The sequence below is a fragment of the Rattus norvegicus genome, chromosome 2 (genome assembly GCF_021556685.1).
Source record: "Rattus norvegicus strain SHRSP/BbbUtx chromosome 2, alternate assembly SHRSP_T2T, whole genome shotgun sequence".
NCBI lineage: Eukaryota > Metazoa > Chordata > Mammalia > Rodentia > Muridae > Rattus > Rattus norvegicus.
In genome coordinates, this window is record NC_141535.1 from 5,675,287 (window position 1) to 5,963,644 (window position 288,358).

At 38.7% G+C, this 288,358-nt stretch overlaps 2 protein-coding genes, 2 long non-coding RNA genes and 1 other non-coding gene across 26 annotated transcripts; 2 read left to right on the forward strand and 3 right to left on the reverse strand.

Annotated features, from left to right (window-relative positions):
- Positions 1-2,251: 2,251 nt before the first annotated feature.
- LOC102548635 (uncharacterized) lies at positions 2,252-13,062 on the reverse strand. 2 transcript variants are annotated; one of them, XR_015673344.1, is made up of 4 exons: positions 12,076-13,062; positions 7,481-7,555; positions 5,549-5,626; positions 2,252-4,527 (listed from the first exon to the last, which is right to left on the reverse strand). It is a non-coding gene; the product is annotated as an uncharacterized LOC102548635 (long non-coding RNA). The 2 variants fall into 2 exon arrangements; XR_015673348.1 differs by lacking the exon at positions 2,252-4,527 and having other exon boundaries at positions 4,700-5,626; positions 12,056-12,172.
- Erap1 (endoplasmic reticulum aminopeptidase 1) lies at positions 12,577-51,399 on the forward strand. Of its 9 annotated transcripts, none has more exons than XM_087634795.1 (20): positions 12,577-12,617; positions 15,926-17,193; positions 23,509-23,647; positions 26,205-26,339; positions 28,198-28,318; positions 29,279-29,433; positions 29,942-30,055; positions 30,893-30,964; positions 39,994-40,125; positions 40,278-40,409; positions 40,518-40,589; positions 41,772-41,926; positions 43,254-43,333; positions 44,143-44,326; positions 45,962-46,118; positions 46,751-46,935; positions 47,779-47,940; positions 48,437-48,577; positions 48,990-49,071; positions 51,186-51,399. In XM_087634795.1, the coding sequence occupies exons 2-20, from the start codon at positions 16,703-16,705 to the stop codon at positions 51,339-51,341; spliced, it is 2,865 nt and encodes a 954-aa protein (XP_087490921.1). In that variant the 5' UTR covers positions 12,577-12,617; positions 15,926-16,702; the 3' UTR covers positions 51,342-51,399.
- Positions 51,400-53,775: 2,376 nt separating this feature from the next.
- On the reverse strand, positions 53,776-156,179 carry Cast (calpastatin). 13 transcript variants are annotated; one of them, NM_053295.2, is given in 29 exon segments: positions 53,776-56,108; positions 57,096-57,157; positions 59,949-60,017; positions 61,457-61,549; positions 62,051-62,086; positions 63,436-63,528; positions 64,943-65,047; positions 67,545-67,643; positions 81,426-81,497; positions 81,664-81,714; positions 85,498-85,581; positions 86,076-86,177; positions 91,456-91,551; positions 95,093-95,140; positions 96,043-96,126; positions 99,066-99,167; positions 100,480-100,569; positions 100,672-100,758; positions 101,307-101,345; positions 101,924-102,004; positions 103,296-103,394; positions 104,618-104,686; positions 107,896-107,985; positions 109,883-109,996; positions 110,470-110,523; positions 112,089-112,127; positions 113,216-113,275; positions 143,074-143,136; positions 155,956-156,177. In NM_053295.2, coding segments are annotated over 28 exon segments (2,142 nt in total). In that variant the 5' UTR covers positions 156,031-156,177; the 3' UTR covers positions 53,776-56,108; positions 57,096-57,109.
- Positions 156,180-166,526: 10,347 nt separating this feature from the next.
- On the reverse strand, positions 166,527-179,737 carry LOC147995944 (uncharacterized). Its single transcript, XR_015677441.1, has 3 exons — positions 179,694-179,737; positions 169,506-170,399; positions 166,527-167,293 (listed from the first exon to the last, which is right to left on the reverse strand). It is a non-coding gene; the product is annotated as an uncharacterized LOC147995944 (long non-coding RNA).
- Positions 179,738-182,081: 2,344 nt separating this feature from the next.
- On the forward strand, positions 182,082-182,188 carry Rnu6-1303 (RNA, U6 small nuclear 1303). Its single transcript, XR_015678578.1, has one exon. It is a non-coding gene; the product is annotated as a U6 spliceosomal RNA (small nuclear RNA).
- Positions 182,189-288,358: the final 106,170 nt, after the last annotated feature.

The following is a 288,358-nucleotide window of genomic DNA, read 5'->3' on the forward strand; positions in this document are numbered from 1 at the left end:
CTAGATATTTTGATTCCATTCGTGAACATTTGTCTATATCCCGTAAAGCCCACTTATTACTACTTCGGCCTATTGGGACCTAGCTGAATTCACCAAATTACTTAGATTCGGCTAGCGAAATTTTGAGAAATCATTAAATGGACACATATTACTAGAGCCTACTATGGGGAACAACCATATTTCACAAATAAACAGTTGCTGTATCTTGAATAGCACCCTTATTACATGCGAATCCTATTGGGAACCTACTGAATACATCATGATACTTAGATTCCGTTCGTTAAAATGTTGCTATATCTTGAAAGCACACTCATACAAGCATATCCCTTTGGGAACTCACTGACTTCGCCTAGAAATTTTGATTCCACCCATGAAAATTTTTCTATATCTCGACCAGTCACTGATTACTATTGCTGCCCACTGGGCACTATCTGAATTCACCAAGTTACTTAGATTCGGCTAGCGAAATTTTGATATAATTAAAAGTACACGCGTACAAGCATGTCCCAATGGGAATTCAGTGAATTCGCCTAGATATTTTGATTCCATTCGTGAACATTTTTCTATATACCGAAAACTCCACTTATTACTATTTCGGCCTATTGGGACCTAATTGAATTCACCAAGTTACTTAGATTCGGCTAGCGAAATTTTGAGAAATCATTAAGTGTACACATATTACCAGAGCCTGCTAATGGGAACTACCATATTTCACAAATAAACAGTGTTTCAGTTCGTGAAAAAGTTGCTGTATCTTGAATAGTACACTTATTACATTCGAATCCTACTTGGAACCTACTGAATTCACCAGGATACTTTGATAGCTTGGGTCCAAATCGTGGTATATCTTCAAGAATACACTCATTCAGGCATGTCCCATTGGGAAATCACTAAATTCGCGTAGAAATTTTGATTCCATGTGTGAAAATGTTTCTATATCCCGAAAAGTCCACTTATTACGTGATCGGCCTATTGGGATCTAACTGAATTCACCAAGTCACTTAGATTCGGCTCGCGAAATTTTGATATATCACGAAAATCACACATATTACTAGAGCCTGCTAAAGGGAGCTACCCGAATTCACAAAGAAACAGTGTTTCAGTTCGTTAAAATATTGCTGTATCTTGAATAGTACCCTTATTACATGCGAATCCTATTGGACACCTACTGAATTCACCTTGATACTTAGATTGTGTTCCTTAAAATGTTGCTATATCTTGAAAAGTACACTCATACAAGCATGTCCCATGGGGAATTCACTGAATTCGCCTAGAAATTTTGATTCCATTCGTGAAAAATTTTCTATATCGAACAGTCCACATATTACTATTTTGGCCTATTGTGAAGTAACCGAATTCACCAAGTTTCTTAGATTCGGCTCACGGAATTATGATAAATCTTTAAAAGTACACATAGTAGTAGAGCCTGGTAATGGGAACTACCCGAATTCACTAAGAAACAGTGTTTCAGTTCATTAAAATGTTGTTGTATCTTGAATAGTACCCTTGTTACATGCGAATCCTATTGGGAACCTATTGAATTCACCACGATATTTAGATTCCGTTCGTTAAAATGTTGCTATCTTGAAAAGCACACTCATACAAGCATGTCCCTTTGGGAACTCACTGACTTCGCCTAGAAATTTTGATTCCACCCATGAAAATTTTTCTATATCTCGACTAGTCACTGATTACTATTGCTGCCCACTGGGCCCTATCTGAATTCACCAAGTTACTTAGATTCAGCTAGCGAAATTTTGAGAAATCATTAAATGTACACATATTACCTAGCCTGCTAATGGGAACTACCTTATTTCACAAATAAAACAGTGTTTCAGTTCGTTATATGTTGCTGTATCTTGAATAGTCCCCTTATGACATGCAAATCCTATTGGGCACCTACTGAATTCACCATGATACTTAGATTCCGTTCCTTAAAATGCTGTTATATCTTAAGTATCATGTTGAATTCAGAATGTTCCCAATAGGATTCGCATGTAATAAAGGTACAATTCAAGATACAGCAACATTATAACGAACTGAAACACTGTTTATTTGTGAAATAAAGTAATTCCCGTTAGCAGGCTCTAGTAATATGTGTACTTTTCAAGATATATCAAAATTTCGCCAGCGGAATCTGTTACTTGGTGAATTCAGTTAGTACTTTTTGTTTCTACTTGATTGATTTCAACTCCGAGTTTGATTATTTCCTGCCCTCTACTCCTCCTGGGTGTATTTGCTTCTTTTTGTTCTAGAGATTTTAGGTGTGCTGTCAAGCTGCTGATATATGCTCTCTCCTGTGTCTTTCTGCAGGCCCTCAGAGCTATGAATTTTCACAGCTTTCATTGTGTCCCATAAGTTTGGGTATGTTGTGTCTTCATTTTCATTAAATTCTAAGTAGTCTTTAATAACTCTCTTTATTTTTTCCTTGACCAGGTTTTCATTGAGTAGAGCATTGTTCAATTTCCATGTATATGTAGGCGTTCTTTCCTTATTGTTATTTAAGACCAGCTTTAGCCCATGGTGGTCTGATATGGTGCATGGGATTATTTCTATCTTTCTGTATCTGTTGAGGCCTGTTTTGTGCCTGATTATACAGTCAGTTTTGGAGAAAGTACCATGAGGTAGTGAGAATAAGGTATATCCTTTTGTTTTATCCTTTTGTTCTCAAAATATCTCTTAAATCCATTCGGTTCATAACTTCGGTTAGTCTGTCTATGTCTCTGTTTAATTTCTGTTTCCATGATCTGATTCCATTGATGAGAGTGGTGTATTGAAATCTCCTACTATTATTGTGTGAGGTGCAATGTGTGTTTTGAGCTTTAGTAAGGTTTCCTTTTATGTATGCAGGTGCCCTTGTATTTGGAGCATAGATGTTTTGGATTGAGAGTTCATTTTGGTGGATTTTTTTCTTTGATGAATATGAATTGTCCTTCCTTATAGTTTTTGATGACTTTTGATTGAAAATCAATTTTATTTGATATTAGAATGGCTACTCCAGCTTGCTTTTTCAGACCACTGGAAAGTTGTTTTCCAGCCCTTTTCTCTGAGTTAGTGTCTGTCTTTGTGTCTGAGGTGTGTTTCCTGTAGGCAGAAAAATGCTGGATCCTCATTACATATCCAGTTTGTTAATTTGTGTCTTTTTATTGGGGATTTGAGTCCATTGATGTTGAGAGATATTAAGGAATAGTGATTGTTGCTTCTTGTTATATTCGTATTTGTAGGTGAGATTATGTTTGTGTGCTTTTCTTCTCTTTGTTTTGCAGCAAAATGATTAGTTTCTTGCTTTTTCTAGGGTGAGCTTGCCTCCATGGGTTGGTCTTTACCATTTATTATCCTTTGTAGGGTGGATTTGTAGAAATATATTGTGTAAATTTGGTTTTGTCATGGAATATCTTGGTTTCTCCATTTATGTCAGTTGAGCGTTTTGCTTGATATAGTAACATGGGCTAGCATTTGTGTTCTCTTAGGGTCTGTATGACATCTGTCCAAGATCTTCTGGCTTTCATAGTCTCTGGTAAGAAGTCTGGTGTGATTCTGATAGGTCTGCCTTTATATGTTACTTGACCTTTTCCCCTTACTGCTTTTAATATTCTTTCTTTGTTTTGTGCATTTGGTGCTTTGACTATTATGTGTAGGAGTTTCTCTACTGGTCCAATCTATGTGGAGTTCTGTAGGCTTCTTATATGTTTATAGGCATCTTTTTCTTTAGGTTAGGGAAGTTTTCTTCTATGATTTTGTTGAAGATATTTACTGGTCCTTTGAGTTAGTAATCTTCACTTTCTTCTACACCTATTATCCTTAGGTTTGATCTTCTCATTGAGTCCTGGATTTCCTGTATGTTTTGGGCTTGGAGTTTTTCGCTTTTACATTATCTTTGACAGTTGTGTTGATGATTTCTATGGAATCTTCTGCTCCTGTATTCTGTTGGTGATGCTTGTATCTACGGTTCCTTGTCTCTTCCTTTGGTTTTCTATATCCAGGGTTGTCTCCCTTTGTGCTTTCTTTATTGTTTCTATTTCCATTTTCAATTGCTTCAATTGTTTGATTGTGCTTCCTGTACTTCTTTCAGGGATTTTTGTGTTTCCTCTCTAAGGTCTTCTACTTGTTTACTTGTGTTTTCCTGCATTTCTCTAAGGGAGTTCTTTATGTCTTTCTTAAAGTCCTCTATCATCATGATCAAATGTGATTTTAAATCTAGAGCTTGCTTTTCTGGTGCGTTTGGATATTCATTGTTTGCTTTGGTGGGAGAATTGGGCTCTGATGATATTTTGGTTTCTGTTTCTTGGGTTCCTGCACTTGCCTCTTGCCATTAGGTTGTCTCTGGTGTTACCTTGTTCCTCTATTTCTGACTGTGGCTTGACCGTGCTATAGGCCTGTGTGTCAGGAGTGCTGCAGACCTGTTTTCCTGTTTTCTTCAGCCAGTTATGGCAACAGAGTGGTCTGCTTTCAGATGTGTGACTATTCCTGTCCACTGGCTTTCATATGTTCCTGTGAGTGTGTGTCTTGAGTCCACCAGGCAGGTCTCTTAAATTTTCAATTAAGGAAAATACTCAGGTAGAGACAGAAGATAAAATTAGAGAAAGTCAACCAAAGGTTATTATAAAATGAACTTATTTTATCCAGTTAGTATATATCAAAGACCCCCAGATGATGATCATTCACAGTGTTATCAGGAATTCAAATGACAATCAATGGATGTCTTAGAACTAAGAAAATTTATTGAAGGTGTAACTAATTTTGGAATGCATTGTCCACTTGTAAAACAAATTATGACTTCTTGGGCTATTAAAAATTGAATAATCTCCCAAGATTCAAGAAGCACTATCTCAACAGATAATATTTGTTTAGATGGTTTTAATTGCTTTGAATTGTTTTCATTATCAAAAAGAGTGTGATTTTGAGTTTGGTGATTTTATTAAAATTCCTCTGGAAGAGAGGTCAAGCTACATGCTTAATGATTTCCAGCTATTGGACGAAAGATATACTATTTTGGGAGAAAATACTTTGTGTTGACATGGAAGGAAAAGAGGCTCTTGATCTCATCCAGAGTGATATGGATCTGATATAATAGGGTGAGACCCCCTGAAGAACTATAAAAGTTTGAGAAAGTCAAACAGGAATGGTAAAGTTTCGTTTATGCCATCCTTCACATGGCAAAAAGACATTATTATTGTTTATTAATAAAACTAACCTTTGAAGAAAGGTCCTTCTTTATTGATCTTCATTAACTATTATGTGCACCCTGCACACTCCACTTGAATGTCTTTACAGAACATCTTGCTTATAAGTTTTGTATATTGCAGGATAAGAGAAGAGGAAGCCTTGACAAAATTCACACTCTGTGATTCTGAGACTGGGACTTTCCATTCCAGTTCCTTGTTTGATTCTACCTCAACTACAACAAATCAGTTTCTTTTAAACAGTTACTTCCAGAACTTTTTCTGAATAGCTAGTTTGCCTATCCAGTCTTTCAGAGTGTCATAGTCAAGATGTCAGCTAAGGAATAAACTTTCTCAGCACATAGTGACTGGAAGGCAAAGGATGCCAGCTAGTTCTCCTTTGACAAACCAATTTTCCTATTTCCCTTTGGGTCTCCAGGAGAGAATTCTTCATCCCAATTCATCTGGAAAGAGATAAAAGAAAATCATTGTCCCAGTCCCTTATGTTGGGGTGGATAGTTCTGGTTATTTTATGAATTATAGGTATGTTGTCATTTTAAAGAATACAAATGTTATAGCTTTGGATAGGGAGGGAACTAGAGAATTTAGACTCAGGGATTTCTACCTTTCCTTTCATCTTTTCTATCCTTCTTTCTTAGGTAAAGCAGAGGGGTTTGGAAAAGAAAAGGGGGGATATAGTAATAACATAGAAATTAAAAGAATAGACAAATAGAGATAGGGTTTCAAATTTACTCTTAAAACATTGTATAGCCATATCTTCCATTGTTAGAAATGTTCATAAGTGATATAAAGCTGAAATTATAATTTCTTCTATTTTTACAGAATTTATTTTGATACAGATTTAAGGATTTTATTGGTATGAATTTCTTATATTGATAATAAATTGAGATTAATATTATTACCCTTAGGCATTGTGCATATGCAACACATTTAAGAATATAAAACTTAGACTCTGTCCTTTTATAACTGCTACTACATGCTGTTTTTCGATGATTAAACAATATGAGTTAAGGGCCAGATAGCAAGCTCATGGTTCTGAAATAACTATAAAAGGGTGCTTTGGAGATATTTCAATTAGAAATGACTGAGAGTAGTCAAGGCATAACAGTTCAGAAATGCTTTGCATAGACAATCCTCAAAAGCATTAGAAATCCACAGAATACAACATTTATGGCCATTTCTTTATTAAAGACCATTTGACTAGATACATGCCTACTCCTGACAGCACCCCTTTCTTGGATTCAAAGAAGAAATTGAGCATCAATATAGTTGCTCCAGTTATGCTGAGAAAGCCACTAGGCAAGAATTGCCTCAGTTCATTACAAACACAAATACTGTCCAGAAAAAGGACATATTATGTGGAGTAGTCAACTAACAGGTCTGCAAATACAGTCCTTAAAAAGTCTGCATTATGGAGGTCTGTTAGATGATCCTGGGCCAAAGAGCTGAAGACTAATACTCCAACATATTTTTTTTAAAGAGACTGTCATGGTAGTCAGCTGTCACTACAAATTGGTGAAATTTTGGAAGCTATGTTTTGTGCTTCCTATATTTTCAAGTAATATTAAAGTCATTCTTGGATTTCTGACAAGGTTGAAGACTGGCTGTAGTCTCACAGCCAACTCAAACTCTTTAGCATTGAGAGAGATGATAGTAGACAAGCTAAAACCAAGACATAATTCAAGTGTAAAATTACAAGACTTTTAAATTAGAATAGATGGTAGAGTGCTTTATCAAAATTGACAAAATTGATAGACTAGGTGTTGAGTATATCTTATACTTTATAAATTATTAACTGTAATACTTGTGCTCAATTTATATGAGAGAAAAGATCCTTTTAATTGGAGAAAAAGGGGAAAATGTTGTGGACTGCCCTGGTGCTGTTTTTGATGTTAATTATGCTTCCTCAAAAGGAGCTTCCCCAACAAGAAGTGGATCACATACTCAGGTGATTTCATGTAAACCTTTTCCCTTTTTATAGGGTCAAAAAAAGGCTAGAGCCTGTGATTGGGCAGTGGAAGGGAAAGGTGGAATGAGAGGTTTTAGAGAGGGGAAGAGAAGAAGGAGAGCAGGAGACAAGGAGACAGGAGAAGATGGAGGAAGAGGAGATGGAAGGAAGATGGACAAAAACATGATCTGAAGAAGCCACAAATAGCAAGAGATTTCATAGTTAGGGAATGTATAGTGGTAAATCTGCCCAACCAAGGCATTCAACTTAAAATATTATAACTGAGTTGTGTGTTCTTTGCACAGACTTATTGGGTTTGGAGATTTACCACAACACATGTGATTCTTACCATGGCTAGCATCCACTTCTTCCTTTTATGGTGCTCTCTCAAGATGACTGGAACTCTTCTTAATGCCTGGATCCACTTGGGTGAATTAGAAAATAATATAATGTCTATCTTGACTGCAAAGTCCAACAGTATACCTAATTAGCACAACTGAATCCCACAGTGTGTTACTAAGACCTTGGAAAACAACTTGTAGGATTATTATTATTATTATTATTATTATCATTATTATTACTATTTGTATTCAACTTTAGATGTTTCAGTCTATCATGGCAGGGAAGACATGATAGAAGGAAATAAAATATCTTATTTCTAGGTGCTCCCCTTTGATCCCATCCTAATACTTACTTGATGGAATAATCCCATCAGGACAGATCATTTCCCCTTTAGTCAATTTTCTCTTAAATTGAGATGTGCTGCTCCTGTCCCAGGCAATTCTCAATCCAGCAGTCTTAGTTAATTTTCTATTGCTGTGAATATATCATGACCAAGGAAACTTACAGAAGAGTTTATTGGTGCTTTACAGTTTCAGAAGGCGAGTCCCTGATCATTATGGCAGGGAGCATGACATCAGGCACACAGGCACAGTGCTGAAGCATCTTGAGACAACAATTATGAGACAGAGAGTGCTCACTCCTTGTAACATGCTTTCTCCAACAAGACCACACCTCCTAATCCTTCCAAACAGTTCTATCAATTTAGGATCAAGAATTCAAGTGTATAAGCACATGAAGATCATCCTCATCCAAATTATCACGCTAGCCAGATTGACAAGATGGACCATAACAGAGGCCTCCTAGGGTTTGTTTGTTCCTTCTGTTTTCCTTTGAATTAGCATACCTTTAAATCCATCTCCTATATGAGACTGCACCCGCCATTTCAACCCCTCCCCCATATTTCTTCATTCTAGAAAAATATTGCTTCAACCCTTTTTTGTTTGTTTTACTTATTCACTTTACATCCTGCTCACTGCCTCCCTCCTAGTCACCCTCTCCCACAATCCTTTCTTCTTCCTCCTTCTCCTTCTCCTCTGAGTGGGTGGGCCCCTCCTGGGAACTCCATTTCCTTATCCCCCCCAAACTCCCCAACCCCTGCACTTCAAGTCTCTGTGAGGCTATGCATTTCTTCTCTCACTGAGGCCAGACAATATAGGCCACGTACAGGTTTTGAGATAGCCCAGGTTCCAGTTGGTCAGGACCCACATGAAGGTCAAACTGCACGTTTGCTACATATGAGCAGGGAGGCCTAGGTCTAGTCTGTGAATGTTCTTTGGTTGGTGGTTTAGACTCTTGAGAGCCCCAAGGGTTCAGGTTGGTTTTTCTGTGGAGTTCCTATCCCCTTCAGGGCCCTCAGTCCTTCCTTGTATTTGCTCATAAGAGTCCCCAGGATCCATCCACTGTTTGGCTGTGGGCTTTAACCTTTTTATAATGAGGATCCAGTGACCTAGATTACATATGACCACTTTCAAACTATAACATTTAGATAAAATGACTGGTTCTTATGAACTTAGTAGCCTTCTTTAAAATATTCTTTCTTTTAATCTATCTTTTTAATCTATACCTATTTCTCTTTTTCTGATGATAACTACAATGGTATAGATTTTTTTTAAAGTTGAAATTTGTCTTATAAAAAGTGTCATTTTTTAAAAGATGGACCAAAATGTGGATTCTTAAGTCCTTCTTAGAAGGGGGAACAAAATACTCAGGAAATACAGGGACAAAGTGTAGAGCAGACTCTGAAGGAAAGGCCATCTAGAGACTGCCCCATGGAGTTCCATCCCATATGCAGCCACCAAACCCAGTCACCATTTCTGATGCCAAGAAGTGCTTGCTGACAGGAGCCTGACATGGATGTCTCCTGAGAAGTTCTGCCAGAACCTTATTGATACAGATGAGGTGCTTGCAGCTAACCATCTGACTTGCATGGGGATCCCAAATGGAGAGTTAGAGAAAGGACCGAAGGAGTTGAAGGTGTTGGCAACTCCATAGAAAGAACAACAATGTCAACCAACCAGACCCTCCAGAGCTCCCAGGGACTAAACCACCACCCACAGAGTACACATGGATAGACCCATGGCTCCACTGACATATGTAGCAGAGGATGGCATGGTCTGGCATCAATAGGAGGAAAAGCCCATGGTCCTGTGAAGCTTCTTTTCTCCAGTGTAGGGGAATGCCAGGGTGTTGCGGTGGGAATGGGTGGGTGGGAGTGGGAGCATCCTCATAGAAGCAGGGGTAGAGGGGATGGGGGAGGGTGAATTGGGAAAGGGGATAACATTTGAAATGTAAATACATAAAATATACAAAAAATATGGAGAGGCAGTAAGGTAGGGCTGAGAACAGAGCTCAGAATTTGTACACTTGCTTGAAGATTATCCTATAACTCTAGGTTCCATTCGCAGTGTTGAAAAATGTGACAGTAGCTCACATTGTTCACAGAGCTCTAGCATTTGTTTTCACCCTCCAATTCAGACAAATGGACACAGATGTTGGAGACACGTCCTGGTTGGCTTAGAGAGCTGGACTGTACGCTAAGAGTACATTTTGAAAGCCTTTTGACTCTAATGCTATAAATAAAATCTGTCTCAAGATTCATGCTGGCTTAATTATAAAGTCAGTATTACTGAATTTGCTTTAAAATAAAAGGTAAGAACGAAAAAAAAGTGTCATTTTTTTATTAAAGCATATCAAGAAAGCTTTATTATTATTCATTTTCAATAGTATTTTCAAATTTGAATTTTAGGACTGAGAAGCCTGTGGGTTACTGTGGTTGTTGAATAAGTAAGAATGGTCCCACAGAGTCATATATTTAAATGCCCAGTTACTAAGGAGTGACATTATTTGAAAGGACTAGGAGGTGTGGCCTTGTTGGAGAAAGTGTGTCTCTAGGGCAGGGCTTTGAGGCTTCAAAAGTCAGCACCAAGTTCAGTTTCTCCCTATCTGTCTGTAGACCAGGATGCCATTCTTCACTGCTCTAACACCATGCCTGCTAAGCCTGCTACCATACTTCCTGCCATGGTGACAATGGAACTGTAAGCAAGCCTCCAATTCAATGCTGTGGGGTGTGTGTGTGTGTGTGTGTGTGTGTGTGTGTGTGTGTGTGTGTGTGTGTTTTGCTTGATCATGGTGTCTTTTCACAGTTATAGAATATTAACTAAGACAGTTACACACATGTAGCAGGAATCAAGAAATGAATGGATAAATGTAGCTTTTTCTGTTATGGGGAGGGAGATAGAAAGATAGAGAATGAGCAAGCAAGTAAGCTGTGGCTTGCATTCAATATACTATGTAATGGGTAGGTAAGTCATCAACTTGGTACCTTTTCTCTTCCCTCTGACAATTACTAAGTTTGGCAGTTTTCTTAGTTTTGATTTCATAGACTCTATAACAACATAAAATCTGAAGTCCAAGATCAGCCAAGTCCCAGGTACTGCTTTAAAACTGGAGGTGAATGCTTCCAGATCCATGCTTACACTCTGCACTGCTCTTTGATTCTAAACATGAAAGCACAGCCAGTGTAACTCTCGGAGCCAGAGTGCACAGCTCAGTGCACACTGCAGTGTGCTCTCCTCGCCGCTGGCCAGCTCCTTCCTGCCAGTTCACAGAGGAACCTATTTCCTCCTGTATTTTTAGGAGACTTTCTATATCAGCTCCTTCTGCTCTATTTGCTTCTGCTATACTGATCTTCAAGAAATGTCTTTATGGCTATGTGTATAGTTCAATGGTTGAGTACCACATGCCTAGCACCCACAAGACTTATGAAGAAGTGGAGAGGGGAAAGACAGACTGAATGATGGCAAAGGAAAGTTTACTAGTAACAAAAGGGAAACCATTACATAAAAATAAAATGTAAAATAATGCAATGCAAGGCCCTGAACAAGCTAAGGTAGCTGGGAGTTCTTAGAGATGCTTGGGGACTTCAAAAGCACAGTAATGCCAACCATCACATTATCACAGAAATTGCCAGATTCTGAAACTCTCACAATTCTGCTGAATTTTAATAAAATATTTCCCATAATTCTTTTCTATTTGAATCTGGGGTTGGGATATTTATTTTTATAATAAAGATGTCCCTTGTGGTACATATTTTTTGCAAAAAAAAAAAAAAGAAGCATTGAAAACAGTGTTGAGTAACAATGCTCAGAGGTTTGCATGCCAAGTTCTTAGTGGGCAGGAGACTGAGAACTAAGCCTGAGCAAAAGCCTGGGGAGCAGCCAGGATAATATTTGAACAGGGACTAGAATATGTGTTTTATTACTTCTGTGCAAAATTGTCTTTAAATTTGTTTGTTTGTTTATTTATTTATTTAAATGTAGGCATGTTGCATGTGTACCTACATGTCAGGGCATTAGATCCCTTTATAAAGGGTTGTGAGCTATCCTGTAGTTTCTGGGAAGAGCAGCAGGTTCTTAACCACTGAGCCATCTAACATTGCCTGGTAGTGGTAACACACATCTTTGGTCAGATCTCTGTGAGTTCGAGGCCAGACTGATCTACAGTATGAGTTCCAAGACAGGGCTGCACAGAGAAATCCTGTGTCGAAAATCATACATACATACATACATACATACATACATACATACATACATACATGCATACATATCCTCCGTAGTGCAATGTCTTTTCTTTTTTAGGGGTAGAGAAGTCCCGGAGTATCTCTAATCCTCAACCTCAGAACACTCAGAATTTGACTTCCGGGATTGTATCTTTTGGGGGTGGGGCAAGACTCTCAAGCTCACTGAGAACATCTTTTGCATCCAATGGGTGTCCCTCCAAGTTTGGCAGGCCAAGGCAGTCTGAATACCTTGTTGAGCACTAACTTTGCACATTGCTGCATTTCTTTCCTTAGTGAAGTTAGCAAACAAATCAAATACACTAAGAAGAGGAGAAACAGTCCATGTTCTGGTGGGTGTGCCTCCCTGCCTAGTGCACGGCCAACCTTGGAGAATTCATTCCCTATCAGGGTCCCTAACTTTGAGTCCTGGTAGCCCTGGCTAGACCGCGCCCTTGCGCTTGCTCTCTTTTAGCGCCTTAGCAGGTGATGACGCGCGCCTGCGGCCCGCTTTGGCCCCACGTGCCCTTGCGCCCAGCTTCACTTTCACTTTCGATCCCGGGCGGCTAGACTGGCGGCGGTGCTGAAGGTGAGGCGGCTCCGTCCAGCAGGGTGGAATGCTAGGCTCGCGCGGTACCGGACTGTGGGCAGCTGAGTGTGGGCTCTGGCAAACGGGCCCCAGCGGCGGCTGAGGGTAGGGGTGGGGGTGGCGCGGGCAGGACCGGCGCAGTGGGTCCGGGGCTGGAGTCCGAGCGCGCCTAGGAGCGCAGGGTCGTGGTAGTACGCTGCAGGCCGGCCCGCCTGGTAGGCAGCTTGCAGGAGCTGACCACGCTCCGCCTAACTGCTGGAGACTGGCCAGCGCTCCATTCCACTAAAGCCTAATGGCGACCAGGGAGGGCTGGGCGGATCTCCCGGGCAGCCTGTAGAGAACACCTTGAGGGTGTTGTTCCCACATAAGCGGAAGCGCTGGGGAGGGCAGGGAGTGTCCGGAAGGCTCCTTCTTTTGCTCCAGTACTCAGTGCGGTGCCGAATCTGCCTCCACCCCACCCCCACCCCCATAGCCACTCCCATTCTCCCTCCTCTTCCGCATCCGGATCCTAATCCTGATCCAGATCCTGCTCCGGATCCTGTTTCCATGATCCCATGGCTGCATGTAGCCTTTATAAAGAAAGCTTTCTTTGAGGTTGTTTGAGCAAAATGAGTGTCTTTTCTGGTATGTTGCTGGAATGGTTAATTTCCTAAGAGGAAGGAAAGGAGCACTAGAACACACTTTGTTAAACTTTTGGTGACAGTTCTTTGGGTAACCCGGATTTGGAAAGAAATACTGTGTTTTCTTTTGAAAACCAGAATTCCTGTCAGCTCCATATATGGTCAACAGTTTAAAAGCTTTTTAAATTGGCCAGTTGTCAAAGCTCCCACCTCCTCCCCTTTCCTGATTAGATTTGGAAATGTACCTTGAATGGGTAGCTTTTTAAGGTGGACCCAAGAGGAAAATTCTAGTATATTTACATAGTTTTAACTCTACATTGAAATATTTTGTCAGACATGATGAGTCATTTTCAGTGCATGTTAACTTTGGATTATACTGTGGGAAGTTTGAAAGCATAGATTGCTTTACATTCAGTGCCCTAATACAAGTGGGAAATCATCCAAACAATTACCTTTAACTTTCCCAAGGAGCATGAGAAATCAGAAGCATCACAGACAGCTTTAATAAGATTTCTAAAATGGCAAACTCTCTGGCTTGAAGTAAGTTAGGTAATAGAAGGTACCACACATTAACAATGGATAACTTCCATTTCATCACATGAAAAAGGAAAGTATTTTACAATGTTCTTAAAATTAAAACAGCCTGGAGTGCTATGACATATCTGTGCTAAGAGTGCCCCCTAGAAATTTTATTTGGGAGTTTTCTTTTAGATATCAAAGTTAAACATGTTAATAAATGAACCCACAATTCTTTCTCCCTTCAAAAGTTATTGTGTTCCAGAAATAGCCACACAAACCACTAAAACACCAATTTCATTCAGGTGTGGATAGTTTATTGGATGTACACTCCAAGACTGATTTTAATCAGGGATGCAGCCAGGAGTCAGGATCCAGAGCCGTGACCCCAGACAGTCCCCAGAACCAGTTTTTATATAGGGAAAAACAACAAATAGGTGCATTTTCAACATTTACATCCTTTGCAACATTCAGGCTATCTTGACAAAACAGCACTGCTTGACTTTAAGCTGCTAGGGTGAGTCTAGGGACAAGGAGGCTAAGGAATCTCCAAAGTCCATAAGGCTCCTGACACAGCACAACAACAAATTGTTTTTGCCAGGGCAAGGAAGAATAGGTCAAGGTATGGTTAAAAGCTACAAAATGAAGGTTGAGGGAATATGGCAGAGCTATTGTCAAGTTTTAATATTTAAGAATTGTATTTTTTTAACCTGTCCAATCATGGCCTTGACCTAACTTGTGCCAGCCCTCACCTGTATAATGACATCAACCTACAGGGGATGGAGAGCCTAATTACCTGGCTCAACAGTCTAGGGAGAAGAGGAGCCTTTGATAACTTCTTTGGAGATGTTTTCCAGTCTGGTGATGAAGACTCTGCATCTCAGTGACTCGGTTCCAAACATCCACTGAGTGCCTGTGGATCACCAGATAAAAGGACACAGTTCTCTGGCCCTTTTTAGAAAAGAGAAAAATACAGGTGAAAAAAATTAGTTCACTAAAATGCCATAACTCTACGCCGAGTTAAGCTGAACACAAAATTCAGTGGCATTTAATACCTATTGATAATGTTAAACTTATTCCCTCAAATAAGGTACAAATATAAGGCAGATAGTTTACTTTTTAGGAAAGACCAAATACTTATGGGAAATTGTTTCATATACCCACTGACTTTCCATAGATAAGCATTGACATTTGTTCTGTCTTTTCCTGGTATTGAAGCCTTCAAACACAGGTATAATCTCCCTAGCTCATTTGTGCTAAGTTCTTAGTATGAGGCCTTACCACACCAGCTGCTCATGATCCTTTCTGTCAACTCAAAAACACTTGTAGCTTTTTCATCTTCTGAGCTGCTGGAGAGTGCCAGGGATTTACAAAGTACTTGTCTGTTTGAACCTGCCACATTCATATCACTTTCTTCTGTCTTGGGCCAATGGGACATGATCAGCTTTAGGGATCCCCATTTCTAATGTAGTTCAAATATCCAGCAGCCAGAGAAGTCTGAGAGAATTACAACCATTCTCTTGAGCTCTTCTCTTAGGAAGCCTTGGAAAACTGATAGAAATGGGTGTGTGTAGGATAATGAACTATGCTTGATTCTGGAGGATAGATTTCAAGCAATCATAAAGTTCATATAATCTTTATATCCCATGACATTTGTATACAGCAAAAATGTATAGGCTGTGGCATTACTTCCAGTAGGCTGTAAGCAAATCTATATATGTTCTTTTGGGTTAGTCATTTTCCCACAAGTCTCTCTGGAATACCCTTCATTCCACAGGAGTTGTACAGGCTATGGTCATATTACCCTTAACTTACCTGATTTCATCTGATCTAGGAATCTAAGCAGGGTTAGACCTGTTAAGCACTTGGATGGGAGACAATACCAATTCTTCCTCCATGTTATGTCTTCCAAAAGAAGTGAGCTCATGACTTGCTTACCTCACACACAGCACTTTGAATTTCATGCTTCTTTCCAAATCTAACATGTCCTTCTGGGCTATAATTAGATGCTGGCCTTGCACTGCAGCTAGACTTACTCTTTTGTTTTGTAAATGGCTGTATTCTTCCCAATACCAATACCAAACTATTATTGTTGTTATTAAAATGCTCCACTACTCTGTGTTGTGCTTTCTATTCCTACTTGAATGATCAATATCCTCTCTATCTTCTTAGCATTGCTGAGCTGCAAGACTGGTCTCTGACTGCAGAAGCTGAACAGTCTAGTTCTTGTTGTTTCTTCCCCCTGATTAGTGTTGTGGACACCTCATTTCAGTTCAGATAAATGAACTTTAAAGCTGGTGAAGCTCTTGTAGGGCATCATTGTAGAAATGGCAGCAGCAGTGCAAGTTTCTAATTCCAGGGCAATGGAGCACAACAGGACTCCCCTGAGACTGAATGTGTATGAACAATGGTGCTCTGCCTGACCACTCTTGCCTGTTTTATCCCCAAATGTCCATTTATTGAGCTACTCTAGACACTCTAATAGTTCCTCTTTTTTTTGTAGAATTTGTCCTACTACTTTGCTATTTTATTCTAGCATCTTAGTTTAACTAAAATCGAGTTAAAATTTCAAAGTCAAATGATTCTTTCCAGTGGGTCTGAAGCCAGTTGTGCCTGCAATTCCTGTATTAACAGACAGAGGCAGAGAAACAAGTTGAGGGCCAGCCTACTTTATGTAACAAATTTTAGGCTACCCAGATATACACAGTTGAGGGCGTCCAAGTAAAAATAAGCACAATGAAGAGAGCTCCCAATGGCAAAAGGAAGGTGATTTTAAATATCTGGAACTTTTGGAACATTCTATCTGTGTCTGATGATGCATTTTGACATGCTGTCATAATGACATTGAATACTACTGACTATTATTTTTGGTTTTCTATATTTTGTTTTCATTGTGCCTGTAGGTAATTTGAGCAAGAAGGTGGTGTCCTCAAATAGTCACTTGCAAGCATGCCCTCTCTTCTTTCCCTAGTATTGACCTTTTTAGCTGTGTCTTCTCCTTCTTGTTGTCAGAACAGTGACACAGCATCTCCAAAAGCTAGTAATGGGGCCTCATTCCCTTGGAATAATATGCGACTTCCTGAGTATATCACCCCAATTCATTATGATCTCATGATCCATGCAAACCTTAGCACTCTGACTTTCTGGGGGAAAACAGAAGTAGAAATCACAGTTAGCCAGCCCACCAGCACCATTATCATGCATAGTCACCAGCTGCAAATATCTAAGGCCACCCTCAGGAGAGGAGCTGAAGAGATGCTGCCTGAAGAACCACTGAAGCTCATGGAATATTCTGCTCATGAGCAAGTTGCACTGCTGACTGCCCAGCCGCTCCTTGCTGGGTCCGTGTACACAGTTATCATCACCTATGCTGCCAACCTGTCTGAGAATTTCCATGGATTCTATAAAAGCACCTACAGAACACAGGAGGGGGAAAGGAGGTAAGGGGAATTTTCATCATCAAGTGTGCCCACACTAAATGTATTATTTAGATGCTGTTCCTTTCAAACTCCCATTTCTTGTGGAAATTTGTTCATATTATCATCTTTATGCTGTTAAAAAGGACTAAATCTTCTCTTTTACTTTTTTTGCCTTATTTTTTCCTTCTTTTTAGCTCTATTTCTGAGCTGTAGTAAATACCTTAATTCTTTTGAGTATGCAATACTGTCCTGGGGCTCTTGTAACAGGTGCCACATAGTAGGCCCCTTAGCATAGTCTTGGTTTTCTCCTAGTTTTAGAAGCTAGAATGCTGAAATCAAGCTGTGATAGGCCTATGTTCTCTCTGACTCTGAGTGCAATCCCTTCTTACTTCTCCCTAGAATCTGGTGGTAGCTGTTCATCCTTCACAATCCTTGATGGAGAGTTGCATTTCAGCTCTATTGTCTCCTGGTCCCCGATAATCCTCCCTGCACTTCACATGTCCAAAATACAAACTTTCAAATCAAAATACCAGTCATATTGCTTGAGGCCCAGTTCAGCATCCTCAGTTTAGTTTTTTTTTTCCCCATTGGCAATGATCTGTACTAGGTGGTTGTAGTTGCCAGGAGACATTGTTATTTGCTGTTGGAAGCACAGCAAGAAGGTCCTTGAGCCCACAGATCTCCAGGAAAGCAAGAATACTAGATAATGGGATTGTCTTTCCAATGGGAAAGATGAAAAACCTGTTCTTCCATCTAGAGAGTTGAGAACTGAAAGTGATTAACAGCCTGGTAATCTGTGTTATCTGTTGGGCCAGGCCATATCAAGTACCTACAACCAGGGCCAGAGGTGGATAATAGGCAAAATTATCTTTACACTATCTGGAGACCAGGACAGACCCATAGGCCCTAAGCTAGTAAAAATATTACATCTCTAGAAAACATCTTCTTGGAAGAAATGACATGTATCCTGAGTTGAGTTTCAATATAATTATGTTTCCCTGGGTAATGGGGATTGCACTACACCAGGAAACTTTTTTCCAAATTATACTGGGCTTAAATACATTAGGAATAAACCACCTGTTATTAGACTCCCCTGAATCTGATTCTGATTAACAAAGTCAGTCTGCACTGGTTTTTCATTCTTATTTCTTCATGGGGTTCAAATCACTGCCAGGATACCTGATGGAACGCCCTCAGTAGGTTAATGCCAAAGGCCAGTTGTCCTGTCAAGCTTTCATTCTTCCTTGACTTCTAAGGGAACATACAGAAAAACACAAAGCAGCTTGAATACGTCACTACCTGAAAGACTGCTTATATTTCTCAGAAACTGAAAGATACACTATGCTCCAAGAGCCATGGACTCTATCCTGAAAAACCTATGACACATATTTCACAAGGCAGGTAGGCAAGACAAGGTTCTTGATTCTCTGGGGGGAGTATTTTTGTAGTAATTTAGATTTTTACTTTTTATATTTAGGAGTGTTTTTGCATGCATGTATGTATGTATACTACTTTTGTGCCTTGTGCCCAAGGGAACCAGAAAACGACTTTGGGCTGGAGTTATAGATGGTTGTAAGCTGTCATATGGGTGCTAGGAATAGCACCCAAACCCCCCTGAAAGAGCAACCAGTGCTCTTAACCATTGAGCCATCCATCTCTACAGTCTTTAAATTAGCAATTTCTTTTTATTTTTTATTTTTATTATTTTATTTTATTGGGACAGGATCTCACTTTGTAGCCCAGGCTGGACTTGAACTCACAAATATTCATGAACCTCTGCTTTCCAAATGTGGAAATAAATGTGCACTACCATACCTGACCTGTTTGAGGAAATCTTATGCTAAATTTTAGTATCAAAATTTCTTTTTAGATAATATTGATTTCATATTACTTTGGTAAGATCAAAAGTCAAAATCAGATTATTCATAGCCCCCAGGGGATAACTTTGTAGACTTATTCCTGGATATGCAAGTATTGTTTTTATATATGAATAAACTCATATTTTATTCGTTAGAAGCAGGGTTTTAAAACATTTTTATTTTGCATCATGTCAGTGACTTTATTGAAGTATTTAATATTTAGTATGTGGACTCAACTTTATAATATCAAAAAACTTAAAAAATATCCTTGAAAAATGTAAATAAATATTCATTAGAATAACTATCTAGAAGTAAAGCCAGTAAGTCAGATGCTACAACATTTTGAAAACCCTCAGTGTTTTCTTCTCACTAAAGGAATCTTTTAAGAGCAAAAGGCTTAAAATATCTCCTTTAGTTCTCATTTGTTTTTATTTTACTTATTCAATTTACATCCCATTCACTACCATCTTCCCAGTCACCCCCTCCCAGAAACCTTCCCTCCCATACCCCTTCCCCTTTTCCTCTGAGAAGGTGGAGTCACCTCTTAACCTGCCCCCCTCCAATTTGCCCACTATCCTGGCACATTATATCTCTTCAGGGCTAGATTTATCCTCTCTCACTGAGGACAGATAAGGCAGCCCAGCTATAAGAACATATCCCACAAACTGGCAAGAGCTTATTGGGATATCCCCTGCTCCAATTGTTTTGGACCCACATGAAGACCAAGATGCATATCTGCTATATGTGTTGTGAGGCCTAGGACCAGCCTGTGTATGCTCTTTGGCTGGTGGTTCAGTCTCTGAGAGCCAAAGTGTTCAGGTCAGTTGACTCTGTTGGTCTTCCTGTGGAGTTCCTATCCCCTTTGGAACCCACAATGTTTTCTCCCATTTTTCCATAAGAGTCCCCAAGCTCCATCCACTGTTTGGGTCTTGGTATCTGCATCTGTCAGAGTTAGCTACTGCATGGAGGCTCTCAGAGGACAGCCATGTCAGACTCCTGTGTGTAAGCAAAACAAAGTATTATTAATAGTGTCAGGGATTCGTGCTTGCCCATGGAATGGGTCTCAAGTTCGGCCAGTTATTGGTTGGCCATTCCCTCAGTCTCTGCACCATATCCCTTGCCTGCCCAGTCCTGCATTTCTTGTAGACAGGATAAATTTTGGATCAAAAGTTTTGTGGGTGGGTTGGTGTCTGTTGGGGTTCCTCCTTTGCTACAGGAGGTGGCCTATTCAACAGCTAATGTCATAGCCATTGATTTTTGGGTTTGTCCCCTATCCCAGGTCTCTGCCATGTCCTGAGGATGCTCCCTAACCCCCACCTCTGTCAGTTGGAGATTTCCATTAATTCTCATGGCCATCTGGCTTTCTCTCCTGTCCCTCCTCATACCTGATCCTGAATCCCCTCCATTCCCCTCCCTATTCTCCTTCCCACTCAGTTCCCTCCCTCCATCTTCCTTTTATAACTATTTTATTCCCCCTTCTAAGTGAGATTCAAGCTTCTTCACTTGAACCTTCCTTTTTCTTTAGGTTCTTTGAGTCAGTGGAGTGTAGCATGGGTATTCTATATTTTATGGATATAATCCACACACTTAGAAGTGAACACATACCCCATGCATGTCCTTTTGGGGCTGGGCTACCTTACTCAGGATTATATTCTCAAGTTCCATCCAGATACCTGAAAAATTCATTGTTTTTAATAGCTGAATAGTATTCCATTTATAGATGTACCACATTTTCTTGTTCCATCCTTTAGTTGAGGAACATCTAGGTTGTTTCCAATTTCTAGCTTTAACAAATACAGCTGCTATAAACATAGTTGAGCAAGTGTCCTTAAGGGATGGTGGAGCATCTTTTGAGTATATTCCTGTGAGTGGTATAGCTGGGTCTTGAGGTAGCCCTATACTCAATTTTTCTGAGAAAAATTGAATTCCTGAGTGTCTGTCCGAGTTTGCACTCCCACCAGCAATGAAGAAGTGTGCCCTTGCTCTGCATCATCTCCAGCATGTCCTATCTCTTAAGAGTTTGACCTTAGCCATTCTGACTTGTGTAAGGTGGAGTCTCAGGGTTGCTTTGACTTGCATTTCCCTGATGACTAAGGACTTTTAACATTTCTTTAAGTGCTTCTTAGCCATTCGAAATTCCTCTGTTGAGATTTCTCTGTTTAGCTTTGTATGTGTTGTAGAAATTTATTAAACTATGGTTCAAGGTTTCTACCCCATCTTTGCTATTTAAGTTCCTGGATGAGAGACACACATAACCTTTATGTGCACAACAATCCTTACACAACAGAAGAACAGGGCAATACTGATCTCCATGTTGTTAGAATCTACTTTCCTATCAAAGCACCGAGTTATTACTACATTTCATCTGAGTTCCTCTTAACTCCAATTGGGCAGCCCTCAGGGACAAGTTTTCTTTTTTCCTAACACATGGTGGCTTCTTCTTCCTCCTTCTGCTTCTTCTTCAACTACCTCCTTGTTCCTCTCTGACTCTAAACCCCACCTTTATCTCTTCTGCCCAACTATTGGTTGTTGGCATCTTTATTTACTAATCAGAAATAACTTGGGGGTAGGGTCACTTAGCTTCTTACATACTGACTCTCTCCTCTCTGGGGTGACCAGCCTTGGGGCCAAAATTAGCATTAGGCCAATATTAATTAGGTTATTTCAATTGTTGGTGTCTATCTTCTTGAATTCTTTTTTAGATTTTTGGATATTAATTAGCCTTTTGTCAGATGTAGGATTGGTAAAGATACTAGCTTCTACCTAGTATATTAGATCTACCCTACTGGGTATAGATCTACCTAGTCGGCTGTTGTTTTGCCCTTTGCCTTACAGAAGTTTTTCAGTTTTATGAGGTCCTATTTATCAATTGTCATTCTTAGAGCCTGAGCCATTGGTGTTCTCTTCAGGAAATTGTCTCCTGTAGTTCGTGGTTATTTCCCACTTTCTTTTTCTATGAGATTTAGCATATCTGGTTATATGTTGAGATCCTCCACCTACTTGGACTTGCTTCATCCCAGGGATGCAGGGATGGTTCAATATATGAAAATCCATCAATACAATCCACCACATTAATAAACTGAAAGAAAAAAAATCACATGATTGACATGACTGTCCTCTGAGAGCCTCCATGCAGTAGCTAACTCTGACAGATGCAGATACCAAGACCCAAACAGTGACTTGGGGACTCTTATGGAAAAATGGGAGAAAACATTGTGGGTTCCAAAGGGGATAGGAACTCCTCAGGAAGACCAACAGAGTCAACTGACCTGAACACATTGGCTCTCAGAGACTGAACCACCAACCAAAGAGCATACACAGGCTGGTCCTAGGCCTCACAACACATATAGCAGATATGCATCTTGGTCTTCATGTGGGTCCAAAACAATTGGACAAAGTATCACTATTTGTGGATAATTATGATAGTATACATAAGCGACTCAAGAAATTCTACCAGAAAATTCCTGTAGCTGATAAACACCTTCAACAAAGTGACTGTATACAAACTTAACGCAAAGAAATCAGTATTCCTCCTTTATACAAATGATAAAGAAATTAGGGAAACAACACCTTTTGCAATAGCCTTGAATAGTATAAAATCTGGTTTTACTCTAACCAAGCAAGTGAAAGATCTATATGACAAGTACTTCAAGTCCCTGAAAAAAGAAACTGAAGAAGGTATCAGAAGATGGAAGGACCTCCCATGCTCATGGGTAGGTAGGATTAACGTAGTGAACATTTTCTTTAGTTTAATGGTTAAGAAAGTGGAACTGTTTAGGCATGTTTACTAATAATGTGTATGTTTTCTTTCTGAATAGCTTATACCTGGTATTCCACTGGTCATTGAGGATTTTCTAATCCATTTAGAGTTCACTGTTTCTTAAAGCTGTTAATGCTGTCCATATTTTTCATGTAATTTTTTGTTTTTTTATAAGAGATTTTGTTATAGAATTTTTTCTTTTGTATTTGCATTAACATGTGTTATACATGTGTATGCACCCATATGTATATAAGGTGAAAATAATGTCTTCTGAGTATTTTCATTCTTTATTGAGCAACTGAACTTGGTTAGAGACTGAATGGCCAGTGATCTCTGGGAAGCTACTTGTCTGTCCCTTAAGTGTTAAGGTTACAACTGCATATATATCTTCATACATGCTTTTTCATGTGGGTGCTAGAGATTTGATCTCAGGTCCATATGCTTGTAGGAACAGCACTTTACAAGCTGAGCTATCTCCATAGCCTCTCTTTACTGAAAAAATCTATTGACTCTAGAACTTGGGAGGCAAAGGCAGGTAGATCTCTGTGAGGCCAGCCTGCTGTCCATAGCTAGCCAGGGTTACACAGCAAGATCCTGTGTATAAATAAATAAATCAATAAATAAGGAGTAATATCCAAGGATCTTGAATTATAATACAAATACCTCATTTGGAGTCCCTGTTTCATTGCATTGATTTCATTTCACTTCTTGTTGTAGAATACTTGCAGCAACACAGTTTGAACCCACAGCTGCTAGAATGGCTTTTCCCTGCTTTGATGAGCCTGCCCTCAAGGCAAGTTTTTCCATCAAGATAAAGAGGGATCCAAGGCACCTGGCCATCTCCAACATGCCCTTGGTGAGTGTGAATGGAATCTGCTCCGGGGAAAACTGCCCTTCTCTGTGATGTCCAGTACTTTAACATTTCAGTTACCTTTGGTTTTATTTCTCGACAGTTATGTTTAATGGCTTTTCTCTTCCCTCGAACCAATGCTTTTGTTTCAAGTTTGTTGATAACCAACAAAACAATGCCCCTTAGAAAGTTCAGGTTTTCAATATGAATGATACACATGGGATGGAACTGTCAGGAATTCACACCAGGTTCAACAAATAGTTCCCTTCAGAAACTGCTCTCACCCTACTTTCTCCTGTGTTACTTTATGAGGATGTTAAGTAAAGAGCTTTGTGAAATTAAGCCGTACAGCATCTCCTAGTAATGTCAGATGCTACATCCATATAGTGCCACTAATGCATGAGCTGAACAAGGACAATGCCAGAGTAGACAGAAAAAGCCTATGATGAGCCTCAACCCTAAACAAATAATTACTGGCATCTAAGGAATGCTGAGAGTGGGAGAAATAAGTCTTTCCCAGGAAAGAGCACTCCAATTGGTTATACAAACTAATCAACTCTGAATTCAAGACAGAAAATAAAGAAGCTGAAAACCTACATACAAGTAGCATTTTGCAGAGTGATCATATATTCATGTAATAATTAATGAAAAATGAGGCCATGCATTTGAAAGAGAATAGGAGGGGTATATGGGAGGGTTTGCACAGAGGAAAGGGAAGGGAAGGGGGAAATGGTGTAGTTACATTTCAATCTAAATAATAATAATAATTACCATTTAATCGCTACTGACATTAACTGTATACCAGGTAGTTATATGTGTGACATTGGACAGGCATCCAAAAGAAGAATAGTATTTTCAGAGCCTGTATTTTTAGAGTTTAGCTCTGTTGAGTAGTCATTTTTTCAAGGTAGACGTGCGTAGCACTCTCCCAGATTTATAAGGCAGGAAGATGTTCATGCCCAAGAAATAAAACCATTCATCTGCTTTCTTTATCTCATGGATCATGGCTACTGAATCAAGTACAACTGCAGCTATGGTACAGCTGTGGTGCAGCTAGTGAGCACCATAACCAGGCAATACGTGGTTTCATTGTTCATAATTTATTTTTATTTGATGAGGTCCAGGGTAGAATAATCTATCTGGGATTCTAAAGAGCATTCATTTTCATTATGGTAGCCATGACAAAGGTACATAGAATCTAAGATAAACATATCTACACTACAAACCTGTGCCTATATTTTTAAACACCCAAAAGATTCCTTTATCAAGTAAATTCTGTGCACCCTAAAGGGCTGTGTTCTTTGCAAACTCTTACTAGCTAGCTCTGTTCCTGTTTCTACTTTTGCATATGAATAGAAAATACACTTTTCATATTATGATTTCTCACCCTAAGCAATGTTAACCATTGCTCTGTAGCACAGAAATGGATTACCTAATAAGAGTATCACAGTTCTAGGAAAATAACAGAGCATCGGGCATTTGAGAAAAAAATTCATAACCTTGTATATGAATGGCAAGGCGCTCTAGAGATAGCACAAAGATAATAACATCCGAATTTACTGGGTATCTGGGACCCACCTGAAAGCACAGGAAAGCCTCTAATACCATCTTGTTCCTGGATCAGGAAAGCCTTTCACTGGTAGAATCTAAATAAGAGTGGGCTAGCTTTCCAAACGGATGTGGTGCTGAGAGGAAGAACAATAGATATTTGGTAGTGGGGGCTGGAAAGTGAGATTCTATATACCACTAGAATGTTGAAAGTTTAGGCAATTGTAAGAGATTAAGTACATCTTACTTTATATTAGTACAATCAGGTTGCTTTCTTATTAATTAGCACATCAAAAATAGAAACTTGGGCTGGACATATGTAGAAACCATTTAGAGGAAAGGATAGCTTGAGATTCTTAAGGAGTAAAGCTAAGTTGTTTAGCAGAATTGGTTGAAATGACCAGAAAGTGACAGGTAAGCACCATACTTTGTAACTGATGGGAGTTAGAAAGTATGAGGACACAAAAACAGGCAACAGTGGAACTGACCATAGGAAATGTGTCCAACTGTTTGCTTCTCCCTGGGCTGTTTCTTTCTGTAAGAAACACTTACTGGGCTAAAGTGTTAGGCTCTCCCTCTGGGAGCACATCTCTTAGACTGTATGCACAAGCATGCAACCCTTTCTTTCTTCAAGACTTCTTGTATCATGGTTTTACTTAAAACTTATTCAAATAAAGTAAGGCTAAGTTTGAAAAAGATTTTGCACATTATGTAAAGTCATAGGGTATTTTCAACTTAATATAAACATCAGAAGTTCTTTTAGGTAGTGAATGGTTATATTTGTCCAGTGTAGAGTGTACTTATATTCCACAAAAAAGGAGAAAGAAATAGAATCAAATGGTCTGGCTCTGACCTCTAAATTATAGTCAGATAGCTCGTAGAGACTTTTAAAAATAATTATAGAAATTATTGTACTGGTCTCTTCAATATGTATTTTACATTGGGAGATTTCTTCTTATGATGTATGTTAATGTGTTGAACAATTGGATTACTTGGTTATTTACTCTGATAATAGGTGAAATCTGTGACTGTTGCTGAAGGACTCATAGAAGACCATTTTGACATCACTGTGAAAATGAGCACCTACCTTGTGGCCTTCATTATTTCTGATTTTAAGTCTGTGAGCAAGATGACTAAGAGTGGAGTCAAGGTAAGCCCATGATTGCCTCACAAGATGATCAACCTATGCTGATGGTTCTGGTTTCAAGACTGGTAGCGCTACATCTTAGGATTTCTTCAATCTTAGGAAAGACAGGATTCTAGTGTGACAGATGTTTACTTAATAGCAATGTCCTAGTAGCAGAAGGGTATAGAGCACTTAGCCATGTGTAAGTCACTAGTTACCTGGCTCTACTGCTCTTTAGCTCTCTGACCTCAGACTTTTTCCTTGTGGAATGTAGATTATACTTCTTTAAAATGTATGAGCTGTCCAGGTACCAGGGCAGAGATAGTCAGATCTCTAGGACTTTACGGCCAGCTTGGTCTACATAGTGAGTTCCAGGCTAACCAGAGCTACAGAGTGGGATGCCATGTCAAAAAAATAAGCAAACAGAGTATAAGGAGAATGGACAACATCTTGTAGAGGTTTTTAAGCTTGTGTCTCATTTTAATTATCTACAACATTAAAGGCAATGTTACTAGTTGTGGAGAGGAAAGAAGAAAAAGTTGCTTGCTGGTTTTGAGAAGGAATCTTTGGGAAGGACAATCTAAGTCAGAGAATGTTAGAATTATCTAGTAAAGGTCTTGCTTCAAGCATCATTTCAGTCCGGCCTTAGCACTTCTGCTTTCACAGTACTGTCATGTGGCCCAGAAGGAAAACATACTTTAAGGAGAACTGAAGTTACTGTATATGTAATGCTGTCCCTGAGGCCTGAGTAGCTGGGCTATTTTGAATTGCCATTTCTTCTTCTACTGCTGTGGGTATCTGAAAGAAAGTTAGTGGCTTAGGTGAAGAGAATACTATAATCTGCTCATTGCTTTGCATGTTTTGCTGACTCTATTGTGCATGATTTATTTATAATGTTTAAGCTAGGCTTATATTTTTAGTTCTCATCTTCCGTGCAACATACTAAATAAACATACATATTTTATGGCCATTGGGTATGCAAATATATGTATTTTATATTCTGGTCATGGCTATCATCATATCTGAGGTTTTTGTGCATTTTATTTCTGTAGCTTTTCATGTTATCTTGTTTCTTTGTATTTATTATGCTTATTCCTCAGTCAAAAGTGGACTCTTCTAGAACATGTGTCTTTGCTCCTGCCAAATCACAGAATACTTCCAATTCAAAGATAACCTTAAATAAGGGTATTAGATTCAGGACTTTATGTTGCCTAGTTACTTTTAGTTCCAACTTTTAAGAATTTTGAGGGTTCATTTTAAACTATAGCTTTCTTAAAGATTGTTCCATTCTTCTATATGTAATACCATTGAATAACAAAACTTTTCTTCCTTCCTTTTCTGTCTTTTCCTTCCGTCCTTCCTTCATTCCATCCTGTTTTATTTTCTTTCACTTACAGTTTCTTTGAGAGAAGTGTGATTTATTTTTAGTTTAATAATATGCTAATGAAGAAGCGTTGGAGTTTGGTTTTATGGAGGGTTCATATTTCCTGCTATTCTTCCTGCCTTGGCTAGTACCTGATCCCAACTTTTGTTCTTAGAATCCTGTCAATGATATGAGAATCAGAGATCGAGTCCATTTGTATTGGTCTTGGATCTACAGGGGAAAGATGGTTATGGTGCCCTACTGACTTCCTCTCATATAGTATTATATTACTGCTTTCTGAAAATAGTTGAGAAAACTGCTTTGAGGCTTTTTTGTAGCTTTTTGTAGTTATTTTCAGAAATGAAGTTGATTAGGAGCAGTCAGAATTAAAATAATGGAATTCCTAATTGTCTTCTGTAGTATTGACATCCATATCTCATAGTAAGAAGCCATTATTCTCTCCAGCTCTAGTGGGAAGCCATTATGTTATCTGAGTATCATCCTGTTCTTCCACTTTAGGTCTCTGTGTATGCTGTGCCAGACAAGATAAATCAAGCAGATTATGCTCTGGATGCTGCAGTGACTCTTCTAGAGTTTTATGAGGATTATTTCAGCATTCCATATCCTTTACCCAAGCAAGGTAGAGGACTATTAGCATTTCCAGGTGGCATTTGATGACCCCTATCATAGATAATATTATTGTTACTGGTGCATCCCCATGATTCTCTATATTGCCTTTCAGGTAATGAAATTCCCAGCAAGGTTCAAACAATAGGCTGATCCTTCTGATAGTCCCCTCACCTCTGGTGTATCCAATCAACTGTTAATGACAGATCACTATGCAGTTCCTGACAGTGCAGTCTGAGGATGGCTTTGCCCTAGGGTCATTAGCAGGAGGCAGAAGAGTGCAGGGCTTCATTTCTTTCCTTTTGTCATTATCAGTACATATTTCTCAGGAAAATAAGAAACCAGCTCAAAAAACTCTGAAGGACTACATATGCCAACTGTAAGAAAGTGCAGATTTTATGTGCACTCTCAAAGCTATTGACTATTGTGTTTTAGGAGTATAGCTGTAGGCATCCAAAATATAGTACATTACTCAGGTATTTTTTTTTTTTTGATTATTCAGTTCCCAAACTCATGGTCTAAATATGAGAGATGGGGCCAAGCCTCAGACCTGTTTTTCCAGATACTCAAGAGGCTGAGGCAGAAGAATTGGAAGTTGAAGGTCAGACTTGAGGGAGACGTGTCTCAAAATAAAAAGTAAAGAGAAGCATGGGGCATGTAGCTCAATGGCAGAACACTCATCTAGGATGTACAGGGCCCTAGGTTCAATCCAAATACTGACGAATAAAAGGGGATAGAAGGAAAAAGAAATCAGAAGAGATGTACTGAGAGGCTTGAGACCTAAGGCTGACTTAGTCACACTGGCAGCAACATGATATTCAGGGAGTCTTTTTCCACCAGAAAAGGTCCTTGCCCCTGGAGCTCCGTAATTCTGCATTCTTGGGCTTAGGTTTTCATTTTATCCTTCATTCTGATATTTAGGGCAATATGCAGCTATGAGATTGATAATGAGCTGTATTCCTTCCTACCCAAGATCTTGCTGCAATTCCAGACTTTCAGTCTGGTGCTATGGAAAACTGGGGCCTGACCACATACAGAGAATCTGCTTTGTTATATGATAAAGAAAAGTCTTCTGCATCCAGTAAGCTTGGCATCACAATGACTGTATCCCATGAACTGGCTCACCAGGTAGGAAAGTTTACTCATACTTAATTTTTTGTTCTTTGAAAATTTCATAGGGACTTAAAATGACATAGGATTATAGCCACTCTATTTCTACTCCCATTCAACTCTTCCTGGATCCTCCTAGCAAAACAACTACATCCCAACTTCATGTCTTCTTCCTTTTTTCTTTTTAATAACTCACCAAACCCAATTAGTGCTATACATATAAGCATGGTTGGGATCCTTTGCTGGAGAATAGGCAGTCTGACGGCAGCCACATGGGACAAATGAAGCTACTCATATAGCTATCGTGTTTTCTTTTTCATTTCAGAGGAAAGTTGTTTTGAGTTTTTTAATTAATGTTGAAAAGTCCTTATGTTTACTCTGATAAAATGTTAAATACATTTACATTGTTAAACTGGTAATCATTTTCCATGTCTCTAAGTTTGTTATATTTGTTTCTGCCATAGTACATATAGACAGTACAGTTTCACCATAAAATTGAAAATAAGCAGTCATATTTTCCTTTCAGTGGTTCGGGAACTTGGTCACAATGGAATGGTGGAATGACCTTTGGCTCAATGAAGGATTTGCCAAATTTATGGAGTTTGTGTCTGTCACTGTGACCCATCCTGAATTAAAAGTTGTACGTAGTTGTTTATGTTTTTATCTTAGGTTAATCTATTGGTGTTTTTTAAAAAACATTTTGTTTACATTTCAAATGATATCCCCCTTCTGGGTTACTCTTCCACAATCCCCCATCCTATACCCCTTTCCCCCCTCCCCTTTGCCTCTATGAGGGTGCTCTTCCACTCACTCAACCACTCCCATCTCACTGCCCTAACATTCCCCTCTGTTGGGGAATGAAGCCTCCACAAGACCAAGTGCCTCCCCTCCCACTAATATCAGATAAGGCCATCCTCTGCTACACATGTATCTCAAGCCATGGATCCCTCCCTGTATATACTCTTTGGTTGGTGGTTTAGTCCCTGGGAGCTGTGGGTGGTCTAGTTAGTTGATATTGTTCTTCCTATGGGGTTGCCATCCCCTTCAGCTCCCTTGGTCCTTCCCATAGCTCTCCCTTTGAGGTTCCTGGGCTCAGTCTGATGGTTAGGTGTATTTGCATCTGTATTAGTCAGGTGCAGGTAGAACCTCTCAAGGAACAGCCACACCAGACTGCTCTCAGCAAGAGTTTCTTGGCATCAGCAGTAGTGTCATGACTAATGTATGAACAGATGGGATGGGTTCCTAGGTGGGTCAGTCTCTGTTCATTTTATTTTATTTTATTTTATTTTATTTTATTTTATTTTATTTTATTTTTTGTCCCTGTCTTTCCTTTGGAAAGACATTTCTGGGTTACAAATTTTGAGATGGGTGGGTGATCTCATCACCTTCAGCTATTGCTGATGCCAAGAAGTGCTTGCTGACAGGAGCCTGGTGTGGCTGTTTCTTGAGAGGTTCTACTTGTACATGACCAATACAGATGCAAATACTCACAGCCAACCATCAGAATGAGCCTGAGGACCTCAGTGGAAGAGCTATGGAAAGGACTGAGGTAGGTGAAGGTGATTGCAACTCGGGGCAGTGCCTATCTACTAGAGGCAGTCTCTACAGGTTCTATCTCCCCTTTGTTGGGTATTTCAGCTAAAGTTATTGCCTTTGGGTCCTGTGAGCCTCTCACTTCCCTGGAATCTGGGACTTTATAGTGACTACCCCCAGTTCCCCATTCCCTACTGCTACATGTTTCTATTCAACTTCTTGACCCTCTGTACTTCTCTCCTGTCCCTTCCAATACCTGATCCTGACCCTCTTTACCCTCCCCCTCTTCTTTCCCTCCAGTTGCTCCCTTCCTCTTCCTCCTCTGATTATTTTATTTTCCCATCTATGTAGAATTGAAACATCTATACTTTGGTCTTCCTTTTTCATAAGCTCCATATGGTTTGTGAATTGTATCGTGGGTATTCTGAGCTTCAACAAGCATATTAAGCATTTTTAAGTATAGAATTTATAGAAATGATAACTTCACTGGAAACTTAGAGACAAGTCATGTTTGAAAATGCTAACTGGACTTTCAATATAAATGATATCTTCCCTTAACATTAAAGAAATAGAGCTAATGAGAGGCTGACTGCCATTTTCCAATGTTCAGGGTATTCATTGTGATTTAAATACTTGATACATATTACTATTAATATGCATAGAATCCAAATTGGCACACTGCATTTTATTCAATTTTTATTCAAGTAACCTCATATTACATTATCAACCTAGACTTCTAGATCACAAATTTAATTTAGAATTCATATGTAATTTTTTTATCTTTATTAACTTGGGTATTTCTTATTTACATTTCAATTGTTATTCCCCTTCCCGGTTTCCGGGCCAACATCCCACTAACCCCTCCCACTCCCCTTCTATATGGGCTTCCCCTCTCCATCCTCCCCCCATTACCACCCTCCCCCCAACAATCGTGTTCACTAGGTGTTCAGTCTTGGCAGAACCAAGGGCTTCCCCTTCCACTGGTGCTCTTACTAGGCTATTCATTGCTACCTATGAGGTTGGAGTCCAGGGTCAGTCCATGTATAGTCTTTGGGTAGTGGATTAGTCCCTGGAAGCTCTGGTTGCTTGGCATTGTTGTTCATATGGGGTCTCGAGCCCCTTCAAGCTCTTCCAGTCCTTTCTCTGATTCCTTCAATGGGGGTCCCATTCTCAGTTCAGTGGTTTGCTGCTGGCATTAGCCTATGTATTTGCTGTATTCTGGGTGTGTCTCTCAAGAGAGATCTACATCCGGTTCCTGTCAGCCTGCACTTCTTTGCTTCATCCATCTTATCTAATTGGGTGGCTGTATATGTATGGGCCACATATGGGGCAGGCTCTGAATGGGTGTTCCTTCTGCCTCTGTTCTAAACTTTGCCTCTCTATTCCCTGCCAAGGGTATTCTTGTTCCCCTTTTAAAGAAGGAGTGAAGCATCTGCATTTTGGTCATCCTTCTTGAGTTTCATGTGTTCTGTGCATCTAGGGTAATTCGAGCATTTGGGCTAACAACCACTTATCAATGAGTGCATACCATGTGTGTTTTTCTGTGATTGGGTTACTTCACTCAGGATGATATTTTCCAGTTTCATCCATTTGCCTATGAATTTCATAAAGTCATTGTTTTTGATAGCTGAGTAATATTCCATTGTGTAGATGTACCACATTTTCTGTATCCATTCCTCTGTTGAAGGGCATCTGGGTTCTTCTCATATGTAAATTTTTTTTTTTTAGAAACATGGGATTCATTTACTCAATCACACACTTTTACAGCTTTTAGAATTCTTTTGTTCTCAAGTTTTTTTTTTTTTTTTTTACTAACTTGAGTATTTCTTATATACATTTCAAGTGTTATTCCCTTTCCCGGTTTCCGGGCAAACATCCCCCTCCCCCCTCCCCTTCCTTATGGGTGTCCCCCTCCCAACCCTCCCCCCATTGCCGCCCTCCCCCCATAGTCTAGTTCACTGGGGGTTCAGTCTTAGCAGGACCCAGGGCTTCCCCTTCCACTGGTGCTCTTACTAGGATATTCATTGCTACCTATGGGGTCAGAGTCCAGGGTCAGTCCATGTATAGTCTTTAGGTAGTGGCTTAGTCCCTGGAAGCTCTGGTTGCTTGACTTTGTTGTACTTTTGGGGTCTCGAGCCCCTTCAAGCTCTTCCAGTTCTTTCTCTGATTCCTTCAACGGGAGACCTATTCTCAGTTCAGTGGTTTGCTGCTGGCATTCGCCTCTGTATTTGCTGTATTCTGGCTGTGTCTCTCAGGAGAGATCTACATCCGGCTCCTGTCGGTCTGCACTTCTTTGCTTCATCCATCTTGTCCAATTGGGTGGCTGTATATGTATGGGCCACCTGTGGGGTAGGCTCTGAATGGGTGTTCCTTCAGTCTCTGTTTTAATCTTTGCCTCTCCCTTCCCAGCCAAGGGTATTCTTTTTCCTCATTTAAAGAAGGAGTGAAGCATTCACATTTTGATCATCCGTCTTGAGTTTCGTTTGTTCTAGGGATCTAGGATAATTCAAGCATTTGGGCTAATAGCCACTTATCAATGAGTGCATACCATGTATGTCTTTCTGTGATTGGGTTAGCTCACTCAGGATGATATTTTCCAGTTCCAACCATTTGCCTATGAATTTCATAAACTCGTTGTTTTTGATAGCTGAGTAATATTCCATTGTGTAGATGTACCACATTTTCTGTATCCATTCCTCTGTTGAAGGGCATCTGGGTTCTTTCCATTTTCTGGCTATTATAAATAAGGCTGCGATGAACATAGTGGAGCACGTGTCTCTTTTATATGCTGAGGCATCTTTTGGGTATATGCCCAAGAGAGGTATAGCTGGATCCTCAGGCAGTTCAATGTCCAATTTTCTGAGGAACCTCCAGACTGATTTCCAGAATGGTTTTACCAGTCTGCAATCCCACCAACAATGGAGGAGTGTTCCTCTTTCTTCACATCCTCGCCAGCATCTGCTGTCACCTGAGTTTTTGATCTTAGCCATTCTCACTGGTGTGAGGTGAAATCTCAGGGTTGTTTTGATTTGCATTTCCCTTATGACTAAAGATGTTGAACATTTCTTTAGGTGTTTCTCAGCCATTCGGCATTCCTCAGCTGTGAATTCTTTGTTTAGCTCTGAACCCCATTTTTTAATAGGGCTATTTGTTTCCCTGAGGTCTAACTTCTTGAGTTCTTTGTATATTTTGGATATAAGGCCTCTATCTGTTGTAGGATTGGTAAAGATCTTTTCCCAATCTGTTGGTTGCCGTTTTGTCCTAACCAGAGTGTCCTTTGCCTTACAGAAGCTTTGCAGTTTTATGAGATCCCATTTGTCGATTCTTGATCTTAGAGCATAAGCCATTGGTGTTTTGTTCAGGAAATTTTTTCCAGTGCCCATGTGTTCCAGATGCTTCCCTAGTTTTTCTTCTATTAGTTTGAGTGTGTCTGGTTTGATGTGGAGGTCCTTGATCCACTTGGACTTAAGCTTTGTACAGGGTGATAAGCATGGATCGATCTGCATTCTTCTACATGTTGCCCTCCAGTTGAACCAGCACCATTTGCTGAAAATGCTATCTTTTTTCCATTGGATGGTTTTGGCTCCTTTGTCAAAAATCAAGTGACCATAGGTGTGTGGGTTCATTTCTGGGTCTTCAATTCTATTCCATTGGTCTATCTGTCTGTCTCTGTACCAATACCATGCAGTTTTTATCACTATTGCTCTGTAATACTGCTTGAGTTCAGGGATAGTGATTCCCCCTGAAGTCCTTTTATTGTTGAGGATAGCTTTAGCTATCCTGGGTTTTTTGTTATTCCAGATGAATTTGCAAATTGTTCTGTCTAACTCTTTGAAGAATTGGATTGGTATTTTGATGGGGATTGCATTGAATCTGTAGATTGCTTTTGGTAAAATGGCCATTTTTACTAAATTAATCCTGCCAATCCATGAGCATGGGAGATCTTTCCATCTTCTGAGGTCTTCTTCAATTTCTTTCCTCAGTGTCTTGAAGTTCTTATTGTACAGATCTTTTACTTGCTTGGTTAAAGTCACACCGAGGTACTTTATATTATTTGGGTCTATTATGAAGGGTGTCGTTTCCCTAATTTCTTTCTCGGCTTGTTTCTCTTTTGTATAGAGGAAGGCAACTGATTTATTTGAGTTAATTTTATACCCAGCCACTTTGCTGAAGTTGTTTATCAGCTTTAGTAGTTCTCTGGTGGAACTTTTGGGATCACTTAAATATACTATCATGTCATCTGCAAATAGTGATATTTTGACCTCTTCTTTTCCGATCTGTATCCCCTTGATCCCCTTTTGTTGTCTGATTGCTCTGGCTAGAACTTCAAGAACTATATTGAATAAGTAGGGAGAGAGTGGGCAGCCTTGTCTAGTCCCTGATTTTAGTGGGATTGCTTCAAGTTTCTCTCCATTTAGTTTAATGTTAGCAACTGGTTTGCTGAATATGGCTTTTACTATGTTTAGGTATGGGCCTTGAATTCCTATTCTTTCCAGGACTTTTATCATGAAGGGGTGTTGAATTTTGTCAAATGCTTTCTCAGCATCTAATGAAATGATCATGTGGTTCTGTTCTTTCAGTTTGTTTATATAATGGATCACGTTGATGGTTTTCCGTATATTAAACCATCCCTGCATGCCTGGGATGAAGCCTACTTGATCATGGTGGATGATTGTTTTGATGTGCTCTTGAATTCGGTTTGCCAGAATTTTATTGAGTATTTTTGCATCGATATTCATAAGGGAAATTGGTCTGAAGTTCTCTTTCTTTGTTGTGTCTTTGTGTGGTTTAGGTATAAGAGTAATTGTGGCTTCGTAGAAGGAATTCGGTAGGGCTCCATCTGTTTCAATTTTGTGGAATAGTTTGGATAATATTGGTATGAGGTCTTCTATGAAGGTTTGATAGAATTCTGCACTAAACCCGTCTGGACCTGGGCTCTTTTTGGTTGGGAGACCTTTAATGACTGCTTCTATTTCCTTAGGAGTTATGGGGTTGTTTAACTGGTTTATCTGTTCCTGATTTAACTTCGATACCTGGTATCTGTCTAGGAAATTGTCCATTTCCTGAAGATTTTCAAATTTTGTTGAATATAGGTTTTTGTAGTAAGATCTGATGATTTTTTGAATTTCCTCTGAATCTGTAGTTATGTCTCCCTTTTCATTTCTGATTTTGTTAATTTGGACGCACTCTCTGTGTCCTCTCGTTAGTCTGGCTAAGGGTTTATCTATCTTGTTGATTTTCTCAAAGAACCAACTTTTGGTTCTGTTGATTCTTTCTGTGGTCTTTTTGTTTCTACTTGGTTGATTTCAGCTCTGAGTTTGATTATTTCCTGCCTTCTACTCCTCCTGGGTGTATTTGCTTCTTTTTGTTCTAGAGCTTTTAGGTGTGCTGTCAAGCTGCTTACATATGCTCTTTCCTGTTTCTTTCTGCAGGCACTCAGCGCTATGAGTTTTCCTCTTAGCACAGCTTTCATTGTGTCCCAGAAGTTTGGGTATGTTGTACCTTCATTTTCATTAAATTCTAAAAAGTTTTTAATTTCTTTCTTTATTTCTTCCTTGACCAGGTTATCATTGAGTAGAGCATTGTTCAATTTCCACGTATATGTGGGCATTCTTCCCTTATTGTTATTGAAGAGCAGTTTTAGGCCGTGGTGGTCCGATAGCACGCATGGGATTATTTCTATCTTTCTGTATCTGTTGAGGCCCGTTTTTTGACCAATTATATGGTCAATTTTGGAGAAAGTACCATGAGGAGCTGAGAAGAAGGTATATCCTTTTGCTTTAGGATAGAATGTTCTTTAAATATCCGTTAAGTCCATTTGGCTCATGACTTCTCTTAGTCTGTCGACATCACTGTTTAATTTCTGTTTCCATGATCTGTCCATTGATGAGAGTGGGGTGTTGAAATCTCCCACTATTATTGTGTGAGGTGCAATGTGTGCTTTGAGCTTTAGTAAGGTTTCTTTTACGTATGTAGGTGCCCTTGTATTTGGGGCATAGATATTTAGGATTGAGAGTTCATCTTGGTGGATTTTTCCTTTGATGAATATGAAGTGTCCTTCCTTATCTTTTTTGATGACTTTTAGTTGGAAATTGATTTTATTTGATATTAGAATGGCTACTCCAGCTTGCTTCTTCTGACCATTTGCTTGGAAAGTTGTTTTCCAGCCTTTCACTCTGAGGTAGTGTCTGTCTTTGTCTCTGAGGTGTGTTTCTTGTAGGCAGCAGAATGCAGGGTCCTCATTGTGTATCCAGTTTGTTAATCTATGTCTTTTTATTGGGGAGTTGAGGCCATTGATATTGAGAGATATTAAGGAATAGTGATTATTGCTTCCCGTTATATTCATATTTGGATGTGATGTTATGTTTGTGTGCTTTCATTCTCTTTGTTTTGTTGCCAAGACGATTAGTTTCTTGCTTCTTCTAGGGTATAGCTTGCCTCCTTATGTTGGGCTTTACCATTTATTATCCTTTGTAGTGCTGGATTTGTGGAAAGATATTGTGTAAATTTGGTTTTGTCATGGAATATCTTGGTTTCTCCATCAATGTTAATTGAGAGTTTTGCTGGATACAGTAACCTGGGCTGGCATTTGTGTTCTCTTAGGGTCTGTATAACATCAGTCCAGGATCTTCTGGCCTTCATAGCTTCTGGCGAGAAGTCTGGTGTGATTCTGATAGGTCTCCCTTTATATGTTACTTGACCTTTTTCCCTTACTGCTTTTAATATTCTTTCTTTATTTTGTGAGTTTGGTGTTTTGACAATTATGTGACGGGAGGTGTTTCTTTTCTGGTCCAATCTATTTGGAGTTCTGTAGGCTTCTTGTATGTCTATGGGTATCTCTTTTTTTAGGTTAGGGAAGTTTTCTTCTATGATTTTGTTGAAGATATTTACTGGTCCTTTGAGCTGGGAGTCTTCACTCTCTTCTATACCTATTATCCTTAGGTTTGATCTTCTCATTGAGTCCTGGATTTCCTGTATGTTTTGGACCAGTAGCTTTTTCCACTTTACATTATCTTTGACAGTTGAGTCAATGATTTCTATGGAATCTTCTGCCCCTGAGATTCTCTCTTCCATCTCTTGTATTCTGTTGGTGAAGCTTGTATCTACAGCTCCTTGTCTCTTCTTTTGGTTTTCTATATCCAGGGTTGTTTCCATGTGTTCTTTCTTGATTGCTTCTATTTCCATTTTTAATTCCTTCAACTGTTTGATTGTGTTTTCCTGGAATTCTTTCAGGGATTTTTGTGTCTCCTCTCTATGGGCTTCTACTTGTTTATTTATGTTTTCCTGGAATTCTTTCAGGGATTTTTGTGTCTCCTCTCTATGGGCTTCTACTTGTTTATTTATGTTTTCCTGGAATTCTTTCAGGGATTTTTGCGATTCTTTCAGGCATTTTTGCGATTCCTCTCTGTAGGCTTCTACTTGTTCTCTAAGGGAGTTCTTCACGTCTTTCTTGAAGTCCTCCAGCATCATGATCAAAAATGATTTTGGAACTAGATCTTGCTTTTCTGGTGTGTTTGGATATTCCATGTTTGTTTTGATGGGAGAATTGGGCTCCGATGGTGCCATGTAGTCTTGGTTTCTGTTGCTTGGGTTCCTACGCTTGCCTCTCGCCATCAGATTATCTCTAGTGTTACTTTGTTCTGCTGTTTCTGACAGTGGCTAGACTGTCCTATAAGCCTGTGTGTCAGGAGTGCTGTAGACCTGTTTTCCTCTCTTTCAGTCAGTTATGGGGACAGAGTGTTCTGCTTTCCGGCGTGTGGTTTTTCCTCTCTACAGGTCTTCAGCTGTTCCTGTGGGCCTGTGTCTTGAGTTCACCAGGCAGCTTTCTTGCAGCAGAAAAGTTGGTCTTACCTGTGGTTCCGAGGCTCAAGTTCGCTCGTGGGGTGCTACCCACGGGCTCTCTGCAGCGGCAGCAACCAGGAAGACCTGTGCCGCCGTTTCCGGGAGCTTCAGTGCACCAGGGTTCCAGATGGTCTTTGGCTTTTTCCTCTGGCGTCCGAGATGTGTGTGCAGAGAGCAGTCTCTTCTGGTTTCCCAGGCTTGTCTGCCTCTCTGAAGGTTCAGCTCTCCCTCCCATGGGATTTGGGTGCAGAGAACTGTTTATCCGGTCTGTTTCCTTCTGGTTCTGGTGGTGTCTCAGGTACAGGGGTCCTGCCGCTCCTGGGCCCTCCCCCACGGGAGCCCAGAGGCCTTATACAGTTTCCTCTTGGGCCAGGGATGTGGGCAGGGGTGAGCAGTGTTGGTGGTCTCTTCCGCTCTGCAGCCTTAGGAGTGCCCACCTGACCAGGCGGTTGGGTCTCTCTCTCACAGGGTCTGGGGGCAGAGAGCTGCTGCAGGCCGGGATCCGCGGGTTATATGTAAATTTAAACACCATGTTTTAACTGTAGAGAAATCATAAGCAGCAAGCAAAAATAAATTCACTTTTATAAAAAAGTCAATGTTTAGTAAATTCTTTTTACTTATGGGTAGTTATTTTCCACATTCACATATATGTACCTATAATCCATTTATAAGTAGTTATAGTGTACATATTTTATTATTATGCCATGCATTATAAGTTTATTCTGCTTCTACATAATCTTTAATAATAAAAATTACTATGGATTCACAGTTGACTGAATATACCAAGTAAAGAAAGCTACTTACACATTTATCAATTTAATTCATTGTTTTTCACCGTAAGTCCCAAAGTTAAATATATATGCTTGTATAGAATCACTATACATTTTACTTCCCTATTTTTGTAGCTTTTGGGATACAAGTAAAATGATCTTTCTAGGTTAAGGTGAAATTAAATTTATTCCAAAGTGGTGAAAATAAATGAAATATTAATGGCTTATTTACAGCCTCAGTTTCTTAGATGTTTAGATCTTTCTTTAGAAAGATTAGCAATAGTATTAGCTAGAAATATGAGGTCAGTTGGCACAGAAATTGGAATTCTAGTCCTGTTCTGCAGACTAAGCCTTCCTAATTTCATTGTATTTACCTAAATGTAGGTTAGGAGTGATACTTTCTCTCCTTTATTTCTGTTCTCTTTGCCAATAGGAAGAATATTTTTTTGGCAAGTGTTTTAATGCAATGGAAGTTGATGCATTAAACTCCTCTCACCCTGTATCCACACCTGTGGAGAATCCTGCACAGATTCGGGAGATGTTTGATGAGGTTTCTTATGAAAAGGTAAAAGCAGACTGCAGTGATGCAACTACTAAATTCATTAGTAGTTGGCCGTCAATCCTAATGATAAGATTCTCATCAATCTTGAAAAACTAAATGTAGCTTCATTGAAATATATAAACTACAGATAGGGACATTTTTTCTTATCTTTTCAGGGTGCTTGTATTCTGAATATGCTAAGAGATTATCTGAGTGCAGATACATTTAAAAGAGGAATTGTACAGTATCTTCAAAAGTATAGTTATAAAAACACGAAAAATGAGGACCTGTGGAATAGCATGATGCATGTGAGTGGTGCTCAAAAGCTCTGCATTTGTAGCTGGCCAGCTGACTGCCTTAAAAGAACCAAAGTATTTTCTAGAGAAATGAGAGTGACTTGTTATTTTTGGTTTTAGATTTGTCCCACAGATGGCACACAAACAATGGATGGCTTTTGCTCTAGGAACCAACACTCATCATCAACCTCAGTAAGTCTCTCAGCCTGTCTTTGTCCACCCATGCATGTTCTTCTCCATATTCTTTGAGTGGTATCACTGCCAAATTTTTGAGGTCCTCAGTTAAATCACCTCATTCCAGGCAGATCTGCATTCAAATTGAATCAGGCTAACAGTCTTTTACAGATTTTCCTAAGAATTGTCTATGCAAAGGGGGTCTGAACCTTAGGGACAGAACTTCTCACAAACACTAATTCCTTTCACTTCACTCTTCCTACAACAGTGGATTTAGGACAAGTTTCAGTGGCAGGTTAGGACTGGATTATACCAGTCATTCTAGAGCACTGAATTTGAAAAATGACAAAAGGGCAGAGAAATCTTAGACACTTACTGTGCATCAGGCACATGTTGAATGATTGGGCATATAATGTCCTTTACTTCTCTCAACAGACCCATGACTCACGTGCTATTACTATTCAGGTCTTTGTGATAGGAATGTGATATCGAAATCATATGGTGGGTTAACTTGCAGAGCAGGGATTTAAATTCCATTTTGACTCATGTTTTCAACTGTTCAGCTATCAAATATTCATGTCATCTTAGCCACAAAATGGTCTGATTCTGTTTAATCTGTATTTGTGGAATATTTCCATAGACAGCTATGGGTGACTAGAAATAAAAACAATTTTATTTGCCATATTTTTATTTCCTTGTTTTACTTGCTTTCAGAGATTGTTTCATTAATAGTTTCTAGCTTATGCAGTAGAATACTTTTTCTTTATGTTTTCCCAAGAGCGTTTTCAATACAGAGGAACTTTGTATTTCCAGTTGCTGCTTAGGTGCAAGCCATCACTGAGCTGTCAAAATAGAAGCACAGCTTATTCATGGAATAGTTTTTCCACTCTTTTGTTCAAGAGCCAGCACAGTCATGCTGCTTTTGAAAACCTGACTGCTTCCTCATCCCTTCTTTCATTCTCTTGCTTACACGACAGCTTGGTATCCATGTGGTATGCCTGGCCGTTAGCTGTGCCAAGCAGGGACAAGAAATGTGGGTTTGGAGGAGGTAATAGAAAGGTAGACAGTCAAGGATTAATGGTTGGGAACAGGAGGGGAGGGTAGGCAAGGTAAGAAGCTGGAGAACAATGGAACACAAGCTGGCCTCCTCAGAGGCAGATCTCATATGATGCATCCCTCCCCCTTTTGTCTATAAACCAGCACTGGCGTCAGGAGGTTATAGATATAAAGAGCATGATGAACACATGGACACTGCAGAAGGGCTTTCCTCTGATAACCATCACTGTAAGAGGGCGGAATGTGCACTTGAAGCAAGAACACTACATGAAAGGTTCTGAATGCTTCCCAGAGACTGGGTAATGTTCACAGTGGGAATCTCCTTCTGGGTGGGATACAGTTTTCATTTTGAAACCTAACCCTTACTCCTTTCCTTAAGTCCTTCAGCTGAAGCTGTGTGTTCTATATAGTTGACCTGTAGTCCTACCTTCCCAAAAGGATTCAAAGGCTTTGAATCTCTGTAAAACTGACAGCCTGTCACTTTTACATTCTCCCATCTGCAGTTTAATAGGATGTCATTTCTAGTTGTTGGCTTAAAGTCAGCTCTGATCTAAGTAAGTAGTTGCTGTGAAGTCACAATAGTCACCAACATTGATAGGACTTGACAAAAGAATTTATGTGATTTCCAGGAATTAAGGAATATTCAATTCTCTTCTTCAGATGTCTGAGTTACATCCTAAAAGACATTAGCATGTGCCTTGGAAGAGTTATTATTAGAAATAATGTATTGTAACTTATGAAATATTTGATGTATCTTAAACTAATTCAATCAGAACACAGAAAAATTGGCAAAAAATTCTATATATGCTTTTTATAAATATGTATTAACTCTATCGAGTTATGATTTTCTATGTATATATAAAAGGAAAGCATTATATAATATATCTTATATGTAGGTAATATGAGTATAATAATAACATATGTAATATATTACATGAACACCAAGATGTATTATAGAGAAGTTTTATTTTCAAAAAAGTAAAAACACTCACTTACAATCATAACGAATTTTCAAAATTAGGAAATAAACTTTACAAAATAAGCCTATTCAGTTTTTCTATTTGTTGTAAAATGTCTTTGTGTGAAAAATGGGAAAATCCTGCTCCCAAATTTAGCACATTTCATATTTCATTGCCACATTATCTTGGTTTCCCTTTTTGCAGCAATTCTGTAGTCCTTGCGTTTCTTGATATTTTTACCCCAGTTCAGGCCCTTTATTTTGCTAGGATTTCCTTCAACTTGTATTATTCCTATTTCTTCTTGATGAGATTCAGGATGTTTGGAGAAACTCCACAAAAGAGAAGTGACATCTGTTTCTTTGGTACATTATTAAGGAGGGATGTGATGCCAATCTGTGTCATTACTAGTGGTTATTATTTGAGATTAAGCTTGGAACACTAGTCATTAATCACTTGAGCTTGCTCTTCTCTTTCTACTGTAGGGTCTGAGAGAGACGAATAGCAGTTGAGGTGAAAGACAGGCTCAGCACACTATCAGATCTTGGTGTAACATTCTTAATACCATTCTGTTTTATACTAGCCTGACACCTACTAGATGGGTAGCTGTCTTAAAAGTTGTTTATTACATGAATAAAAACAATGAGCAATGTATATTTGCTTTCTTTAGGTCTCTGTGGCATGTTCCGCTGACATTCATTACCAGCAAATCAGATTCAGTCCAGAGATTTTTGCTGAAGACAAAGACAGGTACTTTATTATGAAAATAATTAGTTTAAGAAGTAAGAAATAAAGAAATGGGTAGAAATTAACTATCAAGTATTTTTAGCTATTGCTTTTGGTGAAAAGGAAAAGAATAGGTTTAGAATACTTGCTGGACTTGGAAGGTGATTTAGTTGGTAGAGTGCTTATCTTATAAATGTGAGGACTTCAGTTTGAGCTCCTGAACTTACGCTTAAAAACAAAAAAATGAGTGTTGCAGTGTATGGTTGTGACTCTGGTTCTGGAAAGGTAAGGACAGAAAAATACTAACTGGCAAGTCCAGTGAGTGTTCCTATCTCAACTCCTTCCTGACAAAAAATAATGTCCAGAATCTGAGAAACAGCCAGTATCATTCCGTGGCTCTCATACACGTACACACACACACACACACACACACACACACACACACACACACACCCCTCAAAAGCATACATTCAAATACTCAACGAGAATGGGTTTTTAAAAAGGAAATATCATGATATAAATTTAAACAGTTGAGCACTGTAACACTGAAAAATATATTAACAATGAAAATTCACATTACTTTGTTAATAATACTGGAAAATATATGTTGGTCAGAAATGTGGTTGGAATATTTCTGAAGATTTATAAATATCACAGAATATGTATCTAATACTACTATTGACATTTGTCTGCTGGGTTGCTGTGTTGTAGTTTCTACAAAAAGTAAATGATCTCCATTTTTTCAATATTGGAGTTTCCCCAGTTTCCTGATCAGAAAAGCTTCTATCCGTCCACAGAGTAGATGGTTCTGAGATTTATCCTATATGCTGTAGATGTGATCATCCTCCCAGAAGCAGTGGAATGGATCAAATTTAATGTAGGAATGAATGGCTATTACATTGTGCATTACGGGGATGATGGATGGGCTTCTCTGAATGGCCTCTTAAAAGAAGCACATACAACAATCAGCAGTAATGATCGGGCAAGTCTCATCAACAATGCATTTCAGCTGGTCAGGTAATACAGGCTATGTAAAGTTGTGGTTTATTTCTAAAAACATGTTACTGTTCAAATACTTAGTTCCTGAAGATGACAATAATTGATTGTTTGCTAATGAGAATTTGGAAAGGCATCTTCTCTCCAAGTTCTCCCAACAGGCCAACATAGTTTTCACTGATGCTTAACTGTGGTCTTTTACTACTAGCTGGTATAAAATTCAGAATCAGTATTTTAATCTTTCTTATTAATAGCTAAAATCAGGCTGAGGCAAATGTGTAGGAAACCTTGAGACTGCATCCTATTGATTCCTTTGCCTCAGCTTTGCTCTGAAACTTTTCTGGCTATGATAATGGATTTTGTCCCATGCTGAGTCCTTAACCTTCTTTTCTTTTTAAAAAAATTTTTTCAAGATTTATTTTATTTATGAGTACACTATTGCCGTCTCCACACACACCAGAAGAAAGCATCGGATGCCATTACAGATGGTTGTGAGCCACCATGTGGTTGCTGGGAATTGAACTCAGGACCTTTGGAAAAGCAATCAGTGCTCTTAACCACTGAGCCATCTCTCCAGCCCAGTCCTTAACCTTCTGGAAGTCTTCTTGTGAAACTAAGTAATGCAGGTCCAGTTGCTCACACTGCAACTATTGTAGCAAATAAGAGATTTCTTTTAAAGATAATTTATACAGCATCTTTATGGAATGTAGTTTATGTAATTTGGCCTTATCAAATGATCTTTGATGAAGGCTGAGTGAACTGAGTGATCTGAGGCTGGAGTGAACGTTATTATTCATTCTTTCTTATCTTTTTTTTTAAAAGATTTATTCATTTATTATATATAAGTACACTGTAGCTGTCTTCAGATACACCAGAAGAGGGCATCGGATCTCTTTACAGATGGTTGTGAGCCACCATGTGGTTGCTGGGAATTGAACTCATGACCTCTGGAAGAACAGTCGGGTGCTCTTAACCGCTGAGCCATCTCTCCAGCCCCATTCTTTCTTATCTTAAAAAGAAAGGGAAAGAAATTATTTCTGAAGTTTAAAATATGAATGTCTTCATTATTTAGGCAGTGATGAAGTTCTAAGTGAGCCATCTGGGTGGAATGAGGCAGCTCTATAATTATCAGATTGTCCATCTATGCAAATGTAGATTCTTTTCTTCTGGTTCTCTTATTGGTTATATGAGCCTCCCAAGGTGATAAAAGCGCAGAGAAACTAAAGAATACCTAATCTGTTGTTTTTCTCTATACTTTAAGTTCATCTTCATGAACTAGAGTGACCTGATATCCAGTTAAGTTTTGAACAGAGATGATGAATTTATGAAAGGAATTCTTACTTTTCATAAGCAGCAATCTCCCTGGATCCCTTGATCTTGGATTGACATTCTAAGCTTAGTCTGAACTTCAGCACACAGTTTGATATATTCTATGTGACAGACTAACATGTGCCATTTTATCCTAGCCACAGGTTGGACTTTGCTCTATAATTGTGAGTCTTCTTCCCCAGTGTTGTCTTGTGTGTAACAGAAGCAATTCTAAGGCAAACTCGTTATTTATATATGTTTGCTGCTTTGCTAAAAGATTATTGCAATATATATTGAAGCAAAAATATAATTTCCCATAAACCTTTAACCATGTTGTTTCTTGCTCAGCATCGGAAAGTTATCAATTGAAAAAGCCCTGGATTTAATCCTGTACTTGAAAAATGAAACTGAAATTATGCCCATATTCCAAGGTTTGAATGAACTGATACCTATGTATAAGTTAATGGAGAAAAGAGATATGGTTGAGGTGGAAACTCAATTCAAGGTAAAGCCTGAGATGAATCAAATACAAAAAAATATATTTTTGTATTTCTTATTGATGAAAGAGTGCTTATTCTATGTGTTTGAATACACACACACACACACACACACACACACACACACACACACACACAAATGCACATATATGTCTTTCTATGCATTAAAGAAAAGCAAATAAAAATTATTTGAATTAACTAGCAAATGTTATGCTTGTATTAAATAGGAATATTGTTAGATTCTGTAATTTTCATATTTTCTTCTTATAAGTATTTTATTTCATTTGACTTACCTCCTGTGATTACTAATCCTGGTATTTTTTTAGGACTCTGTTTACCCTGAATTAAGTAGATGGGACACCTTTAGAAAAGATTACTGTGATAATATTAAAGTCATTATTTGTCCATTTTAGAACTCAGTATGAGTTTCTAGCTTTTAAAGCAGTGGGGTTGAGCTTTAAGGATGTTACCACCTGAATTTCTTATTTTCTTGAAAGGAGGACCACTCAGCATTATTAAAATGCATTCAATATGTATTTATGTCACGTTTCTCATCACCAGTAGTACTAGCCTGTGTGAGTTTGAAATGTTCTGTGACACTGCTCATAATACTTGCCACTGTTTTTGCTGGATTCCATAGGACTTTCTCCTCAGGCTGCTAAAGGACCTTATTAATAAGCAGACCTGGACAGATGAAGGCTCTGTCTCAGAGAGGATGCTCAGGAGCCAGCTCTTACTCCTAGCATGTGTGCACAGGTATCAGCTCTGCGTGCAGAGGGCAGAGCGCTATTTCAGAGAGTGGAAGGCATCCAATGGAAACATGAGGTCAGTTCCCACTGAACATGCAGTCCAGCCTATTGATGTAAAGGGTATTCTTTAACTTATTCATCCTGTTCTCCATCACTGACATTAACCACTGGGAAAAGCTGGATAGATGAGTCCCCCTACTGCACCTTTTTGGAAGAGGAAAAACTGCCTTTTAAAATTTATATTTTTCAACTTTCTATTTCAAGAAATATAACAAAGAATTTCTGTGCCTAAAAATCAAATGTCTGGAGAGTTAGGATACGATCACAGTAACTCCCACTTTGTGTAGTTTGTATAAAATAACTGAAATGACATGGCCATGCCATATTAAACAGAGGCAATAGATTCTACAGAGTTTCTCTCTTCAAAATCCCTGCCCACAGTATGTAGTTATTATTTACACTGGAAAGGAACAATGTCTGGAATCTCCACTCCTGCTAGGCATCAGTCTTTTTGTATTTGGAACTTAATGGCATCCAAGAATCATTTATAGCAACAATCTGAATATTTGGCTTTAAAGGACATGTTTACTAACCATAATGCTGTTGAGATTACTGACCTTTCCTCATGTAATAAAATTTGAGACTCAATTGTCTTTCTTTCACATCATTTTAAAAAATATAGTATATGTGTAAGCATTTATGCATAACATGTGTTATTGTATTTCTGAGGCTGCACAAATCTAATTTTAGACATTTTCTCTTGCTTCTTTCTATAAAGTGTAACAGAAGGAAATGGTAGTTTATGTTAGTTTTCAATAGTGTACCTGTTAGTATGAAACTAGTTCACAATTGGTCCGCATTATGCACCTAAGAGCATTTATTCTGTCTCAGGGTCTAAAATGTTTATTCTTTCTTATAGCCTCCCTATTGATGTGACCTTGGCGGTGTTTGCTGTTGGGGCCCAGAACACAGAAGGCTGGGATTTTCTTTATAGTAAATATCAGTCTTCTTTGTCTAGTACCGAGAAAAGCCAAATTGAATTTTCCCTCTGCATAAGCCAAGACCCAGAAAAACTTCAGTGGTGAGTAGTCATGCATTGATGTCCATGGGATTCCTGAATGGCCAAGGGAATTTGAATGGCATAGGTTTATTTTGACTCTTGTTTTAGCTCTATTGACCAGGATTTATTTATTCTGCTGGAACCACTATGCAAGTGGGTATATGTGCAAGAGGGTGCCGAGTAATTAGAACCAAGAGTTGGGGAAAATATTTAAGGAGTATGTATTGTGTGCCTTTACAGCAGTAACATATTTGAAATATTTAGAGTATGATACCTGTAGAAACCATTGTTTTGAGGAAACAAGAGGCAAAATAGTATGGGTCTTTTAAATGCTATATAAATGTTAGCTTTTAATCATGTTGTTGTAGTGGGTTTATCAAGATGCTACCAATTTACCTTTGGGGACTTCATGATTGGCAAACAGAAATTTTCATTTATAAATTATTTTATTGAAGATTTTGTAGGTCTTCAATCACTTATAATTCATTATTAACATCTCTTTCTCTGATCTTTAAAGGCTTCTAGACCAAAGTTTTAAGGGAGAGATAATAAAAACTCAGGAATTCCCACATATTCTCACGCTCATTGGCAGAAACCCAGTGGGTTATCCATTGGCCTGGAAGTTTCTGAAGGAAAATTGGAACAAGATTGTACAGAAGTAAGTAGTACCAAAAACTGTGGTGAGATTGGATATATTTTTATTACACCCTTTTGCCTGTGTGTGTGTTTAGCCTTTGCTAGTTATATGAAGGTACATCTTATGTTGAAGATAACTTTTCAAATTAAAATATCCTTATTTGATCTGAAACTTTAGTCCACTGCTACCCCTTGCATCCAGGTAGTAATGTTTTCCATCCCATCTGCTTTGTCCTGTCCTCTTTCGCTTGCCTGAAACCTTTCTTCTCCAAGGTCATTCAGCCCTGTATACAGCTGTAATTTGTTTTAGGGTCCTAGTCTTTTACTTCGTTATTGGTATGGATTGTAGTTTTACAAAAAGATTCTTTAAATGTTATAGGATATATAAAATACTTAAAATATATATCGAATGGACAACTTTTGACATTTTCTAGATTTGAACTTGGCTCATCATCCATAGCTCACATGGTAATGGGAACAACAAACCAGTTTTCCACCAGAGCACGTCTTGAAGAGGTAAAGGGGTGTATGTGAGAGAAATTCTCTTTTAAACTTGAGTGACAGTTAGCTACTAAATATGGGCAGGAACAAAAGCTGTGGCACACTGAGAATGAATCTTGTCATTTGGATGCAACTTTTGAGTTCCAGTGTATATGCTCTCATGTGACAAGCTTTATTTCTCAATTAAAAACTTGGACATTGCCAGGCATGATAGCGTGTTTTAAATCCATGCACTCTGGAGGCAGCAGCAGGCAGATACCTGTGAGTTAAAGGTCAAGTTGGTTTACAAAGCAAGTTTCAGGTCAGTCAAGACTAAATAGTAACATTCTGTCACCAAAAAGAAGGAAAACAAAACAAAACAAAACAAACCAACAAAAAAACCTTCAGCTTAAAACTACTACCACCACCACCAACAACAACAACAACAACACAATTGGTTTTCATTTAAAGATGTTAAAAGTGAATGTTAGAGGTTTGAACACCTGATGTGACCAGCTATGGTGGAAGAGGCAGAGAGGGTCCAGGTGCTTTAGTATCCAAAGTTATATTTTTCTTCTCACTTATAATATTCTATACTTTATGAGTTTTTGGGAATCTATAAAAATCTAACTGTGAAATAAATATTAAAGAATGAAAACTGTTTAGAAGGTAGGAGTATGAGGACTTACACTGAAGAGGTTTATTACAATGACATTGAACAATTAATGTACAGTTCTTATTGCTCAGGCAAAAATTAGAAATTGATATGAAACTAGCTGGTAAGAGGGACCACGACCGTACATGTGTCCTACAAAAGAAGACTTTCTTCCTCTCCTCTCAAGGCTGCTGAGTATGTTCTTAGCGATGTGTATATAAGACAGGTATTCAGCTGTATTGATGTGGCAGAAGACACCATCTATGGTTGGGGAAAATGTTAAGAGCTGGCTTTGCTAGAGTTTGTATGGAAGTTCATAATTCAGCCTTAATATCACAATGGGCTCCATAAGGATAAATGAAATATTTTAGCCAAAAACGAAGCAAAAATATTGATGTCTCATTGTTGAAGAGAGCCGAAAGTGATTTTTAGTTGATAAGGAATCAATCTTGCAGCAGGATACTGAGCAAGGTGGGGCAGGGAGGAGGGTATGTCTCCTCTCTTCCCCAGTAGGAGGCAACCAGGCTCTCAAGTAATTTTAGAACAACTCTGCATCTTTCCTGATGGAACTTGACCTTCATAAAACTCAATCTTGCCCCCACCCACTATTTCAGAACTCATAACATGATATTATGAAATGAAATTTTGAGGAATTAGCTGTCTGGAATTCATGACCAATAATGTCTTGGCCTGTTCTTACTTTCTGTCTATAAAAAAAATGGGTTAGTGCTGTGAAAATTTATGGGTTGATGTTGACTACTCTTGAAGGTGAAACGAAATAGTACAGTTTTCTGTGCTTTGACAAAGGCAGCCTATCCATCATTCAAGCTTAAAGGTTCAGATGGATGCCCAGGGATTTGACAAGAACAAAATACATTTTGAGGAGAGTGCTGCAAGTCTTCTAAATCTCTGGAACTGTGGGAAACTGTAGATTTTATCTGGAGGGAACAAAGCAGGAATTGTGGATTAGGGTAAAAATATTGTCAAGGTTTGAGATCTTACCAACATAGTTTGTTAAGAGCCCCATTCCTTACAGTGTTGGCAGTAATAACACACAAGGTCAGGCTTCACAGAAAGACTGCATTTATGTAGTTGATATGATTTTTTTCTTGGCAAAGAAGGTATTCTGCACATTCTGCCTTTCAGATATAATTTTTAAAAACTTTAGTCTACATCCGTGTATATATAATAGAACCCATATTAAATAGAAACACTTAATAAACCTCAAATATAAATTGGTAAACAGCAAAACCTTTTAAAGTCTGGCAATTGTGAATATATAAAAAGCTAGAGGAAGAAATACAAACCTGATATCATGTGACATGAGTTCATTTTGTATAGCTCAAACATAAGATATACCAGATATCTGGTATTTTCTTCTATGTAGAATGTTAGCTTATGTTGGAATTGTAGCTTTTCTTTTAATTGGCCTTAACTTACCATTTGTTTAATATAACCAAACTAATGCTTTTAAAGTCTACTTTTTTCCCCCAAGGTAAAAGGATTCTTCAGCTCCTTGAAAAAAAATGGTTCTCAGCTCCGTTGTGTTCAACAAACCATTGAAACCATTGAAGAAAACATACGATGGATGGATAAAAATTTTGATAAAATAAGACTGTGGCTTCAAAAAGAAAGGCAGGAGTTGCTGTGACAGTTTGTTTCATACCAAGTTCCTGAATTTATAATTAGTAAAATTTTCTTCAATTTGAGTATTTTCTTTTTTTTTTTAAACATTTTTTTATTGGACTGTTTTTATTTACATTTCAAATGTTATCCCCTTTCCCAGTTTCCTGTCCATAACCCCCATCCCAAACCCCTCCCCCTTTTTCTATGAGGGTGTTCCCCCACCCATCCACATACCCCTTCCTACCTCCCCACCCTGACATTCCCCTATACTGGGGGTGGGGGTTCCAGCCTTGGCAAGAAGCCCTTGGGCTTCTCCTCCCATTGGTGTTCAACAAGGCTATCCTCTGCTACATATGCAGCTGGAGCCATGGTCCTGTTCATGTGTACTCTTTGGATGGTGCTTTAGTCCCTGGGAGTTCTGGTTGTTGATATTGTTATTCTTATGAGGTTGCAAACCTCTTTAGCTCCTTCAGTCCTTTCTCTAATTCCTCCAATTGGGACCCCGTTCTCAGTTGAATGGTTGGCTGTGAGCATCTGCTTCTGTATTTGTCGTGCTCTGGCAGAGCCTCTCAGGAGACAGCTATATCAGGCTCCTGTCAGCATGCACTTCTTGGCATCAGCAATATTGTCTGGGTTTGGTGGCTGTATGTATATGGGCTGGATCCCCAGGTGGGGCAGGCTCTGAATGGCCATTCCTTCAGTCTCTGCTCCAAACTTTGTCTCTGTATTTCCTCCAGTGGATATTTTTATTCCCCCTTCTAAGAGGGACTGAAGTTTCCACACTTTAGTTGTCCTTCTTGAGCTTCTTTTGGACTGTAGATTGTATCTTGGGTAATCTGAGCTTTTGGGCTAATATCCTATCAGTGAGTGCAAACCATGTGTGAGTATTTTCAAACAAATGATAGTTGTTTTGGCTACCACTGAGGATATTTTCTTATTTAATTTCATTGACCATGTCTGGGAAAAGCTTCAATGTCTGTGGTTGACAGGTATAAACCCCAGTGCCCAGCTCCTTGCCATGGAAAAACCAAGGGGCTTCTTCTCAGTATATACTTCATGTTTCTGTGTCAGTCATTCATCAGTGTCTTTGTAACACTGTGAATAGTGAGGCACATTGCTTGGATCATTAGTCATGCTAGAAAGTGGCTGCACAGCAGTTCTCCTGTTGACCTCTCTGGGTCTATGGTCCTGCAGTCTCTCTTCCTGGTTTCAATTATTGGTACTGCTTTGCAGGGTATAGTTAACCAGGCATTTTTGCTCTCTTGATTTTGTTGATAGTGTTTGGGATTGTGACTCATGAGGGAGTGCATAGAGGCATTTATTTCCTTGTACTTGAGGTGATGAAAACCAGCCAAAGGCAAGTCTTACTCCTAAGAGGTGGCCTTTGTTTCTGTACAGTCCTATTCTATTTCTTGGCTCTAGTAACTACTTCCTTTTCATCCATTGGGGCAAGGGAAAACAGTGGAAACCTACTGATACTGGTCATGGTAGTACTTGTCATTTTCACATAACCTACTTGCACAGCTGTTCTTAAAAAGTTGCATTTAGAACCCTCCTTGGATAAGTCAAATAGAAGAGCCACCTACTTTCTCTGGAAGCTTACTTTTAACAATGTAGAATGTATTCAGATCGGTATCAGAAATATCTCCTTTTAAGATATACTTGACAGTTAACTGATCCCTTAAATAGGGAGTGGTGTTGTAAATTCCTAAATAACTCATATCGGCATTTGTTGCAAAGAAATCATTGAGGACTCACCAATAAAGGACAATATGAATAATGTGTTTATGTAAGTATGAGGAAAGAATTCTTTAAGTCTTACATAAGAAGTTTTAGGTTTATAGCATAAATGATGGGAAAGATATCAATATATAGTACTGTAATATACTATGGAATAAAGTAACTTTTGGGGTTGGGGGCTCAGTTGTCATATTTTCATTGGTCTAACAAAATACCTGAGGTAATCAGTTTAATTATGAGGAAAGATTTTAGTTGATGGCTTATTAGTTCTGTTATCATAGGCCTGTGGTGAGACATTATGGCTATCATAACAGGTATCAGGACGAATGCTTACTCAGTAGTGGTCAGAAAATAGAAGAGCCAGATAGAAGTCCGAGGACACAGTGTACTGGTTAAAGCCATACTCCCACAGACTGGACCTACCTCTTCAATGGGACCTACCTCCCATTCAAGTATGAATCATAAGTAAATTGGTGACTACAAATGGATTAATCCACTAAGAGGCGGAGTCCTCATGATCCAGTCTCCTCTTTTATTATTACCACTAGCTGGAAGCCAAGACTTCAATGTATGAGCTTGCTGGAGGGATACTTTATATCTAAACCACAAAGAGCATGTTTACAGTTCTATTTTTATATTAACTTCATCTGATGGCTTGAAAATAGAGAATGATTCACTGGTAATTTTTTCCCCAGACTACATAGAACACACAACCAAGATTTTTATGTAAAATATTTTCCTTTAATTACATTTTAATCTTGATTAAGGAAACACAAATACTGATTTTTGTTTTGGTCACCATCACTTTTGGAAAGCCCATTTTCTAAACAGATAAAATATTACATATGCAGCAACTTTTAGTAATGAAAACCACCTTTTCTTTACTTCTAAGGCAATATCTGCAGTTGTTTTCACCTGACTAGAATTTTAAAAGTAAACAGTAGAAAAGAATAAAAAGGATTCCTTTAGATCCTAATGGCTTATGCAAGTCACTGTGAGTTACCAGCAAACACTAAAGTCTTGAGAATATTCTTAATTAAAAAAATATTTTTGGTACCTTAAGTATGTATGCAATTTTATAGGCACTCTTAAACTTATGTATTTTGTAACATCATTGAAACATATTCCTATGTGTGCATGGAAGTGTGCATATTACAGTCATAGACTTGGAAGCATATCTGCCAACGTCAAAGTTTTCAGCGTGCTTTTAGACACAAAAAGAGCAAACAGATACCTACACTGCCAAGATACAAGGATTAGACACTGAGTTCAAAATACAGGTAGTATGATTGTTTGAATATGCTTGGCACATGCAGTAGATTTGTTGAAATAGGAGTGGCTTTGTTAGAGAAGTGTGTCATCAGTGCGGGCATGTGCTGTAAGACACTCATCCAGCTCCCTGGAAGCCAGTCTTCTCTTGTTTGCCTTAGGAACAAGATGTAGCATGCTCAGTTTCTCCCTACATCATGCCTATCTGGATGCTGCCATGCTCCCACCTTGATGATAATGAATTGAACCTCTGAACCTGTAAGCCAGCCCCAATTAAATGCTGCCCTTATAAGAGTTGCCTTGGCCATGGTGTCTGTTCATAGCAGTAAAACCCTAACTAAGACAGTGAGTACATTCTTCTCTTGTCAGTGCCTTAAAAACAGAATAGTGACTGTCCTTTTTATAGGACTGGGAATTAAAAACTTTTGTGGGTAGCATTTGAAATCTAAGGTACATGCATGATTTGTAGAGAGTACTTTTAGAGACAGTTAACAAAATGTGTTCATTATGAATATTTTTAGTTTTCCTTTGTGTTATCTGTCCCCTGTCTTTTCTGTCCTCATAATGTAAGTTATGCTTAGTAAAGTTAAGTAAATCCTAATAAAACCTTTAAATTGATGGCAACGAAGGCTGTGATTTCTGGAAATAAGAAAGTTGAAGTCGGGTTTATATGTACCTGACATCTTTTCCAGCATTTATTTCCAGGAAATAGAAATGGAATTGTTTATCAAATTTCCATCAATGATACCAGTGTAGTGCTCAGAAAAATCTGATACCATTCAAAGATGTTAAGATAATTTAACCTGCTTTGATATAGCAGCAGATTTTAAATTTCAGTGTATACATTGTATACACACACACACACACACACACACACACACACACACACAACTTACTTAAAAGAGTTCATTTTTGTGTTTGGTAATTTGACTTCCATAAAGCCAGATGCTTTAGACAATGTGGCTAATGGCTATAAGCAAAGGATTACAATTTGTTTTTCATGTAGAGAGTGGAATCCACAGTTTAATGTCATGGTAAACCAGGATAGTTCAAGGCATATGAGTATTCTAAGAATCCCCAGTTTATTGCTAAAATTTAAACTCGAGTCTGTGCCTCATTTTTCTGTTTAGTTCAAATCTCAATGTGTCTTGTCTGACCATGAGTAGAAGTCCTCATTCCTAGGAAAGGAGAGTTCAGGTAGGAAAGGAGATTGGTGCTCCCAAGGTTTACCTGGGTTATCTATCATTAATTTATTATTAGCATCTCCAAAGGAGTTATACACCCAAAGTACAATATTCCACATTTGACTTATCAACATTAACCCAAAGATACATCAAAGCCCAAGAAAAAGACATAATAAGAAATCAAAATATTGACAAACTATAAGAGCATTATATTGCAATTGCTAAAAAAATTGGGTGTAAACCAAAATTACTAATGAGTTTTACAGGCACTATGTATATAATGTGCAAATGTTTGCAAAGGTTTTCTGGGATTTTTGGTGTTTTAAGAAACTGTCAAATATATTTTTTACAAATATAAAGCTTCCTTCTCCTACCTAAAGGCAATTAAAAATCTTTGAAGTTTATCAATACTCAATACAGAACACAGATGAACCAGACAAATTCTTTTTTGTTCTGGAAAAGAATATCAACTCAATGTTTAAGGTGTCAAAAGACATAACAAATACAACTGTCTAGAAGCCACCCAGAAAAATTGTCATCAAAGCCTTTGATCTTCAAAAGTCACCATCCACCAGCTGAAGAATTTTTATTCAGATACCCTGAAAACAAAAGGAAATATGGGTTACTAATATAAGCTCTTCAGTTACTCGGAGAAAATGTGGAGCAGCTCTGGTTAGTATATTTACTCCACTATGGGAATTGAAAGGGATCCTGGTAAGAGGGCTGAGCCACTTAATTCACAGTTTTCTTTGAAAAAAAAAACTCACTTTACATTTTCATTTAATATATGTATGCCACAGTATGCATGTGGACATCAGAGGGCAACTTCCATGAATCCACCATATGCATCCCAAGGATGAAGCTTGGATCAGGCTTGGTGGAAAGCATCTTTATCTGCTTTTCTTTTCTTTTTTTTTTTTAAGGCTTTGTTGAGCATGCACCTTCATTTTATTACTTTTAGGAAGTCCAGAACCCACCTATTGAAGAATGGGTCAGAATCCATCATTGTTCTTCCACAATTAAGACAAACCAAAAAGGTCAGAAGGTTAAACTGTGATTTCCACTACTCAACATGCATTTGTATTTCAGATATCAATTAATGCCATTTTGCAACAAATATTTTGCAAGAAAAATCTGTGTCATCATTCAGATTTCAAAGATTCAACTAGCTTGTAGTGCATGATTTTCTTAAAAAGTTTGAATACTTTAAAGAGTTTTGTTTGTTTTCTTTTTTCAAGATCAAGTTTCCCTGGCTGTCCTGGAACTTGCTCTGTAGACCAGGCTGGCCTTGAACTTGATAGAGCTCTGCCTTCCTCTACCTCCAGAGTGATAGAATTAAAACTGTGTACCACCACTGCCAGGCCACTTAAAGTGTTCTTAATCATATGATTAAAAAAAAAAGTTCTAGTAGCACAATAATCCCTTTAGTGCTTGTTAGATAATGGAATACTTTGAACTTTGCAACCTATGGTTTCTGAAAACAGGAACAAAAATGAAATAATAAAGTGATAAACTTCCCTGTCACTCCCCACAGTGACAGCTGCTAGAAGGCAGTTATTGCTATTTACAATGGAAGTTCAACTTACAAAATGCATAAACTTTATGTTGCATCTTCATCCACCTTTGGCTTGGGCACTTCCTCTGTCTTCTAAGGGGAAGCAAAAACTATAGTAAGTGCTTTCTAACTCACCAGGAAAGGAAATGAGAAAATGAACTCCTAGATATTGACCAAACAAAAGACAAAGAGGGTGGCTTAGTCTATACTCTTCATTCGACACAAACATGCTCTGTTCTTCCCACTTAATTTTTAAGTTAAATAGCCTTAATTAATCCTAATTTCTCACTTTAAACTTATGTTTTTAATGGATCCTGTAAAAATTTTCAATTGCAGAAGTATTGTTGGAATTAGGATGACAGTGTTTCACCATCCCACAATGACCCCATCCTTTTCCTGCACTGAGAAGAGGTTGGCTGGCTAATCTCCACTGTGTAGGGCAATTATACTTTTTACTTCCTGTGAATGGATTGATCATGCATTTTTATAATTAGTGGGTAGATCAGACACTTTAAAAATTATAATTAATTGATAAAGGATTAAATTTTTAGTTTATTTGAGATATAATGTTCTTGTATCCTGTGAGATAAAATCAATTGCATGAAGTTTTCATTAGTTATTCTTTTTTTTTTTTTTTTTTTGGTTCTTTTTTTCGGAGCTGGGGACCGAACCCAGGGCCTTGCGCTTCCTAGGCAAGTGCTCTACCACTGAGCTAAATCCCCAACCCTCATTAGTTATTCTTAAGAAGTGTTGATGTAATTAATAAAAAAATAGGCCATAAATTTGAAAGCGACAAAGGAAGGGTGCATGGGACAGTTTGGAGAAAGGAAAGGAAAGAGGAAAATGATTTAATTATATTATAATCTCAAAAATAAAAGAGATGCAATTAGATTGTTAAATTGGTATTTTTAATTTTCATTATGGTCAGAAGATTGTACTTATATAAGTTATGTAATGTTATGTAATCTTGAACCTGTTCCTTCCAACCATTAGCTTATATTCTACTTTGCACAACTATATGCTATGTGAATTGGATATTGCAGGCCCCTCAAAGAGCCATGTGTAAAATGCTTGACCCTGGGGTGGAACTCCTGAGACATTTTTACAAGCCAGGGCCTTATATGATATCCTTAGGCCATTGTGGGTGTGCCCCTCTCTCACTCAGGGCAAGTGTTTCCTGACTTATGGGATGTTCAGTTTGATCCCTAAAAACTCCTATTATAAAGCACTACCTTAGTACAGAGGCAATAATAAGATAAAGCTTTTAAAATCATTGACCAGACTCATCTCTTCTTATAACTTAATTATCTCAAGTATACAGTGACATAATGCTGGCCATTATATGAATTGTACCATTATTACTAGTCTCCCTCTCAACCAATAAATACAATGAACTAGAAAAACTTCTCTAATTGTATAAATTACCGTCTGTCCTAATTAATTCTGTCACCTAGACATTGCCTAGAGTCACCTGAGAAGGGATTCTCAGTTGAGAGTTTGTTCCATCAGACTCGTCTGTGAGTACTGTTAGCATCCTTCTAGCCTTTGCCCAACAGTTACTTAGAAACAGCCAGGTAGGAGCCTGGCTTGCTATAAAAGGACTGTTTGGCCTTTCTCTATCTCTCTCTGACCCCTCTCCCCTTTCTGTGTCCTCTCTCTGTCTCTTTGTCTCTGTATCTCTGTTTCTCCCTCCCTTCCTCTTTCTTTGTGCCCCCCCACCACCACCCCACCACTGTGGCCAGCCCCCCACCCACCCCCTTTCTTTGTCTCTACTCCCTTCTCAACTCCTCTTCCCATGCCCTCAAATAAATTTCATTTTATACTAGACCCATCTTATGGCTCAAACCTCAAGCATGGGCCCACTAAGGCACCCCCTACCCCTGACCACAGCATACCACATTTTACAAAACATATCAGGTATGTCTGTGGAAGACTAAATCTTAATTGTTATTTGATTTAAGAGGACCTAGCCCACTAAGGACAGCATTTGTCCCTGTGCAAGTGGACTTGGGTGGTTAAAAAAAAAATCTAGCGGGGTTGGGGATTTAGCTCAGTGGTAGAGCGCTTGCCTAGCAAACGCAAGGCCCTGGGTTCGGTCCCTAGCTCCGAAAAAAAAGAAAAAGAAAAAAAAATCTAGCTAAGCAGGGGGCTGTGACAGAGCTAGCAAGCAATGTTTTTCCATGGTATCTGCTTTTAGTTACTGCTTGATTTCTAGACTGCTCTCAGTGACCTAATATGATCTGGAAGTGTAAGCCAGGAAATAAACTTTCCTCCACTAAGGTACTTTTGACAGGGTGTTTTATAATAGCATCAAAAATCAAAATAGAACAACTTCCATGTTTTCACATGTAAATCATATGATCTGGAGGCACTTTAATAAAAGCAAGAATCACATGCCACTTGAAATATGTTAAGGACACATTTCATTTATATTTTAAAAACACTAGTTACTAAAATATATATTTAACACATTATAAATTTCTATTTTTAAATCTTTAACTTTTAAAATCCCTTTTTTAAGATTTTATGTGTTTTTCCTGAATGCATATCATGTACCATGTGCATGCCTGGTGACCCAGAGGTCAGAAGAGGGCATCCATCCTATCTCCTGGATTACAGATAGTTGTAAGCAGCATGTGCTCCTTGGGAACCAAACTCAGATCCTGTGAAAGAGCAGCCAGTGCTTTGACAGCCATCACTCCAGCCCTCAAGAGATTACTTTACTTTTTTTTTTCTTTTTAAGCAAGGCATGCTAGGGGATAGCTATTGCTTAAAAGCCTTTTGCTCTAAATAGCTTACAATATCAAGCTAGATGATTAACAGTTAAATCCTACTTCCTTGCCAATTGTTAATCTAATACTGGTATGTTTATGACCATGTTTACCTTGGAGGAATCCTTTGTTTTCTCTTCATTCTTGGATGCTTTGGAACTTGAAGTCTTCTTACCCTTCTCCTAAAGCAATGGAAATGTAATGAAGTTTCTGTCATGATAAATCCACGCAGACCCTGACTAAATGCTGCCATTAGATGAATCCAGGATATTCCTTCTAGCAGCCTATATCCACCAAAATAACTGAATAAAAATGGGTAGCTTGGTACTTATTTCTAAAATAACTGAATATACCTATATTTTAGGCAGGACATTAGAAAGGCTACAAATGAGAGGAAAATGGGGGGTCACATGGGTGTTTAGCATATTCCATCATTTTATAACATGAACCCCAAATATATACCCACAATTTTATTTTAGAAAACCACAGGTTCAGAAAAATCAAAGCTTTTCTTCACTTAGGCTGGCTTTTATGTGCCAAAACACAAACACCTGTTTTCAATGATAGGGAGAGAAATGCAAGTAACAATGGAAACTGACTGCAAAAGCACAGTACATTTACCAAAAAGAAGAAATAAAAGGAAAGAATGGATTGGAAAGGAGCGAAGATAAAACAGTTTGAGAGGAGAAGGATAGAATGGGAACACAAAGGGGAAAGGGAAGAAAAGAGGAAAAGAAAGAAAACAGAAACATTAGTTATTAGTTTTCAGAAGAGAGAAGTAGGAGGCCAAGGGAGGCTGTAAATTAAATCACTTGGAAGGTATGAAGATGCAGCCACAAGTTGGGTTTAAAAGTAGCTGAAACAACAATGAACAGACTGCAATATCCACCCTTCCTTCTGTGTGATTTACAAGACGAGCTCTATAGATTAGGTGCCCTGAAACTATAGAATGACACATTCTATAGTTTTCATTCATTTTATTAACTTGTATTAATTGAAAAATAATGGATTTAGTTTTTTATTCAGTTCAAATTGCATGTTTTGAGCACTTATTAAATATCAGCACTCTGCTAATCTGAGCATAAAAATCAAAGATCCAATTACTATATATATAATGCCCAGCTCAATGGGAAATAGATAGCTAGTGCCAGGTAACCACATGCAGGGAGGAGTGCTCAAAGGGTGCTAGGCTGGCCTGAGAAGACACAAAAGACCAGAAATGATCATGAAAAGTCTAAGTCAGCCAGCTGCACCAGGAAGGAACAGGAGGAGATTCCACAAAACAATTAGGCTGAAGAAGGTCCTGGGCGTCCAAGACTGCCATGCAAAATAAGCACAGAATTATTTGTCACTCACAAGACAATGTAGCAACCAAAAATAATGACTGTGGAGACTATACCACATGCAGAAACCTGATGAAAGCTGTTAAACGGTGTAATAAATAAAACATAAGGACAATTTTGTAAAAGTATTTACTGGCAAAAATAAGGAATACATTAAAAATAGTGTTATGGGCAGTAGAATTATAGCTTTATTTTAAGGTTCTCTACAACATTATTCCATTCATTCTGCTCTAAAAATATGGGTATTTCAAAGAAATCGGTATGAAAAAGCACAGTACCTTTGTTGTATTCTGTGAAGTCTCTGTAGTTGGGGGGCAGCTATCCAAGTCTTCTGAGAGGGCATCAATGGGGTCCTGGTCCTGACCAGGCTTCTAACATGTTAGTAGAAAACATGGAGATCGCTATAGAACAACTTCTCTTATAGTTAAAAGTAAAGATAAGTTTAAGATGAAAAGCTCACTGGCATTTATTTCCTAAAATCACTAGGTAAAGGAGACATGGAAACCTGAACATCTTTATTTTACCATATTCTATTTTTTTTAGATAGTCTCATGTAGTCCAAACCAACCTCAACTCACTATGCAACTATGAATTCCTTATCGTTCTGTTTCCCTTAACCCTTGTTGGTTATAGTCATGTGCCACCATGCTTGGGTCATGTTACATTCTTCAATACAAGTTTTCTTACTTAGAAATCTGGTACTACTTTTACTTATTACTTTTTCCTTGTGGGAAATAAATTAAAGTTAGTAATATAGGCTTATCTGCATACATTGGCACGGGTCAGAGATACTTAAATTTTAATTTCTTTAAAATTTGAAAGAAAACTACATGTATAATGAAAACAATGAAAGTATACATTATAGTATTTACCTCTGTGTTCTTTGTCAGTGGCTTCTCTGGTTTGTCCTTGAAAACAAGGTAGTTTTTTGGTTAACCACAGTTCTGTTTAGGTTCACTCAGTCATAGAGTGAGCATCTATTATACAAAACTGATGAACTAGGCTCCTAACCCAGATTTCTACCAAATCTTCACTTTCATAGCCATTTCAGTAGCTTGATGCAAAGATCTGATTCTGGAAGTACAGAGACTATGTAGGAATTTTCTGGTACCAGGTATTATCATGAATTCCCACCAGATACCCTGGGTTTTTGTTTGGTTGGGTTGGGTGGTCCTGGGAATGAACCCAGAGACTAATACATTCCAGTTTGTTTATTTTGTTGTTGTTTCATTTAAAACAAAAAACAAAATCTAAGTTGCCCAGGATGAACTTCCAATGTTTCTTTATACTTCCAAATAACTGGATGTAGGCCTCCACCACACCTAATGCTCATTACAGTTTCAAAAAATTTAAAGATTATTTTCAGGCAGGAATTGCAAGTACCACTAACTTACAAAGTTCTTAAGGCAAGAGCAATAAATGAAGCTCCTCCAATGATGACAAACAAGATGTGGCAATATCAACATAGAGGATGGTGACTGATAGCAGGAGGCAGATTTATAGGGAACAAGGACTCCTAGGCTTTGGCCAGGGAGAGCCTGCCATACCCATGGCATCTGAGTATACTGATGGAACTTGGACTCCCTTGTTTCCATTTGATGAGCAGACCTGGGAAGAATGATTCATCTTCTAACAGCTCTAAAGCTCTTGTAAATCAAACAGATAAGGGGAGGCAGTCAGATTGGCCTATGTGATGGGGAGATAGACCTGGTGCCTCCAGAGAGGGTTTTTTTTTTTTTCAGGACCGAACCCAGCTAGGCAAGCACTCTACCACTGAGCTAAATCCCCAACCCCACCAGAGAGGGTTTTGCCTGCACTCCAGGTTTCTGCTTGTGCTCCTGTGGAGAAGGGAATGTTGGCTGTTGTGTTTATTTGACCTCTCAGTTCTTGTACCATCCCACCTCTGCTTTCCCCACACAGACTGCTTCTTTGACATCTCATTGATTCCATCAGTTTTAGAGCCTTTTCTTTAAAAAATTTAATTATATATTTCTTGGAATCATCATTATACCTAGTATTATTCAAGTGTCTTTATGGTAGGACCCAAACATGAATATCTAATAAGACCATCTCAAGTAGATACAACAGAGGGCTAAGAAAGCCTGTTTGATACCTCTGGGACATTAAAAGTACTCAGTCACGATGTGCTTTTATTGCTAGATAAATAGCGGCTTCAGCCTCTATTCAGTTTCTGGGAAGTTATAATTGAAAAGTTTGAGAGCAATGACCTAATCTAGGCTGTTTGCCTTAGTTTTACCTTCCCATCATTATCCAGGAGATGCCTATATTCAGGGGGGATGGTGTCGTCTCTTTCTCCCAGTTTCTCGCTATGCTCTGCTTTGATTTTTTCCTACAAACATTGAAGAGATAAAGGAATGTTCACATCCTTCTTTACTTACAAACTACAATCCAAAGTATAGAAACTACAGTTTTTATAGTTTCATGAAGCAAAACATAAGGAACAACAAAATAGATGATAATCAGAGAGCTGATGAAAATTGTGACTCCTTATTTTTCTATACGTGAGCCAAATTTGTGAATTTTCAACTGAAAGGATCAAACAGAAACCCTCAGAAACCTTACTGGTAGTTAAAAGCCCAAAGGGATAAAATATTTTTCTGATTCGATTTTGCTTTACATAATAAAAGTCAGGTTCCAAAGCCTTGGTAGACAGATAATATTTATAGCTCCATTTTAAGGCACTGCAAAGGAGAAAGACTGGAGACACTGAAGCCTGAGCATACCTGCTGCAAGCCACACCCGTCCTGGTATCTTTACCTGTGAGGTTCCCTGGTCTCTATGGAGTAAGGATACACCTCTGTGCAGCATTAAAATTTAGGTTTTAAAATATATGGTAAGTTAATCTCAATATTTATATAATAATGATAGAATGACAATGACAGTGTCCTGTCTTTGTCCCATTGTTTCAGATGCTCGTTACATTACTTTTCTTCTATTATTTTCATTATTTTTCTTATGTGTACGACTTGTGTGCATACACCTATACACATGCACTTGCCACAGCATGTATATCTCTAATGTCATTTTTCAACTTTCATTAGGCTTGATATACGATCTGTTGTTTTCCCAATGCACATGACAGGCTAGCTGATCCACAGACTTCTTATAGCTCTCCTGTCTGTGACTCCCATCTCTGTCCAGGCTGAAATCACAGATACTAACACTACATGACCAAGGACTGTACTCATGTTGTAAGGCCATCGTCCCCACTCCAGTTACTTCTTGATTCTAAAATATTATCAAGTCAGTTGAAATGGCTTGTTAAATATTATCTTAAATATACATGTTTGTACACATCATGTAGGAGACAGTTCATTTTGTCCTTCTAGAGATACCTCTGAAGAGTCAAAGTTCTCACACACAGTTTGAATTCAGATTCAGTTATGCTTGCAAAAGAGGGGCAGGGGAAACCTGTGCTAGGTGTGTGATCTCTGCCACTATGAATATAAAGTACATCCACTAAAATTGTATGCCTTTTGGGTAGTATGTCCTTATTTCCAAATAAGACCAAGAAAAAATATTGGGAGAGAAAAAACTTAAAACATAGGTCTGCTTTCATTTCATAAACAGGATGTTTCCTACAATGGAATCTGTTCCAGAAACATTTATCAGTGAGAAAAAGAGAAATATTACCTACAGCACTAAAACAGGAAAATTAGATGGAGCAGGCTAGCTGTTCGCTACCTCCAGATAATACCAATGTCTTTTTCCTTCTCTGTGGAGGGCAAGGGAAGATCTTTTACCTTTACTTTATCATCTAGTGGTTTGTTCTCATCTGGATCAGGCTGTCTTTGTCCAAGACTGTCAGAAAGTTCATCCAAGGCATCATCGAGTTCTTTGTCTCTCCTCTAAAAGGTAAATAATTCTGAATTAGTTATAAGCAGGCCAAATTGTTCAGGGAAGTCACCCAGCAAAGCCATCTTTTTAACATGGACATCTAGGAGTAAGTCATGGGGCCAGTCAATGTCAGAGAACTGATATGCTGACAGCGGAAGAGACAGAGAGTAGTGAAAGCATCTGCCTCTCCTACCCAGCTGCATCATGAAAGGTTAAAGAAGTCTTAGTGGAAGTATCAATGCTGTACCCAATGAATGAGGTAAATCTTACCTAGAGGTTCCATAAACAAACACTGCACTTTCCTTCCATTAAGAAATCAAACTTAATTTGAATCCACTGATGTAGTAAGCTAGCACAAGTTTTCAGGAGATCATGATGGAGGTGGGGGAGGGGCACACATTACTAAGTACACCATAAAACTCAGTACCATTATCCTGCTATTTCTTGGAGCACAAAAACCCACAGAAATATGCTGTCATTGATTGAACAGGTTGTCTCTGACAAATTATGAGGGTTCACAAAAAGACTTCAGAGAAGTTCTGAACTAGTTGGGATTGTCCCTACCTCCAGGAAGACCATTAAAGCTAAACAGAAGAAATTAATGAAAGGTATTTTAGGGGAAGAAACTGATCAATAAACTATGGTGACAGTCAAGCTAACTAAAACAACACTTTATTTTACATTTGTTTACATTGTTTACTATGTAATTAGCCCTCCAGTCTGAGTTTTCTTAGACTGGGAGAGAGGACTATATGTTGACAGTAATAATAAGTAAATAATGCATCATTATTGATCTTGTTATTGTAGTAAAGTTCTATGAAGCTTTTTCAAATTATTCTTAACATAATAGGGTCAAAATGTTGGCTGTCCATACCTATATGAATTTAGTTTATATCCATACAGGTTCCATTAAAAATATCTTTAGCATCTATATTGTACAAATTATCCTGCTGGGCTGTCTTGAACTGTTCTGTAGTTTTTCTAAAATGGTGTTATCATACTTATCCAGTTTTATTTGCTGTCCAGAGGAACCATCTGAGTAACAACAGTATATTTTCGGAGAAGAAAGTTGATGGAGGCTAACCTACGTGCTTAAAACACATTGCTAAAAAGTGAATGGAAGCCAGGTTCTGATACTGAAAGCATGGTGAGCTTTCCTCTGTAATTATCAGTCACACTTATGTTTTACTAGGTCCTTCTGAAGCTGGCTTTCCTGCAAGGATGATGTAATCTTACAGCTTTTTAAAAATATTTCTCAGGATATACACACATGCAATTTTTATGACAGGATGTTAAACTCAGCAAAGAAAGGTTGCATGAATTATGATAGTTTAGTTGATTCTGATGCTCATACATAATTCATTAAAGATAGAGCTTTTCTCTTAGTTTTACTGACATCATTCATGCATATGCACACTCACACTCACACATGATTCTCTAATGGGAAAAGGGAAGGGAAGAGAATCATTGTAAAATGGAAAGGAATTATTGTAAGATATTTTGGAAGACAAATGCTTGTGGCTCATAGTTAGGAACTGCCTCAGGGAACCTATGGACTTGGCCTGGGTTTCTGCTCCATCTTTTTGTTGCATAGACACACACACACACACACACACACACACACACACACACACACACACACACACGCAGTCAGAGAAAGAGACAGGCACATACAGACAGAGATCAGAGACAGAGAAGGGGTAGCGAAGAAGAGAGAGCAAGAGAGGGACAGATAGACAGACAGACAAAGACACACAGACACACAGGGAGGGAAGGAGGGAGAGCATTTTGCTTGTTTTAAGCAATCAATTTCCATTAGAGCTCAAGAACACAGCTGTAAACGGTAGAGCTACCCGTGGCTAGTCTGGGCTTTGTCATCTCTGTCTCTGGATATTTTTAGATATTTTGAGCTGTCACAACAGGGTAAAAGAACTCACCAAAATTCAAGGCTACTGCATTAAGGAAGCTTTCATATCATATCAAAAGAAAAGGAAGGAAAGCTGAGCTGACTTCACTATGGGAATTTCTATTAGCAAATGAGGCACTTCCTTTAACAGAGAGGGCACAACTGGGTTAAGGGTAGCCCCTTTATCTTTTGATGTTCAATGGATGGTTTGGCACTATAGATAATAATTTTTCCTGTTTTCAATTGTGGTACACAGGTGCCTTATTTTCTTTCTTGTGTAAGAATAATTCCCAAGGTAAGTGTGATAATTTGTATATACTCAGCCCAGTGAGTGGCACTATTAGAAGGTGTGGCCCTGTTGGAATAGGTGTGTCACTGTGAATGTGGGCTACAAGACCCTCACTCTAGCTGCCTGGAAGTCAGTTGTTCTACTAGCAGCCTTATGCCTGCTGAATGCTGCCAGTCTTCCTGCTTTGTTGATAATGGACTGAACCTCTAAATATGGGTAAGCCAGCCCCAACTAAACGTCCTTATAAGAATTAACTTGATCATGGTGTCTGTTTACAGCACTAAAACCCTAAGACAGAAGGTATGCTGCTCACCTCAGTGCCAGGCGGTGGGGCTGCTGTGTGGTTGCTTGGAGCAGGCACCTGGGAAACTGTTTCAGAAACAGCAGCAGAAAGTTTGGCATCTTCAAAACCCTTTTATGGAAAAAGTATACCATTAACAGGTTGCAAATAAGGTTATCATCACAATATCATCATTTAAAATACAACTCTTAAATCTGCTTTATGGCTGCTTTTTTCATTTTATTCAAATACATGCCTCATAGCATCTTTAAAGCACTGTTTTTTTTTTAATTTTCATTTCTATAGTATTTTTACAATTTCTCATTGCTAATTTTAGATCTATTTTTATTAATGTGTGTATGCATGTGTACATGAGGGTGATTACGCGTGTGAGTGTAGTTGCCCATGAAAGTCAGAAGAAGGCATTGGATGCCCTGGGGATGGAGTTACAGAAAGTTGTGTGTCACCTTCTGTGGGTACTAGGAACTGAATTTGTACCTGTGCAAGAATAATATGTGCTCTTAACTATGGAGATATCTGTCCAGCCCATGATTTTCTGTTTCTCTTTCATATTTGTTATTCTAATACTCTACTAAGAGTTCTGTGGCTTGTTTACACTGGATTATCAAAATCTTTTAAAAATTATTTTGCAATTATTTGCTCTGTTGCTTTATATAAGTTATAGACACATCTCCCCCCCCCCCCCCCCGCTTTGAAATCATTTTTCTTTTCAAATGAATTCAAAATCAGAAGTAAGATGTAATGGGAAATGCCAATGAGTTAAGGCCTATCAAAATTATGATGGAATCCTGGAATAGCCTAAAGACAGTATATTCAAACATGGAATATTTCACTCAGATGGCCAAAGGTCTGGGGATGCCAAGTTGAGGAGGAGTTTGGAGGTTAGAAGGAGAAGTATAACCTTATGTCTGATGCTCCATTTGGAAAAGAGAAAAGTTAGGTCTTTAAAAGTTGTAATATTCACTGTTACAGGCACTGATGAGAATTTTTTGGAAGAGGAATTTTTAAACTTAAGTTTATTTTTAACCAATATATAAAAGTGAAAAATCTTTACGTATTAATGGAGTAAAGTATACTCACAAGGTACATTTTTATACTATATAATGTTTAAATCATGGTAAATTTATCTATGTAAATATTTATTATTTCTTTATGGTAAAAATCTTCAAAATATTTTCTTCTATTTAGAAACATACACTTCATTATTTTGTAATAAATGGGTCTTTAAATATTTACAACCCTCACCCTGTCTAGGAATATATATTGGTGAAAACAAGGAACAGTAGGCTGTTTCCTACTGTCATAATTACACGTTTATATCACATGTTCACTTCAAATAACTGCATGGTAACATACTACTGTCATTAACATATTGTATTATATACATTAAACCATCAGTAGTAGTTTATTCTGAATATAACAAATTATTTGAGAAACTTTCTGAAATAATGATTTATTCTCTGGTTCTCTTCCCTATCCTACATTCCCTATCTAAATCATTTCCTTTTACTTCTGTGAACTCTGCTATAAGTTTTCTCTCAGAATCAGGGCTGCAGTTTTTACTTATCATCACTGCAGCAAAGACCGAAAAGTTTACTGGGTTAATAATTCCTAAAACATTTTTAAATGCTTTCATATCTTTGTATATTTACTTCTCAAATGCATTTTAAAATAATTTTATTGAGCTATAGAAAGTACCTTATGAATACTTTAATAACAAACTAATTTATAAAGTGTATGAAGGAGTAGCCATCATTCTTTTAGAACAGTTAGACCACATTGGTGCATAGATTCACATTTCTGTGTCTTTATTTAATTTTTTTTTTAGATTTATAAAATGTAGTTTTATTTTATGTTATTCTGCTGTTACATATACATAGAGCATAACATTTTCACAAGACTTTTTGGGGACTACAGTCAATGATTAGCAAACACACAATATTGTGGTCCTACTTTCTAAAGAACAGTCACTTGACAAACCAGATACCTTCTCACATGTGCACAAATCTGCACGGAAAAGTACTAAAGTTTAGACTTGGACTTGTATACTTTGTTTCTCCTTTCTAGTGGATTTAAGAAAGGACATGCATTTTAATTTGCCCAAAGCAATGCTTGTATTCTGGCAGCAACATGCTACTTCTATCACAAGGTAAAGTGAATACCAGAGCTATGAATGCAGGGGGTGTAGGTGAATTTTTATTGGGAAGGAAGTCATCAACTTAAAACATCAGCAAATGAGGTATACACAAGAAATCTTCCTGTTGTCACAGACAGATGTAACCTCCAGAGTATGTGCCACAGGAGCCATTTTAATCTGTGACCCCAAGCCTGGATGCATTAAGGGCTCTGCCATTCAATCGAACACTTCTGGATTACTACTAAAAAGGAATTTGAAATAAGAACATGGAAAAGTTGATTCTGAAATGAAACCTCCCCAAGAAGGTTCAGAAAAGAAATGTAGAAACCAATAAGTTATTATTACAATTGATTTAAACTGTAATGCACCACATTTCCATATCTTCACAGAAAACACAGTCACTTGCAGAACTGGTTCAGATTACGACGTAAATACTAAATGTGTTGTCAGTCCTCTACATAGTGTCTGGAAGTTATTCCTGTTTACATGAAATGAAGCTGTTGATGCCATTTTTAAAATTTGCTTTTCTCTTTCTTTCTTTCTTTCTTTCTTTCTTTCTTTCTTTCTTTCTTTCTTTCCTTTTCTTCCTTTTCTCTCTCTCTCCCTTCCTCCCTCCCTTCTCTCTCTCTCTCTCTCTCTCTATCCCCCCTCCCTCCTCTCTCTCTCTTTCCCTCCCTCCCTCCTTCTCTCTCTCTGCCTCTCTCTCTCTCCCTCCCTCCTTCCTCTCTCTCTCTCTCTCTCTCTCTCTCTCTCTCTCTCTCTCTTCACTTTACATTGTAATCACCTCACCCTCTTCCTCTCCTACCTTATAAGTCCCTCCCGCATTACCTCCTACCCTTTTCCTCAGAGAAGGGGAAGACTCCCTTGGGTACAGCTTACCCTGGGACACCCGGTTGCCATAGGCCTAAGAGCATGCTCCCACACTGAGGCCCAAATAGGTAGTCCAGTCACAGGTAGGGGATCCAATTTTAGGCAACTGAATCAGAAACAGCCTCTACCCAATTGTTAGTGGAACTCCCTTCACAATAGCCACAGGGGTAACACTAACCAACCAAGTAAAAGATCTGTAGGACAATAACTTCAAGTCTCTCAAGAAAGAAAGAAGATGGAGAGATCTCTCATGCTCATGGATTAGAGATCCAGAGTCCTCCTTCTAGTTTCCACAGCCAGGACTTGAGTCCCGGTGTCTACTTTTTATTCATTATTTATTTTGTTTTTCTAATAGAAGTTTAGAACTTAATATTACAAACTGATTTGTTTTTACCGAAAAACTAGCACATAGGATAGCACATAGGCATGTCTTATCTATAAGCAACCATGCCTACAATACATGCAGGCATTCCTTTTGGGTGCCAATTACTTTTCATTTCTTGTTAATGGCTTTTTCTTATAACATTTAACAAAAAATCAAAGGTTCATAATTTTAGAAAATGTTTCTGGTCTTATATTAAATATTTTGTTTTAAAAACTGAACAAAACAACTCAGCCCCAGTCAGGGCCTGCACTCCTGACCCCTCTCACACCCAGAGAAAGCTTGATGCCTAGGAAGTCCATCATAACCAGGCTGGAAGGTGAGACACACCCCACCTTTCCCTAATACCTGGCCTAACTGAGACCCCCATAGGGCCCATGAGAGATACATCATTCTTCCTCCAGTCAGCAACTCTGCCCAGGCAGAGCTGCCCAGATCCCCTCCTATACCCAGAGATAGTTTAACTCCTTAGGAGGTCTGTTAAAAGGCTCACAGATCAGGTGATCCACTCCCCTGCCCTGCGCCCAAACACCCACATCCAGAGATAGCTTGATTCAAAGGAAGTCTTCATAACCAGGCTCTCAGTAGGGACAGGCTCCAGTCAGAGAGAGCAAGGCCACTTAACACCAGAGATAACCAGATGGGGAGAGGCAAGCTCAAGAACATGAGCAACAGAAACCAGCATTATCTGAACCCAGTTCTCCCACCACAGCAAGCCTTGGATACCTGAACCCACTTGAAAAGCAAAATTTGGATTTACCATTTCATGATGATGATGCAGGACCTTAAGGAGGACATAAATAACTCCCATAAAGAAATAGAGAAGAAGCTAAACAAAGAATTCACAGCTGAGGAATGCCGAATGGCTGAGAAGCACCTAAAGAAATGTTCAACATCTTTAGTCATAAGGGAAATGCAAATCAAAACAACCCTGAGATTCCACCTCACACCATTCAGAATGGCTAAGATCAAAAACTCTGGCGACAGCAGATGCTGGCGAGGATGTGGAGAAGGAGGAACACTCCTCCATTGTTGGTGGGGTTGCAGACTGGTAAAACCATTCTGGAAATCAGTCTGGAGGTTCCTCAGAAAATTGGACATTGAAGTACCTGAGGACCCAGCTATACCTCTCTTGGGCATATACCCAAAAGATGCCCCAACATATAACAAAGACACATACTCCACTATGTTCATAGCAGCCTTATTTATAATAGCCAGAAGCTGGAAAGAACCCAGATGCCCTTCAACAGAGGAATGGATACAGAAAATGTGGTACATCTACACAATGGAATACTACTCAGCTATCAAAAACAATGACTTTATGAAATTCATAGGCAAATGGAGGGAACTGGAAAATATCATCCTGAGTGAGGTAACCCAATCACAGAAAAACACACATGGTATGCAATCATTGATAAGTGCTTGAATTACCCTAAATGCACAGAACACATGAAACTCAAGAAGGATGACCAAAATGCGAATGCTTCATTCCTTCTTTAAAAGGGGAACAAGAATACACTTGGGAGGGAATAGGGAGGCAAAGTTTAGAACAGAGGCTGAAGGAACGCCCATTCAGAGCCTGCCCCACATGTGGCCCATACATATACAGCCACCAAACTAGATAAGATGGATGAAGCAAACAAGTGCAGGCTGACAGGAACTGGATGTAGATCTCTCTTGAGAGACACAGCCAGAATATGGCAAATACATAGGTGAATGCCAGCAGCAAACCACTGAACTGAGAATGGGACCCCCATTGAAGGATTCAGAGAAAGGACTGAAAGAGCTTGAAGGGGCTTGAGACCCCATATGAACAACAACGTCAACCAACCAGAGCTTCCAGGGACTAAGCCACTACCCAAAGACTGACCCTGGGCTCCAACTGTATAGGTAGTAATGAATAGCCTAGTAAGGGCACCAGTGGAAGGGGATGCCCTTGGTCCTGCCAAGGTTGGATCCCCAGTGAATCTGATTGTTGCTGGAAGACGCAGTAATGTGGGCAGGATGGGGAGGGGAACACCCATATAGAAGGGGAGTGGGAGGGGCTAGGGAGATGTTGGCCTGGAAACTGGGAAAGGGAATAACAATTGAAATGTAAATAAGAAATACTCAATTTAATAAAGATGGAGGAAAAAAAATACAGGAAAACATAGGTAAACAGGTAGAAGTCCTTAAAGGGGAAACACAGAAGTGCAAAAAGCTCACAAACCAAAACATCTAGGAAATTCAAGACACTATGAAAAGATGAAACCCAAGAATCATAGCTATACAAAAGAGGGAAAATTCCAATGCAAAGGGACAGTAAACATCTTTAACAAATTATAGAAGAAAACTTCCCTAACCTAAAGAATGAGATGCCTGTAAATGTACAAGAAGCCTTCAAAACACCAAATAGAATTTGACCAGAAAAGAAATCCCTCCCATCACATAATAAAAATACCAAATACACAGAACAAAGAAAGAATACTAAAAGCACTAAGGGAGAAAGTTCAAGAAACATATACAGGTAGACCTTATAGGTACATTACATGAAACTTCTCAACAGAGACTCTAAAAGTGAAAAGATCTTGGACAGATGTCATGCAGACCCAAAGAGCTATTATACCCAGGCTACTATACCCTGCAAAACTATCAATCATCATAGATTGAGAAACCAAGATATTCTATGACAAAACAAAATTTAAACAATATCTTTCAGCCCTACAGGAAATAATAGAAGGAAAACTCCAACACAAGGAGGGAAAGTACACCCAAGGAAAACCAAGAAATTAATCATCTCATAACAAACCAAAAAAGAAAAGTAAAAGAGAATCAAACAAACATAATACAACCTCTAACAAAAAATAATAGGAACCAACAATCATTGGTCTTTAATATCTCTCAACATCAATCGACTCAATTCCCCAGTAACAAAAAAACCTAGGTTAAGAGACTGGATAACTAAACAGGACCTTTGCTGCATACAAGAAACAAACATACCTCAGGGACAAAGATGGATACCACCTCAAAGTAAAAGGCTGGAAATTTTTTGCAAGCAAATTGTCCCAAGAAACAAGCTGGAGTCACTATTCTTATATTGCATAAAAATAGAATTGCAACAAAAAGTTATCAAGAGATGAGGAAGGACACTTCATACGCATCAAAGGAAAAATCCACCAAGAGGAACTCTAAATTCTGAACACCTTTTCCCCAAATGCATGGGCTCCCATAGTTGTAAAAGAAATGTTACTAAGCTCAAAGCACACATTGCACCTCACACAATAATAGTGTGAAACTTCAACACCCGACTCTCACCAATGGACAGATCATGGAAAGAGAAACTAAACATAGACACAGTGAAACTAACAGAAGTTATGAAACAAATGGACTTAATAGATATCTACAGAATTTTTCACCCCACAACAAAAAAACATATTTTCTTCTCAGTACCCCATGGTACCTTCTCTAAAATTGACCATATAAATGGATGAAAAACAAACCTTAAAAGATACAAGAAGATTGAAATAATCCCATGCATTCTGTCAGATCACCCCAGATTAAGGCTGATATTCAATAACTCAAGGACACGGAATAACTCTCTACCCAAAGATAACTTGGTCAGGGAAGAAATAAAGAAATTAAAGACCTTCTAGAAGTCAATGAAAATGAAGGCACAGCATTCCCAAACTAATGGGACACAATAAAAGCAGTGGTAAGAGAAAAATTCATAGCACTAAGTGCCTTCATATAGAAATTGGAGAGATCCTACACTGGCAACTTACTAGCTTATCTGAAAGCTCTAGAACAAAAAGAAGCAAACATACCGAAGAGGAGGATGCAGCAGGAAATAATCAAACTCAAGGCTGAAATCAACCAATTAGAAACAAAGACAACTATACAAAGAATCAACAAAATTTAAAAGCCGGTTCTTTGAGAAAATCAAGAAGATAAGATAAACCCTTAACCCAACTAACTAAAGGGCACAGAGACCATATCCAAATTAATAAAACCAGAAATGAAAAGGGAAGTATAACAATAAAAGCTTAAGGAGAAAAATTTTAAAAATATCAGATCCTACTATAAAAGCCTACACCCAACAAAATTGAAAAATCTAGATGAAATGAATGATTCTAGATAGAAAACAGGTACCAGCGTTAAATCCAAAACAGATAAACAGTCCCATAACCTCCAAGAAAATAGAAGGAGTCATTGTAATCTTAAAAAAGATAAAAAAGCCAAGGACCAGATGCTTTAATTGTAGAATTCTGTCAGACCTTCAAAAAAGTCCTAATAACAATACTTCTGAAAGTTTTCCACAAAATAAAAACAGAGGGACTCCCTAATTCATTCTATTAAGGAACAGGTATGCTGATACCTAAGCCACACAAAGACCCTGCTAAGAAAGACAACTTCAGACCAATTTCACTTATAAATATCAATGCAAAAATACTCAATAAAATTCCCATAAACCAAATCCAAGAACAAATCAAAAGCATTGTTCATCATGATAAATCACCAGGCCTCATCCCAGGGATGCAGGGATGGTTTCATATATGGAAATTCATCAACATAACCCATTATATAAACAAACTCAAAGAAAAAAAATCAAATGATCATCTCATTAGATGCTTTTGACAAAATGCAACTCCCCTTCATGTTAATAGTTTTGGAAAGATCAGGAATTCAAGGCACATACCCAAACACAATAAAAGCAACATACAACAAACCAATAGCTAATGTCAAATTAAATGGAGAGAAACATGAAGCAGTCCTACTAAACTCTCCCCATATCTATGCAATATAGTACTTGAAAAATAAGACAGCAAAAAGAGATCCATGGGATACTAAGTGGAAAGGAAGGGGTCAAGGTTTCACTATTTGTGGAAAATATGATAGTATACATAAGCTATCTCAAAAATTCCACCAGAGAACTCCTACAACTGATAAACAACTTCAGCAAAGTGGTTACATATAAAATTAACTCAAACAAATCAGTAGCATTCCTCTACATATAGGCTAAATGGGCTGAGAAAGAAATTAGGGAAATAACAACCTTCACAGTAGTCACAAATAATATAATATATCTTGGCACAACTTTAACCAAGCAAGTAAAAGATATGTGCGACAAGAACTTCAAGTCTCTGCAGAAAGAATTTGAAGAAGACCTCAAAAAATGGAAAAATTTCCCACGTTCATGGATTGGTAGGATTAATATAGTAAAAATGGGCATCCTACTAAAAGCAATCCACAGATTAAAATTCCAACCCAATTTGTCACAGAGATAGAAAGAGCAATTCTCAACTTCATCTGGAACAATGAAAACCCAGGATAGCAGAAACAATTCTAAATCATAAAACAACTTCTGGAAGAATCACCATTTCTGAACTACAGCTATACTACAGAGCTGAGATGGTTTGTATGTGCTTGGCTAAGGGAGTGGTACTATTATAAGGTGTGGCCCTGTTGGAGGAGATGTGGCCTTGTTGAAGTAGGTGTGTCACTGTAAATGTGGGCTTTAAAACCCCCATCCTAGCTGCCTGGAAGTCAGTACTCAGCTAGCAGCCTGCAGATGAAGATGTAGAACTCTTAGCTCCTACTAAACCAAACTTCTGAATCTGTAAGCCAGCTCCAATTAAATGTTGTCCTTATAAGCGTTTCCTTGGTCATGGTATCTGTTCACAGCAGTAAAAGTCTAAGACAAGAGCAACAGTGATAAAAACTGCATGTACTGGTACAGAGACAGACAGGTAGGTCAATAAAATAGAATTGAAGACACAGAAATAAACTCACACATCTATGGTCCCTTGATCTTTGACAAAGAATGCAAAAGCATACAGTGGAAAAAAGAAAGCATTTTCAACAGAAAGTACTGGTCTAGCTGGCAGTCTGAATGTAGAAGAATGCATATTGACCCATTTGAATCTTGTACAAAGCTCAAGTCCAAGAGGTTCATGGGTCTCTACATAAAAACAGACATGCTGAATTTAATAAAAGAGAACATGGGAAATTCTGTTCAAACAGAATACCAACAGCTCAGGCTCTAAGGTCAACAGGCTACAAATGGGACCTCATTATATTGAAAAGCTTCTATAAGGAAAAGAACACTGTCAATAGGACAAAATGGCAACTTACAGATTGGGAAAAAATCTTTACCAACTGTATGGCCAATAGAAGGCTAACATTAAAAATATACAAAGAACTCAAAAAGTTGGACTCCAGAAAACCAAATAACCCAACGAAAAAAATGGGGTACAGAGCTAAACAAAGAATTCTTAACTGAGAGATCTCGAATGGCCAAGAGGTACCTATACTTAAGTGACCCCAAAAACTCCACTGGAAAATTCATAACCTGGTAAACAACTTCAGCAAAGTAGCTGAATTTAAAATTAACTCAAACAAGTATGTAGCCTTCCTCTACTTAAAGGATAAACAGGCTGAGAAAGAAATTAGGGAATGACACCCCTCACAATAGTCACAAATAATATAAAATATCTTGGTGTGACTCTAACCAAGCAAGTGAAAGATTTGTATGACAAAAACTTCAAGTCTCTGAAGAAAGAAAACAAAGATCTCAGAGATGGAAAGATCTCCCATGCTCATGGATTGGCAGGATTAATATAGTAAAAATGGTCAAATCTTTCTGAAAGCAATCTACAGATTCAATGCAAACCCCATCAAAATTCCGACTCAATTCTTCCTAGAGTTAGAAAGAACAATTTGTAAAATCATTTGGAATATAAAAACCCAGAATAGTGAAAACTATTCTCAACAATGAAAGAACTTCTGGGGGAATCACTACCCCTGACCTTAAGCTGTATTACAGAGCAATAGTGATAAAAACTGTACTATATTGGTACAGAGACAGGCAGGTAGATCAGTGGAATAGAATTGAAGACCCAGAATGAACCCACACAACTATGGTCACTTGATATTTGACAAAGGAGCTAAAACCATCCAGTGGAAAAAAGACAGCATTTTCAACAAATGGGACTGGTTCAACTGGTTGTCAGAATGTAGAAGAATGCAAATTGATTCTTATTGCCTTGTACAAAGCTCAAGTCCAAGTGGATCAAGGACCTCCACATCAAACCAGATACGCTGAAACTAATAGAAGAGAAAGTGGGGAAGAGCCTTGAACACATGGTCACAGGGGAAAATTTCCTGAACAGAACACCAATGGGTTATGCTCTAAGATCAAGAATTGACAAATGTGACCTCATAAAATTGTAAAGGTTGTGTAAGGCAAAGGACACTTTCAGTAGATCAAATGGCAACCAACAGATTGCGAAAATATCTTTACCAGTCCTACATCCAATAGAGGGCTAATATCCAATATATACAAAGAACTCAAGAAGTTAGACTCAAATAACCCTATTTTAAAAGAAGGGGTACAGAGCTAAGGAAATAATTCTCAACTGAAGAATATCAAATGGCTGAGAAGCAACTAAAGAAATGTTCAACATCCTTAGTCATCAGGGAAATACAATTAAAAACAACCCCAAGATTCCACCTCACACCAGTCAGAAAGGCTAAGATCAAAAGCTCAGTGGATACTGGTAAGGAAGGACATGAACACCCTGCACAACTGGGCATATACCCAAAAGATGCTCCAACACATAACAAGGACATGTGCTCCACTGTGTTCATTGAAGCCTTATTTATAATAGGTAGAAACTAGAAACAAACCAGATGTCCCACAATGGAAGAATTGATACAGAAAATGTGGTACATTTGCATAATGTAATACTACTCGGCTATTAAAAATGACGACTTCACGTATTTTGCAGGCAAATGGATGGAACTAGAAAATATCCTGAGTAAAGTAACCTGGACTCAAAATTACATACCTGGTCTGTTCTCAGTGATAAGTGGATATTAGCCCAAAAGCTCAGAATACTCACGATACAGCTCACAGACTATATGAAGCTTAACAAGAAGGAAAGCCAACATGTGGAAGTTTCAATTCCACATAGAAGGGGGAACAAAATAATCATGAGAGGCAGAGGGAAGGAGGTACCTAGGTGGGAGAAAGAGTAGAGGAAAAGGGGGGTGCAGGACGATGTATGGGAAGAGACAGCAAAGAAGTCTAGAGGGCCAGGAGAAGGAATAGAAATAAGTAGCATCAGAGGGGGTGGGGTTAACCACTAGGAAGTCCAGATGCCAGGGATGCAAGAGGCTCCCAGGATCCAATGAGGATGACATTACCTCCCAACAATGAGGAAATAGAAACTGAAGAGACTACCTCCAATCAGATGTTTTCTAAAGGAAATACAGGGACAAAAAATGGAGCAGAGACTGAAAGAAAACCCATCTAGAGATGGCTCCACCTTGGTATCCACCCCATATGCAGACACCAAACTCCTACACTATTGCTGATGCCAAGAAGTTCTTGCAGACAGCAGTCTGGTATGAATATCCTCTGAGAGATTCTGCCAGCACCTGACTAAGACAGATGTAGATACAGTCAACTATTGGACTGAGCTCAGGGTCCCCAATGGTAGAGTTAGGCGAAGAACTGAAGGAGCTGAATGGGATTACAGCCCCATAGGAAGAACAACATCAACTCATAAAAGAACAGCACAGGGAAATCAGTCTACTTAAGAGCAGAGAGAGAGAGAGAGAGAGAGAGAGAGAGAGAGAGAGAGAGAGAGAGAGAGAGAGAGAGAGAGAGAGAGAGAGAGAGAGCCTGAGGTGTGATGCCTGTTGGTAACAGCTTTAATGGGACAGTTTTTTGCACTGACAGTTTACAGAGAGAACAAGCCACACAGGAAAAGATAGAGAGAAACGGGACCCCACAGAGCTCCCAGGAACAAAACCACCAAACAAAGAGTATACATGGGTGGGTCCATGGCTCCAGCTACATATGTAGCAGAGGACTGTCTTATCTGGCATCAATGGGAGGGGAGGAGCTTGGTTCTGGGGCTTGTTGTCCTAGAGAAGGAGGATGCTGGAGGGGTGAGCCGAGAGTGGGTGAGTTGGTGGGTGAGTACCCTCTTAGAGGCAAAGGGGGGGGTGGGAGCTTTTTGGAGGAGAGACAGTAAAGGGGTACAACAATTGAAATGTAAATAAATAATTACTAAAAAAAGAGAAACTGAACAGATACAATTATGGAATTGCCATTCTTTCAAGGTTTTTATTTAAAGCAAGAATGTATATTAAATTTCAAATAAATAGCTTTTTAATATTTATTTTATGTATATGAGTGTTCTTTTACCTGCATGTAAATATGTATACCATGTATGTGTGCGGTGTCTGTGAATGTAATAAGTGTAATCAGACCCCCTAGGCCTAGAGGTACAGTTGTAGGTCCTGGGTCCTCTGTAAGAGCAACAGAGATCTTAACCTCTGAGCTGCTCACTCTACAGTGATTTCTTAGATACTGACATTTAGAAAAATTAATATCTAATGGAAGGACTTTGTGAGCAGTTTTTTTAGATTGTAGTTTCTGTTTAGTGTTCTATTTAGTTTTGCTTTTGTTTAGGTTTTATGAAGTGTACTGACATTTTTCTCTAGAATTTCTTTAAAATTGTTGTGCACAATGTTTCTCCCACAATCAGTTTAACTCTGTGCTGCTTGTTACATCTTTTTCACTTTTACTTTAAATTTGAGTTTACTGCAATCTCTTTCCTCTATTATACCCACCAGTACATTTTCAGATTTAAGACATTGTAAGACCAAGTAATGATTGGCTTTAAAGCACAAAAACTTCAGGAAATCACAAGAGCCCTTCTTTCTTCTCACTATCCCAACAAATACATATTTCATGTCATTGTGCATATAGGAACATATTCATTTTCTAACTGACTGGGAAAAATATGTAAACTTTATGATGAACTAGGTTTACTGTAAATAGATAGCCTGGATGCTTTAGCTGTATAATTTTGGGAACTTTAATAGATTTACATGTTTGCATAAGCCATACAAATCCTAAAGAACATGCTCAACATTATTAAAAATTGTCTACACTCGAAATGTATATAAGAAATACTCAAGTTAATAAAAAAAATTGTCTAAACCACCTGGTAATAGAATTCTCTTTGAGTACCCATTATTCTACATGAAGCTAACTTAGGATAATCTGTAAAGTGACAAATGGTAGAAATGAGGTAGTATGAAAAGTGATGTTAGATATATTCAAATTGAAATTGTTTTCATAAGGCCACCTAATATAAAACCTGGTTATTTGTTCAATTAGTCTGTTGAAAACATCCTAGGTTCTAGAATAATATTTCAGGTATAAGAAATTATTCATGGTGGGTTGATCATTAATATTTATAACCTTTCCCTACCCTATATCCCATGTTATCCAGGAGAACACTAGGCAGTGGTGGTGCATGCCTTTCTGCCCTGAGAATTCTCTGAGTTCTAAGCCAGCCTAGTCTACAGAGAATGTTTCAGGATAGCCAGAGGTGTAAAGAAACCCTGCCTTTAAAAACCAAAACCAAAAAACAACAAAACAAACAAACAAAACTAAGAAAGGAAGGAAGGAAGGAAAGAACGAACGAACCAGAAAATTTATACTTACAAGAGACAATATGTTTGCAGGACTGGAGAAGTCCTGAGACAATGCATCAAGAAGGAAGTCATCGCTTAAGGGCTACAAGAAGCAGAAAACATGTCAACAAACAATCATAATGCTGACAAGTTTCTTCAGTGTCCACTGTATCACATTCTGATAAGCTCCCTAGAAGCTTCTGCCCTTCCCAGATTACCAATCAGTGTCCACAGAAGACATACAGTCTCAGAGAGAGCAGATTGCTTACTGGAAGTTGTTCCTCGGCTTCTTTTGGCAGGAGCGGTTTTCCATCCTTATCCTGTTCAGAGTGAAAACACGGATCAATCATTTCACATATTATCCCAAATATGAAACCTATGCACATTACAAGAAATCAATAGGCTAAAACCTACTGTATATTTAATGTTGATTATTTAACTTGAGAAAATTATCTTAGTAGAGACTATATCCAGTCTAATTCAGTTCATATTCACAGTCAGTTTACATGCATCAACCTTCCTTGGCCAAGGAGTCTGCCAGCACATTTGGTATGGCTTGTGACCCAGAAGACCAGAGATGACCAGAAAAGAAAAGCACGTGAATCATTAAAGTAGCATGTTACAAGGGTGTGCCAACAAATCTCTCATTTATAAGGGAACACTGGGACCATATTAAAAACCAGCTGAAAGTCCTAACCCTCAGGGACCTCGTCTTGTGGGTGGGGCACTCTCAAACTTAGGGCTCAGATTATGTTAATCTTCAAATGATTTCAAATGCCACTTTTGAGTAATAGAACAAAAACAATGAATCACTTGAGCCTCTTTAGTAAAAAGATTTAGAAATCAATGATCAATTATTTATATGTACAAAAATCAGTGAGTACATAGGTACATATAAAGATTTCGCCTGTGAAATGTTCAAAATGCTATGCTTTCTTCTCTATATTTCAAATGTGCTGTGCCATGGTTTAGAATTATTTACTATTTTCTTATAGCTAACTCAACCCTCTTCTTGTCCTCTGAATTCACTTGCAGCTTTGGCCCTTTTTTTTAAATATGAGGAATCTACTAATTCTAAACCAAGTCTTAGTGGCAAAGGTAGTAAAGATCCCAAGTAAGGCATGAAACCCTGGGTGCTCCCTTGCTCTGTATTCAAATTGTAATCTACATTCTACCATCTCACCATTCAGTGCCAGGAAGGGGGAAATTTGATTTCACAGCACAGACCCTCACTATAGAGAGAGACCTGATATAAGCATAGGTGATGAATGACAACAGTGTTTAAACAAGAGGTCAAGACAGTAACCTGGAACTGTCATAGAGTAAGAGTTAACTGACAAATGTATGAGGTAAGTTCAGAGATGGAAACTACTACTAAATAAAGGGGCCAGGAAAACCTTGAAATAGTGCTAAGATTCACTGATGACAGGGAGAAAGGAGCCAGCTTCTTTTGTTTGTTTGTTTGTTTGTTCTTTTTTTTAATTGCATTTTTTATTCACACTCTAAATGTTATCCCATTTCTCAGTTTCGTCTATCCTGCTATCTCCCCTCGCCCTGCAGCACTGTTTCTATGAGGGTGCTTCCTCACCCGCCCACCCACTCACTGCTACCTCCTCACTCTGACATTCCCTTACACTGCAGCATCCAGCCTTGACAGGAACAAGGGTCTCTCCTGCCATTGATACCTGACAAGGCCATCCTCTGCTACATAAGCAGATGGAGCCATAGACCTACCCCTGTGTTCTCTTGGGATGGTGGTTTACTCCCTGGGAGCTCTGGGGAGTCTGGTTGGTTGATATTGTGTTCTTCTTATGGGGTTGCAAACCAGAGGTTGATGCTCACAGCCAACCATTGAACTGAGAACAGGGTCCCCAATGGAGGAGTTAGAGAAAGTAGCCAGCTTTCTATTGAGCTAACTGCATATGGCCTGCTTCTATGGAACAGAGATCAGAAATGGAGGGACTTGTGGTCCTCAAAGTGCCCTGAATAATTTGTAAAACAATGTATATCTAAGTCCCCAAATTATAGGAATCCCATCACTTTTGGTTGCAGAATAAAATGGAGAGGTATCTAGGATAATAAACTTTTAAGTTAAGAAGAACTCAATGTAAGATCTTGACTTGCACAATGAATTAGTGCATGTGGATGGATGAGGACTGTGAATTCAGCTTCTCATAACAGTACTAAAGTGATCTGAACCTTCTTGTCAGTGGTATGTTATGTAGATGACTATTCAGCTGGCTATGTATCTGCCCTGTGTAAATGACCATCCTGAAACTGACCACAATGGGGTCTCTCTATTGGTCACTTGGTCTATATAGCCAAACCTTTCAGTATGAAGAAGACAGTCAATGTATCACTTTACTCAGTGTTTAACTTCTCACACTTTTAACTTATATTTAAGGAATACAAAGTTTTCTACATAAGAAATAATTTTTCATTTTGAAATTTGTACCTGCAACAGGTTTGCCTATATTTGCGGTATTGTAACAAACCACTTGTAAAGGAAAAATATTTAGTGGGTGAGAGGGCACTTTTTTTTACATTATGAAGGTAGAAAGGTTACGTAAGAGTATATTTTAAGCCTCTATTACTGACACACTTGGTTGATTCCCAGAATTTAAAGGTACGTTCCTATTGCTGATACTACTATTCACTTTGGACACAGGACTTAGAGGAATTGAGCTGCATCTGACCTCGAAACCTCTCCTTGAGGATTAGCTTTCATTACATTATAAAGTGCTATACAAGTTGCAAAGAGAGAAAAGCTGTCATAGTCCAACCCATTCCCAGTATGGCAAGATGTCGTTAAAAGTGAAGTAGGACTAACTATCAGCTTCCTAAATGTCCTTAAGCCCTGCCTAGTAGAAAAGAATTCATGTATGGTACTGCAAACATAGCCAACTGTCCATGGCTAGAGAGGTCATGGAACTTTAAGGAGAATCTACTGTTGCCACTTTCCCAAACCAGTATTGCCTTTAATGGGATTCTCTGTTTTTGATGTTGTATTTTAATTACAACATCTTTATTTCCTTTTCTCCTTCCAAATTACTTCAAGGACTTTTTCATTATTATTGTATGCATGCATGTATTTGTATATTCATATATATCCCCAAATATAAGCTGTTGAGTCCATATAATGTTACTGTATGCATCTTTACTATGTTCTTAATACTTATCCCCCAGGTAAGTGTAGCTTTTGTCACTCATCAGAGGTTTCTTTTATAGCAAATGAAGACTTTAGAGAAAGCTACAACTGACCACAGGGTAGAGAACAACTGACATGAGTCTATTCCCAAATGATATCTAGTACAACCCTTACACCAAAGGCTTAGGGAATATCACAGAACAACAGGTTAATGAGTGTAAGAAGAAGAAGACTAGGATGTGTGCTACAGGACTGCATCTTCTATATATGTCAGGGAAGCTGTATCCATAAAATCCCAACAATATGATTGTCTAAATAAGACTTGAACAATGACAATATCAGTTGACATGCTAATGTGTAAGAGGGAAATCTAATGGGGTTCTACCCCTAGACAATGAATGCTGTGGGAGGGAGAGACAATCTTCCCAAGGATGAGCTTCATAATCACTCATCCAAAAGAAAGTGATAAGCCCTAAAAACAAACATTCAGAAAAGCAACACTAAATGGGCTCATTAGCTTGTATCTATATATTAAGTTCTGTGTATCAATGTGTGTGTGTGTGTGTGTGTGTGTGTGTGTGTGTGTGTGTGTGTGAGAGAGAGAGAGAGAGAGAGAGAGAGAGAGAGAGAGAGAGAGGTGCACAATAATAATTAAGAAAAAGAGAGTAGTATTTGAGAGGGAGAAGGTAAGGTGTAAAGACATGGGAGGAGGTAGAAGAAGGAGGGTAATAAGTTCAGCAGACACATACATATACGAAATTTTAAAAATATGTATAAGAGTATGTTTTATCCCCATATCTGGTATTCTAACATGGTATTAGTGCTAATACAACATAGAGTCCGAACATAAAGAAATGGGATCTTTATATTCCAGGTCTGCTCTCGGTACATATTTATGTATGTAAAATTCAAAACAAAATGGGAAACAAAATAGGAAAATAATCAGCCTGTTTACCTTGACTATTTCTAGTCGATAATCAGGAGGAATTGTTTCTTCTTTTTCACCAAGTTTTTCATGATCTTCTTCTTTAGCTTTCTCCTAAATAAAAGTGGTATCATTTTCAGGGTTGTTGTCTCCTTTTCTACAATTCATTCTTCACAGACTAAATTTAAGGTAACCCTGTTAACTTCAAACAAGCACATGGTCATGGGTATGAGTTCCTCAGCAGCTTAAACATTACCATTGTTTAATTTAACAGTGTTAAACTTTAGCTGGCTCAGAAACCAGATTTCAGCCTACTGGCCTAAGGGCAGGTTGGGAGGTATATTAGGTATATGCTACTTTACTTGTGATCAGAAAGGATGAATACAGGTAGACAAAAGTGTGATTCATGGAACCTGGACATAGGCATGTAACCTATCTACTATAGTAGATCAACATTGGAACTTCCTAGGAGTTAGCTTATTATGTGCAGTATTAAAGAAAGACAGATGATCATGCTTTATAGATATATTTTTTAAAAACAGAGCATTAACTTGTTGGAGGGCAGAAATTAATAAGTTATTTTATAAAAACATTTGACTTGCCATTACCTTGACTTTATCCACCAGAGATTTTTCATCTTCTGGATCTTCTTTCCTTGTCCCCAGGCTTCTAGCCAAGGTTTCTACAGCATCATCTGGCACTACGCCCTTCTGCAAGAGCACAGGTGATTAGTCACCCTTACCAATTCAGAAAGGCACACACATATTTCAAGTCTGCATTTTCTTTAATAGCTTGTGTTAACATTCTGTTTAAGCTTCACCCTCAGTTACTTGGCAACAGCCAGGTATGCCTGACACACTCCTCCATTGTTGGTGGGATTGCAGACTGGTACAACCATTCTGGAAATCAGTCTGGAGGTTCCTCAGAAAATTGGACATTGAACTGCCTGAGGATCCAGCTATACCTCTCTTGGGCATATACCCAAAAGATGCCCCAACATATAAAAAAGACACGTGCTCCACTATGTTCATAGCAGCCTTATTTATAATAGCCAGAAGCTGGAAAGAACCCAGATGCCCTTCAACAGAGGAACGGATACAGAAAATGTGGTACATCTACGCAATGGAATATTACTCAGCTATCAAAAACAATGACTTTATGAAATTCGTAGGCAAATGGTTGGAACTGGAAAATATCATCCTGAGTGAGGTAACCCAATCACAGAGAAACACACATGGTATGCACTCATTGATAAGTGGCTATTAGCCCAAATGCTTGAATTACCCTAGATGCCTAGAACACATGAAACTCAAGACGGATGATCAAAATGTGAATGCTTCACTCCTTCTTTAAAAGGGGAACAAGAATACCCTTAGCAGGGAATAGAGAGGCAAAGATTAAAACAGACACAGAAGGAACACCCATTCAGAGCCTGCCCCACATGTGGCCCATACATATACAGCCACCCAATTAGACAAGATGGATGAAGCAAAGAAGTGCAGGCAGACAGGAACCGGATGTAGATCTCTCCTGAGAGACACAGCAAGAATACAACAAATACAGAGGCGAATGCCAGCAGCAAACCACTGAACTGAGAATGGGACCCCCATTGAAGGAATCAGAGAAAGGACTGGAAGAGCTTGAAGGGGCTCGAGACCCCATATGAACAACAATGCCAAGCAACCAGAGCTTCCAGGGACTAATCCACTACCCAAAGACTATACATGGACTGACCCTGGACTCCAACCTCATAGGTAGCAATGAATATCCTAGTAAGATCATCAGTGTAAGGGGAAGCCCTGGGTCCTGCTAAGACTGAACGTGATTGTTGGGGGGAGGGCGGCAATGGGGGGAGGATGGGAAGGGGATCACCCATAAAGAAGGGGAGGGGGAGGGATTAGGGGGATGTTGGCCAGTAAACCGGGAAAGGGAATAACACTCAAAATGTAAATAAGAAATACTCGAGTTAAAAAAAAAAAAAAGGAGCTGCTTGCCCCCTCCTCACTGCTCCTCTCTTGCTCTCTTGTTGTCTTGCTCTCTGCCTCTTCCCCTTTGTCCCTTGTCTCCCAATTTCCCTCCCCACTTCTCTTCATGTGCTCGTGGCCAGCCTCTACCCTTCCCTTCCCTTCCCTTCCCTTCCCTTTCCCTTCCCTTCCCTTCCCTTCCCTTTCCCTTCCCTTTCCCTTCCCTTCCCTTCCCTTCCCTTCCCTTCCCTTCCCTTCCCTTCCCTTCCCTCCCTCCCCTCCCCTCCCCTCCCCTCCCCTCCCCTCCCTTCTCTTCGCTTCTATCTCTCTCTCTCTCTCTGTCTCTCCCCCCTCTCTTCCCCTCCTCTCCCCTTCGCTCTCTCTCCTCTCCTCTCCTCTCCTCTACCTCTCTCTCTCTCCTTACTACCCTCTTAACTCCCTTCCCCATGTCCTGAATAAACTGAATTCTATACTATATCGTCCTGTCCTGTGGCTGGTCTCTCAGGGGGAAGGGATGCCTCAGCATGGGCCCGCTAAGGCACCCCCTTTCCCATACCTCACCACACGTCCATAGAACATAACCCAGTCTCTATCTTTTTATTAACACATCATATGGTGCCATAACTCAGATTTAGAAACTCTAGAGGTTTTGCATCCCCCTGCAACTATCCAATGCTAGCTAGCCTAAACTTCGGAGAACTAGTAAGCCCCCTCCCCATACTGGTCAGAGTAAATGTCCCCAAGGTCCCAGGGGAGCTTTCTTGAGCTTGGAGCTACCCCTGAGGATGGTGCCATTGAGGATGGAGACATTCAGTCTTTCCACTTATCCTGATTTAAGACTTTTTCTCTTGGGTGAGATTTTACTTTCTCCTATTAAGACTGTTTCTTGCTGCTGAAAATACCAAGCTAGGCCTGGTATTTTCCCAGGCCAGGGTAAACTGCTCTCTGGCTCAGGAGCACTGGCTCCAAGCATAGTCCCAGTCTACCACATGAATGCCTGGTGATCTGGCCTGTGCTAGAATTTCTCTGGTTATTAATGATGCCCTCAGGACACTGGTAGGGGCAGTTAATAACCACTCTCACCCATGGATCTGCCTTGTCCCTATTTCCTGGGATGTTTTGATCTAATACACAGTAAGCAGAAAGCAATGTCTCTATGTGGCCACTATTCTGGCATTCTCTTGCTAGCGATCCTTAGCCTAGGCTTCCCCCTCCCTTCCTCATGGTTGCTGTGCTGCTGCAGCTCCTGGTTCACCAACCTGGGAAAAGCAGGTCTGGCCCCGCCCATTGTGTCCTGCCAGGGTCTCTTGTCTCTGAAACGTACTTTCCCACTGGAGTGCAGCCATCTGCTGCCCCTACATTTCCGGCACTCCCACACTTAGGGGTTCTGTGCTCTGCCTACTGCTGCAGGAGCTACAGCCCCTGGTTCACAGCAGCAGGAAAATCAGCTTTGGCCCTGCCTGCCCCTATCGGCCTGTCTTCTTTGATTATAATTCTGTTTAAGCCGGATGAAGCCTGGAGAACATGCAACTTTAGGTACTTCCCTTCCCCCTGCCCACCGGGGGTTGGGGGGAGGGGACTGGGGTTGATGATGGCGTGGGGTCAGGGAGGGGGCAGCACCAAACCGAAGCCAGAATCATTGGTTGGGGCTTCCTCTGCTGCCTGTAGGAGGCTCTGCCCCACCTGCCAGGGTCCTAGCCAGGCCTGCCACAGAACCACCCCTACACCCGGTGCCTCAACTGGGAGCCTGTGAGCCTGTCCCTGGCTCTGCAGATTTGGCTACACTGATATTAAAAGAAAGAACAGGAAGCACAAGTGAGAGATGGTAGGGAAAATGAAGAAACAATGTATGGTCCAAAAGACAGGACTTTGTTCTGGCTTTCCAAACTATGGGTCATAACTGTTCCATAGTGACTTTTAAAACTTTGCTGAATGTTTCCTCACCAGAAAGCTTTTCATGGATAGAAAACAAGATACCATGCTAAACTATCACAAGCACCCAACATTAATGTGTTTATTAATTTTTTCACTATGTAGGTGCTGGTTCTGTAAAACATCTGAGTAAACACATCCCAAGAACTGTTTTTCCTGGGAAATGCTATTCTCACTTATCAGCATGGAAGCATTTGTAAATTATTCAAGAGAAAGCTGCCCATTTTCCATATGGGACTGTTGAGAGTATGTTCTAACTTGAGGTCTGGCTTTATCTATAGATAGCTGAAAGGCAATCAAGAGCCAAACCACACTTCTCAATCTCATGACAGGTCTGGATAATAGGTACACTCCTCATGGTCATCATAAAGCCTTCATAGTATCCTTCTAAATATCAAATGAAGAGACTAGCAGAGGGAGGTCAGTGAAGGCATGCCTGGAAAGTAGTAATGAATCTCCAGATCAGACCATCCTTAACATCATGAGCAACAAGGAGATACTACACAAGATCTGGAAAGCATGTCCTAAAAGAAGAAAGCTAGCCGATTTTGTAAGTGTGAAGCAGTAGTCCCTGAGTCATTAGAGAATAGGAGGAAAACCCACAAAGAACAAAAGCAAATACTGACTAAACTAGTTAAATACCACACTTCATTCAAAAATTAGAAGGAAAGAAAAAAAAAAGAAAGGTCAGATAGAAGGATGAAGCAATCTTTCTTCCAATGTGGAAAGGGTCAGGGTCATTGTCATGATTTGAGTATAAAGCATTCTATGAGATCCAGAAGACATGTGGCACTGGACTTTCTGTCAAATTATAGGACAAAGGGGTGATTGATGGAATATCAGAGATGGTTGTAAAAATAAATACAAAGGGTTTCGGAAGATAAAAGCAAAGCAACACCTGAGTTAAAAAGTTAAGTGCAGATGAGGTTTCCAGCACAACCCTGAAGCCCAATAACAATAAACAGCGACTGTGCATTAGTTTTGCTTCATTTTCTTGGGGGTAATATTATGGTGACAAACAATAGCAAGTCGGAGGAGACAAAACAGAGCTTGTTCAAGTCATCGAATATGCTAGTTTGGGTGGTGCTGACGGCATACTGCACATGGAGATGAAAGGCACAATCTCAACCATAGGAGTTTGGGATGTGTCCTTAGATTTCTGAGAAAAGAAGCAAGTATTCTGAATAACTTAAGAACTACTTGACAAATAAACTGAACAACAGTAGCTCAGATGCTACTAGATACAAGTTATAAGCATGGTCCTTTTGAATGCTTGTTGAGCAATATTCATGCCAAGACATGTTAAAAACTTTTCAGTGACTGTAACTGGAACTTGGAGACTGTTTTCACATGTGTGAAAGAAGAACACTGTTAATATAGATAGTAACTCAAGGGCTATCTGAGAGCATCTTGTAAGTCTTAAATATGTGTACCAATGTATGAAATAATACTGAATAGGAATCTTTGAATCATCCCTGGAAATGTTGTGAGAAAACATACTCTCAGATTTTCACCCCAATACACTGAGGAATTCTAGGGGCAGGGTCCAGTAATTTTCAAATCTTAATCAAATTTTAATCTGGACAGTTTAGCAATGTTTTCCTAGCCAAGCACTCAGGAGAAAGAGCACTAACAAAGCATGCTCTTGTCATCGTTTCAGGGCTGCATTTTTTAAACTGATAAATCTTGGGGTTGAAGAAGCACCAATATAGCTTAGAACCTTTTAAGCGATTGCTTTAAAACGTACACACACACACCACACACACACACACACACACACACACACACACACACACACACACACCAAATAAACAACTAAGAACCCTGCCATGAGAACTCCTTTTAGACAGGGATGAGCTGATGGAAAGGAAGCCAGGGCTAGAGTATATTAACAGCAGCATATATAGAATCCTTTCACAGGGAGCAGGACTGTTGTGACTGGAAATATTCTTCAGAAAGAATGATTCTGGTGGACATGAACATAGGAAGGAGAGTGAAGATTTCTGGGTTGAGAAGTATGGCAATTTTATTTAACCAGCTCAGATTAAAAATGAACATTAAGACCCCACAAGTCATATTATCAGAAGCATACCTTTATTTTTGCAGCTGGCATAGATGGTTTTTCTTGATATGTAGGTTGGACAAAATCTGCTGAAAGCTCCCCAATCAGCTCTGACTCACTCAGGCACTGTAAAAAGAAATGCAGGATTAGAATATACTCTGTGGTGTAAAAGGAAAGACAGTAGGGGTTGGGGATTTAGCTCAGTGGTAGAGCGCGCAAGGCCCTGGGTTTGGTCCCCAGCTCCAGAAAAAAAGAAAAAGGAAAAAAAAAAAAGACAGTGTGTTTTTTCTTTTGTGTTTTGTTTGTTTGTTTTTTTAACTTGCTTTAACATGACATAGTTAAATTATATTATCTCAAATAAAAAGCTAGCTTGATAAGACATTCAAATATACACAATATCTTTCCACAAATCCAGCTCTACAAAGGATAATAGATGGAAGACTCCAACACAAGGAGGAAAACTATATCCTCGAAAAAGCAAGAAAGTAATCTTCTTCCAACAAACCCAAAAGCAGATAACCACACAAACACAATTCTACCTCTAACAACAGCAATAACAAGAAACAAAAATCACTATTTTTAATATGTTTTAACATCATTGAACTCAATTCCCCAATAAAATGACATAGACTAACAGACTAGATAAATAAACAGGACCGAGCATTTTGCTGGATATAGGAAGCACACCTCAGTGACAAAGACAGACACTACCTCAGAATAAAATGCTGGAAAACAATTTTCCAAGCAAATGGTCCAAAGAAACAAGCTGGAGTAGCCATTCTAATATTGAATAAAATCAACTTAAAACCAAAAGTTATCAAAAGAGATAAGGAAGGACACTTACACTCAAAGGAAAAAACCTACCAAGATAAAATCTCAATTCGGAACATCTATGCTCCAAATGCAATGGCCCTACATTCATAAATGAAACTTTACTAAAGCTCAACGCATACACTACACTACAAACAATAATAGTGGGAGATTTCAACACCACACTCTCATCAATGGACAGATCACGGAAACAGAAACTAAACAGAGACATGGCGAAACTAACAAAAGTTATGAACTAAATGGACTTAACAGATATCTATAGATCATTTCATCCTAAAACAAAAGAATATACAATTTTCTAAGCAACCCATGTTACCTTCTCCAAAACTGACCATATAATTGATCACAAAACAGGTTTCAACAGATACAGGAAGATAGAAATAATCCTATGCATTCTATCAGATCACCATGGACTAAGGTTGGTCTTCAGTAACAAAAAACATAACAGAAAGCTCACATATACATGGAAGCTGAACAATCCTCTAATCAATGATAACTTGGTCCCATAAATGCTAAAGAAATATTAGCAGTTATTAAACATCTCCCAACCAAAAATAGTCCAAGACCAGATGGGTATAGTGCAGAATTCTATCAAATCTTCAAAGATGATTTAATACCAATACTCTTCTAACTATTCCACAAAATAGTAACAGAAGGTACATTACCCAATTTGCACTTTTAAGTCACAATTACGCTTATACCTAAACCATACAAAGATCCAACAAAGAAAGAGAAAGACCCATGAATATCGATGCAAAAATACTCAATAAAATTATAGCAAACTGAATGCATCAAAACAACCATTCACCATGATCAAGTAGACTTTATCCCAGGGATGCAGGGATGGTTCAGCATACAGAAATCCATCAATGTAATCCACTCTATTAACAAACGCAAAGAAAAAAAACCCCACATGATCATTTCATTAGATGCTGAGAAAGCATTTGACAAAATTCAACACCCCTTGATGTTAAAAGTCTTGAAAAGATCAGGAATTCAAGGCCCATACCTAAACATAGTAAAAGCAATATACAGCAAACCAGTAGCCAACATCAAACTAAATGGAGAGAAACTTGAAGCGATCCCACTAAAATCAGGGACTAGAAAATGCTGCCTACTCTCTTCTTACCTATTCAACATAATACTTGAAGTCCTATCCAGAGCAATTAGATAACAAAAAGAGGTCAGAGGAATATAAATTGGAAAGAAAAAGTCAAAATAAAACTATTTGTAGATGATATGATAGTATATTTAAGTAACCACAAAAATTCCACCAGAGAACTGCTAAGCCTGATAAACAACTTCAGCAATTACTCAATCATAGAAAAACATACTTGGCATGCACTTACTGATAAGTGGATATTAGCCAAAAAGTTCAAATTACCCAAGATGCAATCCACAGACCACAGGAAGCTCAAGAAGAAGGATTACCAAAATGTGGATGCTCCCACTCCTTCTTAAAAGGGGGAAAATATCCATAGGGGGGATATTGAAGCAAAGTTTAGAGCAGCGACTCAAGGAATGGCCATTCAGAGCTTGACCCACATGTGGCCCATATATATACAGCCACCAAAACTAGATAAGATTGATGAAGCTAAAAAATGCATGCTGAAAGGGACAGGATATAGATCTCTCCTGAGAGACACATTCCGAGCATGTCCAATACAGAGGTCAATGCCAGCAGCAAACCCCAAACTGAGAATAGGACCCTCTTAGGAGAATTAGAGGAAGGATTGAAAGAGCTGAAGGAGCCTGCCACCCAATAAGAACAACAATGCCAACCAACCAGAGCTTCCAGGGACTAAACCACTACCGAAAGACTATACATGGACTGACCCAGGGCTCCAACTGCATATGTAGCAGAGAATAGCCTTGTCGGGGCACCAGGGGAAGGGGAAGCCCTTGGTCCTGCCAAGGTTGGACCCCCAGTGCAGGGGAATATGGGGGGGCAGTAAGAGGGATGTATAGGGGAAATACCCATATCGGGGAAGGGGAGGGGAAGGAATGGGGGTTTATGGAAACCGGGAAGGGGAATAATCTTTGAAATGTAAGTAAAGAAATGTAGCTAATAAAAATTTTTTTAAAAAAAGAAGAAGCTATGAATAAAATCTCTTTTGAAAAAAATTGTTATAGACTTTTTATCAAAATTTTCTAATTCCACTGATAAAGAATTGCAGTTTTAAAAGTGACTATCAACTCCTAATTCTTAATGATTTCCTTTTAGAATAAAGCAGAGGAAACACAACTCATACGTGTTTCAGGAGAGGAAATAATATGAAATTATTTCTGTCAGGAAAATTTGATAACCCCATTTCTTCAGCAGAGCCAGTCCATGTGGGAATTCTATTAAAATAGCAGATGGTGAAAATGCGTAACTTAGAACCTGGGCCCCTAGTAGGACAACCGAAGTTCTGAGTTGTTGACCTTGTATTTTCTAGCTGTGTGCATTTAGTAGGTGATTAGTAAAGGCCGTTAAATGGTGTTAGCATGATAGGAAACTATGCATATTTAAGGCAATATAAAAATAATAGGGTAGTTCATGCTGTTCCTAAATCAAAATCTATATTAAATGCTAAAATAATAAAATGTAAAAGCTCTTTTGGCATTAGCTCCTAATGATTGATGAATGCTACTTAGAACCTAATAATAGTCTAGTAATAATTCATGAGGGAAAGCATCATTAAAATATATGCAAAAGAGCAGTGGCCTCAGCACTGAGTTACCATCAGTTCTCCTCAGCAGTAGACTACAAGTGAAATATGGTCTTTTTAAAAGATCTTAATTGCTCCTTATATTTCTGCTATGTTTAAGTATTAGGAAAAAGTTATTTTCTAACCTTAGATGTTTCTTCAGGTTCTGGCAATAGTGGTTTTCCATCTTTATCCTGTAAATGAAATTGGAAATACATTGAAAAAAATAGAAAAATTTGCTTTCATGTTCCATTATATTTGTTTTAGGCAAATCCAGGATGTGAGAGGTAAGCTTATTTTTTCTTATACTTGAGTAAATTAGTTTTAGATTTAATTTGTATAAAGTACCAAAACAGGAATCTGACTAAAAGATCAAATATTTGTAAGCATGCTGAAATTTGTTCTTCATTACAAGATACCGAAGGATTTATTGGTGATGCAAAAGGATAAAACAAACAAACTAAAGGTCTTTGACAAGTATAGTACAAGTATGTTAGTGAATTTTTTTAATATTCAGAGTGTGTGTGTAGGTGCACATGTGAAGGAAGGTCACATGTGAAGGGAGGTCAGAGAACCATTTGCAGAGTTGGTTCTTTCCCTATCACTTAGGACCCAGGGATCTAAGTCTTGGTGTTGAGTCCCTCTACCCGCTAGTGATCTGGGGTACCCGCTACTTACTGGGGTAAAAAATATTCTGTTCTACCGAGCTCGGTCTGAAGGCACATCCCTATGATGCCAGCAGCTGGGAGGTAGAGGAGGATACAGGTGTATCCTTTTGAACATGAGATTTCACAATTTAGGGAATGTGTTCTCCTCTTCCCCAACAGTCAAATAGGTAATAGCTTTAAAGACTACTTTAGAAGCCATGAAAGGATAAAACATCACTGAGGAGATGAAAGCAAGAGAAATGGGTCCAGCATCTTCTGAGTTGATCTCTGAAATGGGACAGCTTTGTCAAAGGAAGGTATATTGTAAGCATGACTACAGAGAAGTGTACTGCTATACAGAGAACTTACTATGGCTTGCTTTAACTTGTACCTGGCCCGGAGTGTGTCCTTACCTTTACCATATTTGTGCAGTTATGCAGAGAGCTTACCTTGGCTGGTTTTAACCTGTACTCAGCAGGTACTGTGTCCTCATCTTCACCACATTTCTCCTGCCTTTCTTCTTTTGCTTTTGCCTGATGAAAATGGAGAGGAAAAAAAGCAGCAATTAAATAATGAATGTCATATAGACTGATGTCACCTACTTAATGTACTATTTAAAAAAAAAACATACAATTGGATTGAAGCATTTGGAATTTTTTGTTAACCAAAAAAGACTGTGGAGAGCAGTTGTGAGTAGGCACACTGAGATACTCTGCTTGGTCTAGGACAAAGTGTTTTTTAAGAGTGTTAACTCTCTTGCTAATAATCCGTAGCTCATTGACTTTGAAGGCTCAGCAAAGTAAATAAAGGCTCCTTGGAAGAGAGTAAGCACAGCAGAGAAATTAGCTGCAATAATTATTAATTATTGCATAATTCCCATATATCTTGACCCAACAGGGTGGTTATCTAAGAAGGGAAAAAAAATCATATCCAAATCTCTCATCCAATTCAGAAATGGGAAAAGCAGAGAGTCACAGATAGGGTTTCTTCATGGAGAATTGATTAATGATTTGTAAAGGACTCCCTTCAATAGCAGCAAGACTTACATCGCAAGATCAGTGAACCAGGAACAAATCAATATAATTTACAATGGAATCTACAGGTGAGTCTTAAAATTCTATGTGTAAGGATTTGGATCTACTTCAAGGCAAGGGCTTAGAACCTAAGATATGTGGCACAATTTAAGCAAATTCTGACTCAACCCACTGTTCCCCTCTCCACTTCAACCTCAGTAAATTTTATTAGTTCTTAAAAATTATTAAGCAATTTTAGTTACCCAGGTACTGTTCTCTGTTCTGGGACTAGAGTTTTATATAATTTAGGATGGAAAGAACTTTGTTTCTATTTGAATTTCAGGTTCTACTCTATTACTGCCTATTGGGTTCTGTTATGTAGCAGTACTGCCCAATTCTGGAAGGTGTGCCATTTCTAGCTCCTAAGGAAACACCATCAATATCGATGGCCATCTGCAAAGGAGAACTCTTCATACTTCCAGGCTATGGGCAGTGACAGATACACACAGAACTGAAACTTTTCTTTACCTCTTTGTTTTTTTTTTTTCATTATCACACTATATATATAGAGATACCAAAAAGGCCAAATTGCAAACATGTTGGACCAGATATACATAATACATAAAAATAGGGTATGGCTTAAAAGATATTATACTTAAAATGTTTATTTTATGCTATGATGTAAGACTTGAAGTGGGATTGGGTCTCTTCTCTGGAAATTTCCATAGTTTGTCCTAGCATGGGTGTGGGGTGGGCTATGGTAGCTATGGACTCCTATAAGGAGGACCTTTGGGAGCCTTATCAAAACACCAGTCTACTCACTGTAAATGACCACCCGAGATTCCACAAATTAGCTCAAGAACTTAGAGAACTGGGAGATCTTTTTAGGAAATAGTTGTAGTTTAGGACCAGGGAAAAGCTTGCATGACAAAAGGGTGGAAAGTTATTTTATTAGTTTACTAGTCCTCACTGGTTACTAGTGGACAGTGAACACATTCCCATGCATACCCCATAAAGTAATGAGATTAAGAATGCTGTGAAATGAGTTACTTTTATGTCACTTTTCCTACATATTCATGTGAATTAGTGACAAAGTTAGACTGTACTAAAACTTTGACCAGGTTTATACTTTCTCTCTCCACATATATTGTCTTATTAAATTACTCTAATTATCTATCCACCAAGAACCCCTCATTAGAAACAGCAGCCTCTGAATGTGCACCTCATGATGTTTGGACCCATGTTCCCTTTCTTCTAAGCATATCACATGGTCCTGGAAGACAGAGATTGTTTCTCCAGCTCCCTTATGTTCACCCTCATGAAGCTTCTCATGCCACACTGCAGTTGGTGAGCCTTCCCAGAAAGTAGTAGACAGAAACTGGCCCATAGTAGACCTGGGCCAATTCAGACTCAGTCAGAGTTCCTGGGAGTCAGGAAAACTGCACTTCCCTGACAACCCTAAACAGGAAGTGACAGCAAAGCTATGAGCATTGTGACAATGCTGCTCACTACATTCCTTTCCCTGATCTGATAGTATAGTACTCCTAAAGCCTTTGGTTGCCCATTCACTTCCTTCTAGGATTCCTGTCTTGTCAGACACAGTCAACTTATTTTTGTCCTTTCTCTTTCCCTAGGAGAACTGATTCAGAAAAAGTATATAAAATATCACACTTGTATACTAGTGGCAAGCTTGACAGGGCTTGCTAGGGGAATGGAGACTATGCGCTAAGTGTGCATATGCTCCAGTAAGCAAGTGGTAGAGTGACTGTTAAGCAACTCTTCAGTTTATTTCAAACTGAGACAATTTTTCAACCTTCGCTCCCACAGTAATATAAAAGAAGGGTTATTCTTCTATAATCATCTCCCTCCATAAGCTCTCCTGAAAATACAAATTCCCAATAATTAGAAACATCAAATCTCACAGGTTCTCAGTACACTACTACTGTTACCTTGCTTAGATGCCTCCTTTGCTTTGGCAAGTGAGGTATTTCTTTTTCTTCTCCCCCTCTCATCATTTCCCTTTTTGTCTTGATAAGAGTTCATCATGTAGCCCAGGCTGTTCTAAAACATGTTCACAATCCTCTTGCCTCAGCTTCTCTAGTTCTAGAAACTCAGATGTAGGCTAATATACTGGACAAAGTGGTTTTCCATTTTTCAAATGCTAGATTCTGGCCCAGGTCCTTGTATAGGCCAGGTCAATGACTGATTACAGAGCCACTTCTCTATCCTTACTTTCCACATATTGAACACAACAGATGTTTTACATGAATACTTAAGTATCTGTTTCTGTCAGTTGCTCACTCCCCAGCAATAAATACCTACATTTACTCTGAAAGGGAAGGAAAACGAAGAGTAGTTCATTTTCAATTCTAACAATGTATAAGAATTCTAATTATGTGCCAGTGCTCAGCTGTGAGCTGTAGACTAACAGGCTTTGATTATGAATTAAAAATTATTACCTCTTTGACTTGTTTGGCTTGCCTAAGATGGCTCTGAGGGTCTGGCTGCCGGGTGCCCAGTGAATCTGACAGAGCCTGCAGGGCTTGATCATTCATGACCTCCTGTTAAAAATGAAAAAGTCTGTACATAAAAGCAAAGCAAAACAAAAAACTATTTAGAACTTAGACAATCCATATTATCTACTTAATTGTTTGTGAAATATACATTTTAAATACAGAAGATGAATTATGGATTGGGAAATTACTATGTGGAGGAAACATTATTTGAAAATTAAAAGAGTTAGGAAAAAGAACTTACAAATGAAAACTTGGTCTAAGTTACCAGACCTGCTCCTATAGCAACTGCTATTGGGCACACTTCAACCCTTACTTGGCAAGTAAGATATATGATTATAGTAATGATATTGCAAAAGACCTTTATCAAAATTAAAGCTGGAAGCAAGTAAACTTGCACAACTATTTTTCTGTTTTTTAAAAATGTCTTTGTAAAGCATTTTCTGAAAGTCCCACCCTTCAGCAAAACAGCCAAGCTCAAGTAAGTGAGAAGCTGAAGTAAATTCTAAAGACACAGTGTTGGGGCTATGAAAACCCTCAGGGTGTGGTGTTCCTTCCATTCTACAGATAAAAATAAACTGTTCATGCCTGCAGGGCAGAGTAGAGGCAGCCCTGATAGAAATGGTCCTTAGCATTATCAGCACCACTCACAGGGTGTATACACCCACATTCAGCCTGGAGCTACAGGATCAAATTTGAAGACAGAGAATTAAGGTATAGATGGTTGTTGTTACAAGAGGCAGACAGAAACAGCTGTGCTGACATTCCTGTAGTGACTCACAAAGCTCCCTTTAGGGAGCTTCAAGTCTAAGATTTCATGGTCTGTGAATAGTGTCAATTGTGAATTAGAAGATAGATGATCTTTGTTAGGATAAATCGATGTCAGGGGTAGGGGTAAGTGGTGGTGGGGGCATATACCAAGTGTATGCCACTGAGAAATCACTCCATGAAACAGATCTAGGGCAAAAGGTTTACTTTGTGGGGGGCGGGGAAAGGGGGGCAAAAAGCTGTGTCAGTGTAGGGACATGAGACAGAGATACAGACAGACAGACAGACCTAGACTTACTGGGAAATAGAGAAAGGACAAGAAAGACAGAAAGAGGAAGAGGGAGTTGGGAGAAAAGGGAGAGAGGGAGGGAAAGAAGGAGGAAGGAGAGAGAGAGAGAGAGAGAGAGAGAGAGAGAGAGAGATCTAGGGTAGGGTTGCCACTGAGTCAAATGGCATAGGCCCTGATTTACAAGTCTTGCATGACTAGAGTAAAACTGGCTGTGCTTTAGAAGCATTCGTAAATAAGCAAACCCAAACAAGTAACTGCTGTCATATGGGCCCTGGCTATTTAAAGAAGTAAGTAAGTAAGTACCTCTTCTACTTTCCTTTTCTTCTCCTGGGGAGGAACAGCACTTCTGGTCACTCCTGCAGACTGAGCTTTCGAACTTTCCCCAGTAGACTTCTAAAAATGAAAATACAATTATTACAAACAGAACTAAAACTTTCTTTTTACAGCCAAGATACTTTCTTGCAAAGTCCTTCTGAATAGGGCTGAAATCAATACCTCTTTCTCAGTTTGCTTTCCAGTTGGAGAGCTACAGGTGAAATCAGATGACAAGGCATCTATAGCATGGTCGATTCCCATAGGTTTCTAGAGAAAAGAGCACAAGATAACACCAAAGAGTCCAGCAAAGAATTTTGTATTCCTTAGATGCCAAATGAGATATGTTAATGAAATAACTCAGAAAGAAGCCATGTTTGGAAGGGGTGGGTTCTCTTCCTCCTTTTCCTTCTTCCAAAGGAGTTACATGTGGTATGTGCTCATACTAACAACTATTAGTATTTATTATATCCTTCCATCCTATTATTTCTACCTTCATATTATATATGGCCAAGGACAGAGGAAGAGCCCCATGCCTACTACCATGCTTTGATAGGATTTTTTTCATTTGTATTTTTCCTGGTCTTAGAGATTGATCCCAGAGCCTTACATACTAGGCAAGTACTCTGCCACCCAGATATCTGAGATATAGCTCTAGTTTAATTTCAGACAGGGTCTAAATTATCCAGGTTGGCCTTAAATTCAGCTTTTTGTGTAACTGGATTACAGGACTGTTCCACCAAACCCAGTTAGGTACTGGTAGTTCTATCTATTGACAGTGTCGATACAGATGTTAAAAGACATGCATACAAACTCACAGGAGAATCTGGAAGAGGTCCTGTGATAGCTTCATTTTTCTGAAACAAAAATGGAAGAAGTTAAAAAGGAAAAATTAATTCTTCTGATCCACAATATGTATTCTCAGTCTATGATGAGCTAAATTGTGTATTCTCCCACTCACATGCTGAAGTCCTGAAGAACTCTAGAATGGTAATTTATGTGGATATAGAACATATATGTAAGGAATTCATTAAAGCAAGGTCATTAATGGGAATCCTTATCAAATGGGACTAATATCCTTATGAAAAGAACAAAGTTGGGCCCAGAGGAAAACAAAGAGGAAAGGTGATATGAAAGGACCCAGGGAGAAGACACTAGCCTAGAAGCGAGTTACCCCTCCAAACACTTGGAAGGAGCCATCTGTTTCCACACCCTAATTATGATTTCCATAAACACCAGGCAATGCATTTTTCTCAGTTAAACTATCCAGTCTGTAGTACATTGTCAGAGAAGTTCAAAGGATAACACAACATTACAGAGGGTACTTCTCAATAATGACAATTGCATATGCCCATTTCATTTTCTAAATGTTGATATTGTTATAGAATTTTCTTCTAAGAAGGAAATGGTAAAATAAAAGTGAAAGATAACTTACCTCCAGAAGTTTCCTATACTCTGGAGGAATAGTCCCTTCTTTTATACCCAGTGCCTCAAGGTAGGTAGAATCCATTGGGTCCTGGAAGAAAATCATACATAAAGACTTACTACACAGTTAACCTGATGAGAATGACATGTGAAACTAAAGTACTATTCCAGTACTGATTTTTCTGTACCTATTGAGATGAAAAAAAAATCATTTAGGAACTAAAATAGATCCCTAAAGTTCTACTTGTATACTAACAATTAACTAATTAGCTTTAGAGATAGGACTTCCACTTTAAGTCCATCATTCCTATCATTTTCTATTGAATTATATTCTTCTCTGTGGCTTTTTATTTTTTTATAAACTCAAGAAGTAACTTTTGAAAATATTTTCATTTATTCTAAGGTTTATTTTTAATGCTGTGATACTTGTACCATTTTACCATTAAATTTAAACTGAAGGGGAGAATGTTTTAAAAGTATTGTGAACATAGGAATTCATAAGCAATATACATTATAACTTTGCATGTTTTCAAATGCTATATAAATTCTATAATTTTGTTGCTTTGGTTTATTTTATTCAAAATCATGGCTTTGTAATGTATCCATGTTGATGCATAAGTAAGTCATTTTCCTTTTAGAAGGCACCAAATAGCTTCTTCTTTTCTGTTGATCACACTGATTTCAAATGTTCTTCCATTATCATTCACTGTACACAGTGGCAAGACTCTCTGGAGGGGTTTGTGACTGAAGGGAACATCTCTTTAGAAACTAATGCCTAAACTGACCTGTCAGTTTAACCTAAACCTTTGGCAGTCTGGTTGATTCAAAGGCACCACAACATGCTTCATGCTATTTTCCTAATTCCCTGATAGACCCTTGTACTATTTGTTCATTCTCCAAGCAACTTTCTCTTAATTCTCTACTGAGTTGTCTTTGTCTCTGTTTTTCTATTTATTGCAAACTATAGAAACAATTGTTTTCGTCTAATCTAGAACTTTTTAATACCAGAAAAAAAATTACACCGTTCTTTGGAAATCAAGAATATATTAGCTTAGGATCATAAGGACCTAAAATTCAAAATAAGTTCAAGTCTACTGCATCAAATCTAAAGGATAGAAAACAAGATGTTCTGACTTACTCAGTTGTTCCAGTAAGAGTTTGAGCATTGTCACACATATTCTGAATCAAAGCAACTGCGTAGTGTCACAAGGCAGACCATTTTCACCTTCACCTCTGAGTTTTGGTTTCTAATATCAATTCTAATACCATCCTGCTTCTACATAATAAACAGAACATGATATGCAGTCCTATGTTTGATAGTCATAGCTTTATTTGCTTTCCTACCCATTAAGGATGAATTCTTACTGCTATCCAACACGTACCAGAACTACTGGTCCAGTATATGGTGGATCATCTTTGTTAGTATCTTCACATTCACCTAAGGTGTCTATCAGGTCATCCAAAGCAGCATTCACGCCTGACTGGAAATGGAAGAGATAAGGTTTGTTATTTGGTAGATATATTTCCCTTGATTTTTAACTACTAAAATGTATCAAATACTGTAATTTTTCCAAGTTCAAAAATAATTAAAATGTAGTTCATTTTTAATATGAAGATACAGAGTCTAAATTCTGAATTGGAATGATAAAAAGCCACATTTCAAAAAATTCCAACTCATTAACTACAGCAACAAAAGCTACCAAGCCAGTGTACTGTCAGTCAAGAAGGAAAAAGACAATGAATGCAAGGATTAGCCATGTGGTACTTGTTGGTTTTTAGTATCCCCCATAGTTCTATTCTAGCAAAATGTGTAGACAGTAACTCTTCCAAAAAGAAGCCATTTTAAAAAGTAAATTTTCTTGTATTTTTCCATTCTTTAATGAGTGCTGTTGCTGTTCACTGACTTGCCCAAAGACAACCCTGAAGAGAAATTATGTGAGATCAATCCTAGAGACATATGAATTGCCAGTTTAGTTTGACAACATAAACTTAACATATTAATGAGAGGTTGCTGTCACCTTATTCTGTAGTTACGGATAGTTCACTCTGAACAGGCACCTGACATGGAAAACAATCTCTGTCTTCTCACCTTAGGCATCTTTACTACTGTTTCCAATAACACATACTTTGTCTTATGACTTGTATGACACTTACTACACAGCTCAAACTTAAAAGTGTCACTGAATATGTCTGATGGTTTCCTTTTAGAACTACCACAATCCTATAATGGTTTTAGGCCTCATTAGACTATTGATATATGTAACAGAAACTAGGGCACATTAGCTTTAGACTATTCTTCCCCTTTTTATTTATTGTGGTTTCTTTTAGGATAGGGGATAGATTTTTTTAAAGTACCTTATATTCTTTACCAGTAGAGAGGTAATACAAACTACTTAGACAACCCTTAGATGTCCCACACTAAAACCAAGAGACTTGCCAAGTCTCAAGCATCCATGCATGTTGATAAAGAACACATATTTCCAGAAGAGAAACTGCAAATGAACTTGGTGTAATGAAACTAGGATTTTCAAAATAGAGCTTTATATCATAAAATGGTACAAATACAATGTGATGGCCACATTGTCAACTTAGTCATAACTTTTTAAATTTTAAGTCATTACATTTTTCCTTTAAAATAACAAGAAATCAGGCTGAGACAGGAAGCAGAAGATAAATATCTGATGATGAAGTTTGGTCTCCATACCTTGTCAGATAGCTTGTTTAGTGTGGACTCCATAGGTAAAGTAGGTGTTAATGATTTCTTCTCTTTTTTCTAGAGGGAGTTTTAAAGGACTTAAAAACGTTCATACACTTTATGAAACAGCATTATGGCACATTTAAGATGAATTATTCAAATATTAACAGCCTAGATCATGTTCTAGTCCCATGAACAACCCTGGATGGTGACAGCAAATGCTTCAAAACTACTACAAACATTAAGCCTGTTTAGTGACGGGAAAGAAAGGGTTAGAGAGATCAGCTCATAGAGGAAAAGAACATATGTGTCTTAATTGGATAGACTGGTTTAACTATGTGATAAATCCAAGGAAAGATATAAAGAAAAGCAATTAAAATGTTTGGTATATGGAAGGGAGAAGAGGGGAGGGAAGAGAAACAGAATAGGATAGGAAGGGAAAAATGGAGAGGAGAAGAGGAAGGCAAATAGTGGAGATGAAGTGACTTTCCCTGGGTTATAGAGCAAGAAACAAAACCATGATCTGTACCAGGATTGCCTGTTCCTTTATCCACCATACTTACCCTGGGCCGTGAAACCCTACAAGTTGTTTCTGAAGCTGCTTCTGGTAGCTTCTGTTCCCTGTTTGCTTCCGCTCACCAGGACAACTATGTCTCTTTACTTGGTTACTCATTGTTCCTTCCCTGATTTTCATGTTATATTTTCTCCTTTTACTACAAATTATTGCAGTTCGTGTAGCTGGTAACTTTCCAACCAGCAACCTTCCTGCCTCTGTCCAGACATAATCTCTGAAGATGGCCCTGGGGATCACTGTGTCAGCTCTTATCTTCCACACCTGCCACAGTAAAGCAGCATTACCATTCTGTCCTTGTCATGTCACCGTGATATTTCTTCTGACATTTCCAGTAGCACATACTCTGTATACTCCTGACTTATGATGGTGGTCTATGCCAAATCCTCTAGGGCCAGGGACTCTTGGCAGCAATGATATTGGTTAGGTTATTTCATTTAGGACCTTCTAAATCATTTGAACATAATAATTTCAGGCAGCAAATCTCAGACTGCCTGAATTTGTATACCAGCAGTGCATACACAGGTACTTGAGAATTCTAAATCGTTTCTCCTGTCCCTTGTTTTAATAGTGATATGAAGACAACAATGGTAACTACCTAGGGGTTGTGAAGGTTATGTTAATGTTTGATACTTGGTAAGTACGATGTAAACACTTGCTGCATAATTAAATGGCAAATTAGCAACTGCTATGATTTTGGTGCTAAAACACGGTGCCAGGTGCAAGCCAAAGTCTGGTCATCTGAGCCCCTTCCTGGAGTGAGCTGCCTCCTTGTGTAGTTTCGTGCACTCACAATGCTTCCTCCCCTCTTCCTATCTCATCTTTCTATCTCTATCTCTATTCCTACTTCCTCCCTTTTTCTGTGCACCACACAATATGTTAATTATTTTGCTACATACCTTTCCTTAGGTCTAACAAACATTTAAATCCAGTCTAGCCTTAATTAGGCACAGCCCTTTTTCCACATGCACTCTATAAACTTCTGTTGATCTCTGAAAGTAACTGAAGTTTGAAGTTCGAGCACAGTGCTGTGCTCCCCCACTCCACTGCTAAGCAGGCATGTGCTCTTAGTGTTGACCCTTGGACCACATAGTGAGCACCTCCAAAACCTTGGTGTTGTGGCATTTATCTTGTCTTACTTCAGTGTCACCAGGCTACTTATGCCCTATTTTGAAGCCCCAGCACATTGTGCGTTTTCTTTACCTCTGCCCTCTTCGGCCAACTCCTTCCGAAATCTGAATGTTTTCCCTCTGCAATAACTAAACAGCTTTCCTCTTTTCTACTTTTTTTTTTTTTCTTTTTCTTTTTTTTTCCCCGGAGCTGGGGACTGAACCCAGGGCCTTGTGCTTGCTAGGCAAATGCTCTACCACTGAGCTAAATCCCTAACCCCTCCTCTTTTCTTCTAGTATAGCTCTATTAGCTACATAATGACTCACCAGCATCGCTGAAACAGCCCCAAGCAAACTGCAGCTTCCTGCCACTACCCACAAGCTCCTACAGCATTCTCCCCAGCAGTCCTAACCTGTCTTTTTGGTCTTTCAGTCACCTCTAGACTCTGTGCTTTCTGACACGGGAATGTGCTTGTGCCCAGAACTCATCTGAAACTGCTCAACACATCAAAGTGTTTGCAAGCCTGGAATCCCAGCTGTCCTGTCAAAGGAGAGCTCTCTCTTGAAGTTCTGTGAATTCCCTGAGTCAGATGGAATCTACCTTTCCTCATAGAATGTCTCTCTAGGTAGGGGATTTTCTTCATCTGGCCAACACATTCTATAGTCAACTATAATGCTTCAAACCTGCCTCATACTAAAATAAGACAGGTTTGATTAGTCCTACTGAGATGGGTATGAATCAGGAGTAAAGTAAAATAAAATACTTATGGAAAGTCCAGAATCAAGCCAACGAATGACAGAATTCCATGTAACTTTTTTCTCCTTTGGATCATTTACCTTTTACTGATAACATGGGCTATTTAATTGCTAACATCAAACCTTAAATTTTGAAAACTTTTAAAAGGTTATGTTTTAACATTTCTAGTTAAGTCTACTATTTTTCAAATTAGTTCACTTAAATACACACTCGGTCACAGATTTTCCCAGAGTGATGGTAAGTCCTGAGATAATATACAAGTAATCTATCACAAAACCCCTCATATGTGAGTGTTTTTATGAAAAAGTTTTTGTGAGTTTGGTTAAAATAATGTGCCTGGCATCCCAAGAAAGCAATATGTTTCAGGGAACTTGTAGCTTTTTCTGTGACTTTCTGCACACTCCCAGACTGGTACCTGAAGGTCCTTTAAGGCAGGTTTCCTGGGACTGGCCAACACATCATGCTATCGACTCACACCCTTGCTGTGATTGTGAATTAGTGTCAAAGCTGCTGTTGTGAACATTCAAAGCTGAGTGCAATACACTCATGAACGTTTCATGTCCTTGATTTCATAACTGTGACCTGGAAGGCAAAGCCTGAACCAACTTTTTGATTTCTTTGGCATTGATATCAGGCCTTATATGCCAGATTACCAATAAATATTTACTAGATATATAGTTTCAAAATTATTTCAGTGTTTTTCTCACTTTAAATTCCAAAAACATATGCTCTTCTTCACAAAAATACACAAACAGTATCCATTATTTCTGAATGGTTGTCTGATAATGTGCTTCTTAGAACCAGAGCCTCATAAGCATGGCTCATGTTATGTCTGTCTATGAATGCTCACCTTAACAACCACCTTGTCTGAGGCAGTGGCCACAGTCACACCTCCAGCCACACTCTCTCCATCAGCAGAAGGAGCATCTTGAAATTTTGTCTGAGAGCAGAGATAGAAGAGTGACAGGACTAAGTATCTTTGACTGTGACCAAGATCATGAGTTTCAAATGTCACCAAAACCTGCAGTAAGATTCAAACTTAAGGACAAAGGCTGCCTTAGGCAAATAGTAGGTGGAATTTAGGAAAACATCCAGTTCCAGGAAATGAGCTAACCGCCCTTTGCAGGGGTCCTTCACCACCCTCTTCTGCATGCCAAAGATATTTCCCCCACCAAGGGCCTCCAATGAATTCAAAGGACAATAGGCTAGGCGACCACCAATGAATTCAAAAAGTAATAGCCCTCACCAATGAGGAATAACCGACTCATGCTTAGGTTACTAAAGCCCTGAAACAGTATAAAGGGTGTGGGCTTCTGTTCTTCAGGTCACCTCTGTCCCAATTACAGAGTCACCCCAGTGTACTGGATTATTAAACCTCTTCCTTATTGCATCGATCTCCATCTCCATTTCTTCGTGAGTGGGACCTCCTGGACATAGGGCTCATCGGGTCCTACACTGCCAGTTTGCTTTTAGAAAATTACTGTGGAGAGAGTTTGCTAACTTCTTCTCCATGTGATACAAAGTTATGCACAACATAGGGCTGGTCTCAAGAACTTACAGAGTCCATTTAGGTCAGTCACACAGATGTGCAAACACCATTATACCTGGCCCCAATGAGCTCAGTGTGCAGTTGCAAACTGGAGCCCACAAAGGAATTGTGGACACTTCTCCCAACAGTTGTCATCTGAGCCCAGTTCTCCAGATAGTCTGATTTTTAAAAGAAAGTATAGATGGGTATTTTATGTGAAATGTCCTGACATCTGTTGCCAGCATCTAATTAAAAACAATTGTAATAAGTTAAAAATAATTTTAAACAATATTGTAAGCTAAACAAACAATGTGGTTATATTTAACTGCTGAACCACTTATTTGTAAACTCTGATGTAAAATGTATTTTGAAGTAGGTCTAGTTTTTATCTTCCAAATGTTCTCAATGAGAATCTTCTCATATATTTCTTTTAAGAGCAAAGTGTCTCTAACTTTCACAGACAGATGGATGGGCCCAGAGAGACAGAAAAAGAGAGACAGAACAAATATGAGCGAGAATGCAAGGCATCTGTTGGCTGAAGTTTACAGGGATCTGAAAAGCAACCTCATTTCAAAGTTTTCTGCTTGCTGGACACCAGAGTCATGACTGCTGCCTATGGGCAGCATGAGAAGTGCATTTGCCCAAATCTACCTGCTGGCCTTCCTCAGGCACTCCATTATCCCATATTCCTACAATGCTTCTTGCAAAACCAATGCAACAAAAGCACGATGTCATTACAATACCAAATGTATCCAGTGCAACCTCACAAATTCAACTGTATGTTGAGAGCCTTTTTGGGGCTACAGGCTTCTAAACACTAGGCAGGAATTTGACATTATCAGGACAAAAGAAAGAAGCCCAGGGCAGGAATCTGGCTTTGGGCTTGGGCTCAGGAAATGGGCTCTGATTAAGAACATTTACATTTGAGTTAATATAAAGAGCAGAGCAGGCTCAGCAGAAGCATGCATGGCAGTCCTTTCGTCTTGCTCATCCTGACCAGCCCCCAGAAAGGAGTTTACAGGATTTTGATTATCACCTTGCTTGTTCCTCAACTGAGAACTGATCTTATCATTCTACATGTAATTAAAGTGGCATAAAAGCAGATTGGAAAATAAAACATCTGCTTCAGCCTCAGAAATGGCTGGAGTCACGTTATAGTTTTGTCTAACTGTCTTTTTTCTTTTCAACCCTCATTCCTGCCCTGGAGAACCTGTTGATTGACTGAGCTGGCTTGGCCAACTGTACACTTTGGGATAAGGGGAGGGCACACCTAAAAGTAAGATGATATTAGTGTCTTCATCAAGCTCACCTTTGATTCTGATGATTTCTCTGACACTATCTGCTCATTTGATCTGGAAAGTGCTTTTTCTTTGTGAGCATGCTTACTTCCTGTATCTGATGCATGCTTAGGAAGAGTTTGGGGCTGAAAGCACATACATATATTATTAACATGATGGTGGTTTAAAACAGTTCAGATATTTTTATTGATAGAATAAAAGCTGTGTATAACAGTTGTGCTTTTTACAGTTCTGAACCGTGAAAATATCAATTAGTATGTGGTAAATGCCATTGTACATTAGGTACAAAATCTGAAATACTGGAAATCCTCCCAAAATCTTCATTAAGAATCACTGAACACTACAGGTGGTCATTGATCACAGAGGCAGGCACATTTTTAGGAGTTTGAGGCAAGTCTGGTCTACAGAGCTAGTTCCCAAATAGTCAAGGGTTACTGAGAAGTCCTGTCTTGAAGAACAAAAGCAAATCAAAACAAAACAAAATCACAGAACACTGCTGTTAACATATGATGGCACTGGGTCAGCTGAAGAAACAAGTTAGTGTCATATTGCAACAGATATTGCTACACAGGATGAAGTGCCAACAACAATCACTCACCTCTGACCCTTCCTTTGGCTTTCCTTTTGGCTTTTTCTCATGAATCACAGGTGGCTGTTAATTTCAAAGAAGTAAAACCTGAATTACTGTATTAAAATCTACTATTTTTATAATCACAAATTGTTCCCCAAATACAATCCCAACTAAACTATCCTGTCCTCATGAGTGAATCCAGGCATATACTGTGGTCAACAGTGACCTCCAGCAGATTCTATTGGTGGCCACTATCAGACACAGGAAAAAAATTGTCTTTTTTCTAGAAAGATGTCTTCAAAGACACTCACTCAATAAAATCTTGCTGCTCTGCACATTCCCTGAGATTGATTAGTAGATACCAGGCTAATTGTAAAGGCATCAAAAGATTAAAGTGAGCATGAAGTTTGCCGAGTAGTAACACACGCCATATCCCATTGCACTGATTTTGAAGTCTCTGTCCATAGGAGATGAAGTATGATCATATCCCCAAAGGTCCAATTCTTTTGACATTTGGTAGATAAACACAAGCATTGAAATGTGGAACAGAAGACAATTTTCACCTTATTTCTATTTCTAAATTTTTTTTTTAATAGAATCCACTTTGCAAAGGCTGCAGGCAGGGTCCCTTATAAGAATCAAATAAGCCTTACCTTTCACTCTCTGACCCCACCTATATCTGGGCTTCTAATGTTTCCCTTTGTTCTGTGCCCTAAAGAAAACCTTATGGTCCCAAGTATTTGCTTAAACACTTGAAGTAATATAGTGACACTGTACTGAAGGGAAAGAAGTTCCTGGCACCCTGGACGCCATCCTTCTGTGGAGGCAAGATGACTTTCAGACTTGACAATCAAGTGGCATGGAAGCAGGAGGAGTTGTTCTCAGGTGAAAGGGCCTGAGTGACTCATATCAGCTCCATCATTGCAGAGAACTGTCAAGATTCACCCACTTGCTGTCCTCCAATGATCTAGGGGCAGGTTCAACATGCTTCTCCTAGTGTTTCAAGGTATCTATTACTTATATTGTCTTTTTCCCTTTTAAAATTATTAGTATATGAGTACATGTGAATGTATTATGTGTGTGCATGTATGTGTGCCTATGTGCATATGTTGTCTATGTGTATGTTAGCATGTGCACTCATGCATGCATGCACGTATACATGTGTGTGTATATATTTATACATGTTCATAAATATGTGTGTATGTTTGACTGTATATTTGTATGTGTGCACATGCACATAGCAGAGTGGTGTAGTAGAAGTTAAAAGGTGAGTTTTAGGAATTGGTTTTCTCCTGCTGTGGGTTCTGGGTGAACTCAGTCTTACTAGAAAGCACCTTTACTTACCAGGCCATCTCCTCTGCTTGATCTTTCTTCCTTTGTTCCTTTCTTTAAAAATGTGAATTAGAACCTATTTTTTAATAAAATAACCTATTAAATGCTTTTTGGTTATAAAATATTATATATTTTAACAATGTATGGATTGAATGTTTTAAGGATTTTATATGTATTCTATGAGTTTATATTCTACAGAATAGTCAAAGGTATTTAAATTAGCTGACAAATTCCTATACCCATAAAGGAAACTACTCATTCATTATTATTTAAAAAGGGTCAGAATAATTAACTCACAGCATTAAACTATTTACCTCACTTGATTGTGACTTCTCAGACTCTATTTTCACAGCCTAAATTTGGGGGGAGAGGGGGGTAATAAAAAATGGGAAAGACAAATTAAAAAGATAACACTGGAGATAGTTTGCTAAGAATGTATGATGTTAAAAATATTTGAACAAAAGACAACTAATACGTTACTAATAGATAGTGGAATTAATATTATACTATGATTTAAAAATCAATATACAGGTAAACTATTAAATAAAACCATCAGGCAAATATAAATTTTAAAGCTAAATTTTATAAAATTTAGATAAATGGACAGTTTACTCCCAGATATTTGCACTGTTCTAATTCAAAATGAGGTAAAAGAATCCCTAGTAGTAACTTATGCTTTCACATACCTGGAACAGGAAAATGCCTAGGCAACATAATGGCATGGGAGATAGAAAACAAACAAAAGCTGGAAAGTGTAGATAAAGCAATTTGATACTAATGGAGCCAGGAGCTCTTAACATAGTCAAATACTGGAATACATAAACAAACAGGATGAGAACACTTTGCAAATGCCTCCTCATTAATTTGAACCCTGAAATACTTCTAAGAAACAGCTTGAGTTGCAGTAACTAAGATAGAGATGTTAAGATAGCTTCAGTCATCTGTTAGAACTAGGCTATCCTATGTAGCAACTCCACGCCTTTTATTCTCCTAAAGTTCCAAGGAATATAAGTTTAACTACCCAACAGAGCTCAAAGAAATTTGTCAAGGAAATGGCACTCTACTCCATGATCCACATATCAGAAAGCATCTGAATCAACCAGTATCCTTTTCTTTTGCTTCTGGGGTCACTTAGTATAAGTTTTTTACTTGTAAATATCTACCAAAAATATTACAATTATTACCAAGAAACAAGGATTGCTATTCACTCAGTGCCAGGAGATGTTATTTGGAGTGATTATCTCTTCTTTCCAAAATGTAATCAAGGGAAAAAATTCTGCAGTGACTCTTTTGAAAGAGTCTCAAACAACAGAGAATTTGCACAAGGTTCCAACTCAGGAAGAAGATGCTGACTTACAGAATGCGAGTTTCCTAAGCTAAGGAGATTGCTGACAAACAAGTTAAAGGGCATGCATTCAGCTTGCCCCCCAAAGGATTTTACCTTAGCTCCTGTGGTACTCATTCTGGGAGATGTGCCAGTGGCAGCAGAGGAAGCTGTCACCTAGAAAAGAGAGAAATAAAAAGTCAGACTTGTCATAACCCCTTAAAATTGCCCTCATCTTTTCTTCACTGCACTGCCCATATTTCCACCATGGTTTTTCCTTGTTTGTAGTACCATGTCCACAAACTCCAATCTGTATTGCCAGCCAGAGGGCAAAGTCTTTGTGATCATGGATTCAAATTTAGAGTCTATTATGTGTTACATAATACTAGCCAGGAGTTTTTTATGTTTAGTTTCCTAAACAGGTTTTTCCTTCAGTAGATAACAATTACCTTGTACATTTATATATATATATATATAAATATATATATGGCATATATATATGGTAAACTGTTATAATTGTTAATATTTTTAAAAACAATGTGTACTTTGACACTTGTTAGAACCCTTTTATAACTTTATTTAAATCCTAGCTAGGTGTTATTTACTAGCACCTGTTACTTTGTCTCAGTTTTTCAGCCATGTAAAATATGACATATTCCTATTTTGCTGGTTTTATAAGTATTTGTGATAATTGTGTACATTATACTAGCACATTATTTCTAATATGAAATAGTTTGAATGAGAAGGAATCCCCACATGCTTCTGAATACTTGGTCCTGCACTGGTGCTGTTTGAAAGCTATGGAATTTTTTGAAGTGGAGCTTAGCTGGAAGAATGGAGCCATTAGGATGGCATGGTTATAAGTGGACTGTGAACACCAAAACTGTGAGCTGAAATAAAGTCTGCTTTCTTTACATAAATTATTTCAGGTATTGAAGTAATTAACTAGTAATTAACAAGTAATTAACTAAATACATTATAAAATTTGAATAAACAAGTACACAACACAAATGGCAGTTGTCCTTTAATGCCATATAAGGAAAAAGAAGATGGAAGACAGGGCAAATAGAAACTGAAATGCCCTCCTTTGGAATGCATAGTGGAGGTGGAGTCCTACAAGTGAATCACCTAAGAAGTGGGAGATGCCCGAGCCTGTGGATGCATTCATATATTGAGTATTATTCCATTACTTGGTTTATATTATTATTTAGCTGATAATATTAAAACAGATATTGGCCATTTTGGCAAATGCCAACTCAGGTTCACTTAAAGCTCTTCACATTTGAATACATTAGACTTCACAGCTAAGGAATCTCATCTCACACAAGTTGCCTACTTGAACAACTCACTGTCAATATAGCTGTAACTCTATTAGGAAGGTGGAAAGGATATAATGTGGGCCTCACTCTGTCTCCAATGCCTGGCCCTGAGCCACTTCAGAAGTTATGTCAAGAAGCATCACAAGGAGCCTTTCACTCCTCCTCCTTCCTTTTCTCCCACTCATATTCCCACTCGAGAGGATCGTAGTCTGATCCTGTTACCTAGTTCCCATGACTGAAATCACTTATCCACAGACCTCGGCTAACACTACAGTAACTCAACTATGGTAACTTACAATTTTAGCACACTGACTTTTCAAACAAAACCATGTGAAAATACTTTTTTTCTGAGCACTCTTAAGGCAGGAATCAGTTGTGTGTCCCAACAGCATGTGTGCATATCCTCCCCACCTTCTCCACAAGCACTATAATAATCTCTCTTACACTTTCTTTTAAGGATAAGAAAGATAGATTATCTTTATAGATAAATTAGTGGAGAAATATATAAATAGCCATATTTTTCACTGAGAATAAAATTTGTTCTTCACATATTGTGAAGATAGAAATTTATGAATTTCTAACCAAATTCAGCAAGTGCCTTTCCTCATCTATGTCAAACAAGCAGCAGAAACAAATTGTAGGAAAAAAAAGTGTTTTCTATGATGAAAATATTTAGGTGAAAATTAAATTTGTAAAGTTTTTTGTTATTTATTTTATTTGTATGAGTTTTGCCTATATGTAAATATACACACACACACAAACACACACACACACACAATGTGCATGCCTGGTACCCAGAAGAAATCTAAAGAGAATATCATGTTCCCTGGAACTAGAATTATGAATGGTTGTGGGCCACCATGTGTGTGCTTAGAATTGAACGAGAATACTCTGTAAGAGTACCAAGGACTCTTCTCTGGCTTCATAAAATGTTGATTTTAAACATCTAAATTTATTAAAATATTTATAAGAGCACATATCTTTGGATTATCTCTGCCCAACTACTACTCCATTAAATAAATCCTGAAACGGAGTCTCGTGTCCAATAATGGAGACATTAAATGCTCACTAGGAATAATAAAACCTCTCCACATACCAGCTATACAGAAGCATGGTCAAAATGGGACTTAGACATTGGCTGCATCTGTATAGAGTCCTCCATGGAAATTCCACATTAAGACATGCCAAATTTTCCAAAAACTGAAATATAAATTCTGATTTCGGGGACTTGAAAAAATGGAAATGACCCCATACCATTACTAACCCTCTCAACTCTGGGTTGTTATGGCTTGTTCAGCTCTTATCCCATAGGTGAAAGCAAGGAGTGTTTAATGTTTATTATTTCATGTAAGAAACTGGATGAATATACCTTCATTCCATACTATCTGCATAGCCAATCATGAACATCAATGCCGATAGTGAGTGAAAAGCTATGAAAAGCTAACTTCGAGATCTTTAAAGAGTGTTAGCAATGACCTTGTTAATGACTAATTTAATAGACTCTAAACAGATGGAAAAATGGAGTCTCATTTCCAGGGTTCACCACTGTTTACTGGTTCCTTCAGTTTATGTGGAACACAGTATGAGTCTGTGTTAAGTTCTGAGGATATTGTGATGATGATATATATCTTTGCCTTTGTGAAAGGTAAGAACCTAGGCAGAAATGACATGAGTTAAACAATCACTCCAGCAAGTGAGAGTCCCATGAAAGTTCAGACTATGATATGAAGGTATGATAGATTACATATGAACACAGGATGTGGGGGGAGCATATAAACAAAAGTCCAAGGAGATGCATCCATGTAAAATGGATAGTTGCCTATGCTAGCACAAACACCAGGCCCATTGTGTCCCAGCACTGCAATGCCTAGCACTCACTGGTCCTGGGAATGTCAAGAGTTATCAGTTTTCAAATATTCTCATACATTCACTAAAATACCTCCATGGAGCTAGCACTGCATGTCAGACCAGGGTACAGTTGAAACTATACATACCTTTGCAAACCCAAGGAATGTCTAAGTACCCAGAGATGCTGAGTATTTATGTGAGCTAAAGCAGGATCAAGTAACAAGCGTCAGGGTAATGCCCTGATAAAAATAATTCACCATCCTCCCACCAAAGAGACATAATCTAAAAAGCACTGCTCCAGAAATTGAGAATACACAATAAGACATAACTATGGCCTTGAGTAGTTGAGTCCAGTGGCAAAAAAGCAAACAAAATAAACAAGCACACCAAGGTTTGTTTCATAACTTAAGTGATGCAGCAGAAGTGTTAAAAGGTTTCTCATGGGATAAAACAAAGGTCCAACTCAAGCGTGTTATAACAAGTTACATTAAAATAAAACAATGCTGATAAGACATTAGCTATAGAATAAAAAATAAACATTTAATTTTCTAACTAAATATTATATTTTCTGACATTATTTTTAAAATCTCAAATTTGCATATTCATTATTGTAAGAATTCCTGAAATTTAATACAATGAAGATTAGAAAGATGAGTGAAAGAAAAGTTGGTTTTAAGACCTCTGAAAAAAAAATAGAAATGGTTCTATTTCCCCAAAGTCTCCCATTCTGGGCATATAAGCCTTCCTTTCTGCCACATCTCCAATGCTTAGGCAGAATGAGCAAAGGTTCCTACTGTGAAATATATCATACAAAACCAGAAATTGCTTCACTTGCCTTTAAAGTCCCTAAGTCTCCAGTACTGCATCATCATTTCCAATCATCTACTATAGAATGGCTAGCACATTGGATCTTTGGACACACACCATATAATCATCCCTATCTTTGTTATTATCATGAAAATGTCACTGGTAAGAACTTTTTTTCCCTCTTAAAACATGAGTATCACATGTGCCCTTTAAGGTACACCCCCCAGCTTTCAGCCTGGCATCATAACTTCTCTACCTTAGTCAGTCTTGCTGAGAATCCTCCTTCAACCCCAGGTCACTCTATCATAAAGAGGAAGTGGTAACATTGTTGCATCATGAATGGCCTCCTCTACCAAATCTGCCTCCTTTAAATAAGCTATTGACCCGTTTCATACCCACTGCATCTTTCTCTAGGGCCTAGGGTTGAATGTGTATATCTAGTGAGGTTGCATGAGAAGGGAAGGCCATTTGTAAAGGTGGAATCAAATTTGGTTTTGAGAGCCCCTGAAGGTTCTTATAAATTCCCATTTATAAATAAATGGGTTATTATAAAGGTGAGAGAATTGAGTTTCTGACTAAGGGACAGGCTTCTGGAATGATCTTTTATCCATTCTCTTGACACTAATTCCAGGTAATAGAAAAAGTACTCCCTCAGCTTCTTAACTCTCTGGCTACAAAGCCAGAACCTAACATAAACCTAAACATAATGCTTGGGTGCTGGAGGCATTTGAGTTCTTTCCAGGCATATATACATGGCTTTTATATCTTCACTACCTCCACTGGAGCCAGCCAGCCAGATTTATAAAGTAACTTTTATTTGCCTGACATTAACTATCATCTCAAATGCTCACTTCTGAACAAGTTTACCTTTTCTTTCTCTTTCTGAACTCAAGCTGGCTGGATCAACTCAGTTGTTCTGACTTGAAACTCCTCTTCAAAATGACTGATTCAAATTGGCTGCTGACTGAATTGCTGAATTGCTCTGCTTGACCTCAATCTGACTGACTGGCAATCTGCTCTAATCTTCTGTCTCCTTCTGATTATCTTGCTTGTTCTGTTTTCACCGGCAACGTGTCTCTGTAAAATTGTCACAGTAAAATCAATCAATCTCTCTCTCTCTCTCTCTCTCTCTCTCTCTCTCTCTCTCTCTCTCTCTCGTGTGTGTGTGTGTGTGTGTGTGTGTGTGTGTGTGTGTGTGTGTGTTCAAGTCAGAGGGATTAAAGGTGTGTGGCATGTCTGCATTACAGCTGGATCACATAAACCTAAAGGTCATTGGATTCAATCTCTTGGCAGAGCAGCCATGTTTCTAGATTAAAATTCCTCTACACTCATGTCAATCTCTTTCCTCACCTCTGCCTGATGGTTCAGTTGATAAAATACTGAATACAACACCAGATATATTAGATTTTGTTCTCCGAAGGTAGACCTTGCTTCCTTTCCCAAGTTAGCAATGAGATCCTTAAAGTATCCCGAACTGGAGCACTAATGGGCCTTTATACTTTTGGGTGAGCCTTTATTGAAGGTTATCAAAAATGTCAAGCCCCATGCCTGTGCTCTACTTTTCCATTTGACAACAATCAATCTGTCTGCAGCTTTATCGTGAAATATCGACCCTTCTCTGTTTACTGCCTGCTGTCACACCGGACTGGGTTCCTTCCTCAAGTGTGCTTTTAGTAAGAGCTACAATATAGTCATCTATCATGCAATTTCTTATAATTGCATATAATTTCAATATAAATTGAACAGGGAGGTTACAATAATTACAAACAATAAGATATTCTAAAATGAAATGACTAAAACCTAATTCAAAATCAAACACATAAGAATCATTGTGGGCTCTACAGCATTAAGGCAGAGAGTTTGGGATGTACTGTGAGCTATACAATACATGTATATAACAACATGTAAATCTGGTAGCAGAGAAACAAATGGTTATTTATAAATGAAGTTGAGCTATTTTAGGAAGAACGCAAAAGTGTGCTAGCAAGTTGTTGGTCCTAAGAATACCTAATGTAGAACTAAATATAACAGGTAATTAGCAGACATAGTCTGTATTTCTCAAGTATGATCCCAGAGATGGTTAGGAAAGGCATCAAAGAAAGAGTTGCTATTTATTGCATATTTAGTATAATGTGATCAATAGGGAGATGAGGAAGCACAGAATCTTGTCAGGAACTAGGACAAATGCTTTACATGCCTGATTTCAGGACATCTCTACAAATACTTAGGAAGTAAACATCATTACCAATATTTAATAAATGAACAAAGTGAGGCTTGGAAGTGATAGAGCCTAGGCCTGAACACAAGGTTCATGGACAAGGTTCATGGACAAGGTTCATGAATATTCTGCTATGACAAATTTCATTTATTCAACTTAAAAAAAAACTAAAAATGTTGGAGGTTACAAAAACTGCAAATGAATTCTTAAATGAGGTAAGCATTCCAGATAAGCAAAATAGCTTACACATAACTTGGATATGGGGAAATCCTACAGATATTCACCTCAAAGTGTAGCTGATCTAGTACTTCAGAATGAAGCAATCTGGGAAAGAAGAATAGTAACAGCTCATCAGAGACCGTCATACATTTATGAGAGCACATTGAAAAAGATGACTAATCTAAGATAAAAATTGAGTGCCAAAACATTAATCTCTCTTGGCAGTGGAGCATACATGAAACTTTGGCCTCTGATGTAATAAAAATAAACACATAAATGCTGCCTAGCAATTGGACAATAACCACAGCTAATATATGATCTCAACACAAGCTAGAAAGATCAAAGAGTAGGTGACGGTGTCTGATTATGAGTCCTATCATTGACCATCCTATAAGCTTAGAAAAGTCCACATAAGTCATTAAGTCAAAGTTAACCAGTAAGAGTTTACTGACTTTGATTCAATTTGTCCTATAATGACAGGCAGTCCTATGGTTATCATTGCTCTGAAAAGTTATACACTAATCTTCTTTATCATTCTCAAAGAAGAAACTAACCTTGCCTTTGCAATGCTGGGATTATAGGTATGCATCATAGTGTCTGGCTCTGAACAATAAAAGTGTTAAAATGGCAAAAATTATAACAATGTTTTCTTATTCAAGCTGACTTTCTGATGACTAAAATTAAAATAGGGAATGAAATAAAATGGCACTAGGAAATTCAAAATATACACTGATAGAAAGTAACATCTTTACAAATACTGAAGAGTCAGCATGACTGCAAAGAGAATAATTGGTATCTGTGGGTCTTGACTCTGAGTCTGGATCACATGAGTGCTGTGTGACCTTTAGCATAGTTCTGAACTGTCCTGTGCCTATTTCACAGAGCAGCAAGCACCCCCCCCCCAGTTTATTACTAATTCACTCCACTCTCATTTCAAGCAGAAATGCAGTGGAATAAGGTATATTTTAAAGTATATTGAAATTCAATTGAAATTTAACAAAATGAGCAATACTGCTTATCTCTCAATCTGAGCAAAAGTCCTGTATTTCTTACATGGCAAGGGAATTTTTAGTTACATACCACTAATACTTCAACTATATAACAGTATTAGAACTCCTATTAATATATGCCATTATTATTATTATTAATAATGTTTAGCATTAATAAGTAGTAATATTTTCTATATTAAAAGATGGCTAATATTTCTTTTTGTGCTGCCGATTTAAATGGTTTAAAGAAGACCAATTAAGCTACTACTTCTATCTTAGTTAGGATAACTACTGCTGTGATGAAACACCATGACCAAAACCATCTTGGGGAGGGAAGATTTTAATTGGCTTATTTATCCATGTCCCAGTACATTGAGGGAAGCCAAGCAAAAATTCAATGAAACCTGGAAGAAGGAACTGAAGCAGAGTCCATGGAGTGCTGCTATCTGGCTTGCTCCTCGTGGCTTGCTTATTCTGCTCTCTAATAGAACACAGAACCATAAACCAGGGGTGGTACCATCCACAGTGAGCTAGGCCCTTTCCCATCAATAACTAATACAAAAAATGGCCTAGACATTTGTCAATCTTATGGGGGCATTTTCTCAATTAAGTCTCCCTCCTCTCAAATGACTTTAGCTTGCATCAAGCTGACACAAAACTAACCAGCAGATTTCCCAATTCCAATCAATAGACATAAACCTTATTTATTTAAAAAAAATCAAATAATATTAACACAATAGGTACAACAATAAAAGTGTAAGTTGATTTCCAGTGCTTACTTAAATTTTGATATACGTTCTGCTTAGTTATACATAAAATTTATAAGTAAGCTAAGTCCTATACTTTGTATGATTTGTCAACAAACAATAACCAGAATCAAGGTTAATCTTGCTATCTGTTACATATTTAAACTCTTTGAGACTCTGGTTTTTCATTTATAAATATGTCATATTTATGTATATGACATATATAAATATATGTAATATTATGTTATTAGGTTAAGATATATTAATATGTCTTAAGTACCTTTATCTTATAAATATACAAATACTGAGAAGGGAAAATGAAATGTTATATGAATCATTTAGCCTAACGGTTGTTGAAACCTCCTCTGAGCACACTGGAAGATAATTGGCTCACAATGATGTCAGAAAGAAACCCCACGGCTGGAACTGGGAACCCAGTAAGTCCAGATGAGAGGAATCCTGCTACAGGCCTTGTGCGGAGTTATTGGCATGAAGCTGGGAAATACAAAGAACAGATGAGCCACAAGCACATATTGAACACCATCCCAAAATTCCTTGCACTGGGCAATGGATGATCATGAATTTACAAACACAGTGGAATTTGCTTTAGCTAAAGGCACACATCCTCCAGATGCTAGATGCCAAATATGAAGTCGGAAACTTGAGTGACCCAAATGTGTCACTGGAGGTAGGAAACGCATAAAATTCTGGGGCAGGTAATTCTAGCTGTCCATAAGCTTCCCTCTCCTATTTTATACCTTGGTGTACTTTGTACATTAAACACACACACACACACACACACACACACACACACACACACACACACACTTCAAAATCAGTAACTGGACACTGAAAAGAAGTTTGGACAGCTGCTGCTGCTGCTGCTATGAGGTTTCCAGCTTAGCTGTGGAAAGCTACAGGACAAAATGAAAATCTCTGACATACATGACAGAGAATGCAAATCCAATCCATACACAAGGGAAGGTAGTCAAGAGCATCTAACCACAGGGTTTTTAAATCTGCAAATTGGTTTTGTTTTAATATAAACAGAGTCCCTGGGTACTGTTGCATCAATGTAGAGACTTCTTTCGGGTTAGATAGCAATGGTAAAACAACATTCGTTATTATTGGTTCTCTACAAATTGCAAATATGGTTTTTGAAACTTAACATGTTTGTTACTTGACTACAGTTTGAGTGTATTATAGCAAAAATAGAAATGAGGGTCAGATATTTTGCAATCCATTTAATGAAATAATTATTGAGCAAATGCTTCGTTGAAGGTATCATGGCAGATACTGTAGAGATTCAGAGATAAATTTATGTTTTTTACAGGCTCACAGAATAGTAAAACTTGAATTCACTGACGTCACTATAGGCCAACAAGACTGGATTATGTAATAACTTCCCATGTAATAAGACTCAATGTTTGGTAAGTACAGAGAGCTGTTTAATAGACATAGGAAGTAATAAATTGGGTGGATATTGCATTTCTAAATTTTTAAATGGATATAATAAAAGTGTTTTATATCTGCACCATGACCATGATACATCAATGCTCAGTGTAGGTGAGAATACAATATTTTTCAGGAAATATAGTCATAAGGATTAATATTGTTTCAATATTAATTGAATTTGCTAATTATTTTTATGAGGCCCTATGGCAGTCACTTTGAACTAACTTACTCCTGTTTAGTGTAGATAATAGAGCACTACTCGGGAAGAACTAATCAATGCCTCTTTGTTAATAGCATGAGCACAGTTGTTACCAAAATAGCTAATGTTCAAATAAACAGACTTACTCAGAAGCCATCAAGTTCTAGATGTTGTAAATTAGCCTTAAAATATGGAGTTAACAGAAAAAGTCGGGACTGTCATGAAAAGTGCCAAGAATATGTTGAAAAGCATCAGGTAGCCAACTTACTTTCCTTCTAGCCATTCAGAGCAACATATAATTATTTATGAAGAACCACTGTGCTATTCCAGAAGTCCTATTATTCATGCAGCATATTGGAAAAATATGTTCTCTGGCCAAACATAAGAATGAAATATATAGATTTCAGATTCATAATATTTCCAAAATGTGGGAACTGTAAGCTATAAAAAGGGTGAAGATACAAAGATATATGTGTGCATAGGAATACAAGCCTAGATTCATCAGACAGTTCATATTTGAGGGAAGGAAGTACTTCTGCCTAAGTTGTGAGATACAATTGTTCTTATAAATCATCAATAGAAAAACTAACATCTGACATTTTTAAGAAGTTAGCTCCGATTAATTACTTGGATTTGGCTGGTAGTTTTCTTTCTGGTTTCAGTCTTCTAAATTATTGTTTTACACTATACCTCTTACATTTTCCTAGTGGGAGAGATATATTCTTGTCCAGTTCTAACAGAGAACAATAGAGGAACTGAAAGTAAATTGCTGGAGACTAACTCTATATAATCAGCTCCCTTTATGCTCTGGGAATCCTCTGTCAAAACAACTGAACTGCCACAAAGACAGCATTCTTATCAGAATGGCTGCTTCATAAATGCCATCTCAAAGCTTGCAAAGCTCAAGTTTGTAACAGACACAAAATTAAAACACACACACACACACACACACACACACACACACACACACACACACACACACACCCAGAGTTTCCCTCTTTAGCTTCTCACACCCGAATGGCTGTCTCCCTTCTCCATCAGTCTTTAATGCTAATTTTCTAGTTTGAAGTAAATTTGCTAGCCTTTTCCACTTCATTTTAGCACTTTATGCCTCTTAGAATCCAAGTGGCACCACTTATCACATCCTAGTGAAATTTAATACTCATTTCAGATACTGGAAAATCATTGCACAAAAGTCAAATTCATTCCCACAAGCAAAATATCAACCATTGGTCAGGGAATACATTTTCCACCTTTGAGCTGTCCTTAAGGAGCTACTGTGCAAGGCAGAAATTTCCTCTAGAAAAACATCTTGACAAGCAGGAACTTTCCAGAGTTGCTGAGTAAGCATTGCTCTCACTGATGAATAGGACACATGGGGGGGGGGGTGTTCTTTAAGACTCCCTGGCTCCCAAGTCACACTGAATGAGGTGCATAAACTTTCTGCCTCATTTTCTCAGGGATCACAGAGGGAATAATGAACTTCCTTCTCAGAAAGTATAAACAACTGGAGAATGTGGGACCTTAACATTACAGAAGACATCCTGAAATCTGATAAAACAACATGTTCTTAAAAGTTTCTATTGGTGATGTTATCTTTCTACAGTCTCTGGTTGTATTCAGGAAAACAGAGCTAAAACATGTTACAACACTTGCTCCACCACACCCAGTAAGTGTCAGGTACACAGAAAGGTCACATACAGTGAGCTCATTCTCTGAAACACAAGTCATGAAGGAGGGGCTTGGGAGCGGGGGAGGGGGGAGTCACAGACCTTCAGCGTAGGTGGGGTCAGGGAGCATCTAATGCTAAAGATCAGAAAGTGTCAAGCCAAATCATTAAATAAGATGTTAATGATTTTTCAACATGAGGTCCAGGGGACACAAACCCATGTTTTGTAATCTTTCATGTCCAGTCAGCAGAGAAATTCCATGCTATAAGATCATTAAGAGTATTATGGACAGCAAGGCTGGTAAGTTAATTTCCTTCAAACTTAGAGCCTATCTGGAAAGAAATACAAACTTCAGTCATAACAACAGTAAGAGAATGTGTCCCTGGCCGGGAATACATTCTGGGCCTGTGACAGACAGGAGCGGCTTTGAAGCAGTATGACCTAGGTCAGTACTTACTCAGAGTGTGACTGGCGCCAAGACTTCAGCTTGGTTTAGGGAATGACAGCATTCCGGGTCGGTCGAATTCAACCTCTGCCGTTTCAGTTCCCAGCCTAAACTGAACCTGCAGAGTGACGCACAAGGCTCACAAGGCGGGGCGAGGTATGCCAGGGCTCCCGCCCTCCTCCGCAGAACGCTGGCCCTGAAACCTGAAACCTGCAGCAGCGCCTGGGCCGAAATCCATTAGTGCTCCCTAGTGGTGCTTCTTAGTAGGGCTTGGCATATCCAAACTGGTTAACTTCCTCTGTATCCCGTAATACACACTATGTAGGACACACACTATGTACTATACGCAGCAGCAAAGGCTGGCAGGTCTACTGCTCCAGGATAACACTTTTTGACTAACAAAATAACCTCAATGATTGAAGCCATGAAGTTAATGAAAGATGGCAGTGATAATCCCAGATTATAAAAATCTCTAAAACTTCATATTGGATTTTTAGAAGAACAGTTTAACATAATATGAATTGTACTAAATCATTTTCATGATTGAAAACTGAAGAATAGATCTGAAACCACCAAATTTATAAATTCAGAAATCTATACTGCTATTCTAGGTTGATAATTAATTAATTAATTAATTAAGGGAAAGGCAATACTTTTTGAAAAGAAAGCCAAGTTACAGAGTGACTGATGCAGTTAGTTACCATATTTTAAAAGACATAAGGAAATCAATGTTTTCCTAAAGGCATAAACCAACTAGGATAACCACCCTGGCCCCTCTGCTTGGGCTTAAACTTGAGGAAGTGTAGGTGTACAGTGTTTGACAAATGAGACCTTAGACCCAGGTAATGACAGATGAGCAAAGACTCAGGATGCATTCAGCCAATAAAGAGATGATAATTAGAGATCATTAAAAGAGGGGAGCTCTCCCCTTAACTGCTGTGTTCTCCACATTCCATTGTTAGCACAGTGGTACTATCTGCCTTCTGCCTTGTCGAGGTGCATCTCCCAGTGGATTATTTTCCTTTTCCTTTTACTCTGGCTTCTGGCATTAGGTAGCTGTGAGTTCTTCAATGAAGGCAGTGGGGCAGGCTTCTGTGCTCCAGATGAGTCAGAATAGTAACCACAGAGATAGAAGTGAACTTTACAGCAGTTCTTAGCTTGCGGGCCAGGGAGATAGGGGTTTCCATGCTCAGAAATAGGCAAGGATGTTACTTAATTACTGATTCCCTCACCAGCCACTGCTGTGGTTGTCATCTTCCCTGAGTGTTGTCCTCCAACTGAGTGGGTTTTTCAGAAACTATGGTATTTTCACTACATGGGGCCGCCTATTCAATACTTAAGTACTAGGCTTTGCTCCACTCTAGGGAACCAATTCTGTAGCCTCAAGCCTGAGAATCTTCATTTCCACAAAATTCTCCATTGATACACAGGTAACCCAAGGCAGAGGTATTTAAACACTAAACCATAGCAAAAGCAACAGCCGGGAGCTTGTTAGAAAGGCAGGATATACAAGCCTCACTCCAGGTGTCCTGAATCAAAAACTTCATCTCAATAACTCCCACATATTCAGTATGTATATAAAAACATAAGAATTACCAACTGGAACATATCACCAAATGTTAGTTATTTATATATTATTTACATATTATTTTAAAATCTGCTACATATATATCATGATTATTAATTTTAAAATAGATTTCCCTTTAAACTGATAATCTAGCCTTGTCTTAAGCAAAATTATTGATATGATGAATTTAAAGTGTCATTTATAGTACATTAAAGTACATGTATGATTATTAAAATAAAAGCCTTTCCTATTTACACAGTCATCTATCTCATAAACTAAACATGATTCAAGATGCCTGGTGTGGTAGTTTGAACAAGAATGGCCTTCATACAATCCATAGTCTCTTGAAGAAAGATTGAGTCATGTTAGTTACACTGGTCAGTCAAATGTGCTATATTTGGAGAATTCAGAGAAGGCTGAGGTTAAGAGTGCTTAACCTCTTCAAGGACACCTGAGTTTGGTTCTTAGTAGCCCACACCAGGCAATTAGCTATTGCTTATAACAGCATGTCCAACACCTTCTGCCTTCTGAGGGCTCCCACTCACCTATATCCAGGCACACACATTCATGTAAATAAAAATAAACCTTTTTTGTCATTGTTAAGATGAGCTTGGAAATGAACAATGTAAGGATGCCTCTATCCATAAAGGCAGAAATGCTACAAAATGGATTTGATGGCAGAAGTTTCTGGTATAAGGTCCTCAACTAAATGTTGAGCTGTGGTTGTAGCAGGATTTAACTGGAGATGTTCCCTGTACTGCTGTGGAGTATTCCAGGCAACAAAGCTTTAGTTTCCTTCTGCTTAATTCTTGTGAGTTATCTTTTAGCTATTTACTGTCTGTTTTAGTTAGGGCTTTACTGCTGTGAACAGACACCATGACCAATGCAACTCTTATAAGGACAACATTTAAATGGGCTGGATTACAGGTTGAGAGGTTCAGTCCATTATTATCAAGGCATGGCAGTGGTGCAGGAGGAGCTCAGAGTTCCACATCTTCATCTGAAGGCCCTTAGGGGAAGATTGGCTTCCAGACAGTTAGGACAAGGGAATTAAAGCCCATGCCCACAGGGACACATCTCCAACATGACCATCCTTTCTAATAATGTCACTCCCTCTGTCAAGCATATACAAACCATCACACTCTCCCTGAAGAAATTCATTTGTATCCTAAACGATCCAGGGTAGATTCTAATCAGAAATAACTTTGACTACTATATTCTAACAGCAAAATTTTCTATAAAGACATTCCATACAAGCTATTTTGATACTCAAGAGTCAGTTAAAAAGATGTTGCATCTGTAATATTAGGCTAGGGCTATTATTGCCCAAATTTACCATTTTGGGTGTATCTATAGACCTTTTCAAATCTCTCTTCTGTCAGCCAGTAAGAATCGCAAAGAACATTGAAAGACTATGAGTCTTAAATATAGGGCTGTTTGACTTTGAGAACTGCACTGTTTTAGCCTTTATTGCTAATGTTGGGGACTCTACAACACTAATGCTCACTGAAGAAGTACTGCTTCCTTAGTCAAACATTTCAAAGTTTGGATTCCTTTTTTGCCAAGTACCTTGAGAATTTTGGAGAAGCTAAAGTATCAATCATTCATCAAACAAATGGCATAAATTAAAAGATTAACAAACTTCATGTGATAACCATCAGTTTTAAAGAAAAGATATTTACATAAAATGCTGTGTAGGGAATTATGAGATATACAATGTTTCAAATAATCTTGTACATAATCAGCCACAGAACTGCAATAGGATTAATAGGAAAATTGTATGCATTCCAAACTACTAGCTACAGTGATCATTTGAGTTGAATGGTGATGTTTCAGTAATCCCTTTATAAGTTGCAAAGCTCAGAGGTGTTACTATTACAAGAAGAGACTCTGCGTTTATGGAACGCGTCATCACAGACTACTCCGGAAACCCAGGCCAATCCTACCTCCATCTTACTGGCTTGGGGAGCTCATTAAGGTAACCTAACTCTTGAGTCATTGTTTCCTAAGTAACAGAGGAATAAATAAATCAATGTTATGAATGGATCTTATAAGATAATTATAAACAACACTTAGCAGAGAACCTGGTGTGAAGAATGATCATGTGAGAGATTTGAATAATTTTCTAAAGAATCCAGAGAACAATCGTTCACCTGCAATATATGCAAAAGCCCAAGACTATCTACAGATATTTATTATAATAATAGTTATAAAACACATTATATAGTGTTAGTATAGCAATAATTATACCATAAATGGTTTTACTAGATTTTTAAATCAGTAATAGCTTAGTGGGTAAGAGCCCATATTGCTCTTAAACCTGGGTTCAAGTTCCCACTCATGTCAGCTATCAACTGCTTGTAACTCCAGTTCTAGTACTTCTAACACTCCTTGCCTCTGAGGGCACCTGCACATACATGATGCACAAAAGCTCACACAGGAGCTAACAAACACATAAATAAATTTATTTTCTAAAAGAGAAGCTCATCCTCTCTTCCAACACAGAAACAGTATGATATCCAATAATTTTTGTGAGTAATGGCCTTTCAATCAATTATCAAAACTAATAAACAAGCAACTATGTGGCTGTTTAAGTGATAAATGCTTCCTGTGGGCTCCAAGACTTGAACCAATTGGTGATACTGTTTAGGGAGTTTTAGAGGAAGTGTGCCCTTGAAGGCATCCTGAGGTGTATGTATGCATGCTTGCTGCTTTCCCTCTGTGCCCTACCCACAGATGCCTTCCTTGTAAAGCAATGAGGATCAAAGGCTTTCTTGGATTCAGGAATGACTGACATTGGTGGCTGTGACTGCTCTACCAACATGTGGTCTGGGAGGCTGACTACTCCTCAAAGTTGCTGCTTTTTTCTTAGAAAACAAAAATATTAATTTCAGTGGGAGAGTACACCATAACATTGTGCAAACTATTATACTACTACAAACATTTTATCAAACAACAGTCAGTTTAGCACACTAAACATACACAAAGTAAGTGAATATTTGTAATTTTCATAATGTTGCCTGAAGAGTAGTATATAAATAATATATAAGGAGTGTTTCAAAAAGCAAGTTTCATAAAAGTGAAACCCTTCCAAAAATGTCACTCCCAGTGCAGTGGCTACCTCCTTTCTTATGGTTCAACAGAGAATGTGTAATGAGTCACACAACCCATATAGAGGTGATTTAGCAATAGATCTCAAAGACATAATTATACTGAGAAAAACGTCTTAGAAAAATAAAAGCAAGTACATTTTTATTCAAATGTGAACTACTGTAACATGAAAAATTGAAAACAGAATATGCAGTACTTGGGAATATTGAATACTTATGATGTGCCAGGCAATTATTCTACAAAAAGAAAATAATGGCACTCTTCCAATAAAAAAATCTAAGAAAACAGCATTCTGAGTGCATGCAGTGTTCTGAGGACCAAATGCAAAAGCTTTAAACCTTGACATTAGCTGACAAATCTGCTACTACAGTTATCTCCATTTTAAAGCTGAAAAGACTGAGGTATAGGATAAATAACTTTTTTATGGTCATAGGTACTAAGTGCAGGATGTCAGCTTCAGACTGTCTCCTCTACATACCCATGAGACGGAGTTATATTATGACAAATGGCAGGATAAAATGTTCTAATGAACTATATCCTAAAATTAAAACACATTGTTTGTATTTCACACTGAGAAAAGTCAGTATAAAAAAGTATCCATATTTATATATGTATATATATATATATTCATTATTTCTGACTTTTAGATAGGAATATTATCCAAGGCCCACACAACATCCTTGTGTAAGTTAGACTAGGATCTTATTAACTGAGCTATATTTTCAGTTTAAGAGATTTGAGAAGAATATTTCTTTGACTTTTCTAGTTTCTTATTAGACTATTTAATTGTAAAAAAAGAAAATAAAGGCAATAAGAAGGAAAATAAAATGCACATTTATGAATAACTTCATATCTAGTATCCTTTGAATAAATGTGTTTCAAAAAAAGCAACATGTGCATTCTATACCTCACAATCTAAATAATAATTCTACATCAAAATACAAAAACCATACTCCATAGACTTTCATATTCTGTAATTTGTTTCTGTACCTCCTTATTTTTCTTTTTCTTCCCTATACTCTATCATTCAAAGTCATATAGCATCATGGACCTCTATGGTGCAGCCAGAGCCCTTCCCTCCAGATGGGAAGTGAATGAGGGAAGTTGAGTCAAAGGACTCATAAGTGGCTTATGATATAACTCCACAAAAATTGACAAAATTGAATATGTATGGGCTGCCAAGACACTGATTAGAAAACATAACATATATGGGTACTCTACATATATGGGCAGTAAACATTTTATTGTATAACATGATAATTTGGTTTTGATTAATTTTTAAGACTCAGCAGAAGCCAGACTAATATTATTTAACTTCTTGAAATGCCTGCTATAAAAGTATGAATTGAAATATTCTTTGCCTTTGGGATAAACAATGTCATAGAAGGTAGGAAATGCAATGTTTATGTCTGTGTTCTCACAAGATGACATCTAGGTGTCCACTAGTTGACTACTCTCAAAGTACTTCAGGAAGGTAACTATAGTGGAGTTATATTTAGAAAATGTCCTCTAGGAACCATGGAAAAATGAGAAGCAGTTGTGGAGACCCCTAGGATTATTTGCAGAATATATAATCTTTCCCAAAACATACTTAATGTCATTAAAGGGAATAAATATGGTTAAAAAAGTTATATGAACAAGACACTATCTGGAAGTTTAATAAAAAGCTAAGACAAGACATGCAAAGACAAAATAAAACATAGCATCATTCTTCATACATTCTGAGACTATGTGTCTTGTGTCCCAGTCAGAAGTCATCCTGGAAAGGCTAAAGTTATTGTGTGTGTGTGTATGTGTGTGTGTGTGTGTGTGTGTGTGCACGCGCATATGTGTGCCTGTGTGTGTGTAGTTATACTGTATGCATATAAGTATACATGAACACATGTGGTGTTGATGCGACAGGTTGTCAGGCCCAACCAGTGTGTGTGTGTGTGTGTGTGTGTGTGTGTGTGTGTGTGTGTGTGTGTGTGTTACTTGTATAAAAGACTTTTTTCCTTTTCCTTTCTTTTTTCTCCAATTCATGAAGAGTTAATGAGTTCCAAGCCTATTGCCTGGCCAGTGAGAGGAAGCTTGAGCCAGAGAGAAAAGAAACCAGTGCTTATCAGCATAAATTATAAGGCCAGAGATCATCAGTCTTTGATCTTCTGATGCGTGTTCCACTTTGGCCTAATTCCCTAAATGTTGAGTAGGCACCTGGCATGTCCTACACCAGAATTTTGATTGTGCTGCTAGATACACAGATCTAAACATATAACAACATGGCCAGAACAATGTTTACATGATGTATAAAAATCAATTCTCTAGTTTTGTGTATATAACAGGACTCAATATTTATGCTGCTGAAGCATTCCACATTCCTATGAATCTATAATTCTTCTGAAATAAAAAATGTTTTAAATGTGCTAAGGAAAGACATGATGGTATGTATAATAAAGATATGAGTCAAGTATCTACAAGCAAACATAATGGGTCTGTAATGAAAACTAAAGCAAGTAAAATTAAGAACTCATTAGAAAAGACTTGGAAATATGGCAGCAGAAAATATCCCAAAAGACCCTACAGAGCAAAAAGGTAAGAGGAAAGTACCAGGAGCATCCATGACCATTAGTGAGGGAAAGGGAAGACACATCCACATGTATTAATCCGGGGGTAAAGCCAAAGAGCAGCCACAGGCAACAGTGGGGCAAAGTCAAGCTGCTAGTTCACATGTAACTGCCAACTTCCAAGAAAAGGTGGGATGTATAGAAACAAGGAGTTTAAAGAAAATATGGTCAAAATATTTCCCAATTTTATGGTAACTATAAATGTAACAATCTAAGAATTTTAATAAATCTCACGAGGGATTAAATACTGTAACAATGAAGTATAATGAAAACATTTCTTACATTCTAAGAGACTGGAACTTTTGCTGGACCTGGTAACTGAAGATCACTTTGAGGTAATTTACCACTAAAGACTGCTATCCTACTGTGTACTCTGTCTTTAAGGGGCAATGTAACAACCTTACTTGCCTTGGATTTCCAAGTAATCAACTTTTAAGTTAATCAAGTTAATCAAGTTAAGCTACAGCACAGCTGTAATCTTAAATTATGTTCTCTTCCATGCCCCTGACCCAGAGTAATGCATAGTTGAAAGCAGCAAATATAGAGGCTGAAAGCAACCATGTAAAAACCACCATAAGAGTTGAACAACTGTGGACAATGGCTGGTGAACAATGATGTTTATAGTGTTGTATTTTGTCTGATAAGTTGGAATCAGTCAATCTCTTGTGAAAATCTGTTAAAGATTTCTGTGAAGTATCCCATCCCTTCCCACCATGGGATACTTTTTGTGCTGTTCAATAAATTATGTATTCTTCCATGCCCCTGACCTAAAGTAATGAAAAACTCTTTGTTAGGGACAGAGACACACAGACAGAACACATTTAGGTAGGTATGGATTCAGACTCAAAACAAGAAAGGGAACATGAAAGGCATCAGGATCATGGAGAAGAAAATTCAAATCTGGATTGCCTTTAGTTAAATGACTCTAACTTAAAGTTATTGTTTGTCTGTCTGTCTGTCTGTCTATCTATCTATCTATCTATCTATCTATCTATCTATCTTAATGAAACATTAATGCATTATCGGTGACTTTTAGTTAATCATTATTGCAGTGATGGATATGAAGAATATATAATAAAAGAACAAGCAGGTTTTAAGTTTATACCGAGACACCCAGTAATGATGCATCTGCCTCATTGCAAAGAAGTTGGTGAGTTCCCAGGTACAACCCAAAAATTCTCTTTCCATCTCCACATAGAGTGACTATAAGTGTGTGGAGATATTGGTCCACTTCCCCACTTAAAGCACATAAACTGTCCCTGAGTCTTCAACTGGGGAGATGCTGACTCTAGCATGCCATGAACAGCAAGTGACTGACGGGATCTCTACCTGACAGTTTTGAGTACACAAACTTTTGTATCTGATTGACTCTTGAAACTTTCAAAGGTTTAATTTGGAAACTAACATGATCAAATAACTGTTGAAATGATGTAAATAACTGTTGAAAATGATGTTGGATCTGTTTGTTGAACTATCTGAACAAATGTAATACACTATCTGAATATTCTCAAAGGTAAATCAAATGCTTATCTTCTTAAAAAAAAGGAAAAAAGGTATACCTTTTCATTAAAACTGCCAAAGTTACTCAGATTCCTATCTGGGTAAACACAGGAGCAAATAATATTAGTTTTAGTGAAAATAACCTAGGGGGAGGCAGGTAGAGGTATTTTGTAGTGTGAAGGCAGTGAAAAATGGCTTTCCAATTATGTCAATAATGGAAAAACATCAGATAATTGTTGAATTTTATTGTTCTAAAGTCATGCATTTCTTGCTTCATTACTCTAGGAATTAATATACACCTTAAAATCAATATAAAACAAGGTTGCTCATATTTTCCTATATTATTTTCTTATTTGCCTTTAACCTATTCATGTTAATTAACACCACCTTAGATTTGGTGGACCATGATTTATAATCCCTTGCTAAAATATTTAGGCTTTGGCATGTTTGTTAAATCAGTTGCATACTAATAGTCACTACATTAAGTAACAGGAAATGAGAGCATATTATTTGAAAATATTATCCAGAAAAAATATGCCTTTTTAAAGGGCAGGCAGGTTCAATTATAGTGCTATAATTATTCTTGCAATGTTTCTATTGTTTTATCTCCTCCTCCTCCTCTTCCTCCTCTTCCTCCTCTTCTTCTTCCTCTTCCTCCTCCTCCTCTTCCTCCTCCTTCTTTTCTCCTTCTCCTACTTCTTTTCCTGTTTATCAGTCTCTGGGTATAAATCTGCAAAGAACTCCAGTGTCATCTGGCTTTGAGCTGTCAAGGAGTCTGGAGATGCTGCCCTCTGCTGGCTGTCCCTGTACTCTGACTCAGCTTCCTTCACTTGCCATCTGCAAGGAGGAAGGACCCTAGCTATACCACGGAGGTCCATGATGCTATATGACTTTGAGTGATAAAGTATAAGGAAGAAAAAGAAAAATACGGAGCTACAGAAACAAATTACAGAATTGTGACAACCATAATATGAAAGTCTATGGAGTATGGTCTTTGTATTTTAGTGCAGAATTGTTTTTGAATTTAATTTTAAAAATTTTTGAGAATTTCATACATGAATACTATATTTATATAATTTCTCCTTTTCTTCTTATGTCTCTCATCTTAAATTAATGACTACTTTCTAAATATATATGTATGTATACACTTACATATACACACACATATATATATATACATACAAACATACATACATACATACATACATACATACATACATACATACACACACACGCACATATGCACACACACATAATGATAGCTATTCTTGGTTGTCAACTTGACTACATTTAGAACTTTTAAAATCCCAAAATGCAGGGCACATCTATGAGGGAATTTTGCTTAATTTGAAGTAGGTAGATTCACTTACAATCCGGATCTTGAAACAGGAAGACTCATTCCTTTAATCTGGATCTTGAGGCAGAAAGATGGACCTTTAATCTGGGCCACACCCTCTGCTAGAAGCCTACATAAGGACAGGGAAGAAGGAAGGTTTTGTTCTTTGCCTGCTTTCCTTCAACCAGCTAGCAAGTCCGTTCCTTCACTAGCATTACAGTCTACTACTTTGGAATTTTACCATCTACTGTAGACCAGCTGACACATCCAGCTCATGGACAGAGCAACTTCTGCATTCTTAGGCTTTCTGTTCAGACAGTCATTGTTAGATTAGCTGGACTGCAACCTGAAAGCCATTCCAATAAATCCCCTTACGTGTTCATTTTATAAGTTTTGTTGCACTAGAGAAGCCTGATTAATACATATATTTACATATATACATGCTTATATACATTTATACATATACATGTCGATATACATACAAATACACACACACACAAATATATAACCCCGTTGCGTCAATTTAGTGTGCACTGTATAACAGTTCAGCTCTGACCACTTAGGACAGGATAATCTATTATCCCTGGAGAAGAGTGATTAATTCATATATGTTCTCTCTCTCTCTCTCTCTCTCTCTCTCTCTCTCTCTTTCTCTCTCTCTCTCTGAGTATTAATTGTCCATAGTTCATCATCTAGGGGCCTTGTAAGGATTCCCCCATCAACATTGGTATATGTCTTAGTTAGGATTTCAATTACTATTTTAAAATACCATGCCCAAAAAGCAACTTGGGAAGAAAAGGTTTTTTTTTTTTTCATTTCCCTTCACTGAGGGAAGTCAGGGCAGGAACTCAAGATAGAAACCTGGAGATAGGAATGAAATAGACCATGTAAAAAATGCTGCATACCACCTTGCTTTCTTAACACAACTCAGGCCCAGATGTTCAGAGTTGGTACTATCCACGCTGGGATAGGCCCTCCTACATCAACCATTAATCAAGAAGTCAAACAGACTTACCTATAAGCAAATCTTATAAAGGAATTTCCTCAATGGAGAGTCTTACCAAATTACTTTAGCCAAATTACTTTTTGACATAAACTAACAAGAACACCATGACAATTAATGTCACTTTTCAGGCCTTGTTTGGGAGAATATTTTTGAGGTTTCATGAGTGCAACCTTCCCTTTCATATGTAGAATACACTACCTTGAAATAGATGTCCCATCCTGGTCCTCTGGCTCTCACAATCTTTTTAGCCCTTCTTCTCTGATAGTCCCTGAGCCTTAGTTGTAAAGGTTGTTATATGTATCAGTTGGGGTTGGGTAACCCATGATCAGTGGTCTCTACATTTTAACTCGCTGTGGCTTTCTGTAATAGGAATGAAGTTCCTCCCTGCATTTTATTTCATACATGATTCATGCAGAGTAAAAATCCCATTAGAAAATGGAATTTTAGCAGGGTCTGAATACTCCCTGCCAAAAAGGCGTTCGACAGAGAAGGTAAAACGTAAGAACACACACAGGGAACAGAATTAAAGCAGTGTACTCATATCACTGTCAAGCTCCAAGGATCGACAATGGTCTATTTAATCTTGAGTAAAGACAAAGGGGAAACTTAAAAAAATACTAGAGAAAGGGAGTTAGAAATTTTTATCCTGAAGATAAAAAGACTGAACATTGCATAACATAATAACAGCACAAGAAGAAAGAGTATATGTCCTGTTAAACACAATGGTATTGCCACCATAACTGACATAAAAAGATAACAGGGAGACTGGAGTGGAGATAAAAGACAAGAGAATCACAAACAAGTAAAACATAACATTTAAACCTGTATTTTAAGTTGCAAAGAGCATAATTTACAAACAGAAATTTACAAACAGTAAGGACCAATTTCAGAACAACTAATAGTGCAATATAACTATCAACTGGAAAAGAGGATTGTCTGGAAGCAGATAATTAGCACATCAAATTTCAGTATTACATGAATGGAAGCAAAAGAGGATTTGTCTGCACTATAGGGAGGTTACAGACAGCTTGAGGCAGTTTGCTTCAATATAATCAAGAAAAGAGAGGTGTAGAAATACAGCTGAGTGGTACAGTACTTATCAAACTGTATAAATTTCTGGGTTCAATCCCTAGCACCACTAGAGAAAGAGGAGCTAAAGTATGTACAACAAAGAGACACATTTTTAAATCAAACATGCTAGGAAAAATATATTTAAAAATCACAAAGGGGGTATATTTATGAATGTTTAAACTTTGAAGACAAAATTAAGACACTGGTGTACAAGGACTAAGACAACAAAAGAAACAAATAAGTCACCTAATATACCAGAATGGAGCTGCATCTGTCACCTTCTCTGCAGAACCTTGAGGCAAAATCAAACATATCCACAATAATTTTTTGTTGATTCACTTTGTTGGGGGAAACTAAATAGGAAAGTATGCTTACATTCACATAACTCTGCTTTCTCCCCGCCCCCAAAATAACATTAAAAACACTCTACACTGTGAATAAAATTTAGAATTAAATTTAGAATTAAACATGAGCATGGGCGGGTGCTAGAGATAGAGGTAAGTTAGTAAAACTTTTCCTTTTGAGCATTAGGTATGGTAGTAAGCTTAGACCACTTCTGAGGGATAACACTAAAAGTTGACTTCTGGCCTTCATATGCACACGGGTACATAGGCACCTGCATACTTCTATACATTCATAGAAACATGCGTGTGCACACAAAGATACACACAACTAAAAAAAAAAACTAAAATTGGGAATTCTGAATATAAAAATCAGAACCTGAGTTTAAGTGGATTTGGTATTGGGCACTAGTGTGCAGGAAAGCCAAGTGAGACTGATCTTGGCACATCTCTAACATACTATGCCCCATTTGACAATGAAACATGAGATCGCAAGCCATAATGAATGATCCGCAGTCAGCATGGACTCTTGAGTTGACATATACCATAAAATAATATTTAGAAGTCCACACCAGGATTTGATAATAATGCAGGAATCCTGCCCAAAAGTATTTTAGACAAAATCTTTCCATGATTGGCCAGGAACCTAGCTATATAAATCAGGGTCAATCCTCCAACCCCTTTCTCCTCAGTGCGCATAGGTCCATGATGCTACTACATCCTGTTGATGACTCTTCTTTATTTTGACTGGAAAAGATTGATCTTCATCAAAGTAAATTATTACTAATTTCTAGTCCATACCCTATTAATGATGCTCCATTCTTGTCTTTGCTTAGAAAATGGTATTTCATTAAACATACAGTTGTCCTTATATATGGAGTCAACCAATCATAGACCACAGATATTCAGGGAAATTACAGATGTATAGAACATAGGTATGTTCCCCTTATTATTTTTCCATAAATAATATACCACAACAACTATTCCAATGACATTAACTTTGTACTGAGCATTTTTTTTTTTTTTTGGTTCTTTTTTCGGAGCTGGGGACCGAACCCAGGGCCTTGCGCTTCCTAGGCAAGCGCTCTATCACTGAGCTAAATCCCCAATCCCTGTACTGAGCATTTTTAATATTCTAGAGGTAATAGAGGATTATGGAAGGACTTAGATTAAGTGGACATCCTAAGTTACATTATGTTCACATAAAAGAATGTGAATATCCATGGAGTTTATTAGTCATAGTTGGCCTTGAAGCCAGTCCTCCATTAAAATGGATATATGGTGGTATTACAAAGACATAGGTAAATGCAAAAAGATATAGAGGTAGCCATATTTCTGGGTTTTAGATTGTAGAGATGATACTGGTTCCTTTAAATTTGTTTTCAAATAATTATATTTAAATGCAGTACTTTTAAACAGTTAATAAAAGTCAATATATTTAACAACTGTGAATATATAACATTAATTTAAAAATATACACAAATTTTTGTAGCAGTATATATTAATTCTCCGATTTTAAATAAAAACACTGACTTTGTTAAAAAAAATAGTATCAGAAACATGAATCATTCAATAATAGATTTACAAATGTTAGAAGGAGAAGTAAATAATGATGAGGAAGAAAAGGCTAGCCAGGTTATTCAGACAAGATAAACATATAAATGTCCACTTCCCTTTAATGCTACCTACATAGCTCTTTTGTTACAGAACACATCTATCACTAAACTTGTCTCTGAAAGATCATATCCTTTCATGTTGTCTTTAAATTTACTTTTCAGGACATCACTAAAGTAAATTTCTAAAAAGCTTATACTTCCCAATTGTGGCCAGATGGGTCAGTCGAATACCTTAAATAGATTTGATTACAGGTTTTGGGAGACTTCTTCCTTCCACTGTATTTAAAGATGCTGGTGTTAAATGTTTTTGCTTTTCCTGGACTCTGGATCTATTTTGGCCTTCTCAGCCCATGTGTCTGTTGGTCTTAGAATGTCCCTACATCTGAGAAAAATGTGATGAATTCTTAACAACGATGTACAGGAATTCTCACAGGCTTTTATCCAGTTCTACCTTCAAGGTTTGCATGTGAAATGCAACATGATAAATTGTAGCTGGTGTTTGCTACTTTGTGGGTTCTTTTGTCTCCCTTTTCTACCCTTTCAACCCCCTAACACAAGATGAGAGAGAAAAAAAGGATAGAGGGGGAAAAGGGGTGATATTATCCTTAGATAACTTTCCTCTGATTAGGGATATAGAGTTTGTTTGGGCAAGTTTGATCTTTTCCATCAGGATATCAAATATTTCCTTCCTGTTCTTTCTCCTTTGTCCACAACTACTTAGCAAACCACAACCAACAGCAACCAACCAAGACTCAATAACCTACCCTGCCTCTAAGTGGCCCTAGAAGATACTTTCATAGAAAAAAAGGTGTGTGTTTTTATATGGGAATTTATTATATATTTCAAAGAAAATAGAATGAAATCTTACTTTTCCTTTTTATTTTTAAAAATATTCATTCCACAGAAAGAAGAATTTTCAACACAAATGTCTATGGTCAGAACATTGAAAATTAGGATCAGTATGGTTCATTGGGTCAAGGTTCTTGCTGTAGTGCATAGTAACCTAAGCTTGACCTCTGGGACCCAGGGTAGCTCTGGTAGCTCACAATGGGGAGCTAGTAATAGCTCAAAGCATAAATTCACAAGAAGAAAGCACACACACACACACACACACACACATACACACACACATACACACACACACACATACACACACACACATACACACACACACACACACATACACACACACATACACACACACATACACACACACATACACACACACACATACACACACACACACACACATACACACACACACATACACACACACACACACACATACACACACACATACACACACACACATACACACACACACACACACACATACACACACACACACACATACACACACACACATACACACACACAGGGTAGAATTGACTTCTGAAAAAATTGTCTGCTAACCTCCATACACACACTGTCATATCTGTGACCTACACAGAGACACACACACACACACACGTGCGCGCGCGCACACACACAAGCACACACACACATTTAATAAATGTTAAAATGTAATAAAAAGAAATATTTGGGCTGGAGAGATGGCTCAGCAGTTAAAAGCACTGCCTGCCCTTCCAGACGTCCTGAGTTCAATTCCCAGCAACCACATGGTGGCTCACAATCATCTGTAATGGGATCTGATCCCCTCTTGTGTTGTGACTAAAGACAGCTACAGTGTAGTCATAAAATAAATAAATAAATAATTCTTAAAAAAAAAACAGAAATACTCTGAAGTACATTTTTATAGACTTAGGTAGAAAGTTGACAAGAAATAAGTACAGCCTCCTTACGTACTGAATGTTCCAGAACTGCAGGTAATGAGCAGAAACATAGTGTCAATTTATAAAAATACCTGTGCAATATTGATAATGAAAACAAAAAACAAGATAGCCACTTATGCATTTTATATATCCAGTCTTTTGGGTCATATAGTCACTAATAATGGGAAGTGAGACAATTTCTTATAAGTAAAAGTGATGAGGTCCACTGAGAATATTCACCATAGCAGAAGACAGGGTGCAATGCTTCCCTAAAATTTTTTGTGTACAACTTAGCCACGAACCACTTCCACAACTATAAACTCTTCTCCAAAAGAACCTTAAGGTTTAGTAAATTCAATTCTCTAAAAATTGGTAACAAGACAGAAATGCAAACCCAGTACCCTTTGGACAACATAATTATCACAGGATACCTCCATAGTGAACTAGGTCAGCACTGGTAGCTCACAATGGGGAGCTAGTAATAGCTCAAAGCATAAATTCACAAGAAGAAAGCACACACACACACACACACACACATACACACACACATACACACACACACACACACATACACACACACACATACACACACACACACACATACACACACACATACACACACACATACACACACACACACATACACACACACACATACACACACACACACATACACACACACACATACACACACACACACACACACATACACACACACATACACACACACACACACATACACACACACACACACATACACACACACACACACATACACACACACACATACACACACACATACACACACACACACACACACATCTCAAAACAGGAAAATTTATTCTTTCAGTGTCTCAACTGAACTGATGCAGATAAAAATAGTTCTCTTGCTTTTGTTTCCAATCCTGAATGATCTATTAACCTAGGCCATCATGGTACACTCACATGAAAACATGTCCCCTCCTGCCATTACATTCACCTTCCTTCTATATTTGCCATGCTCACCAACAAAAGTTACCAAGTCACAGGAAGACATCCAAAACTGAGCTCTGTTTGTAAACTGAAATTGTCTAAAAAGGTTCCACTCTGAGGATTACTATGAAGATTTTATTTTCATGATTTCCCATTAACATTCTTGAATCAAATCATAGTTAAAGGTAAGTTTTTCAAGACTGGGAAAGTAGCTCAGTGGGTAAATGTAGGAGTGGTTCTGATTCCCAACTGTTCCCCAACTGGTTCTTCATCTATCAGTAAAGATGTCATGGGCCAATTGCTAGGTGGAAGGAATAGGCGGAAATTCCCCAGGTCCCCATGGGCAAGCTATCAGGCACAATGAGAGGAAAGAGAAGGAGTGTTTACCATGCTTCTCTCCAGGCAGGAGGTTGGAGTTTGGGCTGGGACTAGAGGCAACTGAGCAACTGAAGCTAGGGCAGGTTGAGAAGTGATGAGCTAAGAGTATTAATAATTATATTAGTATTAATAGAGAGCACACTAGCCACAGTATATTGGTAGTGCCTAGCAGTTGAGCAATAAGGCAGGTTGAAATTGGGCAATGTGTGTCTGTGTTTTTCATCTGTGGATTCAATATTCTTTGGGCGGGGGCTGGTAGACTATTCCCGGATATTAGGCAGAGTAGCAAAAGCTACATGCAACAGGTAAAAGAACTTGCCGTGCAAGCATGAAGACTTGAGTTCAAGTCTCCAAAACTCATGAAAAGTTTGATATATATATATATATATATATATACTGTGTGTGTGTGTGTGTGTGTGTGTGTGTGTGTAATTGCAGGCTTCTACAGAGAGATGAGAGGCAGAGAGAGGAGAATCCCTGGAAATGTCTGGATCAGCTAACCTTAAGTACATACCAGAAATAGCAGAGACCCTGAACAACAGTTGAAGGCAACTGACCTCTGACATCTACACCTAGGTACATGGGTATATGCACACCCATAGCACTCACATTTACACACAAACACACATACACACACAGAGAATAGTATAAAGACATACAAAAATTCCCTAAATTTGCAACAGTCAAGTAAGTACACCTTACTACATTATTGATTAATATTGAAAAGCAGAATTCATAATTTTAAAAGCATCACCAAGAAAATGGCAATAACTATTGCAGAAATTACCTCATCAGATCCTTTCTTTTCTGCTGGTTTAGAAGATGATCCAATATTCTTTTCATTAACATGCTAAAATATAAAAGAAAATAGATAATATTTAATAGAGTAGAGCGATTTAAGACAATTGCCTCTTTAATTCAAAAGGCTAAACGCATAAGAAACAGCAAAAACAAAAAACAAAACAAACAAATGAAAAGAAACAAGCATCCCTTTGATGTTTTCCTAGAGAATACTGGGAAGTCTCAATTTGTCAGAGGATTTCAAAACCCTCTGACAGATCAGACAGATATTAATTTTGGAGCCAGGAAATCAGTCTATAATTAACCAGATACAAAGCTTGACAGTAATGCCATTTTGACATCTCATCCTCTGTATATCATAGGTTTCTGATTACAAGTCTGGGAGACATCTGCTTATCACTCAGATGAGATCTTTTAAGGACCATGCTATGTCTTAAGCATCAGTTTAGCATGGGCACAAGCAGGTTGCATGTGATAAAGACAGAGGTCTACAACATTCTAGGTCAAACATAAGTTCCAACAGCTCTGAATTCTCTTAGAATTCTTCCATTCAATATTTACCAACACAGAATGATAAAATGTGAAGGAAAATCCATGCATCCAACTGCTCCTATTTATGTTTTTCCATTTTAACTATGTTCATGAGTAGAATCATCACTATTTTTCTAGACAGTAAGGATAGATTATCCAGATAATAGGGATACATATAAGTATTTTATGCAGAACACAGATCTTCAAGAAGGTCATATGCTCATTTGCCTTGAAAATAAGGTAAAATAAGTCTATTCAGTTTTGTCTATTGATCATCTTGAGAGAAATATTTGTATGCTCTTTGGAAGAGAAGACAAAGGATTATTAATTTCTTACATGCTGTAAGAAATGATAGACACTGGGAAAAATAAGACAAGGGAGTCAAATGTAAATCAAATGATGGTTCTCTGTTTGTTTTAATCCTCATCGTTTTTACTGAAACCAGTAAATTATTGGTGCTAGAAACAGCTCCAGTGGTTAAGAGCACTGGCTGCTCTTCCAGAGGACCTTGGTTTGGTTACTAGCCTTATACTTGGTGCATAGACATACAGATAAAACACTTATAAACATAAAATAATAAAATAAAATATAAACCAAGTAATATCATATTTTCTAGGGCAAAAATTATAACATGGATGGGTAGACAAAAGTTATGTCAAATAAGAAGAGTAATAGTAGTGATGATAGTAATAATTTTGCATTATCTTATTTGATACTGAAAAAATGAGAAAATAAAGCATAATAGCAATCTGGTGGTGTTTAGGATGCATGTGACTAAATGTTCAACAGTTACAAAGCAAGTTTGTTACTTCAAGACTGTTGTTTCCCACATTAGCATGGAAGATAACATTAGGCGATATTGCCCTTACTCATATCAGTAGATATATTAGAAGAAAAAGAAAATGACCAAAACATAAGAACTCATGGCAGGAATACTCCTTAACTGTATTTTGTATGCATAACTTTCAGTGAAATGCTTTACTGAATGCAAACTTTCTCCACTAGGAAGCACTCACAGGGATAAGTGAAGGGAATCCACTGAAATGAGTCATATTGAAAGAGTTGGATGAGGGGTTGGGGATTTAGCTCAGTGGTAGAGCACTTGCCTAGCGAGCACAAGGCCCTGGGTTTGGTCCCCAGCTCAGGAAAAAAGAAAAAAAAAAAAAAGAAAGAGTTGGATGAAAAACATTTCCTGTAGAGATTAGCATCACTATGTGTCCAGGTCAAGGGTTTGTTTATCTAAAACTAAGAGCAATCAATACTGACTGAGTAATTGATGAATCTTAAAAAAAAAAAAAGCAAACAACCAAACAACTCCACTTAAAAGCCCATGTATAACCCAAGTGTGATGATGCAGGATTACTGGGGAGGCTAAGGTGGAAGATCACTTGAATCCAGGAACATGAACCAGACTGGGCAACATGTTCAGACTGGGTCTTAGTTATCAAACAAATATGTAATAAATATGTAATTCTACAAAGCTCACATGCACACTAGAACTAAATACAAGCTACAATCGATTTTCATAAAGACTAAGGGCTAGAGAATAGATTCCTCAAATCGTGAATCCATTATCTTGAGGTTAGCGCTGTAGGACATTCTTGTTAGAGTACTAAGACAGAAGCTGGACACTGTATTTATAATTGAATATATACTCATATATATTCAATACCTCAGATAATTACAAAAAGCCAGCTAGATGATTGGGTACAAAATTAGAGGGCCCCTGGTAGATTATAACCCAAATAGGACAAAGGCCTAGCTGTAGCCAATCCAGTAATTTCTTTATCTTTGTTCAGCCTGTGAACTCATGCTGTCCTGCTGCTGAAACCCAGCTCTCTCAACTTTTCCTAGGCTTTAGGGCTGATTGATTTTTGTCTGAACACTTTTCTTTTCCCACTTCTAAAGAGCCACTCAGTTTGAAGAATGTATTTGACATGGTCAAAACAACAATGAGATTTGTCCACTCTGTCTCTTTACAGACTCAGAAACTTCAGAACAAGGACAGCACATTCACAAGCTCTCTGTAACCTCATATTTTTTTTCAGAATAAGAAGGAATAATACCCAGTATTCCTGCCATGGCTCCCAGTGTTGCCGAGGCTGTTCACTTTTCTGAGTGCTCATTCTCTGTTCATTTTCTGTATGACATTTCAATCTACAAGTGGAAAAACTTAAGTTGCTCTTTCCAGTACAAGTCTCCCTTCTCAAACCCTCACTCTGCTTCTGGCTTATCAGGTAAGTGTGAACCTAGTCACTAGCGACCTCTGCCCAAAAGCATGGTGATAGCAATTTCCCCATTTTAAAAGTTGTTTTCTTGTGGTACTTTAAATGTAAATTCCCACCCAAGCATTTAGCTTCTTCTGTGGAGAGACACAAGACACCCCAAGTTTTGGAGATTCCAAATAACATTTTCAGAGAGTTAGTCATATTTAATTAATGCTTTTGAAAATGCTAAGTTACAACTTCAACTTTAAAATGTATTGTAGGCATTGGTACATTTTTAATATCAAAACAATTACATTTTAAATGAATAGAAAGGTTTTCATCAACAATAATTCACACAAATAAAATTATTTATGTACAAAGTTCAAGTCCAAGTGAATCAAGGAACTCCACATGAAACCAGATACACTGAATCTAATAGAAGACAAAATGGGAAAGACCCTTGAACATGTCGGCACAGAAGAAAATTTCCTGAACCAGTGGCTCAGGCTCTAAGATCAAAAATTGATAAATGGGACTTCATGAAACTGAAAAGTAAGACAAAGGACACTGTCAATATGTCAAAACAACAACCAATAGATTGCAAAAAGATCTTTACCAATCCTACATCCGAAAGAGGGCTAATATCCAATATATACAAAGAACTCAAGAAGTTAGACTCTAGAGAATCAAATAAAAAAGGGGGAGGGGTAAACAAAGAATTCTCAACTGAGGAATATAGAATGACTGAGAAGCACCTAAAGAAATGTTCAACATCCTTAGTCATCAGGGAAATGCAATTAAAAACAACCCTGAGATTCCACCTCAGATCAGTCAGAAAGGCTAAGATCAAAAACTCAGGTGACAGCAAATGAGGGCGAGGATGTGGACATCCAGCACAACGGGGAATAAACCCAAAAGATGCTCCAACATATAATAAGGACACATGCTCTACTATGTTTGTAGCAGCCCTAATTATAATAGGTAGAAACTGGAAATAACCCAGATGTCCATCAATGGAAGAATTAATATACTACTCAGCTATTAAAAATGACAACTTCACAAATTTTGCAGGCATATGGATGGAACTAGAAAATATCACCCTAGTGACAAAGGACAAAAAAAGTGTCAAAGGGACATACATGGTATGTACTCATTGATAAGCAGTCATTAGCCAAAAAGCTCAGAATACCCATGATAAAACTTATAGACCATATGAAGCATAACAAGAAGAAACGCCAATGTGTGGATGTTTTAATCCCACTTAGAAGGGGGAATAAAATAATCACAGCAGGTAGAAGGAGGGAGGGACCTGAGTGGGACAGGGGAGTGGAGAGGGAGGGAAAAAGGGGACAGGATCAGGTATGGGAAGAGACAAGACAGAAGTCCAGAAAGCTAGGAGAACGAATAGAAAGATGTAGTGCAAGGGAGGAGGAGTATAAGGGACAGGGGAACCACTAAAAAGTCCAAGATGCCTGGATGGGAGAGGCTCCCAGGGCCCAATGGAGATGGCATTAGCCAAAACTGTTAAGAGCAGGGAGATAGAACCTGAAGAGACTACCTCCAGTAGATACACATGGTCTCCAATTGAGGGATGGGGCCACTAACCCATCTCAAAATTTTTAACCAACAATCATTCCTGTCTAAAGAAAACACAGGGACAAAAATGGAGCAGAACTGGAGGAAAGGCCAACCAGTGACTGCCCTACCTGGGGATCCATTCCATCCACAGACACCAAATCTGGACACTATTGCTGATGTCAAAAAGTGCTTGCAGACAGGAGCCCCAGCATGGCTGTCCTCTGAGAGGCTCTAACAGCATCTCACTAAGACAGGTACAGACACTCACAGCCAACCATTGCACAGAGTTCAGGGACCCCAATGGAAGAGCTAGAGGAAGCACTGAAGGAGCTGCAACTCAATAGGAAGAAAAATATTAACTAACGGGACCTCCCAAGACTTCCCAGGGACTAATCCACCTCCAAAGAGTATACATGGGAGGGTCCATGGCTCCTGGTACATATATAGCAGAGGACTGTCTTATCTGGCATCAGTGGGAGGGGATGCACCTGGTCCTGTACAGCCTTGATGCCCCATCAAAGGGGAATGTGAGAAGGATGAGTCAGTCACAAGTGGGTACCTGGGTAGGGAGAGGAAGCACCCTCTCAGAGGCAAAGGGAAGGGGAATGTGGTTGGGAGACCAAGAAAGAGGACAACATTTGAAATAAAACAAACAAAATAACTAATAAAAAAGAAAGTAAATTGCAAAAACATTGAAAACACTAGACATTTCAAACACTAATCACTTCATTAAATGTAGCACAGTTCCCTGTATAAGCCAAATGTTATAATTATGCTAAGAACATTATCAAGAACTTCCTATTGACATTTAGCTTTCTTGTATTAAACAGTCATTTTATAGATTAATCATTGCCCTCATAGTTGCTTGGGCTTATTCTATATTTAGCTATCTATTAATAATGTTAAGGTAGTTAAATGTTTTCACTGAAATTCAAGTTCCCTACATTGGGAATAACTGGCTACAATTGAGTCTATTAAGTTGGTGAACCAAATTCATGGGGATGATACACATCACATTGATCCAGTTCAGGAACCTACAGGTTGCCACAGAGAAGAGAAGCATGGGGAGGGAAGCAATGACAGATTCCAGGAGAGAATGGACTATATTATTAATGGATTTGATTATATATGTGAGGGAAAAGAATCTGGTGCCAGTGCCAGGAGCTCCCTATGTGCCCCCCTTTTCTCTCCATAATGACTCTAGGGACCAGACACTGTTGTCCTATCTATGGGTAAAGAAAGTCAATGCTCGGCTTTGTCATGCCACTTAATGATTACAGTCCAGTCAAAGATGGGGTCCTAGAGAAACATGTAAAACCTAGCTGGGATTGTGTGATTTGCACCAAGTCTTTAGAGTAATCTAGCACTCTAACGTGAAAGCAAAACATGATCCTAGTTTAAAACCAATCTGTTATAAAGATTTAACCAAAGCTCAATACACATGTGTTCTGTTGTAGACTAGCAGAGAAAATGTCAAAGCAGAAAGAAGCAAGACATAATGCCAGCCTTAAAGCAGAGCAGACAGGAAACCACATAGGGTGTAGATAGATACAAGTGGCTAATGTGACTAGCTATAAGAGTTCAGTGGCAGGTGGATGGTTGGGAGAATTCAGAAGAAGAGCTTTCCTATCTTATGTCAAAAAGGAATAATTATCCAAATTCTTTCTACCCAGATATTTGGGAAGGACAAATATCTAGGACATAAGACAGTTTTATGCTAGAAATGTTTTCCACAGCAAAGCCATAAACCTATTAAGAAATCAGGAGTCAGAAGTCACAAGGACTTGAGCTTTGCCACATCTGGGGACCTTCCTAACTTATCAAGGTACACACAGATACACACACAGACAAGGGTGCATACCATACACAGAAGAATACAAAAGTCTACCTAAAAAGGAAGAAGAACACCAGCAATTCCAGTAGTATTAGAGTAGTGCTTAAAGCTAGTGTGCTTCTGAAATTAAGGATTAAAAAACAGATACAAAGTTGCTTTTAGGAAGATTGACTTCCTCAATCTGGAAATAAAATTTAAATATTGAGTTTATACAGGAATAAACTACATGGTTAATGAATTTGATGTCCAAACAAAGTTGTTTGATAAAAATTGAAAATGTTACTTGAAAACTGTCCATCAGTTTGGACATAGGTCACATAATCATGTCCAGAGACATGACAGAAAAATTAAAACAAGATCAAGGTTTTCATAGGAGCCCCGATCTCCCCAGCACATGCAGCTCAGCTCTATCAGTATTGTCACAAACTCTCGAGGAAGGCTCTTTTCAGCATCCTGCAGAAGACAGAGAAGCACCCAATTAGATTAGCAGGGTTGCCAATTATGCTACAAGCAGCCACGAAGCTTTGGAAAACACTTGTGCCAGAGAGTAGGACATTAGACTGTGTCTGTGTAGGTCAGGATGTGAATATAGTTTTCTATAATTTGTTTGCTGTTTCTATTGTGCATTCAGGATTGGGAACAATGGCTTCTAAAGGAGACTCATGGATACTATAACAGAAATCACTGCTTCTCAAAACACCAACTGAGCTGGTACCCTTGGGGAGTTTCCCAGGGCTAGGCAGGCTGTGTAGTTCTGGGTATCTCCTAGGAAAACTGATTGCTTAAGGAGGAAGCTCAGTGCCCTATTTCACACTGGCATTTCTGGTCCAAGTCCAAGCCAAAGAATATATCTTCTAATCACTTGGTTGTCACTTACACAGTGGTTTTACCAGAGATATTCTCTGGCTGCTTCTCAGAATGAATAATCTCAACCTGGGGTTGGCCAATAAGAGGCAACTACTAGTTGGGTGAGAACCTAGAGCAGCAGTTCTCAATTTGTAGGTTGTGACCGCTTTGAGAGGTCTAAGGTCCCTTTCACTGAATGCCAAAGAACATCGAAAAACACAGAGATTTACATTGCAATCCATATCAGTAGCAAAATTATTGTTGGGAATTCAACACAACATGAGAAACTATTTAAGGGCTGCAGCAATTCATATCAGTAGCAAAATTATTGTTGGGGAATCAAGATAACATGAGAAAACTATTAAAGGGCTGCATTGTTAAGAAAGTTGAGAACCACTGATCAAGGATCTAGAGTGGTATGAATAGGTGGGACACACACACACACACACACACACACACACACACACACACACACACACACACACACACATTGATCTTCTCTCTGATCTTGGGGCCTTTCCAGGATAGTAGGCCAAAAGTATTGTCATTTTGGCTTTTACAAGGTAACACTACAGCTCCTCCTGCCTAGGGCTACTGCAGATCTCATAACTTTTAAGGTCTGGCTGCCTTGTCATTTTCTGTTGGTTTTTCCAATCTTATCTGTTGCCTGGGTAACCTGCTTCCTGTCTTACATTGCACAGACATAAATGCTTAGAATCACTTCTATCTCTTAGCTGACAGTGAAAAACTGATAGAATAGAAATTCAAAGGCTGTGTGATCTTGGGTAAATAATTCAACCTTTCAGTATATTTCAGTGTTAAAGTGTAAACTGGTCCAAGTCTGTTTTCCTCCTCTGGCTAATAGCTTTTATCAAGACATATTGAAAAAGACACTATTGCAGAAAGAATGAGATTTTAGAATTGTCTAAGCCCATGTTTCCTTCTGCATTGTCAGAGAGAATAAAGCCAACAGTAAAGAACAGAGGTAAGCCACAGAGACAAAGCCGACCTTAAAGAGTACAGTTGGTTTCATAGCTCTTTTCCCTTTGACATCAGTTTGATTTCATGAAATGACATGTAAATATGAAAGTTTCATTTTTCTAAGTCAAAAGTTTGGTTGCTGATAAGCAATTATTTAGTGTTCTATCTCATCACTGTGCTTGTCTCACCCCAGATTACACCAGAGAGGGGAAAAACACACAGAGAATGAAAATCCATTCTTTTCAACATCATACAACTTGGCTATATGTGTAACTTAAACTGACAATTTACACTCATTTAAATCCTTTGTGTGGAAGTGGGATCTGGAGATACACTGACACAATGTTGATCATTAATGATGCCAGTTGATTTGTGGGTGCTAATTATGCCATTTTTCTTCTGCTCATATGGAAAGTTTTACTACAAAAAAGTTTTGAAAATTTTAAGTGACTGTTATCTCAAGAGTGTTTGGCTAGAGTCACTTAAAGGTAAAATCATAGCTGTTCTAGTTTTAAAACTGAAAAGTGTCAAAACTCACAGAAAAGGCTACTAGGGTTTATTAACCATGAAAAAGAAAAATCAGTGAGTGTCCCCTACAATCTAGATGTCATGGAGACAAAATAAATATTATAAGAGAATATGGACAATGAGATTCTCTGTAGGAAAAGGCACTTGGTGCCAAACAAAGCCTGACAGCTGAATTTGACTCCTGGAACCCACGTCGCAGGTAGGAGAGGACTGTGTGCACCAGCTGTTCTCTGGTCTCCACATGTACATTGTGGCATACTGACTGCCCTCCACCCCCACACCAAAACACACACACACACACACACACACACACACACACACACACACACACACCCCGACTGAATTAACTGGTTCTCCATCTCCACTGGATGGAACAGTTTTAAAATGTTTTCTTAACTGATGAGACTCTTTTCCAATTCACGGTAGTCACAGTCTTAATAAGTTTTCATAAAAGGAAAATGAAACAACTTGAAGAACAGAACTTTACTGCCATGCTAATAAGATTTAGATCTTGAAAGTATTCCAAAGTGAGAAAATGGAAGTCTGACTGAGACACCCTGCTGATGCTGAAATAACCTGCTTAGAACTAACTACCAGTTGTCTGTCCACCTTGGACTCTCAATGACTACCCTTTGTTTCCAACCCAACCACTTGAATAATATAATTAACTTTCTAAGAAGGTTTAAAACTGATTAAAGAGCAATATCATCATATGTTACTCATTTTAAAAAACTTTTATGCAATGGAAAAATATTCCATTCAGGGACTGCCAATCAAAAAATTGTGACCTTTGACCTCTTCATTCTTGCTGCCTTAAATACTATACTACAGCCTTTATGCAGACCTCATAATTTTGCCTCCACCCTTGCCCCCGGAAAATCTATTGCAACCAAGTTGTCTGTTTTGCCATGGGTAGTCTGCAACACTTTGGCCAGTCTAGCTGCAATGGTGGAGCCTTCCAAATGACTGAGTACCTTGATTATGCTCTCACTGGGGCTATAAATCTAAATAAACTAAAAAACACCTTTAATTATCACAAGGTAACAGAATCAAGATATGAGTCAGGAATCTAATTATTTATGTAAGCCAAGTATACTGAGTTCTGATAATTATGATGTTCATCAGATATTCTCTAAATGTAGCTTTTTAACAAATTTTATAAAGTTGGTTTTTACTACAATCAAAAATATTCAGATGGTAATCAGTGTGAAAATGTACAATATTATGTTTCCTTGGTTGGCTTTACAAGTAGCATGCTCTTAAATGAACATATCTTTGCATTACTCTACTTTTATTCTGTATAAAGTTAGATCACTCATATTATTTTTAGTATTTAAAGAATCTTACTAAGGATACTAAGGATATTCTAATTATAGGACTCACTAGAAGTATTCTACAAGGATGTGTGTGCGGTGTGTGTAGAATTCCATTGGTATCTTTCGGAAACTGGTTTTAGAAATGTTTTGAGAAATCAAATCCTGCAGATGCTCAAATGGCTTGTATGAAATAGCATGTTCACATCTAAACTATTCACTGTCTTCCTGTGCTCTATGATACCCAATATTAAGGCATATCCACATTTTTATATTATATTGCTTGGGGAATAATGACAAAAGAAATTGATACATGTTCAATGAAGATTCAATTTTTAAAAATTATTTTTGATTGGTGGCTGAATATGTGATAAAAGGGTTTAACAGCACACTTTTATTCATAGGCACATAAACAAAACTACTTAATATATACATTGCACATATGAAAATATGTACACATATTTTATATATGCACAGAATATAAGAACATATGCATTTATATGTATCTATATGTTAAAATTGGCATTGGAGAAAGATTTGTGCAGACTTTGCATGCCTTGAAGAGGCAAATTATATATGTATATTGTTGAGAGAAAGTACTATATTTCATTCTCAAAATGAAATGTAAAAAACACAAACAAACAAACAAACAACAACAATAAAAACAAAAGAAGATTAGGAACAAGCCACTTAGAGCTTTCCTGCCTGTGTTATTTCACTAGCCACAGTGGCAAGTGAAACTCTGAAATATGGGAATTGGGAGATACTGTGAGTATAACATAACTGCACAGCCAGATTTTTGAGTAATTAGCACAAAAAGAGGTGACTTGTCATTTTTAGCACATGATTACATACTTAAATGTCACCTAGGATAGAGCCAGTTAACAAAAATGTTATTAACATACTTGACTTCTTAAAATATTTTTGTTAATGGGACTGTTACAAATTTTTAAAGCCCTTTTGGGTATCATAGTACTTTTCTGCTGGAGAAAAGTCAAAACTTGATCACAAGCATGCTGAAAGTTCTAGAAAGTTAGCACAAGCAGAAGTCTTAAATAATAATCCCCAAACTGGCTTGTAGTGGAATTTGGGCAAAAATATCAAAGTGTCTCACACAGTGCAGTAGGTATTAAAAGCAAAGATCTAAGCTATCTTCATCTAAGTAGCTGGCACAATTTCCTTTAGACAACGCCAAGCTTGGACAGAGAAATCTGATGTTAGTTGAACACCTGCCACCCATATTTGCAGATAATTTAATGGGTGCATTTTGATAAGAATTCTGGGACAATCATGACTCAATGCAAACATACGCTCTCAGCAAATTAATAAAACTATACATTTAAACAGCACAGAAAAGTGTAAGGGAGAACATTCATGAAGAAACATCACTGAAAACACATATGTGGCATGTCTACTGCTGAATAGTCCTTATGTAAATATTTGGTATTTGACAGATATGAAAACATAAAGACTCACACATTGAAATCATTGCCACTTGAGTTAAGAACTCTACAGTGCACTTGAAGGCTAGCACACTTAGATGATCAATCAGTTCTCAATGCCTATTTTCTAATTCTAACCCAAAGTTTGTAGATGCAAAGATTATCTGATTACTGCATCTTTACTTTGTCCATACCACCTCCTGAGAAGGTGGACCTAAGATTTTGAAATTCTCACCATAAATCACCTCATGACTCTCTGTCAACAAAGGGTTGGAAACTTTTGTTTTTGTTGTTGTTTTTTCTTTTTTAAATGTAATGTAAAAACCATGCTTCCTGGTTTCAAAACATTACAAGTTCCAGTTTGACTGGGTATAACACATACTTGGTAGGACAGACTAACCACTAACCAAATGGAACACGTTTGTCCTCTTGCAAAGTAATACAGAGTAGTGACATATACTCATTTCTCTCTCTCTCCCCCATCCCCCTTCCCGCCAGAGTATTAATTGATCACAATTGTTCTCTGATCTTTTCTTCTTTTCCATTCCCCATCCTCCTCTTTCGAGTTTGAAACTGCTTCACCCACCATTCTTTGTAAGTTTTTATCTTTACTTAGCAGTCGAAAAACTAAACCTGGGCTTCAGTGCTTCTTTTCTATGTATCCAGGTAAGTGTTTCAAAGGGCAGAAATTAAGGATTGCTGTCCATTCAATTTGGGAATGCGAGCTGAGCCTGGTGCACCTCGCTGCCCAGACTGTACCGCCCAGTATGCGTCCGCATACCACGGAAGGGAGAGCCTCCAGCTTCTGCCCGAGCTTAACCAGAAGGTCTGCAAGGAGTTCTCACCCGGTCTCACCCTTGGCCCTCCAACTTCATGCCATATTTCCTCAACCTGCCAGTGGGGCGAGGTAAATACACTCCCTTCCCAGTGCTGCCCAAGCTCGGTCCCTTCTATTTACCGTCTTGTACCACCAGTTTGCGAATGCCATGGCGACAACCCTGACGTGCTCCGAGCCGCGCTGCTGGGAAGCTGTCCAGGACGAAGAGTGAGGTGCTGGTGGCACCACTACGACTCTCTGCCTGGCTGGGACCTTTCTGACAGGGCACAGGGTGTTACGCAGCTGCCCGGTGGGAGGGCACAAGGGAAAGGAGCGATAGGACCCGCCCACAGCTAGCGTGGTCCCGCCCTGTCCGATCTGGCTAATTAGGAAAGAGGTGTGTGTCAGTTCTTCAGCCGCCACTCCCTACATGGAAAGTGTGTGAGGGTGGGGGTGGGGGGTGACTTCACATGGAGGGCAGAGGCCCTCTGCCGTGCCGTACGAGCCCACTCACTCCGAAAGTCCGGAGTATACTTTATTCTGCTTCCATGCCTTGTGCACTGCCTTGGTCTCACTAGCCCGTGTTGCTCCAAGAGCCCCTCCACCCAACTCGTGACACTACCAAATTTAAAGAGCCTGGGGCCACCTGCTTGCCCGCAGTCACAGAGCTCTGATCCTTTTCCTATCTGGAAGGTGCCAAGGAGGGGCAACGCCCCAGAACTGCTGCGAGGCACTCCTGGACTACGGCCCCCTGCCGCTTGCCCCGCGGCTCGGTTCGGAGTACTACTCACCTCCTGGGTGTGGCTAGCTGCCGCCCCGCGCCGGGGCCTGGAAGAGGCGGCGGGCTTCGGGCCGGGCCGGGACATTATTTGGTGAAACTGCTGCGAGTGCAGCCTCTGGGAAAGCGCAGAGAAATTGTACGGGAGGCCCAGGCCAGAGCTCGGGGCGGTGGAGCGGAACGGCGCAGTGAGGCAGCTTTTCCGACCCAGCCCTGAGCCCGGGCCAGCTCCCCCTCGCCCGGTTAGGCCCTCCTCTTCCTGTGGGCCGCTCGCTGCCCAATTTGTCAGCAACCCTGAACTGCAGTTTAACGCCCTCTGCTCAGGGTTCGTACACAAGACCCTCCCCAGACTGGCCCCAAAACTGCAGGGTTCTCAGTGGATCACAAATTGGGGAAGCTGGAGGTTGCAGTTCCCGGGTGGACTTGTCCAGACCAATCTAGACATTGTGTAACCAGAGAGCTAAACTGGGGCGTGGTCTAGACTTCCTTTCCTAAGAATTTGGAGAATTAGACACTTTTCTGCAATCTGTCACTAATTCAACTCTAGCCTAAATCCGAACTAAAGATAAGAGAAAGGATCTTGAGAAGAAATTGGTCTCTCAGTGTTTGTGTACTTCTGAGTGTGCTATGTCCTGTATTTGATTATTTATATAGGCAATTCTGTAAGTGTACTAATGGTTTACAAGCAGAAGCTAGCCTGCCTGCTCTAATCCAAATCAGCAGACAATCACGGACTTTAAAGTCATCTCCTTTTCTGGAGCCTACATTTCTGATGTTGAATTGCTTTTGACTTGGCTTCATTTTAGGCAGTACTTCCTGGTTTGGGGCTGGAAGTGAAATTTAACAATCTTTTTGAGTACTCATCCAAAGGGTTTGTCAGCCTGCAGATACTGCTGACTAGTGCCAGCCACAAAAAAAGCCTGTGCCACCACAATAGCATTGTGATTTGTGGTTTTTCGTCAACATGCTAGAGAGCTAGGTTTTAGACAGATGACAAGAGAGAAGCCCCATTACAGAGCAAGATTTGCCATGCTATAAGGAGCTTGGCAGAACAGAATTATGGTTGTCCAGTGCCCCTTCAATTTTAGGGATATCTCTCAACTTCTCACAAATTAATTAGCAATGTTCTTGGATTTTATGCATTTCTTCGTGAAGTGCTCTATGTATAATGTCACCAATATTTCAAAAGATAGGTAGCAGTGCAAGAATGCATACATAAATTGAAACATTTTGGTGTACAAACTGTCATTAGCAAAGATTGGTTGGTGGCATGCATCATTTACATCCAAAATAGGGAAAATCGTTAGACTGAAAAAAAAAGTCTTATGTTTTTCAGCAGAATATTTAAAAATTGAATTTAAACCAGTTAATTTTGCATTCATTGAGAGTCTTCTATGTAAAGCCCTATGGGAGGAATAGTAGAGAGAAGGATATGCAAAGACTAAACTTGGGACTCCCCTGGGACCCAGGAACTTACAAGTTATTTGGATTTAGTTGGTGATTGATTGGGTGGCAATGGGAAATATACAGTATGTAAATAAAGACAAATGTGCTTCTGGAATGTGGTGTTTCATGGGTACTGTTGATTATAGACAAGAAAAGAGAAATGTAGAGGGTGTTGGTACAGTGTGGACAGGAAGAGAAGAGACACTGCAGGAAATAAAGGGAACACTCTCATCTTTTTGTCTTATGAAGCTGAGGGTCTCCGTTCAGATCAACAGATCTATTTGGCATTCTATAACTTACTGACTACAATTTGCCACAAGTTATGAAAATCCATAAAGCTTAACAATGCTATTTCTCAGGTTTTGCTTGACTCAGTATTTAAGTCAAACACTGTTTCCCAGCACATTAATGGCTATGAGTAAAAACTAATGTCAGAAGTTGAAGTATTTTGCTTTGTAACTGAGAGTTACTGAAACCATGAAAGGAAGGTCTTCACATTTGGGGATCTTAGAGAATCCCTGCACAGATAGAGGCAGCATTTCCTATAACAATGTCTGTGGATATTGCAACTATTTATCCTTAAAAAAAAAAATCTAGCACCAGGTTCTTGATACAAGGAGGTATTAGAGACCTATGCTAAGCCGTGGACTCTGACCTCATAGGTAGCAATGAATATCCTAATAAGAGCACCAGTGGAAGGGGAAGCCCTGGGTCCTGCTAAGACTGAACCCCCAGTGAACTAGATTGTTGGGGGGAGGGCAGCAATGGGGGGAGGGTGGGGAAGGGAACACCCATAAAGAAGGGGAGGGGGAGGGATTGGGGGGATGTTTGCCCGGAAACCGGGAAAGGGAATAACACTTGAAATGTATATAAGAAATACTCAAGTTAATTTTAAAAAAAGATAAACAAACAAACAAACAAACAGAACACTCAGTCATGAAGAAATCTTCCAAGGAGCGCTGTAGGATCCCAACAAGGGGCATATTGCCTTTCTGGAGGGACTGGTGGTCAACCCAGGAGAGAGCCTCCTCTGATTTGTTCCTTTATCATGTGCTTGATGCCAAAGAGTTGAGATCCTCTATAGGCAGACTTCATCTTTTACATCCTTTTCATCCTCTCTGATTCAGAAACCTTCCACTTTTATTAGGAAATGGGTAAAATGAAATCAAGAAAGAAATAAAGGAGCTGAGAGGGAACTGCAGGAGCAGAAGGAAACTGATAGAGTATTAGACTCCAGAAGCCAAGACAAGGAGTACTTCTCAAAGATTAGGTTGGCCCAAGATATGTATATCTAGTCCAAAAGTTACAAGAGGCAAGGAAGAGTCCTGTGGAATCTGACAGCTAAGAATCCGTTTTTGTTTTGTTTGTCTGTTTGTTTTTCAATTCAGAGAGCAGGTAAAAATAAGAATCCTTTTGAGATATACAAAGAACTCAAGAAGTTAGACCGCAGGGAGACAAATAACCCTAAAATTCACAGCTGAGGAATGCCAAATGGCTGAGAAACACCTAAAGAAATGTTCACCATCTTTAGTCATAAGGGAAATGCAAATCAAAACAACCCTGAGATTTCACCTCACACCAGTGAGAATGGGTAAGATCAAAAACTCAGGTGACAGCAGATGCTGGTGAGGATGCGGAGAAAGAGGAACACTCCTCCATTGTTGGTGGGATTGCAGACTGGTACAACCATTCTGGAAATCAGTCTGGAGGTTCCTCAGAAAATTGGACATTGAACTGCCTGAGGATCCAGCTATACCTCTCTTGGGCATATACCCAAAAGATGCCCCAACACATAAAAAAGACACGTGCTCCACTATGTTCATAGCAGCCTTATTTATAATAGTCAGAAGCTGGAAAGAACCCAGATGCCCTTCAACAGAGGAATGGATACAGAAAATGTGGTACATCTATACAATGGAATATTACTCAGCTATCAAAAACAATGACTTTATGAAATTCGTAGGCAAATGGATGGCACTGGAAAATATCATCCTGAGTGAGCTAACCCAATGACAGAAAAACACACATGGTATGCACTCATTGATAAGTGGCTATTAGCCACTGCTTGAATTACCCTAGATGCCTAGAACAAATGAAACTCAAAACGGATGATCAAAATGTGAATGCTTCACTCCTTCTTTAAAAGGGGAACAAGAATACCCTTGGCAGGGAATAGAGGGGCAAAGATTAAAACAGACACAGAAGGAACACCCATTCAGCGCCTGCCCCACATGTGGCCCATACATATACAGCCACCCAATTAGACAAGATCGATGAAGCAAAGAAGTGCAGGCTGACAGGAGCAGGATGTAGATCTCTCCTGAGAGACACAGCCAGAATACAGCAAATACAGAGGCGAATGCCAGCAGCAAACCACTGAACTGAGAATGGGACCCCCGTTGAAGGAATCAGAGAAAGAACTGGAAGAGCTTGAAGGGGCTCGAGACCCCATATGTACAACAATGCCAAGCAACCAGAGCTTCCAGGGACTAAGTCACTACCTAAAGACTATACATGGACTGACCCTGGACTCTGACCTCATAAGTAGCAATGAATATCCTAGTAAGAGCACCAGTGGAAGGGGAAGCCCTGGGTCCTGCTAAGACTGAACCCCCAGTGAACTAGATTGTTGGGGGGAGGGCGGCAAGGGGGGGAGGATGGGGAGGGGAACACCCATAAAGAAGGGGAGGGGGTGGGGGATGTTTGCCCGGAAACCGGGAAAGGGAATAACACTCGAAATGTATATAAGAAATACTCAAGTTAATAAAAAAAAAAAAAAAAAGAAACACACTTACTCCAATTAGGCCACTACCAGGTGACCAAGCATTCGAATCTATGAACCTATTGGAGCATTCTTATTCAAGCCATCACAAACACTCTACCTGTAACAGGTATACCCTGTTTCTGGTCACTTTCTTATACCGTTATTGAGTTTTATTTTCTTTGTAACACATACTACTATCTAAAATTAATCTAATTTATATACCTTCTAAAAAGTTCATATTTGTCTGCTTTTATTAGGATACAAGTTCCAATGTAACAAGGTCTTTTTTGGTCTTAGTCATGTTTTAATCCAACCGCAAAGTATTGTTCAATAAATGAATGTATGTTATACATGTGAACTAATGCTTTAAAAATTATAATTTAGATCTTTGACCGATCAAGAAAAAAAAAAGAATCCTTTTGAGGCACACAATGTCCTGGAAGTCCCTTTGGGAAGTGCTTATTTCTATACCAACTCAGATCCCTATAAAAGAAGCACTACCAGAAATCTTGGACCTTGTAAGGTGACATGTAGTGTCTTATTGTTTCCTGACAGAAAATAAAATAAAAGAGTCTTCATGAATAGACAGGCTAATTGCAAAACAGGTACATTGCTCACCATTTCTCCTCATGCAATAGGCATATACTAAATTCCCCCAAAGCGTGGTTTCACTGGTAAAATCTATGCATAAGAGAGAAGAAAGTGTCTTCCTTTGAGAATTATGCTTCTCAGGTCACCCACTCAAACTGTGATCATATCATATAATAAATGCAGAGAAAGGAATTGATACAGAAAAGTAAAGGAAGAAGAAAGATAATGACAAAAAGCAGTTTTTGATTGGCACTGTGGCCAAACAAGAACTTGAGTCATACAGTACCTACAGCTGAGTCCTTTCATGAGTTATGCTCAGCTTTGCTCTGGATCAAAAACAAAACAAAAATGCCTGCAAACTATTTTCACGAGCTCTTCTTTTAATGGCAAAACTCCCTGCTTCTTGTTTCTGTGGATCAAAAAGAACAGTTTGGATCTTCTTCATAAGAGTCCTCTTGGAATGGACACTTGAGGAAAGTGAGATGAAAAGCAAAGGGAGAGGTTGGTCCATCAGATGTCTGGGGCTGAGTCTGGAGATCAGGAGCTGACCCTTGAATATACTTGGAACAACCAATTACTAACTATAATTATTAGTGAGAAGATAGCAACTCCAAAAATAGGCTAACAGTTAAGATCTGTCTCCTGGAAATGATTCTCTTACTGCTGGAAGATTATCAGAATGGCTTGTCCCATCTATTATACTATTATATTATTATTACACAGTGCCATAAAATTTAGCAAATAAAATGGAGGAGTGAATACACATTGCAGAAGTGTGTTGTCAGACTGCTTCATCATGGAGTACTAGGAATGAAAATATTGCCCAGTTAATTAGATTTCCCCTCTTTCTGCAATGATGTTTGCATTTGCCTTGGCAGGTGGGGGTCACTGAAGAAAAATTTGATTCACAGTGTAGCCATGTGGTTAATATTATCCTCTAGGATTACAGAAACAACACTGCAGGTATGAATTGCTAAAACTAATAGAACATAAAGATACATAAAAATTCTATTTCTAGGTTTGGCCAATGGTAGTAACACAAAACAAAGTTACAAATACATGTCTGGAAACCACAAGAGAAATCTAGTACTTTCTGCTCATTAGGAAGTCACATGAGCCTTCTGTCTATGTGTTTGCCTTCTTTGGTAAGTTTTCTGAAGCTTGTAATTTTACATTCCCTGAGGTATGGAACTCTGGAAAGAGTTCCACTCTTTAAAATCAGTGTCTTTGCTAGGCCATTATCCAAAGAGGGCTACTTGAGTCAGCCCATCCCAGGATTTATTGTCTTGATGGTTGCTAGGTGCCAAGAAGAAACAAGTTGAGAGCCTTCAGTATGGCCTCCAAGGATTACAGAATCTGACTTGGAAAGACTAATTCATGTCTTCCTGCTACCAGATACTAGAAAGAACCAGACTTTCCTGGGATATTTTCACCTTCTTATTGTGACATCGTGGTCCTCTAATTATGAAGAAAACCAAATCATCCATGCTGTTAACAAAACCCTGGGGATTTAGGCACATTATATTTGTTAATTAGATTCAATGCAGATTCCAAAAGCATACAATCTATTTCATACATAATCTTGTATGTGTGTTGTATTTGCATATATGGACAGAATGCCAGTGATAAACCCAGGTAATTAATGTGTCTCTCTGACACATACATGACTACATTGTGTTAGAGAATAAATGGAGGCAAAGAAAGAAAAGATCTCATTCAAAACAGTATTTATTGTTTCTTCAAATTTACACTACAGATTTAGAGATGAATGTAAAGAGAATTAGGAAAGCTTTTTTCTCAAGGGACTAGATCAAATCAGATAATTAGAGTTGTGCTTGAAATTTGAAATTCTATTTTCTTGTTTGAAACTTAAGTATTTGTTCATTAATATGTCAATATATTCTTTTCTCACATAATCAAACATGGGTAATAATATGTATAGGTAATCTATACATAATATTTTATCTATACATAATTTTATAATGAACAAAATGAAAAAATGGGACAATATGACACTGGAGAGAAACTACTGTTGACTTAGTTCTCCTCATGCCAGCTATGTGAATCAAGCAAAAACCTGTTGTGGCCTGTACTCCTCAACAATAGTCAGAGTTTCCCGAAGAAACATGTAGTGAGATGAGGGCTCATAGCACTCTATGGCACTGTAAAGGGGACTCCTTGTATCTCTAGAATGTTTTGTGTCAAAATGCCAGTGATGTGCCTGCCAAGTGTGTACATATTCACTGTGGGATTGTACCTTCTTGGTTTTGTTGTCTCTTTTTAGAACTTCTACTAGGCAGACACTTATATGCTTTATAGATTCTCTAATATCTTATTCTTCTGCACTGTCTGCTTTGTTGTGAACTCTTACTCTTCTAAATATTGAAGTGGTGTACTTACTGTGCTGTGTGGAGTAAGGTTACCTGAGACATTGACCACGAGCTGTAAAGCCTCCTCTTTTCAGCCTGTGGAGTCCTCAGACTGGCATTGCCTCTGGCTCTGTTCTGTCACAGTCCATCTTTCTCCACTCTATAAGAGATCATTTCCATTGCTCCCTTCCTACCTTCCATGTGTAAGAATGTACTAAGATCTTATGTCTGCAATTGTTCCATGTCCTATTCCTTTTATCTGTAATAATTTATAATTTTCCTTTTTGATTTAAACTCATTCCCCATGGAAGAGAAGGGGAAAAAAGACACGAAAAATCTCTTCATTAACCTAGAATTTCTCTGTGATATAGGTTAAAATAACAGCTCTAATTAACAGACTCAACTTATAAAAAAATATATTGAATCTCAGAGAGGTTCACTAGGTAGTCTCACAACTAACTCTTAGGACTGTGAATCAAATCTATTTTTTTTTACCTTAGTCTAAAGACTATATCCTTTTTCTATACAGAATTTTTCTTTCCATGGCCATCTGGGAACCAGACAACCACTGTCTTAGGGCTCTAAGAAGACAACACTCAGGTCGTGCAAGGTAGACCAACACTAAATCTTTCCCAACACTGGGCAGAATGTTTGACCTTTCTTGTAAAAATTTGAAAATTACAAGTGATTTCCAACCTACACCTGTAATTAGAATATTCACAGTGTAAGAATAACACAGTTCAGGGAGAATATGCAATGAATGGGTGACAGGGACTATCTTTAAGAAAAGATAATTGATATAATTTCATTTATTCTATGCACCAAATAGTGTACAATTAAAACTCTGGAGGAGAGTCATGAAACAGAACTAAAAAAGATATAGTCCTTAATTATAAATTTGTCTACTGATATAATCAGGCACACCCACAAAAGGAAACCCAATGGTTAAGTGACTCCTATTTGAAGCATCCTTAAGTGTTCATGGACAATCCTGATACTCAGCAGTCCGCCAAACTCACATAAGAAATGAGATGTTGGTCACTGTTTGAGATTGTTCTTTGACATGCACTCTTTGCATATATGGGCATCTTGTCTATCTTAGCATAGTGCAATGCAAAATATAAAGTATAGTGAGTGAAGGGTCCCTTAAACAAGAAAAGGTGGAAACAGAAGTGGTGGTCACAAGGATTGTATTCCAAAAGCTGATTATTGCACATTTGCCAAATGAACACACTGCATGGGACCCTTTCTTGTAGTTTCACGGGTTTCAGAAAGGTGACTGGACAACACAACACCCGAAATAAGACAAGGATCTGAACTAGTCTAGCTGAATGCTGGAGAAGCATCTCTCAGAAGACTCACCAGGCTTCCTCTGTTACTGCCCTTCCATCAGCCATTATTTCACAGATTAAAGAGCAAGTGCCTGGACTATATTCTTACAGGTTCCAGAGAGATACTACTCTCTACCTCAGTTTATCTTCTATCTTCAGAGTTGGGACAGACCTCCCAGGGAGAGTTAATAGACTTCAGGCTGACTAATCTCGATATCTTGCCTTGCAGCAGAGCCAGATCCAAGCTTGTAATTGAAGATAAGTAGATAGGTGTTCATCATCAGGGCATTCTTTTCCAAAGCTAGCCATTTAGTGCTTTTCCCTGGGTACAGGGGTGAGCACTGGCTGTCAATATGGCTGTGTGAGTGGACTAAATGAGAAATAGGCTCTTGTCACTTAGAGTGTGTGTGTGTTTTTTGGGAGGGGGGAGCATTTCCAGAAAAAGAAAAGAGGCAGTTAAAAGGTAAAGATGAAGGTGTTGCTTCTGAAGGAAGGGCAGCACCTGGGGTCAGGAACCTGTGATCTGTCTTTGGAGCCTGGCCTGCCACCTCCACCTGTAGGATGAGCACTTATCTTCTCAAGCAGCCACCAGCTTCTCTGTAACATGAGAATGCCAATGAAATCTTAAACTATTCCTGCAAGGATTCATTGAATACACAAAACTATAGAAGTTGTAGATGAAGACACAAATACCTTTAAAAATTATTTTCTTTTCCTTGTATTCCCTCTGGTCTTAATTTTGTGCTTTGATCCAATATTTGGAAAACCAAGGAATAATTTATTTTGACTGTGTCAGGTGGAAAGTAAAAGATTTCAGGAACTGTAACAGCTTTCTTAAATATTCACAAGCATGTATAAGAACCAAGCATTATCAGTCAAACATGCGTATCAACAAAATACACATATCAGTCAACACAACAACCAAGTACTCATCCCATAGGCATTTCCAGTCCTTTGCTATGGGCAGTTTGCTCTAATATTTAATTTTCCTTTGAAGCTCCCACCTCAATTTCCCCTTTAACTCCTGCCCTGTTACAATCAATTTCCTTCTTTCCCTCTCTTTTTCTCTTGGATCTCCCTTGTTTCTTTGTTGTTATCTTGTTGAAATTCCCCATTTTAAAAAATTTCCTTTCACTTTCTCTACTATGTTCTTGTTGCAAAAATGATGGAAAAAACATAAACCAAGATTGTTTACCCCAAATGCTAATGCATTCCATGTTTTTTCTATACAGCTGCATAATATATGTGATACTTTTTCTAACATTGATTCCTAAACTTTTCTCTGTTACTGAATGTTACAGAAATGCTTGAAGGCCCTTAAGACATCAGAAAAAGAAAAGAAAACTGTGGGACAGAATGAAGTTGAGGCTGTGCTATGTCTTGTAGAATATTCAGGATTTGGATTATAGGGAGAGGCCATCTTTGGCAAGAATAACAATGGGGAAACCTGCAAGGGCAACATGGTTTATGTGTGGTCTAGTGGGAGAAAGCACTGTGATCAGGAAGACAACTGAACTGGCTGGCTGTGGACAAGATGAAGAAAGCTGAAGAAAGATGGACACAGGCAAAAGAAGGGCAAATGGGACTTGTTCTTTATCATTCCTGAAAACCAGTATTTAGAAGTGGGTTTGGATTGGGGCACATTGTCAAACTCATTCCTAATCCCAAAGTAGTAGTTTAAATCAATACAATCAATACAAAAAGAGAAGAGGGATTTCTAATGGGGAGAGTTTCTAAAACCATAGTGGTCTAGGTTACAGAAAGGATATTACTTGTAATTATTTGAAATATCTTACTTTTCCTTAGTTGTCTTTGTGGTTAGGTGCTTAATAAAGTAGTTGACCCAATGCTTTTAAAGCCAGGGTACATTCAGTATATTGTAAAATTTGGTGGGTCACTATCAGCAATTTTAATCCTAGTACTCAGGAGCCAAACCCCTGTGAATTCAAGGTCAGCTTGATCTATGTGTAAGTGTAATATAGCCAAGGTAAACAAGTAAATAAGAGAGAAATAGAGAGGATAACAGAGAAATAAAGATAGAATGAAAGGGCAAATATAAAACTTAAACATGAACTGCCATCATCATCATTCTCAATAATTTATTTCTGTAAGCCAAGATTTTCAACCTTGAGTCAATTTTTTTTTAAAAAAGAAAGAAAAGAAAACCACATTGAATACTGTACCAGAGACACAGGTGAGCCTCTTGTTGTGTGTTCCAGACTGAAATGAAACTGAGTAAGAAACTACCACTGTGTGTATTAAAAGGCATTTTTCCTATTCCTTATTTTTTATTGTCATTTTGGAATTTTTCCCATTTATGCCTATACATCTATAGGACATATTTTACATTACTATGTTTTTACTTGACAATAAGTAATGAAGATAAAATTTGTTTTATGAAACCTCATGGTGTAGTTATTTGAACAAATAATATGGACTTGTTGCAGGGTAGAATCTTTTTTCTTTCTCAGGACAATCAATATAGGAGAAAAGTTAAAACAATTCATCAAAAATTGATTTACATACTTCATATGTATTTTATTTTTTCCTCTAAATTTCTTAGCACCTTAGTTCTTAAGTAGCAGAAAAGCACCCTGTGCTAACTCAAACAAAAACCAGAAGGATTACTTCTGAGATATAAAACACTTCTCACAATCAAGGACTTCTGAGTGCAACTGGCCCTCCATAAAGGGGTGTGCAGAGGGCTGTGAGGATCTTCAAGTGTTCCATTCCCACTCCCTTTCTTCTCCTTGGAGGCCTGGTGGTCCTTATTGTAGAGGCTGAGTTTCAGGTCTTCAATCCCCATATGAAGCCCAGGTCTGGGTTCCTGCCACATGTGGTGGCCTGAACCTGACACAGAAAGGAAAATAAAATAAAAGCAAATCCAAGGCCCCAGGATACTAGTCAGTGATTTCATACTTGCTAGAATGCTGCAAGTATCACAAACAAAAATAACTTTTAATAATTTTAAATAAAATAAGTAAAAAACTATACATGGAATGTGAAGTGATTTGCAAGAAAAATCCAGACTACTATAAGCACCAGAGAGAAGTGGCAGTTGACAGACACTGAAACACAATTTTACCCATGATGATTTTATTTTCTGAGTCAGGTCTAACCAGATCTTCTACAATGTTGTGTTTGGGTGTGGTGGTGGAAGTCTGTCGTGAGTCACACGGATGACCAACAGTGAGGGTTTTTCCTGTCTCTTTACAATGGAGGAATGTGGTTTGTTGAGCATACCATCCACTCTGAATGCCTTCTGGATATTCTCCAAACAGCCTTGTGCTAGAGTATGCATGCAATTTCAGCACTTGGGAGACGGAGCAGAAGTATGGTATTTGAGGCCAGTCTGAGATGCATAGGGGTGAGAAGAGGAGGGCAGGAAGAAGGGGAGGAAGAGGAAAGGGAGGAGATGAAGAGGAGAGGGAAGGGAAGGGAAGAAGAAGGGGAAGGTAGAGGAGAGGAAGAAGTCACTGAAAGATGAAGGCCAGATATACATATATATGTATGTGTACTCAGAATTTCCATAGGCAATAGTCATATAAGAAAATTCAGATTATATATGTATATATACATGCATACATGTGTGTGTATAATGTGAATTTTCTTATAATTAATTTTAAGTATATCAAGAGACTTGGATTTAGATTTTATTTATTTTATATGTATGAGTGTTTTGCCAGCATCTATGCCTGTGCACCACATGCATACCTGGTACCTGAGGAGGTCAGAAGAGGGCATTATATGATATGAAGCTGGAGTCATGGATGGTCGTAAGGCACCATGTAGGTGTTAGAAATTGAACCCAGGTACTCTGCTATTGCCTTTAATAACTGAGACACCTTTCTAATTTCTTTAATTTCTGAGACACCAAGATGACAAATTTGTTTTCAGTAGGAGGTGGTGGACTGGATAAAAATATTAGGAAAAAATGAGACTATTAATTAGATATGTCATAAAATGATTTGTAAGAGTTAATTCCTATGAATCACTTTAACCAAAGAAATGCTAGGCAAAATCAAACAACACATTAAGAAATTCATCTAGGGCTGGAGAGATGGCTCAGCTATTAAAGGCTAGACTCACAACCAAAAAGATAAGAAATTAATCTAATTTTCTATTATTATTATTATTATTATTATTATTATTATTAAATCTTTTTTGCAGTCCAGTCATTATTCCCCTCCCGATCTGCCCTCTTACTGTTCCTCATCCCATACCTCCTCCTTTGTCTCCAAGAGAATGTCCCTACTCCCCAACTCCACCAGGCCTCCCCCCTACCTGGGGCCTAAAGTCTCTTGAGAGTTAGGTGTCTCTTCTCTCACTGAGGCCAGACCAGGCAGTCCGTTGCTGTATATTTGTCAGGTGCCTCATATCAGTTTGTATATGTTGCCTGGTTGGTGGCTCAGTGTCTGGGAGATCTTGGGGTGTCTGGGTTAGTTGAGACTGATGGTCTTCCTATGGGGTCGCCCTCCTCAGCATCTTTCAGCTTTTCTCTAATTCAACCACAGGGGTTCCCGACTTCAGTCCATTGGTTGGGTGTAAGTGTCTGCATCTGACTCTTTCAGCTGCTTGTTTGGCCCCTTGAGGGCTGCCGTGCTAAACTCCTGTCTGTAAGCACACCGTAGCCTCAGTAATAGTGTTAGGCCTTAGGGCCTCTTCATGAGCTGGATTCCAAGTTGGGCCTGTCACTGAACCATCAGGCTCTTCTCCATTTTTTTCCCTGCAGTTCTTTTAGAGAGGAACAATTCTGGGTCAAAGTTTTTGACTGTGGGAGGTAACCCGATCCCTTCACTTTCTACTAAAGACTCTACAAGTTCCCTCTCCCCACTGTAGGGTATTTCATCTAAGGTCCCTGAGAGTCTCTCACCTCCCAGGTCTCTGGCACATTCTAGAAGCCCCTAAACCCCATCCCCCACACACACATCCTGAGGTTGCCTATTTCCATTCTTCTGTTGGTCCTAAAGAGCCCTGCTTACTCTCCCAATATTTAATCATATTTTCCTTCACCACCACCCCCATAATACCCTCTCCCATGCAGGTTTTTCCCTCCCTCTACCTCTCATGATGGTTTTCTTCTCCCTCTCAAGTGGGGCTGAAGCATCCTCACTTGGACCCTTTGGCTTCTTAACTTTCTTGAGTTCTGTGGATTGTATCTTGGGTATTCTGTACTTTTTTCACTAATATCCACTTATTAGTGAGCACATCTCCTTTGCGTCTGAGTGATCCCACTAAAGATATTTTATAGTTCCATCCATTTGCCTGCAAAATTTGTGAAGTCGTTATTCTTAATAGCTGAGAAGTATTCCATTGTGTGAATAAACCACATTTTCTGTATGCATTCTTCCCTTGTAGGACATCTGGGTTGTTTCCAGCCTCTGGCTATCACAAATAAGGCCACTATGAACATAGTGGAATATGTGCCCTTGTGGCATGGTGAGGCATCTATTGGGTGTATGCCCAAGAGTGGTATAGCTGGGTCTTCTGGTAGATCTGTTTCCAATTCTCTGAGGAACCTCCAGATTGATTTCCAGAGTGGTTGTACCAGTTTGCAATCCCACCAGCAATGGAGGAGTGTTCTTCTTTCTCCAAATCCTTGCCAACATGTACTGTCACCTGAATTTTTGATATTAGCCACTCTAATTGTTGTAAGGTGGAATCTTAGGGTTATTCTGAATTGCATTTCATTGATCTCTAAGAATTTTGAACATTTCTTTAAGTGCTTCTTGGCCCTTTGAAATTCCTCTGTTGTAAATTCTTGGTTTAGTTCTATACTGCATTTATTGATTAGGTTGTTTGGTTTTTTGGTGGTTAACTTCTTGAGCTCTTTATATATTTTGGATATTAGTCTTCTATCAGATATGGAGTTAGTGAAGATCTTTTTTTCAATCTGTAGGCTACTGATTTTTTCCAAGAATTTCTAATTTTTAAAGAATTGGAATTGAGATGTTTGCTGTGGAAAGAATTGAAGTTTGTGTATTAGAAATTAACCTAATAGAAAGTTTATTTACAGAGTGGGAAAAAAACAGGAACTAAAGGACAACAACCAATCCTGAAGAACCCCACTCAATTGTTAAGGTCATATACAGCATAACTCAGTTTCCTTGGCTGCTCTCATGTCTGAGAAACCATAATGAACATCCAACTAGTCTCTAAATAGGTGGATGATAGGGATTTGTGTTAAATACCATCATTACTAAGCATATATCATCCCAGACTCATGTTCTTTGTTGCATAACAAATGCTAGAATTATTTCAAACAATTGCCATTTTTCTACACCGACACAAATTAAACCCACTCATTGATTGAATTTGTATTTTCTCAGGAAATTAAAAGACACCATTCTTAGACATAAGCACTCTCAGTTGAATTCTGGCTTGATCAGGAGTATGGTCTAGGTCAGAGCTCTTGTTTTGCTCTATCTAGGTGTCTCACCCTCTGGTCTGAAGAATGCCTAGAATATCTAGAATGGAGATAGAGCTAGAACATCCATTTATTAAGCAGGAAGTTGCTTCTGACCTGGAAATCAGGGAAAAACGTGTTGGTCTCTTTAGAAAACCACCTGCTTTCAGTAATTCAATATATAATAGTAACTCATGCAGTTTAATAATTGCAGCTAACATGTATTGTGTAATTATATACAAGACACTGAATTCTCTAATCCATCACCACATTCCTCCCTCAGAAAGACCCTACGAAGCAACATTTGTGCATTATTACCCAGTGGTAACATGTATGGGGAACTGAGGAACAAAGTGATCAAGGGACTGACTATAGTAGTGATCCATGCTAGGATCTGAACACAGGCTGTGTGTATCTCATAGTTCCTATGCTTCGTCTAATACACCCCATTCCCAAATTATGACTGCCTTCAGCAAATGAAAGCTCATATTTAATTGGAAGTATTTTCAACTCTCCTCCTTACAGTTTTAAGTGTATAGTTGTAGATACATTAATTCTTTCTTAAAAATTATATATACAACACATATATAAACAGTATATATATATAAACAATATATATACTTCGTACACACCAAAGGAGGGTATTAGAACCCATTACAGATGGTTGTGAGCAGTCAATGCTCTTAACCACTGGTCAATCATTCCAGCCCCCCATACATAAATTCTTAATTTTTTCAAAGATATATTTTAGAAAAGCTACAGATTTACAGAAAAGTCATAGAGATTGAGCAGAGGGTTTTTTAATCCTCTGTGGTTTAGCTCATAATTCAATTTACATTTACCTTTGTTTCATTATAGATTCCAGACTGACCTTCATCTCAGATCCTCCTGCACCCAGCTTCCAAGTGCTGGGATCTCTGGCATGCATGACTACACCTGGTAGTTCTTCTATTAGTGACACTGTACATTACTGTGGTTCAATTGTCATTCTGGAGATCACAAGGAGGAGCAGGAGGAGATAGGAGACTCCATGCCTTAGAAGAGTGTTGAAGAGAGGGGAAAGGTCCCTCCATGTGTTAGCTGAATCATAAAATGGGAGTTAGTAGCAGCAGCCCAGATGAAACAGAAGGTACAATGGGGAAAGTAGATTCTAATACTATGGAGGATAGGCAGTTGCCAGCTATTGTGCTGCTTAAAGCCTATTAAAATATAAAGACTGTGTGTGTGTGTGTGTGTGTGTGTGTGTGTGTGTGTGTGTGTGTGTGTGTGACTTTCATCTGGGAACATAAATGGTCATAAGTGGGAAGAAACACCACACTAGGATTTTTTAATTATTTACAGATACAAAATACCCTTTCCCTATTTTGAGATCCCATCCTAGACACTATATTTATTTATCATATTTTATTAGGCATTTATGCGTAATAATTTTTCAAATTTATATTTTTGATATCCTTGAATGAACTGAACCATGTAACCCAGGCATTTTAATTTGGGTTTGTTTGGTGGTTTTCTCAATTCTAGGTATAGAATTTTGAGGGCTATCTGAGAGGTGAAGGATCATTCATACTGCATACTGCATCATGTCAAGGAAAGAATGTGAGCCATCAGGTATAATGTTATCTGAGTATCTTTAGAGTGTGTTGGGTTTCTCACTGTAGTGTTGCTTTTCTCACATTCTTTGGGAGTCAACCACTTGACTAGAAAAACAAGCTTGCTTCCTTAAAATATAAATAGCTGGTCAGAGCTTCATCCTCCTTCAGGCTTGCAACTACACCTGCAATCTTGGATCAGCATACCATATCCCACCCCACAATTCCACCTGCCTCCCAGGAGATCTGCTCTAAACTGAGAGACATAGGTGAGACACTCCCCTCTCCTTTACCCCCCAGCCCCTCCACTCCACCACACAAACCTCCCCCACCTGCTGGGACCATAGCAAGCCCAGTAATCCTGGCCTCCATCCTCCTTCTGGTCCACACCCACACTTGCAGTTGCAGATCAGCATACAACAGCACACCCAGCCACAGTTTTGCCTGTAGTTCCTGATCTCTTTCCTAGATTGTACATCTCCAGTGTTGCCTCCATTTCTGTTTTCTTTATTGCTTCTATTTCTACTTTTAGGCCTTGAACAGTTTTATTAATTTCCTTCACCCTTTAAATCTGGGACATTCAGGCCATCCAAAACAGAGACAACCAGATGGCAAAAGGCAAGAACAAGAATATAAGCAACAGAAGCCAATGCATGGCACCACCAGAAGCCATTTCTCCTACTGCATCAAGCTGTGAATACCCTAACCTAGCTGAATAGCAAGACTGTGATCTCACATCCCATCTCATGAAGATCATAGAGGCCTTTGAAGAAAATATAAATAATTCCCTTAAAGAAATAAAAGAAAATACAATCAACCAGGTGAAGGAAATTAATAAAACTGTTCAAGGCCTAAAAGTAGAAATAGAAGCAATAAAGAAAACAGAAATGGAGGCAACACTGGAGATGTACAATCTAGGAAAGAGATCAGAAACTACAGACATAAGCATCATCAGCAGAATAAGAGAGATGGAAGAGAGAATCTCAAGTGTAGCAGATACACCAGAAGAAATTGATACATTGGTTAAAGAAAATGCCAAATGTAAAAAGTTCCTAACCCAAAACATCCAGAAAATTTGGGACACTAAGAAAAGATCAAACCTAAGACAATAGGAATAGAAGAGAGCGAAGATTCCCAGTACAAAAGGCCAGTAAAACCTTAAACAAAACCATAGAAGACTTCCCTAACATAAAGAATAGACTATAACCATACAAGAAGCTTAAAGAACAGCAAACAGATTGGACCAGAAAAGAAAAATCTTCATATCATCCTACTATATAATAATCAAAACATTAAATGTAGAGAGTGAATAAAGAATATTAAAAGCTGCAAGAGAAAAAGGGCAAGTAACATATAAAGGCAAACTGATCAGAACTACATGGTACTTCTCAATGGAGACTCTAAAAGTCAGAAGATCCAGGATCTATGTCTTATAGACCCTAAGAGACCACAAATGCCAGCCCCAATTACTATATGTAGCAAAACTCTCAATCACCATAGATGGAAAAACTGAGATATTCCATGACAAAACGAAATTTAAACAGTAACTTTCTATTAACCCAGCCCTACAGAGGATGCTCCAACGAAAAGTATGTAACTACATTCAAGAAAACACAAAAATTAAGGCTTTCTACAATACAGTAAAAATGAAGGCACAGCATACCAAAACTTAGGGGTCACAATGAAAGCAGTGCTAAAAGGTACTAAGTACCTGGAGAGATCTCAGATTAACAACAAACAACAAAAACAAAAACTCTAGATGGAAAATAAGCAAACATATTCAAGAGGAATAGACAGAGGAAATAGTCAAACTGATGGTTGAAATCAATCCAATAGAAACAAAAAGAATAATACAAAGAATTAACAAGACCAAGAGATAGTTCTTTGAGAAAATCAATAAGATAGGCAAACCTTCAGGCAAACTAATTAAAAAGCACAGAGCCAGTGTCCAAATTAACAAAATAAGAAAGGAAAGGGGAGACAAAGCAACAGAAACTGAGGAAATTCAAACAAGTCATTAGGTCATACTTCAAAAACCTGTACTGGATAAAGCTGGAAAATCTAAATGAAAGGGATGATATTCTAGACAGATACCACATATCGAAGATAACTAAAGATCATATCAATTAACTAACCAGTCCCATAACCCCTAGGGAAATAGAAACAGTCATTAAAAGTCCCCTCACCAAAAACAAAACAAAAAACAAAACAAAACAAAAACAAACAAACAAAACAAACACCCAGGGCCAAATGGTTTTAGTGCAGATTTCTACCAGTCTTTCAACAAAGAGTTAATATCAATATGACTCAAACTACTCCACAAAATAAAGCAGAAGGAACACTATCCAGTTCATTTGATGAGGACACAATTACCCTGATAACTAAACCCCACGAAAAGTCAACAAAGAAGAAGAACCTCAGATAAATTTCACTTATAAACATCAATATAAAATTAGTCAATAATATTCTTGCAAACCAGGGCACTTGAGCAGCAGGTCCCCTGTGATCCAGACACCGCCCAGACCTGAAGGGACCCAATCAACAGTTCTCTGCACCCAAATCCCGTGGGAGGGAGAGCTAAACCATCAGACAAGCCTGGGAAGCCAGGCACTTTACCCACATTATTGACTCCAGAGGAAAACACCTAACACCATCTGGGACCCCGGTGCACAGGGGCTCCGGGAAAAGGTGGACCACAGGTAAGACCAAGTTTTCTGCTCCAAGCGACCTGCCTGGTGACTCAGGACACACAGAGGGAAAATTCCTCTGGGACTGGACACTTCCGGTTTTTAGCTGGAGCCCCACCCTCGCTGACCCTGGCCCACAGCTCACTGCTCCCAAACCCCTTTGGGAGAGCTCACTGCCTAGACAGGTGGGCACTCCTGAGACTGCAGAGCGGGAGAGACCATCAATACTGCCCACCCCTGCCCACATCACTGGCCCAAGAGGAAACTGTATAGGTCCTCTGGGAACCAGAAGATAGGGGCACTCAAGCACCAGGTCCCCTGTGTTCCAGAAACTGACCGGACCTGAACAGTTCTCTGCACCCAAATCCCATGGGAGGGAGAGCTAAACCTTCAGAGGGGCAGACATGCTTGGGAAGCCAGAAGAGACTACTCTCTGCCCACATTTCTGACTCCAGAGGAAAACACCTACTGCCATCTGGGAACCTGGTGCAAGGGGGCTCAGGGAAAAGGCAGCACAGGCCCTCCTGGTTGCCACCCTCAGGGAGAGCTCAAAAGCAGCCCCCACGAGCAACTTGAGCTGCGGGACCACAGCTAAGACCAACTTTTCTGCTCCAAGTGACCTGCCTGGTGGACTCAGGACACAGGCCCATAGGAATAGCTAAAGACCAGTAGACAGGAAAGACTACAAGTCTGAAAGCAGAACACTCTGTTCCCATAACTGGCTGAAAGAAAACAGGAAAACAGGTCTACAGCACTCCTGACACACAGGCCTATAGGGAGGTCTAGCCACTGTCAGAAATAGGAGAACAAGGTAACACCAGAGACAATCTAATGGCAAGAGGCAAGCACAGGAAAGCCAAGCAACAGAATCCAAGACTACATGGCATCATCGGAGCCCAATTCTTCCACCAAAGCAAACACTGAATATGCAAACACACCAGAAAAACAAGATCTAGATTTAAAATCACATTTGATCATGATGCTGGAGGACTTCAAGAAAGGCATGAAGAACGTACTTAGAGAAATGCAGGAAACATAAATAAACAAGTAGAAGCCTATAGAGAGGAATCACAAAAATCACTGAAAGAATTCCAGGAAAACACAATCAAACAGGAGAAGGAATTAAAAATGGAAATAGAAGCAATAAAGAAAGGACACAGGGAAACAACCCTGGATATAGAAAACCAAGAGAAGAGAAAAGGAGCTGCAGATACAAGCATCACCAAAAGAACACAAGAGATAGAAGAGATAATCTCAGGAGCAGAAGATTCCATAGAAATAATCGACACAATGGTCAAAGATAATGTAAAATGGAAAGAGCTACTGGTCCAAAACATACAGGAAATCCAGGACTTAAGGAGAAGATCAAACCTAAGGATAATAGGTATAGAAGAGAGTGAAGACTCCCAGCTCAAAGGACCAGTAAATATCTTCCACAAAATCATAGAAGAAAACTTCCCTAACCTAAAGAAAGAGATACCCATAAGCATACAAGAAGCCTATGGAACTCCAAATAGATTGGACCAGAAAAGAAACACCTCCCATCACATGATAGTCAAAACAGCAAACGCACAAAATAAAGAAAGAATATTAAAAGCAGTAAGGGAAAAAGGTCAAGTAACATATAAAGGCAGACCTATCAGAATCACACCAGACTTCTCACCAGAGACTGTGAAAGCCAGAAGATCCTGGAGAGATGTCATACAGACCCTAAGAGAACACAAATGCCAGCCCAGGTTACTGTATCCAGCAAAACTCTCAATTAACATACATGGAGAAACCAAGATAGTCCATGACAAAACCAAATTTACACAATATCTTTCTACAAATCCAGCACTATAAAGGATAATAAATGGTAAAGCCCAACATAAGGAGGCAAGCTACACCCTAGAAAAAGCAAGAAGCTAATTGTCTTGGCAACAAAACAAAGAGAAGAAAAGCACAGAAACATAATCTCACATCCAAATATGAATATGACAGGAAGCAATAATCAGTATTCCTTAATATCTCTCAACATTAATGGTCTCAACTCCCCAATAAAAAGACATAGATTAACAAACTGAATATGCAATGAGGATCCTGCATTCTGCTGCCTACAGGAAACACACCTCACAGACAAAGACAGACACTACCTCAGAGTGAAAGGCTGGAAAACAACTTTCCAAGCCAATGGTCTGAAGAAGCAAGCTGGAATGGCCATTCAAATATCGAATAAAATTGATTTTCAACTCAAAGCCATCAAGAAAGATAAGGAAGGACACTTCATATTCATCAAAGGAAAAATCCACCAAGATAAACTCTCAATCCTAAATATATATGCTCCAAATACAAGGGCACCTACATACATAAATGAAACCTTACAAAAGCTCAAAGCACCTCACACAATAATAGTAGGAGATTTCAACACCCCACTCTAATCAATGGACAGATCATGGAAACAGAAATTAAACTGACATAGACAGACTAAGAGAAGTCATGAACCAAATGGACATAACAGATATTTATAGAGCATTCTATCCTAAAACAAAAGGATATACCTTCTTCTCACCACCTCATGGTACTTCTCCAAAATTGACCATATAATTGGTCATAAAACAGGCCTCAACAGATACAGAAAGATAGAAAAAAATCCCATGTGTCCTATCTGACCACCATGGGCTAAAGCTAGTCTTCAATAACAATAAGGGAAGAACGCCCACATATACATGGAAGTTGAAACATGCTCTTCTCAATGACAACCTGGTCAAGGAAGAAATAAAGAAAGAAATTAAAGACTTTTTAGAATTTAATGAAAATGAAAGCATGACATACCCAAACTTATAAGACATAATGAAAAAAGTGCTGAGAGGAAAACACATAGCTCTGAGTGCCTCCAAAAAGAACATACATTAGCAGCTTGACAGAACACCTACAAGCTCTAGAACAAAAAGAAACAAATACACCCAAGAGGAGTAGAAGGCAAGAAATAATCTAACTCGGTTGAAATCAACAAAGTCAAAACAAAAAGGACTATACAGAAAATCAACAAAACCAGGAGGTGATTCTTTGAGAAAATCAACGAGACAGATAAACCCTTAACCAGACTAACCAGAGGGCACATAGGGTGTATCCAAATTAAGAAAAACAGAAATGAAAAGGGAGACATAATAACAGAAACTAAGGAAATTAAAAAAAACAAAAAACAAAAAACATCAGATCCTGCTATATTTCACAACATTTAAAAATCTGGAGGAAATGGACAATTTTCTAAACACATACCAGGCAGCAAAGTTAAATCAGGATCACATTAATCATGTAAACAATCCTATGACTCCTAAAGAACTAAAAGCAGTTATTAAAAGTCTCCCAACCAAAAAGATCACAGGACCAGGTGGATTTAGTGCAGAATTCTATCAGACCTTTATAGAAGACCTCATACCAATACTGTCTGAACTATTCCACAAAGTACAAAACAGAAGGAGCACCACCCAATTCCTCCTATGAAGCCACAATTACGCTTATACCTAACCACACAAAGACCCAAAAAGAAGGAGAACTTCAGACCAATTTTCCTTATGAATATCCATGCAAAAATACTCAATAAAATTCTCACAAACTGAATCCAAGAACGCACCAAAATGATCATCCATCATGATCAAGTAGGCTTCATCCCCGGGATACAGGGATGGTTCAATATATGGAAATCCATCAACATAATCTACTATATAAACAAATCAAAGGAAAAAAAAACACATGATCATTTCATGAGATGCTGAGAATGCATTTGACAAAAATTAAAAACCCCTTCATGATAAAAGTCCTGGAAAGATCAGGAATTCAAGGCCCAGACCTAAACCTAGTAAAATCAATATACAGCAAACCAGTAGTCAACATTATACTAAATGGACAGAAACTTGAAGCAATCCCACTAAAATCACATATTAGGGAAGGCCACCCACTCTCTCCCTACTTATTCAATATAGTACTGGAAGTCCTAGCCAGAGCAGTCAGACAACAAATGGAGGTCAAAGAGATAAAAATTGGAAAGGAAAAAGTCACAGTATCACTATTTGCAGATGATATGATAGTGTACATAAGTGACCCCAAAAGTTTCACCAGGTACTACTAAGCCTGATAAACAACTTCACAAAAAGTGGCTGTGTATAAAATTAACTCAAAGAATTCAGTAGCTTTCCTCTAGTAAAATGATAAACAGGCTGAGAAAGAAATTAGGGAAATAACACCCTTCAGCATGGTTACAAATCACATAAAATACCTTGGTGTGACTCTAATCAAACAAGTGAAAGGTCTGTATGACAAAAACTTCAAGTCTCTGAAGAAAGAATTTGAACAAGATCTCAGAAGATGGAAAGACCTCCCATACTCAAGGATTGGCAGGATTAATATAGGAAAAATGGCCATTTTATCAAAAGCAATCTACAGATTCAGATACAATTCCCATCCAAATTCCAACTCAATGCTTCATATAGTTAGAAAGAACAATTTTTGTAATTCATTTGGAATAGCAAAACAAACAAACAAACAAACACACAAACAAAAAACAGGATCGGGAAAACTATCCTCACCAATAAAAGAACTTCGAGAAGAATCACCATCACAGACCTCAAACAGTATTACAGAGGCAGAGTGACAAAAGGACAGGTAGATCAGTTAAATATTAATGAAGACAGAGAAATGAACCCATACACTTGGTCACTTGATTTTTAACAAAGGAGCTAAAACCATCCACTGGAAAAAAGATAACATTTTCAACAAATGGTGCTGGTTCAACTGGAGGTCAGTGTGTAGAGGAATGCAAATTGATCCATTCTTTTTTTTTTTTTTTTTTTTGGTTCTTTTTTCGGAGCTGGGGCCTTGCGCTTCCTAGGCAAGCGCTCTACCACTGAGCTAAATCCCCAACCCCAAATTGATCCATTCTTATCAAATTGTACAAAGCTTAAGTCCAAATGGATCAATGACCTCCACATAAAACCAGATCCACTCAAACTAATAGAAGAAAAAGTGGGGAAGAGTCTTGAACATCTGGGCACTGGGTAAAATTTCCTGAACAAAACACCAATGGCTTATGTTCTAAGATCAAGAATCGGGAAATCGGATCTCAGAAAACTACAAAACTTCTGTAAGCAAAGGACACTGTTGTTAGGACAAAACGGCAACCAACAGATTGGGAAAACATCTTTACCAATCCTACAACTGACAGAGGGCTCATATCCAAAATATATAAAGAACTCATGAAGTTAGACTGCAGGGAGACAAATAACCCTATTGAAAAATGGGGTTTAGAGCTAAACAATTCACAGCTGAAGAATGCTGAATGGCTGAGAAACACCTAAAGAAATGTTCAACATCTTTGGTCATAAGGGAAATGCTAATCAAAACAACCCTGAGATTCCACCTCACACCAATCAGAATGGCTAAGATCAAAACTCCAGTGACAGCACATGCTGGCCAGGAATTGGAGAAAGAGGAACACTCCCCCATTGTTGGTGTGATTGCAGACTGGTACAACAACCATTCTGGAAATCAGTCTGGAGGTTCCTCAGAAAATTGGACATTGCACTATTTGAGGACTCAGCTGTACCTCTCTTGGGCATATAACCAAAAGATGTTCCAACAGAAAACAAAGACACATGCTCCAGTATATTCATAGCAGCCTTATTTACAATAGTCAGAAGCTGGAAATAACATCCATGCCCTGCAACAGAGGAATGGATACAGAAAATGTGGCACATCTACACAATGGAATACTTCTCAGCTATTAAAAACAATGACTTTATGAAATTGATAGGTAAATGGATGGAACTGGAAAATATCATCCTGAGTGAGGTAACCCAATCACAGAAAAACACACATAGTATGCACTCATTGATAAGTGGATATTAGCCCAAATGCTTGAATTACCCTAGACGTACAGAAGACGTGAAACTCAAGAAGGATGACCAAAATGTGGATGCTTCCCTCCTTCTTTAAAAGGGGAACAAGAATATCCTTGGGAGGGAATAGGGAGGAAAGTTTAGAACAGAGGCTGAAGGAATGTCCATTCAGAGACTGTCCCACATGTGGCCCATACATATACTGCCACCAAACTAGATAAGATGAATGAAGCAAAGAAGTGCAGGCTGACAGGAACCGGATGTAAATCTCTCCTGAGAGACACAGTCAGAATATAGCAAATACATAGGCGAATACCAGCAGCACACCACTGAACTAAGAATGGGACCCCCGTTGAAGGAATCAGAAAAAGGACTGAAAGAGCTTGAAGGGGCTAGAGACCCCATATGAACAACAATGCCAGCCAACCAGAACTTCCAGAGACTAAGCCACTACCCAAAGACTATACATGGACTGACCCTGGGCTCCAACTGCATAGGTATCAATGGATAGCCTAGTAAGGGTACCAGTGGAAGGGGAAGCCCATGGTCCTGCCAAGTCTGGACCACAAGTGAAAAGGTTTCTTGGGTGGAAGGTGGTAATGGGGGGAGATTTGGGAGGGGAACACCCAGTTAGAAGGGGAGTGGGAGAGGTTAGGGGGATGTTGGCCTGTAAACCGGGAAAGGGAATAACATTTGAAATGTAAACAAGGAATACCCAATTTGAAAAAGATGAAGAAAAAAAAGATGAATTGACAAATGGGACCTCATAAAACTGTAAATCTTCTGTAAGGCCAAGAACACTATCATTAGGACAGAATGACAAACAGCAGATCGGGAAATGATCTTTACCGATCCTACATCCTATAGAGGACTAGTATCCAAAATATACAAGGAACTCAAGAAGTTAGATTCCAGAGAGTCAAATAACCCTATTAAAAATGGGCTAAAGATTATTGAATGCCTGAGAAGTACTTAAAGAAATGTTCAACCTCCTCAATCATCAGGGAACTGCAAATCAAAACAACCCTGAGATTCTACCTCACACCAGTCAGAATGGCTAAGATCAAAAACTCAGGTGACGTGCTCGCTTCGGCAGCACATATACTAAAATTGGAATGATACGGAGAAGATTAGCATGGCCCCTGCACAAGGATGACACGCAAATTCGTGAAGTGTTCCATATTTTTAGCTTACTAAAGCTCAAAACACACATTGCACCTCACACAATAATAGTAGGAGATTTCAACACCCCACTCTCATCAATGGACAGATCATGGAAACAGAAATTAAACAGAGACATAGACAGACTAAGAGAAGTCATGAGCCAAATGGACTTAACAGATATTTATAGAACATTCTATCCTAAAGCAAAAGGATATACCTTCTTCTCAGTTCTTCATGGTACTTTCTTCAAAATTGACCATATAATTGGTCAAAAAACGGGCCTCAACAGATACAGAAAGATAGAAATAATCCCATGCGTACTATCAGACCACCACGACCTAAAGCTGGTCTTCAATAACAATAAGGGAAGAATGCCCACATATACGTGGAAATTGAACAATGCTCTACTCAATGATAACCTGGTCAAGGAAGAAATAAAGAAATTAAAGACTTTTTAGAATTTAATGAAAATGAAGGTACAACATACCCAAACTTATGGGACACAATGAAAGCTGTGCTACGAGGAAAACTCATAGCGCTGAGTGCCTGCAGAAAGAAACAGGAAAGAGCATATGTCAGCAGCTTGACAGCACACCTAAAAGCTCTAGAACAAAAAGAAGCAAATATACCCAGGGGGAGTAGAAGGCAGGAAATAATCAAACTCAGAGCTGAAATCAACCAAGTAGAAACAAAAAGGACCATAGAAAGAATCAACAGAACCAAAAGTTGGTTCTTTGAGAAAATCAACAAGATAGATAAACCCTTAGCCAGACTAACGAGATGACACAGAGAGTGTGTCTAAATTAACAAAATCAGAAATGAAAAGGGAGACATAACTACAGATTCAGAGGAAATTCAAAAAATCATCAGATCTTACTATAAAAGCCTATATTCAACAAAACTTGAAAATCTGCAGGAAATGGCCAATTTCCTAGACAGATACCAGATACCGAAGTTAAATCAGGAACAGATAAACCAGTTAAACAACCCCATAACTCCTAAGGAAATAGAAGCAGTCATTAAAGGTCTCCCAACCAAAAAGAGCCCAGGTCCAGACGGGTTTAGTTTATAATTCTATCAGACCTTCATAGAAGACCTCATACCAATATTATCCAAATTATTCCACAAAATTGAAACAGATGGAGCACTACCGAATTCCTTCTATGAAGCCACAATTACTCTTATACCTAAACCACACAAAGACCCAACAAAGAAAGAGAACTTCAGACAAATTTCCCTTATGAATATCGATGCAAAAATACTCAGTAAAATTATGGCAAACCGAATCCAAGAGCACATCAAAACAATCATCAACCATGATCAAGTAGGCTTCATCCCAGGCATGCAGGGATGGTTTAATATACGGAAAACCATTAACGTGATCCATTATATAAACAAACTGAAAGAACAAAACCACATGATCATTTCATTAGATGCTGAGAAAGCATTTGACAAAATTCAACACCCCTTCATGATAAAAGTCCTGGAAAGAATAGGAATTCAAGGCCCATACCTAAACATAGTAAAAGCCATATACAGCAAACCAGTTGCTAACATTAAACTAAATGGAGAGAAACTTGAAGCAATCCCACTAAAATCAGGGACTAGACAAGACTGCCCACTCTGTCCCTACTTATTCAATATAGTTCTTGAAGTTCTAGCTAGAGCAATCAGACAACAAAAGGAGGTCAAGGGGATACAGATCGGAAAAGAAGAAGTCAAAATATCACTATTTGCAGATGATATGATAGTATATTTAAGTGATCCCAAAAGTTCCACCAGAGAACTACTAAAGCTGATAAACAACTTCAGCAAAGTGGCTGGGTATAAAATTAACTCAAATAAATCAGTAGCCTTCCTCTACACAAAAGAGAAACAAGCCGAGAAAGAAATTAGGGAAACGACACCCTTCATAATAGATCCAAATAATATAAAGTACCTCGGTGTGACTTTAACCAAGCAAGTAAAAGATCCGTAAAATAAGAACTTTAAGACTCTGAAGAAAGAAATTGAAGAAGACCTCAGAAAATGGAAAGATCTCCCATGCTCATGGATTGGCAGGATTAATATAGTAAAAATGGCCATTCTACCAAAAGATTGAATGCAGATTCAATGCAATCCCCATCAAAAACCAATCCAATTCTTCAAAGAGTTAGACAGAACAATTTGCAAATTCATCTGGAATAACAAAAAACCCAGGATAGCTAAAACTATTCTCAACAATAAAAGGACTTCAGGGGGAATCACTATCCCTGAACTCAAGCAGTATTACAGAGCAATAGTGATAAAAACTGCATGGTATTGGTACAGAGACAGACAGATAGACCAATGGAACAGAATTGAAGACCCAGAAATGAACCCACACACCTATGGGCACTTGATTTTTGACAAAGGAGCCAAAAACCATCAAATGGAAAAAAGATAGCATTTTCAACAAATGGTGCTGGTTCAACTGGAGGTCAACATGTAGAAGAATGCAGATCGATCCATGCTTACCACCCTGTACAAAGCTTAAGTCCAAGTGGATCAAGGACCTCCACATCAAACCAGACACACTCAAACTAATAGAAGAAAAACTAGGGAAGCATCTGGAACACATGGGCAATGGAAAAAATTTCCTGAACAAAATACCAATGGCTTATGCTCTAAGATCAAGAATCGACAAATGGGATCTCATAAAACTGCAAAGCTTCTGTAAGGCAAAGGACACTGTGGTTAGGACAAAACGGCAACCAACAGATTGGGAAAAGATCTTTACCAATCCTACAACAGATAGAGGCCTTATATCCAAAATATACAAAGAACTCAAGAAGTTAGACCACAGGGAGACAAATAACCCTATTAAATAATGGGGTTCAGAGCTAAACAAACAATTCACAGCTGAGGAATGCCAAATGGCTGAGAAACACCTAAAGAAATGTTCAACCTCTTTAGTCATAAGGGGAATGCAAATCAAAACAATCCTGAGATTTCACCTCACACCAGTGAGAATGGGTAAGATCAAAAACTCAGGTGACAGCAAATGCTGGCAAGGATGCGGAGAAAGAGGAACACTCCTCCATTGTTGGTGGGATTGCAGACTGGTACAACCATTCTGGAAATCAGTCTGGAGGTTCCTCAGAAAATTGGACATTGAACTGCCTGAGGATCCAGCTATACCTCTCTTGGGCATATACCCAAAAGATGCCCCAACATTTAAAAAAGACACGTACTCCACTATGTTCATAGCAGCCTTATTTATAATAGCCAGAAGCTGGAAAGAACCCAGATGCCCTTCAACAGAGGAATGGATACAGAAAATGTGGTACATCTACACAATGGAATATTACTCAGCTATCAAAAACAATGACTTTATGAAATTCGTAGGCAAATGGTTGGAACTGGAAAATATCATCCTGATTGAGGTAGCCCAATGACAGAAAAACACACATGGTATGCACTCATTGATAAGTGGCTATTAGTCCAAATGCTTGAAATACCCTAGATGCCTAGAGCAAATGACTCAAGACGGATGATCAAAATGTGAATGCTTCACTCCTTCTTTAAAAGGGGAACAAGAATACCCTTGGCAGGGAATAGAGAGGCAAAGATTAAAACAGACACAGAAGGAACACCCATTCAGCGCCTGCCCCACATGTGGCCCATAAATATCCAGCCATCCAATTAGACAAGATGGATGAAGCAAAGAAGTGCAGGCTGACAGGAGCAGGATGTAGATCTCTCCTGAGAGACACAGCCAGAATACAGCAAATACAGAGGCGAATGCCAGCAGCAAACCACTGAACTGAGAATGGGACCCCCGTTGAAGGAATCAGAGAAAGAACTCGAAGAGCTTGAAGGAGCTCGAGACCCCTTATGAACAACAATGCTAAGCAACCAGAGCTTCCAGGGACTAAGCCACTACCTAAAGACTATACATGGACTGACCCTGGACTCTGACCTCATAGGTAGCAATGAATATTCTAGTAAGATCACCAGTGGAAGGGGAAGCCCTTGGTCCTGATAAGAGTGAACCCCCAGTGAACGTGTTGTTGGGGGGAGGGCGGCAATGGGGGGAGGATGGGGAGGGGAACACCCATAAAGAAGGGGGGGAGGGACTAGGGGGGATGTTTGCCCGGAAACGGGGAAAGGGAATAACACTCAAAATGTAAATAAGAAATACTGAAGTTAATAATAAAAAAAAAACAAAAACAAAAAAAACCCAAACCCTCAGGTCACAACAGATACTCGTAAAGGATATGCAGAAAGTGGAACACTCCTACATTGTTGGCGGGATTGAAAACTGGTTCAAGAATTCTGGAAATCAGTCTGGAGGTTCCTTAGAAAACTGGACATTGCACTACTTGAGGACTCAGGTATACCTTTTCTGAGCATATACCCAAATGATGCTCTAACACACAACAAGGACACATGCTCCACTATGTTCATAGCAGTCTTACTTATTATTGCCAGAAGTTGGAAAGAACCCAGAGGAATGGATACAGAAAATGTGGTACATCTATACAATGGACTACTCAGCTATCAAAAACAATGACTTCGTGAAATTCTTAGGCAAATGGATTGAACTAGAAAATATCATCCTTGAGTGAGTTAACCCAATCCCAAAGTTATGTACATGGTATGCACTCACTATAAGTGGATATTAGCCTAAAACTGGAATTACCCAAGATGATATCCACAGACAGCATGAACCTCAAGTAGAAGGAAGACTAAAGCATGGATGCTTCAACCCTTCTTAAAAGGGGAACAAAAATCTTCATGGGAGGGGATATGGAAGCAAAGTGTGGGGCATAGACTGAAGGAATGACCATCCAGAGCCTGCCCCACCTGGTTATACAGCCCTTTTATATATAGCCACCAAAACTAGATAATATTGATGAAGCTATGAAATGCATGCTGACAGGAGCCTAAGATAGCTCTCTCCTGAGAGGCTCAGCCAGAGCATGTCAAATACACAGGCGAATGTGAGCAGCAAACCACTGAACTGAGAACGCGGTCCTAGTTGGAGGAATTAGAGAAAGGATTGAAGGAGATGAAGGGCTTGTAACCTCATACGAACAACAGTACCAACCAATCAGAGCTCTGAATGACTAAACAATTACCCCAAGTCTACACATGGACAGACCCCTGGCTCTAGCTGCATATGTAGCAGAAGACGATCTTGTTGGTCACCAGTTGGAGAAGAAGGGCCAATGGGTCCCACCAAGGATGGACCCCCAGTGCAGGGGAATGTCTGGGGAGTGTGAAGCATGGGTGATTGGGGAGGGGAAACCCTCTCATAGCATAAGGGGAGGGAGAGAGGATAGGGGACTTATGACTGGGAAACCTGGAAAGGGAAGAATATTTCAAATGTAAATAAAAAAATCCAATAAAAAAATGTTCCTGACTACTTGTAGAATTAATTCATAACACACTCAAGGATTAGCTATCAAAGTATAAATAAATTCTCAAAAAATTGTAAGATTCTTTTAAACTCCAGATATGAAAATTTTCTGTACTGTAGGGATTCAAAACTCTGAGAGTCTATTTTAAATATTTTGCTTGCCCATTGAGCTAACAATTGAGCTCCAATATCAGCTGAATTCCATCCATTATTTTATTGGCCAGAGTAGGAGTGAAATTTGGCATAGTCACTGAGGGACAGAGACCTGCAGCTGCTGTGATCATGGCCATATCCCACTAACTAGCCAGTCACATGAGGGGAACACCATTATGGGCTGATGCTTTGATGCTTTTTCTAGATTCAGTCTCCCTTTCTTCCTTAGTATCCAAACACTGTGTGGACTGCCGTGATTAGAGCTGTAACAGACATAATCCTGGGGCCAGAAAGTGACAGCCGAGAAAGAAAAGGCCCTAGGAATGAGACAAAGGTGGGAGATTGTTGTGGTTTGTCCTGAAATTATCTGTATTTTGATGCTAATTCCACTGCCCCAAGGACAGCTGCCTAGTCAGGTACTCAGGAATCAGGTGACTTCACCAGGAACTTCTCCTCCATTGAATTTGTAAAATATAGGTGAGGGGCAGGTACAGGATAGAAGGAGGACTGTCATTGGAGGAGAAGGAAGGATGGGCGGGAGAGAAGTTTGAAGGAAGAGGAGAAGACTAGGACAGAGAGGAGAAGAGACAGGAGGGAGAGAGGGAGAAGCCTTGGCAGGACGATGGAGGCTGACATTAAGATTCCACACAGATGGTGAACCAGTGTGATGGGCAAGAATCCACTAGTAATCCTAAGAGTTGAGAGAAAGTTTTATTTTCTAAGTAAGAGGAGGCCAGTGCCATGTTAAGTTATGTAATCTCTCAAGCGTGGGAATTTAACAAAGAAAAAGGGAAGTAGCCTGGGCTGGCAGGCCGTAGGTCCCAGGCTGTGTGATAAGCAATGGCAGCTCAGAGAGTTAGACATTAAAAGCTGCTTTTTTAAGAAAGTTGTTTAGAAAGTCTTTCAGGATACTCATATTCTTTTTAACGTGGGCTTCAAGGGAATTTTGGGTTGAAATTCTAGTTAGAGAAGCTATTTCTTAATTACAGGTATTATTAAAAGGTGATTAAGTTTGTTTTTAGAAAAAAGAGAGTAAAGAGATTACCTGAATCAGGTAGGGATTTTCATCTACAGTTCAGAACTTAGATAGGGAAAAATTAGTCACTACCTCCAAGTAGAGAGTTGTGATGAATGTCTGTAACACCAGGGAGAGTAAATGCAGACATATATTATAGAAGTTATTAAGGTTAAAGAAAAATCTGTGGCTTTGAGTAGAGAGCTTGACAGATTGAGATATTTTCGGCTAAAGTCCTGGTTTGATGTGTTGCTTATTGATATTGGAATTGATAGAAAATATTTGGTTTGTTTTATGAATTACCCTGCCAAAGGCCAATTGGCTCATTAATGCTGGCTAGTGAGGGTTTGTGGTTACTTTTGATATTATCACAATGGGAAACTCGGATTCTCTTAACGTGGCTCCATGGGGATTTTGGGTTAATTTCCTGATATCACAGTGTACAAAAGCCTATCAGGTTCATTGTTTAGCTTACTTCCTTTTTAAAAAATTGTTTAGTCATGATGGGTGTGACTTTGAGTTTTATGGTTATATTATTACTGTGGGAGAGAGTGCAAGATACAAGCTTTTCTGGTTTCAGACTAAGGAACACAGTATTTTGGGAGAAAGATTTTGTCTTTGTGTTTTTAAAAAGTGTGATTAGGCTCTGGAAACCTCACAGAGTCATACTGATCAGATTTGATAGAGGTAGACCACCTGAAATATTTATTCAGGAGAATCAAACAAAAAGATACCTGGATTCTAAACTTTTGTCTTGAGAGTTGTATTTTACAGAGTGTGCCTACTTGGATTCCTGGTCTCAAGGACTTTCAGCTGGGTCCAGTCAGGACACATTGGCTACAGAATGTGCTTTATTCTTCCTACCCCCTACCCCCAAGGATATCTCAACGCCCATGTACAGCTTGAAAAAGTTGTAGAGGAGTCATCGCCCCAATTCCCTGGACTTTGGGGGGGGGCTGAAAGTAGTTATTCTAAAGTTGTTTTTATGAGGAATTTAGAAATGGTTATAATTTAACAGGGAGGAATTAGCTAGATTGAGTTATACAGTTGTAATCTCATTTGTTAACTAAGCTAAAATCATATCTTTGCTTTGATATAGAATTTATTTGTTAAAAGAGTTTAAAAGTACAAGGTTGAGAGCCAGTCCTTCTATTGATGTCATTACAAACTTCTGAGTTTATTACACATGTGAGTTAAGGGCCAAATAGCAAACACATTGCTGACTTTGTGAGAGTACTTTCAAAATATTATTAAGATATAAAGACAACAGTACAGATTGTCTTACATAGGTAGATGGTTTTCAAAAACATCAGAAATCCACAAAATTTGAAATTTAAAGTTATTTATCTTTTGTTGAGACATATCTGTTCCTAACAGTTCCCCTTTGGTGGATTTAACGATGAATTTGAACATCTCTACCTCTAGGTGAGGCAATACTTTGTGCCTAGGTAGCCACTGGACCAAACTGCCTGTTTCAACTGCAGACTAATACTGTCCAGAAAAGGACAAATAATGCAGAATAGTTGACTGATAAGCTCTGCCAAGACAGGGTGATCAGCCCTTCAGAAATCTGCATTTCAAGAGTCTGTCAGTTGATTTTGGGCCAGAAGGCTGAAGACTTGTGTTCACATGTTGCTAACAAGGTACTGTGCTAGTGGAGATTTGTCTCTACAACCTCTCAGTTCTGGAAGCCATGTTAGGCTTCCTTTGTGTATAGATATTTGGTCATTCTCAGATTTCTGATGGGGCTGAAGACTGATTATAGTCTCATAGCCTATCAGGCTGTTTAACTCTGAATATACATAGTTTATTGGATAGCTATCAGATAGTATACCAACTAGCCAAGATATAATATAGATTTTAAGGCTTTATTAAGCTGGAATGGATAACTAAACGTTTTGTTTAACTGAAAATAATGATGGACTGGGTGTTGAGTATATCATATGCTTTATAAATTGTAGAATGGTAATAATTGTACTCTCTATATAAGTGAAAAGGCTTTTTAACTGGACAAAAATGGGGAAATGTTGTGGTTTGCCCTGAAGTTATCTGTATTTTGATGCTAATTCCACTGCCCCAAGGACAGCTGCCTAGTCAAGTACTCACAAGTCTTGTGGCATCACCAGAACCTTCTCCCCATTGAATTTGTAAAGTCTAGGTGAGGGGCAGGTACAGGATAGCAGGAGGCCTGTCATTGGAGGAGAAGGAAGGATGGGTGGGAGAGAAGTTTGAAGGAAGAGGAGGAGACTAGAACAGAAAGGAAGAGACAGGAGGAGGGAGGGAGAGCGAAGCCATGGCAGGATGATGGAGGCTGACATTAAGGCTGTGTATTTACAGGTTGTTATCAATGTTCTCAAGGGATGGATGGTACTGGGCTTTGTATGTTTAGGTGCACAATTATATCTTACCAATTGGGTCAAATATTATTGTGTTGTGTTTTTTTATGTGACGATTCGAGTGTAGCAAAGTGTGTGGCGGCAGGAGACACTGGGCTGCTGAGGAGTTGGGATGTGTTTCTGCCAAGATATCTAGCAGATATCTTGGGGCACCACGGTGTAGGACCAAGTGAGGTAAAAGACAACTACATTTTTTTATTTTTTATATTGTTACAACAACAGGAGATTACTGATCAGCAGTGGCCAGGAGACTGCTACTTGACTGGTGAAAAATATACTCTCACCTTGCTTAAATGGCTACAATCCTATGCACAGGGCAGTTTACCCTAGTTGAACTGATACAGTTATTAAAGGATCAGCAGATTCTTTGGTGTGAATTTAATGGGATATACAAACATCAGTTATGTAAACAAGAAAGTTAATATACAAACACTACCATAAGTCTGTTTTAAATAATTGAATCCACTAGTGACAGTTTGTAATCTTCTTCTGAGAGTAATTTGAGGTGGAAGTTTGAATGTTTGAGGTGAAAGTTTGAGCATTTGAAGTGTAGAGTTTGAAGGAATGGAAGAAGCTAAAAACAGCAAGAAAAGAGGTAAAAACTAGTTATGCTTCTATAACATTTTAATCTTGAAATGTCCTTCTGATTCCTGATAGCTAACTGTGGGATTTAGGGCCAGGTCTGCCTTGAAGCCAAATAAGGTGAGGGAGCAGAGAATTGTTTGTATGAGGGCAATCATAGCAGGAACCTGGAAGTATCATCAATATTAGGTTGCTAGTGTACTCAGGACTGGCATACTGGGGCTTGGTATCTAATATCCATTACCTTAAACCAACTCTTTACAATTTCTTAAAATAAAACGATCTTGTTTTCACTTAAAGTAGAAACTGAGGTGCAAGCAATTAAGTACCCTCTTCAAGTATGCAGATGACAAAGTGAGGAATATGTATTGTAACAGGGTGACCTTTTTCCCCAGGGTTTAAGGGTTTCCTGTGATGCAAAACTTTCAGCTCTAAAATTTGGAGAATGCCTGATAAGCCAGAACAAATGGTTGCCCTGTCCTGATTATAAAGTTCTGTTATACTAACTTTAGGTCTAGTGTGCATGGAGCTCTGACAGACTTCCCAGAGGGCTCAGCTGAGCTGGTTTTGGTAAGGGTGGAAACCTGGATGTAGGCCCTGGAATCATATTAGTTGGGCCATCTGGATGGGTCTCAAACCTTTGCTGTCTTCTGATTCTAAACCATGAACTCTCCTTAGCCAATATCCTCAGAAAACTTTGTGCTGTTTTGTGTGCAGAGGTGTATCCTCTAAGGGGTAGGGGTAGGTTTCTGGTTGTTGTCCACTTTGAAAATACCATTGTTTCTTGCTAAAGTTTCCTCCTAATTATCTTCTATATTTTAGGGACTAGGCAGGGCTATTTAATCTTTTATAATTATTTTATAATATGTTTTGGAAAGGTATAAAGGTATGAACTTGATGAATAATGTCTGAGTCATTGCCTTTCCTATCTTAGATTGCCAGCTAAAATGTTGACAACAGTATACTGTAGGTTTCCTCCCAATTAAATCTACCTAAATAGTGGTCATCTTGAGTGGAATTTCGCCATAGAGTTCAGGGAATGTACAAACTTTCTCAAAGTCATAGTCTTGGAGTATGAGGAAGGGTGTGTGTGTGTGTGTGTGTGTGTGTGTGTGTGTGTGTGTGTGTGTGTGTGTGTGTGTGTTTGGGATAGTTTTTACTAAATTCCCAGAAAGGCTATGATCTAAAAATCGGATTACAGGTTATTAAAATTCAAGTTGGAAGGATTTATTTTAAAAGTATCCAAAAAGTGATTCACGTTGGTAACCTACTTCAGTGTATTAACCTATGATTCAAGCTTTGGCCTAAGTGTGTCAGAGTGATAAGGCAGACTTTTATGAGAAGTGCTATCAAAACAGTGCCAAGGAAGTACACATATAGCTCTAGCTGTTAGGGTACCACACCCTTGGGTGTGTTAACACTGCAGCCTTCACATCCAGAGAACAGAATCTCGTGGTCTACAGCAGAATGCCAAAGGCTGCATCTTTCTTAGGGTCAGAAATCTGTTTTTGGATGATTGGATTCATGTTTTTCATGTTATCTTTCAAAGTATAACTTTTCTCATAAATAATTTGTTATACTTACCAATATTGTATATTAGTATTTAAAAGCTCATGTATTGGGGCCAGAACTTTACTCACATCTATGTTCATATTCCTCTGTAGCCTTAGTAGATATATGATTTTGAAGGGACTTAACCATCCTATGCTGCTGTTTACTTATGTAAAAAGGAGTACCTCACAGAAAAATAGTGAGGAGTAAGTGTATTGATATACTCGAGTTGGCCAGAGATAGAGTTCAAGCTCCATTTACACTGATAGAGCCTTGGGCTTTCAGGGGTTGTGATAATACTAGAGTTCAGAGGACCTACCCCTGGAAACTTCCAATGTCTGACTCTTTCATAGGGCTTTGTAGTGGAGGCAGAACTAGGGAAGAGGTCTCTGAGGAGATGACTCAATAGAAGATCACTTATAGGCTAAGAGGAACACCTTCTGGAGATACAAATGAAGATGAAATACCTGGACACTGAGGAATGAACCCTGACACTTGTCCTAGTAGACAGCACCTGGTGGTAAACTGCAGTAGTATGTACCTTAATTTTTCCTAAAGCACATGATAGCAGGTAACCTTTAAACAATAAGACTGCTATTCATAATCTAGTTCTTTACTCAGAGCTACATTCTTTCTTAGGCCCCTCAAACTCAGGGGCCTGCCTCCCTGAAGCCCAAACATAGGATCTGAGTAAGCTCACCCTCAGCATTAGTAATCATGGCCTGTGCTACACTTTTCTGTTCCACTCTCTCCACACCACTGCATTGTAAAAAACTGCTCTACACGGTGCCAGTATCCTTTGGGAGACAGCCTTGGGGTATACACATCTGTACAAGAGACATAGTGCAGGATAAGGGCTAAATGCCACCAAGCACACCAAAGTTCAGTGCTGGAGCCTCCTCATACACAGGCTCATGCTAGAGACTAGTCCCAAACAGCACAGTGAACTCATTACCCTTCTTACTGCTACTGGAATGTTATCAACTAACCTGAAGATAAGAAAGATTTAGTAGTGATGAGTTTCTTTTCATGATTAAAACCCATATTTTAAAAATTGCTGTTAAAAAGAAAAATTGAGACAATGGTATAGCTGGGGACACCTATACTGGCCTCTGGAATAAAATTATAGTTCTTTGCATCAGGATTGGTTTCCTGAATCTGGAAGCAAGGCTACTGGGGCTCTGGGATGAATCTAATAGTCCCCTGAAACAAGTTTCTGTGTCCTATATTCTGGACAGGACTGCTGGGCTCTGGGGTGAAGCTGATGGTCTCCTTTATCAGGCTTGGGTATCTTGAATCTTAACCTCTAACCCTAACTTTAAGTCTGATTTTGTAAACTCGGTTGCTGGGCTCTGGGGTAAAGCTGACAGTCCTCTCCATCAAATGTGGTGGCATGAATCTGGGATTGGACTGCAGGTTTCCTTTCTTGACCAGTACTCCTGACCCCAGAGTAAATAACTTGTTTCCTCTTCTTGTCTCCAGCCAAATGTTTCATATTGAACCTCCCTTTTTTGCTTAGGCATTTATATTATAATCACCATGACAAGAAAGAAAACCATGGAAATCTCACTTTCCCTTTTCCTTTTCAAGCCTCTTGACAAGGTTTCTGGGGAAAGCTTTTGAGTAGTTCTGTTGCAACTGGATACATCTAATGAAAACTTGCTGTCAACCAAAATGCTCTTGTGGGCAGGCCTATTGGGGACAGCAAGAAAGAGTGTGGGGCCCTGAGTCCCATCTCTGGCTTAACCTAGCCAGTCAGTCATCCACTGATAGCTAGCCTTTCATTCACAAATCAGCATTCAGCCATTGGAGATAAAAATAAAGAACTTCTGCCACCTGGTGGAATTTCCCTATCAATCTGCTGCTGCTCCTGCTGGTGCGCCTGCTATTGCTACTGTTGTTACTCCTTCGCCTCCTCCTTGTTCTTCTTCCTGTTTCTATTTCTTTCTTTCTCCCATTCACTTAAAAATTGTTTCTATTTTTTTGAGATTATAGCGTAATAACATCATTTCTCTTTTCTTTCTTCCACCTCCCCATCCTTTGAAATTTATGGCCTCTTTGTTTAATTGTAGAGATGTGTGGATGCATCTGTGCATGGATGGTGTGTGTGTGTCTGTATGTATATGTGTTTGTTCATGCCTGTATGTGTGTTCCTAAATACAAAATAAAAGCACACTGAGTCTCAGTCCACACAGAGTTACTTATATGTATATCTTCATGGTTGATCATTAGAATTTGGAAAACTAATTGGTGTGCTTTCCTTCACGGAAGGTTATTTTTCCCATTCCTCAGCTGCCTGTAGTTCTTTGTTTTTCTGAGAAAGCCTGAGGTTTCCCCTTATACATCAGCAAGTGTACTGTTATTTTTGTCATGTTAAGGTCATGTGAGGCACCATTTTGGTGGGACTTCATCAGTGTACCTTCTCTGTTTATTAGACTGGTTCTTGATGTGAGTTCATAGACCCTGCAGCATCTGTATTACTTTACTTCCCACCAATGACTGTTATTCATTTTGTACCTTAATTTCATTATTTATTAAATAATCAGCCAATAGAGTTGTGACTTAGACATAACATCTAAATAAGAAACCACAATATTAAATAATAAAAAGTGGCTAGCATCAAATCTAATGAAATGATGTGTAATTATGAAAAAGTTTAGAAATTGCTGGAGACATATTTAAGAATCTCCAAATGCCTTCAAATTCCATGGCAGATCTATGAGATTAAGCATTTAATCTCTACTACATTTTAACAGAGTTCCTCTGGTTTATATAGAGACATAAAATTTGGGAGATAGTGTTCTTAGTGTTTTTTTTATCAGAAAGGTTTGTATGACTGTCATTTATTTGTACATTAGTCTGTTTCACTGAAAAATGTTGCCAATAAAGAAAACCATCAAAAACAAAGTATAAACTAGACTATAAGAGCACCAGATTTGCAACTCACTCATTTTGTGTCTTATAATCCTCATGAGCCACTGATGACAGAAAAATAACTCAAAGTACACAAACCTGCCTACCATTCCAGTTCTAAGGATGGAACAGAAGTCTTGTAAATGCTAGGCAAGCATTCTACCACACATTCTACTTCACCTTTTTGAACCTTAGTTTAGTTATAATATATACACAAGAAGGAGAAATAAGGAGCTCTATTAAACTCAGTTGTTCACAAAAACAGAACAAAACAAAAAAAAAACCAAACAAAATCATGAGTTAGATGGGGCTTATTGAGAAGAGTCTGTTCAACTAGATGAGGTTAGGAATGAAAGTAATAGGAGTTGCAAATGAACAGAATGTATTGTATACAATTATGAAATCATCAAAGAATAAAAATATTTCTAGAATCATATGGAGAACAGCTACACTGTGAATATCTGTATAACTCCCACTACAGTTTATTTTTAATGTTCTCCAAAGAACTCTACAAGACTGGTCCCAAAGAATGATATAAAGAAATATATATATTTAAGTAATTCTGAATTTCTCTTGTTGCACCTTTACCTGGGTCTTACAAAAGCTTTTTGAGAACACAGCTGTAATATCAGATGAAGATACTATAATTATAAAAAAAATTGTACCAACTCACAACAAGATAAAATAGTAAAATCAGGGTCCCAAATAATATTTAATGAAGAGCTGGCGATGAAAGTCCTGCAAACAACATTTCTTATTAATAAAATATATTCTTTACCTCATAAGAAAGTAGGCCTTATTGGGGACCATATCACAGCACTACTTTCTCACCATCAGGGTGCACAGCTGCATGCCTCGGAGCATGAGATACTCTAGTTGTGTTTATTCTCCTGCCTTAGCTAAGGATGAAGTGAGTGATTCTACCAATTTCCTTTTCAAGGAAGAAGAGATTTTTCTACTTACATTTAAAATAGTAAAGCTGGGGTATTTCTGAAAGCACAGGAGAAAACAGTGCAGGAACAGGAGAAAAGCAAAGAATATTGGAAAGTGTGAACACCTTAGAAGAACACAAAAGCCAGATTCAAATTCTGACTCTGTCCATCATTACCTGCATGAAATGTCTCTCTGTACTTATTATTCTTGTAAAGGTATAAAGCAGGTGTTCTAAAGCTTGGTGTAGAGCACATGGAGACAGTTCATGAAAGGTAAGCATCAGTATGCCTATGAGAATGACAGGGAACTTGGACATTTAATCAAAAGGTATACAGTTCATCTGACTGTTTCCTTGGGATTGCAGACTGTGTATCTGGAATTTGAATGACATTTCTCATATTTCTACATCACCATGTGATATCACATCACTTGTCTTTGGATAGTAAAATAGTTTATATCTGCCCCTTTCCTCTCATGATACAATGTGATAAGCTCTCTGACCCCGAGATCTTATACTCTCTATCCTCTGCTTCCATAGCACCAAGAGAAATCAGACTTCCCTGTTCTTTTTCCTGTACAAGTGACAAGGAGGAGTCCAGATGCACTTGTCTGCACCCTTCCTGCCTCTGTGCTCACTATACTTATGAGCCGATGGCAAAGACATTTTTTATTAATTTTTTCATGCAATATATTTTTGAGGCAAAGATATTTTTCAGCTCTAAAAGTTTTTAGTATCTTGTATATTTGAAATTATTATATAATTACACCATTTCCACTTTCTTTTCTCTTTCTTCAACACCAATCCCCCAATATATCTCCCCTGCTCTTTCAAATGCATGACCTATTTTCATTTATTATGGTTGTTTCTGCATATATGTTTATGTGTATACATATATTCATAAATATAACCTTTTGTTTGTATAATGTTACTTGTATATTTTTAGGTCTGATAAATCAATATTATATAACCAATTGGTGTAACCTTCCCTGAGGGGATCTATTTTTGACAATTTCAAGTTCTTTGTAGAAGGTTGAGGACTTATGGTCTTTCCTTTATGCATTTTGGGATGTCTTTTGTTGCTGTACTTGTTCAGCTCATATTTAGTAGTCATACTGGTGGAGAGACTTTATGAGTGTAGCTTCTGACCTTAGTAGGAGACAGTCTCAGAGCAAATCCCATGGCTCTTACAATCTTTCTGCCTCCTCTTTCTGAATGTTTCCTGATACTTGGTTGCTGGAGGGTTGGGTTTTTTGTTTGTTTGTTTGTTTCTGTTTGTGGGTAGGCATTTTTAAAACATACACATCCTTTGAGGAATCACCGGTTACAGAGAAAATTTTAAAACTGATTTTAGAATTAATCTGAATTCTAACCTCTAAGAATTATGCCCTCTTTATGTATTGACCTCATGCATATCCAACCGTACAAAAAGATATATCTGATTCTGTCAAATAAAATTATGTAATATCCCTTAATAGACTTCTGAATGACATATTTAATCCTTTCATGTCCATTACCTAGAACTTTCACTCTCTTCATTACCTATTCATGCTCCATAAAGGCTAGATCCACAGCATCCTCAATGTCTTCTACTATGTTCTTTGGCACACCTTGACCATGTTGTTTAAAACCTGCCACAAGGTGTTAAATACAACTGTCTGTAAACATTTCTATCTACGCTAGTCCCATATTTCTTTTTTTTTCTTCTGTTTATGCAGGAGGAAGTTCCAAAATCAATTCCATGCTGAAGAGGAATTACTGCTTCTTCTTTGTAACATTTATTTTGATACGTCTGTATGTGTACCTCTGTGAGTTTATGTGAATACTGAGTAGGCAGATGCCCACCAAAGCCAGAGAGCATCAGATTCTCTGCACTAGAGTTACAGGTAGCTGTAGCATCTGATATGGGTGCTGGGAACCACAAGATAGTTCTCTGTAAGAACAATGTTTGAGTTTGTGTTCTTGTTGCTGAGATCGTCCCTGCCAAAAGCACTTTCAAAGGGAAAGGGTTTACTTCCTCTATAAATTGCTCAGCCTGCTTTCCTATGCACTGCCCATGGGGGACTGGGCCCTCCTACAGCAGTTACTAACTAAGAAAAGACCTCACAGACGTGCATACAAGCCAGAAATAATTCTGCTAGAAATAATTCTTTTTTTTCCTTTTTTCTCCATCTTTATTAACTTGGGTATTTCTTATTTACATTTCGATTGTCATTCCCTTTCCCGGTTTCCTGGCCAACATCACCCTAACTGCCCCCCCCCCATGTAGGTATTCCCCTCCCCATGCCCTTCCCATTACCGCCCTCCCCCCAACAATCACGTTCACTGAGGGTCTGTCTTGGCAGGACCAAGAGCTTCCCCTTCCACTGGTGCTCTTACTAGGCTATTCACTGCTACCTATGAGATTGGAGCCCAGGGTCAGTCCATGTATAGTCTTTGGGTAGTGGATTATTCCCTGGAAGCTCTGCTTGGTTGGCATTGTTGTTCATATGGGGTGTCGAGTCCCTTCAAGCTCTTCCAGTCCTTTCTCTGATTCCTTCAACGGGGGTCCTGTTCTCAGTTCCGTGGTTTGCTGCTGGCATTCACCTATGTATTTGCTGTATTCTGGCTGTGTCTCTCAGTACAGATCTACATCCGGTTGCTGTCAGCCTGCACTTCTTTGCTTCATCCATCTTATCAAGTTAGGTGGCTGTATATGTATGGGCCACATGTGGGGCAGGCTCTGAGTGGGTGTTCCTTCTGCCTCTGTTCAAAACTTTGCCTCCCTACTCCCTCCCAAGGGTAATCTTGTTCCCCTTTTAAAGAAGGAGTAAAGCATTCGCATTTTGGTCATCCTTCTTGAGATGTTCTGTGCATCTAGGGTAATTCGAGCATTTGGGTTAATATCCACTTATCAATGAGTGCATACCATGTGTGCTTCTCTGTGATTGGCTTACCTCACTCAGGATGGTATAATGCATGATACCAGTTCCATCCATTTGCCTATGAATTTCATAAAGTCATTGATTTTGATGGCTGAGTAATATTCCATTGTGCAGATGTACCACATTTTCTGTATCCATTCCTCTGTTGAAGGGCATCTGGGTTCTTTCCAGCTTCTGGCTATTATAAATAAGGCTGCAATGAACATAGTGGAGCATGTGTCTTTGTTATATGTTCAGGCATCCTTTGGGTATATGCCCAAGAGAGGTATAACTGAGTCCCCAGGTAGTTTAATGTCCAATTTTCTGAGGAAACTCCAGACTGATTTCCAGAATGGTGTCTCAGACTGCAATCCCACCAACAATGGAGGAGTGTTCCTCTTTCTCCACATCCTTGCCAGCAACTGCTGTCACCTGAGTTTTTGATCTTAGCCATTCTGACTGGTGTGAGTTGGAATCTCAGGGTTGTTTTGATTTGCATTTCCCTTATGACTAAACATGTTGAAAATTTCTTTAGGTGTTTCTCAGCCATTGGGCATTCCTCAGTTGTGAATTCCTTGTTTAGCTCTGAATCCCATTTTTGATAGGGTCATTTGTCTCCCTGCAGTTTAACTTCTTGAGTTCTTCGTATATGTTGGATATAAGCCTGCTGTCAGTTGTAGGATTGGCAAAGATCTTTTCCCAATCTGTTGGTTGCTGTTTTGTCCTAACAACAGTGTCCTTTGCCTTACAGGAGCTTTGCAGTTTTATGAGATCCCATTTGTCGATTCTTGTTCTTAGAGCATAAGCCACTGGTATTTTGTTCAGGAAATTTTCTTCAGTGCTCATGTGTTCAAGGTTCTTCCCCACATTTTCTTCTATTAGTTTGAGTGTATCTGGTTTGATGTGGAGGTCCTTGATTCACTTGGACTTACGCTTTGTACAAGGTGATAAGCATGGATCGATCTGCATTCTTCTACATGCTGACCTCCAGTTGAACCAGCACCATTTGATGAAAATGCTATCTTTTTTCCATTTGATGGTTTTGACTCCTTTGTCAAAAATCAAGTGACCATAAGTGTGTAGGTTCATTTCTGAGTCTTCAATTCTATTCCATTGGTCTATCTGTCTGTCTCTGTATCAATACCATGCAGTTCTTATCACTATTGCTCTGTAATACAGCTTAAGTTCAGGGATAGTGATTCCCCCAGAAGTCCTTTTACTGTGGAGGATAGTTTTAGCTATCTGGGGTTTTTTGTTATTCCATATAAATGTTCAAATTGTTCTATCTAACTCTATGAAGAATTGGATTGGTATTTTGATGTGGATTGCATTGAATCTGTAGATCGCTTTTGGTAAGATGGCCATTTTTACTATATTAATCCTGCCAATCCATGAGCATGGGAGATTTTTCCATCTTCTGAGATCTTCTTCAATTTCTTTCTTCAGAAGCTTTAAGTTCTTATCATACAGATCTTTCACTTGCTTGGTTAAAGTGATATCATTTGGGACTATTATGAAGGGTGTCATTTCCCTAATTTCATTCTCAGCTTGTTTCTCTTTTGTGTAGAGGAAGGCTACTGATTTATTTGAGTTAATTTTATACCCAGCCACTTTGCTGAAGGTGTTTATCAGGTTTGGTAGGTCTCTGGTGGAACTTTTGTGATCACTTAAGTATACAATCATATCATCTGCAAATGGTGATATTTTGACTTCTTCTTTCCAATCTGTATCCCTTTGATCTCCTTTTGTTGTCTGATTGCTCTGGCTAGGACTTCGAGAATTATAATGAATAAGTAGGGAGAGAGTGGGCAGCCTTGTCTATTCCCTGATTTTAGTGGGATTGCTTCAAGTTTCTCTCCATTTAGTTTAATATTAGCTACTGGTTTGATATATATGGCTTTTACTATATTTAGGTATGGGGCTTGAAATCCTGTTCTTTCCAGGACTTTTATCATGAAGGGGTGTTGAATTTTGTCAAGTACTTTCTCAGCATCTAATGAAATTATCATGTGGTTTTTATCTTTCAGTTTGTTTGTATAGTGGATTATGTTTATGGTTTTCCGTATATTAAACCATCCCTGCATGCCTGGGATGAAGCCTACTTGATCATGGTGGATGAGTGTTTTGATGTGCTCTTGGATTCGGTTTGCAAGAATTTTATTGAGTATATTTGCGTTGATATTCATAAGAGAAATTGGTCTGTTTCTTTGTTGGGTCTTTGTGTGGTTTAGGCATAGGACTAATTGTGGCTTCATAGAAGGAATTCGGTAGCACTCCATCTGTTTTCAATTTCATGGAATAGTTTGGATAGTAGTGGTATGAGGTCTTCTATGAAGGTTTGATAGAATTCTGCACTGAACCCATCTGGACCTGGGCTCTTTTTGATTGGGAGACTTTTAATGACTGCTTCTATTTCTTTAGGAATTACAGGGTTGTTTAAATGGTTTATTTCTTCCTGATTTAAAGTGGGTACCTGGTATCTGTCTAGGAAATTGTCCATTTCCTCCAGATTTTCAAGTTTTGTTGAATATAGGCTTTTGTAGTAGGATCTGATCATTTTTTTAATTTCCTCTGACTCTGTTGTTATATCTCCCTTTTCATTTCTGATTTTGTTAATTCAGATACACTCTCTGCGTCCTCTGGTGATTCTGGCTAAGGGTTTTTCTATCTTGTTGATTTTCTCAAAGAACCAGCTTTTGTTTCTGGTGAATCTTTGTATAGTCCTTTTTGTTTCTACTTGGTTGATTTCAGCTCTGAGTTTTATTTTTTTTTCTGCCTTCTACTCCTCCTGGTTGTATTTGCTTCTTTTTGTTCTAGAGCTTTTAGGTGTGCTGTCAAGCTGCTGATATATGCTCTCTCCTGTTTCTTTCTCCAGGCACTGAGAGCTATGTGTTTTCCTCTTAGCACAGCTTTCATTGTGTCCCATAAGTTTGGGTATGTTGTACCTTCATTTTCATTAAATTCTAAGAAGTCTTTAATTACTTTCTTCATTTCCTCCTTGACTAGGTTATCACTGAGTAGAGCATTATTCAACTTCCATGTATACGTGACCATCCTTTCCTTACTGTTATTGAAGACCAGGTTTAGCCTGTGGTGGTCTGATAGGATGCATGGGATTATTTCTTTCTTTTTGTATCTTATCAGGCCTGTTTTATGACTGATTATTTGGTCAATTTTGGAGAAAGTACCATGAGGTGGTGAGAAGAAATATATCCTTTTGCTTTAGGATAGAATGTTTTATAAATATCTGTTAAGTCATTTGTTTCATGACTTCTCTTAGTCAGTCTATGTCTCTGTTTAATTTCTGTTTCCATGATCTGTCCATTGATGAGAGTGGGGTGTTGAAATCTCCTACTATTATTGTGTGAAGTGCAATGTGTGCTTTGAGCTTTAGTAACGTTTCTTTTATGTATATACTTGCCCTTGTATTTGGAGCATAGATATTAAGGAGTGAGAGTTCATCTTGGTGGATTTTTTTCCTTTGATGAATATTATGTGTCCTTCCTTATGTTTTTTGATGACTTTTGGTTGAAAATCAATTTTATTAGAATGGCTACTCCAGCTTGCTTCTTCAGATGATTTTCTTGTAAAGTTGTTTTCCAGCCTTTTATTCTGAGGTAGTGTCTGTCTTTGTCTCTGAGGTGTGTTTCCTGTAGGCAGCAAAATATTGGGTCCCAATTGCATATCCAGTTTGTTAATCTGTGTCTTTTTATTGGGGAATTGAGTCCATTGATGTTGAGAGATATTAGGGAATAGTGATTGTTGCTCCCTGTTATATTCATGTTTGGATATGACATTATGTTTGTGTGCTTGTCTTCTCTTTGCTTTGTTGCAAAATGATTAGTTTCTTGCTTTGTCTAGTGTGTAGTTTGCCTCCTTGTGTTGTGCCTTACCATTTATTATCCTTTGTAGCACTGGATTTGTAGAAAGATATTGTGTATATTTGGTTTTGTCATGGAATATCTTGGTTTCTGCATCTATGTTAATTGAGAGTTTTGCTGGACACAGTAACCTGGGCTGGTATTTGTGTTCTCTTAGGGTCTGTATGACATCTCTCCAGGATCTTCTGGCTTTCACAGTCTTTGGTGAGAAGTCTGGTGTGATTCTGATAGGTCTGCCTTTATATGTTACTTGACCTTTTTCCCTTACTGCTTTTAATATTCTTTGTTTTGTGTATTTGGTGTTTTGACTATCATGTGATGGGAGGAGTTTCTTTTCTGGTCCAATCTGTTTGGAGTTCTGTAGGCTTCTTGTATATTTTTGGACATCTCTTTCTTTAGGTTAGGGAAGTTTTCTTCTATAATTTTGTTGAAGATATTTACTGGTCCTTTGAGTTGGGAGTCTTCACTCTCTTCTATACCTATTATCCTTAGGTTTCATCTTCTCATTGTGTCATGGATTTCCTGTATGTTTTGGGCCGGTAGCCTTTTCCGTTTTACATTATCTTTGACAGTTGTGTTGATGATTTCTATGGAATCTCCTGCTCCTGGGATTCTCTCTTCTATCTCTTGCATTCCGTGGTGATGCTTGTATCTACTGTTTCTTGTCTCTTCTTTTGGTTTTCTATATCCAGGATTGTCTCCCTGTGTGCTTTCTTTATTGCTTCTATTTCCATTTTTAATTCCTTTACCTGCTTGATTGTGTTTTCGTATAATTCTTTCAGGGAGTTTTGCATTTCCTCTCTATAGGCTTCTGCTTGTTTATTTGTGTTTTCCTGCATTTCTTTAAGGGATTTCTTTACGTCTTTCTTGAAGTACTCCATCATCATGATCAAATGTGATGTTCAATCTAGATCTTGCATTTCTGGTGTGCTTGCATTTTCAGTGTTTGCTTTGGTGGGAGAATAGGGCTCCGATGATGCCATGTAGTCTTGGTTTCTGTTGCTTGGGTTCCTGCACTTGCCTCTTGCCGTCATGTTGTCTCTGGTGTTACCTTGTTCTCCTATTTCTGACAGTGGTTAGACATCCTATAGGCCTGTGTGTCATTAGTGCTGTAGACCTGTTTTCCTCTTCTCTTTCAGCCTGTTATGGGAACAGAGTGTTTTGCTTTCAGGTGTGTAGTCGTTGCTGTCTACTGGTCTTCAGGTGTTTTTGTGAGCGTGTGTACTGAGTTCACCAGGAAGGTCACTTGGAGCAGAAAAGTTGGTCTTACCTCTGGTCCAGAGCCTGCATTCACATCTCAGATCCGGGTTTCAACTCTCTGTGAGGGCAACAACCAGAAGGACCTGCCCCACCTTCACTCGGGACCCTGAGCACAGGGGGCCCTGATGGCTTTAGGTGTTTTGCTCTAGAGTCAGAAATGTGGTTAGAGAGTAGTCTCCTCTGACTTCTCAGGCGTGTCTGCCCCTCTGAAGGTCTAGGTCTCCCTCCCAAGGGATTTGGGTGCAGGGTGCTATTCGACCGGGTTCCTTCAGATCTGGGTGGTGTCGGGACCGCGGTGTTGAGTGCCCCTATCTTCCTGTTCCCAGAGGCCCTATATAGTTTCCTCTTGGGCCAGGGATGTGGGCAGGGGTGGGCAATGCTGGGAGTCACTCCTGCCCTGCAGTCTCAGGAGTGCCTACCTGCCTGGGCGGTGAACTCTCTCTCCTACGGGGTTTAGGAGCAGATACCAGTCCCACATTTCTATGTTGCTGTAAAATTATAAAAAAAAATGCTTTCTTTTACCCTGTATTAGATCTTGCACCATAGTGCCCCAAAACATCTAGTAAATATCTTCATCTCAGTTAGCAAAGCATCTCACCCACTCTGTTCCATCCCATATCACACTGTCAATGGCTTCTCTCTGAGCCTGGCAACAATCTCTCTACCCATCTAGTTCCCAAGGCAGGTTTCCACCATGCTGGAAATATGCATACCAATTCTGTAGTGGCTTAGTGTCTCTGGCCACCACATACTCTCTTAAACTTAAATTGCCACATGAAAGGACACACAACACAATAACCTCTCGTCCAATTTATTTTATAATTGCCTACCTAATCATAAGCCTTGGAAACATCCATCCCTTAAAAATATTCATAACAACCTGTAAATGTGCAGAGAAGAATCTTAACATTAGCCTTCATGTTCTTAGAGCTGCTTCTCCTGCCTCTTCCACTCTCCTCATCTCTCTAAAACTTTTCTACCCCCACATCATTCCTTCTTGTCCAGTGTCATGCCTCATTCTATCTTGTACCTGCCTACACCTGCATGATAATGTCATCCTCCATTTCTAAGGTTATAAGAGCCCACACTGTATTTATTACCTCATTCTACATGTGATAAAATTAAATTTAAATAATAATGGAAACCAAGTTATTACTGTGGAGTGTGGTCATAATAAGTATTTAGCTTCAATCTTTCTTTTTCTCAATGCATAGCATTTTACAAGTATTCAATACATATTAGTGAGGTCAGAAAGTGAATAGATGGAAGAAAATGTTAAAAAATAACTTATGGAATCTAAAACAAGGCATTTGTGCATTTGAATATTATTATTATTCATATTTTATCCACTATTGAATCCATTTTCAGCAAGATTGAATATTACTTTTTATAAGCAATCAAATATAAAATCTTCTCTAAGGCAGCTAAAAACCAATGAGAACACACACACACACACACACACACACACACACACACACACCATCCTAGAGCTACTGTAAAATGCAAAAAAGCCACTTTTCAATAACGAAAACTTGACGTGCGTATATTTTTGTCTTTAGAGTGTAGTAAAATTTCCCTCACAACATGATTGATAAGGAAGCAAAAATTTAATGTTTGTGAATAGCAATGGTTGGTAGAGAAAATCATATTTAACTGTTAACTATATAAGAAGTCCAAGTCATAATGAGACAGGAGACAGAAACAGAGTGAGACATGGAAGCACAAGAGTGATGATGATGTACTGAAGATCTTACAAGTCTCTATTGAAGAATGTTCATTCTTCACAGTATAAGAAATGAATTTATAATGTTGAATTAGCATGGGATGGTCAACAGAGGATCTTCCTCCGGTGGAGCAGGGTGTGTAAGTTGAGAATTATGAGCAGCCATGGCTCTAGATAAATGGAAGAGAGACTGAATTCAACACCCAAAAAGCAGCAGAGAGGGAAGCCAGTGACAGAACTCCCAGACCCTAGCAGCTCCAGATATACTTAAGTCCTCTCTGGTTACATAACCCAGAAAGTGCTCTGTTACTTGATTTTGTTTATGGATAATTTATTTTAATTTGGATTTCTGCCTTTATCCACAGGAATTTCAATAAATATACTACACATTGATTTTTAAAATTTAAATGCCTAAAGAGAAATGATCTTTCTCTTTATGTCCTTAATCAACAATATTTAGGGACAATCGCTACTCCACTGTCATTCAAAGGACTTCCACTACATATCTCTCTTTTTTGGGTTCTTTTCCATAGGAAACCCAGGGTGCTTGCATGCTGAGCTCTCCATCTGGAGTGATTTTTCCAGCTATTTTATATTTGACATATTCTTGGTATTAAGTATCATTGAAATTCCACTTTTTAAGAAAAGGCTTTTCCTGTATACACTGAACAGAGTGGTCTTCTCCAATGAGTTTATTTTACAACTCTTATTTTTGTAATATTTATCTCAATATGGATTTATTTGTTTGTTATGTGTCTCCCTCTCTAGAGCATGAAGCTAAGTAGTACCTGTCCATGATGACTGTAAAGTGTTCAGTAGAAAAGTCAGTAAGGGCATACTGACTTTTGAGACATCAATATGGCATAAAGCATGCATGTGCTCCTGTATCGTTGTATTTATTTGAGGTGTTCCTGAGCCGACCCCCTTGCCCTCCCAAAATCTGAAATCAGAGCATTTCTTTTAATGTTCTCACGTATTGGTCAGCGTAACACTATATGATTTTAGCAGGTGAAACTCTGTTACTCAGAATGGTTGCAAAAGATCTAATAGCTCATTATAGACAGATCCCTAATACAGAGGAGAGTCTGAAGATGTAACAATTGAGTCCAATCCTCAATTCAGAGAACCTGAAGACCTTGGCTCCATGGGTCATTAACTGTAATTTCTTTGTTACAACACTAGATGGCAGCAGATCATGCTTTTGGATAAAACAGTGATGATAATTGCAGTATTTATCAAATGCTGAATAACTTTTCTGATGACATTAAATATGCATTTGTTTTGTTAACTTGACATGATGATGACAAAATTATGAAAGGGTGTTGGTCTTGGTCTGTGAAGAGTTAAATATATTCTGAAACTTTATTTGAAGATTTAGAAAAGAAGTGTGCTACTATATAATGTAAGAAAACTAATTTCTCAGCTTCAGGTCTTTGATGTATGTGTGTGTGTGTGTGTGTGTGTGTGAGAGAGAGAGAGAGAGAGAGAGAGAGAGAGAGGGAGAGGGAGAGGGAGAGGGAGAAGGAGAGGGAGAAGGAGAGAGGGAGAGAGAAAATACTCAAAAATGAAAATGAATGCAACCTCTGCATTAGGAGCTTTTGGTTCAATAATCTAATCTAATAAATAATCAATTACATCTTTCCTCTTTATCTTCTCAGATTAAACACTATGGAGATAAGAAAAATTTTCTAAGTATAAACTGATTAGAAAATCTATTGTTTCCTTAGGAACCTTTTACATGTACTGTTGGGAGTAAAAACCTTTACTTTCTCTTAGATCCTAGAGAGACACTATATCAACTTAGTATACTAATTAGGCATTTACTTTTAACTATTAGAAATGTGAAGTGCTTTTCACCTGCAAAATAAAGGAGATCACAAAATGTGATAAACACAATCTATTTTAATCAAGTCTCCCTTATATTTTATGGTCTTTAAAAATGGTAGTAGAACAAATAATGGAAGGCAGATGGGAGTAGAGGCCCACAGGGAAGGGGGAGGAAGTGTAAGGGGAGGAGACATAATACAGGAGAGTGGGAAGGTCATTTGGGGGAAACGCTGGAAAGAAAACTCTAGCAGAGAGAACAGCAGAGAGAAGCAAACACTATATGAAAGGTAGAGGTAGAATGGAAGGCAGTTGTATGAAATAGAAGAACAAATGGAAGCATTCCATAGATCACACTCACAAACAGGAAACAGGTAAGCAGTTTACCTGAAGTATCTTCACTGGTGTCATCTCTCTAGGACTGTTTAAGCTTTTTTGCTCTTCAAAATAAAATCTCCTCTAGGTTCCTGGGTATTAGTTAGTGAGTGAATTGCTTACTTTTTAAGTTTGGGAAGCCTTTCTTTAAATAAATATGCATACATCTCTTTCAGGTTCAGGTTTGCTCAGAGGATTAGAGGCATAGAAAGGATATGCAGAGAAGGAAGGAAAACAGGAATTAAAGATAGCCAAAACACTTTCTGATATTTGTTAGGTATCTAGGACAGCAAGTAATACTACTAAAAGCTACTTAGTATATTTTACTCCATTCTCATCAATCATCATTACTCTTTTTCTTCTTTGACTAATGGCTTCAGTAAAATCCATACAATCAAACTGAATTAAAGTACTTTCTATGCACTTGCCAAACTTGAGCCAAACCTCCAATACATTGAGAAAAGATGTAACATGATTTTTCAGTCTATCATGTCTATTATCTTTCTTTTTTCTTAAAGAACAATGTTTACTAGTTAGTCCTGTAGTATGTATCCCATGTGGTCCAATTTAGAGATAACTGAGAAGAACATAGGTGTAAGCCATTACATGTCTTACAAAGAGATAAAGAAAACATCCTAGAGACAATGCAACAGGGGAAAATGCTTTTCCCAGCATACTTGGATGAATGATAAATGAGTGTACTCTCTCCTAGTCATGTCTAAGTGTGAGTATAAGGATAGCAGATAGACAGAGTCAGGGTCAAGTTCTAGCTTGAATGGAAAGAAATTGTGGAAGAAATATAGGCACAATTCTTATGCTTTGGAAGAGCAGAAATTGACAGTAAAGACAAGAGTATACTTTCCTTTAGGGCTACTATAAGATCTCATGAGGCTAGAGCCTAATGAGCTAGAGCCTATTTATGGAATAACATAGCAGTTTTGTTAGGTTTGAGCAGAACATCCAAACAATTCTCACTCCAAAGGCTGTACAAATTCTTAAAACAATACAGTGTTATCCTCTAGGGCGAGAACCTCTGGATTTTCTTTGCTCTCTGATCCCCCAAACCCATCTATCTACTGAAGCCTCTGGAGTGACTCAGCACAAGTCAGTGCTAAGCCATTGAGCCACTTCATTTCTCTCTTTAGCACTCCAAAGGAATGATGTCTACTTAGCTGGATCATGATGCGGGTCTTATTAAAGCTGTCTATATGAATGTCCAAACACAATTGAGACACTATGTAAGTATGTGGTACTAAATAAGGAAAAAGGAAGGCAATGGCTTGCTGCTATTTGATAGAAGGAAAGGTAAATCATTTACTGGAAAGTTTATCTGGGGGTAGAATGTGAGGAGGGTGAGTCAGAGCAAACTAATAAAAGAGTGTGATGTTGTACGTTCAAGATATCTCTGCTGCTGACGTTATTTAAAAGATAGAAGACTAAGTCTCTAGTGGGTGGCAATTAGGAAGCTCATGGTGCACTCTGTAGTTGGGATGCTAACATCAATGCCCTGCCTGAGAATAATTCTAGTTTGTGTAGCTGATGTCAGTAGGCTCCTGGCTACATTGTACTTTTTGTAATTAGTATTTTATACAAGTGAGTGAAAAAAAGACCAGAGTATACAAACAAGTTTCTTTTCTTTGCTAGAAAAGGTAAGTTCCTGGGAAGACTTGTCATTAAGAAAGTTTGCAGAACACACAAAAATTAAAAAGTGTTCCAAAAATATTTTCCATAATATTATCTTTTTTTGATGTTGTTGGCACCTTTATTTTTTCCATCTTTATTAACTTGGGTATTTCTTATTTACATTTTGATTGTTATTCCCTTCCCCAGTTTCTGGGCCAATATCCCCCTAACCTATCCTCCTCCCCTTCTATAGAGATGTTTCCCTCACCATCCTACCCCATTACCACCCTCCCCCCCAACAATCACATTCACTGGGGGTTCAGTCTTGGCAGGACCAAGGGCTCCCCTTCCACTGGTGCTCTTACTAGGATATTCATTGCTACCTATGCAGTTGGAGCCCAGGGTCAGTCCAGGTATAGTCTTTGGGTAGTGGCTTAGTCCCTGGAAGCTCTGGTTGGTTGGCATTGTTGTTCATATGGGGTATCGAGCCCCTTCAAGCTCTTCCAGTCCTTGCTCTGATTCCTTCAATGGGTGTCCCGTTCTCAGTTCAGGAGGTTGCTGCTGGCATTCACCTATGTATTTGCTGTATTCTGGCTGTGTCTCTCAGGACAGATCTACATCTGGTTGCTGTCAGCCTGCACTTCTTTGCTTCATCCATCTTATCAAGTTTGGTGGCTGTATATGTATGGGCCACATGTGGGTCAAGCTCTGAGTGGGTGTTCCTTCTGGCTCTGTTCAAAACTTTGCCTCCCTATTCCCTCACAAGGCTATTCTTGTTCCTCTTTTAAAGAAGGAGTGAAGCATTCGCATTTTGGTCATCCTTCTTGAGTTTCATGTATGCTGTGCATCTAGGGTAATTTGAGCATTTGGGCTAATATCCACTTATCAATGAGTGCATACCATGTGTGTTTTCCTGTGATTGGGTCAACACACTCAGGATGATATTTCCAGGTCCATCCATTTGCCTATAAATTTCTTAAAGTCATTGTTTTTGATAGCTGAGCAGTAGTCCATTGTGTAGATGATCCACATTTTCTGTATCCATTCCTCTGTTGAAGGGCATCAGGGTTCTTTCCAGCTTCTGGCTACTATGAATAAGGCTGCTATGAACATAGTGGAGCACGTGTCTGTTTTATATGTTGGGGCATCTTTTGGGTATATGCCTAAGAGAGGTATAGCTGGGTCCTCAGGTAGCTCAATGTCCAATTTTCTGAGGAACCTCCAGATTGATTTCCAGAATGGTTGTACCAGTCTGCAATCCCACCAACAATGGAGGAGTGTTCCTTTTTCTCCACATCCTTACCAGCATCTGCTGTCACCTGAGATTTTGATCTTAGCCATTCTGACTATTGTGAGGTGGAATCTCAGAGTTGTTTTGATTTGCATTTCCCTTATGACTAAAGATGTTGAACATTTCCTTAGGTGTTTCTCAACCATTCAGAATTCATCAGCTGTGAATTCTTTGTTTAGCTCTGGATGCCATTTTTTATTATGGTTATTTGTCTCCCTGCAGTCTAACTTCATGAGTTCTTTGTATATTTTGGATATGAGCTCTCTATCAGTTGTAGGATTGGTAAAGCTCTTTCCCCAATCTGTTGGTTGTCGTTTTGTCCTAACAACAATGTCCTTTGCCTTACAGGAGCTTTGCACTTTTATGAAATCCCATTTGTCGATTCTTGATCTTAGAGCATAAGCCATTGGTGTTTTGTTCAGTAAATTTTCTCCAGTGCCCATGTGTTCAAGATTCTTCCTCGACTTTTCTTCTATAAGTTTGAGTGTATCTAGTTTGATGTGGAGGTCCTTGGTCCACTTAGACTGAAGCTTTGTACAGGGTGATAAGCATGGATCGATCTGCATTCTTCTACATGTTGACATCCAGTTGAACCAGCATCATTTGATGAAAATGCTATCTTTTTTCCATTGGATGGTTTTGGCTCCTTTGTCAAAAATCAAGTGACCATAGGTGTGTGGGGATCATTTCTGGGTCTTCAATTCTATTCCACTGGTCTATCTTTCTGTCTCTGTACCAATACCATGCAGTTTTTATCACTATTGCACTGTAATACTGCTTGAGTTCAAGGATAGTGATTCCCCCGGAAGTCCTTTTATTCTTGAGGATAGTTATAGCTATCCTGGGTTTCTTTCTAATCCCGATGAATTTGCAAATTGTTCTGTCTAACTCTATGAGGAATTGGATTGCTTCAAAGCGCATTGCATTGAATCTGTATATCACTTTTGCTAAAAGGGCCATTTTTTTTTATTAACTTGAGTATTTCTTATTTACATTTTGAATGTTATTCCCTTTCCCGGTTTCCAGGCAAATGTCCCCCTAACTCCTTCCTGTCCCCCTCCCCCTCTATATGAGTGTTCCCCCCCATCCTCCCCCCAGTACTGCCCTCCCCCCAAGAATTATGTTCACTCGGGGTCCAGTCTTGGCAGGACCAAGGGCTTCCCCTTCCACTGGTGCTCTTACTAGGCCATTCATTGCTACCTATGAGGTTGGAGCCCAGGGTAAGTCCATGTATAGTCTTTGGGTAGTAGCTTAGTCCCTGGAAGCTCTGGTTGGTTGGCATTGTTGTTCATATGTGGTCTCGAGCCCCTTCAAGCTCTTCCAGTCCTTTCTCTGATTCCTTCAACGGGGGTCCTGATCTCATTTCATTGGTTTGCTGCTGGCATTCACCTATGTATTTGCTGTATTCTGGCTGTGTCTCTCAGGAGAGATCTACATCCGGTTCCTGTTGGCTTGCACTTCTTTGCTTCATCCATCTTGTCTAATTGGATGGCTGTATATGTATGGGCCACATGTGGGACAGGTCCTGAATGGGTGTTCCTTCTGTGTCTGTTTTAATCTTTGCCTCTCTATTCCCTGCCAAGGGTATTCTTGTTCCCCTTCTAAAGAAAGAGTGAAGCATTCACATTTTGATCATCCTTCTTGAGTTTCATGTGTTCTGTGCATCTAGGGCAATTCAAGCATTTAGGCTAATAGTCACTTATCAATGAGTGCATACCATGTGTGTTTTTCTGTGATTGGGTTACCTCACTCAGGATGATATTTTCCAGTTCCAACCATCTGCCTATGAATTTCATAAAGTCATTGTTTTTGATAGCTGAGTAATATTCCATTGTGTAGATGTACCACATTTTCTGTATCTATTCCTCTGTTGAAGGGCATCTGGGCCCTTTCCACCTTCTGGCTATTATAAATAAGGCTGCTATGAACATAGTGGAGGAAGTGTCTGTTTTATATGTTGGGGCATCTTTTGGGTATATGCCTAAGAGAGGTATAGCTGGGTCCTCAGGTAGCTCAATGTCCAATTTTCTGAGGAACATCCAGACTGATTTCCAGAATGGTTGTACCAGTCTGCAATCCCACCAACAATGGAGGAGTATTCCTCGTTCTCCACATCCTCGCCAGCATTTGCTATCACCTGAGTTTTTGATGTTAGCCATTCTCACTGGTGTGAGGTGAAATCTCAGCGTTGTTTTGATAAAAGGGCCATTTTTAATATATTAATCCTGCCAATCCATGAGCATGGGATATCTTTCCATCTTCTGAGATCTTCTTCAATTTCTTTCTTAAGAGGCTTGAAGTTCTTATCATACAGATCTTTCACTTGCTTGTTAAAGTCACACCGAGGTATTTTATATTATTTGGAACTATTATGAAGGGTGTCATTTCCCTAATCTCTTTCTCAGCTTGTTTCTCTTTTGTGTAGAGGAAGGCTACTGATTTATTTGAGTTAATTTTATACCCAGCCGCTTTGCTGAAGATGTTTATCAGGTTTAGTAGTTCTCTTGTGGAACTTTGGTAACACTTAAATATACTATCATATCATCTGTAAATAGTGATATTTTGACTTATTCTTTTGCCATCTCTATCCCTTTGATTTCCTTTTGTTGTTTGATTGCTCTGGCTAGGGCATCAAGAACTATATTGAATAAATAGGGAGAGAGTTGGCAGCCTTGTGTAGTCTTTGATTTTAGTGCGATTGCTTTAAGTTTCTCTCCATTTAGTTTAATATGAGCTATTGGTTTGCTCTATATGGCTTTTACTATGTTTAGGTATAGGCCTTGAATTCCTCTTTTTGCCAGGACTTTTATCATGAAGGGGTGTTGAATTTTGTCAAATGCTTTCTCAGCATCTAATGAAATGATCATGTGGATTTTATGCTTCAGTTTGTTTGTACAGTGGATTATGTTGATGGTTTTCCATATATTAAAACATCCCTGCATGCCTGGGATGAAGCCTACTTGATCATGGTGGATGATTGTTTTGATGTGCTCTTGGATTTGGTTGACAAGAATTTTATTGAGTATTTTTGCATCGATATTCATAAGGAAAATTGGTCTGAAGTTCTCTTTATTTGTTGGGTCTTTGTGTGGTTTAGGTATAAGAGCAATTGTGGCTTCATAGAAGGAATTTGGTAGTGGTACATCTGTTTCAATTTTGTGGAATAGTTTGGATAGTATTGGTATGAGGTTTTCTATGAAGGTCTGATAGAATTCTGCACTGAACCCATCTGGACCTGGGCTCTTTTTTGTTGGCAGACCTTTAATGACTGCTTCTATTTCTTTTTTCTTTTCTTTCTTTTTTTTTTTTTTTTTTCGGAGCTGGGGACCGAACCCAGGGCCTTGCGCTTCCTAGGTAAGCGCTCTACCACTGAGCTAAATCCCCAGCCCCTCTTTTTTCTTTTCTTTTTTTTCTTTTTTTCTTTTTTTGGTTTTTTAAATAATATATTTTTATTTAAAAAATTTTTTTTATTAACTTGAGTATTTCTTATATACATTTCGAGTGTTATTCCCTTTCCAGGTTTCCAGGTAAACATCCCCCTCCCCCCTCCCCTTCTTTATGGGCGTTCCCCTCTCCATCCTCCCCGCCTTGCCGCCCTCCCCCCAACAATCTAGTTCACTGGGGGTTCAGTCTTAACAGGACCCAGGGTTTCCCCTTCACAGGTGCTGTTACTAGGATATTCATTGCTACCTATGAGGTCAGAGTCGAGGGTCATTCCATGTATAGTCTTTAGGTAGTGGCTTAGTCCCTGGAAGCTCTGGTTGCTTGGCATTGTTGTACATATGGGGTCTCGAGCCCCTTCAAGCTCTTCCAGTCCTTTCTCTGATTCCTTCAATGGGGGTCCTATTCTCAATTCAGTGGTTTGCTGCTGGCATACACGTCTGTGTTTGCTGTATTCTGGCTGTGTCTCTCGGGAGAGATCTACATCCGGCTCCTGTCGGCCTGCACTTCTTTGCTTCATCCATCTTGTCTAATTGGATGGCTGTATATGCATGGGCCACATGTGGGGCAGGCTCTGAATGGGTGTTCCTTCTGTGTCTGTTTTAATCTTTGCCTCTCTATTCCCTGCCAAGGGTATTCTTGTTCCCCTTTTAAAGAAGGAGTGAAGCATTCACATTTTGATCATCTGTCTTGAGTTTCATTTGTTTTAGGCATCTAGGGTAATTCAAGCATTTGGGCTAATAGCCACTTATCAATGAGTGCATACCATGTGTGTTTTTCTGTGATTGGGTTACCTCACTCAGGATGATATTTTCCAGTTCCAACCATTTGCCTACGAATTTCATAAAGTCATTGTTTTTGATAGCTGAATAATATTCCATTGTGTAGATGTACCACATTTTCTGTACCCATTCCTCTGTTGAAGGGCATCTGGGTTCTTTCCAGCTTCTGGCTATTATAAATAAGGCTGCGATGAACATAGTGGAGCACATGTCTTTTTTATGTGTTGGGGCATCTTTTGGGTATATGCCCAAGAGAGGTATGGCTGGATCCTCAGGCAGTTCAGTGTCCAATTTTCTGAGGAACATCAGACTGATTTCCAGAATGGTTTTACCAGTCTGCAATCCCACCAATAATGGAGGAGTGTTCCTCTTTCTCTGCATCCTCGCCAGCATCTGCTGTCACCTGAGTTTTTGATCTTACCCATTCTCACTGGTGTGAGGTGAAATCTCAGGTTTGTTTTGATTTGCATTTCCCTTATGACTAAAGATGTTGAACATTTCTTTAGGTGTTTCTCAGCCATCCGGCATTCCTCAGCTGTGAATTCTTTGTTTAGCTCTGAACCCCATTTTTTAATAGGGTTATTTGTCTCCCTGCGATCTAACTTCTTGAGTTCTTTGTATATTTTGGATATAAGGCCTCTATCTGTTGTAGGATTGGTAAAGATCTTTTCCCAATCTGTTGGTTGCCGTTTTGTCCTAACCACAGTGTCCTTTGCCTTACAGAAGCTTTGCAGTTTTATGAGATCCCATTTGTCGATTCTTGATCTTAGAGCATGCCATTGGTGTTTTGTTCAGGAAATTTTTTCCAGTGCCCATGTGTTCCAGATGCTTCCCTAGTTTTTCTTCTATTAGTTTGAGTGTGTCTGGTTTGATGTGGAGGTCCTTGATCCACTTGGACTTACGCTTTGTACAGGGTGATAAGCATGGATCGATCTGCATTCTTCTACATGTTGCCCTCCAGTGGAACCAGCACCATTTGCTGAAAATGCTATCTTTTTTCCATTTGATGGTTTTGGCTCCTTTGTCAAAATCAAGTGCCCATAGGTGTGTGGGTTCATTTCTAGGTCTTCAATTCTGTTCCATTGTTCTATCTGTCTGTCTCTGTACCAATACCATGCAATTTTTATCACTATTGCTCTGTAATACTGCTTGAGTTCAGGGATAGTGATTCCCCCTGAAGTCTTTTTATTGTTGAGGATAATTTTAGCTATCCTGGATTTTTGTTATTCCAGATGAATTTGCAAATTGTTCTGTCTAACTCTTTGAAGAATTGGATTGGTGTTTTGATGGGGATTGCATTGAATCTGGAGATCGCTTTTGGTAGAATGGCCATTTTTACTATATTAATCATGCCAATCCATGAGCATGGGAGATCTTTCCATCTTCTGAGAAGTTCTTCAATTTCTTTCTTCAGAGTCTTGAAGTTCTTATTGTACAAATCTTTTACTTGCTTGGTTAAAGTCACACCGAGGTACTTTATATTTTTTGGGTCCATTATGAAGGGTGTGGTTTCCCTAATTTCTTTATCGGCTTGTTTCTCTTTTGTGTAGAGGAAGGCTACTGATTTATTTGAGTTAATTTTATACCCAGCCACTTTGCTGTAGTTGTTTATCAGCTTTAGTAGTTCTCTGGTGGAACTTTTGGGATCACTTAAATATACTATCATATCATCTGCAGGTAGTGATATTTTGACCTCTTCTTTTTTTTCCGATCTGTATCCACTTGACCTCCTTTTGTTGTCTGATTGCTCTGGCTAGAACTTCAAGAACTATATTGAATAAGTAGGGAGAGAGTGGGCAGCCTTGTCTAGTCCCTGATTTTAGTGGGATTGCTTCAAGTTTCTCTCCCTTTAGATTAACGTTAGCAACTGGTTTGCTGTATATGGCTTTTACTATGTTTAGGTATGGGCCTTGATTTCCTATTCTTTCCAGGACTTTTATCATGAAGGGGTGTTGAATTTTGTCAAATGCTTTCTCAGCATCTAATGAAATGATCATGTGGTTTTGTTCTTTCAGTTAGTTTATATAATGGATCACATTGATGGTTTTCCGTATATTAAACAATCCCTGCATGCCTGGGATGAAGCCTACTTGATCATGGTGGATGATTGTTTTGATGTGCTCTTGGATTCGGTTTGCCAGAATTTTATTGAGTATTTTTGCATCGATATTCATAAGGGAAATTTGTCTGAAGTTCTCTTTCTTTGTTGGGTCTTTGTGTGGTTTAGGTATAAGAGTAATTGTGGCTTCATAGAAGGAATTCGGTAGTGCTCCATCTGTTTCAATTTTGTGGAATAGTTTGGATAATATTGGTATGAGGTCTTCTATGAAGGTTTGATAGAATTCTGCACTAAACCCGTCTGAACCTGGGCTCTTTTTGGTTGGGAGACCTTTAATGACTGCTTCTATTTCCTTAAGAGTTATGGGGTTGTTTAACTGGTTTATCTGTTCCTGATTTAACTTCGGTACCTGGTATCTGTCTAGGAACTTGTCCATTTCCTGCAGATTTTCAAGTTTTGTTGAATATAGGCTTTTATAGTAAGATCTGATGATTTTTTGAATTTCCTCTTAATCTGTAGTTATGTCTCCCTTTTCATTTCTGATTTAGTTAATTTGGACACACTCTCTGTGTCCTCTCGTTTGTCTGGCTAAGGGTTTATCTATCTTGTTGATTTTCTCAAAGAACCAACTTTGGTTCTGTTGATTCTTTCTATGGTCCTTTTTGTTTCTACTTGGTTGATTTCAGCTCTGAGTTTGATTATTTCCTGCCTTCTACTCCTCCTGGGTGTATTTGCTTCTTTTTGTTCTAGAGCTTTTAGGTGTGCTTTCAAGCTGCTGACATATGCTCTTTCCTGTTTCTTTCTGCAGGCACTCAGCACTATGAATTTTCCTCTTAGCACAGCTTTCATTGTGTCCCATAAGTTTGGGTATGTTGTACCTTCATTCTCATTAAATTCTAAAAAGTCTTTAATTTCTTTCTTTATTTCTTCCTTGACCAGGTTATCATTGAGTAGAGAATTGTTCAATTTCCACGTATATGTGGGCATTCTTCCCTTATTGTTATTGAAGATCAGTTTTAGGCCGTGGTGGTCCGATAGCATGCATGGGATTATTTCTATCTTTCTGTACCTGTTGAGGCCCATTTTTTGACCAATTATATGGTCAATTTTGGAGAAAGTACCATGAGGAGCTGAGAAGAAGGTATATCCTTTTGCTTTAGTATAGAATGTTCTATAAATATCTGTAAAGGCCATTTGATTCATGACTTCTCTTAGTCTGTCTATGTCTCTGTTTAATTTCTGTTTCCATGATCTGTAAATTGATGAGAGTGGGGTGTTGAAATCTCCTACTATTATTGTGTGAGGTGCAATGTTTGTTTTGAGCTTTAGCTAGTGCTGCCCACTAGCTCTCTGCGGCGGCAGCAACCAGGAAGATCTGTGCTGCCGTTTCTGGGAGCTTCAGTGCACCAGGGTTCCAGATGGCGTTTGGTGTTTTCCTCTGGCGTCTGAGATGTGTGTGCAGAGTGCAGTCTCTTCTGGTTTCCTAGGGGTGTCTGCCTCTCTGAAGGTTTAGCTCTCCCTCCCACGGGATTTGGGTGCAGAGAATTGTTTATCCGGTCTGTTTCCTTCATGTTCCGGCGGTGTCTCAGACGCAGCGGTACTGCCGCTCCTGGGCCCTCCCCCACGGGAACCCAGAGGCCTTATACAGTTTCCTCTTGGGCCAGGGATGTGGGCAAGGGTAGGCAGAGTTGGTGGTCTCTTCCGCTCTGCAGCCTGAGGAGTGCCCACCTGACCAGGCGGTGGGGTCTCTCTCCCACGGGGTCTGGGAGCAGAGAGCTGCTGTGGGCTGGGATCCGTGGGTGTGGGACTCCTGGTAAACACAGGAGGTGCCCGGTCCTAGAGGAATTCTGCCTCTGTGTGTCCCGAGTTCACCAGGCAGGTCTCTTGCAGCAGAAAAGTTGGTCTTACCTGTGGTCCCGAGGCTCAAGTTTGCTCGCAGGGTGCTGCCCACTAGCTCTCCGCGGCGGCAGCAACCAGGAAGCAATAGTACAATTTTTGAAGTAAGAAGAAACTTGTTCATTAGGAAAATTTGTCTAAAGTCTTCTTTCTTTGTTGGGTTTTTTATCGTTTAGGTATAAGTATAATTGCGGCTTCATAGAAGGAATTCTGTACTGTTCCTTCTGTTTCTATTTTGTGGAATAGTTTGAACAGTATTGGTATTAGGTCTTCTATTAACGTCTAATAGAATTCTGCTTTAAGAAGGAGAGGGAGCATCTGCATTTTGGTCATCTTTCTTCTTGAGATTCCTGTGGTCTGTGGATTGCATCTTGGGTAATTCGAGCTTTCAGGCTAATATCCACTTATCAATGAGTGCATACCAAGTGTGTTTTTCTGTGATTGGGTTACCTCACTCAGGATGATATTTTTTAGTTCATTCTAATTGCCTTTGAATTTCATGAAGTCAATGCTTTTGATAGCTGAGTAATATTCAATTGTGTAGATGTTCCACTATTTTGAATCCACTCCTCTGTTGAAGGACGTCTGGGTTCTTTCCAGCTTCTGGCTATTATAAATAAGGGTGCTATGAACACAGTGGAGCATGTGTCTTTGTTGTATGTTGGAGCATCTTTTGGGCATATGCCCAGGGGAGGTATAGCTGGGTCCTCAGGTAGTTCAATGTCCAATTTTCTAAGGAACATCCAGACTGATTTTTAGGTTATTTGTACCAGTTTGCAATCCCACCAACAATGGAGAACTGTTCCTCTTTCTACAGAACCTCACCAGCATCTGCTGTCACCTGAGTTTTTTATCTTAGCCACTATGACTGTGTGTTGGTGGAAACTCAGGGTTGTTTTGATTTGCATTTCCCTGATGACTAAGGATGTTGAACATTTCTTTAGGTGCTTTTCAAACATTTGAGAATCCTCAGCTGAGAATGTTTTAGCTCTGTACCCCAATTTTAATAATTTGGTGGTCTGGAGTCTAACTTCTTGACTTCTTTGTATATTTTGGATATTATCCCTCTATCAGATGTAGGATTGGTAAAGATCTTTCCCCAATTTGTTGGTTGCTGTTTTGTCTTAATGACAGTCTTTTGCCTTACAGAAGTTTTTCAGTTCTATGAGGTCCCATTTGTTGATGCTTTGATTTTAGAGCATAAGTCATCAGTGTCTTGTTCAGGAAATTTTCCCCAGCTCCCATGTGTTCAAAATTCCTCCCCATGTTTTCTTCTATTAGTTTGAGTATATCTGGTTTGAAATGGAGGCCCTTGATCCACTTGGACTTAAGCTTTGTACTGGTGATAAGAATGGATCAATTTGAATTCTTCTACATGCTGACCTCCAATTGAACCATCACCGTTTTTTGAAAAGGCTATCTTTTTTCCATTGGATGGTTTTAGCTCCTTTGTCAAAGGTCAAGTGACCATAGGTGTGTGGATTCATTTCTGAGTCTTCAATTCTGTTCCACTGAGCTATCTGCCTGTCTCTGTACCAATACCATACATTTTTTTTAATAACTATTGCTCTGGTAATACTGCTTGAAATTAGGGATGATGATTCCCCCAGAAGTTCTTTTATTGTTGAGTATAGTGTTTGCTATCCAGTATCCTAGGTTTTTTGTTATTCCAAATGAATTTGCAAATTGTTCTTTCTATCTTTATAAAGAATTGAGTAGGAATTTTGATGAGGATTGCGTTGAATCTGTAGATTGTCGTCTTTACTATATTATCCTGCCAATCCATTAGTATGGGAGATCTTTCCATCTTCTGAGATCTTCCTCAATTTCTTTCTTCAGAGACTTGAAGTTCTTGTCACACAGACCTTTTTCTTGCTTGATTATTGTCACACCAAGATATTTTATATTATTTGGGGACTATTATGAAGGGTGTCATTTCCCTAATATCTTTCTCAGACTGTTTATCCTTTGAGTAGAGGAAGGCTAATGATTTGTTTGAGTTAATTTTATACCCCAAGACACTTTGCTGAAGTTGTTTATCAGGTTAAGTAGTTCTCTGGTGGAACTTTTGGAGTCCCTTAAGTATACTATCATATCATCTGTAAATAGTGATATTTTGATTTTTTCCCTTCCAATTTATCCCTTTGACCTCTTTTGTTTTGCGATTGCTCTAGCTAGGACTTTAAGTACTATATTGAATAAATAAGGAGAGAGTGGACACTCTTGTCTAGTTCCTGATTTTAGTGGGATTGCTTCAAGTTTCTCTCCATTTAGTTTGATTTTAGCTACTGATTTGCTGTATATTGGTTTTTCTATGTTTAGATATGGGCCTCTAATTCCTGATCTTTCCAGGACTTTTAACATGAAGGGGTGCTGAATTTTTTCAAAATGTTTTCTCAGCATGTAATGAAATGATCATGTGGTTCTTCTCTTTGAGTTTGTTTATATAGTGGATTATGTTGATGGATTTCCATATATCAAACCATCCCTGCATCCCTGGGATGAAGCTTACTTGATCATGATGGATGATTGTTTTGATGTGCTCTTGGATTTGGTTTGCAAGAATTTTATTGAGTATTTTTGCATCAACATCCATAAGGGAAATTGGTCTGAATTTCTCTTTCTTTGTTGCGTCTGTGTGGTTTCAGTACAACAGTAATTGTGGCTTCATAGAAGGAATTTGGTAGTGCTCCATCTCTTTCTATTTTGTGGAATAGTTTGGAGAGTATTGGTGTAAGGTCTTCTATGAAGGTCTGATAGAATTCTGCACTAAATTCATCTGGTCCTGGGCTCTTTTTGGTTGGGAGACTTTTAATAACTGCTTCTATTTCTTTAGGAGTTATGGGGTTGTTCAGATGACTTTAGAGCAGAGACTAAAGGAATGGGCATTCAGAGCCTGTCCCACATATGGCGCAAATATATATATATATATATATATATATATATATATATATATATATATATATATATATATATCAAAACAAGATAAGATTGGTGAAGCTAAAAAGTGCATGCTGAAAGTGACCAGATATAAATCTCTCCTGAGAGACACATCCAGAATATGTCCAATACAGAGGTCAATGCTAGCAGCAAAACTCTGAACTGAGAATAGAACCCCCTTTGGGAGAATTAGAGGATGTATTGAAAGAACTGAAGGAGCTTGCAACCCCATAAGAACAGCAATGCCAACCAACCAGAGCTTCCAGGGAACAAACTACTACCAAAAGACTATACATGGACTGACGCATGGCTCCAACTGCATATGTAGCAGAGAATAGCCTTGTTGGAGCACCAGTGGAAGGGGAAGCCCTTGGTCCTGCCAAGGTTGGATCCCCAGTGCAGGGAAACATGGGGAAGTGGTAAGGGGGATGAATGGGGTGAACACCCGTGTTGCGGAGGGGTAGGGGATAGGAGCTTATGGACAGGAAACTGGAAAAGGGAATAACACTTGAAATGTAAGTTCAGCAATATATGTAATAAAAAAAAGATTTCTGAACTAAACCCTTCTGTTCCTGGCCTTTTTTTTTTTTTGATTGGAGATTTTTTAATGACTACTTCTACTTCTTTATGGGTTATGGACAGTTTAATTGGTTTATCTGATCCTGATTTAAACACTTAGACCTGGTATCTGTCTGGAAAATTGTCCATTTCCTCCAGATTTTCCAGTTTTGTTGAATATAGGCTTTTGTAGTAGGATCTGATTTTTTTTAATTTCCTCAGTTTGCTGTCGTTAACATCATTCATCTGCTTCTTTGTGTATTCTTTAAACTCCTTGAATTCTTTGATGACAGTTATAATATTTTTAGATATGGGGTTCATCCAAGTTATTCTTATTGGTGAACATTTGTTGTTGATTGGTTCTAATACTATTTATGTAGATTCAGCTCCCAAAATTACATAAAAACCTGAATTTCTGCCTATAAGATGCTGAGGGTCACTGCTTCTAGTTGGCTCAATTGATAAATAAAATTTCCAAGGGCCAATGGCTTGGCAGGGAAACAGTGGTGGGACCATGGGAAGAAGGATTTTAAATTACCATGAGGAAAAAGCAAGAAGCTTGGGAGCTGCAGGAGAGAAAACATACAGCCATGAAAGAGCCAGGGAAGAACAGCCCCAGGGGTCCCTCCCATACTTGGATTTGCAGTAGCAAAAATGGAATATAGATTTTAGTACATAATAATGCAGGAGTATTGGACAGGCTATGTTAGCAACACAGAAGTTTGGGAGTAGCCCAGTCATTGAGCTTCTTAGGGTATAATAAAATAGAAGGCTGTGTGTGTGTGTGTGTGTGTGTGTGTGTGTGTGTGTGTGTGTGTGTGTGTGCCAGAGCATTGAGATAATAGTGAGAAGTGCATACATACCCACCAGGGGGGTTTAAAGCGAATGAACTATCATGCTTCAAAGATTTCTAAATGACTGGTGGGTTTAGGAGGTAAGAATACTGACATTTATCTTTTATGTTGCCGCTGTGGTTGTGATGGCATCTGAGCATATTAGTTTTGTTTCTGATATTAACAGAGCAAATTGGGTCAGAGCACAGAATGTGCCATGTGGCTAGGCCTGATTATTGAAGATAGCTTAGGTAGGATGAAGTGAGGCCAACACTTAAGGCTAGGGTGTTGAGCAGGATGTGTGTCCTAGTTCAATCGTGGAATTTGATGGTATAATTGAAGTTGAGAAAGATACATGGAGGGAAAGAGCAAATGGATGTACCCTAGTAAACTGTAGCACAAGATTTAGAGTTTGTGACTTGAGAAAGGCATTAGAATATCATATGCGAGGGTCCCATAGATTGAGGGTGGATGGGCTATGTCCTGGCCAGAACTTAGAGATTGGGAGTAAAGAAAGCAGGATTGATCAGATTAGTCCAAGGCACTGGATGTGGTGTAAATAATTAATTTGACTGTAAATAGTATCAGAAAATTAATATATTAAAGCAACACATGACTGGAAACAGGTGATGACCAATATTGTGCTTGAGCAATATGTAATCTATAGTTGCTCTATTCTGTAAAATCATGGAATCAATTTGCCCATCTATTTTTAAAACTATTTTTGTTGTAATATTTTATAATTTTAGTAATTATAAGGCCATCTTTGAGACCACTCTTTGTTTTCTAATAAACATTCTTTGTATAGGCATTAAAAGAGCAATTGTGGCTGTAACTACCAACAGTTAAATAGTGCCAAGAGTTGTCCATGTGACGAATGTAATAGCAATGGAATAGTGTTTACAGGCAGCATAAGCTGTTATACTGAAACACTGAATGTTTTGTCACTATGGTTGACTTGCTAAGTGTTGTTTTGAGACTTTTAGTCCCTTCAAGTAAGACCATTCTAAATTCTAGTATTGCTAAGTTAGCAGTAAAATATTTAGAATGACAAACAGGAAATTGAAGACTTAATGGAAATTAATAAGTTTCTATCAGATTTTGAGGAAGTGGGAGCTACAAAGAGTATGGTATATTGGAGGACAGTAGAAACAAATAAGTGGAGCTTATATACAAGAGTGTGGATTTAGTCTTTAGTTATCAGGAATAGTACAGTCAGTAAGCTTTCCAGTGGGCTTTTATATATATAAATATATAGACAGTGTCTACTTTTTTCTCTGCTTTCAAGTGTAACACCACCACTTTGAGCTAAAGTATACCTGACTCCAATCCATGAGTGCTTCCCACTTAAGATATTGCTTGACTGTCAAATGTATCTTATCTTTGTGGCAGAACAGCCCATGGATGGGGATTTTTTTACTTTTTCTATTTATTCCAAGGCTTTCAACATGAAAGATCCTTTGAACATCTGTTTCAGTAGGAAAATGTTCATAAAATTAAATATGTTTCAGAGGATTAGAAAAAGGATTGAAGGAGCTGAATGGGTTTACAATTCCATAAAAAAATACCAACCAACCAGACCTCCCAGGGACTAAGTCACCATCCAACGAGTACAAATGGACAGACCACTAGCTCTAGCTGCATATGTAGCAGAGGATGGCCTTGTTGGACACCAATGGGAGAAGAAGCCCTTGGTCCTGTCAAGGCTCTAACCCCCAATACAGGGGAATGTCAGGGCAGAGAGGCAGGAGGGGGTGAGTGAATAGGTGGGAGAGGGGAGATGGGATAGGGAGTTTATGGACAGAAAACCAGAAAAGGGGATAACATTTGAAAAGTAAATAAAAAATATACAATGGGGTGGGGTGGAGATCTTTCCCAGCTTGAGCTGCTTCTGTAAACAGAGCATTCTACTCAGCTGACTACTGTTTTCATAACCAGCTTTTGCTACTGGCACAATGTTTTCTCTCGACAGATGCCTCATATCATACTCATCTTCATTCAGTTATGCTAAAATGTGTCAGTTCAATAAGCACCAATGGGACATTTATGCAAGGAACTACAAAGTCCCACAGGAGACTTCATGTGAATGGAGTGTTGGGTATGAGGAAAACAGAGAGGAAATAATGCAAACAGGATAATAGTGAGAAAATTTAACCAACTGATGATTCCAACTTTTTAATCAAATGTTGCTTTGTCAGAGTCTCATTGTCCAATGGAAGGAAAAAGGACCACAGGAGAGGCAAATGATAGTCCCTTTTCTAATCACAGCAGCACTGCTCTGATTTACTGTATGGGTTCAGACTTCTGGAACTTTTGATTAAAATTTATCTGGGGGAAAAAGGTACTTTTACTGAACAAATGTTGAAAACATCTCTTTAGAATAGTGAAGAATCTATCATCTTGAGTAAGCATGTATCTGATGTTAAGTAAGGGCTGAATTCATATTGGAAAGTTAGCACATTGCCTTATCCAACAATGACACATATAACGTGGATAGATTTTTTTTTCATCTTTATTAACTTGAGTATTTCTTATTTGCATTTTGATTGTTATTCCCCCTCCCAGTTTCCGGTTTCCCAGCCAACATCCCCCTAACCCCTTCCCCTCCATTTTTATATGGGTATTCCCCTCCCCATCCTCCCCCAACTACCGCCCTCCCCCCAACAATCACGTTCACTGGGAGTTCAGTCTTGGCAGGACAAAAAGCTTGCCATTCCACTGGTGCTCTTACTAGGATATTCATTGCTACCTATGAGGTTGGAGCCCAGGGTCAGTCCATGTCTAGTCTTTGGGTAGTGGCTTAGTCCCTGGAAGCTCTGGTTGGTTGGCATTGTTGTTCATATGGGGTCTCGAGCCCCTTCAAGCTCTTTCAGTCCTTTCTAAGATTCCTTCAATGGGAGTCCTGTTTTCAGTTCAGTGGTTTAATGATGGCATTCACCTATGTATTTGCTGTATTCTGGTTGTGTCTCTCAGGAGAGATATACATCCGGTTGCTGTTGGCCTGCACTTGTTTGCTTGATCCATTTTATGTAGTTTGGTGGCTATATATGTATGGGCCACATGTGGGGCAGGCTCTGAATGGGTATTCCTTCTGCCTCTGTTCTAAACTTTGCCTCCCTTTTCGTCCCAAGGGTATTCTTGTTCCCCTTTTAAAGACGGAGTGAAGCATTCACATTTTGGTCATCCTTCTTGAGTTTCATGTATTCTGTGCATCTAGGGTAATTCAAGCGTTTGGGCTAATACCCACTTATCAATGAGTGCATACCATTGGATTGTGATTGGATTACCTCACTCAGGATGATATTTTCCAGTTCCATTCATTTGCCTATGAATTTCATAAAATCATTGTTTTTGATAGTTGAGTAGTATTTCATTGTTTAGATGTACCATATTTTCTGTATCCATTCCTCTGTTGAAGGGCATCTGGGTTCTTTCCAGCTTCTGGCTATTATAAATAAGGCTGCTATGAACATAGTGGAGCATGTGTCTTTGTTATATGTTGGAGCATCTTTTGGGTATATGCCCAAGAGAGGTATACTGGATCCTCAGGTAGTTCAACGTCCAATTTTCTGAGGAACCTCCAGACTGATTTCCAGACTGTTTGTACCAGTCTGCAATCCCACCAACAATGGAGGAGTGTTCCTCTTCCTCCACATCCTCACCAGCATCTGCTTTCACCTGAGTTTTTGATCTTAGCCATTCTGACTGGTGTGAGGTGGAATCTCAGAGTTGTTTTGATTTGCATTTCCCTTATGACTAAAGATTTTGAACATTTCTTTAGGTGCTTCTCAGCCATTTGGCATTCCTCAGCTGTAAATTCTTTGTTTAGCTCTGAACCCCATTTTTTTCCAGAAAGGTATTTATTATAGTAACAAAATTAATAAAGCATAAGAGTTGACTTAGAAGATGCATTTCTTTTAAGAACGAAATATTTAGAATTTAAAATATATTCTATAAATCAAAAAGGAATGTAAATTTATGCCATAGAAGAAGACAAATAACACAAGAATGACAATGGTAGTATAAGTATGGAGTATAAATTTCTAAGATTGCACTGACTATAAGAACTGTCATTATTCCATGGCAATATTTACTAGAAAACTATAATCCTTTTTTGGTGCTTTAAAATTTTTAACTAACATACATAGTAGTAGATTTCATTCTGACATTTTGAAACAAATTTATTTTTGACTCCCCACTTCCACTTTTCTTCATCAGTTCCTTCAACACCTTCTTGAAGCTCTATATATCCTTTATAATACTATTCCCTTCATTGCCACATGTGCTCTATTTATTACCCTCCTCATGATTCCTCAACATGTCTTTTGTCTGCATCTCTTGGTCTTCTTCTACCCCATAACTGTTTTCACTCCACCTACATTCATGTGAACATGTCCTTGTTTGACAAACAGCATGTGACCTTGATTTTTCTGAGTCTGTCACCTTGCTGAATTGTTTGCAAGTCAATGAACCCCATTTTTTAATATATATATTTGTCTCTCCGCAGTCTAACTTCTTGAGTTCTTTGTATATTTTGGATATAAGCCCTCTATCAGTTGTAGGATTGGTAAAGATCTCTTCCCAATCTGTTGGTTGTCTTTTGGCCTAACAACAGTGTTTTTTGCCTTACAGAAGTTTGCAGTTTTATGAGATCCCATTTGTTGATTCATGATCTTAGAGCATAAGCCATTGGTGTTTTGTTCAGGAAATTTTCTCCAGTGCCCATGTGTTCAAGATTCTTCCTCAATTTTTCTTCTATTATTTTGAGTGTATCTGGTTTGATGTGGAGGCCCTTGATCCACTTGGACTTAAGCTTGTACGGGGTGATAAGCATGGATCCATCTGCATTCTTCTACATGCTGACCTCCAGGTGATCCAGCACCATAGTTTGAAAATGCTTTCTCTTTTCCATTGGATGGTTTTGGCTCCTTTGTCAAAAATCAAGTGACCATAGGTGTGTGGGTTCATTTCTGGGTCTTCAATTCTCTTCCACTGGTCTATCTCTCTGTCTCTGTACGAACACCATGCACTTTTTATCACTATTGCTCTGTAATACTGCTTGAGTTCAAGGACAATGTTTCCCCCGGAAGTCCTTTTATTCTTGAGGATAGTTTTAGCTATCCTGGGTTTTTGTTATTCCAGATGAATTTGGAAATTTTTCTGTTTAACTCTCTGAAGAATTGGATTGGTATTTTGATGGGGATTGCATTGAATCTGTAGATCGCTTTTGGTAAAATGGCCATCTTTACTATATTATTAATCCTGCCAATCCATGATCATGGGAGATCTTTCCATCTTCTGAGATCTTCTTCAATTTCTTTCTTCAGAGGCTTGAGGTTCTTATCATACAGATTTTTCACTTGCTTGGTTAAAGTCACACTGAGGTATTTTATTTTATTTGGGACTATTATGAAGGATGCTGGACAGATGTTTTATTTATATATTTGTCTACTCTGAAGAACCAAAGATAATGGCAGTTAAATTTAGGGACATTCTTTTAGATTTTGCCCTCAACTAGAAAAGAAAATGAGCATCTATTACTTTGTGAATAATTCTTTTACCTTAAGGAACCTTTTTTTCATTTTGGCCTTATTGCACCATATTTGGTTAAAGGAATTACAAAATATGACTAAAAGCCAGCTCTCTACACACATTCAACATGTATATTTGTGCCTCCAATGAATATCAACAAAGAAACAAACACACAGGGGGAAAAGTGAAAGTGTATGGAAAGGAGGTGATGTGTGAGAATAGGAATAACCTCTGCTGTTGTACCAGACCCAAATATAGAAGAATGAGCTAGAATAAAGCCTAGACACTCTTTGTCAAAATGGTTATGTCCTGGATATCTCCCTTGCATGTCCACATAGCCATTTGAGGATGGTTGGAAAAAACTCTCATTCCTCCAATGGAGTTCTTCTGTTCTCAGTATAGTGGTTGGTTGTGAGCGGTCTGCCTTTGTATTTGTCATGCTCTGGCAGAGCCTCTCAGCATACAGCTATATATCAGGCTCCTGTCAGCATACACTTATTGGCATCAGCAATATTGGGTTTGGGGCTGGGTTTGGTGGCTGTATGTATATGGGCTGGATCCCCAGGTGGGGCAGTCTCTGGATGGTCATTCCTTCAGTCTCTGCTCCAAACTATGTCTCCATATTTTCTCCTATGAATATTTTTGTTTTCCCTTCTAAGGAGGAGGAGGAAGCATCCACACTTAGGTCGTCCTTCTTGAGTTTCATGTAGTCTGTGGACTGTATCTTGGGTAATCCGAGATTTTGGGCTAATATCCACTTATTAGTGAGTACATACCATTTTTTTTTGTAATTGGGTTACCTCCCTCAGGATGATATTTTCTAGTTTCACACATTTGCCTATGAATTTCATGAAATCATTGTTTTTAATATCTGAGTAGTACTCCATTGTGCAAATGTACCACATTTTCTGTATCCATTCCTCTGTTGAGGGACATCAACAGAGGCTATTTTAAATAGCTTTTGCCCATTATAAGTAAGGCTGCTATGAACATGGTGGAGCATCTGTCCTTGTTATATGTTGGAGCATCTTTTGGGTATATGCCCAGGAGAGGTAGAGCTGGGTCCTCAGGTAGTACTATTTCCAATTTCCTGAAGAAACTCCAGGCTGATTTCCAGAGTGGTTGTTGTAGTTTGCAATCCCACGGACAATGGAGGAGTGTTCCTCTTTCTTCACATCCCTGCCAGCATCTGTTTTCACCTGAGTTTTTCATTTTAGCCATTCTGACTGGTGTGAGGTGGAATCTCAGGGTTGTTTTGATTTGCATTTCCCTGATGACTAAGGATGTTGAACATTTCTTTAGGTGCTTCTTAGCCGTACGATATTCCTCAGTTGAGAATTCATTGTTTAGCTCTGTACTCCATTTTTAATATAGATAGTTGATTCTCTGGTGCCTAACTTCTTGAGTTCTTTGTATATATTGGATATTAGTCCTCTCTTGGATTAGGATTGTTAAAGATCTTTTTTCAATCTGATAACCATCAGGTTGCCATTTTATCCTAATGACAGTGTTCTTTGCCTTACAAAAGCTTTGCAATTTTAGGAAGTCCCATTTGGTTAGGGTTAGGGTTAGGGTTAGGGTTAGGGTTAGGGTTAGGGTTAGGGTTAGGGTTAGGGTTAGGATTAGGGTTAGGGTTAAGGTAAGCCATTGGTGTTCTGTTCAGGAAATTTTCCCCAGTGCCCAGGTGTTCGAGGTTCTCCTCTACTTTTTCTTCTATTAGTTCAAGTAAATCTGGTTTTATGTGGAGGTCCTTGATTCACTGAGCTTTTTACAAGGTAATAAGAGTGCATTGATTTGCATTCTTCTACATGCTGACAGCCAGTTGAAGCAGCACCATTTTATGAAAATTCCATCTTTTTTTTTCACTGGATGATTTTAGGTCCTTTGTCATACCATAAGTATGTAGGTCCATTTCTGGGAAAGAACTTTTGAAGGAAGTGACATTAGTCCTTCTCAGAAGAATGGGCAAATTCTGGAGGAAAAGTGGTCTTTCTGTTGGTGGAAAGAAATGGACATGAGAATTAGCAGGACCTTTTTCTGTTCAAGAAAGTGAGAGTGTGACAGGAAGGAAGGGATGTGTTGGTAGAAATGAGACATGTGCATAGATAGATACACTGGAACAAAGCTGTAAATGGCCTGTCACATGGTTACATATCACTTCTCTGAAGATAACTCTCACTTGCTGCTAAGAGAGTGATGTGGTGAAAGTGATCACTTAAGTTCTTGATGAAAAGAGTACCATGATTCAAGTCAGAGACTAAGAATATTAGTCTGGCAATATTTTGCTGACATAAGACAGTTGCTGGAGGGCTCTTTTAATAATAAATGAGCTCTCTCCTTTCCTGCTGATAAAGAGATGCTGAAGCCTATACTGGAATTCATAAACTCCAACATAGTTTGCAGCAAATGCTGAAATCAGCTGCATAGCCCTTCTTATAAGGTTGAAAGCAATTCAATGCCAGATTTAAGACAAGTTCATATGTTTGCAAACTAATATGTTTGAAAAAAATACAACAAAAATGGAATATTTGCAGCAATGTAACATCAATAATACTGCTTTAGCTATTTCCAACCTGTATTTGTATACCCAATTACAGTTTATTAACTTTGTTTAAAAATTTGCATACAAAATTATTTTCTGACTCTTTTTTTGTAGAAGTGGCAGGGCATCATTATATGTAGATTCATGTGTATTTCTATGTTCAAAACGCAATTTACCCTCTGTTAGATTGAAAATTTGCATTGAGCATATGCCTTCCTATCACAAGGTATGGAATACAGATGAATAGTGAGTGAATATTGTTATTTTTTCTCCATCTTTATTAACTTGGGTATTTCTTTTTTTTTTTATTAACTTGAGTATTTCTTATATACATTTCGAGTGTTATTCCCTTTCCCGGTTTCTGGGCAAACATCCCCCTAATTCCTCCCCCTCCCCTTCTTTATGGGTGTTCCCCTCCCCATCCTCCCCCCATTGCTGCCCTCCCCCCAACAATCTGGTTTCCTGGCGGTTCAGTCTTAGCAGGACCCAGGGCTTCCCCTTCCACTGGTGTTCTTACTAGGATATTCATTGCTACCTATGAGGTCAGAGTCCACGGTCAGTCCATGTATAGTCTTTAGGTAGTGGCTTAGTGTCTGGAAGCTCTGGTTGCTTGGCACTGTTGTACATATGGGGTCTCGAGCCCCTTCAAGTTCTTCCATTTTTTTCTCTGATTCCTTCAACGGAAGACCTATTCTCAGTTCAGTGGTTTGCTGCTGGCATTCGCCTCTGTATTTGCTGTATTCTGGCTGTGTCTCTCAGGAGCGATCTACATCCAGCTCCTGTCAGCCTGCACTTCTTTGCTTCATCTATCTTGTCTAATTGGATGGCTGTATATGTGTGGGCCACATGTGGGGCAGGCTCTGAATGGGTGTTCCTTCTGTCTCTGTTTTAATCTTTGCCTCTCTATTCCCTGCCACGGGTATTCTTATTCCCCTTTTAAAGAAGGAGTGAAGCATTCACATTTTGATCATCCGTCTTGAGTTTCATTTGCTCTAGGCATCTAGGGTAATTCAAGCATATGGGTTAATAGCCACTTATCAATGAGTGCATACCATGTGTGTTTTTCTGTGATTGGGTTACCTCACTTAGGATGATATTTTCCAGTTCCAACCATTTGCCTACGAATTTCATAAAGTCATTGTTTTTGATAGCTGAGTAATATTCCATTGTGTAGATATACCACATTTTCTCTATCCATTCCTCTGTTGAAGGGCATCTGGGTTCTTTCCAGCTTCTGGCTATTAGAAATAAGGCTGCGATGAACATAGTGGAGCACGTGTCTTTTTTATATGTTGGGGCATCTTTTGGGTATATGCCCAAGAGAGGTATAGCTGGATCCTCAGGCAGTTCGATGTCCAATTTTCTGAGGAACCTCCAGACTGATTTCCAGAATGGTTGTACCAGTCTGCAATCCCACCAACAATGGAGGAGTGTTCCTCTTTCTCCACATCCTCGCCAGCATCTGTTGTCACCTGAGTTTTTGATCTTTGCCATTCTCACTGGTGTGAGGTGAAATCTCAGGGTTGTTTTGATTTGCATTTCCCTTAGGACTAAAGATGTTGAACATTTCTGTAGGTGTTTCTCAGCCATTCACATTCCTCAGCTGTGAATTCTTTGTTTAGCTCTGAACCCCATTTTTTAATAGGGTTATTTGTCTCCCTGCGGTCTAACTTCTTGAGTTTTTTGTATATTTTGGATATAAGGCCTCTATCTGTTGTAGGATTGGTACAGATCTTTTCCCAATCTGTTGGTTGCCGTTTTGTCCTAACCACCGTGTCCTTTGCCTTACAGAAGCTTTGCAGTTTTATGAGATCCCATTTGTCGATTCTTGATCTTAGAGTGTAAGCCATTGGTGTTTTGTTCAGGAAATTTTTTCCAGTGCCCATGTGTTCCAGATGCTTCCCTAGTTTTTCTTCTATTAGTTTGAGTGTGTCTGGTTTGATGTGGAGGTCCTTGATCCACTTGGACTTAAGCTTTGTACAGGGTGATAAGCATGGATCGATCTGCATTCTTCTACATGTTGACCTCCAGTTGAACCAGCACCATTTGCTGAAAATGCTATCTTTTTTCCATTGGATGGTTTTGGCTCCTTTGTCAAAAATCAAATGATCATAGGTGTGTGGACTCATTTCTGGGTCTTCAATTCTCTTCCACTGGTCTATCTGTCTGTCTCTCTACCAATACCATGCAATTTTTATCACTATTGCTCTGTAATACTGTTTGAGTTCAGGGATAGTGATTCCCCTGGAAGTTTTTCACTGTTGAGGAGAGTTTTAGCTATTCTGGGTTTTTTGCTATTCCAGATGAATTTACAGATTGTTCCATGTAACTCGATGAGCAATTTGTTTGTAATTTTGATGGGGATTGCATTAAATCTCCAGATTGCTTTTGGTAAAATGGCCATTTTTACTATATTAATCCTGCCAATCCATGAGCAAGAGAGATCTTTCCATCTTCTGAGATCTTCTTCAATTTCTTTCTTCAGAGACTTGAAGTTCTTATTATACAGATCTTTCACTTGCTTGGTTAAAGTCACACCGAGGTATTTTATATTATTTGAGACTATTATGAAGGGTGTCATTTCCCGAATTTCTTTCTCGGCTTGTTTCTCTTTTTTGTAAAGGAAGGCTATTAATTTATTTGAGTTAATTTTATACCCAGCCACTTTGGTGAAGGTGTTTATCAGGTTTAGTAGTCCTCTGGTGGAACTTTTGGGATCACTTAAGTATACGATCATATCGTCTGCAAATAGGGATATTTTGCCTTTTTCCTTTCCAATCTGTATCCATTTGGTCTCCTTTTTTTTTGTGTGATTGCTCTGGTTAGGACTTTGAGAACTATTTTGAATAAGTAGGGAGAGAGTGGGCAGCCTTGTGTTGTCCCTGATTTTAGTGGGATTGCTTCAAGTTCCTCTCTGTTTAGTTTAATATTAGCTACTGGTTTGCTGTATATGGCTTTTACTATGTTTAGATATGGGGCTTGAATTCCTGTTCTTTACAGGACTTTTATCATGAAGGGGTGTTGAATTTTGTCAAGTGCTTTCTTAGCATCTAATGAAATGATCATGTGGTTTTTATCTTTCAGTTTGTTTATACAGTAGATTGCGTTTATGGTTTTCTGTATATTAAACCATCCCTGCATGCCTGGAGTGAAGCACACTTGATCATGATGGATGATTGTTTTGATGTGCTCTTGGATTCGGTTGACAAGAATTCTATTGAGTATCTTTGCATTGATATTCATAACAGAAATTGGTCTGAAGTTCTTTTTCTTTGTTGGGTCTTTGTGTGGTTTAGGTATAAGAGTAATTGTGGCTTCATAGAAGGAATTCGGTAGCGCTCCATCTATTTCAGTGCCGTGGAATAGTTTGTATAGTATTGGTATGAGGTCTTCTCTGAAAGTCTGATACAATTCTGCACTGAACCCACCTGGATCTGGGCTCTTTTTTGTTGGGAGACTTTTAATGACTGATTCTATTTCTTTAGGAGTTATGGGGTTGTTTAAATGGTTTATCTGGTCGTGATTTAACTTTAGTTCTTGGTATCTGTCTAGGAAATTGTCCATTTCCTCCAGATTTTCAAGTTTTGTTGAATATAGGCTTTTGTAGTAGGATCTGATGATTTTTTGAGTTTCCTCTGATTCTGTAGTTATGTCTCCCTGTTCCTTTCTGATTTGTTAATTTGGAAACACACTCTGTGTCGTCTGGTTAGTATGGCTAAGGGATTATCTATTTTGTTGATTTTCTCAAAGACCAGCTTTTGGTTCTGTTGATTCTTTATATAGTCTTTTTTGTTTCTACTTGGTTGATTTCAGCTCTGAGTATGATTATTTCCTGCCTTCTACTCCTCCTGGGTGTATTTGCTTCTTTTTGTTCTAGAGCTTTTAGGTGTGCTGTCAAGCTGCAGATATATGCACTCTCTTGTTTCTTTCTGCAGGCACTCAGAGCTATGAGTTTTCCTCTTAGTACAGCTTTTATTGTGTCCCATAAGTTTGGGTATGTTGTACCTTCATTTTCATTAAATTCTATGAAGTCTTTAACTTCTTTCCTTATTTCTTCCTTGACTAGGATGTCGTTGAGTAGAACATTATTCAACTTCCATTCATATGTGGGCATTCTCTCCTTATTGGTATTGAAGACCAGCTTTAGCCTGCAGGGGTCTGATAGGATGCATGGTATTGTTTCTATCTTTCTGTATCTGTTTAGGCCTGTTTTATGACCGATTATATGGTCGAAATTGGAGAAAGTACCATGAGGTGGTGAGAAGAAGGTATATCCTTTTGTTTTAGGATAGAATGTTCTATAAATATCTGTTAAATCCATTTGGTTCATGACTTCTCTTAGTCTGTCTACATCTTTGTTTAATTTCTGTTTCCATGATCTATCCATTGATGAGAGTGTGGGGTTCAAATCTCCTACTTTTATTGTGTGAGGTGCAATGTGTGCTTTGAGCTTTAGTAAGGTTTATTTCATGTATGTACAGGCCCTTGTATTTGGAGCATAGATAATTAGGATTGAGAGTTCATCTTGGTGGATTTTTTCTTTGATGAACATGAAGTGTCCTTTATTCTTTTTGATAACTTTTGGTTGAAATCCAATTTTATTCGATATTAGAATTGTACTCCAGCTTGCTTCTTCAGGCCATTTGCTTGCAAAGTTGTCTTCCAGTCTTTTACTCTGAGTTAGTGTCTGTCTTTGTCTCTGAGGTGTGTTTCCTCTAGGCAGGAAAATTTTGGTTCCTCATCGTGTATCCAGTTTGTTAATCTATGTCTTTTTATTGGGGAATTGAGTCCATTGATATTGAAAGATATTAAGGAATAGTGATTGTTGCTTCCTGTTATATTCATGTTTGAATGTGAACTTATGTTTGTGCTTTACTTCTCTTTGTTTTGTTGCAAAACGATTAGTTTCTTGCTTTTTCTAGGGTTTAGCTTGCCTCCTTGGGTTGGTCTTTATTATTTATTATCCTTTGTAGGACTGGATTTATAGAAAGATATTGTGGAAATTTGGTTTTGTCATGGACAATCTTAGTTTGTCCATCTATGTTAATTGAGAGTTTTGCTGGATACAGTAACCTGTGCTGGCTTTTGTGTTCGCTTAGGGTCTGTATGAGATCTCTCCAGGATATTCTGGCTTTCATAGTTTCTGGCGAAAAGTCTGGTGTAATTCTGATAGGTCTGCCTTTATATGTTACTTGACCTTTTTCCCTTACTGCTTTTAATATTCTTTCTTTATTTTGTGCATTTGGTGTTTTGACTATTATGTTTTGGGAGGTGTTTCTTTTCTGGTCCAATCTATTTGGAGTTCTGTAGGCTTCTTGTATGCCTATGGATATCTCTTTTTTTAGGTTAGGGAAGTTTTCTTCTATGATTTTGTTGAAGATATTTACTGGTCCTTTGAATTGGGAGTCTTCACTCTTTTCTATACCTATTATTCTTAGGTTTCATCTTCTCATTGTGTCCTGGATTTCCTGTATGTTTTGGGCTAGTAGCTTTTTCCGTTTTACATCTTTGACAGTTGTGTCGATGATTTCTATGGAATCTTCTGCTCTTGAGATTCTCTCTTCTATCTCTTGCATTCTGTTGGTGATGCTTGTATGTATGGCTCCTTGTCTCTTCCTTTGGTTTTCTAAATCCAAGGTTTTCTCCCTTTGTGCTTTCTTTATTGCTTCTATTTTCATTTTTAATTCTTTTCACCTGTTTGATTGTGTTTTCCTGTAATTCTTTCAGCGATATTTGCCTTTTCTCTTTATAGGCTTCTGCCTGTTCATTTATATTTCCCTGCATTTCTCTAAGGAAGTTCTTTATGTCATTCTTGAATTCTTCCCTCATCATGACCAAGTGTGATTTTAAGTCTAGGTCTTGCTTTTCTGGTGTGTTTGGATATTCAGTGTTTGCTTTGTTTGGAGAGTTGGGCTCCGGTGATGCCATGTAGTCTTGTTTTCTGTTGCTTGGGTTCATGTGCTTGCCTCTTGCCGTCACGTTGTCTCTGTTGTTACCTGGTTTTGCTAGTTCTGACAGTGGTTTGAAAGTCCTATAATCCGGTGTGTCAGGAATGCTGTAGACTTGTTTTCCTATTCTCTTTCAGCTAGTTATGGGAGTAGAGTATTCTGCTTTCAGGCATATAGATGTTCCTGTCCCTTGGTCTTCAGGTGTTCCTGTGGGTGTGTGTCCTGTGTCCACCAGGCAGGTCACTTGGAGCAGAAAAGTTTGTCTTACCTCTCATCCAGAGCCTGGAGTCACTTCTCAGATCCAGGTTTCAACTCTTTGTGAGGGCAGCAACCAGAATGGCCTTCCCCGCCTTCTCTCGGGACCCCATGCACAGAGGTCCCAGATGGCACTAGGCATTTTCCTCTATAGTCAGAAATGTGGGCAGAGAGTAGTCTCTTCTGGTTTCCCAGGCATGTCTGCCCCTCTCAAGGTAGCTCTCCCTCACACAGGACTTGAGTGCAGGGAGCTGTTTGACCAGGTCCCTTCAGATTCGGCGCAGTGTTGAGTGCCCCTATCTTCCTGTTCCCATAGGCCCTATATATTTTCCTCTTGTGCCAGGGATGTGGGCAGGGGTGGGCAGTGTTGTAGGTCTCTCCTGCCCTCCAGCCTCAGGAATGCCCACCTGTCTGGGCAGTGAGCTTTCTTGAGTGTGAATATTTTAAATGACGGAATTCACATTGCTTATTTCTAATGCTTCTCATTCTTATTCCTTGCTTTGAATAGGTCTGATTTATAATGGAGATGCTACCTTTTGGTTACTAGCATCTTCCTCTATACTATACATCTTTTGGTGTATGCTGCTGGAGGAAGGGCAGCACTGATTCTGGTCGTTTTGTAGATTTTGCAACCTAACTGATGGATTAACATCACCCTGTCATGTCTTTTCACTAACTTTTACCCTTCCTGTTTTGCATTTAGGGCTCATATGCTCTGTTGCAACCTTAATTTGGAAAAGAAGGAATCATATTAAAGGAACAATTGAGTCAATGAGTCTAATATATGATTCAGACAAATTCCTGTAATGTTTTTCTAAAAAGGAGAATTTTCATTTAGATATTCACATTCATTAAGTGAAAGGCCCATAATGTCAAGACAGCTGCAGGTTTAATAGAGAAGTCAGAACCTTTTCTCTCTGTCAGTGCTACTGAAGAAATTGTTAGAGCTACAGTAAAATAACAAAATGTCATATAATGACAGTCTAGTCATAGTGCAACTGTTCTATTTTCATTAGTGACTCAGCTGGTTGCTATGGGAACACCACTCTAGTGTCAGGGATGCTAGAGCTGATTCTTCTCCACCTCTGTTTTCGGTTGGAGTAAATTGAGACCCCACCTAATTGGCTCCTGCCATGTTATTTATATCTGGGTCATAATAATAAAGGATTTAGAAATATGTCTGTTGAAATTCTAGCCAGGCAAATAGGCTTCCCACTAAAAAGGAGAGCAAATATAGAATTTCTAAGTTGATTGGAGCATCAATTGCTCTTAGGAGGTAGGTATTCCTGTTTGCTCTGTCTCCTGGAGAGAGTGCAGCCCTCTGGGGGACTCATTCAGAAGTTTCCATCCTGTCTCCAGACACCTTATGCAGGGTTTTCAGGGCCATTATCCAACCAAAGACCACCTACTGATATGCTTCTTCTGGATTAACTCAGTTCCACTTCATTTATTTACTTACTCATTTAGTTGTAGAGAGACTACAATAAGCCAAACATCATGTTAAATAGCAATTTTAGATCTTAGCTTGAACTCTAGCCATTCCCAGGCTAACAAGGGAATGTATATATGTATAGCAGTTGACATGTATACCCTGTCTTTGAATGATGGTAAACTGTGCAGAAATAGATGCATTTATAATACTTTGTGATCCTTTTTAAAATTGGTTCTGGGGATAGAACCCAGGACTTTGTGTATGTAAGGCAAGGGCTCTACCACTGAGTTATATCCCCAACCCTCTATGATAATTTTCAAAATTTTATTCACTATCATTGACAACAATAATACATTTTACAGATAAAATGTGAATCTCTAACACATGTATATATTACAGAAGTATCAAATTAATTATTATATTTATCAGTGCTAGTAACACCTCATTGTGGCAATGCTTAAAATTCTTGCTATGTTATGCTTGTTTTAGTTGGGGCAAGGGAAAATTCTAAAAATTGAGAGGGAGAAGGTAACTGACTCTGTCCTGAGCAACATCTCAAAACAAGAACAGTAACAAACATTTTTTTAGTAATTAATTTTTTATTCACTTTGCCCCTCCTCTCCTTCCAGTCCCACTCATACAAATTCCTCCACCTATCAACCCTTCTCCTTCTCTTCGGATAAGGGGAAGCAGATCTTGGGAACTACCCCATCCTGGGATATCTAGTCACACAGAACTAGGCACATCTTCTACTGAGGCAGTCCAGATAGGGGAAGAGGATCCAATGGCAGGAACAGAATCTACGACAACCCAACTCTACTTGTTAGGGGACTCACATGAAGATCAAGCTGTATATTTGCTACAATTATGTATGGGGTCCTAGGTACAGCCCCTACATGCTCCTTGGTTGGTGATTCAGTCTTTGTGAGCCACCATGGGCCCAGATTAGTTGATTAGGTCTTCTTGTGATGTCCTTGACTGCTCTAGCTTGCACAATTCTTCCCCCCCCCCACTCTTCCCTCAAGGTACCCCAATCTGCCTCATGTTTGACTGTGGATCTCTCCACCTGTTTCCATCTGCTGCTGGATGAAGCCTATCAGGAGATAATTAAGTTAGGAACCTGTCATGTGTGTCTTTCTGTTTCTGGGTTACATCTCTCAGGATGATAGTCTCAAGTTCCATACATTTGCTTGCAAAATTCATAATATTTTTGTTTGTAACAGCTGAATAGTATTGCATTGTGTAGACATAGGATGTTTTCTTTATCCATTCTTCAGCTGAAGGACATCTAGGTTGTTTCCAATTTCTCTTTGTTACAAATAAAGTTTCTATGAACATAGCTAAGCAAGCATCCCTATACCTTTTGAGTATATATCCAGGAGTGGTATATCTGGGTCCTGGGGTAGAACTAGTTCTAATTTTCTAAAAAAAAATAGGTAAATTGATTTCCAAAGTGGTTGCACAAAGTGGCCTTAAAGTGTATTTCTAGTTGAATACCTTTGAGATTCAGAACTGGGGTTGCAGGACTTGTGCTGTGTATCAATGCAAAATATTTTCTAGTAAGTGATGAGATTTAATTTGAAATGACAGAAAAACTGCAAGACAAAGTTAAGAGGCTCACCTTGGAAAACTTTTGGAATTAGAGAAGAACTGAACAAAGAAATCAACTTGAAGACCTCATTGTCTGTTAACATTGACCATAGGTTTAGTTTAGTATTAGAGGCAAAGCAAAGCAAACATACAAATAAAAAAAAAAAAACTAAACAAAAGACTGTTTGCCTTACAGTAGTGGGATATGAACAGAGCCTTTGAAGCACCTATTTCCTATACAGCAAAGTTATTTTCTGACTCTTTAGTCATAGGATTAATAAATTGTCATCTCTCTCCTGCATATCAAGCATTGTTTGTAAGCAAAAATACATGAAGTTGCTGCATAACAGACCTGGTTGTTTGCTAAGTGCATCAGGACCTCCTTAGTGAACCAAATGATATTTATAGTGAGACAGTAAAGTTCTTTCCTACTGTTCCTGTGTCACTGTATAGCTCAGAATCTCAGACAGCACATTCTATGATAAATGTTCTGCACAGCCTGCTGGGAGCAGTCTTGTAGATATGGTCAGTGAAACACAAAGAACACATGTGTCACAGCTTCTGCATACACTGAGGTTTGTGGAGGTTGGATGCCCTCTTGTGTACCCTGTCCAGATTCTTGAATAGACAGTACAGAGTCAGTCATGGAGGCTTTTAAAAATGTCTCAATTTAAAATCCTAGTAGCAATTAATTCTAGCTGTAGGAGGTAACATCTCACTAAGCTGTACCATTGCAAAAATATTTTTGTAAAGCATCTTTTTGGGTTTTACATATAAATTCTATCTAAAGGAAAACATATAACAATTGTGTCTCACTGCTATTAAATGGTTCATTTCTTTGGGAAGAGCTACTACAAAGGAGCACAGATTAAAAAAAGCTTCTCATGTATCCTTCCAGGAAAACTCAATTCAGAGAAACATTTAGGGAACTCATAGAATATGATTCAAGATTTATGCATTCTGATTTTATTTTATTACTTAAAATGCTTGTTGGACATGTAGAAAGTTAGACTGCCTTTTCTTCTTTCTACTGAAGCTCATGGCTAGGGCCTCTATGACATGAGATTTGCTAACAATTTCTAATTATCCAGGCAAACTTAATGTAGTCTTCAGGTGTGGTCTCCATAGTAACAGGAGATCCAACCAGTGATAATGAACTCTGCCAATGGGGCTAATTTGAGATTGTTTGATTGATTTTTCTTGGCATTTCTATGTCTCTGGACTCAAGAAGGCCAGAAATATGTCACAGAAATAAGTCACTTTTTACATGAAGGTCTATTTCTTCCTTCAGGGTGTTGGCAGAATGTTCCCCACCCTGTCCTATGTGCTTCAAGGAAGGAGTTGAGGAATACCATAGGACATCCTGTGGTTGTTTTCAGAAGTTTTTTCAACTTAAAATATATTAGGGGAATGTGTCCTTAACCCTAACGAAACCATAGTTCACATCCCAAATGGTCTGCTTCAGATCTTGTAATGGGCTTCATGTTACTACATGCAATCAGACATTGAAAGCAGCACACATTTTTATGCCATCTAAAAAAATAGTGCAAGAAAATCTTTGTTCATATGCTATTGCACCCTATACAACATTTACAGGAAAGTTTGTAAAGGTGTAAAGTATGCATGAATGAGTATGTATACTTATATTTTTTTTATCATTTTCAAAAACTGCTTTTTATTAAGCACAGTTGCATTAGTTTCTACCCCCACACAATATGTATGATATTTCTTGTTTTCCAACATCCTTATTGCCACAATTTGCTTCATTTTCTTTTACACAATTTGTTCTTCATGATTCTGTTGCAGAGACAAAAATATTTCTTTTATTGTAGCTTGCATTTGTGTTTTCTTTGTTAGAAGTTAAATTGAGAATTTTCAATATATTAATGCATTATATTTGACTGACTACAACTGAAATCTTTGTACTCAGGAGTCTGAGCCAGGAGGATTAAAAATGTAGAGACAGCCTAATCTAAAAAGTGAGATCCTGGACCAAAATTAAAAGGCATTTGTGTTCATCTGCATAAATAATTGTTCCCACAATTTTGATAACAACTCACTAAAACAAATTGCAAATGTTCTTTTTTTATTGCATAATTTCTTTACTTACATTGCAAATGTTATCTCCTTTCCTGATTTCCCCTCTGGTATACCCCTATCCCTTCCCCCCTCTGCTGCCTCTAGAGAGTATTCCCCCACCCATCCATCCACTCCTTCCTATCTCCCGTGCTTAGCATTTCCCTACACGTGGGGGAGGGGATATTGAGCCTTCATATGGCCAAAGGCCTTTCCTTTCATTGATGTGCGATAAGGTCATCCTTTGCTACATATGTAGCTGGAGCCCTGGGCCCCTCCATGTGTACTCTTTGGTGGTTTAGTTTCTGGGAGCTCTGGTTGGTTGGTATTGTTGTTCTTATTGTGTTGCAAACCCCTTCAGCTCCTTCAGTCCTTTTTCTAACTCCTCCATTGGGAGCCTATTTTCAGTCCAACAGTTGGTTGAGAGAATCTGACTCTGTATTTCTCAGACTCTCGCAGAGCCTCTCAGGAGATAGCTATATCAGGCTCCTGTCAGCATGCACTTCTTGACATCGACAATATTGCCTGGGTTTGGTGACAGTATATGGCATGGATCCCCAGGTGGAGCTGTCTCAGGGTGACCTTCCCCTCAGTCTCTGCTCTACAGTTGGTCTCTGTATTTCATGCTGTGAATATTTTATTTTGCCTTCTAAGAAGGACTGGAACATCCACTCATTGGTTTTCCAACTTCTTGTGGTCTGTGGATACTATCTTGGGTAATCCGAGATTTGGCCATCAGTAAGTGCATACCATGTGTGCTCTTTTGTGATTGGGTTACTTCACTCAGGATGATATTTCCTAGTTCTATTCATTTACCTAAGAATTTTATGAAGTCCCTATTTTTAATAGCTGAGTAGTACACCATTGTGTAAATGTACCACATTTTCTGTATCCTTTCCTCTGTTGAGGGACATCTGGGTTCTTTCCAGCTTCTGGCTATTATGAATTCAGCTCCTACAAACATAGTGGAGCATGTGTCCTTGTTATATTTTGGAGCATCTTTTGGGTATATACCCAGAAGTTTTATAGCTGTGTCCTCAGGTAGTACTATGTCCTATTTTCTGAGGAACCTCCAGACTGATTTCCAGAGAGGTTGTACCAGTTTGCAATCCCACCAACAATGGAGGAGTGTTCCTCTTTCTCCACATCCTTGCAAGCATCTGTTATCACCTGAGTTTTTGATCTTAGCCATTCTGATTGGTGTGAGGTGGAATCTCAGGATTGTTTTGATTTGCATTTCCCTGATGACTAAGGATGTTGAACATTTCTTTAGGTGCTTCTTGGCCATTTGATATTCTTCAGTTGAAAATTCTTCGTTTAGCTTTGTACCCCATTTTTAATAGGGTTAGTTGATTCTCTGGTGCCTAACTTCTGGAGTTCTTTGTATATACTGGATATATACAAAATCCTCTGTGAGATATAGGATTGGTAAAGGTCTCTTCCCAATCTGTTGGTTGCTGTTTTTTCATATTGAAAATATCTTTTGCCTTACAGAAGCTTTGCAATTTTAAGAAGTCCCATTTGTTGATTCTTAATCTAAGACCTATGACATTGGTTTTCTGTTCAGTAAATTTTCCCCTTTGCCTATGTGTTCAAGACTCTTCCCCAGTTTCTCTTCTGATAGTATCAGGTTTTATGTGTATGTCCTTGATCCACTTGGACGTGAGCGTTGTACTAGGTGATAAGAATGGATCCATTTGCATTCTTCTATGTGCGGACAGCCAATCAAACAAGCACCATTTGTTGAAAATGCTATCTTTTTTCCATTGGATGGTTTTAGCTCCTTTGTCAAAGATCAAGTGACCATAGATGTGTGGGTTCATATCTAGGTCTTCAATTCTATTCCATTGATCTACCTGCCTGTCTCTGTACCAATACCAGACAGTTGATATCACTATTGTTCTGTAATACAGGTAGACCTTAGGTATGGTGATTCCCCCAGAAGTTCTTTCATTGTTGAGAATAGTTTTCACTATCCTGGGTTTTTTGTTACTTCAAATGAATTTGCAAATTGCTAACTATATGAAAAATTGAGTTGGAATTTTGATGGAGGTTGCATTGAATCTATAGATTGCATTCAGCAAGATTTTTACTATATTAATTATATTTACTATAATAATCCTGCCAATCTATGAGCATGGAAGATCTTTCCATCTTCTGAGATCTTTAATTTCTTTCTTCAGAGTCTTGAAGTTCTTGTCATACAAATCATTCTCTTGCTTGGTTAGACTCACACCAAGGTATTTTATACTGTTTGTGATTATTGTGAAGGGAGTTGTTTCCCTAACTTTGTTCTCAGTCTTTTATACTTTGAGTAGAGGAAGGCTCCTGATTTGAGTTAATTTTATATCCGGCCACTTTGCTGAAGTTGTTTATCAGCTGTAGGAGTATTCTGGTGAAATGTTTAGGTATAGTATCATATCATCTGCAAATAGTGATATGTTGACTTCTTCCTTTCCAATGTGTATCCCTTTGACCATTTTTTGTTGTCTAATTGCTCTGTCTAGGACTTCAAGTACTGTATAGAATAGGTAGGGAGAGAGTGGGCAGTCTTGTCTACTCCCTGATTTTAGTGGGGATGTTTCAAGTTTCTCTCCATTAAATTTGATGTTGGCTACTGGTTTGCTGTGTATTGTTTTTACTATGTTAAGGTATGGGCCTTGAATTCCTGACCTGTACAAGACTTTTAACATGAAGGGGTGTTGAATTTTGTCAAATGCTTTCTCAGCATCTAATGAGCTGATCATGTGGTTTTTTTCTTTGAGGTTGTTTATATAGTAGATTATGTTGATGGTTTTCCATATATTGAACCATTCCTGCATTCCTGGGATGAAGCCTACTTGATTAAAGTGAATGATCTTTTTTTTTTTTTTTAATTGAGTATTTCTTATTTACATTTCGAATGTTATTCCCTTTCCCGGTTTCTGGGCAAACATCCCCCTAATCCCTCCCCCTCCCCTTCTTGATGGGTGTTCCCCTCCCCACCCTCCCCCCATTGCCGCCCTCCCTTCAAGAATCAAGTGAACGATCTTTTTGATGTGTTCTTGAATTTGGTTTGCAAGAATTTTATTGAGTACATAAGAGAGATCGGTCTGAAGTTCTTTCTTTTTTGGGTCTTTGTGTGGTTTAGGTATAAGCATAATTGTGGCTTCTTAGAATGAATTGCGTAATGTTCCTTTTGTTTCTATTTTGTTGAATAGTTTTAAGAATATTGGTATTAAGTTTTCTTAGAAAGTCTGATAGAATTCTGCACTAAATCCATCTGATCCTTGGCTTTTTTTCGTTGTGAGACTTTTAATTGCTGCGTCTAGTTCTTTAGGGGTTATGAGACTGTTTAGATGGTTTATCTGGTCCTAATTTAACTTTGGTGCCTGGTGTCTGTCTAGAAAATATCCTTTTCCCCCAGATTTTCTTGTCTTGTTGAGTATAGGTTTTTGTGGTAGGATCTGATGATATTTTGAATTTCCTCAGTTTCTTTTGTTATATTTCCCTTTTTCTTTCTGATTTTATTAATTTTGAAACTGTCCCTGAGCCCTCTGGTTAGTCTGGCTAAACATTTATCTATCTTATTGATATTTTTCAAAGGATCGGCTCCTGGTTTTGTTGATTCTTTGAATAGTTCTTTTTGTTTCTACCTGATTGATTTCAGCCCTGAGTTTGTGTATTCCCTGCTGTCTATTGGGTGCATTTGCATTGTTTTGTTGTAGTGCTTTTAGGTGTGCTATCAACCTGCTAGTGTATGCTCTCTCCTGTTTCTTTTTGGAGGCACTCAGAGCTATGAATTTTCCTCTTAGCATTGCTTGAATCATGTCCCATAAATTTGTGTATGTTGTGTCTTTATTTTCGTTAAATTCTAAAAAGTTTTTAATTACTTTATTTATTTCTTCCTTGACCAAGTTGTAATTGACTAGCTTCCATGTGTATGTAGACTCTCTGTTTTTTTTTTTTTTTTTGGTTTTTTTTTTTTTTTTTTTTGATGTTATTGAAAACAAGCCTTAGTCTTTGGTGATCTGATAGGATATATGGGATTATTTCAATTTTCTTGTATCTTCTGAGGCCTGTTTTGTGACTGATTATATGGTCAATTTTGGAGAAGATACCATGAGGTACTGAAAAGAAGGTATATTCTTTTGTTTTAGGATGGAATATTTTATAGATATCTGTTAAATCCATTTGGTTCATAACTTCTGTTAGTTTCACTGTGTCCCTGTTAATTTCTGTTTCTATGATCTGTTCATTGATGGGAGTGGGGGTTGAAATCTCCTACTCTTGGGGTTGGGGATTTATCTCAATGGTAGAGCGCTTGCCTAGCAAGCACAAGGTCCTGGATTCTGTCCCCAGCTCCGGAAAAAAAAAAAAAAAGAAATCTCCTACTCTTACTGTGTATGTTGCAATGTATGCTTTGAGCTTTAGTAAGGTTTCTTTTATGAATGTAGGTGCCCTTGCATTTTGAGCACAGATATTAGGAATTGAGAGTTCATCTTGGTGGATTTTCCCTTTGATAAGTATGAAGTGCCCTTCCTCATCCTTTGGATAACTTTTAGTTGAAAGTTAATTTTTTTTTATATTAGAATGACTACTCCAGTTTGTTTCTTGGAACTATTTGCTTGCAAAATTGTTTTCCAGCCTTTTACTCTGAAGTACTGTATCTGTCACTGAGGTGCATTTCCTGTAAGCACCAAAATGCTAGGTCTTGTTTAAGTTTCCAGTCTGTTTATCTATGTTGTTTTATTGGGGAAGTGAATCCATTGATGTTAAAAGATATTAAGGAGTAGTGAATATTATTTCCTGTTATTTATTTTTATTTTTTAGTTAGAGGTTTCTATGGTTGTCTTCTTTTGGGTTTGTTATAAGAAGATTAATTTCTCACTTTTTCTAGGGTGTAGTTTTTTTTCCTTGTGTTGGAGAATTCCATCTATTATTCTTTGTAAGGCTGGACTTGTGGAAAGATATTGTGTAAATTTGTTTTTGTCATGGAATATCTTGGTTTTTCCATCTATGGTAATTAAGAGTTTTGCTGGATATAGTAGCCTGGGCTGGCGTTTGTATTCTCTTCAGGTCTGAATGACATCTGTCCAGGATCTTCTAGATTTCATGGTCTGTGTTGAAAAGTCTGGTATAATTCTGATAGGTCTTCCTTTATATGTTACTTGACTCTTTTCCCTTATTGCTTTTATCATTCTTTATTGTTTTGTGCATTTGGTGTATTGACTATTATGTAACTGGAGGAATTTCTTTTCTGGTCCAGTCTACTTGGAGTTTTTCAGTCTTTTATGTTTATGGGCATCTCTTTCTTTAGGTTAGGAAATTTTTCTTCTATAATTTTATTGAAGATATTTACTGGCTCTTTATGTTGGGAATTTTAGCTCTGATCTATACCTATTATTCTTAGATTTGGTCTTCTCATTGTGTCCTGGATTTCCTGAATGTTTTGGGTAAGAAGCTTTTTGCATTTTCTTTGATTGCTCTGTCAATGTTTTCTATGGTATCTTCTGCACCTGAGAGTTTCTCTTCTATATCCTGTATTCTGTTGGTGATGCTTGCATCTATGATTCCTATTTTCTTTCCTATCTCCAGAGTAGTCTCCCTTTGTGATTTCTTTATTGTATCTAATTCGATTTTTAGACCCTGGATGTTTTTGTCTAATTCCTTTACCTGTTTGGTTGTGTTCTCCTCTATTTCTCTAAATTAGTTATCTAGGTCCTTTCTAAAGTCCTCTATCATCCAAATGAGATATGATTTTAACTCCAAATCTTTCTTTTCAGGTGTGATGGTGTATCCAGGGCTTGCTGTATTAGGAGAACTGATTTCTGACAATGCCAACTAGCTTTGGTTACTGTTGCTTATGTTCTTGTGCTTGTCTCTTAACATTTTGTTTTCTCTAGTACCCACTGTATCTGTCTCTGACTGGTGCTTGTCCTTCTTGTGATCCTGGTTGTGTCAGAACTCCTTAGAATCCAAGTGTCTTTGTGATCCTGTTATTCTGGGATCCTTTGTTCCTGGGATCCTGAGTGTGTCAGAGCTCCTGGGAGTCAATTTACCTCTGAGATACTGAAGTCTTCATGTGACCACGCTCCTGAGATTCTATTGTGTCAGAGCTCCTGGGAGTCAAGTTTTCTCATGTTGTTTCAGCAGGGCAGAGCCCTGAGTTTGCTCTGGGCACATATACAAGCTGGGAAGAACCTGTGCCTCTGGGTGGGTGGGGGTTTGTGTTTCCTTTTTTCTTATGTGGATTCTAGTTACACTGAGTCTTGGGGAAGATGTTGTGGCCACAACTGTGACCTTGAGTATGTGAGAGCTCCAGAGCTCCTGGGTGTGTCTGATCTCTTGGGAGTCAAACTTCCTCTGTGATCCTGTGTTCCTATGATCCTGCGCTTATTAGCGCACCTGTGTTCCTGAGATCCTGTGTTCCTGTGATTGTGGGTGTGTTAAAGCACCTGGGTGATGAGCTTCCTCTTAGTGTTTGGGAATGGGTACAGAATCAGCACCCAAAGTCTGCCCAACAAGTGTGTTTCTATTTTGACTTTTCTGTGATTATATTACAAAAATTTTAGGGAATTTTTTTTATTGAAGTCTTCTAAATTTTTTATGATAATTAAAATATTTTTACTCCCACTTTACACATGCACACACATACCATATGCATATGTGCCCTGTGTAATTTTACTTTTTAATGTTTATTTTAATGTCCTCAGGAATTTAGTTTCAAAAATAAAGTAAGAGTTAATGTATTTTTTTTCCTAACTGCTTTTTCAGTATCAACTTTGGGGCGATTCATTTTGATTGACTTACTTTAAATGACTTTCTATAAATCAAATGTAGCCACTTGGACCATTTCATTGCTATGATCTACTACATGGGGCTTGTGTGTAATCATATACAAGCAACACAGAATTCTCTATGCTAGTTAATGAGAACAAACTGATGCTAATTTTAACTCTACTCCTTATGATCAGGGTATCAGTATCACCATTGATTCCTAAAAGTTGATTTCCATGCCAGAAAAGGATGCTATAAGATTCCTACAGCAGAAAGGAGATTGTAGTTCTTTGTGGATATTTTTCCCCTAGTGGCAAATAACCTGTTGATCCTCCAGTCAGCTTCACCTTGCAGTTTACCAGACAATGCCTGTGATTCTCAGCAGCTCAGATTCAATTTAACAGTGGAGTTTCCTGCTCACTAGTCCTGCTTCTTACTCCCCTTTTCTACCACATAGGAAGTATTCTAGTTGAGGTTAAGCCAGGGCCAAAGGAAAGATATGTTAGTCTTTACACTAATTAAAAATTTAAATAACTGTACTATAATTTTATATTACTTAATGATTTTTATTGAAAATTCAAATTGTAGTACAGTGTTATCTATTGGGCAGTTGTTGATCTAGAGAGTTTTTGATTTGGAAGCATTGATTGATTCTCAACTTGTGGGTCACAACCCCTTTGGGAATGAACCTTTGCACAAGTTTAGCATACTAGACATCCTATATATTGTTGTGCCCATTTTATGAACCTCAAAAGACCACCAAGGAGCCTATTTGAATGCAATTGCACTAGGGTCTGTTTTGAAGCTGGAGCTTGGGCCACACTGTTGTCACCAGCCCAGCAGGACAAGAGGTTGAAGCCCCAATCCCAGTTTCAAGCAAACGTTTATAGAGACATGCAAAGAACCAAGGGGCTTTCCATCTTGGCACACATCTGATTATGGGGAAGGGGTGTATTATGGATTTTGTTGACCTTTAAAATGATTGACTGCTGCTGGGAGCCAAACCATAAATTTTCATAAGTAAATATCTTTAGGTACAGTGGTAACTTCTGCTTTCTTCCTAATGTGTTGCTAGAAAGTGACATGGAGACCAGGGTTAGGCACAGGTGTTCTGTTTAAGTCCAGTTCAACCTTAGGTCAGGTTTTTAAGATAGAGCCTGAACTCCATCTGGAGTTGGTCTGGTGTCTCAATATCAGATATTTACATTATGATTCATAAAATAGCAAAATTATAGTTCTGAAGTAACAATAAAAATAATTTTATGTTTGGGGGTCACTGCAACATGAGGGACAGTGTTAAAGAATCACACCATTAGGAAGGTTGAGAACCACTAATCTAGACAATAGTGAAAAAAATTCTAGTTGTATTTGCAACAATCCTATCTTGAGTCATTACTGTGTGGAGTCACAGCATCCCCTCACCTTTAGACATGTCAATTTATAGATTCTTTTCCTATTTTTTACTTTAATTGTTTTTGTGTAGTATACAAAGTATTGCTTTATTATATTCTCATAAGAGTGTATCATTAAATTTCATATATATCCAGTCCCCTTTTCCTCCCATCCCACTTTTATTATTGTCTTCTTTTCTCCACTTAGTCTTCCTTATTTTTATACCATACACACACAACACACACACACACACACACACACACACACACCTTAGATCTCCTCGTGTCATTGAATATTGAATAAGGATCTTTCTTTACCCTTTCATAGTGGATTTAGGGTGATCATGACCTGAATAAGAGATCACATTCAAACATTTGGGAATTTACTAGCTACTGACTATTCAGTTGTCAAATACCTGGGAATTTAAAATGTCACTATGGTCCATCAGTCATTGTAGGAGTTTATGGTTGCAGACAATACAGTTTTATCTCAAGTCTAAGTAAAAATGGGTCAGATTGATTCAGGAACATGTCTTTATTTTCTCATTTTTGAACGTATGATTGAAATATTGAAAAATGATCAGGGACTGGTTATCTTTTATAGTTCTGAAGGTGATATGCAGGCTACTGTAGCAGGAAAAAAATCAGTGGTCTCAATAAGACAGTCTGACTCCATGATAGACTTCAAATTGTCAGTTCAGGAGATTAGGCCTAAAATCCCAGGCTTCAGCCAACTGTCAGAAACTGCCCCACCACCTGGGCTGAAGCAAGGACAATCAGTCAGGAGTTTCCGGCCAGCCCCCATGATTCAGTAGTGAATATCCATAGAGATAGAGTAAGACAAAGCCCACCTACTCCAGTATTCCTCAGCAACAGTTTCCAGCCACCACACCTTGGTAATGGTTCTTGGGTACCTAGAGAAAGAGTAAAACAAAACCCACAAACCCCAGGACTCCCTAAGATGCTTTAATTTGGTTCTGCGAGTGCTCACTTCAGGGTCTCTCTGCCTTGGTAAGAGGAGACCCCAGCATGCTGGACTTCTGCAGAATAAAACACTCTGTGTTTACATAGTATTTAAGTCTTGGGTGTCATTCTTTGATGAGTTCTGGACCCTTGCAGTCATAGCCAACATTGGACTATAGAATCACTGTTCACTTCTGCACAGACCACAACAGGCCAATGCAGTTCCACATAAGAGAGGTTTATTGTGGGGGAAGGTGAGAAAAGGGGGTGAGGAGCAAAGGTCAGGAAGGGTCTGCTTTTTATTTAGGCTGTGGCATAACTACATGAAGGTAAAGGTTGGAGATAAATCATATGATGCTAGGAATGTATGGAGATTGCTATGGTAACGTATGTGTAGCTCCCTGTTGCCTATGGGTGATGTCACCAGCATCGCTGGGTTCGGAGGCACTCTGCAACCAACCATAAAGCTGGTTCCTGATACCAACAATACCTGCACAAGATCAAGGTAGCCATAATTTTGGCATAAATAGGGAAAGTGTTTTTCAGACCTCAGCAACATATAAAATCTCAAAGAACAAAATTAATAATAAAGAAGAAAGAGAAGGTAATTGTTGCAAGAATGGTGCAGTTGGCAATGAATTAGAGCTGAAGACAAAAGAAATCACAATTTAACATGGCTACACCTAATTACAAATAAAAAGGCTATATTGTATATACATACTGCTATGTAAAAGTATATTTCATAGTTGTGATACCTCAAAGGTAATTAAGTGAAACCCAGTTAGCAACATGAAGAACCAATATCCAGACGTTGGCTTCCAATTCCACTCCCAATAACAAGGAAAAGAACTCCTTAGATAGAAGAGTGTTTTTAAAGGGGTCAGGGAGGTACAAAGTGAGCAACAGAGCAAATAAACAGCCCAAAACTTGTGGACTCCACATATACAAGACACATTACAGCAGGTCCTCCAGATAGAATAATGCTGGCAGATGAACATGTAGATATACATGTACTATTAGAGAGTACTGGTAATGCTGTATAATGAATTTCTCTTATTTTTCCATTAGAATTATGTATTATGTGCATGTTATGTTTCGGGGAACATGGGAATGTTAACAGCACAGTGCATGTATGCCTATTCCATGCACACTGAGCACATAGAACAAATTTTAGGAAACTCTTCTTTCCTTCCATTTATCTGGTGACCAAAATCAGAGCTTTTTATTTAATAAGCCATCTTGTTTGTTACCATTTCTTTTAGGCTCCAGTCCACAGTTACCTGGCAAAAGCCATGTATGGCTAACTCAGTATAAAAGGGGCTGCTTGCTCCCTCTTCACATTTTTGCCCTCTTACTCTCCTTCCCTCTTTCCCCTTCCCCCTCTGTTTCTTTTTTCCCCATTCCCCTCCTCCCTCTATCTCCACGTGTTTATGGCTGGCCTCTCCTCCTCCTCCTCCTCCTCTTCCTCCTCCTCCTCCTCCTCCTCCTTCTTCTTCTTCTTCTCTCTCTCTCTCTCTCTCTCTCTCTCTCTCTCTCTCTCTCTCTCTGTCATTATTCCCTCAATTTCCCTCACTATGCCTAAATAAACTGTTCTATATTATACCCATTGTGTATACTTCCCCCTCACCATACCAAGCCTCTACCGAACACAGTCCTGGCTTCCCTTTCTTTTTGATAAAACACAACATTGATGCTGAGACACTTGGATTTATCAACCCCCAGGTTCGAATCTCCTGCTGCCTCATTTTACAGCCAGTAGATTGCTTGCTAGACCTATCTATGCAAGAGCTGGCAGATTGGTAAGATTCCTGTTCTGGTTGTTGGGCAGGGCCCCTTCTCCCAAAGAGGTCTGGTCACCCTTTTGGGACTCAAGGGATGAACCTTCCACAGTCCCTATGATAGTCCTCCCAGCCAACATCCCATTTTAGGACTTCATCACTTTGGTGATCCCCTTCCCTCTCAGAAGCAGCTTTTCTCTTGCTGCTGAAGAAAAATCTTAAGCTTAGGTAAACCATTCTCCCATGAGGTCAGGGCCCACTTATGGGTCCTGTGATGATCCTGTAATTCAAGACTTGACTGCCTGCTTGTGGCCATTAATTTATTCTCAGAACATCAATAGGAATATTTTAATAATGTCTCTCACCCAAAGGGAAGATCTTCACCAATGTATCTCTTCTGGCATGCCTTCTTTTCTAATTCACAGGCTAAACTTGGCCCCTATACTCATCCAGCAATATCTCTACAAGGCCACTTAACTGGCACTTTAAAAACAAACTTTTACACCTCTTTAGCCAGTAGGCCATAACCCATCCCCTCCCATTCTTTCCCTGTTTACTTTCTGCTCTTATTCTCCACCCCCATGATTCTGCCACTGTGGCACACTTTTACCCCACCCCTTGCCCTCTTGCTCCCTAGCTGGAGGCAGCTCCCTCCTGACTATCTTTGGCTCTCCATATTCCCCCTTCATTCTATTGACACTTGCTCCCTGCTTCCTTGATTCTGCTACCACTCCTGGCTACAGTAACAACTAGCTTGTACTCCCCACAGAGTTGCTGCCAGACAGCAGCTCCAGACTCACTCTCTCTGCAGGCCCTCTCACTGGAATAGAGTTGCTAGGAGACACTTCAGGCAATAGCTCTCGCTCCACACACCCCCTTGATTCATTGATTCAGCCTCTGCTACATTTCTGCAGCCATCTGTTCCCCACCTCCATGTTCTTTCTTTCTGCCGATACTTGGTACTTTGCTCTGCTGAGTGAGCACTATCACATTACCCCATTTCTGCTGTCATCACTGCCACCACCTCTGCCCACTCAACTCAGCTTTGTTGTTTTGGCTCTTCCTGGCAAGTTCTCTTGCATTGCCTTGAGAACATTTGCTCTCCCACCTGAGGGAGTTTCTAGGAGACAGAATACTGCTTCTGGCTCTCTGCTTCAGGACTGCTCTCTGTCCTGCCTCTCTTGCCCATACTATGCTTGAAAGAATAAAAAATGCAGCTAAGAAGTCAGAAGTTTAAAAAAAAGCCCTAAATACCTCAAATTCCCGACCCTGACCTCTACCTGTACTAGCTGACCATAAAGTTAGATTAAAATCTTAGAGAATAATCTTGAGAAGCAGGAAGCTTCTTCCAGGAACTGATGGACCATAAAGTAAACAATCTTGAGAAACAGGAAGCTCCTCCTTGTGATTCACTGGTATTCTCGACATTTTCCAATGATGCCCTCCCTACACACTGGGGTTGAGGTTTCTTCCTTTAAATTCCCCTTGTCTTAGTACTGGGGGTCGAACTCCACTGCCCCTGCATGGGATACGAGTCTCGACCCCAGTGCACTGGTTCCTATCAATAAACCTCATGTTTATTACAGCAAGGACGGTCTCACGTGAGTTCTTGGGGGGGGTCGCATCATCCCGAGACTTGAGTGAGGGTCTCCCCGCTTCAGGGGGTCTTTAATGCTCAGGAAAGCAGTCACACTCCTGTGGCCACTGCCCTCTGCCAAGCCATGCTGCACGTCCCTCACAGTGCTTAGATTTGTCTGCTGCTTAGATTTTTATGAATGTCTGTCTTTGCCATGCTTCTGTTGTTACAAGACTTTCCTCCAGATAGAGCTGTGGCTTCAGCGCCATCTTAGCTAAGGGCAGTCATGTGGCTGGTTGCCACTTCAGCACCACCATAACTAAGGACCATCTGACATCTTTGTTATAGCCTGATCTCAGTTCCCAGCCTTTAGGAGTACATATGGTAAAAGGCACTTAGCAATTAAGATAAGGTTTATTTTTATCCTGCCTTGGTAACTAATGATTTCTAGACACTAAAAGGTTAAAGATCACTGATACATATATATGTTTAACCATGTTTTTGCTACTACCATTAAGTTACAATGTGTTCTCTTTATTTGCAACATATATTCTCGAATAAGTAATCAAACAAACACTGGTTGTCTAACTCAGATATGCCTAAAAGACCAGCTCCCAATCCTGTCAGAAATATGCTAGAGGTAAGGTTGAATGTTTAAACTTATGACAGACAGAGGTTTCCAAAGCCTGACAGCTTATTCCCCTCCTCAGTCAAGGTCTCCAAGAAGATAATGGGCACAGCAATAAGACTGTCTGGATAATAGTATGTTAATCACTGAGAAACACTGCCTCATTGTCTTGCCTACTGCCAGGGCTTGCCCTACTCTGTGGACAAACAGAGGATACCCAGAGCATTAAACTGTCTCATATTGCCTAAGTCAAGGTGGGCCATTTCTCATTTTTCTAAACTACCTCCTCCACAGGAGAAAAATCTTTTGTTTTCTGGCCCTGATGTCCAGACTGACTCTGCCCACATTGCCATGGACAGGAACCTGGGAACTATAGGGGTAGGGAACTATAGCCAACCTCTGTCATTTCAATTAATACATGATTCTTAGATTATAATAGATTCTTCCTGGATTTCTGACTACATTGACAGCTAATGTAACTGTAGCTTGACAGCTAGAAAATAGACCTAGCCCATTGAAGTGGTATTCAACTTCATTTTCTCATTAGTAAATTCGTTAACTGGCTAAGACTGTTAGATTTCTTAGCAAACATAGAGAGGTTTACTTTGCTCACAGGTTTCATGGTAAATGATACACAAGTTCAGATGTAAACTTTTACAGATGTAACCTTCTGTTATTTCCTTATCTAAACTCAGTTCCAGTGCATGAATGTTTCATATTTCCTCCTCTTGCTATGTTACTGTCCTAACACTAATCTATATAGATTTTACAAATTACCCTAACTCGCTATATTCCGTTATATGATCCAATTATATAACTACAAGCTCAAAGTTTGTTTTCTTTGATTGCATTTTCAGATAACTTAAAGGGTTTCTGATGCTGAATCTACATTATTAGCCACCATACTCAAATATAAGTTTCCTTGGGTTATTTTTTAACTATACGCTTAAGGTAATGCTAAACAATATGATAAACTATAATATTCACAAGGTCAAGGTTTAGAATTTCCTTTAATTTTTTCTTAAATGTAATATATTCAGTCTCCCAGACAGAATGAATAAAAACCTTTCTTGCTCCTTTTGCTTCACAAAAGTTTTTTATCTTTAAAAATTATCTAGTTTTTTAAAAAAATTAGCTCTTTTGGAAACTTAAAAGCTATAGGAAACTCACTCAGATCTACCTCTCATAGACCAAATAGACTCCATCCAGACAAATATATCTGCCTATCAAAAGCCTAAGTTCCCACTTGCTACCTATTCCAGAGGGTGGGATTCCTCTCCTGTTCTCTGGGATTGGGACTCCCCTCACCTAGACCAAGAAGACCAAAGGGTTTCAAATGTACACCTATAAAGTTTTTTTCCACTCAAATGTACTTAACTTTTTTCTCTACCTCTAATAAGTATATGTGTATGTTTTAGCATCTTGTCAAGTCCAGGCATTGCGTACATTCAGGTCAGCTCCAGAGAAATAACCCACAGATGCTCCAGTCATCTCTCAGAGACACAAATGCTTCTACTAGACTTGCTCCTTCCTATCTAACCATAAATGATACCACAAATCCTGGACAGCAAGGAAACAGCCAACTCTCCTGAATGGACCAACATTCCCATACTCATTTTCTTTGGTTTCCCAGAGACACGCTGCCCCAAAGTCAACAGGAAGTATCTAAAAGCCACAATGACCCTATTCCTGCTTTATCATCACCTCATTTTACTTTTTAAAATTAAACCAAAACAGAGGAATGTTAGCATTTCTAGGCTCTGCCCCTCAGCAACAGCCAGGTATGCCTGACTCAGTATAAAAGGGGCCTTTCCCCCTCCTCACTCTCTTGTCCTTTTCCTCAATCTTTTTAAAAATTTTCTATTGGTTATTTTGTTTAATTGCATTTCAAATGTTAACCCCCTTCCTGGTTTCCTCTCCTAAAATCCCCCATTCCACCCCTTTCTTCTGCCACCATTAGGGTGCTTCCCCACTCATGATTTCCACCCCACCACACTAGCATTACCCTGGGGAATCAAGTCTTCCTTCCCCTCCCATTGATGTCAGACAAGGCCATTCTATGCTACATATGCAGCTGGAACTGTGGGGCCCTCCATGTGTATTCTTTGGTTGGTGGTTTAGTCCCTGGGAGCTCTGGGGGTCTGGTTGGTTCTGAGGGGTCTATTATTCTTCCTATGGGGATGCAAACCCCTTTATCTCCCCAAGTCCTTCATATAACTTCTCCATTGGGGTCTCTGTGTTCAGTCTGATTATTGGCTGCAAGCATCCACATCTGTATCAGTAAGGCTTTGACAGAGCCTCTCAGGCTTCTGTTAGCAAGCTCTTCTTGTCATCAGCAAGTGTCTGGGTTTGGTGGTTGCATATGGGATTGATCCCCAAGTAGGACAGACTCTGAATGGCCTTTCCATCAATTTCTGCTTTACTCTTTGTTCCTGTATTTCATTTAGACAGGAGCAATTCTGGGTCAAGATTTTGAGAAGGGATGGTGGCCGCATCCATCAACTGGGGAATATGGTTCTCTATAGGTTCTCTCTTCCCTTTGTTGGGTATTTCAGCTAATGTCATCCCCATTGGGCCCTGGGAGCCTCTTGCTTTTCTGGCATCTTGGAATTTCTGGTGTCTACCCCATGTCCCATTGCTAAATACCTCTGTTCAATTTCCTGATTCTCTGAAAATCTCATCTGTGTCCTCCCACACCTAATCCTGCCACCCTTTTTCCCTCTTCCTCTCCTTTCTTCCTCCCAAGTCCCTCCTACCCTCAACCTCCTATGATTATTTTTGTCCCCCTTCTAAGTAAGACTGGAGCATTCAAACATTGGTCTTCCTTTTTGTTGACCTTCATATGATCTGCAAGTTGTATCATCGATATTCTGAGCTTTTTCCCTAATATCCATTTATCAGTGAGTACATACCATTTGTGTTCTTTTGTGACTGTGCTACCACACTCAGGATGATACTTTCTGAAACAATTAATTTCATGAAGTCTTTGTTTTTTATGGATGACTAGTATGCCATTGTATAAATCTACCGCATTTTCTGTATCCATTCCTCAGTTGAGGGACATCTGGGATCTTTTCAGCTTCTGGCTATTATAAATAAGGATGCTATGAACATAGGGGAGCATGTGTCCTTGTTTTATATTGGAGCATCTTTTAGGTATATGTACAGGAGAGGTAGAGCTGGGTTCTCAGGTAGTACAATGTCTAATTTTCTGAGGAACCACCAGACTGATTTCCAGAGTGGTTGTGTGAACTTGTTATTCCACCATGGATTGTGTTCCTCTTTCTCTACATCCTCAGCAGCATTTGCTGTCACCTGAGTTTTTGATGTTAGGCATTCTGACTGGTATAAGGTGAAATCTCAGGGTCATTTTGATTTGCATTTCTCTGATGAATAAGGATGTTGAACATTTCCTTAAGTGTTTCTAGCCATGCAAGATTCCTCAGTTGAGAATTCTCTGTTTAGATCTGTTCCCCATTTTTAATAAAGTTGTTTGGTTCCCTGGAGTCTAATTTCTTGAGTTATTTGTATATATTGGGTAATACCAGTCTATCAGATGTAGGGTTAGTAAAGATCTTTCCCCACTCTGTTGGCTGCCATTTTGTTCTATGGACAGTGTCCTTTGCCTTACAGAAGCTTTTCAATTTTATGAGGTCCCATTTGTCTACTCTTAATCTGAGAATATAAGTTATTGGTGTTCTGTTCAGGAAATTTTCTGCTGTGCCCAAGTATTTGACACTCATCCCCAATATTTCTTCTATTAGATTTAGCATATCTGGTTTTATGTGAATGTACTTGATCCACTTGGACTTGAACTTTGTACAAGGAGATAAGAATGGATTGATTTTTCATTGTTCCACATGCAGACTGCCAGTTGAACCAAAACCATTTGTTGAAAATGCTGTCTTTTTTCCACTGGATGGTTTTAGTTTCTTTGTCAATGATGAAGTTATCATAGCTGTGTGGATTCATTTCTGGGTCTTTCAGTTGTGTTGCATTGATTTAATTGCATGTCCTTGTACAAATCCCATGCAGTTTTTTTTAAAATAACTATTCCTCTATAGTATAGCTTGAGGTCAGGGATGGTGATTCCCCAAGAACTTCTTTTATTGTTGAGAATAGTTTTTGCTATCTTGTGTTTTTTGTTATTCCAAATGAATTTGAGAATTGCTCTTTCTAACTCTATGAAGAATTGAGTTGGAATTTTGATGGGGATTACATGGAATCTGTGGATTGCTTTTGGTAAGGTGGCCATTTTTACATATTATTCCTGCCAATTCATAAGCATGGGAGATATATCTATCTTCTGAGGTCTTTGATTTCTTTCTTCAGAGACTTGATGTTCTTGTCATATAGATTTGTCACTAGATATTTTATATTAATTGTGACTATAGTACAGGCTGTCATTTCCCTAATTTCTTTCTCAGTCTATTTATCCTTTGAGTACAAGAAGGCTACTGATTTGCTTGAGTTAATTTATTTTTTATTTTTGCATCTTTAACTTTGGTATTTCTTATTTACATTTTGATTGTTATTCTCTTTCCCAGTTTCAGGGCCAACATACCCATAACCCCTCCACCTCCCCTTCTCTATGAGTGTTCCCCTCCCCATTCTCCCCCCATAACCGCCCTCCCCCCAACAATCATGTTCACTGGGGTTCAGTCTTGGCAGGACCAAGGGCTTCCCCTTCCACTGGTGCTCTTACTAGATTATTCATCTATGAGGTTAGAGCCCAGGGTCAGTCCATGTATAGTCTTTGGGTAGTGGCCTAGTCCCCGGAAGCTCTGGTTGGATGGCATTGTTGTTCGTTCATATGGTGTCTCAAGCCCCTTCAAGCTCTTTCAGTCCTTTCTAAGATTCCTTCAATGGGGGTCCCATTCTCAGTTCAGTGGTTTAATGATGGCATTTGCCTATGTATTCTGGCTGTGTCTCTCAGGAGAGATCTACACCCGGTTCCTGTTGGCCTGCACTTCTTTGCTTCATCCATCTTATCTAGTTTGGTGACTGTATATGTATGGGCCACATGTGGGTCAGGCTCTGAATGGGTGTTCCTTCTGCCTCTGTTCTAAACTTTGCCTCCCTATTGAGTTAGTTTTTACATCCAGCCACTTTGCTGAAGTTGTTTATCAGCTGTAGGAACTCTCTGGTAGAATTTTTGGGGTCACTTATGTTTACTATCCCGTCTTCTGCACAGTGATACTATGACTTCCTTCTACCAATTTGTATCTCTTTGATCTTCTTTTGTTGTCTAACTACTCTGGCTAGAACTTTGAGTTCCATAGTGAAAAGGCAAGGAGAGAGTGGGCAGTGTTGCCTTGTCCCTTATTTTAATGGTATTCCTTTGAGTTTCTCTCCATTTAGTTGGATGTTGGTTATTGATTTGCTGTACAGTGCTTTTACTATATCTAGGTATGAATCTTGAATTCCTGATCTCTCCAAAAACTTTTAGCATGAGTGGGTGTTGTATTCTTTTTAAAGGCTTTTTCAGTATCTAGTGAGATGATCGTATGTTTTTGTTTCCTTTAAGTTTGTTTATGTAGTGGATTATATTGATGTATTTCTGTACAGTGAACCATTCCTGCATTCCTGGAATGAAGCCTACTTGATCATGGTGAATGATCATTTTGATGTGTTTTTGGATTTGGTTTGAGAGAATTGTGTTGAGTATTTTTGCGTTGATATTCATTAGGAAGATTGGTCTGTAGTTATCTTTCTTTGTTGGGTTTTTGTATCATTCACGTATTAGTTTAAATGTGGCTTCATAGAAAGAATTGGGTAATGTTCCTTCTGTTTTTATTTTTTTGGAATAGTTTGACAAGTATTGGAATTAGATCTTTTTTGATAGTCTAATAGAATTCTGCACAACACCATGTGGCCCTGGGACTTTTTTTGGTTGGGAGATTTCTATTGACTGCTTATATTTCCTTGGGGGTTATGGGGCTATTTAGGTGGTTTATGTGTTCCTGATTTAACTTTGGTACCCAGTATCCAAATAGAAAATCATCCCTTTCATCCATGTTTTCCAGTTTTGTTGGTTATAGCCTTTTGTAGTAAGATCTGATTTTTTTTTAATTTCCTCAGTTTCTGTTGTTATGTGTCCCTTTTCATTCCTGATTTTGTTGATTTTGATATTCTCTTTGGGTCCTCTGGTTAGTCTGGCTAAGGGTTTATCTATTTTGTTCATTTTCTCAAAGAATCAGCTCCTAGTTTTGTTGATTCTTTGTATAGTTCTCTTCGTTTCTATTTGGCTGATTTTACCCCTGAGTTTGATTATTTCCTGCTGCCTCTTCCTTTTGGTTATATTTGTTTTTCTTTGTTCTAGAGCTTTCGGATGAACTGTCAAGCTGCTAGTTTATGATCTCTCCCATTTCTTTACAGAGGCACTCAGGGCTATGAGTTTTCCTGTTATCACTGCTTTCATTGTGACACATAAGTTTGGATATGTTGTGCTTTCACTTTTATTAAATTCTAAAAAGTCTTTAATATTTTTCTTTACTTTTTCTCTGACCAAGTTATCATTGAGTAGATAGTTGTTCAGCTTCCACATTTATGTAGGCTTTCTGTTATTTTTGTTGCTCCTGATGACCAGCCATAGTCCGCGATGGTCTGATAGAATATATGGCATTAAATCAATGTTCTTGTATCTGTTGAGGGTTTATTTTGTGTCTGAATATATTGTTGATTTTTTAGAAGGTACCATGAGATACCAAGAAGAAGGTATATTCTTTTTTTTAAGGTGAAATATTTTGTAGATATCTGCTAAATCCATCTGGTTCATAACTTCCTTTAGTTTTATTGTATCTCTGTTTAGCTTCTGTTTTCATGATCTGTCCATCGATGAGAGTGGGGTGTTGAAACCTACTATTACTGTGTGAGGCTCAGACTATGCTTTGAGCTTCAGTAAAGTGCCATTACAAATATGAGTGTCATTGCTTCTGGGGCATAGATGTTCAGAATTGAGTCTTCACCTTGGTGGATTTTTCCTTTGATGAGCACCCCCATCTTTTTTTGATAATATTTATATGAAAGTCTATTTTGATGGATATTAGAATGGCTGTTCCATCTTGTTTCTTGGGACTATTTGCCTGGAAAATTTCTTTCCAGCCTTTCAGTTTGAGGTAATGTCTGTCTTTGTTACAGAGGTATATTTCATATATGCAGCAAAATGTTGGATCCTGTTTGTTAATCTATGTCTTTTTATTGGAGAATTCAGTCCATTGATGTTAGGAGAGATATTAGGGACCAATGATTGTTGCTTCCTGCTATTTTTGTTGTTGTTATTGCTATAGGTGGGATTATGTTTGTGTGTTTCTCTTCTTTTGGGTTTGTTTCCAGAAGTTTACTTTCTTGCTTTTTCTAGGGTGTAGTTTACTATCCTGTGTTAGACTTTTTCTTCTACTATCCTCTTCAGGGCTGGATTAGTGGAAAGATATTATTTAAATTTGGTTTTGTCTTGGAGTACCTTGGTTTGTCCATTCATGGTAATGGTGAATTTTGCTAGGTACAGTAGCCTGGGCTGGCATTCTTCTTCTCTTAGGGTCTATATGATATCTGCCCAGGATGGTCTAGCTTTTTGAGAGTCCTGGTGTAATTCCAATAGGTCTGCCTTTATATGTTACCTGACCTTTTCCCCTTACTGTTTTTGGGTTTCCATTATCACGTGACTAGGGGAATTTCTTTTCTGTTCCCATCTGTTTGGTGTTTTGTAGGCTTCTAGTATGTTTATGGGCATTTTGTTCTTTAGGTTAAGGAAGTTTTCATCTATAATTCGGTTAAACATGTTTGCTGGCCCTCTGAATTGGGAATCTTTGCTCTCTTCTATGCCTATTATTATCAGGTTCAGCTTTTCATTGTGTCCTGGATTTCTTGAATGCTTTGAGATAGGAGCTTTTGCTTTTTGTCTTTTCCTTGACTGTTGTGTCTTCCATGGTATTTTCTACTGCTGAGATTCTCTCTTTTATCTCTTGTATTCTCTGGTGATGCTTCATCTATGACTCCTGCTCTCTTTCCTAGGTTTTCCATTTCCAAGCCTGTCTCCCTTTGCATTTTCTTTAATGTTTCTATTTTCATTTTTAGATTCTGGATGGTTTTGTTCAATTCCTTCACCTGTTTGATTGTCTTCTTCTGTGTTTCTTTAAGGGATTTATGTGTTTCCTCTTTAAGGGCTTCTACTTTCTTTCTTATGTTCTCCTGTATTTTTGTAAGGGAATTATTTATGCCTTTCTTAAAGTCCTCTATCATCTTCATGAAATGAGAATTTAGATCTGATTCTTTCTTTATAGGTGTGTTGTGGTATCCAGGACTTGATGTCATGCAAGAACTGGGATTTGATATTGCCAAATCAAATTGGTTTTGATGCTTATATTCTTAAGCTTGCCTCTCGACATCTGGTTATATCTGGTGTTATCTTGCCTCCCTGTCTCTGACTGGAGTTTGTATTTACTGTGAGTCTGTTATCTTGTGATCCTGTGATCTTGTATGTGTCAGACTATCTGGGGAGTCAAGCTGCAACTGGAGTGTGGGCTGTGTGGGTTTGGATCCACAGTCAAGGCTCTGCTTCTGGCCCAGGTGGAAAACAGAAGTTGCCACGCTCTTACTCTTTTACCTTCTCATGCTCTTCTCTCTCTGTGCCTTTACTGTCCATTCCCTTCCCCCTTTTCTCTCCATGTATTCATGGCTGGTCTCTCCCCTCCCTCCTCTCTCCCTTTCTCTGTCTTTATTCCCTCAACTTCCTTCCACATGCCCTAAATAAATTCGATTCTATACTATACCCATCATGTGGCTGGTACCTCAGAGGGAAGGATGTCTCAACATGGGCCTGAAGAGTCACTGCTCCCCCCTGCCCACCTAACCTCCCACCACCCACCTCTGCAGCATACTGCACCAAACATACCCCTGGCTTCCTTTTCTGTTTTATAAAATATAACTTTGCTGGTTCCTTTTGTGATTTAAATCTATTTTAAAAATAATAGCTTGAGCAAAGAGTAAGTGTTGGCTGAATATTCTGTCATAAATATGAACATTTATACCACTCCCTTGAAGACAAAGAACATCACAGAAGAAGGTATGGAAAAAAGTCTTAAGAGCTAAAAAGAGAAAGAAAGGGCAGTAAAATTCTGTCTTCTGGACATGATAAATCTATTGCAACCATGGTCTCACTGCAGAAGAGGTAATGGATGAAGGAAAGAAGTGCAGGCAGACAGGAACGGATGTAGATCTCTCCTGAGAGACACAGCTAGAATACAGCAAATACAAAGGCGAATGCCAGCAGCAAACCACTGAACTGAGAACAGGACCCCCGTTGAAGGAATCAGAGAAAGAACTGGAAGAGCTTGAAGGGGCTCGAGACCCCATATGAACAACAATGCCAACCAACCAGAGCTTCCAGGGACTAAGCCACTACCTAAAGACTATACATGGACTGACTCTGGACTCTGACCTCATAGGTAGCATTGAATATCCTAGTAAGATCACCAGTGTAAGGGGAAGCCCTGAGTCCTGCTAAGACTGAACCCCCAGTGAATGTGATTGTTGGGGGAAGGGCAGCAATGGGGGGAGGAGGGGGAGGGGAACACTCATAAAGAAGGGGAAGGGGGAGGGGTTAGGGGGATGTTGGCCCGGAAACCTGGAAAGGGAATAACACTCGAAATGTAAATAAGAAATACTCAAGTTAACAAAAAAATAAATTAAAAAAAAAAGAAGAGGTGGCCTGCACAAGACCAGGTATGTTAACAATTAAGTGTAGACCAGAGAGGATCCCATCCGGACCAATTCCTCCCTCATGCACTATGGAAAGGGGGCAGTCACTGGTGAGGCATGACACTTAAAGAACAGCTCTAAAACCATAGTCACACAGATCGCTTTATTTACACTCAGTGGGTCACAAAACAAAATGAGAACATATGAATGAAAGGAGTGAATGAATGAGACAGAATCATAGGTGAAGTGAACTGGAGACAACAAGATATAAAAGTTGGTGGGATGAAAGAAATCTGAAAGCATTTCATGCATGTGTGCATCTGACAACAGATTCGAATAATGTTTTCAAAGATATTTGGACTTAAAAATGTGCTATATATTCACAGTTGAATTTTATTCATAAGTAAAAATGAAATTATGACATTTTCAGGAAAATAGATGAAATTGGCAGATATTATACTAAGCAAAATAAATCAGAATTTGAAAAAAAATTATTATGAAATATGTAACAATACATGCATGGTGGAATCTGTATATATCTAAAGTTTATCTTCTACTATATAGCATAAAATTCTTACTAGAGTTGTTTCTCCTATTTTTCTCTTCCTGTTCTGTAAGTTCTTGATATAATATTCCAGGAAGAGAAAACAGGAAACTATGGTGGTAAAACCATATATAGTATTAAAACCATATTATGCTATATAGTAGAAGATACACTGTGATGACAAATATGCCTACTACAAATCCTAATGTAGCCAATAAAATAATAACAAAATTGTGTCTAATAAGGCAAAACTGAAGACAGAGCAAAAGAGAAATCATAAAATATCCAATCCATAGTAATGCAGGAGAAATAAACAACAACAACAGCAATAACAACACACCTACCCTCACCACCACCAAAAGCAATGAGTCTTTCATAAACGGGTTAAAACAATGGAAAATGATGACAGAACAATAACTTATGAAGATAGACTCCACAGAGATGACCATTATGCAAAATAAAGGATTATTTCCCAATAATTAAAGGATCAACTAATTAAGAAGGTAATTCATTTTATATATCTATACACTAAGCAAAGAATATAAGATGTCACCAACCATACACTAACAATTGGCATAACAAAAGAGTTGCACAGTATGCTTTAGCAGGTTTTGAGGTTGTTGGGGTGAGAGGTGGGAATTGAATTCAGAAAAATTAGCTATGCATTCAAGGGCAGGTGCTCAGCCACCAATTTCACCCATAGTCACTGCACAGGCTTTATGTTTATTTCTTGAAGTCTTCCTCATATTACTCAGGGTTGAATGACAAGAGTCACTACTGCTGACCTTTTAAAAAATGATGATATTTGACATTTGCTGTGGTTGTGCTCATACACATTTTTATGAGAAAACAGAAAGATAAAAGAACAATCTATTTTTCTTTTTGTAGTTCTACAAATATTGGTGCTTAATCTAGCAAGATCTCAATAATTGAAGTTTTATTTTCAATCTCACCTAACATTTAGACTGATGTGTTGTTACAATACTGACCAAAGAGTAAGAGCACCTTTTTAGGATGACATGATAGCAGAAGAACTATTAAAACAGTTCTTTTATGAGTTTACTGGTATTGACTTTTGATGTTCCGGTGTGTCTGTGTGTGTTGGTGAGGACTGAACTCTGACCATGAACATCTTATTCTATTTTAGCTAAACTCTCAGCTCAGTTCTGTTTTGATTATATTTTCCTGAGATATTTTTAAATTCCAATGTAATATTCCAATATTTCTATAACTAATAACATGGCACAGACTTGGTATCCCAAAGGTCATTCAACTTCTATTACAAGAGCATGTAGCTGAGGGAAGTTCAAAATATTAATGTACAACAGAAAACACAATGTTTGGGTATTAAATAATTTGCTATATTTTAAAACAAATAAGATAAAAAATTAAGGTTGTGTTAGCTAGGAACCACTGTTAGCTACTTCAATATCTCTTAATTTACTTATTTTGCTAATTAAATATTGACTCTATTATCAGTTCATAAATTTAAGTGATACTCTAAAGCTTTAAAACACTGTCCTATGATTTATAAGCAATAGGTTACATACTTGTCTAGTCCCATGTTTGTCATCAATCTACACAATTTAAAAATTATTTTTAAAACAAGTTATTTTCCAGATATCTTCTATAAATTACCTTTCTCAAGAAATAACCACACTGGAATGTTCTTTCTTTCCATAGGCACAAAGATAATATCTCTATGCCCCCATGGCCTTTCATACCCCTATGAGTTGCCATTACTAAAGTCATTTCTTTCTAACTTCATATTAGTGACTTTGTTTTAAGAATCTGACCCATTAGAAATAGAGCTCAATTGGGAGATCTCATGTCCACTGTGCAAAATTCCTGAATTCAGTCTCTAGCATGCCCATAAAGTGGAGGTGTTGATATGCCTGCAATTTTTAAACTTAGGAGGCAGAAGCAAAAGGATCAGAAGTTTAAGGCTTTCCTTTGCTAATGGTGAGTTCAAGGCCAACCTGGGCTAGAAATCCCCATCCTTAAAAAAAAAAAGATGAAGAGTGGATCTCTGGAATTTGCTACTCGTGGTCACCTGTCTGAAGACAGGTCCTTGCTGGAAGGCTTAAAGGATACCCCTTATCTCTAGGGGTCTAAGAACCTTTCCTTTTGCTGACTTTAACCAGTGGCTATATCATGCAAAGGTTACTTTATCAGACTAGAGATCCTAAAAGGATTAATAGAACCAAGAAAGGTGAGGTAAAGGAACTGAGAAGGAAAGGGTCGACTAGAGGAGTAGAGACTAATTTATGGGGGATAAGTTTTGGAAAAAACAGATGCTCATAATGGTTTTGCTAAATGGTATATCATCTCTTCTCAACACATTAGCAAACACATGCATTGATATTCTTCAGCTTTGAAGGAAGAGGTGAACTTAGAATGACCTAAGGGAGAAAGAAATATTGCCCAAGAGACTCAGTGACAGACTACCAGAAGCAGTACTACTAGTGCTTCCTGCTAGCACTTTCTGATACAAAGGTGAAAGATCCTCGTGATAACATGTAGTGAGGATACAATTCTTTTTTTTCCCCCCTCTGGATGTATACTGTTTTTTTTTCATCTTTATTAACTTGAGTATTTCTTATTTACATTTCGATTGTTATTCCCCTTCCCGATTTCCAGGCCAACATCCCTTTAGCCCCTCCCCCTCCCCTTTTCTATCGGTGTTCCCCTCCCCATCCTGTCCCCATTACCACCCTCCCCCCAACAATCACGTTCACTGGGGGTTAAGTCTTGGCAGGATCAAGGGCTTCCCCATCCACTGGTGCTCTTACTAGGCTATATATGCTATATATATATATATATTAGGCTATATATGCTATATATATGCATATATATTGCTATATATGCAGTTGGAGTCCAGGGTCAGTCCATGTATAGGCTTTGGGTAGTGGCCTAATCCCTGGAAGCTCTAGTTGGTTGGCATTGTTGTTCATATGGGGTCTCAAACCCCTTCAAGCTCTTTCAGTCCTTTCTAAGATTCCTTCTATGGGGGTCCCATTCTCAGTTCAGTGGTTTAAGGATGGCATTCGTCTATGTATTTGCTGTATTCTGGCTGTGTCTCTCAGGAGAGATCTACATCCGGTTCCTGTGACCTGCACTTGTTTGCTTCATCCATCTTATCTAGTTTGGTGGCTGTATATGTATGGGCCACATGTGGGTCAGGCTCTGAATGGGTGTTCCTTTTGCCTCTGTTCTAAACTTTGCCTCCCTATTCCCTCCCAAGGGTATTCTTGTTCCCCTTCTAAAGATGGAGGATACAATTCTAATGAGATGGAGCTGACTTCTTTGAGGAGAAATTGTTTAGCCATTCAATGAACGCAAAATACACAGAGAATGTTTTTTCCTGTTTTGTTCACAGAAATACAGTAACAGTATTTTTTATTTTATTAGAATAAGTTAATTATTCTACTATTGATAGTATAAGCTTCATGATGACTTTTTCTTTTTTTCTTTTTTTTTAATTTTTTTTTTATTAACTTGAGTATTTCTTATATACATTTCGAGTGTTATTCCCTTTCCCGGTTTCCGGGCAAACATCCCCCTCCCCCCTCCCCTTCCTTATGGGTGTTCCCCTCCCAACCCTCCCCCCATTGCCGCCCTCCCCCCAACAGTCTAGTTCACTGGGGGTTCAGTCTTAGCAGGACTCAGGGCTTCCCCATCCACTAGTGCTCTTACTAGGATATTCATTGCTACCTATGGGGTCAGGGTCCAGGGTCAGTCCATGTATAGTCTTTAGGTAGTGGCTTAGTCCCTGGAAGCTCTGGTTGCTTGACATTGTTGTACATATGGGGTCTCGAGCCCCTTCAAGCTCTTCCAGTTCTTTCTCTGATTCCTTCAATGGGGGACCTATTCTCAGTTCAGTGTTTTGCTGCTGGCATTCGCCTCTGTATTTGCTGTATTCTGGCTGTGTCTCTCAGGAGCGATCTACATCCGGCTCCTGTCGGTCTGCACTTCTTTGCTTCATCCATCTTGTCTAATTGGGTGGCTGTATATGTATGGGCCACATGTGGGGCAGGCTCTGAACGGGTGTTCCTTCAGTCTCTGTTTTAATCTTTGCCTCTCCCTTCCCTGCCAAGGGTATTCTTTTTCCTCATTTAAAGAAGGAGTGAAGCATTCACATTTTGATCATCCGTCTTGAGTTTCGTTTGTTCTAGGCATCTAGGGTAATTCAAGCATTTGGGCTAATAGCCACGTATCAATGAGTGCATACCATGTATGTCTTTCTGTGATTGGGTTAGCTCACTCAGGATGATATTTTCCAGTTCCAACCATTTGCCTACGAATTTCATAAACTCGTTGTTTTTGATAGCTGAGTAATATTCCATTGTGTAGATGTACCACATTTTCTGTATCCGTTCCTCTGTTGAAGGGCATCTGGGTTCTTTGCAGTTTCTGGCTATTATAAATAAGGCTGCAATGAACATAGTGGAGCACGTGTCTCTTTTATATGTTGAGGCATCTTTTGGGTATATGCACAAGAGAGTTATAGCTGGATCCTCAGGCAGTTCAATGTCCAATTTTCTGAGGAACCTCCAGACTGATTTCCAGAATGGTTGTACCAGTCTGCAATCCCACCGACAATGGAGGAGTGTTCCTCTTTCTCCACATCCTCGCCAGCATCTGCTGTCACCTGAGTTTTTGATCTTAGCCATTCTCACTGGTGTGAGGTGAAATCTCAGGGTTGTTTTGATTTGCATTTCCCTTATGACTAAAGATGTTGAAAATTTCTTTAGGTGTTTCTCAGCCATTCGGCATTCCTCATCTGTGAATTCATTGTTTAGCTCTGAACCCCATTTTTTAATAGGGTTATTTGTTTCCCTGCGGTCTAACTTCTTGAGTTCTTTGTATATTTTGGATATAAGGCCTCTATCTGTTGTAGGATTGGTAAAGATCTTTTCCCAATCTGTTGGTTGCTGTTTTGTCCTAACCACAGTGTCCTTTGCCTTACAGAAGCTTTGCAGTTTTATGAGATCCCATTTGTCGATTCTTGATCTTAGAGCGTAAGCCATTGGTGTTTTGTTCAGGAAATTTTTTCCAGTGCCCATGTGTTCCAGATGCTTCCCTAGTTTTTCTTCTATTAGTTTGAGTGTGTCTGGTTTGATGTGGAGGTCCTTGATCCACTTGGACTTAAGCTTTGTACAGGGTGATAAGCATGGATCGATCTGCATTCTTCTACATGTTGACCTCCAGTTGAACCAGCACCATTTGCTGAAAATGCTATCTTTTTTCCATTGGATGGTTTTGGCTCCTTTGTCAAAAATCAAGTGACCATAGGTGTGTGGGTTCATTTCTGGGTCTTCAATTCTATTCCATTTGTCTATCTGTCTGTCCCTGTACCAATACCATGCAGTTTTTATCACTATTGCTCTGTAATACTGCTTGAGTTCAGGGATAGTGATTCCCCCTGAAGTCCTTTTATTGTTGAGGATAGCTTTAGCTATCCTGGGTTTTTTGTTATTCCAGATGAATTTGCAAATTGTTCTGTCTAACTCTTTGAAGAATTGGATTGGTATTTTGATGGGGATTGCATTGAAACTGTAGATTGCTTTTGGTAAAATGGCCATTTTTACTATATTAATCCTGCCAATCCATGAGCATGGGAGATCTTTCCATCTTCTGAGGTCTTCTTCAATTTCCTTCTTCAGTGTCTTGAAGTTCTTATTGTACAGATCTTTTACTTGCTTGGTTAAAGTCACACCGAGGTACTTTATATTATTTAGGTCTATTATGAAGGGTGTCGTTTCCCTAATTTCTTTCTCGGCTTGTTTCTCTTTTGTATAGAGGAAGGCAACTGATTTATTTGAGTTAATTTTATACCCAGCCACTTTGCTGAAGTTGTTTATCAGCTTCAGTAGTTCTCTGGTGGAACTTTTGGGATCACTTAAATATACTATCATATCATCTGCAAATAGTGATATTTTGACCTCTTCTTTTCTGATCTGTATCCCCTTGATCTCCTTTTGTTGTCTGATTGCTCTGGCTAGAACTTCAAGAACTATATTGAATAAGTAGGGAGAGAGTGGGCAGCCTTGTCTAGTCCCTGATTTTAGTGGGATTGCTTCAAGTTTCTCTCCATTTAGTTTAATGTTAGCAACTGGTTTGCTGTATATGGCTTTTACTATGTTTAGGTATGGGCCTTGAATTCCTATTCTTTCCAGGACTTTTATCATGAAGGGGTGTTGAATTTTGTCAAATGCTTTCTCAGCATCTAATGAAATGATCATGTGGTACTGTTCTTTCAGTTTGTTTATATAATGGATCACGTTGATGGTTTTCCGTATATTAAACCATCCCTGCATGCCTGGGATGAAGCCTACTTGATCATGGTGGATGATTGTTTTGATGTGCTCTTGAATTCAGTTTGCCAGAATTTTATTGAGTATTTTTGCGTCGATATTCATAAGGGAAATTGGTCTGAAGTTCTCTTTCTTTGTTGTGTCTTTGTGTGGTTTAGGTATAAGAGTAATTGTGGCTTCATAGATGGTATTCGGTAGTGATCCATCTGTTTCAATTTGGTGGAATAGTTTGGATAATATTGGTATGAGGTCTTCTATGAAGGTTTGATAGAATTCTGCACTAAACCCTTCTGGACCTGGGCTCTTTTTGGTTGGGAGACCTTTAATGACTGCTTCTATTTCCTTAGGAGGTATGGGGTTGTTTAACTGGTTTATCTGTTCTTGATTTAACTTCGATACCTGGTATCTGTCTAGGAAATTGTCCATTTCCTGAAGATTTTCAAGTTTTGTTGAATATAGGTTTTTATAGTAAGATCTGATGATTTTTTAATTTCCTCTGAATCTGTTGTTATGTCTCCCTTTTCATTTCTGATTTTGTTAATTTGGACCTACTCTCTGTGTCCTCTCGTTAGTCTGGCTAAGGGTTTATCTATCTTGCTGATTTTCTCAATGAACCAACTTTTGGTTCCGTTTATTCTTTCTATGGTCCTTTTTGTTTCTACTTGGTTGATTTCAGCTCTGAGTTTGATTATTTCCTGCCTTCTACTCCTCCTGGGTATATTTGCTTCTTTTTGTTCTAGAGCTTATAGGTGTGCTGTCAAGCTGCTGACATATGCTCTTTCCTGTTTCTTTCTGCAGGCACTCAGCACTATGAGTTTTCCTCTTAGCACAGCTTTCATTGTGTCCCATAAGTTTGGGTATGTTGTACCTTCATTTTCATTAAATTCTAAAAAGTCTTTAATTTCTTTCTTTATTTCTTCCTTGACCAGGTTATCATTGAGTAGAGCATTGTTCAATTTCCACGTATATGTGGGCATTCTTCCTTGATTGTTATAGAAGACCAGTTTTAGGCTGTGGTGGTCCGATATTCATGCATGGGATTATTTCTATCTTTCACTACCTGTTGAGGCCAGCTTTTTGACCAATTATATGGTCAATTTTGGAGAAAGTACCATGAGGAGCTGAGAAGAAGTTATATCCTTTTGCTGTAGGATAGAATGTTCTATAAATATCCGTTAAGTCCATTTGGCTCATGACTTCTCTTAGTCTGTCGACATCACTGTTTAGTTTCTGTTTCCATGATCTGTCCATTGATGAGAGTGGGGTGTTGAAATCTCCCACTATTATTGTGTGAGGTGCAATGTGTGTTTTGAGCTTTAGTAAGGTTTCTTTTACGTATGTAGGTGCCCTTGTATTTGGGGCATAGATATTAGGATTGAGAGTTCATCTTGGTGGATTTTTCCTTTGATGAATATGAAGTGTCCTTCCTTATCTTTTTTGATGACTTTTAGTTGAAAATTGATTTTATTTGACATTAGAATGGCTACTCCAGCTTGCTTCTTCTGACCATTTGCTTGGAAAGTTGTTTTCCAGCCTTTCACTCTGAGGTAGTGTCTGTCTTTGTCTCTGAGGTGTGTTTCCTATAGGCAGCAGAATGCAGGGTCCTCGTTGTGTATCCAGTTTGTTAATCTATGTCTTTTTATTGGGGTGTTGAGGCCGTTGATGTTGAGAGATATTAAGGAATAGTGATTATTGCTTCCCGTTATATTCATATTTGGATGTGAGGTTATGTTTGTGTGCTTTCACTCTCTTTGTTTTGTTGCCAAGACGATTAGTTTCTTGCTTCTTCTAGGGTATAGCTTGCCTGCTTATGTTGGGCTTTACCATTTATTATCCTTTGTAGTGCTGGATTTGTAGAAAGATATTGTGTAAATTTGGTTTTGTCATGGAATATCTTGGTTTCTCCATGTATGTTAATTGAGAGTTTTGCAGGATACAGTAACCTGGGCTGGCATTTGTGTTCTCTTAGGGTCTGTATGACATCAGTCCAGGATCTTCTGGCCTTCATAGTTGCTGGCGAGAAGTCTGGTGTGATTCTGATAGGTCTGCCTTTATATGTTACTTGACCTTTTTCCCTTACTGCTTTTAATATTCTTTCTTTATTTTGTGCATTTGGTGTTTTGACTATTATGTGACGGGAGGTGTTTCTTTTCTGGTCCAATCTATTTGGAGTTCTGTAGGCTTCTTGTATGTCTATGGGTATCTCTTTTTTTAGGTTAGGGAAGTTTTCTTCTATGATTTTGTTGAAGATATTTACTGGTCCTTTGAGCTGGGAGTCTTCACTCTCTTCTATACCTATTATCCTTAGGTTTGATCTTCTCATTGAGTCCTGGATTTCCTGTATGTTTTGGACCAGTAGCTTTTTCCGCTTTACATTATCTTTGACAGTTGAGTCAATGATTTCTATGGAATCTTCTGCTCCTGAGATTCTCTCTTCCATCTCTTGTATTCTGTTGGTGAAGCTTGTATCTACAGCTCCTTGTCTCTCCTTTTGGTTTTCTATATCCAGGGTTGTTTCCATGTGTTCTTTTTTGATTGCTTCTATTTCCATTTTTAATTCCTTCAACTGTTTGATTGTGTTTTCCTGGAATTCTTTCAGGGATTTTTGCGATTCTTTCAGGGATTTTTTTGATTCCTCTCTGTAGGCTTCTACTTGTTTATTAATGTTTTCCTGTGTTTCCCTAAGGGCGTTCTTCACGTCTTTCTTGAAGTCCTCCAGCATCATGATCAAATATGATTTTGAAACTAGATCTTGCTTTTCTGGTGTGTTTGGATATTCCATGTTTGTTTTGGTGGGAGAATTGGGCTCCGATGATGCCATGTAGTCTTGGTTTCTGTTGCTTGGGTTCCTGTGCTTGCCTCTCGCCATCAGATTATCTCTAGTGTTACTTTGTTCTGCTATTTCTGACAGTGGCTAGACTGTCCTATAAGCCTGTGTGTCAGGAGTGCTGTAGACCTGCTTTTCTCTCTTTCAGTCAGTTATGGGGACAGTGTGTTCTGCTTTCGGGCGTGTAGTTTTTCCTCTCTACAGGTCTTCAGCTGTTCCTGTGGGCCTGTGTCTTGATTTCACCAGGCAGCTTTCTTGCAGCAGAAAAGTTGGTCTTACCTGTGGTCCCAAGGCTCAAGTTCACTCGCGGGGTGCTGCCCACGGGCTCTTTGTGGCGGCAGCAACCAGGAAGACCTGTGCCGCCCCTTCCGGGAGCTTATGCAGCCTCAGGAGTGCCCACCTGACCAGGCAGTGAGGTCTCTTTCCCACGGGGTTTGGGAGCAGAGAGCTGCTGCGGGCCGGGATCCGAGGGTGTGGGACTTCCGGTAAACACAGTACGTGCCCAGTCCTAGAGGAGTTCTGCTTCTGTGTGTCCCGATTTCACCAGGCAGCTTTCTTTAAAGGACAAGTTGGTCTTACCTGTGGTCCCGAGGCTCAAGTTTGCTCGCGTGGTGCTGCCCACGGGCTCTTGTGGAGGCAGCAACCAGGAAGACCTGTGCCGCCCCTTCCGGGAGCTTCAGTGCACCAGGGTTCCAGATGGCCTTTGGTGTTTTCCTCTGGCGTCCGAGATGTATGTACAGAGAGCAGTCTCTTCTGGTTTCCCAGGCTTGTCTGCCTCTCTGAAGGTTTAGCTCTCCCTCCCACGGGATTTGGGTGCAGAGAACTGTTTATCCAGTCTGTTTCCTTCAGGTTCCGGCGGTGTCTCAGGCAGGGGTCCTGCCGCTCCTTGGGTCATGATGACTTTTTCATTCTTGGGTATCATGCATTTCAATTATATTCACCACTTAGTGCCTTCTCATTTCTTTTCTTACTCCGATGAGTTCCCTCTTTTATCCAGCTAGTTAGGCCACTTCTGCTTTCATGTATATTCTTTTCTCTCTTTGTAACCCAATGAGTTTCATTAGGGTTGCTTATAAAAGTATGAGAGAAGGGTCATTTTGTTTTGATAAGATGTTCTCATTTTAAGACCGCCAGTGGCTCATAATACACATATATGGTTTCAGTAATTGAATTAAATGGATTTTTCAAACCATAAAACAACTGATGGGAAGCAAAGTACATAGAAAGCTTACATAAGGGAGGTTGGCTTATGTATTATTTCAACTGAATGAAAATTCATTTCAACTTTTTAATAAACTTGGCAAAGATTGGCAAATTAGCTCTGTAATTTTGATTGAAAGATACAAGTCCATATCTGTGTGAATAGAGTTTATGAGGATAACAAGGCATAGTAAATGATTTGGGCTAAGGATACAAACAAAGAGTTCTCTTTCCTGGACAAGACATGAAATATGACAATGCCAATTGACATGACAACATGGATGGGGGAAATTTTACAAGGCCCTACATGCAATTTGGGATTGCCAAGAGAGGAAGAATGAGTTTTCCTGAGAGATGAGCCTCCTGATAGGTTATCTAATCCTAAATGGTTACCCCTAAGAACATATACATGTAAACAGCACTATAAAAAGTTAACAGGTTGTATTTATAAATCTCTCTCTCCCTCTCTCTCCTCTCTCTCTCTCTCTCTCTCTCTCTCTCTCTCTCTCTCACTGTCTCTGTCTCTCTCTGTCTCTCTGTCTCTCTGTCTCTCTGTCTCTCTGTCTCTCTGTCTCTCTCTCTCTCTCTCTCTCTCCTCTCTCTCTCTCTCCTCTCTCTCTCTCTCTCTTGTGTGTGTGTGTGTGTGTGTGTGTGTGTGTTTAAAGAATAAGAGGGAGAATGTGAGAGAAGTTGAAGAAAGGAGACACTCACATATGAAATTCTCAAAAAAATGAATAAAGACAGAGCTTAACACAGCTTCTGTCAGTAGTCAGGAGCAGACTGAATGTGCTGACACTGTTATGAAAACTTTTGGAAGTAGGTACTATATTATATTTATATTGTATTAGTACAAAACTAAGTGTGTATTATATCCTTAATTTGAACACTGGTTAGTTTTAAATTATAAGGAATTTAGAATTCCAGCTCCTTACATAAAAATGATTTGATTTAATTATTTTTATCAATGAGAATGAAATTGAGGTTTCTATCACAGCCCTATATCATTTACCCATCACAGTCACATTTCATACACTATAGTGTAAAGAAAATTAATTATATTTCTATATCCTATATATATTTCTAAATATTATTTTTATATGTAGAATATACAGAATATATCAATGATATTCTTTATCATTTAGAACGAATGCTCACTTATTGAAAACATCCCTGTAGAAAGATATCACATTCTTACATGCCAGCCATTGGTGAGGGAGCATTTCCTGTGTCAGGATATAGGACAGGTAAAACAGAAATAATTTGAAAAACATGGTGAATAGAGTAAATGTTCTACTTTTCTTGACATCTGTAGCTTGGCTTCAGCTCTGTGCCTTATGCTATTCCTTTACAGTCAAAGTTCACTCTTCTCTTCCCCTCTAATCCCCCACTAACCCACTACAGTCTACTTACATTCCTAGCATTTTGCTACATGTATCCTTTTCAGTCATAATATCAACAATCCTGTGACAGACTATAGTAAACACATCCAAACCTCCTCTAATCAACTTCCTACTAATTGGATGATGACTTTCCTTCCCCTTCTCCTCTTCATCTTTTAAAAACATTGATCTTACATTTAAAACATATAGTTTTTTAATGCATAATGAAATGGCTTAACTATCTTAAAGGACAATTATAATAAAATGGTTTCTTTAGTTTTGTGTCAAACTAAATAAAAATATGAGACAGTCAGTCAAAAACCTTGAATTTTAGGTTTGTTATATTCTTAAATATAAGATGAACTCAACTAATAAAGGGTTCATATTTTGAAATTACAATTTAGCTGAAATTTTTTAATTTCAACAAAGAACACCATGTCCAATGCATTGTTCCCACAGCAAAATCATTTCTCTATTCTAGGACTATTCTTGGTAATCAGGTCCATATTTCTCAGCAATTTCCCTTTTAGCTTTTTGTAATTACCTTTTTGCTTCTGTGATCATGAATGAAGATTAATTTCATTGCATTGTTCTTATTCTCCCTTTTCTATTAGTCTTGGGTTGGTTGTTGTTTTTCTGGATATTTAGTAAAATGCCAACAGTTTTGTGCTTCAGTCCAATCAAGTCTAAGTGGAGTCTTGGTTTTCTGGAAGGTGAGAGCATTAGTTCTTTTGCTTCACGCTGTATATCTGTTATTTCTTACCCCCTGCTTCTCATGCTTGTCTCACCCAATACACTTTAAATTTATTCTAAAAACTCAGCTTAAAGAGGTGATTATATATTTGTGACTTTACCAGACATGTTCATTGAGGAAATAAGGAAATAATAATGTTTATTTTCAGTATTTTTTATGCTTCACACAAACTGTTCCTTAAAGACTAATTATAGTCCAGTATGTGGCATCACATCATCATGCTTTCATACTTTGTTACATTAAAGACTAATCACCTTAAATCAATCATTTTTTGCTTACACAATTATAATTCTATATATTGAATATGTAGAAAATACTGTTTTAATTTGTTATGAATAATTTAAGAGTATTTCACAAAAGTACTCAATTAAATAGTATTTCATAACAAAAGCATTTAATTCAGCTTGAATTCAGTTATCCAATCACTGAAGCTAAAGAATGCTTAGCTATTTCAGTAATCAGACTATGCACATTTCTTGTTTATCCATCTGTCTGTCTATTATGTCTGTCTGTCTGTCTATCTATCTATCTATCTATCTATCTATCATCTATCTATCTATTATCTATCTATCCATCATCTATCAATAATTATGTATCTCTCTATCCATCTATCATCTAACTAGCTATCCATCCATCAGTCCACTTTCACCACTACCACCACCACCACCACCACCATCATCACCAACACCATTACCATCATCATCATCTACTATCTATCTATTTATGAGACAGGGTCTCAACATGAAACCCTAAGTGTTCTGGAATTGACTGTGTAGAGCAGGCAGGCCTTGACCTCATAGAGATCTTTCATATGTCTTGATTATTATTGTTTTTTCCATCTTTATTAACATGGGTATTTTTTTAATCTTTATTTACTTGAGTATTTCTTATTTACATTTTGATTGTTAATTCCCTTTCCTGGTTTCCTGGCCAACATCCCCATAACCCCTCCACCTCCCTTTATATGAGTGTTCCCCGCCCAATCCTCCCCTCATTAACGCCCTTCCTCCAACAAGCACGTTCACTGGGGGTTCAGTCTTGGCAAGACCAAGGGCTTCCCCTTCAACTGGTGCTCTTACTAGACTATTTATTGCTACCTATGCAGTTGGAGCCCAGGGTCAGTCCATGTATAGTCTTTGCACAGTGACTTAGTGCCTGGAAGCTCTGGTTGGTTGGCATTGTTGTTCATATGGGGTCTTGAGGCCCTTCGAGCTCTTCAGTCCTTTCTCTGATTCACTCAACTGGACTCCCATTCTCAGTTCAGTGGTTTGCTGCTGGCATTCGCCTATGTATTTGCAGTATTCTGGCTGTGTCTCTCAGGAGAGATCTACATCTGGTTCCTGTCAGCCTGCACTTCTTTGCTTCATCCATCCTATCTAGTTTGGTGGCTGTATATGTATGAATGGGTGTTCCTTCTGCCTCTGTTCTAAACTTTGCCTCCCTATTCCCTCCCAAGGGTATTCTTATTCCCCTTTTAAAGAAGGAGTGAAGCATTTGCATTTTGGTCATCCTTATTGAGTTTCACCTGTTCTGTGCATCTAGGGTAATTCAAGCATTTGGGCTAATATCCACTTATCAATGAGTGCATACAATGTGTCGTTTTCTGTGACTGGGTTACCTTACTCAGGATGATATTTTCCAGTTCCATCCATTTGCCTATGAATTTCATAAAGTCATTGTTTTTGATAGCTGAGTAATACTCCATTGTGCAGATGTATCACATTTTCTGTATGCATTCCTCTGTGGAAGGGCATCTGGGTTCTTTCCAGCTTCTGGCTATTATAAATAAGGCTGCTATGAACATAGTGGAGCATGTGTATTGGTTATATGTTGGACCATCTTTTGGGTATATGCTCAAGAGAGGTATAGCTGGGTCCTCAGGTAGTTCAACGTCCAATTTTCTGAGAAACATCCAGACTGATTTTCAGAATAGTTGTACCAGTCTGCAATCCCACAACAATGGAGGAATGTTCGTCTTTCTCCACATCCTTGGCAGCATCTGCTGTCACCTGAGTTTTTGATCTTAGCCATTCTGATTGGTGTGAGGTGAAATCTCAGGGTTGTTTTGATTTGCATTTCCCTTATGACTAAAAATGTAGAACATTTCTTTAGGTGTTTCTCAGGCATTCAGCATTCCTCAGCTGTGAATTCTCTGTTTAGCTCTAAACTCCATTTTTTAATAGGGTTATTTGTCTTGATGCAGTCGAACTTCGTGAGTTCTTTGTATATTTTGTACATAAGCCCTCTACCAGTTGTAGGATTGATAAAGATCTTTTCCTAATCGGTTGGTTGCTGTTTTGTTCTAACAGCAGTATCCTTTGCCTTACAGAAGCTTTGCAGTTTTATGAGATCACATTTGTCAATTCTTGATCTTAGAGCGTAAGCCATTGGTGTTTTGTTCAGGAAATTTTCTCCAGGGCCCATGTGTTCGAGATTCTCCCCCACTTTTTCTTCTATTAGTTTGAGTGTATCTGGTTTGATGTGGAGGTCCTTGATCCACTTGGACTTAAGCTTTGTACAGGGTGATAAGCATGGATCGATCTGCATTCTTGTACATGCTGACTTCCATGTTGAACCAGCACCATTTGCTGAAACAGCTATCTTTTTTCAATTGAATGGTTCTGGCTCCTTTGTCAAAAATCAAGTGCCCATAGGTGTGTGGGTTCATTTCTGGGTCTTCAATTCTATTCCACTTGTCTATCTGTCTGTCTCTGTACCAATACCATGCAGTTTTTAACACTATTGCCCTGTAATACTGCTTGAGTTCAAGGATAGTGATTCCCCCAGAAATCCTCTTATTGTCGAGGATAGTTTTAACTATGCTGGGCTTTTCCTTATTCCAGATGAATTTACAAATTGTTTTGTCTAACACTCTGAAGAATTGGATTGGTATTTTGATGGGGATTGCATTGACTCTGTAGGTTGCTTTTCATAAAATGGCCATTTTTACTGTATTAATCCTGCCAATCCATGAGCATGGGAGACATTACCATCTTCTGAGATCTTCTTCAATTTCTTTCTTCAGAGGCTTGAAGTTCTTATCATACAGATCTTTCACTTGCTTGGTTAGAGTCACTCTGAGGTAGTTTACATTACTTGGGATTATTATGAATGGTGTCGTTTCCCTAATTTCTTTCTTGGCTTGTTTCTCTTTTGTGTAGAGGAAGGCTACTGATTTATTTAAGATAAATTTATACCCAGCTACTTTGCTGAAGGTGTTTATCAGGTTTAGTAGTTCTCTGGTGGAACTTTTGGGATCACTTAAATATACTATGATATCATCTGCACATAGTCATATTTTGACTTCTTTTCCAATCTGTATCCATTTGATCTCCTTTTCTTGTTTGATTGCTCTGGCTAGAACTTCAAGAATAATATTGAATAAGTAAGGAGATAGTGGGCAGTCTTGTCTAGTCCCTGATTTTAGTGGGATTGCTTCAGGTTTCTCTCCATTTAGTTTAATATTAGCTACTGGTTTGCTGTATATGGCTTTTACAATGTTTAGGTATGGGCCTTGAATTCCTATTCTTTCCAGGACTTTTATCATGAAAGGTTGTTGAATTTTGTGAAATGCTTTCTCCTTCTGGGTTTATTTGCTTCTTTTTGTTCTAGAGCTTTAGGTGTGCTGTCAAGCTGCTGATATATGCTCTCTCCTGTTTCTTTCTACAGGCATTCAGTGCTATTAGTTTTCCTCTTAGCACTGCTTTCATGGTGTCCCATAAGTTTGGGTATGTTGTACCTTCCTTTTTATTAAATTCTAAGAAGTCTTTAATTTCTTTCTTTATTTCTTCCTTGACCAGGTTATCATTGAGTAGAGCATTGTTCAACTTTCATGTATATGTGGGCGTTCTTCCCTTATTGTTATTGAAGAAAAGCTTCAGCCCGTGGTGGTCTGATACGATTCATGGAATTATTTCTATCTTTCTGTATCTGTTGAGGTCTATTTTATGACAGATTATATGGTCAATTTTGGAGAAAGTATCATGAGGTGATCATAAGAAGGTATATCCTTTTGTTTCAGGATAGAATATTCTATAAATATCTATTATGTCAATTTGGTTCATGACTTCTCTTAGTCTGTCTATGTCTCTGTTTAATTTCTGTTTCCATGATCTGTCCATTGATGATAGTGGGGTGTTGAAATCTCCTACTACTATTGTGTGAGGTGCAATGTGTACTTTGAGCTTTAGTAAGGTTTATTTTATGTATGTTGGTGCCCTTGTATTTGGAGCACAGATAATTAGGATTGAGAGTTCATCTTGGTGGATGTTTCCTTTGTTGAATATGAAGTGCCTTCCTTATCTCTTTTAATGACTTTTGGTTGAAAACCAATTTTATTTGATATTAGAATGGCTACTCCAGCTTGCTTCTTCAGGCCATTTGCTTCGAAAGTTGTTTTTCAGCCTTTTACTCTGTCTGTCTCTGTCTCCGATGTGTGTTTCCTCTTGGCAGCAGAATGGAGGGTCCTCATTTCGTATCCAGTTTGTTAATGTCTGTCTTTTTATTGGGGAATTGAGTCCACTGATGTTGAGAGATACTGGGGAATAGTGATTGTTGCTTCCTGTTATATTCGTATTTGGGTGTGAGATTATGTTTGTGCTTGTCTCCTCTTTGATTTGATGCAAAATGATTAGTTTCTAGTTTTTTCTAGGGTGTAGCTTGCCTCCTTATGTTGGGCTTTACCATTTATTATCCTTTGTAGGGCTGGATTTGTAGAAAGATAGTTTGTAAATTTGGTTTTGTCATGGAATATCTTGGTTTCTCCATCTATGTTAATTGAGAGTTTTGCTGGATACAATAACCTGGCCTGGCATTTGTGTTCTCTTAGGGTCTGTATCACATCTGTCCAGGATCATTTGTCTTTCAAAGTCTCTGGTGAGAAATCTGGTGTAATTGTTATAGGTCTGATTTCATATGTTACTTGACCTTTTTCCCTCACTGCTCTTAATATTCTTTCTTTGTTTTGTGCATTTGGTGTTTTCAGTATTATGTGATGGGAGGATTTTCTTTTCTGGTTCAATCTATTTGGAGTTCTGTAGGCTTCTTGTATGTTTATGGACATCTCTTTCTTTAGATTAGGGAAGTTTTCTTCTATGATTTTGTTGATATTTACTGGTCTTTTGAGCTGGGAGTCTTCACTCTCTTCTATACCTATTATCCTTAGGTTTCATCTTCTCATTGTGTCCTGGATTTCCTGTATGTTTTGGACCAGTAGCTTTTTCCATTTTCCATTGTCTTTAACAGTTGTGTCGATGGAATCCTCTGCTCCTGAAATTCTCTCTTCTATCTCTTGTATTCTGTTGGTGATGCTTGTATCTACAGCTCCTTGTCTCTTCCTTTGGTTTTCTATATCCAGGGTTGTCTCCCTTTGTGCTTTCTTTTTTGCTTCTATTTCCATTTTTAATTCCTTCACCTGTTTGATTGTGTTTCCTTTAATTCTTTCAGTGATTTTTGTGATTTCTCTCTATAGTGTTGTACTTCTTTATATATGTTTTCCTGCATTTCTCTAGGGGAGTTCTTCATGTCTTTCTTGAAGTCCTCCATAATCGTGATCAATTGTGATTTAAAATCAAGATCTTGTTTTTCTAGTGTGTTTGGGTATTCAGTGTTTGCTTTGGTGGGAGAATTGGGCTCCAATGATGCCATGTAGTCTTGGTTTCTTTTGTTTGGGTTCCTGTGCTTGCCTCTCGCTGTCAAATTGTCTCTGGTGTTACCTTGTTCTGCTATTTCTGACAGTGGCTAGACTGTCCTATATGCTTGTGTGTCAGGAGTGCTGTAGACCTGTTTTCCTGTTTTCTTTCAGCCGGTTATGGGAACAGAGTGTTCTGCTTTCAGGTGTGTAGTCTTTCCTGTCTACTGGTCTTCAGCTTTCCTCTGGGTGTGTTTCCTGAGTTCACCAGGCAGGTCACCAGGAGCAGAAAAGTTGGTCTTACCTCTTGTCTCGGGCTTGTAGTCGCTCCTCGGGGGCCGGTTTCAGCTCTTTGTGAGGGCAGCAACCAGAAGTGCCTGCTCTGCCTTTTCTCGGGACTCTGTGCACAGAGGGCCCAGATGGCACTAGCTGTTTTTCTCTAGATTCAGAAATGTGTGCAGAGTCGCTTCCCTGGCGTGCCTGCCCCTCTGAACGTTTAGCTCTCCCTCCATGGGATTTGGGTGTAGAGAGTTGTTGACTGGGTCCCTTCAGATCCAGGCGATGTCTGGACCACAGGGGACCTGCCGGTTGAGTGCCCCTATCTTCTTGTTCCCAGAGGTCCTATACAGTTTCCTTTTGGGGTAGGGATGTGGGCAAGGGTGGGCAGTATTGGCGGTCTCTCCTGCCCTGCAGTCTCAGGAGTGCCTACCTGTCTGAGCGGTGAGCTCTCTCTGATTATTATTTTTTTAAGGATTTATTTTTACTGATGTGTAACTGTGTGATACTGGCATATATATATATATATATATATATATATATATATATATATATATATATATTTGGTTTCCTTGACGAAGAAGGCATCAAATCCTGTGGAACTGGAATAATAGTTTAATATATAGTTGTGAACCATCATGTGGGTTCTGGGAAATGCAACTGGTTCCTTTGGTAGAGCAGGTACATGCATGGTTTTCATCACTGAGCCATCTCTCTAGCATCTTACTCTTTTTTGGGCATCTAATACCTTAAGACACTATAAAGCCAGGGGTCAATATTAATAAGTTATCTAAGTTTATATTCTTCCTCCTGCAAAGGTATTTTAAAATAGAATTTTTGTTTCAAATCCTATATCTCAAAATAGAAGTGTCATTTTAGGCTTTTGGGGGGAGGGTAAAGTGTCAGCATGTTCATTGCTTCTGCACCATTTGTGCACAAAGCAAAGCACAAACAAAGGCATATTTATGTCATTATTTGAAAAAAGTTTTGATTTTAGTCTGTCAACTAGCAGATTTTATGCTGACATACTTGTTAGGAACATAGTCATTATTTATACTTAGAAGTCACTAGAGGCAGTAAAGGGGGCTGATGGTGAGGATATAGGACTCCAGTTGTTTTAAGAGGGGACATTTTTGTGTGTGGAGGGCTTTGGGGGGCTGTTTTTAGAAACTTGACAAGAATTTGACTTTGGGTTAGGGCAAGGGAGTAGGCTCTGATAAGACTTTATATTTTGGCTAATACAAATCTCAAAGTAAACTCAGCAGAGAAATGTGGCATTCCTTTTGTCTTCATCATTCTGATATGCCCCAGACACTGTTTATTGCTTTGTTTGTTCCTTAACCTAGAACTGATCTTATTATGTGTATATACTTAAAATTGTATAAAAGTAGACTGGGAATAATAAACCTGCTTCAGCCTCAGAACAGGCTGGGGTCATGCAGCAGTGTTTCCAATTCTTTTTTCTTTTTTATCCTTGCTCCCTCCCTGGAGAACACTTTGCCTGACTGAGTTGTCTTGGTTATTTTTGCATACTAGAAATTCACATAGTAAGGGTGAGAGAGAACATCACCAGTTTTATTTCCATCCATTTAATAAATTATCTACTGTGACCATTCAAGTGACATTGCCACTCTTGAGTACCTGGTATATTATGGCCATTTCTGGGTTCTGCAGATCCACAGCTCCCTTACACAGTCCCTGAGCTGTGGTTTCTTGTCATATGACATCATTTCTATCTTCTTTCTACCCTCCAAAGGGCATTGATACCAAACTACAGATAGTAGCTCTTTTCCTGGTGACTTTGTTGCTATGAGTTTGTGTCTTCATTTTTAAATTTAATTCATTTTTTTTTGCCAGTGTTTACTATATGCTAGATATAGGAGGCACAGAACTAGTAAGACATACTTACAATCTCACACTTTAGCCAGTGTTTCTCTCTTCACTGTCTTCTCCATTCTTTGTCTGCTTGACTATATATTATTTCATACATAGATTTTATTGAAAAATCATTTTTCATACATTATATTTGGATAATAGTTTTCTTTCTCTCAACTCCTCCCATATCTTCCCTAATTATCCCATCCAGATAAATCCATACCTCCTCCAGTAATCTCTCTCTCTCACACTCAACTATTTCTCTGACTCATTAGAATAAAACAAGCATCTAACCAAAATAGTAATAAAATAAAATAAAGAAGAAACAAACCAGAATAGGACAAAAAAACAAGCACATGAAAAAAAAAAGCCCCTTCCCAAAGCACAGGAAACACAAACATATACACACATACATATTTGCACACACAGAAATCCACCCCCTCAAAAAAGAAAATAACTCAAAATCTGAAGCCATAATATATAAACAAAAGATGTGTAGGAGAAAAAAAATATCTCAGACAAAGCACTGTGGGACAAACAAAATAAACCCAGACAAAATAAAACATGTCCAAAAATATCTTGAGTTTTCTTTTGTTTTGGCTGTATATTGATGGATATGTGGCCTGCCCTTAAGTGTGGTTCTGAAGGTGTCTAGAGAGATTCCATTGAATAGAGCTGTTTTTCCCTGGTAAGGGATTATCAATTGGAGATAGTTTCTGATTAGGGCTTGGGGCTTATGTCCTGTTCTTCTCTCAGTGCTAGAATCCCATTGGACTTAGACCCATGCAAGTCCTGTGCATGCTGCCATAGTCTCTAGGAGTTCATGTATGTTTAAGTCTTGCTGTGTCCTGAAGGTCTTGTTTCCTTGGTGTCTTCCATCCCATCTGGCTCTTACAATATTTCTACTTCC

Excerpts from the sequence above, each read along its gene's own strand:
- Erap1 (XM_087634795.1), top strand. The coding sequence starts at position 16,703 with ATGCCCTCTCTTCTTTCCCTAGTATTGACCTTTTTAGCTGTGTCTTCT. Across the intron at positions 23,648-26,204 it reads CCATCTCCAACATGCCCTTG|GTGAAATCTGTGACTGTTGC; the intron begins GTGAGTGTGAAT and ends CTCTGATAATAG. Across the intron at positions 46,936-47,778 it reads GCATCCAATGGAAACATGAG|CCTCCCTATTGATGTGACCT; the intron begins GTCAGTTCCCAC and ends TCTTTCTTATAG.
- Cast (XM_087616401.1), bottom strand. The coding sequence starts at position 155,335 with ATGGCATTCGCAAACTGGTGGTACAAGACG. Across the intron at positions 85,582-86,075 it reads CTCTGGTGGATAAAGTCAAG|GAGAAAGCTAAAGAAGAAGA; the intron begins GTAATGGCAAGT and ends ACTTTTATTTAG. Across the intron at positions 60,018-61,456 it reads CTTCACAGAATACAACAAAG|GAGAAGGGTAAGAAGACTTC; the intron begins GTACTGTGCTTT and ends CCATTGCTTTAG.